At 40.8% G+C, this 288358-nt stretch overlaps 6 protein-coding genes and 1 long non-coding RNA gene across 13 annotated transcripts; 3 read left to right on the top strand and 4 right to left on the bottom strand.

The window, feature by feature from the left end:
- Window positions 1-54009: 54009 nt before the first annotated feature.
- On the bottom strand, window positions 54010-98600 carry NID1 (nidogen 1). Its single transcript, XM_075089441.1, has 20 exons — window positions 98338-98600; window positions 90748-91047; window positions 89288-89517; window positions 88215-88642; window positions 86968-87117; window positions 85388-85639; window positions 84044-84244; window positions 81827-82072; window positions 80735-80878; window positions 79528-79656; window positions 77153-77296; window positions 76292-76414; window positions 67988-68212; window positions 67169-67341; window positions 65030-65156; window positions 60605-60776; window positions 58438-58595; window positions 56920-57043; window positions 55646-55758; window positions 54010-54159 (listed from the first exon to the last, which is right to left on the bottom strand). Exons 1-20 carry the CDS (start codon window positions 98563-98565, stop codon window positions 54038-54040), a joined length of 3789 nt encoding a protein of 1262 aa, XP_074945542.1. The 5' UTR covers window positions 98566-98600; the 3' UTR covers window positions 54010-54037.
- Window positions 98601-120126: 21526 nt separating this feature from the next.
- GPR137B (G protein-coupled receptor 137B) lies at window positions 120127-148419 on the top strand. The gene is made up of 8 exons (XM_075089432.1): window positions 120127-120212; window positions 121992-122438; window positions 131148-131197; window positions 136604-136826; window positions 140623-140776; window positions 142843-142967; window positions 146397-146521; window positions 147798-148419. The coding sequence occupies exons 2-8, from the start codon at window positions 122070-122072 to the stop codon at window positions 147907-147909; spliced, it is 1158 nt and encodes a 385-aa protein (XP_074945533.1). The 5' UTR covers window positions 120127-120212; window positions 121992-122069; the 3' UTR covers window positions 147910-148419.
- A 5455-nt stretch (window positions 148420-153874) lies between these two features.
- Window positions 153875-182042, bottom strand: ERO1B (endoplasmic reticulum oxidoreductase 1 beta). Its single transcript, XM_075089431.1, has 17 exons — window positions 181907-182042; window positions 181636-181816; window positions 176959-177078; window positions 172663-172746; window positions 172228-172269; window positions 167676-167758; window positions 165640-165713; window positions 162885-163005; window positions 162748-162794; window positions 161548-161559; window positions 160688-160714; window positions 159185-159277; window positions 158796-159042; window positions 157884-157953; window positions 156686-156772; window positions 155088-155221; window positions 153875-154223 (listed from the first exon to the last, which is right to left on the bottom strand). The coding sequence occupies exons 2-17, from the start codon at window positions 181726-181728 to the stop codon at window positions 154163-154165; spliced, it is 1395 nt and encodes a 464-aa protein (XP_074945532.1). The 5' UTR covers window positions 181729-181816; window positions 181907-182042; the 3' UTR covers window positions 153875-154162.
- A 1774-nt stretch (window positions 182043-183816) lies between these two features.
- EDARADD (EDAR associated via death domain) lies at window positions 183817-208253 on the top strand. 6 transcript variants are annotated; one of them, XM_075089435.1, is made up of 6 exons: window positions 183817-183967; window positions 194868-194926; window positions 196594-196633; window positions 199613-199713; window positions 202553-202598; window positions 205136-208253. In XM_075089435.1, the coding sequence occupies exons 1-6, from the start codon at window positions 183877-183879 to the stop codon at window positions 205510-205512; spliced, it is 714 nt and encodes a 237-aa protein (XP_074945536.1). In that variant the 5' UTR covers window positions 183817-183876; the 3' UTR covers window positions 205513-208253. The 6 variants fall into 6 exon arrangements, with proteins under 6 accessions (XP_074945536.1, XP_074945537.1, XP_074945541.1 ...); XM_075089436.1 differs by having other exon boundaries at window positions 183821-183967; window positions 199625-199713; XM_075089440.1 differs by lacking the exon at window positions 183817-183967 and adding an exon at window positions 190305-190440 and having other exon boundaries at window positions 199625-199713.
- LOC142055448 (uncharacterized) lies at window positions 195547-215821 on the bottom strand. Its single transcript, XR_012659932.1, has 3 exons — window positions 215702-215821; window positions 212983-213103; window positions 195547-197388 (listed from the first exon to the last, which is right to left on the bottom strand). It is a non-coding gene; the product is annotated as an uncharacterized LOC142055448 (long non-coding RNA).
- A 101-nt stretch (window positions 215822-215922) lies between these two features.
- On the top strand, window positions 215923-230232 carry LGALS8 (galectin 8). 2 transcript variants are annotated; one of them, XM_075089433.1, is made up of 10 exons: window positions 215937-216030; window positions 218068-218205; window positions 222184-222272; window positions 222993-223203; window positions 223848-223964; window positions 225696-225752; window positions 225832-225858; window positions 226313-226401; window positions 228306-228471; window positions 228919-230232. In XM_075089433.1, exons 2-10 carry the CDS (start codon window positions 218164-218166, stop codon window positions 229066-229068), a joined length of 948 nt encoding a protein of 315 aa, XP_074945534.1. In that variant the 5' UTR covers window positions 215937-216030; window positions 218068-218163; the 3' UTR covers window positions 229069-230232. The 2 variants fall into 2 exon arrangements, with proteins under 2 accessions (XP_074945535.1, XP_074945534.1); XM_075089434.1 differs by lacking the exon at window positions 225696-225752 and having other exon boundaries at window positions 215923-216030.
- A 1014-nt stretch (window positions 230233-231246) lies between these two features.
- Window positions 231247-272635, bottom strand: HEATR1 (HEAT repeat containing 1). Its single transcript, XM_075089430.1, has 45 exons — window positions 272576-272635; window positions 272172-272350; window positions 269968-270184; window positions 268898-269039; window positions 268277-268378; window positions 267211-267351; window positions 266427-266638; window positions 264898-265031; window positions 263982-264090; window positions 263524-263634; window positions 262957-263074; window positions 261547-261654; window positions 261051-261146; window positions 259485-259573; window positions 258976-259187; window positions 258578-258699; window positions 257848-258045; window positions 256040-256223; window positions 255650-255798; window positions 253078-253270; window positions 252370-252542; window positions 251257-251424; window positions 250181-250423; window positions 249301-249432; window positions 248784-248890; window positions 247602-247745; window positions 246474-246592; window positions 246081-246202; window positions 244484-244612; window positions 242338-242568; window positions 241541-241667; window positions 240273-240439; window positions 239582-239628; window positions 238643-238766; window positions 237670-237810; window positions 237164-237453; window positions 236247-236397; window positions 235635-235793; window positions 234778-234912; window positions 234417-234521; window positions 234155-234323; window positions 233265-233419; window positions 232722-232880; window positions 231900-232008; window positions 231247-231470 (listed from the first exon to the last, which is right to left on the bottom strand). Exons 2-45 carry the CDS (start codon window positions 272311-272313, stop codon window positions 231382-231384), a joined length of 6474 nt encoding a protein of 2157 aa, XP_074945531.1. The 5' UTR covers window positions 272314-272350; window positions 272576-272635; the 3' UTR covers window positions 231247-231381.
- Window positions 272636-288358: the final 15723 nt, after the last annotated feature.

The following is a 288358-nucleotide window of genomic DNA, read 5'->3' as shown; positions in this document are numbered from 1 at the left end:
CTGTATGTGGTATTAATGCTCACAAACAGTGAATTTAGTTCAATGGTTCCAAAATTTTAGGGGTCAATGAGCCACTGTCCGTTCCCAGAACTTAAGTACCCACTACACATTTTTCATAAGGCTCCACCTACTCTCATCATCAAAGTTTCGGCTGAAAGCATCACAAAGATAATGTAAGGCCTAGATTTTGTGGGCCATTGACTGTAGACAGTCTCATTCTCTCTCTCTCCTTTCCAATGAATATTTTCCTGTCTAGCAAAATTTACTTATTTAACGGTGTAATAGTCACTAATAAAAACTGTGGAGTGGTACATATAATATGTAAGCTGTCTTGAATTCAGGATCCTAAATCAGAGAGGTATGTGGAAAGGGTGTCTTTTGTCAGCTGAGATGAGCAGCCTTTCAGCAGGGAATGAATAAGGGTCTGTTTTCCCAAGGAAGCACATTACTCCATTTTTTCCCTATGCTACTGTAAAAAAAGAATCTGAAAGAGTGAAAAAATAGCAAAATAGTTTTGTGCTTAGGGAATCAATGAATGGTCTGAGGGATTCATTAAAAAAGCATACTAGTTTAGATGTGGGTCTGTCAAAATCATGAGGAGAAACAGCCTGTGAGTAGATGCACTTCCAGATCAACGTTGGAGGAGATAGCTGTTGAATAAATTCAAGGACAAACGAATCCAGGCTGGTCACATTTCATGTCTGCGCTCCCCATGTTTGACTAGTTGACTACAGTGGTATAGAAAGACCAGAGAGAAAAGGAAAACATCATTTAGTGGGTAGAAAGCAAAGGTGCAATTAAATGCTCCCAAAAGCAGCTTAAAGCACAGGAGCTCGGGAAGCCTTCCCTAGTTGTTTGTAACCCTTGTTTAGGCTTGCCTACTGCAAGCAGGGCTTGATTCCCAGTGAAGCTTAGGTTTTCATTGCAGTAATTGCTGGTCAGCCCACACTGACGTAAGGATGTATGTACTGATGGTTCCAGTTCCTGTTTCCAGAATAGAAGAGCCAGGTAGCCTGGCTGTAAGCCATTGTATGACCCCTATAGTTGTCCAATGGCTAATCCAGATGAAAGAATTAAAGAAGTCTTGCATTATCAGTTTTGAGTCAGTGAGTCTACTTTGACCAGCCTTGGCTTTCCCATTGAGAAGGTGTTCATCCAGTTTAAAGTTTACTCAAAAACAGTTGAGGTAAATCACAGGTTGCAATGCATGCTGAACTAGAATTAAATTACCTTTAATGCAGTGAGTTTGGATGATGTAACAAAATTTGATTGAAATGAATTTCTATAGAAATGATTGAAGCTAGAATAATTTCCACCATGAAGACTGAGAGAGACCTAATGAGAAATGCAAATGGTATAAAAACCTATACAGAGCACTTTGAGCTTTAATTTGCACCTTCTCATGGCTCTCAAATGTATGAATGGCACCAGACACAGTCTCTTACAGTGACACATTGTCATGCGTCTGTAACAATGCCTAAAGATGTGTCCCTGTTCTACATTAAATAGTCAGGCAAAGGATGTGTTCTTGACCTGACTCAGTTCAAGAAGTGAAACCGAGGTGAAATCTCAATAAAGGTATGTTGGGCTGCAGTTTTCACATGCCCTTATTAGGTCCATCTTTGTCCTTAGCTGGATCTACAACCCATGCAAAAATACTAGACCTCCTTATGTTCCTAATTCACTGCAAAAAGCATATCTGCAGCTCACAATAACAAATACTTTATCTTTTCCTGATAAACACTATGAAATTAGCTAGCTCATAGAAAGAAATATTATTATTTTTCAAAATTTCTTGTTAGTAGTGTTTCATAGGAAAAGTCCTAGTAGATTTTCATTTTCACCACTTATACACCATTTCTGAGTTTTTGCCTTCCTCTTAAAATACTAAATTAAGATTGGACTGAAAAGTTTATGCTGGGCGGATATTTTATACAGAGAAAGCAAACCCAAAATTAGGTAATTCACAAAAACACAAGGACGCCCTTGAAAATGACCTTGTTGCAATACACACATTTTTGTCATAACTTGCTGATCCATTCATATCATAATAAAGGTTATCCCCAAGAATTTTTCAGGATAACGATCTGCCTTTTAAAGGAGCATATAATCAGAGGGGTGGATCTGGGAACTGCAGGTCCCAACACCATCGACTGTATGGTAGGGGCGTTAGGAGTTTATATTTGTCTGGATAAAGCTTAGGCAAGCTTTCATGTTGAATCCTTTCACCCTGTTCCTCCCACTCCTGGTGTAACTTTCCTTTTCCCCTTTGCAAGAAAACAAAATTACTCATTTTGCCTGGACGCAGTTGAAGCAGTCTGATACTGCTTATTATTCTTATGACAGTTAACCTTTCCTTTTACAAACATATTAACTGTACATAGCCGCAAACCAACCAACCTGTTTAAAACATTTCTGCTCCTGCGTGAGACTCATATTGCATTTCTCCCTGTGATTTCTGATTAGGAATTGAATAGTTTTGTTTCCAGTCCAGATGTTACTTTCTTAGTGAATTATCTTTGCTGGAAATGGAAAGGTAATTCAGCAAAGGTAAACATTAAATGTTTGCAAACACTTTTTCTGGTTAGAGCGCTGGATGCCTCCATCTTCAGAAGCAGTAACCCACCTCCATGCGTGGAATACCAAGGAGCATTCAGGGTGCTCCTTAGCTGCAGGTAAAGCAGACACAGAGCAATCACGGGGCTGCTCTCAAATACTCCTCTGATGCTGGGGGGCTCATGGCTGCCTGTGCCCCCGTGCAGGAGGTAGAGGAGTGGTATCAGGGGAAGGTGAGGGGCTGTTTCAGTGTTTCCCACCTGTCACAGTGTTCACGGGAGCTCATGTCAGCATTGCAAATGGGATGTTTCCTTAGGGCTGCTCTGATGGGGACAAACCGCTCCCCCCAGCCCGGCAGCTCCGGAAAATGGACGTTTAGAGGCATTTGGTTCCCTGTTGGTACTTATACCAGCTTCAGCTCTGGCACAGTGGGGGGATCTGACAAGAAGAATTATTATGCTGAGCAAGCAAAAGGGTGCAAGAGAGCCAGCATGGATGGGTTTGCATCGCCTGCTTTGGAATAAACCCAGCACATGAAGTAGTGACTGTAACAACACTCAGCCCTTGTGCTTTTCTGCTTTTCTTTAGGTGGTGCTGTCTCCAGATTAGCGTTTTGGGGCAGGCACTAGCTCTGAAGACACAACAGGGCACAAAGCATGCTCTATTGCAGACACTGTGATTTCCCCAACACCAGCAGCAGTCTGTGCTTCAGCCTGAACCTTTCTGACACTGTTATGTCAGCTTCCCTCCATGCTCGTCTTACTGTGTTTTCTGTTCTTTCTCCAAGTGTCTTGAGCGTTGCTCCAAGCCGCCCATTTGATGCTATCATGTAGCATTCAGAAAGAGAAAATAGCATTGATTCCAGGCAAGGGAGAGAGCCAGTTTTTCCGTTTTAAGTAACTCGGTGGAGCTCTGTAGTTATTTAGTTGCATTGAATAATTCAGTGGGGAGTCTGTATAAAACGCAACAGACTCTTTGTTTCCTATGAAAGGTGATGCATGCTCGTAGGGCTTCAGACATCTATCCAGCAACCAGCACAGACTTTTTTAGAAACACATGCATTTATACATTCAGAGACTATCTCCCAGCACCCCTCCAGGCCCTCTGCCAAATCTTCTCATTTTTGCATTTTAAGGTCAAATTCTGTTCATGATTTTGTCAGCATTGCTCTACTGCTTTCAGCAGAGTCACCCGAGTCACACTGGTGCAGATGGGTTTGCTATAATCTTCAGTGTTTCCCTAATCCAGTTGACCTGACACACAAGCTGACGCACAGATACCAAACCATAAATATCAGTCCCCAGTTCCGATCAGTGCCCAGTCAAGCACCAAAACGTGTGACAGCTGCTACTCACCCCTTAGCCCTCATGCCAGACCTGGCCAAAACCTCCCTGCCAACCTGCACCCCAGGCAAATGCCCCAGCCACTTCCGCTCAGGCTAATTTCCTGGCACCTCCTCCCACAATAAACCTGACTACCAACACTCCACAGCAAGGAAAATGACCCTCCTTGGGGATCTTTCTTTCCCTCATCAATTTTCCATGCAGCTTACCCTTCCCTTGGATATTAGGCATCATCCTAAGGAACAAAAACTGTTTAAAAACCGGTAGAGCATACCTGGTTTCCTCAGAGAGTTGCAACTAAAAAGCAAGGGGGAAGTGACACAGAATTACATGGGCATCCTCCTTCTGGGGACTCCTCTGCTAGCATTTGACATGGACCCGGTCAGAGAGATGCTGCTGCATCTGCACAAACTGCTGCAGTGAAGCCTTGGAGTTTCTGTCAGGCTCCTGGATGAAATCACAGCTTCCTTGCTGGTACGCTCTGGCTCCTTTTCAGCTTCACACAAGCAGCCTGTCCTGCAGAGGTTTGGAATTTGGAGGTTGCTTTGGTTTGTTTTTCCCTGAGTTGGTTGTGCTACTGTGTCTGCAGTGCTGCTGGAGGGGAAAAAAAAAGAAGGGAAAGAAAGACAAAAAGAAGGGAAAGAAAGAAAGACAAAAAGAAACTCATGCAGGCTTTTACTGTCAGTGGTGAGGGAGGATGAGTAAACAATGCAGACAGCTAAAAAGATTGTGCTAAGTGGTGCAAGAAGCTAAAAGCTTTCCAATATGCCATTCCATTGTGTTTGCTTGTGTATTGTATATAGGCATATAAAAAGGGAACAGTTCAGCCTTAAGGCCATAATCATGAACTGAGATGCCTGTGTGCAGAACTCAAAACTCTGTCCTGTTCTGCCAAAAAAATTTCAATGAGAAAATCTGAGCTGATTTAAAAAAAAAAAAAGATTCTGGTCTCCAACTGATGTTATTTCTCTAAGCACGATATCAAAAAAACAAAAAGGGTGATCAAACCATGCAATTCAAAATCTGCACATATGTCTCTGAGCCTTCAATTTTAGATGTCTCCCTTTGAATTTCCATCTGCAAGGACAGCAAGGCCAGGATCCCCTTATTCTAGTCACAATAAAGAAATTTTATTTGTTCTAAAATACCAAATTTACCAAATTACTTAAAAATTTGAGTAATCCCATCTGCATAGGCATTGACTCTCTTATGGCTAATACTGGTGTGCTGGTTTCAGCTAAATGGGAAGAGATCCAGAGCCATGAAGCCTTTAAGACAGTGATCTGCCTTTGCACTGTGAACGGACTGGCAGCAGCCAGGGGCCAAAAGCACAGCCAGAACTGAGAAATCACTAGTTCTTGATGCAAGTCCCTGAGCACCAAGCTGGGTTATCAATGTAATATTTGTTTCTCATGAAGAATTTATGGTTTAGACTGCTGCTCTGAGCTTTCCTGCAACATATCACCATGCCAATTTACCCGTTAATCTTAATAGACTGAATTACCTTCCTGGCTTTTCCTGTCAGTACAATATGGTCTTGGGATTCACCTCAAATATTTGCTGGGCACATTAATTTTTTTACTTTCTGCATAGTCACAGCTACATCTCAGCCTAGGTGCTGGAAAGGGAGTGCTCGTGCTTGTCTAATCTTGCAGGCAGCTGGATCAGCCCCACTGACCCAGCTGAAAAACAATCTGTTTTTTTTCTAGGGCAAGTTTTTAACCAGATCAGCTTGCTGACCTGTTTGATGGCATAGTCACGAGCACTGTGCTAACATAAGGGAGGAGGGGGACATGCATCTGCAAGATGAAGGGCAGCGCCATCTATTTTGATTTCAGTCTGCACGTCAGTCTCTTAAGCCTCACCATGAAGGCAAAGTTTACCATACACTCGCTGAACACCGCAGGTGCTGACTAAGCACCGTTGTATTGTGCTTGAGTCTGCATTTATGGTTGCCAGACCTACACCACCTTAACTTCAGAGGATTCCCTCCAAATGTGTAGTTGTCTGAGGGGTGACTCGGGCAGCCTCTGTGCAAGGAGCAGCTTGTATGAAGGAAGAAGATACAGATCATCTCCAGTGCAATATTGCTGAAAACATGTAATCACTACCTAATTTGACTTCTCAGTTTTGGCAAGCTTTTGGAAATTCTCCAGAAGTAAAAGTCCTTCCTATTCTTATACCAAGAGAAAGCTGCTTCTCAATATCAAGGAGACAAAACCAGGCACAGGAGGCTATGAAATACAGTAGCGGAATTTTCTGTCAGACACAGAAACCTAAAACAATTCCTGCACTGGTGCTGTAGTATCTCCATGTCATAACATGACCAGGAAATCTGTTTGTACATCTGCCTGAGCATTTATAAAAATTTTGATGGCTCTTTAGGATTTCGCATGGAATTTGCACATCTGCAATAGGCAGATAAGACATGAAGTTTGTCCCATCTAACTTGTCCCCTCAATACATTAGGCATGCAGTCTAAAACAAAATTCTTATATTGCCAGAAGGGAGAGAGAGGAACCTCCAGAAGACAAGTCAGTCCATCCTAACACAGGTATGCTACATAAGTGGGGTGAACTGGCCCCTGAAAATGCCCCTCTCCCCACTGTCAATAGAAGCAAGCCAAGGCAACTGCCTTAAACTGAGGAAGGAAAGGAACTCCCAGGGGCTCACTAAAGGACTGGTATGAATGAAAGAAAACCCAGATTCATGAGGATGAAGTGGACCTTGAGGGTAATCTAGAACTGTGTGTGTCAGGTGCTGTCTAAACTATGCACAAGTCTGTCAGAAACTTGTGCAAGCTTTTTCTTCTAACTTCCTGAGCTATCATTTGCCTATGGAGTGGGAAACCAGAGCATCCATAGGTTGAAGGTCTTAGGGTGGACTTAGGCCACGAGGAAGTCCCAGGGCCCACGCGGTTGTTGGTCCCACCATGTAGGGGTGGGAAGGGGGCTCTCCTCTCTCAGGTAGGGCAGAGGAACCACATGCTGAGCAGGAGTGCAGAGGGCCAAAGGTGGGGTTGAGTTTAGGTCCTGCTCACCTTGAGGGTGTGCCCAACATACTGAGAGATGAGCACAACCACCTGATGAGGGTCCAGAAGTCTGCAGCACCTTAAAGTCTGAAAATGTGCTTCTGGCAGAAGTGAGAGCATCAGGCTTTCAAGTCTATATGCATGTTTTCCAAAGTCAGATTGTCACTTGTGGGACGTAAATCTTACCATGAGTACAATTTTAAACAGACACTTCTGCTCAGACCATCTTGCAAGTATGTGTAATTTGGGAACAGAAAAGCCTAAATGCTGCACGCACATGGCACTGGAACAGTCCCACTTCCATGGCCTGCGTGTGTCACAGCTGACGGCAATGGAGCCCAAGTGATGGAAATGGCTTCCTCCAGGCAGAGCAGGTTTGTTGCTGTGTTATTTCCAAGCCCTCTGCTTACTTCTGTTCCTGGAAATGACTTAGGTTTGTTTCTAAGTCTGTCTCTATTGATTAGCACTTAGTAAGTGGCTGCATGGCTTAATATAACAACCAGAGCTCTCGCTTCTTTTGTTATTCCTGATGCGCAGAAGACTGTTCTTGCTTTTTTTAGTTGCAAGATGTTCTCATTAGCTCAGCTTAGCACTGTGCATACTTCACAGCCCAGGGTATTCAGAATTTTCTTTTGAATTATTTTACACTGGCAACAAATAGAAAACAAAGTGCATATTACTCGTTTTGGATGAAGCTATGATTATTTACCAAAACATTGATGAGGTATAAAATACCACATAGTTCATCAGTTTTTATTGCACTAGGTATTTTGTTGGCTCTTTATTGCGGAAAATGCTTGGTTTTCCCACAAGTATATTAATTACACTCACAAATAGTTGCGGTTTACAGTCCTTGTAAGTCTATGCTTCAACTGAAAAATAAAGTTGATATTTTATCAGAGGAGTTCATTAATATTTGCCTTTAAATGCATTCATTGCAAATATCACATTATACAATTACCATTACCTGACAAGCTTCTGGATTCTCTCTGTACTGATTTCCTGACTGTAGCATTACACTTTTTGTCATTATATCTCTAGATAACTTTTACTTATCTCATGCATTCCAGCTCCTTTCCTGAGAAAAACTTGGTATCAGTTGTCAATTATTTGTTACAGAAATTTATTCAGCCATTTTCTTCAGCACTTTCTACTAATTTTCAGCCTAGTAAGAGAGTTAGTTGAAAACACAAAATTATATGTGGTTACACATGCGACCAGATGTAATTCTCATCAATGTTTGTTGTATACATTCAGTCAGATGCTCAGCAGGATGGTAACAATAGCTCCAGTGTAGTTCAGTGGAAAGAGAGTATATGGACTATTATTTTATGCTGTGTGTCCAGCCATGTGATATTCATGTCCTCCTAGCCCTTTCCACAATAGCCCTCTAACATCTGCATCACCACAGGTCAGTATAAGTTATGGTTCTCCAGGGTTTTGGAGGGGAAGAGGATCAAACAGACGATTTAAGTTCCTGTTGAGGTTTCTTGGGGGGCTCGTCTACCTGCGTTTCCCAGGAGTGCTGCTGTACCATTCGCCTCTGCCTCCAAACACTGCAGCAGTACCCACTGCAGGTCTCCCAGCCACAAGCCACTGTCTGAGCAATACTGCCCAGGAGAAAATAGAAGTTTCCAGGTGGCCACCACCATGCTACTTTTCAATCTAGCAGAGCTGTGGTGCAGTAATGCCAAGCTCCTGATGGAGACACAGATATGCTCCTTTCCCCGTCCAGCAGTTCTGCAGTTGCTATTCTTCATTTTGGGACCCAGGAACACATGTTTATCGTCAGAGTCTGGATCTAAAAGAGGTTGCAAAGAGCTGTTTCAGGTGCAGCATGGAGCCATCCCGTCAGGCTGCCACTTGAAGTTGTCTGACAACAACATCATGGATTTTGGGAGCCATCTTTGAGCCTCTGGCTCTGCCGACACAGTTGCGGTGTGTCCTGAAATCAACTCAGCTATGTCTCAGCTGTTCATGACCAGTAGGAAATGAAAGCTGATCATTCACCTTCATCTCTTTTCTGAGAAAAGGACTTTGAACTGGTGCTGACACAGGGAGACTGAGTGGAGTCCAGCAGATTATAATAGTACTCCATCCTCTCCCATTTTACAAGGGTCCCATTTGAAATCTTACAAGAAGCTACTGCTTCAGGCAGCTGGGACTGGTGTCTACAGGCAGAATTGGTATGAACACCGTGGAGACAGAAGGAAGACCCTTGCATGTGGAATGATGCCTTTACAGTGCATAAGCAAGGTCAGTTTTCTTACACTGGTGCTGATTTACCAGGTCAGTTCTTGAATAGGTATTTTTCACAAGGCAATACTGGTGACCAGAGGCACCTCTGTGGCGTGCACTCTGCATCCCAGCTGCTTTAACACATCCTATTCGTACTGAACACACTCAGGAAATCATGGTCTAACACTTTGGATGTCACAAGAAGTGTCACCTCAGTAGCTCTAAGGCTGTCCCAGCCAGTCATAGCAATGCTAGGCCCTTTAAGAAAGCTAGATGTCTGTTTCTGTTAATGCAAAATCTCTGAGATGGATGAGGAAGATTACAAAAATTAGAAGACAATACTAATGTAGACAGCTGATGCTGATTTAGCTGCAATACAGGACAATTTTTAGTTATCCTTCAGAGGATGCTAATCTTTATCTTGGCAGGCTAATAAACAAAACCACAATCACAGGACACACAAATGACTCATCCCAGGCAGCACCACTCCTTCAGCGCCAGTGTGATGTTCCATCTAAACCGCATAAATGCAGAATGTCATTTAAGAGTCAAAAAAGGCTGGGGGTGTTATCCTTGGCTGTATGCTCCACTGCTCTCGCAACAGCCTCCCTCCAGATCCTGTGAACAGTGTAACCGCTCCTATATTCTGCCCAAGGACTGTAAGAGAAGCATGGTGGAACTCAGTCACAGATGGAGGCTGTTGTTTTGATAAAATGGCCAGAATCAAATCATGCACTTACATTCAGGGAGACATCCATTTTGAAAGGAGATGCTAAGAAAGTTCCCTTCACCCTGAACTAAAATAAAAATAAACAGCAACCCACATCCCTATTCTTAATATTTAAGGACTTTCCAAAGAGAGAGAGACATTTATGTCTCATTTCATTCAGGTTTTTTTTTGCTGCTTTTAATTACTAAAATGGGAGGAAGGATGGTCTTGTGATTATAGTTGCAGGCTACAAGTCAGGAGATCAACATTCAGCTTTTCAAAATTTTCCTCAGTAGCTTTGGTCTCTGTTCACTCTAGGAAAGAGTGAGTGATGTGCTGCCTTAGCTTACAGGATTGTGAGAACGTTTAAGATGTGAAAAAATGCTTTCAAGGTCTCTGTCCACAATGACAAGCCTTTAATGTGGCAAGGCCCTTGATTTCACAAGCAAAATTTTTACAAACTACTTTGGTCTGAAAAGGCAGGCCTACAATACAGAAATGAAAGCCAGAAATGTGTATGTTAGTGATCCAAGGGAAAGGGAAAGCCTGTTGTTCTTTGACTGGCACAGATGTTCCAGGAGAGTTAGTTGGTGGAAACATCATCAGTGATTCTACCACCAAAATCAGTGTCAGAGGTGATGGAGACAGGCCACACTGATCAATACTAGGGAGAAGTAGTTTATATACAGGACCTATCCAGAAGCCATTTGGAGTCAGCATGGTGTAATGTCGTTGCCTGTCATTAATCTGATCAGTCAAGCCAAGACCTGCCATGTGTTTGGAGGCACACATTTCCCATGGAAACATGGCATCATTTCCTCTTCCCTGTCCTTCATGCCCGGAAGAAGGCTGAATTGGGGTTAGTACTCTAACTTCACTACATGCCCTTACCCTCCAAGGTTTGGCTCACAGACTTACAAAGAAACGTACACCATCATGCAGGATCTCCTCTTGCCCATCCCTGCCTGGTCCCCTGCTGTATGCGCAGTGAGCCTTCACTGTTGACAAACAGCAGTTTCACATAACCAGGTGACTCTGGTGCATAAACCTGATGTAAAATAAGGAGTCACTGCACACTGTCCTACACAAAACAAACATTTAAAATTAGGGACCCAACAGTGTGGGTTTTTTCCTGCTTTCTGTAATGTTCCTCCATTGTTGGCCAAATTGTTCTTTGACTAAATCTTTGTATCGTTCTTTCAGTAGAGCTGCAAAAGATCAGGAGCACCTTTGATATAAAAAATGGTAGTGATTGGATCAAATTTTGGGTAACTAGGTCTAGTTACATTTCCTGCAGAAAATTTGACCAAGTGAATGCTCTATATGCATCTAAATCACTATGGCTGCCCATCTTGCAAGCAAGCTTGTGGTAAGTGCATGGCTTACCTAAGAGATGCCATTTTCAGGTCACGGCTGTGTAAATACAAAAATGCCAGTTCCCAAATATATTACAGGCTGAGCTTTTCCGTCGCAACATGACAGGGAAGCACCAAGTCGTTTTACTCATGCAATCTTGCCAATCTATTGAAATTTACACTGTGTTACTGCCTAAAGACTAGCCCGTTCAGGGTCCCATTGTGCCACGCATGGTACAAATAAATGGCCTCCTTCCTTAAAACATGTTGCAATGTTTAGAGGCAGGGGAGATCTTGCTGCATTCATTGTGGAATTACATGCTCCATCTGACAATGCTCACCACTTTGTGGGAAGATTGCAAGGAGAGAAGCAAATACAGCAAGCTAAAGCGGAAAGGTCTGATCCTTATAAAAGCATTGCCAGTCAGAAAGGAGACAGCCCTGAGAGTGAATTCAACTGCCTTGAGCTGTTGGAAACTTCTGAGAGGGCAGGCCGTGGCAGGAAATAAAAAAGCACATTGAATAAATCACTTGATACTCTGATTAAGAGGCATGGGACTGTGTATCATGTGATAGTTAAAGCCGTAAGCTCCAGCCTTCAAGATATTATTGGGTGCATGAGCAGTCTGAATGGGCAGATGGTATTCATGAGCAGGATTACTACTTCTAGAAAAACAGGTCAAACCAAGTCACTTAGAAATGGAATTAAAATATAAAGATCGTTATCTCTGAAACTATATGACTTTTTAAAGAGAGATAATGAATCGGGCTCATTATAGTTGCATCATTTTAAACAATAAAATAATTCTGTGTAATAAAGAAAAGCTTTATTTTTGTTTCCTTTCTGTCAGCTAACTACACATGCATTTTCCAGCATGAAATTTGCCTCCAAATGGGAATGGATCAGCTGGTTGGTACTGACCAAAAGTATTCATTTTCTTAAACTACCCAATAAGGCCACAGGCTGAGTGACACCGTGTCATGAGTAAAAGCAAACACCACAAATGAAGCATGGTTCACTTACAGCAATGCCTGCTTTCCTGAACAGTACCCAGCCCCGCTTTCCTAGGGCATTTCTGCAAGCAGACTCCTCGGTGGGTGGCTGACTGCTCTGAGCCAGGGGATAAAGCAGGCTGCAAAGGCAGCGCAGGGTCCAGACTCTCTGCCCCGCAAAGGTCCGGAATCATTAAAAGCAACCATATGGCAGAGGTGCAAGGCTGGCGTAGGGCTCACATTACTTCTTATGGCAACAAGGGCACAACTTTGCTACTGCTGGTTGTTGGCTAGTGTGGAGCGGAGGATAGGAGGAGCTGCTTTTGCAAACACAGGTTCCAGTAGCCCCTCAAAAAACCCCTCATCTCCCCACACCGAAGGAGGGGAAGTGATGGAGATCCCAGGGTAACAGCAAAAGTCAGGCAGCTGGTTACAGGGGCAGGATGACAAACTGGTGCAAAGTCCTGCAAAGGATTGGAAGGTGTTTTGGGAAGGGCCTCAGGGAAGGAGGCATCCTTCTACCTTTTCTGTGTGAGCATCAGCCCTCTGGAACTATTTCTCACAGACCCCTACTCAGCATTTTGTTTTGCTGTAAGGCTCCTGAAACCCCAGGACATTAGCAGAGTATTAGCAGGAAAACAGTATCTTGGTTAATTTTAATGGACACCAAACACCTGGGAATCTCAAGTGCTCTGCTTTGTCTTCCTGAGCCTGGGTAAATGAGACCCTGCTCCGCTCCTGAGGCAGCCTCCAAATCTCCTCGGCACCTGCTGCCATCAGGCTCCCGAGGCAAGCCTGGGAAGTACCACCGGAGCCCGTGAGTTGGCCCAGAAGCCTGCAAACAGGGGACGAGCAGCAGCCAGCGCCAGCACGCAGTGCTGTGTGGTGAGAGGCAGAGCTGGCCCCGCAGCTCACAGTGGCCGGGGAAGGGGCTGCCAGCCCATGTCCCCCAGCGCTGCTCTGGCAGGCTGGGCCAGCCGGGGCTGCTGCAGGAGGCAGGCAGCTCCCTCTCCTCAGGCAGGGGAGGAGGCAGCAGGCAACAGCCTCACAAGCGGGAGCAGAAAGAGGCCACCAGCCTGGGACAGCTCTGCTCGCTTGTGAGAAACAGGGTGGCTCTTCCCTGCTCCTCCTGTGCCACTTCTGCACTGGCAGTCCTAGCAGCATGAGGAAATTACACCTGGCGCTGCCACCAGGGCCGTAAAGGCTTGGGCAAGAAAACAGAGAGTGCCTTGCTCCACTGGTTGTTGGAGGTACGGCATGGAAAAGCTCTGCAGGAGGGCAGAGGTGGGTTAAAAGAGAGAGATGAAGGCTTAAGGGAGTTGTCACAGAATTAATTACTGCTTGAAGAAGATGGTCATCACCAGGCAGCTCCTGTATGAGCTGTGATTTCAGCTGGGCCTTCAGAGACAGCACCTGCAGCAGGGGCCAAAATCACCTTATTACATCCATGCAGGAGGGAAGGCAGTGCTGTCCCTATGCAGAGGCTGGGCTGGTTAAGCAACACCAAGGGGGCTCAGACTGCATTGGGATGTTTGTGTGGTGGGCACTGCCCAAACTCACAGTAAGGCAGGCTTTGCTCCAAGGGGCTTTCGCTGCAGATGGGTTCACTGGTAAAAAGTAGGAGGAGAGAGGAGACAACAGACCATTACAATTTTATCTGGGGGAGGAAAGGAAGTACAGTGGGAAACAAAGGCTGAAGGTGGTAAACCATGGATGAAGGACAAGTGGAAGAACAGGCAGTGAAGCTGGCTGGAAATGAAGGGACTAGAAGGAAGGGATGGCAAAGAGTTTGGCTTGATAGCTGATCTGCAGAGGTGGTAACAAAGTACGCAGCATAGTCCAAGCACAATGGCAGCCTGGTTTGCTTCCCTGCTTTTGCTTAAATGAGCTCCCTGCATCAGCCAGCTCTGCCTCTGGTGCCAGATAGAGAAGCTACTATGCACAGAGCAGGTGTCAAGCAGCATGACCCTGAAGAGAAAGATTGTGTTAGATCAATATCACACCAGTTTCTGTGCCAGAAGGTGCAAAGCAAACAACTATGTATTTTGCCTGATCACTATATATAAAAGATACAACCTTGGTCCCAAAGCAGGAGTATAACTCATTCTGCAATGATACTTCTATTCCAAGCCTCAGACTGTTCTGCAACTAAGCAAAACGTGCTTTGTGTTTCTTCAACCCATGCCCACATATGAATTTAATGTGTGACCGTAACATTTGTGAGAAATACCAAACCAAGGCTTTGGAAAGTAAAGCCGTGCATTTAACCACAAGACACATACAGTGTAAGCAGGGCCTTTAGTGTGCCTCGTTCAGCTACGGGAGCCACGGAGCATGGGGGCGGAGGCGCTGCAGCAGTTTGCCTCTCACAGGCAAGTGTTTCTTCTTCTCTCTGCTGAGTCTTTCAGCAAAAGTGGCAATTCCTGGCAGCTCTGGTGGTGCGCCTGCAGCGTGCATTTGTCAGTGGCTGCTCTTTTTAAAGTTTCAGCTAAGGGACATTTATTGATTTTCTGTCTCTTATATCTTCCTATTTTTCTTTCTTTTTTTTTTTTTTTTTTTTTTGAATAGGCTGGAGAGCAAGAACTAGCAAAGGGAAACAGTGACATTCCTTTCTGGCTCACAAAAACCTGAAAGGTTGCCAATTTGTAGGCAAATATGCAAAGAACTTAATCTAAGCACCCCCATTTAAAGTTGTAAACAGGATTTAAATGCTGCATTGGCCTTGTGACTTCTCTTTTGACTTCTACTGTCCATAATTCATTATTTGTTGCATGTGACTCGTCAGTTAAATCACATCCATTATTTCTGCTATGCACTCGCCTACTAGTGAGTTTTTCTAAAACTGGTCCATGAAAAAAAGCTCCCTGGAATGTCAGGAAAAATAAATATCTTATGCATATGTTGGTAGAAAATAAAAGCAAACCAGAAGTAGGGTAAGTTTGAGCAAAGATTAATATTGAATAGGTAAAAGATTTGGAAATAGTTTATCTCCTTTTTCATGCACACCTCAAGCTATGCCAATTCACCCAGAGAGAGAATAGGGACTAAAGATACAAAGGTTATGTCTGACACAGATAATCTCCTGTTTTATCACATTATGTGGTCAGCTTCTGAGCTGCAATTTGAACCGTGGATCAAGTAAACGTAACAAAGACACAAAGCATTAGTAAGACTTGGGTAGGCATAGGTCCTGCGATTCAGTTTCCAGACTTTCCAGTTTGTGGAGAGCATCAGATATCATAAGCCTTACATCTATTCTTTTAGAAGGATTCAGTTGTCTGAAGGGAATATAAGCATGTCAGTGACCAATTACAGTATGCAGGTAATTAGGTTTGCTTGCTCTTTTTTTGCCTCTTTCCTCCATTTAGCAGATTTTTATTGCAAATTCTAGGTTGTCACTTCACGAGCACCTTTATTTGGCAGCGCCCAGCAAAGGAGCAGTACGTGATGGTTTGGCCCCAGCCTTTCAGAACAATAAAGAATAGTTTGGGCTTTGCAGACCATATGCTTACTACACAGGTGCACCTTCATTTAGACTGAGGTGCCTTCACCACATCTTAATGCTGGAGTGATTCGGAAAAGCCTTAGTATAAGGAAGCACCAGGCTCCATTCAACAAGATGGCCAACATGCAAATGAAAAATAAATAAATGACAACCTGCTACAGCTTCACCTTGCAAAGTGTCAAGTAACTCTTGGAAAGTGTTTAGCACTTTCCACTTCAGTTAATTTCCATGGAAGCTGAGAGATTTCAGCATGGCCAGAGTTGATCCGTCACTTTGTAATACTGAGCCTTGGTGAACAAGAGGAGAGAGGAGCTGCAGAGCCCCGGGACTGCGGGAGCTTTGCCTGTGTGACAGCCACACGCTCAGCAAACACGGCTTTGGGCATGACTCCCACAGCCCACTGTTTTTATGTGACAGATAAGTGGAGGTCCCAGGCACTCCAGCCTCTGAAGCATTACTGAATAAATCCAAGGCCATTCTGTCTTGTTTAAGGATTACATTCTCAATTTTAAGTGTAACTGTCCTGAGGAAAACCCTCCTTTTCTCCATCTCCACAGTGCAGGCAGTGTGTTAGCCTATAGAGCACTTAAGGTATAGATATCACGATCATGGCAAAGGTGACAAGTTTACAGGCATCTACTGTAGACACAAAGGGAGAAATTTTTACTTATTATCTCTGCTTTTAATATCTGTACTGATTATGCTAGCTGGTCAGGTTCATTGAGAAGAGGTGCATTTATCAAAGCTGGTGTGTATATTTTAGTGAATATTTACATATGTACTCCCATAGCAGCTGTGTCCATAACAGACTAAGTATAATCAGCCTAATAGCCCAAACAGAGCACAAGAGGCAGCAAAAATACTTTTCCAGGCTGTTCTGCCTTGCCCCAGCAGAACCCACATCACCTCCTTTAGTTGCTCTGATACCCAGTAACTTTCTAACTTTGTTACGTGAATAATTTACAAAGAGGTTGGTGCTTTTTTGTTGGTTCTCTTCAAAAGGTTTATGTGAGTATGTTTCTCTCAGGCTGGGGCTCACCCATGTGTTGCCATGCCCTCAGATCCCTGGGGGTGTGCAAAGCCTCCAGTGGCTGCGACGGTCATTTACTTGCATAGGAGCCACTGAGGGATCTGGATTCACGTATGGAAGTAATGGGCTTTGGGTCAACCTCTGATTAGGACATTGATCTCCCCTGCACTATTATCGCATGTTTTGCACTGACTGTGTGCTACACTTCAGGCTGAGATGCTTGGGATTCCACCAAGTGGAGTTGCACAGACAGGAGAAACTAGTCACTAAGCATGAGGAGTGCTGCTCAAGAGAGGCAGATTTAACAGCACCCAGTGGAGATGCCTCATTAAACTGGTACAAACCTAATAAACAGAAGAGCTACTAATTGTCAAAAGGAGTTAAGCAATGAAAACTGGCAGCAATATTGAGTCTTCTGAATATAAAGGGAAACTACCCAGCAGATTCGCAGTTTGCAATACAAAAGGGAGGAAGAGACAGATACCTTTAAGATGATGATTTGCATTGTATTAGTAACCATTTGTGTATTTTTTTTTCTGAAGCTATTTATATAAATCCAGTGGGTGGTCACAGAGGTGATGTGATTTTAAAAATATACTTTGGAAGCCAAGTTATTCTCCTTTGGAAATAAAAATGAGGCTCTAAGAGTATTTTAAAAATGACAAGGGGAACTACTTTCCATAAGTCTGCTGTACTCCATGACTATAGTATGAGGAGAATGTACATGTATTTTCAGGAAAGGGAGACGATGCCTCAGAAGAGAAACATTACACATGCACTTGCATTTCTAGGCCCTGGAAACCCAAAACACTGGGACCACACTGGTCACTATGGTTACAGACAGATGCAAAGGCTCCCTTTGAACAGCCCATCAGCTGCTGTTGCTGAGTGAGACCCACGGACAGGAGGTGAAAGATGGGAGAGAGCGGCAGCCCTTCCCCAGCATCCCAGCATGCAGAAGAGGGTGCCCATGGTGGTTCAGAGGTCTCTCAAGACAGTGCCCTGCTAAGATGCGGCTAGAAGTAGCAGAAATACTGCTGTCATGTACAGACTCTGGCAGGGCTAGCACAAATGCAGCACAGGTAGTGGGATTGTTTCTAAGAAGGTGAGCTGCCTCTCTGATGCAAAGGCAGGGAACAAAGTGGGCATTAATATGCAGCCACCGGCACTTAGGCAGTGGCCATAAGCAAAGCAGACACCTTCTTCAGAGGTGCAGCTGAAATGGAGGTAATGACTCAATGCCATAGGGGCACATCCCAGTGCAAACCAGTTCTCTTCTTTGCCTGTACGCCATATGATTTACTGTTTGCATAACAACAGTGTCCAGTCAACACAAGAACATGCAAGGACCTGGATGTTCCTGAGTTAAGGACTCTCTGGCACAAGTTATTGCTCTCACTCTAAGCGCAGGTAGGCAAAGATGAAATCAAACCTACCACGACTAGAGTGAAATTTGTCCTTATATAACACTTTTTTTGAAGGAATCATTCCAAGTGATACTGCCCTGTGTTATTTGTGCCGTGAGCCAGGAAGCCTTGCACAACGCTTGTGATACTCTGCCCAATTCTCCTTGGGATATGTCTGTGTACATGTGTGGATATCACGCATCATTTTACAAATTGCTATAGCTGCACTCTCAGGGAACTATATCATTAACAGTTTACCCAGTCTTGTTTTTGACTTGGTTAATCATTAACAGAATCACCCTTTTTACAAAGTCCTCACAAAGTCCACAAAGTGTAGGTAAGCACAAGGGGCAACATTCTTCCCCTCAGCACACCAGGCTCGGGTCTTCAAGGATGCAGGTGATCAGTTGCAGACTACTGAAATGTTGTTCCATTTGCACATGTGAACTAGAAATACTTAACTTGTTGCTTTATGCCCAACTTCAAGAGCCGTTGGGCAACTCTTTTGTACCCCTGCATAAACTCTCAGTAAGGAATGAGGGGCTTTGGGTACTATTTTTATGAACTATTTTTGTGCTTCTCTAGCTTGCTGTGTCCTGCTGGACAGGGGAGAGGTGGGAAAATAGTTAATCACTAGCCCTGACTTTAGAAAGTGAAATGTGGGCAAACAGTACCCAGGGCAGGCTGGTGTGAAATGATCTGTCAAGAGCTGAATGGGCTGTTTTCCTGAGAGAAAAGCACCATGGTGGAGATAACAGAAGGTCCGATAACTAGTAAGTTCAGTAATAAAAATTTTAAAAGGACATCGCATAGTAGGCAAAGATGCGTACAAGAGACACAAAGAGGGAGAGAAAGCAGCGAGATGTTTCCTGGGAAAAGCAAAGCCTGTTGCGTGGCTACTCCTGCATCTGTAGGCATAATCTGAATTTTGACTCAGCCCTCTAATCAAAGGACACTGCTAACTACATCCAGTGAACTAACAAATGCTGGCTTGTTTTGAAGAGAGAGATGCGTCACTACAACTATTTCTGATGGCGCTACTTGCCTGGAAGGTATGTGCCTTAAAAACAGCCGCCTTAGCATGTCCGTGGAAATGAGTAAGAGCTTGACTCACAGACCTTGTCTTGAGGGATCTGTTGGACCCACCCCATGAAGGAGCTACATTGTCTCTTGCTTTAGGATATATTTGGGGAGACTGTAAAAAAGACTGGGATCTTGAGAAGAAACTGCGACAACTTTGTCCTTGAGGTGGAACCTATCATGTGCCTTCAAAGCTCATTATCATCCAGTTGCGTTTCCCAAGTCTTCAAAAGGTGTTTTTCTGTATTGTGTGGCAACGTGAAAGGCTCATCAATAACCACCTATGGGATGGGAAAAGTGTAACTTTGGGTGAAGTTACACACCTCACGGCTTTGGCAAGAGCTGATCTCAGAACCATCAAAAGGATATGGCATCTTCCCCCCTGCCCCAGCTTTTCCTTCCTTCCTCCTGACCCTGTACTGTCAAGCCAGCACCTGGCTGCCCTGGCTTCCTAACCGGTCCCATAAGTAGCAGCGGGCAGAAGGGAGAGCTGGGGACTGGGCAGTGGGAGGGATGTGCAGAGGAAAGAAGACCTCTCCTTCTGCTGTCAGGGACGTGTTGTAACCGCTTAGTCACAATATGCAGCTTTGGGTGCTGAGAAACGTACAAATGCATTGGCAAGTGTGTGAAATAAATAGTTGGGGTCACAGGGAAATAACTTCTTTCTCTAGCTGCCTTCAGTTGCCACACTCCAAAGTAGCGTATGAATTGTTGTGAGAGAAGGCTGACCTTTAAGCTGCAGGCTCCATGTCAAGCCCAAGGTGATAAACCTCCATAAAAAGACTTATAATTCAGAAACTGAAATTATGCCTTCAAGAGAGAAGGACGTTCTGCCACTAAGAGACCATACCACACATGCTTCTCCCTGGCTCTGCTCTGACACGCTGCCAGCAGCAGCCAGACCTCCTTGACTCCAGGGGTGCTCTCCCTGCTTTGTAAGATGTGAGCCACTCTGAGACCTGGTGAGAAATGCCAAGAAAGACTCTTTCTGCATTAAACAAAATGTATACTGAAGCCATACTAACAACTTGCTCAGAAGGAAAAAAGAGTGAGGTTTCGCAGGTAGTAATGAGCAAACAGTTAAAAATGCAGACTAAACCCAGAGAGAAAGCAGGTGCCTTCTTCATACAGTATGTCCTCCTAGCCATAAAATAGATGAGGCATCTGTCACTCAGAACAGAATAAAGAAGGTTGGAGGCAAAAAAAAAAAGCCACCGAGATCCGTTTTACATCTAGAAGATGCAGGCAATAAAGTCATGACTCACCCTTAACAAGTTCATGTTATTTTGTGACTAATGCATTAAATTATATAATTCATGAATGTCCTACTCTTTAGGATTTTACTAAAAGCTATTTGCTGAATTAGAGTTAGAGATAGCAGAATGAAGTGAAAAGCAGGGCCTTTTAGAGAAAGGGAAGCAATTAGCACTAATGGATTTATTGTGCAAAAGCCCACGTGGTTGAAAAACCATGCACGTACACACACATCTGGCTGCTTCAGCTGTTGGTAGTCATGAATATAGCTTGCTGATGCCAAACAAAAATCCATATCAATACAATCATTTATGCATTCATTTTTATAATGTAGATCTCAAGATATTAGCCACAACCGTAGCAACAACAAAACAAACAGCTAGGTTTTCCAAGAGAAAGTTAAATTTGAACAAAATTAATCAAAATCCATGTTAAACAACTTAACTAATAGATTGGCAGGGCTTACCTACTGAGTTGCAGAGGCACCGCTCCAACATTTGCAATGGCAACAGCTGGGATATTACCTCCAAAAGAAAGGAAAAGGTCTTTCCCTTTCTGATCCATGACTCTAACCCCTGCACGTAGGTCAGAAGCGCATGTACCTTTGCTACTGCATATACTCGGCATATTGTCACACCAACAGCATATTTGAAGAAAATGTAACCTTAGAGTTAGAGACAGATATGTACCAAATCCTTACCTAAAAGATCATAAAAAGAAAAGTTTTGAGAAGGGTACAGCTGGTAAGTGGATAGAAATTGTCAGACAGACTCACCTTAGGTAAATAAACTAAATCTCTGCCCAGCGATATAGACGAGCCAACCACGTTTAAAAGGGTGCATGTAGGAAAAAAATTTGCTTGGTGCCTGCAAGGAAAAGCAACAATTAAGCTGAACTCTGGATGCAGGTACTTGGCTGTCAGGATGCACTGAAAGAGCTCAGAATTATTTATCTTCCCTTCGCTCTTTTCATTAGCACCTGGTACTTCTCATGCTCTAGAGCTGTCATCTCAGCCATGCCAATTCTGATGGGTTAATCACTAGTTTCATAATATCCGATTATCTTTCATAAAAGCCCAGCTGTTGCATTTATGTGGTCAATGAAGAAACTCCACTTCCCCTTTAAAAATTACTCATATCCTCAGAGTTGCAGATCAAAACACGGAAAATGAAAGTGGTAAAGTATCAGAAAACACAAGGCTAAAAAATAAAATAATATTTAGCATTTTCAGAAACATAATGAATTCTAAAGCTAATGTCATTATCTTCTATAGGGAGACTGATTTGCGGCTTGTGGGGCCCTGCTATATAGGCAGAAGCTTGAGCAGCCTTCCTCCCCCAGCAGTAAACAGGCGCTAAGTCATTTTCTGTATTCTGAGGCCAGTTAACATCACACAAAATCCAGCAGGACTTTTCCACCAGAAAGACAGCTGATGACACATGTCCATTTTCTTTAAAAATGGAAATTTACCGTAAGTATTTATTTTTTAAAAACATCCACATTACTGAAGAAATTAGGTTCATCTACCCTTCAAGTTTAGCTCTGCTTTAAAAACCTGCCAGATTTCCTTTTTTTGTTCGGACATTTTTTCCCCCTATTTGCCAGCACTGCTTGGCAGAGGTGATCAGAAGAAGGCTTTCAGAAGGTTTCAGTCTCTGGTTAGTGCTTCTTAAATATAGCACTTTATCTTTAAAAATCACCTTCTTAAAAAAAGCACACAATTTTCAGGGAAACCCCTGAAAAAATGAATGTGCTTCCAAAATGAATGTTCAGAAGTGACCCTGAACAACAGTTTTTAAAAGTAATGATTTCCGACTAATTGTAAACATTCCTTACAGATTGCACAGTTATTCCCTGACTATCTGTGACCACACCATGAATAAACCAGGAAACTGTATGGAAAAAATAATAACAGATTGTCAACTTTAATGGGAAAATTGTATTTTCAATGGTTTCTTTGAAAGGAAATAGATTAGAAACCTGTTTTGAAAGGACAAGTGACATCACTTTACACATTTCTTTTTCTTCAAACTAGAGGAGCTGTGCGGAGGTATGTCTTACAAGCATGCAGTGTCTGGCTCTGATAACAACTCTGGCCACCCACAGAATTTGTCACTTTTAGATCAGTATGGTACATTTAACACAACAGGACACATCAAATGAAAAGCAGGATATATTCATTTCAGCACAGAGTGCGTAGGTTGACATGAGTTAAATGAAGCTGATTCTATCCGTGGTACATTTTAATTGTGTGCTATGCTTGACTAGAAAAGAAGACCTAGTTTACCCAACATTTATATAACATTCTTCCTCATTAAGAATTTATTAACAATGTCATCGACACCGAAATCACAAGAAGGAGAGGGGGAAAAAAAACCCAAGTCCATTTAAAACCACTAATTAGCTGGGCATTCTGCTTATACATTCACAACAGCTGTTGCCTTCTTGGGGTTTCAGTGATCAGCTGTGGAAGTGAATGCACACTGGAACACATAAAAAGAAGGAAGAAGCTTTTTTATGATTAAGAAAACCCTTCCAAGGTGGAAAAATTCCACTGAATGTATGGAGTACATAAACCTGCACAGTTAAAATTGTGTTGTTTTCCTGAGGAGCTTTTAAAACATTGACAATGTCTCCTGCTGCTGGAGGATTTACTTCCCAGACGAAGAGCACTGAGTGCTTTCCTGAATCACAGCCATGTAGGGTTTTACTGCACACTGCAACTCTTTGTTTCATTTACAATTATCCAATGGGATTTGCAGCTTTGGCCTCTGTTCCCCCCTGAAGACAACAGGAGTCATGTTATTGATTTCAAGCAGACGTTAGTGTCAGCAGCTTTTCCATCTATAGCAAATACATAAATGCAAGAACATGCCATCTTAGGCTCCAGTTACTTATTTAAAAGTTAAATGTACAGGAAAATAGTACATCTTTAACTACTCCTTACTTCCTGCTCTGAGTGAAAGGGCAGCTGCTGATAACACTGATTGCAATTTCCCTCGTTGTCTTAAGACACCAGCTCTTATGCCACTACTACCTCTACAGAGAACGAGGTACTGTTACAGGGCCTGTGCTACTGCCCAGATTGGGAGGACGTTTCAAACCTGAGGTCCTCTGAAGGACAACAAACTTCATTCCTTTTCCCTTGAATAGAGGGTGACGGATTCAATGCCTTTGTACACCACAGTTGGGGAAAAGTTGTAACTTCAGCCGAAAAGCTATAGCCAGCTAGTATAAATCACACAACACCGATATCATATGCTGCTTTTAATGTCATTCTAAAAGTGGTCTGTTCATGCTGTACTAGCATTTGTGTCTTAGCTGGTGCAGGAGGTAGCACCTCATAGATCGTTTCATGTCGGTTCTGGAGGGAACACAAGTCACTATAACACAAGTCACCTTCCCTCCCTTCAGATGATCACAGTTTCCAGGAAATCTTTTTCATGTCATCCCTTAGTAGTAACTGGAGATCATCCACTGAAAAATTCTGAAATCCTATCTCTTCAGGCAAGACCATACAGCTAGAGAATCATATTTAGTACAAGCATCTCTAATTAATAAATAGGTTTGGAAAACGGTAAATATATTAGAAAGTAAAATAAGTTCCAAAATCACAACCCTAACCACTGACCTAACTTTTGTGACAACTTCCACAGGGAAGATGTGTCCACTCCTTCCTCATTCACCACAGAGAAGACAGAAAGAACTGTGTTTTGGCATTCAAAAGAGCAAGGTTTTGTCCCCAGAGTTAGGAACTTCAGCTTTTAAAAGTAAGCTTGTGAAAGAGTTTGATGTTTACTGATATTATCTGATTTGTTACATGCTAAAGTCAGAGGCTCAGAGCTTATCAATCTGTGGGGTTTTTTTGAACTCTTGGTTGCAAATTACTCATTCTACAGGCTGAAAAATATTCAAGTAGTAGTTTTTAATATAAATATTTTCCTAGTTATTTTTGGAATGAAAGTGTAAGACCTGAGTATACCATTTGTTTCTTTTCAGAGAACAGAAATACCTGTGAGCACTATTATACATTGTGTTCCTGACAGATTTAGCATCCTTGTCCAATAATGCAAACAATGATTTGACTTCGATCTCTTTTACCTTCTGTTGCTCTATAGGTAAAGATGTTGCATGCTTTCGCTGGTACTGTATGAAATCTGCAAGTCTGTTTTTGCAAAGCAAAGCAGCTAATTAGGATTTTTCTGCCTTTCATATTTGCTTGGAATTTGCAGTTCTGAATTTTCAATTTACTTGAAAGGAGACATCCTGGGACACCCCTGCTCTGTACAGGGAAAAGCCACAGACTGGCTCCCTGTACATGACTGTCCCGATCCTGAGACATTCTGGAACAACTGCCTCATCTCCAGGCCCGTTATTTTGTGTTATTAGTGGAAAGAAAGGACACCTACATTTTATTCAAGAGGGAAAGAAGCTAATCTAAAATGCTTCATAAACTGTTGCTGCTTTCTGTTGTGAAGAACTCAAGGTTATTGCGGTTGTTCCTCGTGCTCTGATAGAACTGCTTATGTTGGTACCATGCTTCTGTTACAAACTCAGCGGATTTTAGGATTTGCTTTATAAACACATTTGCTTCCAACTGCCAGCCTGGTCTGGGAAAGAAGAGGATATTCTGCAAGTGCAACTTCAAAAATAAAAAAAAAAACAGCAAGCAAGGAAAAAGAGCATTTTGCAGTCATACAAAAACCCCCAATATGCATTAACTGGTGTGCGAAATTTTGTCATTTAAAAATTAGTTAGCTGTTCAAAGTAAAATGAATAAAATTTATTCACAAGAGGGGTTAAAATTCTTTGCGACATTGAAGAGAAGAAACCAGACATATTATTTTGTCAAGAAGACTGGCTCCTGATTGTGCCAGTAACTTCTTGCTAGTGGAGGTGCCTTAGGACTGATAAATACAGGCAGGTGCACTAATAAGTCCTGCTGTATTTTTAATATGTTAGACTGAACTTTCACCTCTTACCAGGTCAAACTATGTCGACCCTGCCTGGCTCATCTGAGACCACCATGGACCAATGAGAGCACAGAAATTACTCAGGCAGGCAGTTAATCTTGCCATCTAAACCAAACCCCCCAAAGGTTTGAATCCAGAGCTGGCTATCAACAGCAACTGAGAGGAAACCTAGGCCGTAGGAAAGCCATTGTGAAATGCAAGGTTTTCTCTTCATTAAACCTTCACAACAGTGAACATTTTAATATATCCCCTTGAACAATTTGATATATCCCCTAACAAGAAGGAATCAAAATCATATCATTTTAGTAAAAAAGACAATCACGGAGCAGTTTTCAATGGATGAAGCAATAAACACCTGCTCCAGAGGTGCAAGCCTGCAATGGTGCAATTGCTATGTTATGTTGTATAAAGGAAAAAACAAAACAAGGAGGTTAGAGTGAGCACAAGATTTTATCAGCCAGAGTTTCTAGAAGATTGTTAATGAGGTATGAAGACCTTTGACTGTGAATTGTTCCTTTAAGCCCAGCATGAGTAATGGGCACAACTCTGCTTTTCTGTGTACCAGATAAACAGTAAGTCACTAGCTTCATTTCATTTGACTGATTTAGACCATCCCTGCAGAGAGCAGGTGTTGCTCAAATGTGAGTCGCTGTTTTGTCTGCTGCTCCCAGCCCCAGAGGGAAAGCCTCATAGATGCTGAACTACCTGGAGCTTCTGAAGAGCCATGTTTGGTAGAAAATGTTGAACCTTAGAGACACAAGATGGTTGATCCTGGGATTTCCCACAAGACAGGGGAAGAGTGGAAATATACTCCAGAGGGGCCTTTGAGAAGCAAAGATACAGATGTGCTGGTAATGGTCTTCCCACCAGGGCAAGGGCAGCCTGTCAGCCCAGAGTATAGAAGCTTATTTTGCAATTATCTATGAGCTCCCAGGCTTGTCCTCACTGACCCTCCAGGCAGTGATGCCATGATACTACTCCATCACCAGAAGATCCAGCTGAAGAGGTTCCTACACCCAGACAGTCATCCCTTCCTCTCCTGTAGAAGGTGAAGCCGTGTCACCAGTACAGGTTCTCTCAGACACAGTTCAGAGCCCAATCACACAACTAGTTGAATCAGCAGGGAGGGAGAGAGGAATATTTTAAGGCAGATTTGTCATCACGTTTGTAGCATGACGGTACGATCTTAGCTACTCTGCAGTATAACTGTGCAGCTCTGGAGTCTTACTGCGTTGACACTCACACTTGACAAGCTGGCTCAAGGTGAGTTTGCCTGGGTAGCAGTTTATTTGAATTAGTGCTGCAATGAAAGCAAGCACTCTGGTGCTATCAATGAGCTTTCATTCTCGAGCACGATGTACACTGTGAGGAGTACACATATTTTGTTAAAGCTTAAGACTCCTTCTTTCTCTTCCTGTGTTCCATGGAAAGTATTTGTTTAATCCACAGGCTTTGGACTATATTTTTATTTACTGTGGGCTACTAACTCTTCAAGTTTTCCTCACTGCACAACAGATGATACTACTAAATGTGTTATGCCTAACGGCCTAACCACTGTTAAAACGAATCACAAAGACCTCAGAAAGAAACCTTTTTTTTTCTTTTCTCATGGTAGCTAGTGCTATTAAACTATTGGACATGGACTGACCACTACAAATGGAGTTACATAGTTACAACATTTAAGGAAGCAGAACAATAACCTGCTAATCACTCAATTTCCATTTCGTATGAAGTGGCTGCAGTTTTGTACTCCTGCTTTATAAAAGAATCTCTTTGCAAGATGGACTGGAACTAAAAATATTATACATAATGTTGCAAAAGGGGGAAGTGTCATGATATACCACCTATGGCACCACATATAACCTGTCATTCATTAGGGGACATGGCCTGCATCTAAAATGAATAGCTTCTATGCATGATGTGTGTGTGAACAGCACTTGAAATCATCATGCAGACTGCTCCAACATACATGAAATCCAACACCAGCTTCTAAGAGGTGCCTTCTGTCTCATTTCAAACAGACAAATGTCAGGCCATTAGAAATCACTGTTCCTCTATTCTGGTGAAAGCACACAGGGGCCATGGCTCAAGTGAAGAACAAAAGAAACCTTCTTCAAGCTCTCTACTGTATGTTACAACGTAGACAGAAAAAAACAAATCACAAATGCTGAAAAAATATGAACAAAGCCTATGCTCAGAGACACTGCTTCTGCATGTGTGATGTGTTATACCTGTAACCATAGCCCCGGAGTACTACTTAGCTAGATCTCCATGAGAAGGTGTAGTGAAGCTGGAGAAGTCTGAAGGGTCTGAACAGGTTGGAAGGGCTAAAGAGTCCTTAATGTGTCTGGTTGTAGGTAGGGGTGCCCAAATTAAGAAGTACAGCCAGAGGCCAGTGCTTTGTCCCTGTCTGGATTCAGTAGGTCTTTTAACCCATGAAACAGAGACAGTGAACCTGTGAGCATGGCATGAAAGGGCACCTTCCAGGACACTTCAGGCTTCTGCATGCAAGAAGTCTTGCTGTGCTGCTCAGCAGTTCTGCCAGCTGACAACCAGACTGCTTCCAGTTACCTGTGCGACAGCCATGTGTGTAGAAACAGGTGGGTTGCAAAGGTCTCAGCTTGTGAGTCCCCTGCAAGAGCCATGGGACTTAATGATTTGGCAGGTGGAGCTTCACATGCCTTCATTACTGCTTAGATGTTGAATAAAATAGATACTTTTCAGCAAGGAAAAAAATTTCACTTTTGTGTTCTTTCATAGAGAGCTTGGCCCAACCATCCTTGTTGAAGTTGGATGCTGAAGTTGGATACTGAAGTCCTCCTTCTACAAATGCAGAGTCAAAAGAGAGAAAGAGAAAGGATGAGCAGTGCAGTGTGTCCTGCATAGAGGAGAGCTGCAGCAACGCTTCCCTCAAGGGCTGCCAAGGGTCTGCTCTGCTGGTGAGCGACAAGCCTACAACAGCTCAGTAGACTTCATTGTGTAATTTTCTTCTGGCCATAATGTGTCTGTGGTGTGCACATCTGCACATTAACCACTAACTCAAGAAGCAGATAACAACCGTCTTCTTTTTCACTCTTTATCTCTACTAATGGGAATGCAGAGTTGGACTATCCATGAACCAGCTTGTTTTCAGCCACAAGAGGAAGCAGAAGAAACGGTCTTAGACTCCAAAGCAGGAACAGGGAACATATATATAGCCAACCTCTCCACGTGCTATAAGCAAACAGTGCCTTGAGATAAGAGTATATTTCTGAAGAAATCCCACAAGACCATTTTTGAAATGAAGAGGTGTGAGTTCACAAAGTGTAACTTTTCTTCCTCTCTCTGTTTGCCCCATAACTGTGTATACCACTGCTGCCATTTCCTGACTATCTGCAAGTGGATTTGCATGCAGAGCACTTTTTAAATTGAGGTTTCAGATGAATATCATAGGAAATGTGATTTTTTTAGATCAGAAGCAATAAACCAGATCAGAAGCAATGTATGAGAAATCCAAAAGCTTCAGTAATTAGCAAAACGCAATAGTAGTCAAAAGGAAGTTTTCCTATAAGGAATTGAGCCAAATTTGTAATGACATACACAGATGAAGGGAAGAACCTGATGCAATTCAGTACATCAATATCACATTTATAATGTATCTGACAGCATATATGCAGACAGACCTGTTATATGTATTGTTCAAAACCAATGTTTTCTGTTCAGTTTTGTTGCTTTCCCTAAGAAAAACGGATTTTAAAATATGTGATAATTGTTGCAAACTCCAATTCTAAATAGTCTAGTTAGTAAAAAAATCCAAAGCCAATAAAACTCATTAACTGTTTTTCTCCCTAAAAATAATAAGCGATCTATTAATATTTGGGAGAGTACAAGGTAAAAGTTATCTGATTTCTTTTAAATATTAGAAGTACATCAGAAGCTCTGAAGACTTCTCTTTATAAAGCTAGTGGTGACTTAAACCATTCATTTTTTCATCACATCTCACAGTTTATTAGAGACATAGAAAGGGTTTTCCCTATTCTTTCATCATCAGGATGACAGTGGGCTGCAATATGAACAGTCCACACTCCTAGCTGCAGTGGATCAGGCTGTAAACAGAGCAGAGGAAGCTGTTGGCAGTGGCTGACGTCACCAGAGGTGAAAGCTCATGAGTCATGGAGTTTTTTTGTATTTGGAGATTAAGTCTGTACTCCTGACAAGAAGGATTCTCCCCTGTTCTTTGCCCCAGTCTGAAAAGTAAAACATGAGCCTGATGGAACAGTGAGAGAATTCCAAGAAGAAAAGAAACTGTGTGAAAGTGGTTGATCACAACGAACATTTCATTAAATTAGAACTTGCTTTTTGGTGCTCAGTACCATGGCCAGTTTTAGTTTGACACCTCCATTCACTTTTAGAAACTTAAATATAGAGATTTACATTTTCATACTTGCATTCTACATCTTGACCAACAGCTGCTTGTATTTTTTTTGACGGAAAATTCCCCAGTTTCATTCTCACTGAAAATTACAAGCTCAGTAAAATATCTATAACTCCACAGTTTAGAAGGCAGAACAGAAGGGCTTTCTGATCCTTCCCAGGTGGTAGGAGTAAAGATGTTCTGAGTTTGTCTTCCTGAGAATTTCCTATCATATCGGCCTGGGGTTCGGTAGCTCCAGCGGACAAAGCAGAAAAAGGCAGAACAAGGGGAAGCTCAACTATCCAGACTAAGAAGTGCTGAAATTCATCACCCTTTCCAGAATTTTACTGGAAAAGAAGCAATTAGAATCAGACAGCAAAAAGGAAGTGATGATGGCAGGTCTCTTCAAAGACTATCAACAACTGCAGCTGTAGACTGCCTAGAGATATAGGTCTTTGCAGGATGTACCCTTCCTTCGTGCTTCAGAGGTACAAAAGAGATTGCTGTGTGATTTAGCTTCAGTCAGCTCTTAGGATGAAACCTTAATAAGAGGAATCATGTTGCTTCTACCCAGACAGGAAATATCTGGTGATATTTCCACAACTGCTAAAGGCTTTTCAGTACCCCGTGGTAAACATTTTGCTGTGCCCTCTACCACAGGATGACTTCAGAAAGGTTGTGGATAAACAGACCGTACTACCTTTGAAGTAATGTTAGCATTTCCATTTGTTGCTGTAGAAATAACAGCCAATTTCTAGCAAAACACTTCACCCCCTCCAAGTTGAATGTTTTAAAAAATGAATGATAAAATGTGAAAAGGTCAAAAAGCCTCATGTTTTAGGGACTGAACCAATCCCAGTTCCCAATGTTTAAGAGAGAAGATTGCAACAGAAATGGGTTACCCCACATCTATCTATTGCTGCTTTGCCACTTATAGCCACCACTGTCAGGGATGAAATGTTGGAATAAGGGTGTGACAGGACTGGACTCGGTATGGCAACGCTCAGGAAAGGCTTTGCAGGCATGTGAAGTATTGTTTCACTCATGATTGCTGTAAATCAGTGCCAATGGCATCATACAGCCATAAATGATGTCCATCAGGCTGCCTGCTTTCCTGTAGACACACCATCTGATTCAGTCAAGGGTGCTGGAGGCTTGAGTTACTGGAACGATTCCCATGAATCTTTGACTCTGTGACTCATCTGTAGCTTATACAATGCACAAAATGCCAGGCTCCCAAACTGCACTGTGCAAGCATGATAGCTAAGGCTTAAATAAAACACAAAGCAGCAATCAGCTCTCTCACACCAACGTATACCAGGATTTGATCTGCTGAAACTATCACAGCTGCAGTAATGTGCAGCAGGGGTAGGCAAGAGGGGGAGAAAACTCTGAACTGGTACCTTTTACTGGGATGACTTTAGGAGACAAGATAACTCTCTCAGTGCCGGAGGAACCAGTTCTGTTTTCATATCTCTGGGTTACTACCATCAGCGGGGATGATGTGCCTAAAAGGAAAAACATGGGCCACAATGCCTGAGGAAATCAAACACCACAGGAGATGTGGGAGGAAAGAATCTCTGAAAGACCATTAAGAGTAGGCAGAATTCAATGGCAGCACATAAAATGGGAGGATGACATAAAATTAGCCAGCTTTTCTTTCCCATGATTATATAAAGGGACCCAGTTCCCTGCATGGAGCTCCCACTGAAGTCTGCGTGAGTCACTTGTGCAGGCTGCTGGGAGATACATCCTCAGGAGAGCTAATGATTGCATATATTATAACAAGCTTGCAGAAGAGGTTTTATAAACACCTGCCACTGTTTCATTATCTCCAGTTCAGGAAACAGAGCAACCATCAGCCTAAATGACATGGTTTGGTATTTTCCACTGATTCTGAAAGTAAAGAAGTGGAGAGCAAGTACTGACAACACCGTCTGTTTCAAAGTTATTTTCTGGTAAAATGTGTATTTTCAAAAGTATGCTCCAGCCCCCCGTAGGAACACGCAGCAGTTAGGACCTCTTCTCTCTCTTTATGGACAAGAAGAAGAGAGAGCCAAAAGGCCCCCAAGTGCCTGATTTCACTCTTGGACTTGCATAAAACAAAACACTCACCAGTGCTAATTGTTCAGCAGAACTCAGGCGGGTGAGAAATATAAAATTTGATTGTATAAAGCCAGCAGAACAGAAAGGAGGTTTTATTAAGGATAATGCTTATGTGTTGCTCTCTGAAGATTAAAAAATCTGTTGACCTAAAATTGAACATGGCTGGAAAACAAGTTTATGGCTACAACCTGTCCTGCCTACAAAGACTTATTTATATTTTTATTTATATTTATGGACCTTTAAAGCACAAGTCTGCTTGTGATTTAATCAAGAACTTTGGGTGATCAAATCCTTTTATTGATCAGATACTGAACATGAGCCTCATATATGGAAACTGAGATCTCTGTCCCAGCATTAGTAACAGCAGAGGCTGTACGGCAATAAAGAGCATTTAGCTCTTTCCTCAAGAAACTGCAGTGAAGGGCACCAACTCTTCTCTTGTTTTGCACTTTCTCCTGAGTAGTAGAGACATAAAGTAGATACAAAAAGTTTGTTCTTACTTTCTTATTACAGGAGAAGAATTGAGAGGCTAGAGGCAGGCAGAAGGAAAAGGACTTTAGAAGTCAGGGAGATGGAAGTGAGGGGAACATCTCAAGCAGAACACCTAATCCCAAAACAACACTGTGAGATTGGCAGCAGAATTTTTCAGGATTAGTGGTTATTTATGTTCCTTATACTCAAGAAATCCCTTCTTTTGAGGGACTTGCCCTAGGTGGGTAAGTGAGAAGGTGTCATGTGAAGCTGCTTATCCCCATATGATCCGCAACACACCCAGATGACCACATCTCCCACTAGGTACAGCCTACTGAAAAATATGGTTGCAATAAATACTTGCACTCATCTTCGTTATCTTGTAACAGACAACGGGGGATGAAGAACAATAATAATTAATAATATATAATAAACAAAAAATAAAAAAGGGAATAGGGATCATGTGATTTTTCCCAGGCTAACAATGTTTCTCTGACTCTGTCAGCTGTTCCGTGCAGACCCTTCTTCCATATCATTTCCTCAAAATGTGTCAGAGGAAGATACAGCTACATACCTGTCCCCTGTACACCTTGCCTTCTAGGCAGTATAGTGCCGCCCATGCAAAGGGGTGCTCGTTCAGCAGAGCAAGGCAGCAGAACAGATTGACTACCTCAATACTTATTTAAAAAAGATCAAGCTGATCTATTAAGTTGTCATGAGCTTTAACATCCAGACAGTTTTATCTTTTTAACATGTCATTGACTTTCATAGAGTAGCAAAACAATTAAAAAAAATAAATGCAGCAAAACTGGAACTTGGTAGGTAAACGGAACAGAAAATAGAGCCAAGGACTAGGGTGGCTGTGCATACCACCTGTTACTTATCATCGCTTTAGACAGAGCCACATTAGCTTGAAAACACTGAATTGAACAAAATACACTATTGCTTTTTGGTTTGTCCAGATGCTCTTTGGAATCTTTCTTATATCCCTATATTCTGACCATATACTAGTGTAAATGAGAAACTACTTCAAAGAAATCAACGGATATTAACTGCAATAGGCAAAATGAGAATTAAGTTTCAAAAAGCAGGAGCTGCATATACCCTTAGAGCATCTCTAACACAGAAACATATGATGTCCTTCCAAACAGCATTCAGGGACAAGAGTTACACTCTACTTCCATTTTCTCACAGGCTCAAAATCCAGCAAATACAGAAAAGGATTTTGCCAGTTCCAGGAAACTCATTGATTAGAGCAGGTTTGGGTACAATTCAGATCTGTCTTTCTCTTTTAAATAACATTAGTAGGGCTAAAATGTTCTAATTCAAAAAGATTCCAGAAAAAAAGTTTCGTTCTGCACTGGGTAGCAGGGATCTCGGACCCTTTGTTATATTTGTTATTGCTTACCCAAGCCACATGCCTCAAAATTACCTGGGAAAGTGTTGGCATCAGCCATTATCTGCCCGAACTGGAAGAACTCCAAGCCCTATCAAACATATAGCACTGGCCGCACCTAGTATTTTGTGACTGTATTTATAGAGCAGGGATATGGAAACATTTAATAAAGGAAAAAAAACCCCTCTTATTATGGCTTGACCAATTTAGAAATTGTAGAATCTCTGCTCACACTGCTCGAAGGATTGTCTGACGTGGCCTGTCTCAGGAAGATGCCTGAGGCTTAATTTCCCCCTTAGTCTCAGTTCTTTTAAATATTTTTTTTTTTTTTGCCTCCAGCGTACTTCCTCAGTGGAAGGGATGTAATGACACAGGACACTCAGTTGAGCTGGGCTGGGCATGCCTGGGATGATGGATGATGGGACTACTTGCCAAAAGCTTGCATGCACTGCAGCCATCTTGCAGAAAAGCCTTGTGCATTAATGCCATAGTACGAGGCGTTGCCTGGATGAGGCTTTTCCAGAACAAAGCACAACATTCTGGCCCTCCATGTTCAGGAAAAATGAATTTGTGTTGGAAAGGATGCAGAGAAAGATGTCGGGAATCTAAAACTATCTTATAAGAGGAAACTAAAACAGCTAAGCTTGTTTCTAACAGAGTGAATATGGTTTCTTTTTGTAAAAACACTGGAAAGAAAGACAAGGAAGGGGAAAGATCAGTTTAAGCAACAGGGTAATGTTGGCACAAGAACACAAGGCTGTGAACAAGCCACAAAAAAAAATTTAGACTGGAGTTGGATGATTATTTCTACCCATCAATAAAGTAATGCCCTGGAACAGAATTCCAGGCAGGAACAGTCGCTGCAAGAGGCCTAATCAGTTTTAGGATGAAGCTTGATAAAGCTGATAAAGGGATAATAGGACAAGGCTGCCTGCAACAGCAGACAACCAGTCTCCCCGTTTTGGAAGATCCCTCCAAGCACTAAGCTCCCAGACAAATGTGTCAGTAATTTCTCATGCTATGAATATTTGCTAAACAGTATATTGAGTCCACTAAACTCTAAGTATCCGTTTCTAGGCCAAATACTGCACAATTCGGGTCTTGGCTTACAAATATTGCTATTTCAAAGTGCCATATATAAAAGGCCTTTTGCATAGAGAAGAAAATTGAATGGCACGTTAGTGCTGAGACAGAATTATCTCAGATTTTCTCCATTTGTATCATCCCTTATTTTCAGATACGTAGATGATGCTATTATTGTGTTTATGCTTCCATTATTTATTTGCGAGGTGCAAATTAAGTAACTACCCCCATTATTTTGTGACTTTAATACAAAACATTTAAAACCTTTTCTACAAAGGGGGTCAATTTATTTAATAACACATGCTGTAATGTCCAGAACTACTCCATACGAAAGATCTTTTAAATCAGGGATAGAGTATTACACTCATAATGTGGAACCTCTCCCTGAAACACTGTAGTGGGAAACAGCTAGGCCAGCTATCTCAGTGTTTTCCAGCCCCTGGCTCAAGGACCAGGGATGATCCTCCAGAAGAAGGAAACGTTTTCAAATTCTCATTTTTTTGAACTACATTCCCATTCAGTTGGCCTAGCTACTTCAATAGCCTGATAGAGTCCCTGCCTGATAGAGGACGGCAGCTGAAAATCTCAGGAGACTTCAAATGCCAAGGTGAGCTAAGGTGGGACAGTGCTCATTACAACGGCTTCCTGATAAGCGTGCCGGTCAGTCCTGAACGGGTACCACAATTCTTCTCCTAAGGAAGATTTTGGATTTTTTTTCTTTTTTTCAGAACTGGAACAAACAGTTGGAGATGGGAGGTTTAGCATATGAAAAATATCTTTACAAAGATTCAGTGTCAGCTGAGCCACAGATCGGGACCTTCTCCCACAGTCTGTTCCAGTGGCTTCACTGTGTGCTGAGGTGGCCAGTGGCTAGGTACTCCCTGCTTGGCCAAGGCTGTGGGACATGTTGGTAACCCAGGTCACTGACTGCCTGACATGGCAGCTGGTCCCTGGTTTTGGGGAGATTTGCTGTGAAGCGTAGTACTGTCCAGGAACCCATAAACTAAAGATTGCACAGGGCCTAGATGCCTTAATACAGAGTCATGTCAGTAGCATGATAGCAGCTAAGAACTCTGAGATAACTCAATAAAATGACAGCGGCTTCCTTAGAATAGCTGTTTTCTAGTAACTCAGGAAGCCTGTTTGGCACAGCGCCATCTCAAGGGGTGCATCTCACCGTGTTTGTTCAGATTACAGCTCATCTTTTTTGTTTTGCTGTTTTATTTTTAATAGGTGGAAAAGGGTTCCACTCCCAAGGCTGGCCACTCATCTTTTTTGTTCCATTTTTGGCTAACATTTTACTTTCTGAACCTTCTGTACTCGCCGGTGCTACGGTTCAAACCCCCAGCCACCACAGGTTTTGAAAACTTGCAAAGTTAAATTCCTTTGCAGTCTAGGCACCACAGCAGGAGTTCTGCAGGTCCAAACCCTGCCCAGCCTCTCCCTGCCCCCAGCCCATCCTGGCTGCCCCTCTTCAGGTTTTGCAAGCTCACAGCTGGGGGAAAAGAAGAAAAAGAGATGCTGTATTGATACACTACCACCTAGTGGTATGTGCTGCTGCCACACTTCCACGGGACAATTCCCTATAGCATGCTTGGTTCTCAGACTCCTCTGAATTTCATCTTATGGTTTCAGGGTGAAGCCCTGAGAAATATCATTGCTCATGCTCTGCCCAGGCGTTGCTCATGCAGCACCTTCGGGCTGCTGCTTTCTTGCTGATACGGCTCTTTCACTAGGCAACCGTGAACAGGAGCATCAATTCTCACCATCACTTTTTTTGCAGATTGGCTGTCCTCCCCACAGAGAGCTCTTCCTTCCCTGACAGACCTGCAGCAGCAGACAGGGCTAAATCTGTGTTTGAGCAGAGGTATAAGTACTGCCTCAGTAGGAAGTGTTGCTGTCCAGGGCTCAGTTCTCCCTTCTCAGGGTTAAGTAGGCACCTGGGCTGTTGATCTGCAAGATGGATCCAACCTTTCAAAGTGACTCTGGTTCTTTTGGGCAAACTCCATCTGTGGGCACCGGCTTCGCAGGCAGACACCCTGTGCCTGCCCCCAGCCACTGGCTGGAGAAGCAGCACCACCCAGCTTCAGAAGGCAAAAGCAGACACTAGAAAACACGTTCAGCTGAAGAAGCGCTCCTTGCCTATCACAGTGCTCTCAAAAGCAGTTCTATCTCTGCTCTTCAGGCCTTGCTCCAGAAGGTCTGGGAAACATATTAAGCTAAAAACACTGTAACACTTAATCCATTACAAATTTTTGTAGATTTGAGAACACTATGCCTTACTCTGATGCTGTACGGGCCCTGAGAAACCAGAGAATAAGGGGTGTATGAAAAATGCCTCCCCCCCGGCCAAATACAGAAGTGAAGGACATGCCACAAAAACCCAAGTGTAAAAGGGGGACAAAACATGAGAGAAGATTCTTCTCCCCTGGTTTATCAGCATGAATCCACACTTGCAGAGCTCTCACATTTGGTACTGAGAGGAGGCATGTGAGTACTGGCCTTAAATATTTCCTCTCTGACTCAAATTCAACCTCTTTGCTTTTTGTTTGCTAGTTAGCAGATTTTAAAACTGAAAGCGCAAAAGAAGTGTTAACTCTCCCACCAGCTAAAATATGTGGTGAAAACATGCAATAGCACAGAGCTCTAACCTCAACGTTCCTTGGAAGGGAAATTGAGACGTTTTTGCAAAAGCTCTTGACATTTTGTTTCAGCTGATTTTGCAACTTGGCAATTTTTCTTCATCCTTCATCCAAGGATCACAGCCCGCTACTTGGGGATTGTAGTGAAGTATGGGACAATTATTGGTTAGCAGTTCTTTACGTAAAGTATTTCTGAAACTGATGGGCTGCCTTTTGCATACACCACACAGGAAGGTTTCCACTTGTGGAGCCCTTTACAAAGGTGAACCCTTTTCAAATTCCCGGAGATTGGTTGCACAGGAGTGGCGGAGAAGAGAAACATCACTTCACATAAATGCTGTACTGACTTTAATCACAATGCATTCTAATCACATTAACAGACAGCTTTCTCTGTCACTTATACTGGATTATGTCAAATAAACTACTTGAATTTCTAGATTGAAGCTATTATTTATGTCTTTGTCCCTTGGCTACTATATATGTCATCTTTTAAGCCTTTTGTTCTTCCTCTTGTATGACTCTCCCACTTATTTCACTTTCTTACTGTTGCATTTGGGTAATCTCACAATGCTTAGCCTTGTCTGCTACAAAAACCATGTCTGCAGACCTTCACACAAAAAGCAAAACATCAGTTATGGAGAAGTGTTGTTGTTGTTGAGCCCTTTCACTCTGTCCTACAGGGTCAGAACACAACACCCAACCTCCCTTGTGAAACCTCCCCTTTCTTCTATCCAAACACTCCCCCCAGCCAGCCACATCACCGCCCAAGTCCATAACTGGCACTGCTAAACTTGTCATCCAAATCATTAACCCCATGCTTTGGCAACTCATCTATTCCTTGCTGACCCAGATGACTCTTCCCCTGCGTCATCCAAACTGTCATGGGTAGTCCTCTTGATTCTTCCTCTTATCATCCTCAATTTTATCCCTTTCCTATTATCTCTGGTACTGATTTCTTGTCCTTTCTTCAAAAACTTTCACAGTCTAGTTCTACCCTAGCAAAAGGCTCATTTTCTACTTCTCTTCCTGCACTTTCACATTGCCTCCCATGTTACCTCAGAAAAACCTTCCTCTCGCAAGTCACTAAACCCACCACTGGTACACTACTGAGCTCCTCCTCAAAAGCATGCCCTTCCCTAACGTATCCTGGTAACTCCAACCCAATAACAGAGTTAAGCAGTGAGGCCTATGGACACAATTTTTACCTGGTTGTTTCTGTTCATTTGCCCCAGATCCAGCCTGCTCTTGGGGCTCACCTACCTACTGCACATCCTGTCTCAGCCTGTAACCCTCCATGAGTGGGGCTGCTGTTTTTCTGATGTATTTGTTTTCTCTCACATGTGTATACACACAGGGTGGAATTTAGATTAGAAACCAAATAAGAAAAAGCTCCTCATTGCCTTAAGTTTGATAACCTTTTTTATAGGCAGCAAAGATATGCTGACACAGCATTTTTCCCATCTTTACTTTAGAGAAGGACTGTGAAGAGCTACACGTTTAAAAATGCATAAAGGCCCAAAATTTCCATCATCTGCCCCTCCTTCATCTCCATTAATCTGGCATTAACATCCACCTAAGATATCTTAGTGAACAGCTCATGCACAGGAGGAAAGGTCTTGCACTGTGGTGTAAGTGCGAAACAGACAGACTCACTGAGCGGGCAGCAGGGCTGTGGCCGGCTACTGTCGCTGTCAGTGGGGCAGCAAACACGGCCAGACCTACGCAGCCTTCCCCCTCATCCACCTCCCCACATGAGCCCAAGGCTGCATCTGCCCTGGTTCTGTCAAATGGCAATTCTGTAAACCTTCTCACACTCAGGGTCTAAAGCTGATGCTGACAGCAGAACCATGAGGTGAGAAGCTATTATCACCCCAATTTTAAAGCAAAAGAACGGAGCAAGTCATATTGTCTTTCTGTCGCACAACTGCCAACAGAAAAGGTTTGAACACAAAGCCTTGTCTTCAAGCTTTGAAGATGGGATGCTCAGCACTTTCTTACACACTTGACTTACACAAGAACTAAGACATGTAATATTTCCAAAATTGCATATCATTTCTTCTCAGGCCTGTAAAAGTTCTACCTGCTCAGCTTGCAGCTCTGCAGACTATTCAAGCAGAACACACACCCACAGAAGACTGCTGAGCAAAGCAGGCCCCTATGCCAACCAGCAGCAAGTGCTATAAAACTTTAACCAACTCAATGATGCCCTGGCCTTTCACTGTAACAGGCACTAGCCACTAAACCTCTCACCTTTCTCCTCTCTAACCTCTGCCCAGTAGGTGCCAAATACTCTTTTAAATTCAGAGCGGTTGCTTCTAATCCATAGTTGAAGTATGATACTTCCATTTCACACCTGTGTCTTACAACTATTTCCCCGCAAGCTGTTTGCTCTAATAAATCACAGCTTCCCACTAATCTGGCTGCTTTCAAACAACAGGGACATCAGTGATTTAATTCCTGTATCAGAACACTCCGTTCATCAAGTTCCTCAGCCAAAAGTAGCGTCAAAGACAACTTGCTGGAGCTGTGCAAAACCAGGCAGCTGCCAGCGAGATTATGAAGGGACAAGGGGTCCTGGGCAAGCTTTGGATGTTGAGCAAGAAAGAGAGCTGGTGGCTGCTGGGTGGGTGAAAACATGCAGCTGTTGGGGTTGTGTAAGGCTGGTGGTGATTTGGTGCTCATTTCCTAAGAAGGTAGAAAAGGTAATTCAAAGTGCTGGCAGCAAGTCTGGGTGCAGTGTTGAAGTGGACACAAGGGCTGGCTGAGGAAAGGCTCTCATGGGTGCTTCTTAGGAAAAAGTAAGAGAGCACGGTATCAGCACTGGGCTCTTTGCTACTTGATGCTTCAGATATTTTTCCTAGTTGTAGCAGGACAGATTAATAGTAGGATTTAAGATAACCCATTTATGCTTCCCATATCAAGGCATGTAGAGGCTGTATTTTAAGAGTTTTTTAGTAAAGATGTGCTTTAGCTATACTGAATAAAGGTTTTAAACTTACTGTACTAGTTACATGGATTTCAATGTTTCATGTGGTTCATTAGAGACACTGGAAAAAGCAGGATTATATCTACTGGGTTTTCTCATATACAGCTGTTGGTGCAAGATCTCTAATTTTTCTGCTTTTAGGTGTATGACCTGCCTGTTTTAACACATTCACTTCAAGACAGAGGTTCATGTCTCCAGCTTTCTGTGCATAGCCTAAGGCTCTGGTAAAGTATAAGGGACTTTTCATAAAAGAAAATGCGACCCAGCTGCAAAGTTTCGAATTTCAGCCCAGCTCCAAACTTGCAATTCTACTGGAGTTCACAGTTCCTAAACTCCACGTTCCTATTTGGATGCTGTAAATTAACAGCTGGTCTGTTCTTTGGGACAGCTCTTTGTTGTTGTCAGCAGCTCAGCAACTCTGATCTTAGATGCCAGTTTAAGACCTTCGGGCTTCAAAACCTTGTCTTTCACTTAGCTATTGAAGAGTGAGTGATGGTCGTAAGATGAAGTAAAGTAACTGAAATACATTGCTAACAGGTGACACCTATTCGTGTTAGGAGACAGCTCCAGTGAGCAAGATGTAAACTCTGTATCAGCTTCCTGTGCTTGAAAGAAAACTGCATTTTAGAGAAGAAGGGGATGAATTTCAAATTTACTTTTCTTCAGTTTTAGTTTCTTTTGACGAATACTTTCTCCTGACAGACAGGCCTTGCAGACTTCAGGAAAAGAAAGCACCTAGTACTGGTCTTGCTTTTAATACCTACTAATATTATGTAACAACTCTGTATAATTAAGGTTGAAATTTGTTCTTTATTTTTACATTTAGCTTTATTCTGCTAAGAAGAGAGTAACACAAGGAATCCATACTCTCAGCTGAGAACCTCCACAACTCATCCATCGTGCTGTGCTGGCCAACACAAAATGAGTTACTCAACATCCTGTTTGCAGCGTACAAGCAAGTAGAAGTTAAAAAAAAACCAAAGGTAGTACCTTAACAAATGTTTGTTTGTATAAACATCCAAACTAAACACTGAATTGTCTTTTGCATTTTTCAGACATTGCGCTCTCCAATAACCTCAGGACAGCTGAATGTGTGAACTCATAAGCAAATGTTGGGCAAAGCACACGTTGCAAATCCTACGCAGTACTTTCCTTGCAAAGTTGTTCATAAGCAAATAGTTCACACTTTCAAATCAGAGCAGACAAAAAAAACCCCAGACCCACAATCCAAACAAAAGTCCCCCATGCACACCCAGGAACCAACTGGTTTCAAGTACATTACTGCATTCTACACATCGGACTACTCCTAAACAAGATAGCGATTGATCATACTCGTTGGAAAATAATTTCAAGTGATAAATACACAGGTGATCGTTGCAAACTATTAATAGATAATTCAACAAGAGGCTGACTTCTAATTTCCTGAGTTTGTGAACAACTACAGCAAAGAAATCTTTGGTCTGTGATCACAGAAAGATCTTCAGCAAGACGATTCAACATATTGCCTACCATAAGCATTTGAAAAAACCCCAGGGAATGGATCAATGCGTGACTGTAATCAGATTATTTTTGACCTTCTGCCCACTAGATGGTGTCCGGTTACATGAGTTGTAACCACACCTGCATTAATCGAAAAATAACATTCAGAATTGCTGAATGCTCACTCTTACAGCTCTTGCTGATATTTTGGGTAAGCTATTTTCCAGAGAGATTTGGCTTTTCAAGTTTTACTTTTGATCTCTGTATGATCTTTTAAACAGGGAATTATGAAGTCTTTGATGCGGATTCTTGCATAAACAGAAGCAATGAACTACAGAGCACCTAACTGAAACCAAGGAAATGTGAACCAGGGTTGAAGTAATGCAAAATACCCTTTCTAAAAGTAGGGGGGCAACGGAAAGGAGAAATGCAAAGGGGCATCCAGAGAGCAACCACCACCACCACTGTCCAACCGAGCAAGCAACAAAGATTATAAAAGCTCGTCTGGAAAACGTGAAACACTTCCAGTGTGCTGTGGAGCTTGGGACGTGGTCTTTTACCTCTCATTTGAGAGCTACTGCAGAGCCATGCTGTTGTGAGGAAAACTGCCAGAAAATGAAGGGGTACGAGAGCAGTGAAGAAACGTGGGATCCAGGCATGAATGTGCACTGAAAAAGAGCGTTTTCTCCTTCGCCTTTACTCCTTCCTTTTCCCGTGTAATTAAACACAAGGACAAACGGAAAACTCGGTTACTGCAATGCTTCACTGTTCCCAGCTCTGCTAATAAATAAGGCACCAGGGGACATCAGTCATTCACTAGCCAGAAAACCGGGGCACATTAACTCTTTACTTGCTGAATCAATACACTTTAAAGTCATCATTTAGCAAGAGTAAAAACCATGTCTGCAAGGAAAAAGAGGAAGGAGCAATGGAAAAGGAGCATTAAAGCTCATTTATGCAGAAATTTGCTGTAAAATGACTAGAAAATGTGACTTGAACTCAGTTTTACTGTTTGCATGGCAAGTCTAAAAGCATGCTTTCATGGTGGGAAAACAAACCCCCCTTCCTTACCAGTGTCACAAGGGGGAAAGGAGTGATTAAAACTGAATTTAAAAAAATAGTCCTTTTGAGACCTTTTGATCAGCTCTAGTGATAGATAATGAGAGGTATTTAGAGCTACCTACGCTGTTTGTGAAGGAAGCCCAAGTCAGAGACAAAACTCATGACTTCAGGGTTGTTTAGCTGTAATTTATGAGAGTTCTCTCTCTCAGGTTTTCGTCAGTGATGCCTGAACATACAAGCACAAATCAGACTCTTATTCTGCACAAGTATTACAAATCAGCGTGCCCACCACAAGTAGACTTTGCTGATGTCAGTAGTCTTCCTCCTGCAGACGCTGGGCTTGTAACTGCTAGCATACTCTAAACCATTCAACAGCTGCCTGACAGATCAATTCAAAGTAATTCGTAACTCACATTTTCTACCGACTTGCCTTGCTTTTACTTTTTTTTCCCCTCTAAAACACTAGGATTACAGCCATGTGAGTTGCTGTAAGGGGACTGCACAGCAAAGTAACTGGGCTGTGGGATCCCAACAATTACAAGGAGCCTTAAAAAACCTCCTCTGATGTCTGATCTGTTTTTCATTTCAGGCAGCTGCAGCTGGATGCATCTTGGAGCTGCAGGCAGCACACCGATCCAAAATACAAAGAACAAAAGATTATTTTTTTGCACAGCTCTGGAAAGCCTCTCAAACCATGAAAATGGACAAGCACCTAAGGAAACTGTACTTGAAGCCTCTCCCTTTAGAATTAGTAATTTACCTAGCCACCTGAAACACCGAATCAGAAATTACTGTAACCTAAGTGATATGAGGCAACTTTGCGTTAAGAAAATGATACCTGATCCGTATACGACACTATGGCTAACTTGAGGATGATGAACTGTGTAGTTAGGTGGCTATTTAACTTAATGACACTAATACAGTAGTTTAAGACACTGCTTGTGTTACGCAACTTGATGATAAACCTTGACAGCAAGGATTAAATTCTGTGACTTGCCTGAAGGCATATTGCACACAGCTGTATTTTGCAGCTGAATGTTTTGATATCCTGTGACTGGACTGATTGTGTTTTAAACAACTCATGAGCTGATGAGACCAATGGCAACTCAGTGGAACAAATACAGAATCTGAAATACAGACAGATACAGAAAATAAGAAACCTCATTTCTGACATAGCCTTCTGCAACACATGACTATTTCCACGTTCTCCAAACCCATTATTATATTTCTGATTGCTATATTAGAATAACTATTTTGTTTGTATTATGCCTTGTTAGTATCTGAAGTATCTGAAGTTAGTATCTGAAGAAAGACAGAATCTTTAATTTAAATGTGTTTCACAAGGCTCCCTTTCCTGTGACAGCACTAATCCTGACTTCACTTTAATGTAATACAAATTGGTTAGATGAAGGTCCTCTTGCCCTACTGATCTTTTGAGAAAAAGCTTGGCCCACCCCGCTGCCATTTGCAGCATGCGCACCTTTGCAGGAAAGCCTGAGGGCTGTGCTCCTGAACTTCACACTTTAAGACTACCTGACAGGTAGCAGAGCTGCTGACCAGATTCCTACATTAATAATCTTCCTTTTAACCACCTAAAGTTTCAAAATTTTCACATCCTGCTAGTGAGCTTGAAGCTGCTGATATCACTTGATACCAAATATTTATAAGCAGATAGTAATTGGGCACAGAACATCCCTTGACACTGAACGGTACCAGTAGCCGTCATTGCTCAGTGAATCAGGTGAAAGGAATGAGGAGCAGACCCTGCCCAATGCCTAGGCCCCAGCAGAACTTTAGATGAGACATTTCTTTGCCTGTCTCACACCACCCTTCCCAGTGAAGGTCCCTCCAAGCGCTGTGCTCTTTCATATCTAAAAGCCTTTCAGCTGCATTTTGACAGTAAGAAGCCTCCTGTGTTCACGCCAGTGTTTCTAAAGTTGCAGTATGGTGGATTAATTTACCTCACACACGGAGAATGAGTACAGCTCTGATTTTCCAGGACTTCCATCAGTCCCAGGGCTTTCAGTGAAGAGGAGTAGTGGTGCAGCCCCTCCACGTTAGCTCTAAGAACTGAAAACAGGACCAACAAATGGATAAATACCTACTTTGTGTGCTGGAATAAGGGCTTGTATAAAACAGAAATGCAGACCCATGAAGAATAACATGCTTTCAGAATGACCAGGAGAAAAACCAACACCAACCTTCCCCCATTCCCCTCCCCAAAGGTAACCTTAGTGTAAGAAACCAGTCTCTATAGACAGTTCTTCTTAAGAACCCCAAGCATTAAAGTCAAAGCCCTGGTCAGGTACCAAGACAATTACATTCATCTACTCCGGACTCATAAGACCACATTTGGAGTCCATCTGGGTCATTTGGGGCCCTCAGGGCAAGAAAGATATTCACAAACTGGAGAAGGTCCACTGAAGACCACTAAGATGGTTAGAGAGCACATGAGGAAAGGGTGAAGCAACTGTTGTCTTCTGCTACCTGGAGAAAGGACCTTGAGCCAAACCCTTTGCACAGATGCACAGGAAAAGGAGAAGCAGCAATGGTCACTAGTTGCATCAAAGGACATTCCCATTGGGCTTGAGGACTTCAATACCAAAGGGGTTTGGTACTGATATATGTTGTCCAGGGAGGCTGTAGCATCTCCATCTTTGGAGATTTCAGAAGTTGACTGGACAAGTTCCTGAGCAATCTGCTCTTACATGGAAGTTGTCCCAGCTTTGAGCAGGGCCTGGGACTTGACAGACTCCAGAGGTTCCTTCCAATCTAAATTTCTGTATGAAATTTCTAATGAGGCAAATAGTTAACATAAATTTGGGAGAAACTAGTATCATGTGTGTTGGTATTTTATTTTTTTGCCTTTTGGAGTCAAGGTTATTGGGGGTCATGTGTGTAAGAGCTGAGCCTTTAGGAGAAAACATTATTCTTGATAAAAATCTGTGAACAAACTCTTATTGTGTGTCCCTTAACTGTTGTACATTTGTTGCTCATTAAAACAACGTCTTAAGGAGTTTTTATATAAAAACATGCTCATCCCCTCTTTGTGATTCTTCATTCAAGTGAAAATCAAGCTGAAAATGAGAAAAATTGAAGTTGCGTAATTGCAGGAACATAAATTTGTCCCAGCGCTGGAGAACTAAAATGAAGCTAAATTTTTATGCTCCACTAGTAATAAAATACCGTATCAGAACAAATGTATAATTTACAGGTTTTCAGATCCTAATGTCATTTCTCACAGGAAGCCAATCTAGCAGACAAAGAAACGATCAGACAAATAGGAGTACTGCCAACTTGTACTTGAAAAGTTTGGATTCCAGGGAACACCCAGTGAGGACTGAGCTTTCACAGGGAGCACACAAATCTGTGGCAGCCCCTCTGCTGAGAGAAACAATTGCCTCCTCTCTGTCTTGATCAATGGCTAATATTAAAAACATCTTTACTGGCAAAGTCCAGACTCTCAGGTTCATAAAATTAATCAGGAAAGTCTACCCGATAGAGGACTGTGTGTAAGTCACCGACCGCAAGGGTAAAGCACATGAAGACCGCAGCCATCTGTCATTGCTGAAGGTTGCTCCTGCCAGGACAGAGCACAGACACGTCTATCTGGAGAAGGTACATCATGCCAAGTTCTTTTTTCCCAGGACGAAATGCATTTTACTTAATTGATACAGAGACCATATCAGACTTCATACTCTGCCTTATTAACTGGGTGTAACACAGTGCAGGATTAGCAGACATGCCAGGATTCAGGCTGAAACAACTGTAAAGCAAAACCCATTGGTTCTGCAGGTTAAGGTCAGCTAAAAACGTCAGCGTGGCCTGTCAGCATGACGGCTGAGTTACAAGGCATACAAGCACAGAAACCGATTGCGGTGCACCAGTCTTTTACTGTTTTGAAGAAATCAGTGTCACGGTTGCACTGCCACTTGGGAGCCAAGAGCCTAGAAGGATATTCTGACTGAAAGAGAAAGAAATTAGCTGTGTAGTTTGCCCTTTCCCCAGACATGTATGCCTGAAAGGACAACAGGCCGCTAAGATAAATGATTAATTACAGTGCAATCACTTAAAAATGCATGAGATATATCTGCTCAAAGGTTAATAACCAATAAGACAGCCTGTAATATAATGCAAAGGAAAAAAATCTCATGCTTACAAATGTCGACAGGGACACTTGGATTCAAGCTGCTGGATAGGTTTAGCAGCTTGTTAGCAGACTAGTGCTTTGTTGTTGTTCTTTATTAAAGAGACCCCTGTGACACACTTGGTGTACAGTTAATGTGCACAGCAAGTCATAGCTAGACAATCTAGTCCTGGAAGAGGTGGTACAGGTGGGGATTAGAAACCGTTCTGGGAGTACTAACTTGGGAGAGCAGCTGTGCCATGAAATGCCAGCAGTGGCTCACCAGGGTATCTGGGGCTGTCTCAGGAATGAGGGAAGTTGTGCTCGGCAGCATGCTCTCCCTCTGGTAGGAAGCTGGATGGCCGGCACTATTACTCTCTTCTGGCTTATCTGCTTAGCTTTCTTATCTGCATAAAGCAGAGAAGAGAGGTGGGAAGAACAAAACCTCATGGCTCTTGGGTTTTGTCCTCAAACAGAATTGGATCTGGGATCCCAGTTTATCCCATAGTGCCTGAAAAGAGTGCTTTAGTCGGTGGGATATTCTGGTTCTAGTGGGAAAGGAAGAGACTGGAAAGGTTTCCAAAATCCACTGTAACTCAGCAACTCTGCATCTTAGTCTCCCTTGCCCTATTCCCAGCAGCATACTGCTGAACTAATTGAAGACCACAAAATCACAGTACAACCACCGTCATGCTAATTGCTCCCCCCACCTCCCAAACTTCACACACATTTGCGTCCACCCCCTTAGAATCTTCCTCTTCAGTCCCCTTCCACCACATTTCCCCTTTCTCCATAGCCCTACACTCAGTTTCCGGAAAGATTTCCACCATCATCCCCAACGCTGCTGTGCAAGTTACTGGGACAGATCCACAGCTGCCACTTGGCACACCCCACCAACATCTGTACAGCAGGCCATTTTCCTCATGTTGAACGCCCCGCACCACACAGCTCCTCTGTGTGCTTCCTGGGTGTTCTAGGCACCCCATCAGCTGGGAAACTCTGCCTGCCCAGGGCGAGCAACACCACCACAAACTGAACGGACTCTGGTGAATACTTAAGACAAAGAAGCCAAAGGGTCAAATATACCACCCTGGCTATTTGAGGGAATGGCAGTCAGTCCCCATTCATCAACTCCAGAATCCTTCTGGAAAATAAACAGAAGAGCGTTAAGTTCCTGCAGACCCATCTGCTTTGCCATAAAGCAGCAGGGAAGCCCACTCACTGTGTTCCACTGGCTGCTAAGCCTTTTGTTAGTCCAGCAAAGCTCCAGAGTCATCAATACGTACATTAGTAGGATACAACATACTGAGCTTTCACCTATTCCATTGACATGCTGTCTTAAAGTTATTTATAAGATAAAGGAAAGATTTCAAGTGGAATAGAATTTAAAAAAAGGAGGTGATTCAATCAGTGAACAAACTGCTGCCAGATCCCCAGCTGGGGACTCAGGTTCTGGAGGTAATATTTAGTTCTTACAGACTGGCCAAGCAGGAGACTTCTCACAACTGTATTCTCTATAGCCATACACGTTTCACATCCTGTGTTTTTTGGTTTTTTGGTTTTTTTTTTTTTTTTTTTAAAGAGAGCTCTCCAAGCAATAGCCTATAAAATACTACACAAAAAACAGATTGCATTTAACCATAGGTTAAACTGATGCATTGCGACACTGCCATTAAGGGGCCATTATCCTCTAGTAATCGTCTGTCATCCTTAATTATATGCCTGCAAGTTAAAAATCTAATATGTTGTGACACAACTGTGCAATTGGAGAACTGCAGAGTAAGCAGTTTGCCAGCTTGGAACAACACTGGACAGGACGCTGGGTTTCAGAAAGCCACACTGGATTTTAACTATGAGAAGGGAGTAATTTACAGGTTAAAAAGTGAGTAAAGTTGGGGTTTTCAAACACTGTTCAAATGGAAAGGTGGCTGAACCACCCCACTAAGTCATCAGGAAGCCAGTACTACTTTCAGTAGATTCACTGTTTTGCAACTTATTACTTTGTTGATAAACATCACTAATGGTCTTACCATTAAATATTTTTGTCTTCTGGAAGATCTGAATGGAAGCATTTAAAAAAACATTTAACTTACCTCTGGAATAAATCTAAGGAGTAAGGAGTATTTTGTCTTTTGTTTAACCATTGAAGCAATTGTTCTTCTTTCCTGGAAAACCTGAGAATCTGCCATTTTTAATAGCAAAAAAGGTGAACTGTAGTTAGTTGTCCTGGTTTCAGCTGGGATAGAGTTAATTTTCTTGACAGTAGCTAGTATGGGGCAATGTTTTGGATTTGTGCTGGAAACAGTGTTAATAATGCAGAGATGTTTTAGTTGTTGCTAAGTACTGCTTACGCTAGTCAAGGACTTTTCCATCCTCCCATGCTCTGCCGGGTGCACAAGAAGCTGGGAGGGGGCACAGCCAAGAGAGCTGATCCAAACTGGCCAAAGGGATGTCCCACATCATATGACGTCATGCTTAGCGTATAAAGCTGGGGGAAGAAGAAGGAAGAGGGGGATATTCTGAGTGATGATGGTGTTTGTCTTCCCAAGTAACCATTACACGTGATGGAGCCCTGCTTTCCTGGAGACGGCTGAGCACCTGCCTGCCCATGGGAAGGAGTGAATGACTCCCCTGGTTTGCTTTACCTATTAAACTGCCTTTATCTCTACCTATGGGTTTTCTCACTTTTACGCTTCTGATTCTCTCCCACAACCTGCCAGAGGCGAGCGAGTGAGTGGCTGCGTGGTGCTTGGTTGCTGACTGGGGCTAAGCCACAACACACTGAATCTTTTCTTCAACAAGAGACTGACATGATTACCAGTCCTAGCCTATTGTAATAATACAAAATTAATGTTAATAATGAAACAAAACATACCTTGTTTTCCTTTACCTTTTTAACCCAAAACACAATGTAAAAATATATCTGAAATTTACTTGCTCCTGAGCAAGACTACAACAGTCAGACGCTACTAGCAACAGCCAGAAAAAGGATAGGGTAGATGAATTAGACCCAGGTCAGCAAAAGAAAAACCCTCTGTTATTTAAAAAAAATGCCATTGGCACTCTAGGCCTTGAAGAACGAAACAGAAAATTCACATTTTTATCATTCAAAATACTTGTGAACATTGAACTGAAAAAATATGATAGGCACTGGACAGATATGCTAGACTGGCTAATGGCAAATCTCATCAAAGGATGAGATTCCTGCCCAGAATGTGATCAAAATAAGGAACTCAACACCACAGATCATTTCAGAGGCCAAAGATTTAGCAAGGTTCAATGAGAAAGCAAACGTGTACAGGAATAGAGGACCCAGAGCACCCTCCAACCACTAGCAGCTTAGCTGCCTGTTCAAGGCCAGCCAGTTGACAGAAGATATGAAAAGAACTTGAAGGAACTTCAGCAGAGGCTCATCCCCAAACAGCTCTGTTGGGAGGCCTCAGCAAGGGCAACCCTCTTTCCCTTCAAGGCTGCTTTAAAGCCGAGGCTCTCACCCTGGTCGTTGGCTGAGCTGTGCCACAGCTGTGCACCCCATTGATCCAGGTCCTGGCCAACTTCCCAGCTTGACTGCAGGCCTGCCTCACTACCATGGACTTGCCTGGCAATCATTGATCCTGGTCACTATGTCCAGACATGATCGTGATCCTGACTTGATCTCCCAACTTGACTTCAGACCTACCCTGTCACTACAAATTTGCTTGGTGGTCTGGCCTGTAGGCTGAACCTAACAACCCTCATCAGCACTGTCTGCCTCGCTTTGGGTACGGTGGGACTGGTCCCTTGCTGGTGAAGCCACTGATTCTGCTGGCTTTTCCCTGAGGGAACAGCTTTGTCCTTGCTGCGCTCTGACATAGAGATACAACAGCTGAAGCTAGCAACAAGTATTTGCCGAGAAACAAAACCTGATGTTTGAGCTCATTGTCCTCATTTTTAGGGACTGGAATGCTGAACGTTGCTTCGAAGTTGTGCAGACTCCCACATCTACCCTGCTGGCCCAGATCTGCTGAAGCTTCCCCTAACCTAGTGCTAGCTACTGTTAGATATGATACCAGAGTTACTCAGTCTAAAAACTCAGTCTATAGTAATATTGTTTCTCTCTTTGCCCTACAGACTACGAAGGAGCTCACACATTAACACTAGAAGTTCTGCTGAGGTGTGTTTTCCTTGACATCTTTGTCATTGCTCATTACTTAGCACAGAATTAGCTGACTGGGGTCTAGTAAATTAGTAAATGTCATAACGCACAAAGAGGAATATTGTGTTGGTCAAAATACAAAGCAGGCAATCATCAACTTCAAAGGATCAAAATAAAGAAAAAAATCAAAGCATACAGTAAAGAACGAACTAAAGGCCCAATTCCTTCCAATTCCATGTGTAGTCCCCAGCATAGATCAACATCAATCTCCTGTAACTCCACCCACCACCCTTTAGATCCCAGTAGCTCTCTTTGCTGCCCCACTGTCCACCCTTCCAGTTGCTCACTTGGCAGACACACTGTTCTCCAGCTGTCTATCTACACAGTACTACAGAGCCTTTTGCCATCCCCCCTGAGGCACCAACACACCGTAGCCGTTAAAGGCGAGTTTAAATCTTAGCATCACCACCTTCAACAGGCCACACTTCACTTCGCTTGCAACTTGCCCTGCAGCCACACAGAGAGCCTGTGAGCTGTGGCACCAGGCAGCAAAAAACCCTGTCACCTAGAAACTCAGCACCAGGGCATCTTCAAACAGAGGGATAAGTTCTGTCCCCCATGTAATCTAGTCCTTGCCCTATATTTCCACTAATGTAGAAGTGTGAAGTATGGTATAACTGAATTATAACCTGACAAAGTCAAACAAGAGCTAACAACGAGTAAAAAGTCTGTGTCAAATAGAGGAAGCTGTATATTCTTTAAGTGCTCTCCCATATTTGTTTTGATTAAAAGTATCTTACTGGTTCCAAAATACAAAAGTCCCGACAGCAGGTTTTTCCCCTGTAGCGTTGCATCTTAGAAGAGAAGTATCATCACTAGATATGAGAGTTAGTGAAAACCCAGAACGCAACAGGAAAAGAGATTTGAGACACCACATATCACTTCCTTCTGCAGGCATGACTCTTTTTTTTAGAGAAAATAAAAACCAAAACATTTTATTGACTGTACTGTAGATACCTGTACAGAGTGTAAACTTTAATATTTCACCAGATATGTGAACAATTCTGGAGAGTTATCAAGCACCTTCATTTCAACACATTTTTTGATATTTACAGTAAGACATACCTGATTAAGTGTAAGAATAAAATCAATCGGAAGTTATAAAAAGTTATTTTTAAAAAAATCTTTAAAATGTTTATATGGTTTGTTATCTTATGATAAATATACAGTTAAGGAGGAAGATGTTACAGTTAAGACTCAGAATTGGCTCTGTTTAAAACTGTTACTGTAGTGTCTGAAGAGGGAGTGAAGGAAAAGGGGATGTTAGCTTACTGCTCTGATCATGACATTGTGAAACGTGTTCTGGCAGAAGGCTCACTAGCCCTGATTTTAGTGCTGCTGCAGGTTGGCTTGTGGGTGAGCTTCCTTCTCAATACACAGTGTGGAAGCCAAACTTCACTCCCAGATTTATACTGCTAATTTGACATAAGAATATGCATTTTGATTTTGCCTCCCCACTCCAAAGTTACTGTATTGATTTTCAGCACACCTTTTTGCTGTTACTGAACATTGACACACAAATGGGGCATCAGCATCTTTTTTCTTTTAAGCACCAAGACACAGGTGACCTTCCTGGAAATCAGATTTTTGACTGCCACGGTTTCTCATGGTCTAAGAAAAGGCATGGCATTGTTTTCTAAAGAAGAAAGATGGCTAGGATAGAATTCAAAAGACCGGTTTCAGGCTTACAGAATCAGATACAGAAGTAGTATTTTAAAAGCTCTCAAGAAACAAATGTGACTGTGTGTCTCTCTAAAACCAGACACCTCCAAATGAATCAATATCCATTCTTCAATGAACTATCAGCAATTGATGTCTATACCTAAAGTTTGTTTAGTGGATTTTAGGAAACTACTCAGGAATCCACCTCAGACAGAAGAAAAAGGAATCTCTTAAAATCCAACAGAAACTTCAAATACATCCACTAAGCAGAGCTGATTATCTATAAAGAATCACATGCTGTGGGAAAGGATCACATAAGCCAGGGTGAGAGCTACCCTCACAGCACATGGATAACGTATTTCCATAATACAAGAGTCAAAAGTTGAGATTCAAGTTTTGGAAGTGGAAAGACTGGTAGTGAGAAGGAATGCAGTTAGGCATTAAATCTGTGATATTACTGGGTGTTCCCACCCACATCTATTAATCCTTGGGCCCCCCTGGTTGCTTCTCAGCTAGAGGTATGGTCCAGGCACATATATTCTGGGCTAAGAATGCCACTGTGCAGATAACTGCTGCATGATCTGAGGTACAATCCAGTCTCAGGATTTGAGTCACACCATCCTCTTTACTCTGTTCGGTATTTGTTACTGTAATTTTGCCAAGAGACACTTCCTCCTAGCCCAGCACAGGTGCAACTAAGGCCTCCATATTTACCTTAAAAGCAAAGAGATATTACAAGGAACAAGATGCAGTTGGATCCAACCTGGGCAGCTCTGTCTTGCCTAACTGCTACAAAGCAGTCATTGCCTCTGTGTGTGTGTGCGCGTGTCTGCATATGCGCGTTGTGACTTGCTGTCAGCAGCATGGAGCACTTATCTTTAGGGCCTGATTGTGTTGATAGGAGTGAATTGTTTACAGCACATTTCCAAAAGGTGTATGCTGCTCTAAAGCTTATTTTAATGCTCAGTTTCTTTCTATACAATCCACTCCAACTGTGTTGTCAGGACAGCGGCAAGAGCGGCCTCCTGGGATAGCAAGGCAGAGGTGAGTACAACCACCATTATTCACTGTACAGTAGTTATGTCCTGGAAAAGAACAGAGATGTAAAATGTTAAAGAAGAACAAAAGCAAAACCACAATAAAATCCAGAACACATGCAAACAAAAAAAGTGCAGATTTCATTACTACACTAGAGAAACAAGCTATCAGAGATTGAAACAAAATCATGCTTTGGGGAGATGAGAGTCATCATATCCCTTGTGTCAGCTTCTGATCAAGATATCCGGACTGAGCAGGAGAGGCAACACGAAAACACTGGGCTGTTCCTGAAATACCCTTCATAAATTGTCCAAGTGGTCACAGATATTAGACTAAAGAGACAGTGAGTGAGGAAATACCAAAAGCGCAACACATGAGGACAAAGTCCAAAACACTACAGGACATCATCCTTGGATACCATCCACTACAATAACATGGAGGAATGACCCATGAAAACAAAAAAAATCAGGTGGGTGGAGAGGAGCACATTAATGTTGAAAGGTAAAATGAAAGAGAATACAGCACCAGAAGCAGTGGATCTGAGGGGAAAGGCATCCATCCAAGAAAAACACTTGACATAGACATACGATGAGAAAGAAATGATACCAAGGTTCTGAATGTTCTAAACATAAGCATTTACTCAGAGCACACAATGTTGTTTTGTTTTACACTGCCTACCACAATGGAACTGTGAATTAACTAATAATAACAATGTAACTGAATTCTTAATCAAGACATTTATATGCATTTTTCAAGCTCTGAACCAAGCTTTCAATTAAATTAAATTGTGGGTTTTTTTACTATACATATTGAATAATTTAAAAAGAAACTATCTTACAGGTTTTTTAGGCCTAAAGCAAAACCACTACAACTCCTGTAATTCCTGCCCCACTGTAAGAATAAAAAGTGAACTCTTCTCCTTATCTGTGATTTGCTAAGAACAACATAACTGAACAGTGATATTGCTTCCCAAAGAACAATTTGTTATTTCAAGGGTATAACTTCCTCTCTTCTAAGCTTCACAAGGCCCTTTTCAATAATGTATCTGAAAAACTTCATGTTCAACAGAGCAGAAAGACTAGCCCACCCACTCTACCACCTGCTGTTTGCTGAACATTTCGTTTTTAAAAACACTGGATCTCATTAAGGACATCTGGAAGATCATGATATTTCTGCAGTTTAAACTTAAGTAAGACCCTAGCCATGAATATAGCGTTCAATTTAGACAATGACAATATAGCAGCTTTTGCCATGTCAGATGCTCATCTTGCTCACATATTTCTCCCTTCATAAAGGATAGAACAGGCCCCTTCTTCCCTCCCTACTCTGGTTTCATCTGGCAACCACAACAACTGCTTTTATGAAAAAAAAATTTAGGTGGCTGTTAATTTATCAGTAAATGGAAATCTAAGCAATAACCAGTTCTTCACTAACTATGCAGACCAGCTGGCAGCCTGTCAATGGGAGCTGCTAAATTCATTTATATGCTAAGGTGTCGCACAGCTGTAAAAACTTGAGGATCATCTTAATTACCTCCTGGGCACTGAGCAAAGGCTGTAGTGATTCCATAGAGACGAGAGCGCTTCTGAGGCTGGAAGTTATCCTTTTCTATTGAAATTGTGCGATCCACTGCTACAACAGCATCCCTGTCGTATGCAGAAGAGAACATACAGAAGTGAGACAAAAGTGGAAGTACAGGTGAAAACAAAACAAAACAAGGGAAGAAATTTGAAGTGCTTCTTTTTTTACAATTAGCAAGTGATGCCAGACGCAAAATCCTCCAAGACCTCATCTTTCCTGGGCAACCCAAACATGCCATAACTCTCACTCTAGGCAGCTAAAAAGTTTAACAGGGAGCCACCTTACTAATTTTGAAGGTACTTCCATCACAGGACAACGTCCCTCTTCAGGAATGCATCTGTTAGTAGTTTTGACACATTCTCCATATTCTGCCCCTTCGACATTTTCTGTGGTATAGCTGACATTGCAGCTGTTATGCCTAATGATTATGGACAATGTTGTATTTTGTGTAAAGTAATGTATGATATCCAGAAAGAACACAGCTAGTCATAAGCAATCATTTCTTCTTAAAAGTAAAAGGGCAGCCAATTGACAGACCTGTAACACATTGTTTCCCGTTTATAGAAGCCTATTCTGGAACAGCATTTCCCAGCTGTTAGGTTCTAGCTTGGAAATCCTTACACACATCAATAGCTCTTCCTGCTGCAATTGATGGAGACATTTGTGTAAGAGTTCACACATTGAGCCCACACAACCATTTGCCTCAAGCAAAAATAAATATTTAAAAATGCATGGACTGGATTTTTTTCCGGAAAATATAGTAAACTCTAAAGTCTTGATCATACATCAATGTTTTAGATAATTTGCGACAATGAAAGCGTCATCAAGACAGCAAAAAATGTTTTTTTTTTCTTATTTGTGGTTGAAAAATTCAGATAATACAGGGCATAGAAGGCCTCAAGTGACTAATTTCCGCCCTCTACAGCACAGCAAGTACAGCCATCAGGAAAACATGTTAGCTCCCACTCCTTTCCCAAAAATGTTCAGTGTTAAAATCATTTTCTTAGAGGACAAATCACTATGCTGAAAACGAAAGCTCAGTTAACTGGCAACATCAACAGGTCAACTCTACAGATCCACTTCATCCTGCATCAGCTATTGCCAGGAAAGCAAAAAAACAGGAATCTGTGAGAGGTCAGGCATGAGAAATGCAGTATATACTTCAGTTCCTACCAGGGAGGAGAACAGATTAAAGCACTCCATAATTTCTTTAGCAGACAACATACCTTCTCCAGTCTGTGTAGTATAAATTCGTCCCGTAGCTTGTAACACTAAAAGGATACTGAATTCCTTCAACAATCTTTCGTCGGCCGAGCTGATTAGGGTTCATGCATTCCAGCCTCTTCGTACCTGGGTGTAATGAAACAATGAAACCTTTGAACCAGAGCAAGAGAGCTCTCATGAGGGATGAAGGACAAGCATAAGCATGTAAGCATGAACAGAGTAAAACTTCCTGGAAGTCTTTGAGTATGCTGTTTAGCCAAAGCTCTCCCCATGCCATATCTCTGCGTGTGCCAAAGATTGGATGGGAAAGTACTTAGGTGCTAATGCTGATCAGCACACCACCTAGCTTAGAGGAACACGTATGTCCAGTGCAACCATGGCCATTGCTTACCAGCTGAGACTCCTGGTACAGATACCAGCCTCCTCGGCTGGGCTGCAAGCTGACAGAAGGTCTCCTCCATTCTGGAGGAATACTTCAACCACTAATCAGTTCCACCTCCTCCAGAAGGCGTTTTTGCAAGGTTAGTTTGGTGACCATGCTCCCAAAACGCTTGCTGGGTTGGGCCATGAAGGTAAGACTACAGAAACAACATCTAACTTGTTGATGCAAATAGGGTGTAAAAAGGTCTACCAGTAAAGCTACCACACATAATCAGGAACACTGCTAGTGAATGTAAACACCTGTAGGTTTCTCTTAAGTAGTGGGTTCCAAAATTAGGGGAAAAGGAAAAGAGACAAATGTGAGAACAAGAGAGGAAGAGAGAAAAAGAAAATAAAGAGCACAAGGAGATATATTTGAAAGTTGGAGAAAGTGCCTAACAGTGAAAGAGAGCTCAATCTTTTTAGTTTATCAAAAACTTGAAAGGTGACTTGAAGTGTAAAAGCACCTCCACAGGATGTCTCTGGCAGAGTCTACAGTGAGAAAGACAGCAGGATGAGGAAAAAGAAAACTTCAAATGAGAATTAAATGCACCCTTTTTTTTTACTGGTAAGACAATGGCACAAAACTAACAATGGATCGGTGGCAGAACCTTCATCTCTTGATCCTTAAATCTAGTGTGAATTGCTTTTTCAAGACTTGCTTCAGTCAAATATAAGCCAGGCTTTGCTTAAAGAGAGGTTACAGGGCTTAGGACAATAGTGAAAGGATGAAATTCTGTAGGGCCAGATTAGATGAATCAGTGTTTTTCCTCTGGTCTTAAACTCACAACTTCTTCTACAAAGGCCTAAGCACTACCTAAAAAAATAGCCACATACCAGACACACAGATATAAACCTGTTGCATTCCAAAAAGTTTTCTGATCAGAATTGAAATCTTTCAGCTTGTGCCACAGTCTCATGTGAATGCTACAGTGGTAGTAACAAAAAATGAAGCAAGAGATTATTGAAGCCAAAAAGAAACATATGAAGACTAAGATGCAGCCCGAAGAGCTATAAACATTAGTTGGCTGTGCATCATTTCAGACTTGAACATACTTATTCTACTACTGTTATGAAAACAGATTTTAGCACCTCTTTACCTGCATCTACCCAGCACAGCATTGAGGAATAAGGATCAAATGTCAACCCATTTGGTAACCCAAGATCATCTTTAACAAGTATTCTTCTGTTTGTCCCATCCATGTATGAAGTTTCAATTTTAGGAGCTTCTCTGTTCCAGTCAGTCCAGTACAAGTTTCTTAAGAGAAAAAAAAAAAAAGGCAAGAATTAAGGCAGCAACTGATCTCAAAAGACTGTTGTAAACAAGGAAAATGCTAAGGACACAAAACTAACACGCACACACCCGAAGTCATTTAAATAAATAAGAAGGACCACATTGCATTTGGATATAGACGTAACAAAAGTATAGTAAAGATGTAGCAAATGTTATACTTCCATTAAAAATGAAAAAGAGCAAGCACACACTTGAGAAGAAATGCTTTCCCTGCACTGTTTAGGTTATGTGCAAGATGCCAGGGAAAAAGACCTCTATTTCAACAGTTCTGAGGACCATTCAAAAATTACGTCTACAGTTCTCCTCCCCACCACCCATCATGTCTGCTCAGGCTAAGCAGCAGGAGCATTTGGCACACATTTATGGGACTTGTTCAAAATTACATTTTTCTCTTCAGTGCACCAAGTAAGCAACATATAATGGAGTCATTCAGGTTAGTTTGTAGTCGGGGACAACCCCAAAGAGGGCCATTAATTCACTGATGCTTTATTATGAGTGGCTACTTGTTAGTGGTGGTTTTTTCCCAGGATGCACTTTCTGTGGCTGAGAATCTACATAGCCCCTCAATGCAAGCACTTTTGTTGTTTATTCCTTAACCCTCACACAAACACACACATGAAATCTACTGGGAGAGAGAAATCTGTGCTGCTTGACCTGAACCCAGAGCCCTACTCCGTCAGTGGCGTTCTGCACAGAAGAGGTCTTTCCTTCAGTCTGATTACACTTATGCCTCTCCCCTTGTCTCACACCATGAAGTGTGTTTGTTTTTCCTTATTATGCTGTCAATTGAGGTACATCCACAGATGTTTTCATCCTGCTATTATGTGACTATTATGTAAAAGTTTAACGTAAAATAAAGGAATGAGAGAAGCCAATACCATTACTTTTTAATTTAGTTTTTTAAGCACTCAAATTTTCATGGATCACATGCATTCTTTTCTCACTAGAAACTTCATTTGCAAACATCTGGAATGAGGATATATCTTCCAAAAAATTTTCCCTGAGCATATAGTAGTTTTGTTCATAAATGAATTCTCACCTAAGCGCATTTCAGATGCCTATTGTATCAGTTAAGCAATCATTTAGTAGAGCTTCCCAGCAATAGAGGACTGAAATGAAAGACACTTTGCATCTGTGCTTCTGAGTATTTTGACTGAAATGTCTCTTCTCAGCAACAGCCATGCTACAGAAAGTTGTGCCAGGACCATAGCAGGCAAGTTCAGATGTCAATGAACAGACATGCAGCACTACCTGGGCTCTGTAGTAGTTTTAATTTTCCCTGCACTTCTTCCAATATTCAGGCACAAAAAATGTCAACAGATCAAAGACACATAAAAGTATGTATATACTTCTGGTTTTGCAGGCTGGAACCATAACTTGAAAACATTTACACTTTCCTTCTGACATTCTGCTTAGCTATTTCTGTGACTGCAGCTTACAGGCTCAGTTTTTGAAATATGTCGTTATCTGCATCTTCAAATACAAGCCTAGAAGGACCTTCTCAGGCATCTGAATGACTGAAGTGAAAATGGTGACAAAAGTGACACCATGCTTTCAAAGAAGGAACACTTTACAGGAAGAAAGGCTGTCATGATGGAAATGAAAATATCAAATAGCTTAATCAAGTATTTTAGTCCAGTAATCTTGCAAAGAAATTTTTTTAGGTAAGTGCAATGCTTGTCATCCTGCAAACAATCTACTGAAAGCAAGGTACAAACAAGTATTTGACAAACCTCTCAACAAAGTAGCAAGGTATTACCTAGCGGGCATTTTGGAAGTTTTATTTCCAGTGTACCACTCAGACACAGGACACAAATAGGTTGTTCTGTTTTTGTCTTTTAGTTGTTTTATTAAAAGGTAGTCCTGTTATTGTCTACAGACAGCCTAAAAACATGGACACAGAGTATATGCTCATGTTAAATACATAAATAAAAATCAAGCTTTGTAAATATATCTTGAGAACATATCCGTACCCTCTCACAGGATCTGCAACAATTGCTCTGGGGTTCACCAGGCCAGTGTCAAAGAGGATGCGACGCTGGCGCCCATCCAGCCTAGCCACTTCTATTCTATCCAGTTGAGAGTCAGTCCAGAAGATGTTGCGACCTAGATGATCTACAGCTATCCCTTCAGGGCTTCCCAAGTCTGCAAGAGAACAGAGGGAAAATATGCCGAGACATATTTATTCCCAATACAAAATGTCAGCCTCATAAGCATTCTCAACTCTTAACTAAGTTTTCTTCCAATTTTCTGGCTGTGGCCCAACAAAAACTACTTCATGTCAGTTGGAAGAGGAATAGGCATTTTGGCTTATGAAGTGTAAATACACTGAACTTTCACAAATACATAGAATGATAAATTTAGGAACCAACTCAACACACATCCCAAATCTGCACATAAACTTGCCTTGTGGGTGGACATGGAAAAACAGTTGATAGAGAAATAAACAGTAGAGATTATCAGAATCTTATTCTACCCTCCTTAGCAGGCCGGGATGTAGAATGGGTTTTATAATCCTAATATTCCCCCTTTTCTGGTACTGGCTTATGCAGCATCCCTCTGAAAACTGGATTTATGCTAAATTTAGCCAACGCAATACTTAAGGATCAAACTCCAAAGCACTAGAGATAATTATATTAGCTAACTGATAGAATTTAGATCCAGTTCTTTGTTTTTGCAAAGCAGTCCTTTTTGGAACATGTTTTAGTACTGTATGTGCACAGTTTTTCTTGGACAGTTAGTTGTTCCAAAAGCAACAGGAAATAGCAGATAATGACCTTACTGCTTTAGCCTTAGTAATTTCTAACTCTGATGAAGGATGCAGAACAAATATATATCACTCCAAGGTTTAATTCAGCCACTGTGAAAAACAGCTCTATACTTTTCAAGGTTCATACATCCATTGAAAAAGAGCAGGCAGGCTCTGTGGGGTGTAATGAAGCCAAAGATGGGTACAAATCAATTTCAGCCCAATTTCAGTTCCAAAAGAAACAGAAATAATTGCATGTGGTCACTCCCAAAAAGATGTGAAGTGACCCTTCATATCAGCCAGATGTTGAAAAAAACCACCTTTCAAATGCAGATCCACACATCACGTGAATGTCCAAGAATGACAGAATGTGGCCCATTAAGTCTTCTATTAATTCTCAAGTTTATTTACTGATAGCCATTAAAACAAACAGTATGTGACACAAACAGCCTTTCTGGAGAAAATGCATTTGGTCCAGAGCATTGGCTAGAGCTGCCTAAAATTTGCTACTGTGACTTTGCTGTAACAGTGGCACAACAGCCTAAACAGCCTCTGCTCTTTCACATGGGTGGATTACACATACTGCAGTTAACCTGGACACATGGCATTTTGGATGTATGTTTATTTCTGAAGAGGCAGAAAAGAACAAATAAGATGTATCTCACCACTTCTGACTCAGCTCATACACAGCAGGGGACCAAGAAAGTAAATGTGAATCTGTTACCCCTTCACTCCTCCCAGGGGCACTTGGGCATACTTTAACTTAGTCATACTCATGTCACATTACTAATTCTATTTCTCCAAGTGCCTCTGGGGAGCTAAACCTGCCATCTGCAAGAAACCACCTCACATATACTTCAGACCCTCAGATGTTCCTACTTTTCTTGCTAATGGCAGAGGCTGCTGAAGGTGGCCTCATTTTGAGGTAATGGTGGTGACAATTCCCAGAGAGACTCTGGGATCAGAATATCATTGACTGAATGGTGGTGGAGGAGCTCCCAGCCTCTTTTAGGAAAAACAAGGCAGCAGGCAAAAGATCTGCTGCCACTGATTCCCAGGAGCACCTATTCCCTGACCAGTTTCCTCCCTTCAGCTATATGCCAGGAGATTTAAAGAAGTCTAAAATAAATGTCTTTCCTGTCTGGTTGACAACGAGTCAGAAAAAAACTATCCCCCATGCAGGGGTAAGGGAATATGTAGGCTTCGTGTATCACCAGTCTCTCCAGAGGAAAAAATGCATTCCCGCTATATTGTCATCAGGCCTGATACAGTCATAGGCTCTGTCCTTGGGGAAAGGCTTGTACAGACATGTACAGCTGATATGACTCAAGCACCTACAACAAAGGGGAAAGCTCTCCTTCCCGACCTGCATCCACAGCTGCAGAGCTCAGAAAGCCTCCACAGGCTATACAGCTGCAGGGATAGATGAGAGATGGATGGGGCTCCACAACAAAACATGTTTCTGCAGAGCAACCCAACTTGGATCACAAGAGCTTTATCAAACAAACAAAAAAGTGCATTCCACAAAAATACATGTGAACTGAAGAAAGCAGCTGCAGCTCACGGAAGGAAACGCAAAACAAGGATTTCTCATTAGTCTTCTGAGAGAGAGGCATTTTCCTATTTCCTGAAATTTTAAAGTTTCAGTTTTGGCCAGCATAGAAGACACCCATTCAAACACTGAATGTTCAACCTTATTTTGTTTTGACTTCTTATTGAAGGGCAAATTAACATAAAGAGAGTGCAACATCGCTCAACATCTCTTCAGGAATGGCATTCACCTCCTATGCAAACAACAGAACAACAGAAATCATGAGATGTCTTCACATGTACAATGTTTTTTGTAGCAGATAAAAACCATGAGGCTTCTATGTGGCATTGAAGCATTTTAAACTACCTGAAATAATCAAATTTAGTAGAAAGCCTTCACAAATACTTTAAAAATATTTTATACACTGCAAGATCTTTAATGTGTGCACACACGCTCTCATTAGACAGACTAATTCATATCCATATAAAATTTTTAGCAATAGTAATTTCCCTCATTTTCTAAAGTGCAAAATCTGAGAAAGCACTTTAATAGTGGAAATCAGAAATCCTTTTCCCACAGAATTTGTAGATGTACAGGCACATACTTGCACTACACGTTAGAGACCCTTTCAGATTAAATATGTCAGGATGAAAAGGAAGTCTTACAAATATCTCAGTCATCAAAGTGTACAGAAATACAAAGCTCCATAATTGCTGGAATGGTTAGGGATGGCCTTAATCTCTCCCTTTTCCGTTCCCAGGACAATGGTAGGATCCAAGGCACTCCCATCTCTCCACTGCCCCTAAGAGCCTGAATGGAGTCCCAGCAAACTGCCTATTCCGAAACACAAACTCCCAGCAGAAATACTCAACATATCCAAAGAAAACTAAAGCAAGTTTACTGTAGAGTTTTGAAACTGGTTGATCATTTTGCTGAAATAATTTCCTAAATTTTTGTGACAATAGCTGCAAAAGATCCAAAGCAAGTCCGTCCTCCTCAAGTAGCTTGACTTCACAGGTGTTCTAGGATCCTGAGGACACTAGTGTTCAAAAAGTGCCTCCCGCTATTTTGGTGGTTGTTTTTTTCATGACCCACATTGACTCTGTTCTCCAACCCTGTCCTTTCCCTTAACCCTTTCACTTAAAAAAGGTTTTCATATTTAACATGCATGGGCTTACACCTACCCTTGTAATGAAAATGAACATGGACTGCAGTGAACAGCAGAGTCTTCAGGGAAAGAGTATAAGAACAGGACATAAACGGTAAGAGCACTGACCCCACAACAGCCTCCTTGAGCAACTCCAAGGTCTAAACCCAAGCAAGGTGGATTTACTCACTTTTCTTTTACAACTTAAGTGGGAGACATGAAAAGTCACAGCTGAAACAGTTTCTAACCACCTTTCAGCTGTTTGACCCCAAGCCCAGGGACAGTCATTACCTGGGCATTTGCCCTGAGAGCACCGGCTGTGCTGTCCCACTACAGTGGCAGCCCTAAGGATGCCATCACAGCTAAAGAGCAGTAAAGGCCTCAAGCCTACCTCAGGATTCCTCCCCAGAAGTGACAAAGCATCCAAAGGAGGTTTGGGGTTTTTTTGCTTTGTGAAACCCAGCAAGACTATAAGCACAGCCTAGGACTGTAATTGGGTACAGAAATCCTCTAAACATTTCTGTGAGGAGCTGAGACACTGTCCGAAGCCCAGACTGTGAGGCTCTGAACCATGGACCCATTAGTGAGATAGGCTTTAAAACCACCACAGCAGCTTGATTTCAAATCCCTCAGCCTTCAATTACACAGTGTCATAAGACATTTGATGGTTAGACAGATACACTATCCTGCAACTGCAAGTAAGACAGAAACATCTCACTGACGTGCTGCTCCCAATTCTGGCTTGAAACTTAGTTTATTTAAAAAGAACCGATTTCTTGCCTATCTTAGCTTGGAAAGGCAGCTAAGGGCTATTGCAGAGGGAACAGATCTTTTTTCATTTTACATTATCCAGACTTTTTGGTTATTCTTTATCCAAATAACACGACTTGTAATGTTATAGCTCAGGCAACACCTGGGAAGTATATATCACTACATTCAAGTCTCTAATGCTGTTCCTCTAATGCTGTCACCTGTTTTGATGATGGTTGTTGGCTCCCCACCATGCAGGCTAGCCCTGCTGATTGAAGGACCGCTGATGTCTGTCCAATAAACCATCTTGTCCGTGCAATCATAAGCAACTCCAATGATGACTTTGTCCTGTTGGTCAACAAGGAAATTACATCAGCTTACGTTAAACAACAATTATTTGCTGGCAGCCCTAGCTTATGGATCTAAGTCTCAAGCCTGAAAAAACAAAATTCTTGGGAGATGGGAAAGACAGGCAGAGAAAATGATTGGGTGGCAGTCTCTGTAGAATAGTTTAGAAGAATACTTTCAGTTATAAGTCCCCTTTAACTGGCAGACACTATTTACAGTTATCTTATTTAAAAAATGCACTGTAGATATTAGCACTGAACATCTGGTCTCGCTTCTACAACTTCACCTGCATATCCATTTAAAGAAAGTTCATGCTGTTATTTTACTGTGTTATTCTTCATGTGCTTTTTTTCCTCTCATTCTTTCCCTTCAAGGAGGAATAATTACTTCTATCAAATCTGACTTGTATTCTGCAAATTCATCAATCCATGCATGATGGCTGCATTCCAGCAGTGCAACCTACGTAGCATCATATGACTCAAGAAAGTTCTAGAAAAGTAAGATTTTAAAATAAACAATAGCTCAAACAAATAATCCATAAATCATTCTGCTGGAAAGAATATGCTCAGGGACAAGGAACGTATACATGCTATTCTTCAGGCAGAAGAAGATAGAACTAGAGTCTGAGTTTTAATTTAGAGCTGAAACACTTTCCTCCAGGCAAATGAAAGAGACTTTCACAGTAAAACAATAATTACACATGGATTCCCAGGTCTGCCACCTTTACTACTTCTGTAACTTGTAACTTCTTAGAAAGGTGGCCCAAACCCATGCATTAAAACAAGTGCACTTATTCATCAGCATATATTAATGCTGTAGGTTACAAAACAATCTGAACACCTCTACACTGCTAAACACTGTCACTTCACAAATACACAACACTGGGACAACATAAACAGAGACAACACTGTTAGCAGAGACTGCAAATTTCATTTTCATTTAAAGTTTTAATGAAGAGTTGCATCTTACCTCTTGGAAGCTCTTTCCTGAAGATACTTCTAATTAATTCATTTAGGCTAGATCAAGTAAATAATTAGACTAGCTGTCAAGGATTCAGCATCATGTCTCTATATCAGCCTAACTACTCCATTTTGCACACAGTATTTTACTTTATTTTTCATTATTGCAGCAGCACTTTAGACAAGAGACAAAAGCTAGATTTTGCCCTTACATCACAGCACAGTTTGTGGTACTATTTACTGAACTGAATCTGTGTATTTTAGTCAGTATTTGGTCTACTAAATATTCACAGTAATGTAAAAAAAAAGGCCAGCATGCTACCTGGTATTGCTATCTACTATAAATACAGTAACACTGGAATGAAAACAGAAATCCAAGGCTTTGGGCAAAACAAATGAATTTGATGAAACTGGAAGTGAGAAGAATTGGCATGTGTCACAGGTGATGGAAAAGATACGTCCTCAGCATCAGAGATTCATTTTCAAGGAAAAAAAAGATTCTCAGAACAGTAGAGAGAAGCGTGGGAAAAAGATTTACCACCCACTGGGCCTGCACATGGAGAAGCAAGCAAAGAAAAAGAAGAAGGAAAAGAAAAGTCTATATATATATCTGTAGCCAAGAAGTGCAGAGAATTGACTGAAAAACAGGAAGAGATTAAGATTTAGGAAAAAACTGAGGGAATAAGAGAGAAAAAAAGGGCCTCTCCACATACTGCTCTTATAGGTCCCCTAGACTTTTATACCAGAGTCAGAAAGCCAATGGAAGTGTGAGTGCAGAAGTGTTTCTATGATGAGCTGTTGGAGGCATGTTAGATCACAAATATTAGATTAAGCTATTCTTTAAAGGCAAATAATTATTTTCTATAGCTCGGTTTTAGGCTTTTTGACTAGTCAAAAATTTCAGTGACAAAGTGATGGGATACTGAAATCTTAATTGAGAGTAAAAATTGAGTTTGGAACTTAAATTATCAAATTACATAGACAAACGCTCTCACTTTCATCTTTGTTGCAAGTCTTCTAAAACACATGGACTTAGTATAGTAAGTTACTTACTGGAATATGCAAGAGTGCTTTTGTACCATTTTTCTTCATTTTGTTTCCCTCTAGTGGAACATGCTCAATTTTACCACTTTGGGCAAAAAGCAAGTGCGTTCCTGGTGGCAGAGGTACTGTGTCTGGTCGGACAGAGGGCCCGATAACAACAGGAGGAGCAGCTGTGCTCAGACCTTTTTAAGAGAGAAGGAAACAGATGGGGAAAAAATTAGCCTGTAGAGCATAACAAGGCTCTTGTTATTTGCAGAGACACAATTACAGCCAGACTTCTCTAGAAGGAAACAGCCCTATAAGCAGACACTAATAATGATAATCAGATGCAGAAAGCTTCCAATTTTTTCCCCTTCGCTGACAGAGAAGGAGCAATTGACATAATAGGTCGTTTCATGTTCAGGTCTGTAACTGCTCTTTCCTTCAAATGTTTAGAAAAGCCTATCTTATTTTGCAGCTGAGGTGAGGAAGATGTAAGGAAGGGACATCCTTCATTTCCTGAGGCAAGTCAGTTACCACATGTTCAGATTTGCCACAGCTCCTAGAGGGCAGAAACTGTAGAGGCCCCTCACAGTTTCAATGGAGGGGAGAAGTTAGAAAATTATCTTATTCAGAGGCTCACCACAGTTGTTCAGACCCCCTGGCTGAAGGAAAAGTATATGTTGGAGTTACTGAAGGGCTGCAGCATGAGGCATATCATCACTGGGACGGCAAAGAACTGCATTGCTCGAAGTCAGTGCTGTATCTCAGGGACTAAGCCCTACATTTGGGAGACAGTGCACTTGGATGGGGAGACACCCACAAGAAACAAGTGCTTCAGCCACTTACATGGTGGTCGAACTCCTGGGCCGCTTCTAGTGCCATCAATCTCGTTTCCGTCCCTATCCACACACCAACAATATCCACTGCTAGAATGGCACTGAGTGGGTAGGTAATTCCCATGCTCATCACACTGGGGAATGAAGTGACCAACTCTTACGGCCCTTGGGAAGAAAGTGCCTCCACTTCCAAGAGCTACTTCCCGTTCACGCTGGCATTTGGTCTTTTCAACTTCTGTGGGGAAAAAAAAAATGGACCAGTGAATATTTTTGTTTTAACTAGTAACTATGTTCCATTAACAGTTAATGTATGCTGACCACTTACAACACAAGTATTCTTTCTGCTGGAGGAACACAGCACTGTTACAAACCTTGAAGGCATATGCCTTCAGTGCACCTTCAGGAACAGTCTGCCCTATGTAAACATGAGGCATTTGCCTTAAACTTACGTCATTTTATCTTTCACTGTCTAGTTTAAAACAGAACAAACAGCCCTCCTGCAGCGTCCTGCATTGAAGGGTCGTAAAGAGAAGCTGGAAAACATTGTCTTTCTCCTTGAGGCACATTAGCAAGAACATTCTGTCCAACTTGTGAACCCCATGTCTACTTATTTGGCTATTACCCACGGGCTTTAAAATGTGACTAATTATCCAGGCCATACAGTGGATGAAGGTTTTTGTGTAATGCTAAAAGTCGAGTTTCCCTTCAAAGCCATGAGAGAAAACCACAGCATGAGGCAGATACTGAGCTGTCTGCAGAACTTAGGAAGTGAAACAACTCATTGCTTTGATGCTTATTAGGTTTTTAGAGTGCGGTTATAAAGTCTGAGCACTCATTTGATATTTTTGGACCTAAGAAAGAAATTGTAGGGACAGGTTGACCAGTTCCTGGTAAAGAGCATAAGTAAGGCTATACAGAAAACAGGAATACTACTACATACACAGAGAAACATATGACGCACAATGGCTACACCGCATGCATAGGTGTTACCATAAAGATTACAGAGGAAAGACTAACTTTCCAGATTATCAGGAGATTGAAGGATTTCGTTCTTTTGGTTTCAATTTTGCAAAACAGTCTGGACTAAAATACACATCATCTTATGGTATTATCTGTCATGCAATAGCAAATGGATCAATATATCCTTCCAGATGACAAACAACATAATTAAATTATAAGAATACAAAAAAAAAGTGATCATCTTCCTTTTCTACACAAAGAAATCTGGCTTAGTTTTACCTTACACTTGAGACCCCTGAAGGGAGCATGCATCGGGAGAGAAAGAGCTATAATTACGGGGAGTATCTTTTTCTGTCAATGATTTCCACAGACAGCTAGAAATACTTACCACAAACTGCCTGTTGAAGAGGCTAGAATATTACACATCTATTTATTCCTTCCTTGACTTTACAGTGCTTGGTAGACAGCATCAGCTACGTATGGCTCAGACTAGACCCAGCCCAGCCCAGCCCAGCCCGAAGCTAATCCCATGGCCCATAGACTACTGTGGTGTAAATCACACAAATACAAAAGAGAAGGGTAGTTTTTATTATTATTTAAACTAGTTATGCAAGCAAAAGCTTTGGACAAGTTTCATGCACCTGGACACAATTAGAGAAACATAAATGTCTGGAGAACAACTCACTCTAAACAACTGAAATATTTGGCATCAACTTTAATGTGGGTGGTGGAGAGCCTTGAATCAACCTACAAAACCAGACCCTGAAGGAAAGCCTCCATTACCTATCACAAATTTTGTTTGCATGTATTTGATGCACTATGCAGTTAAAAGAAATTATTCCAGTAACCAGCTATTTTTGCCACATTTTTTAAAAAAGCTGTAATTATATGCACTTCTCACAAGAGAAAGCAGGGGGAATACAGAGTATTGGTAAACGCACCCACCCTGCTTTCGTTCATTGCAGAATAAGATCTTCATTGCATTCATGTCATCTTTGAGACATGCTATTAGCTCCGCCTCAGTGGGATATAAAAACGAATGTAGAAGCTGGTCATTTTCCCTTCCCATCTGAAACTCCCAGAATTAGAGAATATCCAAGAACTTACAATTTTATTAATTAATAGACTAGATCAACTTTACAAAAATGAGTTAGCAAATATGAATTATACAAAGCAGTGCGTATATACTCCCAGATCGGACCTAGCTGTTACAGATAAAATATATTAGTATTATTGGTAACTTGATATACCAATGTCTGCTCTAATTTCAAGACAATGTTCTCATTTATATCTGCAGATTTTATACAGGAATACTGATGGAATTTTTGAAGAGTACTTTTATTGAAATGATCAAGACCAATCTCACAAATGGCCTGCTTATGCAATTAGCTCCACTAAAGTCAAGAGGCTAGTCAAACAAATTAGTTTTCAAAATTAGTACTCAGTTTCTAGAAGGCAGAGAATGAAAGTTGTTCTTTCTAAACAATCCCATCAAGAGTGATTTTTCAGTTGCTCAAAAAGATGTAAAATACCCTATTGTCACTCACTTTTAGGAATAACTATGTATTTTACTGCTTCTGCACTCATGAAAGTCTCTTATATTTGTGATAAACTTTTTTAAAGTATCAAACGCAATAAGTAATCTATGTTAAAGAAACATTCTGAAAAGAAGTAAAACCAGTGTTACCGTGTTCATCTGTGCTGACTCAATCATTTTAACCTATCTTTCAACATTAAACACATTCCAACTCACTAACATGAATTTAGCCCATATTAAAATTTATAAACCAAAACAAGCCCCTAAACTAGTTATGACAGTCCAAACCAGGCACTTGGAATCCATATCGTATTTTTTCTCTCCTTATCTCTGAATCATGAGCAGGAAAGTGAGATGAATCCCATCCCAGTGTTGTAGCCTGTGCACCGGAGGCACAATAATCTTAGACACAGATGACAGCTGGTTGGGATGAATAGTCTGCCTATACTGCTTATACAACCATACATTTTACTTAGTGTGCTTAAGAGAAGATGCTCTGATTTTGCAAGCTTTAAATTGCATTAATTAACTGTCTGAAAAGAGGTTAGCTATGACAGAGTTTGAAAGATGAGATTGACACAGTAAATAAAGCACATTCCCTGCCTTGATGAGCTAACAGCACAAGTTAGATAAAACATATAACAAGAATTGGCCCGTATTTAGGTAGGACAAGGGCTACTTTGTAAGCCAGCTTCCAGACACAAACCTTATGGCTAGTAACTTTCCTTTCCTTCAGTACAGCAGCCTAAATGAAGTTTCTGAGTGCTCTTCCTTTAATATAAATACAGTAATATTCCATCCAGTCAAGACTCTTCAAAGATACAGAACAATTAATATTAGGAGAGTTCTCTGATCTCAGTTGGCATGAAGAAACCTTCCATTAACTACAACAGGTAGAGCTGAAAATAAATAACATTTACCTGGTGTAACAGTGCTGTTACATCTACTACTACACCTGATCGTAGCAAATGGAGAACAAGTCATGCCTACTTCAAGGCTCCATAACCAGGGGTTACCAGCCCGCATTTTCAGAGGTTCTTACCACTCTTGAAACCCACATTTGAAAGCCAAGCCAGATGATTGTGTCAACGATGAGAAAAATGGTATGCACTAGGGCTAGTTCATACTGCCAGAGATTAAATAAACAGTAAGAGCCAGACCTGGGTAATCTTCAGTGATGCAGGAGAAGGGGGGTGGCAACAGCCTTTTATTAACAGCAGGACCAAGTTTCAATATTTTTTAGTATCTATGTTTAAGAATTACTGATTAGCATTTGTTATAAAATTCAGTAAAAATCCATTCTCACTGCTTTTTGATGCAGTTAATGCTTGGCTGATGAAGGTAACACACTGACCTGATAGCTTTGCCACTCTACTTATGCCCACAGGACAGTACCATTTTTGAAACAAAGCATCATACTGTGGGTTACCTTAATTTGATAAATGATTAAAAACTGTAGAGTCACCTGAGTCAGTGGACAAATTCATGAAGTAGTGGTATTTCTAGTAAGTCCCCGTATTACTTTAGTCTTGATTTTTAATTTTCATATTAAGAAATTTAATTCCTTCATTAGGATGCCAGAGGAAAATACACAGCCATAGGTTGCATCATTTGTGGAAGAGAAATAGGCCACAAAACATGAGAAGGAAAGGACCTCATCACTAGGTAAACTGAGCTCATTAAAATCAACAAGTAGATTCACACAGTCAAATGGAAAGTTACAGTTCTTGGGATAAAAAAAAAAATTAAAAGCTATCAAGTAAGTCACAGCTATCAGCAGATAAGTGCAAGCAGATAAGCTGCCAGCACCCAGCTCAGTGCTGTAAGGGTTGTGATACGGTATAAATAAGAACTAGGCATATACACAAGGAACACTGCACAGGTACAGAGAAGCAATGTGGGATCAGAGGGATGTTTCAAGGAATACTGGGTCCACAGTTCAAAAGGATAGTGAAAAGTTGAACCAGTGTAGAGAAAAGAGCTCCTAAGAAAAATGCTGTGGTGCAGAACAGAGATCAAAGGCCTGATAAAGAACTTATGTTCCATGGACCAAAGTACACACAAGTCAGACTAGATAAACAGAATGGTGCATCCTGAACTGAAGCTAAATCTACACCCTTCCTCAGAAAAATTAATTTGTATTTAATGTTTTAAACATATTTTTTCCAGTTGTTTCATAAACTACCAGTAGCAATCTGGAATTTAAAAGTCACTGAAATATATAATGGAACTTGAAAAAATGAAATGGAAATAGCATTGATATGGCAAGTTGGCCAGATGAAAAACACACATACACATTTCCCACATGAGTGAAGAAACAAACAGAATGGGGGGAAAAAAAAACAACCTCTAAAGCCATATACAAACATTCAAAGTCTTTTTTGGTCATAAAGGAAAGCTCTTGCAGCAGCACTGCAGAAAATGATTTATGGACTTTTCCAAAAAAAGACGGAGGCTGAGAAAACAGGGTGAGAAACAGAGATGCACAGGACCTCTTCCTTCCATTTGGCAGGGGGGATTACAGTCTAATACACTAAACCAAATTCAATTAGTTCTGCAGCAGCATTAAAAATTTTTTAAAGATCTAACTACTCAACCAGGTTTTCATTCACAAGCTAAAGACAGAAGTGATTTAAAACTGTGTCCAGAATCAGTATGTAATCAAAAAGAGTACTTTTCAATTTCCTATGTAGATCGCTTTATTCCCCATACGTCACAAGGAGTTATACTGACATTTTTATTTGCTGAGCTCAGACTTTGCCAGAAAAATGATGAAAAACCCAAACCAAAATAACACACTTCCCATTATCCCTTCATTTTCCTGTGTAATCCTTCACTTAGAGCATTGCCCTGTTAAGCGCATTTCTCATGTGAAACAGCTTGTATACTGAGGACCAGCAAAGGGTTCTTAACAGTCAGACCCCTCGTTCCAAGAATCTAGATTTGTTTCTGTTTAGTAAACAGTGTCTAGGGTCTGCAGGGGTAGAAACACTCAGACATCTGGTTTTTTGAAATGGAAAAATGAAGCGTGAGGAAATAATGAAGTACAGGCTTTCTTAATAGCTGTGAGCAGTGGGACATTCCAGCATCATTAACTCTTTCATTAACCTGCTGGTTCACTTCTACAGACATTCTCTTGTGTGTGACTCAAATCCATTTTACTTGCTAGTCTAATTGTTTCAAGAGTTCCAGTTCAGCTGTAAGTTTCATATAATAGTAAAGACACCAAACAAGCAAGCAATTGTACACATGGACTGGAAAAAGAATGGAGTATTCAGATGAATTAAACTTTCCATGCTACTAACAACCAGGAAGGACTTCAGTGACTTGACTGAGGCTAATTAGATCTAAGCCTTAGTGGCTAAAAAGGGGAAGAAATTGTCTTTAATTACAGCTGAATACAATACAGCCTCATCTGGAATCTCCATTCTGAAGCAACTTTACAAATTGGGCGCTAAAGTAAACTAAGCTGATTTTTGCTAGGCTTCAGAAAGTATATTTTGATTCTATCTCTTGACAATTATTAACTGTTGTTATATCTATTTTAAAAGTACTAAAGCTTTAGCAACAGATGACATCCAAAGGGCAGCTATTGTTCTATTAACTCTCTAAGAAGGGAGGAGTAGCTAAGTTTGTTGTAAACACTGCCATTGCTGCAGACTAGCAGAGCAATACAGATACTCTGTACTTCAGTTAGCATTCAGTAAAATTAAGACTACTTATCTACACAGATTTTTTTCTGCCCAGAGCATTTCATGAGCAGAGACAACTGATACAAGTGTTTCTAAATCATATCTTCTACTGGTACTATAAAAGAGCATAAAAAAAACCTGGCAGAATCCCAACCAACTAAAACAGTAGATACAACAAAACTCTCCAAAATATTGTTACTACCATTAAAGCTGTGACATGGAAAGGCCGTCATTCAAGATACAATTGTGTTGAGTGTGACAGTCAAGAAGCGTACAGGATAAACAGCAAAAAAATAACACAAAGCTACTACAAAATAGTACACTATGCTTAGCAGTTTCGTAGAGCACTGCATGTGAAAAGGTGTTGTTCTCAAAAACAAAAAAAAACCACCTAAATGTGCTATCATATATACCCAGAAGAAATTAATTGTGTCCTGGTAATGAAGTTAATTGGTTGAATTCAGGTACTAGTCTACCAAACCACCTGTTTCAGCTACAAAGGGGATGTGCCAGACACCAAAGTGATATTTCCACCTTTACATTTCTGCCTGAAGAACTGGAAGCTTTAAGGTTCAGTGTTGCTTCAAGTTATTCACATCAAGTTTCTCCTCTAGGAGGAATAATGCTGGTTTTATCAGCTGGTTGGTTGGCTAAATATTTTGACACAGGTCAGAAATACTAGGTAGTTCTTCATTCATCTGGCATTAAAATGAAAATACACATGGGCATTCATGTATGAAAAGTTAGTTAAAAATAATCTTGAAAGACTGACAAAGCGGCAAAAGCAAGAGCTTCAGAATTAAACAGTGCAAAGCCTCCTACAATTTACCTATGATAGAAAAGTCTGCAAGCACTGGGTGATTTGATGAAACACGTGTTACTGAGTGCATGATGAAGAGTCGTATAAATATGATCTAAAACCAGAAACAACCTTGTGATTTTTTATGCCTTTCCTATAAAATCCTTTGCCTTTTTGTTTTAAGACATGAGTATCCAATTATGAAGCCAGAACTTCAGAATTAGGGAAAATAGCAGCAGAAGAAAAATATTAAGTTTTAGCAACACATCAGGTAGTAATATTGTGCCATGCAGACAATTACTCTTAAGCCAGCACATTAAAAAACCCTCTCAATTTTGAATCATCAAATACTTTGGAAATCATTAAGAACACAGTGCAGAAGCTGAATTATAAAGACAGCCTCCCTCCTCAGTCATACTGCTTCTTGCTTTCTTTCCCTTTGGCCCTGTGCTTTTCTTACTCTTGGCTGCACAGTTTGAGTTTCGGTCTGTTGAGAGGGGCAGGTCTTTTGCCCAACAGCAAGAATCTTAGAAGCAGGAGAATTGGGATTGAATATACTCAGAAGTTAGGCATTATTTCCTGGATGCAAGCATTCACCATTCTGCAAAGCCTTAGTGCTGTCCCTTTTGAATTAAAGTAACCATAACAATGCTACTTTGTGCTTCAGTGTTCCCTCCTTTCTTTTTTTAAGCATACCCTCTAGATCAGGAGTTTTATACTTCAAGGCCCAAACTACAATGCAAGAACAGTGTGGGAGGGTAAAGAACTTTCTGCTAAATAGAGAACAAGCTAGATAAATACAGAAACAACTACTGGTATTTAGAAACTGCAGTTAAGACTAACTGGACTCTTGCTGGCTATACGTGGCACATAGGCACCTAGATACCACTGAAGACAATAGTGCAGGTACTTTGGTCTCATCCTTCACTTCTCTCCTGTAATTGTTGCATTTCATTTACATCGCCAACAGTTTCAGATGTTTTATGATAAGTGACTACTGTGTATGCAAAACAAATCAATCTGTGGTCAAACCTTTACATAGGCAACTTCTAAAGATAGTATCAGATTGGGACTGAGAACTGCTGAGGACAGATCAGACAAAACATAAACCAGGACATTGAACAGGATATCATGGAAAAGTGATAATAGTCAAGATACAGATTTTGACACAAGCTGGTGAAGTTCAAACCTCGAAAGGCCTGAGAAAGAATAAAGACCCCAATAAGACAAGATCTAATTTGTTCCAGAGAGGAACCAAATTAACATATATCCTCCAATTTCCAAATTGTATTTCTGGTCCAACTTTCAAGAACTATGAAATTTTACCTCCTAACACACACCGGAAACCATCCCCACGATAACCTGCTTTACACTGGCAGCTGAAGGACCCAGGAGTGTTGTAGCAGAAAGCATCTGGATGACAGTGGCCCTGTTGACATTCATCCACATCTGTAAAAGAGAAGATCTATCTCAGGTAACTGTTCCTCCTGATGGACAAATTGGGGTGATGAATTAAGATGCAAACCTACCATATTACTTTCAGGCTCCTATTCTAGAATATCTGATTAGAATTATAGACCTTTGGAAGAATGTCTACACAGAAATACAAAGCAGGGAAGAAGAAAGAAAAAAGCATGCATGTATTTTAGGTTCTGGCTCTCAGCAAATCCCTGCACTCTGCTATTCTGATGGTAACTAGCATTGTTAATTCACACGGTATTTTAGAAATACATGCCCCTGTTTCTCAAGGAAAAACCACAGCCAGAGAAATAGGATTTGGCCAGCAAGGTTTCCAACATTAGCTAAAGCTGCTCCTCCACTGCACTTTAATTAACATGAAACAGAATATAACTCTCTTACATAGTCTGAGCATCATGTGTCACCAGCTTAGCAATATAAACCAATATAATGCAAACAGTTGCAGCAGGTGATGATCTGGCCTTCTAGCTGCAACCGCTGCAATTTTTGCATTTACCTCATATCTTGGACATTCCGTAGCTCAAATATTGAGGGAAGAATTCAAGAGTGAGGGGAGGAAAGGACAAAAGCTTAATGCAATGCCTGCCTGAGAGACTTAAACTATGAAATCTCCTACTTTAAATCACAAGTAAGGATGGGACATTGCAATGACCAGCTAAGTTGTGCAATAAAGAGTATAAAAACTGCAAAACAAATGGTGTTACCCACCCTCACAGGCACGCCCATCTCCTGAGAAGCCAGGGAGGCATGTGCAGATGTAGGCAGATCCTCCGGTGTACACACACTGAGCACGCTGAGGAATGTCACAATTGTGTGTGCCTGTCTGGCAATGGTTTACGACGTATTCAACAGCTGCAGGTTAGAGGTGCAAGAAAAGAGATTAAAATTTTAATTTTTGTCCACTCATAGTAAGTTTATAGGGAGAGAAGAACAGCTGTGAAAGCATACAGAACAGAAAGGGAACAAGGAAACAATTTTTTGTTTTGGGGGTTGGGATTTTTTTGCCAAGATCTCCCCTTTCACTAGTGTTAGGTCTTCTTATTAATGTTTTATAAGGAACAGATTGTCCTCAGCACCTCATAGATGTTTCTAGTATAGAAGAGGGCTGAAAGGCTGCCACAGTGACAGGTCCTAATATCCATTACAGTTTTGTTTATAAAAAGGAGTCCTGGATGAAGAAATGTAAGGCATCTCGCAGAGGTACCTCACATGTTAGCTAAGTGGCCAGCTCACCGCACTGGGAATTATTAGATATCCTGCTACACTAACCTCGCACTGACCCAGGGCTGTCATCACTTGGCAACAGATCGGAGCTGTGACTCACTCAATAGGAGACAAACACATTTGTCAACTATTGGAGAGATTTTTGACCAACAGTGGAAGCTGGGAATTGTCCTGCAGCTTTTCATAACTTTCTCATCGTTGACAGCAGGGACTCTGAAGGCATTGCACTGCTTTACACGCAAATTATTTCAGGTAGTCACTGGAGCCCTGCCTAAGCTTACCTGTTATGTCAGTGAAGAGAAAAGGAAATCATGGTATTTAAACTAGGAAGAGGCAAAATACTACAAAAAATTTGGACTCAGAAATACATGAGTTTGCAGTGTACACATCTAGGAACTGACTTCCAGCTGCTGTAGCAGAGAGTCCACTGAGGCTTTCTTTACACACTTCTTATGAGAAGTTGGCAGGGGACCAAGACGAGACTCTACAATGCTCCTTTCATCACAGTATACAGATGGAAACTACCACAGCATCGGCAGGGAAATAACAAAAATCTGCCATCAGAGCCCGATCTGAAAACAGTCGTTTTTCTCCATTTCTCTGGAGGAGATGACATCATTGTGAGAATCATTTATATCTGTTTTGTTTGACAAAGTTTTAGATTAAAAAATAATCTATTCAGAACTGCATTATAAATCCATAAGATTCTCAAAGGGAGTCCCAAGTCCTCCTGTTCCTCAGCCTACAAATAGGAGAACAGGATTTATTTACAACTCTCTTCTAAAGCTATCCGGTGAGTCACACAGCTGCCATGAAAAAGCTGCAGTTCCAGAAAAGCTGAGTCAAAGCTGGTATCCCAGAGCAAGCTGCAAAAGCACAAAGAGGGTAGCCGTTGCCCCTTTTGGGATTCAAGTTGTCTGTGGGTTATAAAACCCTCCCCTGTGGAAAGGGGAACAAAATTACCATGACATTTATTTCCAATCTGTTGGGAAACTAGAGTTCATCTTCCCTTTCCTCAGTCTTACAGATGCAAAGTTTGGTTTTGATTGAAGAAAGGGATCAAAGTTGTTCAAGCTGGGCAAGGAATTACTTAGCACTTGTTAGAAGTGTGACACATCGGCTGCATGGGAAAGTGGTAGAATGAAGCCAGTAAGGTCATGGCTGGAGGGAAGAATGTCTACTACTAAATTTGAAGTTTTAATGGTCCATTAAAAAAGCAGCCATATTTCCTCCAAATCTCAAAGATTTTAACAGTCAAATGATCTGTAGCTATAATTCCTTTTCAGCACGATTATCACTTCAGAATAAACCTGCAATAGGCAAGACTCACTGGTTTAGACCTGTGCATTGCCTGTCCAAGGGATGAATCTGTGACTAAAATCTAATCCATTAAATGTAATTCTGGATTAGATATAAGAAAGAAACAAACCCCAAAACTCCTAAAAGCCAAAGCGCACGACTACCGAAAATGCAGGAAAAGCCCTGCCTCACCCTGAAAGTAAGATGCTGTGAAATACCAACAAATTAATAACTGCACACTTTTATTTTTCTTCTTTTACAAATTTGAATTTTACTTACATGTGAAATCTACAGCTAAATAATGGTACAGGAAGGACAGAAGCATTCAGTAATCGCTTCCACTTTCTATTTGGAAACATTCTGAATGGCAGTTTTTATGAGATTAAAACAAAGTACTTCAGGCACCTACTTTGGTTACCTAATGGATTGTAATCACTAACTGCAGCATGAACTCACGTTAGAAGTCAGCACAGATCCTAGAAGCTCTGTTTTCTGTCTCAGTGAGATGAATCACAGCCTGAAAGCTGGTGGGCAGTGCTTTTAAGAAATATGAAACTCACCAACACAAGTTCGTCCATCTGCTGCGAATTGGTATCCTTCAACACACTCACAGCGGTAGGTTCCTGGCTGGTTATTGCAGTCTGCATTGCTGCCACAGAGAGCTGGTTGCTCTGAACATTCATCAACATCTAGATTACAAGGATTCCAGTTATTACAAAGATGCCTTTAATACAGATGCCAGAAAACCAGAAACTGTGCAACTGTTGAATAATAGCAGGCTTGCATATTTAAACCACATCTTGGCGAGGCCATACCTCTTAAGAGACATTAGTAACCTGAAAGTAGGTTTTTAGGTAACTATGTCCTCAGCTATCCTGCATCAAAAAAACCCAGAAGAGGTTCTATAATGGAGTAATAAAGGGAAAGGACAGGAAATCAGAGAGGAAGGAGGAGCCACTGAGGAAGAAAATGCAGCCTACAAGGTGATTGGAAGCAGTGATGACTACTGGGGGAGCATGAACTTTAAGAAAGACTTCCCCTCCCATTATCCATATACATGTCTAATCCACTGCTGCCCAACTCACAGCACCAGAGGACTGGGAGGGACAGTGTGATGATGATGTTCTCATTTGCAATTAAGGGTTGGAGTAGGGGGGAGGGTTGTGGCTTGGGTTTTTTATTAGAAAAAAAAACTCAGTTAACTAATAGGGATGATGCATATTTGATTAATACACACTTTCTCCTCCTGAAAACAAGTATTTTTGCTGTGATTTGATTATAAAACAAAACACATACATTAAGAATACAGAGCTGTACAGAGCTGGGAAATAAGTCTCCTTCAACAGGAAAGATTTTCAAAGCAGATCTTAAAAAAGATTTCGCTGCTCTGTATGCATGCTTATATGCCATTCCTCATCTCCTTCAAGAACTTTTAACCTAGTTGACTCATTTTAACCAGAACTTGCATTACAGTAAATTTCTCACAGCTGAGTTCCCACAGATTTTATGAAAATATGAACTGGGTAGGAAAGGTGCTTTGCAAGCTAGCAAAACATACCCAAGTTTGTCCCTTCAAGACAGTCAAACTTGCTTACTTTGATGTTTGAAATACGTCAGCCACCCCAGCATCCCTTTAGCTTATCTTTCCCCAAACCAGCTTCTCAGGACAGTTCATTTTGCTGGAACAGCTAGTCCTGAGAGTCAATAAATTCCAAGCAAAACAAATTCTACAATAGAGGTCATTTTGTAATGGAAGTTGTCTGATACCATAACAAACATTTCCATCTCCACGGAAGCCAATCGAACATTCGCAGAAGAAACGGTTTCCAGTTCCTGGACGACATATCGCATTAGTGTCACAGTTATGGGTACCAGTGTAGCAAGGATTCCGATTAATATCAGCAGAACCATCTGACAAGAGAGACCACATATAGCCATGATGACTCTATCCAAGTAATACCACTCAAATAAGGCCCAGAAGGAGGTTGCTTGTAGTGCATATGAAACAAGGAAAGAGAATACTTTTTGCACCAGGAAGAAGGGGACTTGCAGGTGATATGCAGGGCATGAATCTCAGACACAGCAATAGCACCTGTATTTCTTGTTATTGGTGCAAAGGACTGCCTAGTTAAAAAATAGAAAAGCCACAAAAACCTCTCTAAAGAGCAAAACTGACAAAGATAATGCATCTTCCAGCCACTGACACTAGACCTATGTGATTTTTAACAGCTTGGTCCGCTCATTTTTAGTTAGTAGAACTTCATCTTTGTAACAAATATAAGCGAGCACAGCCTTTTCTTGTAATCATCTGGGGTGCATTTTTAAATTGCTCTTTTGCTTTTTTTTTCCTGATTTTAGTGCAAACAGACAAACTTGGACAGCTCATCCAAAACAAAAATACACTTCATAGGCTGAATACCTTCCAACCATAAAATGCCATGTTTCAAGATAAATTATAGAAACTAGCTGTTTCAACAGCAAATCTTATTCCCCTCTTTTGCCCTTTGCTCTGACAATACAAAAAAAAATAATAGAGGAACTATAAATTAGGTAAAGATAAACTATACACTCCATGTATCTGAACAAGGTGGTATGTGGAGAGAGTATTTCAAGGAAATAGACACAAAGTCCACTGAATTTCAAGAGGAGATAATCACTTTAGTACTCTTCCCCAAGTGAAAACACAAGCTTTCAACAATCCCATTTCTCTTCTCAACTAATGGAACCGGACTTCTACTGACTAATGCAATGAATTAATATAATCATTAATTTAACCCAGCTAAGGCAGGCTAAAAATGTAGAAGCCTACTCTTAATTACTCACAAAAGAGAAAAAGAATGATTTCCAATTCATACATACCACTGATTGGGCCGATGGAATTACTCATCGCATATCGCAGAATCTGCTCATCTCGATTATACAGGACAAACACACTGTCCACTGTGAGCTGCTGAGTAGCAGAAGCAGCATGGTGAGAGTCATCATGAATGCATTCATCAAACGAGATGGTCTGTCGCCACTGATAGGCACCTGTGTATGTGGAAGCAACCCCATCCCTTTCTGGTTCTGTCACTGCGTATTCCCTGGTGGACGATGAAGTGATCACTGCAACACACAAACAAACACGCTGATCAGAACAGAGAGCAAAAATACTCTGCTAAACAGTATCTGTAGACCTGGGATACAGGCTGAATAGTGTAAATAGATATTTCAAAGGCAAGAAGCTATGAAACTGGATGTATTTCCATGCAAACAATAGGCACTTGACTAGGCTTACTCTGTTCTCAGATATCACAGCCTTAAGGAATGAGTCGTATAGTTTACCTTGACATATTTTAAAAATGTAACTTTACTTCATGGGTTACCAGGTAAAGGAAGGAAAATTCAACTCAGGAAACTCAGAGGTTTCTTTAGATGAATTTACACAATGCATCTATAAGCTAAGAAGAACAAGAGTCCACCTCGCCAGCACCAAACTACACCCGCTTTTAGTTCATTGTGGTCTATTGGCCCTGGATTTTGACAGTGTCCTGAAGAAGATGCATGTCTGAGAGCTTTTGTATGCTTCACAAGAATTTTCTATATTGCAGAAAAATTGTGACCAAAACTCTTCAAAGGAGATCTGGGCTTGAGAATCCTCCCACCAACAGAAAGGTCCTCAGAACTCCACACTTCTTCATGGGGACACCAAAACACACTTGTAGCAATCCACTTGCAAAAGTTGGCAAAAGCTGGACTTCTGCTAAATAATGGTCTATCAGATATGCCATAGGACAGCAGAAGAATAACTATTTGAGTACTGGTAAATCAAATCCAGCCTGAAGGATGCCTTCTTGCAGCCCCTGACTTCTCCTCCATGGGGACAGCATTTCTGCCAAGGCAGGTGTTCTACAGAGCACATGCTGCCCAAACAAATCCTCCAAAATTCTGAAGTTGTTCAGCACAAAGCAGAAGCTTCCTGCTGCTTCCAGCTCCTCCTCCTCACAGTCCGTAACAACAGGCAAAGCAGCAAGAGGGATTAATCACTGGCTACCAAAGCCAGACATTAAGGGATATAAGGCAGTGCTACTGCAACTACACCATTTTCGTCTATCTCTAGCAATTGCAGTGCACCCTTGGAACAAAGTGTACTCTCTCCAGTATTCATGTGCACCTGGGTGCACCACAGGCTGCTTCCTCTTTATTGCTTTTTGACAGCTGGGCTGGATAGTCAGCAGCAACGCTCCAACCTCACTTTGTTCTTGCTGTGTTGAAACACCCATAATTTTATCCAGGAAGAAGAAAGAAGAAGAAGGGAGATTACCCTGTAAATAGTGAAATGAAGAATGGCTCTTTTACCAAATCTCAGAGTCCGAGATAAGGAAGAGAGAAGAAAGAAGGAGAGAAGTACTGAAGAGACAACGAAGGAAACTGATAAGGGAATTAAGAGGCTTCTGATTTTCTGGCCAGTTGTTCAAACCCAGCTCAAATAATACTGACAAATGCTTGTTACTAACACAAGGCACAGCCATTGCAATGCAGTTTACATGACACATACTGGTAAATAACTAGTTTGCACAGTCTCATCAGACAAGACCAAAGCCCATTTAATGACATTACCACAAAAAGGTGTACACCAGTATAGCCCCTACTGAAGAGCTGTGGACCCTACAAAAAGCTTTGCAACTTTTACGACTGCCATCAGCAGTGTAAAAACAAGGCCAATGGAAAGGGAAATCGAGAGTATTTTGCAAACATCAGATCAGAGAATCATAGAATCATAGAATGTCCTGAGCTGGAAGGGACCCACAAGGATCATCAAGTCCAACCCCTGTCCCTGCACAGGACAACCCCAAACCTCAAACTCACCTTTTTTTTTTTTTTTCAATAAAAAGATTAGAAATATTTGCATTGTCCCACTTGCAATCCACCTTCTTTTGGGACCTGTTCCTAAGAAGCAAAAAGCAACTTTCTATAAATTGAAGGGTCCTAAGTACACTTGTTAAGAAGGGAGTAAAATAATGTTTTTCAGATTGTCTTACTCTCTGCTCTGAGAAATATGCACTTTCTTCCCGTTTCATTCCTAGGCAACCTTACCAGAACTAGAAGTGTGATACAGTTCAGTGTATGGTTCTATATGGACTGATGAGCCAGATGGGATCTCAGGTATTCTGCCCTCCATTTCTGTGCTGATGGTAAGGTGACCATGCTCATCAATTCCACTGAATTTCTGCTTTATAACCAGCTTCTCATTGTTGCCAAGGAAAGTTACTTCAGTTTGCCGTGTAAACTCTCCACCTAAAGAAACAGTATTAGTTAAAACCACTTAACAGAGGCTTCTGAATCCTTCTATTCAAAGTATTGCTTCTAGTAGATAAAATATAAATTACTATTTTCTGCAAACTTTGATGCAGCATAATTGCTAAAGTTTTGGGTTTCTACAGAAATATCATTCAGAGGTATACTGATAATATCGCTGGATACTGCAAGGAAACTATCTTTTCTTAAGTACTGAAGGCGCTAAATTGTAAATAAGCCTGAAGAAGCAGGTTTTTCTGAATTAAAAAAAAAAGTTACAACAAATAGTACCAGTTAACATGGCAAAGTCGTCATACATTTTAGAGAAAACCTCCATTAGGAATTCAATGAGTTAATAAAACAAACAAACAAAAAAATCCAGTATATCTGTTTTCAAATCAAAACCAAGTGAAATGTATCTCCAGTTGTAAATTCCAGAACAAACTTCAAACACACCAAATCCAAGAAAGCCCCAAAACAAAAAGTTATGTTCAACTAAGTTCATAGTACAGGGCTGTAAAGGATAAATTTTTAAAAAGAAACACATGTTCTCCTAGAACAGATTGGATCTACAGCTTGAATTCCTGTGCACCACCAACCAGATTCGGCCTCAGGCTCTCATGAAAAGCTGTAACTGTGAACTGGGGGTCCCCTCAAATAAGTTACCAGAATAATTTTACACCTCATGCAGGAATTGCTTCTGTTAATAATTTCAGACCTTCATGAGGTCAGATTTTCTTCTTTTTTTTTTTTTCCTCTCCATTGGTACAACAAGGCAACTAACATGTTAGACCTCTTGCAGCTGTAGGGACAGCTTTTTTCAGTAGCTCTGTACACTCTAGCACCAAAAATCAGATCCTTTTCAATAATTTCTTTCTTGCACAGGAATGGGCCAAGCCATCTTTCCTTCTAACAAGACTTACATGCTTGTGCATCGACGGTAAATTAAAAAGCCAAATACCTATACATTGTAAGCAGGAAAAATGGAAAAATTCGTGGGAAGTTTGATTACAAAGCAATCCATTTGCAGCTCAGAATAAACATGTTTTCATCCTACATTGCTTCTAAATGTACATTTCTTTTCTCCCAAGGCAGAGGAAAGCATAGCACAGTTTTTGAACATTATTTTAATTTAAAAGTTACCAGTAACACTGAATCCATTTTTATATCCTTGCTGTTCCACAGCAAACATCCATCCTATGATACCTCCAATAGAGGCAAGAGGCAGTAATGAATACCCCAAAGTCTCTGGGATTGTGCTGATAGCAGTGTAGGCACGCCCTTGGTTCATCACAACATAGGAGTGGAGATCAGTGTTCTCAAATATAACTGGAACAGGGTTATTGCCTACAAAGATTCTTCCTTTGACCTTCCCGTTGACTCTCTGAGGAGAACCTGGCAAATCAATATAATGCATCAGAACAAAATAACAGTTCTCAAATATTCTCCAAGGAATGTGTTCAGAGCAGCTCACTATGTTCAAAGATATTAGTGTTGAAATAAATGGCAAACAAATGCTCACAGAATTCAACAGACAGGAAATTGCCTACGAACAGTGTGTTAATTTGCTTAAGTACATATGTTTGTACGTAAGTGCATACATAAGTGCGTGTGTGTTGTCATTACACAGGTGACCAAGTAGCCAAAATCGCCTGAAGAGATGCGCTTTACCCCAATTTACAATTTTGTCTGCAAGGATAACTCCATAAACAGACTAAGCTGTTACAGTCTCATACTAAGTATGACTTAACATGCCACTCATGTTAAGTGGCATACAGAAACTTCTTTTGAAGATCACACTTCATATCAATACCTACTGAATGTAAATTTGTTCATTCCCTATTAGAAGGCTAACACCATTAGGTGGTAGAATAATTGACCTGTTATTCTAACCTATTCTATTTCTTCACTCCAAACTATTGACCATTTTAAGACTGTGTTTTACAGAAGTAGCTACTTTGGATTGCTGGTTTTCTTCTGTATATAATTTCCTACCTGCGAATTCAGACTCCATTATCATCAGATCTTTCTTTTCTTTCTCTGGAAAACTCAGTTTTATGAACTGAAAGCTAAGTAGTAGCTTTTGCTTTCCTGCCTCATAAAACACGAAGTCCGCAGTCAGCTATTTTAGTTGTTGAAATGCATCTATACTCTTGAGTCAAGTCACTATGAGGATTACAAGTGTATACATAAGAAATTCCTTTATGGATTTTACACAGGAACAAAGTTTAAATGGGCATCTAACAAAAATCTAGCAGATTAGCCCTTTAGTAAAGAAGCTTAAGAGTCAGACATAGAGGAGCCATACTCTTTACTTTGATGATCAAAGTTAATTTGTCCATTCCCTTTGAACTGTCCATTTCTAGAGTGGGGACCAAATCAGGTTATAACACGTTGGAACTTCATGACTAATTCTAGCAATAAACACTGAATGTTACGCTATCTATTAAATTATGTCAGTTATGTGTTTATTTTTCCTAGAAAGTCATGTTAGAATGCATAATGCATACAACTGACCACCTAAAATAATTTGCTTCATTCAAAACACCACGCCATTTCAGAAAGCACAGCTCACTTCTTAAAATACCTTTCAATACATCTCAGTGGTAAGTCTTTCAAGAAGTGTTTAACCACATGTCTTTTTTAGTATTGAAAGCAGGTTGCTTCATTCAAAAATGCTATGTGCAATTGCTGCATATGCACCTAATTTTCAAGAGAGTTACCTTCTGCTACACATTGTCTGCCATTTCCTTTGTAACCAGCAATACAACTGCAACAAAATCCATTGGGATAATCTTTGCAAATAGCATGAACAGAGCACTGGTGGCGGTTGTTAGCACAGGTCTGTTGGACATCTGTGTGGTAGCGAAACACTGTAGAAAATAAGACAAAGACACTTCTTGTAATTACTATAATATTCACGTATCCCTGGTTTAGCTTTAAAACATCTCTAGACTAACTTGATTAGTTTCTTTCATTTTCTTTTTAAGGAAAACAAAAAACTGGAATTCATTTTTGCTAAACTTGCAATATGCAAGTGACAGTCCACTATTTTGCAGGAAACATCAGGGCTTCAGATGTTAGAAAACTGTAGAAATCTGTCAGAAAGCATATCTATATTAATACAGATCAGTTAAACTGTCTTGGTGAAACTCAATACACAATAATTTTACCCTCTCCTTGTTTCCACACTAAAGTAAAAAGGACCCTTTCCAACCTCAGAACAAAACACTTCGGTATGGTACCCAGGACCATGCACCAACCGATGCACCCTGTAATCCTAATTGGTTTATGCTGTTATTTCATGGAGATACCAATTCTCACATCTGCTCAAGAAACAATTGACATCTGGGTAGTCAGTCACACTGTTCTGAATTTTCTACAAACACTTGCTCAGAAGTTAGAATTGCTAATCCCACCCTTGTAAAACTTAAGGTCATGAAACCCTAGCCAACATTTTTTACAACAGTTACTATTACCAACCTTTGTTAAATCACCTGTATTCAGTAACACATCTATGAAAGGAAATAAACTAGGTTTCAGCAGAACTGATCATAAAATCCTTACCAGGAAAAGCCACTTAATGCAGCTATTAAACTTAAGATCATACCTTTAACAACAGTCCCGGGCAAAAGAAAGGGGGCAATCAGTTGCCCCTAAGGATGCATCAGCATTCCTACAGGAATTTTTCCTTGGGAAAGATTCAGGTTCCACAGACACAGTGTAAATGTGCTCTCCTGTGAGCCTGAAAGGAGCACTAGTTTTCTAGACTGGCGAGACATGAATCTGAGGTGACATCCAAGTTAACTACCTCAATGAATAACACGAACTTACTAAATGTGTCCAGATTTTCAGATACAAAGTAGTGAGAAGGAAACAGATTATTCCGTCAGTAGTTCATTTGTTGCACACCTCTGTTTTTTCCAGCCTATGGGTTTTAGAAGTACCCAAGCTGCATGAAAGACCTTACCTACACCAGCTTCATCAAATTCTTCCACATCTATGACTTGGGGTTGCTGTGGGGGGAACTGCTGGACCTGGAACTGGCGGGGTGGAGCTTTTGCTGTTGGGAAATCTTGATGACTGTAAAAAGACTCAGTTGAAGGTGTTTCAGTTACGTCTTGGTATGAAGTCAGAAAGTCTTCTGCAGCTAGCTGAGGAACACTATATGTAACGTGGTGCTGATCCTCTTCTGTGCTGTCTGTACTACTGGTGACATACTGCTGTCTTATTTCAGTGGAGCCATAGTCTGACATAAATGGTTTTGAAGTAATCTCCTGGTCTTGTTCATTGGACTCAAGGATCTTCAAAATGTTGCTGATCTTGGCAGGTACAATACTGTCAGATGAGCTACCAATCTCGAACACCCAGACACCTTGTTTCCCAGCATTGCTGCTTCTATCAAAGAGAAGCATATGCCAAATCAAAATGATCAAGCACAAGTTGTGTGGTATTTCCAGACTACACAAAATGTTATCCCTTACTGAGAAATACGAGGACAAAACTGTCGCATTATCTCACCTACATACTTATCTACAAGTACATTTTATTCAGCTGTAAAACACCCCTGACAGTTTGGATAGCATTTTTTTCTCCACACCCAGAGCTCTCTTCTTGAGATTTTGTAGCCTTCTTGTCTCCAAAGTGATGGGACCAGAAGGATATATTTGGGCCATGAAGAACTTCTTAACACTTACTAGAACCTTCTAACTCATTCCATTTCCTTCTTGCTCACTTTTTCTTTCAGAAAAAGACTGCCCAGGATAGACTATAAAGAGTTAAGTCTTAAATGGTCCTATTTTTAGAAGGGCTAAGTATATAGCAGCTCCTACCAGTGACAATGGAACTATGGCCTTTTGACAAATTAGACCAAAGTCCTTGTATTCCTCAAATGGGTGGATATTTATCTGTGAGAGACTTTGCGATTTCCTGTGTAATGGCTAATGGGGTCTTATTACTTATCATTGACTCATGCTACAATTAAGAAAAACAGGGAATTCCTTGATGTTTTCTTGATGAGTTTAAACAAACAAAAAAGCATACTTGCGCAGGTTTCTAATGCTGTCTTCATCATTAGCAATGACATTGTAGGATCCTGGCTTCTCCCAAAAGTAGTAGTTTGTAGAGGCTTGACTAAAGCCAACCATAGCAGGAATCTTTCCATCGTTATTCTTGGAGTATGTACTATAGAACTGCAAACTATCTTCTGGATAAAGGAAAATAGCATAGGAACTGGAGTCAGAAGAGGCTAAAACAGCCTGGAATGTGTTTCTCTGTGGAAAAAATTTAACATCCACTTACTCATGGAAAAATAATCAAGATAGACAACAGACTAACATTTTTTTAAAAACACAAAGTCAAAATCAGAATTTCCATCAAACATAACATATCGTGTAGTTCCTAGGAAAAATCAGTGTTACTCAAGCTTATATTTTGCTAAGGCAGTTTTAGCTTTAGCATGCATAAGCACTAAAAAGAAAGCATTATCAAAGGTAAGTTCATCTGTTAGTAAATAGCCACACAGGCTGCGTAAAACATAACAGTTCTAAGTTCTGTAACATGCAGAGTGTGATATATCTTCTCCTTAAAATAAAAAGACTGATGTGCTAGACTAAATAGAAAAATTCTGTAAACAGAATATTTAAAGAAGAGTTCAAGTTTCATGTTGCTGCAAGTGTCTTTTCCTGTAGGACCACTCCTACATACTGTAGGAACCATCAAGACAGTACCTCAGACATCAGCTATTTGTTGCTATCAGGCTGCAGAATCATTACTGTCAACACAATGGTTGTCTCAAGTTAGGCACAAGAAATTAATCTTTGACAAAATAAAATTTGATAAGTTGTGGCAATGTTCTCATCTTTATACATCATGACCAGGCTTATCAGCTGGGATAATTATGGTGCATAAAGTTAGGTATCTTTGCAGGACAGCACCTAACATGGTTTAAAAAGGGAAAACGGTTTGCAAGTAATAAAAAAATAACCTCTAACTGCTTCTTCATTCAATACTAGCTACAAAGCATGATCTTTTTGTGAATGCAGTGTCACCTGTCCAAACGTGATTCACAGTCTGAAGTTCCTATTAGTCCATATACCTACCAGATTTAGATAGTTTGATGTCAAAATTACTTAAGAGTATGTTGAAAAATGCAAGGCAACTGGATCATATTGCACAGATGGAGGGTAGGATATCCTACTGTTTCAGTTATTAAAACATCACACTTAACATTCAAAGTAAAAGTTGTCAGGGAATACAAAGAAATCAGCTATGTAGATTCAAGCATTTTCTTTTGAATGAATAAAATACTGCAAAATAAAAATAAAGTAAAAAATCTGGAAACTCCTATCTTGCTACAGCCTTTTCAACAACAAAATACATTCTTAACTGTACAGTATTCATTTAAACACAAGGGAATTCAAGCCTTCAAAACAACAGGTTACAGTGTTACACTTCAGCTGAACATTTGTTCAACATGTCCTAAAGCTCTGATTAACATTCACCTTTTCTTCCAAAGCATGATCTTCTCCCGGTGTCTGGTAAGGAGCCACGAGCTTCCAGGTAACAATGACAACACTGCTGGGATCAAAAGTAGTCTCAGGGAAACCTCTTTTGATATAGTCTGATGCAAGTTGCAAGACATCTGAGGATGAATCTTCTCTATAATACACATTTCCACGTCCACCTGTTGTGTCCAGGTCTGCCATAAAAGGAGCAATAGCTCCAAAACTGACTGGGAATTGACCAAGATACTTTTCTTCACTTGAAGGTTCATTCACTGCAATAATCCCATTAGTGGCAACCTAATAAAAAGGTGGAAATTATAAGATAGATTCTGTTCATGTGGCTGACTCCCACACCTATGTGCTCTAGATCAAAATATTTCCATTGCATTTCCAAAAGAAACTGAGTAAATAGTCAGTCTTGTAATTGTAAAGTAACTGATTTTTTTCAAGTTTGTTTTGTATCCCATGTCAGGAGTCCTGGGACTTCAGTTGCCCAAAACCAGAAGTCTACTTCATGGATAGACCAACCTTTTCTCTCTAGATAAGGATTTTGGCTATTTATATTTCAGACACTTGGGACCTCTTCTAACAAAGATATACATAACCACCACATTTCACAAGCCTCCAAGGCTTTATCAGACCAAGATCCAGCACAACCCCTCTATGAGTCTGTCAAGAATTGTGCATGGACCCTCCCAGATGACCAAAAGCTCTTCTCACTTTTAGCTGTTACTGAAACTGAAGGGCAGGTTTACAACAGCATGGCTGGGTATGGTAAGGATGAAGCAAGTATTTGAAAGAGTTACTTTTTCAGTTAACCAGTGAGCTAGATTCTTACCTGGTGTAAAGCAGAGTGTACTACAGAGAAGCTGTATCAAAGTCATAACATACCCCCTGGGAATGTGGACTTCTACCATCAAGGCCGAGGAAGATGCTTAATCTGGACAGCCTAGAAAGCTGCCCATTCCTAATAGTCTGCTGTTGATGGGGGGGGGGCTAGTTGGCCACAGAAAGGAGAAACTGAACAGCTCTGCCTTGTCCCACACACACATGTAAGTCATGACGCAACAGGCTATGGCATTCCCATGAAAAGATGGTTAGGGAGTCAGGATGCACGTGGGTCAGTTGAGGTTTCCTTGCTGCTACAGGTCTACCTCAGAAATTAATAGAACTGATCAAAGAAGTAATGTACACATAGATTCCCACCCAAAAAACTGCTCCATGCTTTAATATTGTAATAGCTTGGGTGAAAGTTTTCTTGGAAGATGTACAGATTTCTCTTTGCCTAGCCAGGACTGATGTAATCTTCACTTCACTTCACTACAACCATCCTCCTAGGAACTTCTCTGCTACTGTGCAAGGTTGACTGCAACAGCTGATGTTTACTCTTAAGATATGATGTGAGCACAGCTCCTATACCAACAGCTATAGAGGCTAGAGGACAGAATTTCTATAGCAGATACAGGCCATCCGGTAAATTCCCTTACAGCTGAGTCCCCTGACACAGTCCTATGGAAAAATTGCTCTATTACTTGGGGGGAAGAAAAAAGGTGTTAACATATATAACTGAAACTCTTAGTCTGAAAATGCATTGGGCTCAGTGAGATTTAACTGGTCAGTGAGATGATGACTCACAGACAACCACCTCTGACTAAAAATTAAATACATACATACAGGTAGATGTTAGAGCATGTCCAAGCATGACAGCCAAACTCCCTTGGCAAACCAGGGCTGACTCACACACACAGCAGACACAAGCAAGACTACAGGTGTCAGGCCTTGAGGCAGCGCATAAACTGCTCACACACAGTTTTTTTGTCCCGTGCCCTTCTTCCAGATGTGTACAGCACTGTATGAATCAGACACATACAAATGTATTCCCAAGTCTTTGACTATCTGATAACAGGATGCATCGGACTACCTGCAGGCAGCCAGGCTCTTGCCACTCTAGAGCCAGTGCCACACATGCAGGTAACTCAGGAAGGGACAGAGGTCCCAAAACTGGCACTACAAGCCATGAAACTAAAACTACAGTCTCCCACAGATTTATCTACTCACAGGGATTCTTGTGAGTCCAAGAAGAACAACCTGCTGCTGGATCTTTTCACATGGTCAAGAGGTTCACAACATCACACAACCTTTATGAATGCTTGAAAGAGGGTCAGAATGGCCACCATGACTCAGACCACAAGGCCATCCAGCCCAGTTGCCTCTCCCCAGCCATACCTGGGAGCTTACAGATTCAGCAGAACAAGAGAAGGACATGTACGTACTCCTCCAGCCAGCCTATGACCACATTCAGCTCAAGGGATTCCCTGTGGTTTGACTGTTTATTCATTCTCAGTGGATCTCCTTCGTGTATTCGTTAAGCCTTCCCTTCAACACATATAAACTTTATACATCCACAAAATCCCTTAAAATGGAAATCCACAGCTCTGTGACTCATACCATGAGATCTCTCATACTTTTCTTTGCTTTCAGTCTGGCTCCCAGCTTCACCTGATAGCCCTTAGTTTTTGTATTGGGACATACAGTCAAATCCTGCCCAGTCTCTCCCACTATGTTATTTCTTCTCCAGAATGAAGACCCCCAGCCTATTCACACACTCTCTGTATAAGAGCTGTTCCCTTTCTCTGATCAGTCTCATTGTCTCCAAATTTTTCTTTCCCTTTTCTACTATATACATTTGGAAACAAGGAGTCCAGTACTACATATATTCTTTAAGACACAGAGAAATTGTGGGCTGTGTAAGGCTGTCAGGGATGTTGGCTACATATGTCTTGGCAACATCCTTTAAAGTCTGGACCACCATTACTACCACTACCTATAGCGAATCAGAAAAACTGTAGTACGGGAACTCCTGCTACAAATCACCCCTTCATATACAGTACACACCTATACCTTGAACCCTCCTTTGGCTACCCAGGGAGTCAGAGCATGCTTCCCTGCCACAGGATAGTGGTCAGTCAGCTTGGTATATAACTGGATAATGGTTAGCATGAACCATTAGGTAAACTTAGCAAAGAGTTCACACAGTATACCAGAATTTACTTTAAAAACGGGGTAACCCATGCTGTCTTTTTAGTTCTGTATTCCTAAAATTCATACTTCACCTTAGGATCTGTGGCCACTGTTAAGTCACAAACGATTAGAGGAAAAATTATCACAATATTCAGCTTCTCCTCCCCCTTTCTAACATGACCTATATTCCCATCATGCTTGTACAGATTATATACCACTTATCTATTTTAGATATACTGTTCATGCATAAAGCCAAATTCCTGGTTTTCACATGATCTTAACTTCTTTAGTATTTTTCACTGTAGCAGCTAATGAAATTATACATCTACAGACAATACAGTCAGCATATGTCAAACCATTTCTGAAGGAAATTCTGGTGTACTCTGTGAACTATTTTCAGGCAGACATGCAACAGAGATCTAGTCCAGAAAAGTTCCCAGAAATTCTATAACATCTGTACACTAGAAAAAATGCCTCCTATCCCTGTAAAGCAAAGCTAAAACTTACCCTAAAAATGAAAAGCCACCAATTATACTATACAACTGGATCACTGCAGGGAAGATGGTGGGCATTAAGACTTTTTAACAAAGAGGTGCACTCCACCTTTAAAGTAATACATTTAGAGTAAATTAAAAGGTTTTTTCCTTCCTTCTCCTTGCTTACACTTTTTGTACATAACCACCCCTACTCCCCCTCTAAATCCTCTTGTGAGAGATGACTGGTGTTTGAAGTATTTTAAACAAATTCCATGCTCTTCATCAGATTTGGTGTGTGCAGACATTGCGGCTGCATGGTGCCCCATTTACGGCAGAGATTAAAATAACATTAAGAGAAAATACAAGCAGGACTAGTTAACACTACAGAACAAAGTGGAGATCAGAAGAAATGACCTAACATTTGGCCTTCCGCTTTTCATCTGTCAGGGGGGATGCTTCTGACTATTCGCTTCCTATCTTGCAAAAATTTAATTGCAACAAGTAATTTTATGAAGGGGGTGCAAAAATGCCAACCTCATTTTCATCTGTTTGCAGTTAGTAAATGAGACAGTTCAGTTTTAAATTTTAACGGAATGCTTGGTTACAAGTACTCTATCACCCAGACAACATTTGCATGCCATTAAATGAAAATAAATACACAGACTGCTCACTTTGTGAAGAGATTTTTAGTGTTAAAAAAGAACATTCATCATTACTGAGAAAATGTCTTTAGTTTATCAATTTAATAATACATTTATATTGACAAAGATGGTGAAGAGTATGATTTAACTCTACCCTGTTCCTTTTAAGGTCACACAGAGAGGTTAAAGTGTGAGCCCCAAAATACAAAGAAGTAATTCAGGGTAAATACTGGGTTTCATTAAAGTATCATTCCTGTCAAAAGGGAAAGGAGTGGGAAAAAAAAAGGCCTCAGGTGGGCGTTGTCTAAAGACAGACCAGCTGGACTGTACATCTTTCCTTTTAGGGTATAATACTATTTAACTTGATAGGAACTAACACAGATATATTTTTAGCATGTTAAACTTCTGAATTACACACATAGTTAACATACATTCGTAGTTTGAAGCAGAACAAATCACACACACTCTATTATAGGTCCGCCCTGAAAAACCAAATGAGAAGAAGGAAGTATAAAGTAACAAAGTACTTCTGTTGAAAGAAAAAGTGTATCCGTGTGTGTATAACAAAAATTAAAGTTTCAAACAAATGAGGTATTTTCTCTTTCAAGTTACTAGCATTTTGAGGACTTGAATATTTGTGTAAGACAGTTTAGAAAAAAATACTTTATTTGTATAATGTAGTGCCAGTTGACTTAAAGCAGCAAAATTTTCTAATATAAACATGACCAACTATTAATTTAGGAAGTTAATAAAAGTAATGGTTAAGAAATTGATCCATGCTTGCCTAAAAAGACTCTTGAGTCTTCCCCTAAAGAAGTAATTCCTAATCCTTTAGCTTTTCCACATCAGTGAGCCCTAGTGTAAACTGAAGAAGTCTTATTAAAAGTGTGCTATTAAAATGAATAGATCAGTATGGGTTAGTGATAGGATTTGATGTTATAAACATTGCATAGGAGATCACCATATTGAAGATTACAGTATGCAAAAGTCTGTTTCTACTTATAGTAAATAAAAGTTCTCTCTTCTGTCTATGAAAAGAAAAAAAGTTCTGCTGCCAGGGATTTTATGACAAGCTGATACTAAACAATTGTTCCTCAGAACTCCTTGCTGTTTTATTCATGTGCAGAGCTAAGTCAAACAACTCAGCTTCTCAACTGTTGGAAAAAATAGAGAACCCACATAAGTTTTCAACTGATTGAAGGCAAAACTTGCAAAAATCAAGCAACTCAAAAATGGAGATAAGGTTATCACATCATCCTGATGAACTGTACGGAAAGATGTATTTCATCACAACTCAAAATCTGATCCAGGAATTCCTGTAAGTATTACGATGTATTTCTGCCTATACCACATGATATCAGCTTGATAATATTTACTATCAACTGGCAATGCTTTGATAAATTCTGCTTACTGAATAACATCATAGAACTTAATAAATACTCACTGCCTATATACAATGATACTGCATATTGTGAAGGTGAATTTAAGACTGCTCTATACCTTTCCTCAACAAGTATACTTCTTTCCCTACTCCCACAGTTTGTGCTGTGCTTCTCTTTTGCAATACTTTTGACAGATTAAATGCAAGTTAAAAGCCTCTGCATATTAATTAGACTGATACTGAAATACCGTTCATTATCAGACTTTGCCTACATTAAAATCATCCATCCTTAGTACTGAGTAATCATGCTGCAAGAGCTCTAAAAGGGATCCTGGAATAGACTTTATCCGGATATTCTTAGGGACAAAAACTAACTAGAACCTTTCCTGTTTTACAGCATGGGCAAGTAACAAGACCATTAAACTAAAGAAATCTAGTGTTCTTAACAAATTTACTGCTCTTTGAAAACACTCTCCCCTTTCTGTCACTTATCTGACACGTTACTTGTTATCTTTGCTTCTCAGTGACTGGATACACAGCCCACTATCTTTCAAGAATACATCTGTGCTTAAAAAAAAAGTGTATTTTTTACTTGGGTTGGCTAACCAGTGCCCAAACACAGTATGGAAGACAAGACAATGAACTAAGGGTCAAACTAAAGTCTGAACTCCACTTAATATTTGTGAATTACTTCGTCTTTACTGCCAGCCTCAGTTAAAAACACTCATTTTCCATGCAGGCATAACTTGAATCCCTCAAAATTTTGGACTTCAGGTGTGATTTCAGGATTTATCTATGTAAGGGCAATGTGGAAACCAACTGAAGTGGCAGCACTAGTATAATTCAGTGTATTGCAAGCACGTTAAATCTTCAGTGATTACCCATAAAACAGACTCAATACATGGGAACTACATCAGATTTTGAATGACTGTGGCCACACGGAGGTCCAGTTTCCCCAAGTGTCTCCATGTAGAATAGTCCCCAAAGTTGCATTCTAGATCCATGGTGCTAAAGCACACTGGTTTATCTGGACAGGGAGGTGGGTGTTAACTTGATCAGATTAATGCACTAAACACACTGGGTCTTCCCAATACTACCTTTCTAAATATGCTAGTTAGCATCTTCAGCTGCCAGCCTAGATGAGGCTTCAGGGGAAAAGAGGCAACGATAAAACACGCAGTGCTCTTGCAGCATTCTGAAGACATGCTGCCATTTTTAACATTTTTTTTCCGGCTATTTTTGAGCCGCTCTGCTCCAGACAATCTGTTTTCAATCCCACCTCCATACACCAAACGTATTCCACTAGCTGTAAACATGCACACACAACTCTGGGACGCCGATTCTGCTATGAGGCACACACACGTGGCTGAGGTCTGCCTGCAGCCCAAAGCCTGCCATTACTTTGGGTGTGTATTTCCCAAGAGAAACTCTCTACCCAAGAGAAAGAGTTTCTCTTCCCAAGAGAAACTCTCTACCTAAGAGACCCTTGAGCAATGAACATCTGAGAATGCCCAAGACATTAAGGTGCAGGACAGCACTCTTCAGTGCCAAGAGGTGCAAGTCTGGCACAAGTCAGGCTGCTGGCTAGACACTCCTAGTTTCAGTTCTGTGACTTTGGCATACTGAAGCACACAAAAACATAGACCATGACAAGGATGGACATACACCCTATGCAGGAGCAGAGAAAACGCCTGGGGATGGATGGTGTTCACTCTGGATAACCGATTACGTCCTCTTTACCCTCCTGCTGGCTGTTGCATTGCCTCCACAGACTGTGTGCATCGCAAGGAATCAGCAACAAGGAAGCAGCACCAGCGAGAAGGGAATTAACACGGCCTGATACCTGACGGAACTCGACTGGCACATTTCAGCTCCTCGGACCGACCTCTGACCACGGCGCTCACACAACGCCGTGAAGCCCAGCAAGGGAAACGCCAGCCGAGGCACCATCCCAAAGCCAGGCAGCGCGGCGGCAAGGGGCGACAGGCCCCGCGGGGAGCCCCCGGCAGCCCTTCCGACCCCCGGGCAGCCGGAGGGGGACCCGGCGCCCCCCCGGCCCCGCACTCACGTAGAGGGATCGGACGGCGGCGCCGTAGAAGCGCAGCGCCGTGCTCAGCTCCAGCGCCGCCGAGCGCGCATCGTCCCCGGGCTCCAGCGCCGCGTCGCCGCGCCCCTCGCCGTACGGCAGCAGCAGCCGCTCGGCCGGCGGCAGCCCCAGGGCCGGCGGCAGCCCCAGGGCCAGGGCCAGGGCCAGGGCCAGCAGCTGCCAGGGCCGGCAGCTCGGCGCGGCGCCCATCCCGACGGCTCCCGGCGCGGCCCCGCCGCCCCGCCGATATAAGCTGAGCCGGGCCGGCGGGCGGGGCTGCGGCGGGCAGTGGCTGGGCGGGGGGCGAGGGGGCGGGATCCCACCATGTCGCCTGTGGGGTGAGGAACTCGGGAAGCTGGACGGGTGCGGGGTGGTACGCGTCCAGTGGATGCTTTCAAAGCTATGCCTCTCCGCTGGGGCTCCCGCCTTGGCTTGGGAAAGGCGGGCTCCGAGTTATTCCAGCAGCCGCAGTACCTTCCACCAGCGTGCCCAGCGGCTAACGCCCTGCAACAGAGGCCCAAAATCAACGTGAAACACAAATATGAATCCCTGTACATCATTTTGACACCAGGTGCTTACTACCGGGTGTGGGGGGGGGAGGGAATCACAGAATGGTAGAGGTTGGAAGAGACCTCTGGAGATCGTCTTGTCCAACCCCCCTGCTTGAGCAGGCACACCCAGAGCAGGGGGCACAGGAACATGTCCGGGGGGGTTTGAATGTCTCCAGGGAAAGACTCCACAGCCTCCCTGGGCAGCCTGTGCCCCTGCTCTGGCGCCCACACAGGAAAGGGTTTTTTTCTCATATTGAGGTGGAACTTCGTGTGTTCCAACTTGTGCCCGTTGCCCCTGTCCTGTCACTGGGCACTATTGAAAAGAGCCTAGTCCCATCATCCTGACACCCTCCCTTTAGATATTTATAGGTATTGATGAGATCCCCCCTCAGTCTTCTCTTCTCCAGGCTGAACAAACCCAAGTCTCTCAGTCTTTCCTCATATGGGAGATGCTCCAGTCCCCTGATCATCCTGGTAGCTCTCTGCTGGGCTTGCTCAAGCAGTTCCATGTCCTTCTTACAGTGGGGGGCCCAAAACTGGACACAGCACTCCAAATGTGGTCTCACTAGGGCAGAGTAGAGGGGGAGGATAACATCCCTCGCCCTGCTGGCCACACTCCTTTTAATGCAGCCCAGGATACCCTTGGCCTTCTTGGCCACAAGGGCACAGTGCTGGCTCATGGTCACCTTGTTGTCCACCAGCACTCCCAGGTCCTTCTCAACAGAGCCGCTTCCCAGTAGTTCAGCCCCCGGCCTGTACTGGCGCATGGGGTTGTTCCTCCCCAGGGGCAGGACCTTGCACTTGCTCTTGTTGAATTCCATGAGGTTCCCCTGGGCCCAGCTCTCCAGCCTGTCCAGGTCTCGCTGGATGCCAGCAGAGCCTTCTGGTGTATCAGCCACTCCTCCCAGCTTGGTATCATCACCTTGCTGAGGTTACACTCTATCCCATCATTCAGGTCATTGATGAACATGTTGGACAGGACTGGACCCAGCACAGACCCCTGGGGAACACCGCTAGTGACAGGCCTCCATCCAGACTCTGCTCCGTTGTTCATGGCCCTCTGGGTTCTGTTGTTGAGCCAGTTCTCTATCCGCTCATCCAACCCACACTTCCTTAGCTTGCCTGTGAGGATGCTATGGGAGACAGTGTAAAATGTCTTAAATGAAACACATTCCAGTGATTCTTCTTCATAAATTAATGCCATCCATGTCAGAGCTCCGTTTGATTGTAAAATAAAACTACACAAAAAAAAATCCGCAAATGAAAACTCACTGATGATATGAGACACATAGAAAAGAAATATGGGATACTTAAACACATTCTTTCTGTCTATGTCTTCTTTTTTTTATATCCTAGACCTGCTCCCAAGAAACACACAGAAGTAACTGAAGAATGGATATATTTCTACATTTTTCCTAAAGCTTCCAAGTGAAGACAGCAGTGTTCAAGGATTAAATCTTGTCCAATAAAGTGTATGCTGTGATACTTCCACAGAACATTTATAGCAGCAAATCACTGGAGGGAAGGCAGCTGAAACATTGCCCGCATGCTTTCTACACAGCTCTTTAAACACCTGCTCATTTTTTTGGAACAAAACCATAATTTTGCATTTGGCAAATTGCAAGAGCGCAAGACATTCCAGGGTAGAGCTATAACCATGCCTACCCTGAAAGAGAGAAACATATCTGTATATCTAGTCACCGTTACTATCACTAGCATCTATTTACAATCAACTTCTACATTTCAGTGAAAACAGCCCCTGAGATAAGTAGCACGGTGGTCTGGGAGGAAGACAAGTCTTCTCTCCACACAACTCAGTTCTCTCTCTACTTTCACCGGCAACTTCCTGCTGTATTTTCAGAGCCCATAAGACTGACTGGTGGATTCAGGGATATGTGGCTAACTACTGCTACTGAAGTAGTCTATTGGCTGGATCACCACCATATCTGAGCACAGGCACGTCCACAAAGATACGCAAGGTCTCTTTCTCCGCATTTGACAAAAGGATACTTAAACTATAAGCAGTTAGGCAAACTGTAACTTCTTTCCCACGTTAAATGTGTACGGTGGAATACTGCCAGATGCCTTCACCACAACATCATCCTCCCATTACCACCTCCCCTCTCCAGCATAAGCCTGTTTCCAAACCTGCAGAACCTAAAGGCAGACATGCATGTGCAACACAGCTCCATAGCAAAGAGAAAGCCTTAGTTAAACCCCATAACACCTCCAGAACCCCATATACACATTCACAACATTAAAAAGTAATTTCTGTTAGGCTTGAAGTTTTCCATAGCCACATTTTCCCTCAATACGAAAGTCCACCTCAACAAGAGGAAGATATAAACACAAGAAGAAAACAACCCTGAGAGGGTAACATTTTTCTGTCAGATCCACATGACTCCTTAGTATTACGTCCAGAATTTGGAGGATGAGGACCACTGGGAAGCCAGAAACTTACTGTAGTAAATTTGAAATGGATTTGAAGGCTGAAGAGTTAATTATCTACATCTGCATGTTTAAAACATGGAGCAATAGCCATGTTATGGCAAATCCCTCCTCCATTAGTCAGTATATTGTGATTGTTTAGTCTGTTTTTACTTTAAGAAGATTGCAGTGTTTCTGTTGTCGCTGAATAAGTTTACCCTGTATGCATCTCCCACTTCGAGGAGTAATCAGAATTGTTAGTTCCAAGACTAAAAAAATTCTTTTCAATTCTCTTTTCTAGCTTCTTCAGTAATGACCTGAAAAAGGAATGGAAAAGCATGCTTACATACAATGTAATTAATTGGGAGATATTAATTACTAACACCAAACAGAATGGAGAACACAAACGACTTCAGCGAGATTTAAGAAGGGAAGAAATGTATTCAGATGCAAACTGGAATATCATCAGCTCACAGGCCATCGAGAAAAATCTTCAAGAGCATAGCTAGTAAATGCCAAGAACATCACATTTCAATGGATCAGCAGTTTACAAAGCAACCTCATCCCCAGAGCAGCCACTGAGATCCTGTACAAGGGAGTAGGTTTTATTGCGTTACAAGGAGGTGACATTTTCTGAAGGGATATAATGACACTGCTTTTCCAGAGATTGCTTGTGAGATCACAGATCTCAGAAAATTTACCACTGGATGGAATTCAGAGTGAAACAATAAAAAAGATAAGAGGACCGGGGGAGTGACATACAAGGAATTGTTAAAGAACTGAACATGTGTACTTGGCTAAATGATAATGGGGAGGAGATCTGATTAACATCTACCATCAAAGATATGGAGTATCATCAATTCAAATACCTGAAGAGTGCTACCAAACAGATGGAGAAATTATATGGATGAGGTTGAGGTGTACAGATAACTTAGGAGATCAAAGTAACTAAAAGAAGCCATGAAACTAAGTATCAGAAAATGCTGCGTTACCTTGGGGTCTATTTTCAGAAAAATCATAGATTAGGCAGAGTGGAAGCAGAATGACAAAAAGTTTTGAGTAGTTCAATACTAGTTTGGTCAGATTACCAAACAGACCTTAAGAAATAATTCTATATTTGACCATGGGATGAGAGAGCCCAATAGATTTTGACCCAAGTTTCTAAGTTCACACAGTACTAAAATAGCTCAGAGGTATCCATGTACACGTATCTGAAAACTTCCACTGCCTACATGTGAGGAGATTTGGAAAAGGGGGTGCAGATATTGTGATTCTCCTGACCTTCTCAAGCTCCTCCCCAGTTTCTATAACGAGAGAAAAGGGAGTTAGTGTCCCTTTTGCTGGCATGACTGGAGGAAGGGAAGTAATGCCCTGGGCTCCTCACGATGATCTTCTGCTGTCCAAAGATGACAAAGCATTCTAGTGGATGGATCATCAAAGGACAGAGTAACCACGTGGTAATAAACTGGAGAGAATTGAGAATTTGGGATAATGACAGGAAAGAATAGGACCGAGGTCTGCTGAGAAGGGGCATTTTTCAGAGAGATAAGGTCATGGGAATCAGAGAGTCACAAGCAAAGGAAAGGCTTGCAGGAAGATCATGGAGTGAGTGTCATAAATTTAAATCACTCTGTCTTGGAACTTTATTTTCATTGTTCATTAGAGTGGAACATAATTAGATTCCCTCTGTAACTCTACATGAGCGCCTCTGTCACTATGGAGGTCACGAGACTCAGGAACAACTTCATAAAAAGGCATATTTTGCAGAACTCTACAGAAAGAGACTAATTTTGAAGTGCTGTTAGATGCTCTTGAGAAGAGATGCACAAGAACAACAATATTATATCTCACCCCCTGCATTAGTGCAGGGTACATAAGATTGTGGAATCCCTTCTTTTTCTCTCATGCAGAGATCTTACAGGGCAACAAAAGGACAAGGTCCCTGGGAGGTCACATCCTGTTCTGGAGAACAGCTGGGCAAGAATGGGGATGTGTTAACACTTGGCCAATGACCTGGTCAGTACAGAAGAGAGACGCTGCTGCGATATAATGGTACATAGCAGTAACAGATTAGTAACGGCTTGGAGTAGGGCAAGATGCACGGGACAAACAGTACCTTTCAGCCCCTTCTAGGTCTGGTGTTGGGAGAGAATGTTTACATTTCTAGGGTTACCTTCATCTATTTCCTATATATCATTATTAGAAATTATAACTATATTAATAAGGAGTGAAAAAAATTATCACGAAGTTATGCAGTGAAGTTATGCGTATACAGAAGCATGAACAATTTTCTTCATCCCAGTTCATAATTTCAGAAAAATGAGATGGAAAATGGAACAGGAAAATATCAGCATCATGGAAAACAGCTAGATAAAAGAAGCAGCCTTACAATCCTCCCATCTGTCATGTAGCCACATGAAAAATACGACACTTTTTGTCTTTTTTTTTAATATTTTATCAAAATATCCTCATTATATCCTAATCCTTGTTGTCTTTCAAGAATGAAGTCTTTAATCCAGTAAGAATACTAGGACTTCTCTGTAATAAGAGAGAGTTGTAATAGGGCAAGAAGGTATATAATTAGTCTTCTATTTAAATATTCAGCACAGCACTAGCTACAACACCTACTCCAAGTCAACTACCGGACCTATTCCAAGTCTTACTGTTTTGTTATTATCTAAAAGTTTTAGCTTTGTGCAACAAAAGTCTCCAAACAGACAATAACTGACTTCAGACTTTTGAAAAAACGTGCAGGAGACAGGAAGACAAAATGTATGACCAGTTTCTCACATATGCAAAAAACAATTACAATATGAAGGAACATTGTTCTTTAAACAATGGGATCAGCATGTGGAAAAGCAATTTCAATGGGACAGGAAGACAGATATGGAAAAGGTATCCTTTACCTCCTATCTACTCCAACACTAAAGAAATAACTACTCTGACCCACTGATACTTTACTCTGTCAGATTTCAGAACAGAGATAATACACGCAGGGAAAATACATCTCCTCATAGTCTGGAGGAACAGGAATGGATAAGGAAAGAAATATTTAATAAAGATAACACCTATTCTTATTAACTCTATGGTCTTGAAATTAGATTGTGGTTCATCTTTACACGTAGAGATAGTTGTGAAAGCCCTGCACAGAGGGAGAAAAAAGTTCCCTATATAAGTCCATGCTTGGCCAGATTGAACACTAGGTATTACTATTTCCTTTAATGAGGCTGCTTGTACATGTTTTCTTTGTTGGACAATGTCTACTAAGGAAGAAAACTCCTTCATCCCAAATAACAAGATGTAAGTGTTTCCTGACCTCTCCTGGCCGACTGTTCAAAGTTAGCTACACCAACAGCTTTCTGCCTTCAGGAATCTACTCAGCACACACCAAAGTTTCCTACAAGTTACTGAAATTTATTTGTGAGCTTAAGATAATTTGCTGTGCAGGGTGGATGTAAGTGTGTTCTCAACGACTAAAATGTTTCTTCTCTAAAGCTTGCCTGAGGATGGCTGAATTATAACCTTAGACTTCAAGAACATTATCAACAGGCAAAATTTTGGAGTAACAATTCTGATGATCATTCCACACAAAATGCTAGTAAAAACTGGTGGGTAACAATTCAGGATTTTCACCAGTTTTTAAATTTCTTTTTCGCTGTTTCTTCATAAGATTTCTAGTAGCTTGAGCTGAAATTGTAGCTATAAGGTGGTATAAATAAAATAATTTATTCTTAGATTAGATGTGCATAACTTCAAGAACTTACTGTACATTTTTAATCTGAAGACCTATTTTGTGAGCTTGGAGATAAATTATGTTTAAAATTAGTTGGACATAATGCATATCGTTGGCTGTAACACACCATGCATCTATAATGCTGAAAGATTTGTCTCTCTTCTTTTTTTAAAAACTGTGTAAAGACTCTGAACTTTTCCCTGGCCTGAAACAGTCCAGATCCAAAAAAACAGGAGTAATTCCATGAATTACAGCTATTTATTCTTCCTGACCCAAGGACTTATATTGCTGTTCACTTGGAATCTGCAGACTAATATAAACAGTGGCCCACTCATTTCTTCGCAAAGACAGTTCAGTGTTTTAGCCTAGGATGTAACACTGCAGTTTTGTCACAGAGCAACAATAAAACATGAGGACCTGCACTAAAGCAACCCTACACAGAAACAATCATGTTGCCCCTGGGAAAAAGGGCATTATTTGCAAACACTAGGATTGATGCAATAACTTATTCATTGGAGAAATGACAGGGTGGGAGCAAGAAAAGCAGGAACTCTTTTTTTTTTTTTCTACAAGAGGCTGCTGAGACAAACTCTGTGTGTAATATACACTCCCAATTAAAAAAGGGACAGGGTATGATGCCTGAGGCCAAGTAGCAAGGGCTGCATTCTGTCCAAACTGCTAACCTTCACGTCTCACTGGCTGTGTCCCCACTACATAACATTTAGCCCATCATCTCTGCTGGGTTACTGTAGCCCCAGGACACAATTTCTGACCACCCTCCCCTCAGTTCACAGTCTCTGAAATAAAGTGAACCATAATGCAATCCGGCAGTGGTTTAGTTACAGCACAAGACTAAGGGTACATGCCACACGCCACGGCCTGTGACACGAGGGTATGTGCAGGTATTTGCCATCGCAAAGCCGTTGGGCTAGCTTTGGAAGATTAGATAGGGCCAAGAATGAAGTCTGGTCCTGGCTTGTGATTGCCTTTTGAGCATGGTCCTTGGAACAAATTGTCCCCAGACCGCTCCCTTGCTTTGTCTTGGAAAGAGCCGTTTGGAGCAGGCAGGAAATCAGCCAGCACTTAAGCAGTTTGGATATTCAGGGGTCCAGTGCAGGAGAGAGATCCCTGGCCCTCTCTCGTTCAGCAATACAGATGTACCTGTGTATCTGCAGTCAGATGCATATTTGTAAGTTTATCAAGGGGGAGAGACAGCAAGACTGTTACAATCAAAAAAGTTACACTTGCAAATGAAAGGTTACCAAAACCCTTTTCAAATAATTATTTGTTCTTGCTCTGCAGTCACTGTTGGACTTCTATCTAAATGATTTTTCTTGTCATGTCTCCTCTCCCTTGAGCTCTCTGAACCCACCATTGACATCCTCCTCTTTTAGCTTTTCCCTGCAAGGGCCTTTAACTCTGTACCAGTTATGTTCCTCCTAGTTTCCTTCCTTGCCTTTTTCCAGAAGAGGATTTTTATTAACCTTTTGGGATCTTAGGGCTGACCCACTTTATGGCTCATTGACCAGTTCTCATTCCTTGAGTTCTTTCTCAGAGAAACTCACGTCTGTTTTCCTTTAATTGCAAATCTTTTATGATTCTCAAACTTCCTGCATGAAAAAATTTGAATGTTTTCCAGCAGCACAGATCCTTCAAAGCACAGCTCTGCCAGCATGGGTTATTCTTATTTACAAGTAAGGCCACTAAACTTAAGGAAATTACTTAAGAAAGAAAAAGTATTATCCAAAATAAGACCATCTAAAGCTCATCCTGAATTCTCTAATTTTTTTTCTGGAAATATAGTAATTCTTGTTTATGCATTAAGCATTTAATGCTTTTGTCCCCTAAAACAATGTCCCGATCCAGCAATCCCACCCATCTTTAGAGACATTAAATGCAATATGAACTTGCCATTTAGAGACCCCTATTCAGCACGTGTACACAGTTTATAGTCTGAAAATAGTTAGAGGTATAATTATTGAAAACAAACAATGGGGAAATGTTCATTACATAGGACCTAAGTCTTAACAAAATGATTGATTTTTGTGGATGGACTGATATTTACATTTTTATCATCCGAGGAGGGAATCTAAATTCAGAAGAATGAGCCACAGCGTCTGAACAAACGAGAGCATTGTGTTTTCCTGAGGAAAATGTACTGCCCTCTGCGTCTTCCCTATTAGTAAATACAATTCAGTTATTTAGGGACTCAGCATAGGACTTTGCCTCATCCAAAAAATAATTTTTTTCTTCAGCTTATTCCCTGCAGCAGTGCTAAAGCATAAAGCAGATTTTCATACAGCAATCATGGTATAATAGCCTCAACGGCACTTTCCATTACTACTTTGTCAAATCTCAAGACCTTTCCTGGAGATTTAAGAAACATTTATTACACTTCACAAATAGAAAAATCAAGGTGCCAAAGAAATGCAGCTTATCCACCTGGAAAATCAGAAGACATGCAGGAAACTCAGTGGAAATTTCCTGACAACCAGAAGTAGCTTTCTGAAGCAGAGCAGATCGTGCTTCTTCCTGAGACAAACGCCAGTTTCAACTAATAAAACTGCCTCTGTGGTTATCCAGTGTGTGAAGCTGTGCAGTTGTTCTTAATGCTCACAAGCCTCAGGAAAGCTCACCAGCTTCAGATACTCAGGGGGCTACCACATGGCACAAAATAATTAAAAAAAATAATCACAAGGACAAATGAAGAGTCAGGTTTTTAAGGTGAATATGTAACAAAGAATTCTGTTGCTGGCTGCCAAATTCAGCCTTATTGAGGGGGGCATATGACTGACAAGTTACAATTCAGTAAGCAGAGAAGGACACAAAATTTTTGCAACAATTTTCATTCTGTGTGATGGAGGAACTAAAAGGTTGCTCTTAAATATCTGCAGGCTGTTTCTGATCTCCATAAACTGTGCCATCACTTTGAAAACAGGATGTATGCTTCAGAGTAAAGTAAAACAAACAGACTGATTTAACATAATGACAGCAGCAAATCACCCTTGACAGTGCAGGATTTTTCAAATAACCCTCTATCCAAAGACAACAAAGTACAAAGATAGGAGAATTAGAGAGGAACTTCTGCTTGGAGTGATTCTTGCCTGAATAACACCTTACCTTTAAAATTTCCACAGCATCACATCCATTTTATACAGCAAACTATGACCAAGACTAACTTCATTTTCTTGCTTGCCAATGCTCATTTCCACATGCTCACCAGCATGCCCTGCATGTTTCATGCATCTAAGCATTCTCCAAAACTTGGAAGCATTTCTGCCTGAGCATTTGCAGCCTTGGGGCTTACATTTAGTATCATATGTATTATACGTACAGAAGAACTTAGAAGTATCTTACCCTTATTATTTCACTGTCAGTAACTGACAAATTTTTCTAGTTTCTAGGATTTCTGAACATTCCCTACAGTGTACTACAGTTTTCTCAGGGTTTTCAGACTGACTTAAACAGAAGTCTGCCCAGATTGCTCAGCCTTGCCTAAGGACAAAACTTTTGTCATCTCCAAAGAGCCCATCTTCACCAAACATGCTTTATCCCTCTTTGTACCAAATACAAACATTTGTTGCGTGTGTTGCTTCAGCAGAGTAACAACTCGGTTACTGTCCTAGCATCCGAAGCAGCTGCTTTCAGCTGCTCCTGGCTGTGCTGGAGCCAGACCCAGAACTGAGAAGCCTGCTAGGCTTCCACTGGCCTCAGTAACCTCGCTCCTTACTTTGAGGATGTTGGTTTGTTTTTTTTTTTTCAATTGAGAAGGAATAAACCAGGGAGGGGAAAATCCAGATTTCAAAAAGAAGCCAGATGAAAGAAGGCTGGTGGGAAAGAGAGAAAAAACCTTTTAAGTCAGATGATACAAAATTAAGCCCTGACATTGCCAGCAGCTGTGCAGGTGAATTGTCCCTTTCACTTTAAGGGGCTGATCACATAGTAATGGCAACCAGAAGAGAACATCGTGGGCTATCCAATCCTGCAGGCAAAGAAGCAAGAGGTAGACTGCTGCCTAAGCATGTGTACACTCCCAGCCCTACCAAACGAAACCCAGGCTCTGCTGATCCTGCTGATCTTGGCACCCTGCATGAAAAAAATAAAGGATCTTTGACTGAAGATCTCCCTTATCTTCAGTAATGCTCAGCTGAGTAAATTCTTTAAATGAGTGCCTGCTGTGTTTGAATAAAGGAGAAATGCTGCCACTCAGTAATAAGGAAGGATGCCTAGAGAACAGAAAGGAAGAGACACACCTGACTCACTAGGCTCTAGGTACTGGTACTGGTTCAAAGAGCAAAAAGTGGGTGAAGTTAGTGCCAACAAAAGAGACAAAGCAGCACACAGGAGGCACCAAGAAGCTTCAACTGTATATTTAGAAGTTATTTCTTGCTGCGATTGACTACTGTTTCCTATGTCTAATAGTTTATTTCTGTCTTCAGACTCTGCTCAGCGAGTGTTAAAGACTTCTTGCCATTGTACGTTTTCTCTGTAGGATATCTGGCAAACTGCAGACATAAAGAAGATGAAGCTAAGGGCTCCAGCAGGTCTTCCCCTGTCAGAGGTCCCATACCTGTAAAGTCAACCAGCAAAGATCCAAGCATATGGTATTCAACATGCATGGGTTACAACATGTGATACTTTTAATACTGCATACCTTGTGATCACTAAAAGGTGACTTTTCAAAGTTGGCATCAGGATTGCTTGAAAACAGCCAAGAAGCTAAAATATCAAAAGGGAAGCAAAAGCTCACCACAAAGGATGTATTTATGCAGCCAAAGCTTATGCTAAAGGAGGTAAACCCTGTGCAGCCCCACAGGGGTATTTCAGAACAGCAACAGAGCTCAAACTCGAACACCTCATACCAGAGACTGAGTCTGGTGACCGATGAGAACATCTCGCCTGCCAAGGTGTCAAGCCTTGCACATTGAAAGTGAGACAAACAAGTGACTCCTATCACACAGCAATTTGCAGCACTCTGCTGCAGACTCTTTCTCAAAGAAAGCTGTTCCGGCCCTGCTCCCCCACCTCTCCCTGCCACACTGCAGCTAACACACCCTGTCTTTCAGGCTGGAGATGGTGCTCGCTGTCAACCATTATTAATCACGTCGTAGATTTTCGAGGCTGCGGTGGGTGGGAGTTTGCACAGGCCACGCTGGGGGGGACCTGCAGGACCCCACGCTGGCACGCTGGGCTTCTCCCAGTACAACGTTACTCTCCAGTTTTTTTCGACCATGCTCTGGTACAGAAAAGTACCAACAGCACCCTCCGCTGGCCCCTGCCATGAAGACTGGTTGGTGCTGCTGCTGGATCTGTTGTGTTAAATCCATAGAACTACACCTTTTTACTAAACACAGTAATAGGTGATGTTCTCTGTTAAGTGGCCTCCAGCTGCCTCCAGTCACTATACACCTAGGTATCTTAAAAGCAGGGGCAGTGACTTCAAAGCTTGTGCACAGAAAGAGCACTTAATTTTAGTGTTAATAACAAGATTCATGCATTATGTTACCATATATGAAAAGATATATTTCCCAAACAGACTAGCACTTCAGTTATAGTACCCACCTTATCTGGGAGCTTATAATGAAAAGTTAAATTGGCTATCATCATCATAATCTTTTTTCCTCCAAGATTCCTGGCCATTGGATATGTGCAAAATTCAAACGAAAAAAGGACAATGTAGGCCACTGCGCATGAGGAAGACAGGGTGTCTGTGTGCATGAGAGCTTGCAAAAAAGTGTCTTTCATTTGATCCAGAAGTAGTATACAGTGACTCTCTGTGATTAAGCACATTCAGAACATTTTATTTTGGGTTTTTTTTTTTTCCTTTGGAGATTGCCTGTAAATTATTGATCTAAAAAACTTTATTTTGTGTAGTTACAGAAATTCTTTAGCCATAACAAGGTATCCAATAATAAAAACACATGCAGATATGGAAAAAACAGATCAGGAAGCCTTTGTTGCTCTGTGTATTCTTGGAAGAGCTGTGTAATAGTAAATACCTACCCAAGCCTACGTATGTCCCCCAAGTTTGGGAAAAGATTATTGTAAGGATGTGAAAAGATATAACTAGGTTCTTCTTTGACACATCTTCCTCCACAGCCTGAGCATCTTTTAGAAATAAAGGCATTCGTTTTTCCTGGAGGATGCTTCCCAGAAGGGGCCAAACAAAAGTCCATACTGAAAATAATGGTCTACCTAAACCAGTTCATGATCTCATTATGGATTTATTTTTGGGGGGATATTTTATTTCTTTTTAGTATATGTATATTCATGCAAGTTAATAGTTTATTTTTATTTTAGTGGCTGCTCCTGCACAGAGTAGTGGTGATTCCAAGAGCTGGCTGATATGTATATTTGATTACTCTTGTGTACACAGGTACCTATCCCAAAATGTGATAGACACACTTGTATCTTCTCCTTGTTAATCTCTGTATTTCACAGTGAATGAGAAAAGGCTGAGGATTTTCCAGGGTCTCTGTCAATCGCTGTGTTTTTAATAGAAACACAGAAGGAGAGGTAGTTGCTTTACTTTTTAATGAAAAAGGTATATTTTGGGAAAAAAGAATAAATTTCTTCTAACATTAAATTAACTTCTGACCCACACTGTTAGTCACCTTTGATATACCACTATAAGGATTTTACAAAGAGGATATATTGCACAAATAAGTAGCTTTCACGTCTTCACATTTTCTTAATAAAAATCCCTTCCTTGTTACAAAGTCCCACAAACTGAACAAATGAAAATAATTCACATTTAGTGTGCCTCAATGAAAACAAGACTGAATTTTTCTTGTGCAAGACATTTTTACAGAGCTCTATGGGGGAAACTGACCCACACACACACCTCCCAACTGACTTCTGACTACCAGATCACACTGTCTTCTTTATTGCAAACTTTCTCCGACATGACTGTTTTGCTTCCCTTAAAAGTTATTGATAGACATAAACACAATAAATAAGTAGGCCATTAGAACAGATTTGATTAGATCCTAACTAAATTATAACTGAAGCTGTCTGAAGATAAAGACAGAGGCTTGCATATCCTACCTTTGAAGATACAGTCCTGCAAATTGTTTCTTCTTTGTACCTTAACATTTCTTTATACTCTTGCCATGTCTTTGAACATGGGACACCCTTTTAGCAAGATGCAATACATGGCCTAGTAAGACTACCACTGTATACTTGTGGTTCTCTAGAATTTGTATTCCCAAAAAGCCCAATACTTAACATGACATATGTAATGGACACCCGATGAAACCAACCTGAGAAACAATTCGGACAAGCAGTCCCAACATACCACAATCCAACAAGCATCGTCAATTAGTTAAAATCACTTTTGATTTTAGCTTTGTCATTGATGCCGCTGACTGAGGTCTCTTTAATATACCTCTCACATTTAAACTGACTAATTAGGTTACGCATATCTCAAAACATTTCATACTGATTAATCAGACTTAAATTCAGCTGCTTTCTTTCATTAAGGTAGTTTGAAATTCTGTATATTTCTTGTATTCATTAATCAAGTGGCTGTACCACCTTTGCCTAGCTGCAATTCAGATATTCATTATTATTTAAGAAATCTGGGTCAACAAAATGTGAAAAATAAAACAAAAGACAGCAGTTTCTGATGAAACATTCTCTGCAATGGCATAGTTAATATGAAGCAAATGCAGCTGCACGTGGAACACACCTCTTAAAATGTTTTAATAGCAAAAATTATTGAAGTCCTTTTACTGCAATGTTGTCTGTTCTATAAGAGGACTGGAAATCTGCCATTGTATTATACTGGATTTTGCTCCAAAATAAACTACAGCCAGCACAGCTGGATATGACAGAAGTATGTCCAGGGTAAACACCCCTTCCCTCCCCTCCATCCCAGCTGTTAAATCATTGTATCCTTCCTTTCACAGCGTGTAGCACTGGACAATTTCTACCCCCTCTTCCCTGCAAAGCTCCTCGGCCCTCCTCATCCTGTAGCTGTCAAGACCTGATATGCCCTTACACAAACCCTTACTTTACCAAACCCAGTTCACACTTATGTTGCACCCTGCAAACAACTGTATCACTTCCTTGCAACTCCGGTTCCTCCTAAACCACTTGTTGTATTACCACCCCATCCTCTGAATGAAGTAAGAATCCTGCGGGAAAAACAACTGCTAAAGGTAACACCAAAAAGCACCTGCAAAGATGTTCAAACAAAACTTGCACTGACAACCTTAATTTCACCATTTCCTAATCTTTAAATAGTTACTATCTTATTACTTAATAATTATACAGTATAATTCATTTTGTAGTTATAATTTAAATTATATTTAATTTAATATAATGTGTAATATTAATATGGCTAATCTTACCTATTTATTTTTATAATTAGGATTTATTATCATTGTATTATCAAATATTATTATTAAGGAATTATACTTGTAGCTAAGAAGCTTATTTAATGTAACAAACTTACATAGACACAGGTTTATGAGGAGAAATGAGAAAGACAAAATTTTCACTAGCCACATGATGATATCATCAAAAAACTTGCTTGTGAGAATTTTAGAAAAATCCCCCCAAAGGTTGAGATCTGCGTAGTACTTACTTTCTCCAAGCAGTTTTTCTTTAATGTAGTTCCTGTAATAACATCTGCAGTTCTGTTTCTTCAAACTTTTTCCTTTCCTCTTTTTTTCACAATTTTCTATTTTCACACTTTCACAGCTCTCTGCTCTGCTCCACTCACTAGGGTAATTTATTCAGCTGGGCCATTATGAAGCCTAATGCATTTAATGTTCTGTCATGGTATAAACAAATGTAAATACTTTGCATGATTATTAAATTCATGAAATGATCATCTTCTATTTTACTGTGTTAGAAGCAAAAGCCGTTCCCTTTACAAACATACAACATATTCTTGGCACTTTTCCACAGATAAAACCAGTATTTTGTTAAGCCAGCTACTGTTAACCTTGTTTTTCACGTAAGTATGTTTTAATGACATTAGGGAGGAGGAGATAAAGTTCAATCGATTTCTCCCACTGAGCCACAGCTCAGGAACAAATACAAACCTGCAGAAGCCATCAGGACGAAGAGCAGGACGGTGCTGGTTACTGCTTTGCAACAGGGGCAGATGGGAGAAGCTGCTGGTTGGGACAGGAAACTGCCCGGCTAAACGGAGCTGGCTAAAGGACGTGAGCCTGTGTAGCAACTGCGCTTCCTTGTCCAGGAGAGTTTTATGCAGAAAACAGGCAAACAGGCATCTGCACAGGCAGGCGTTACAGAAAAGCAGATGCCCTCAGAGCACAACGTGCTGGAGGAGAAAGCAACGAGCTGCCATCTCCTCGTGATGTGCCCTTGTCAGGCCGTGGGCAGAGAAGGGTCAGCTGCCCCCCTGGCCCCTATATACCTCTGAATGCTGTATATACACGCGTGGCAGCCGTTAACAAGTAATTAAACAAACGACCCACAACACACGGGCTGCATCCCTCGGACCCTCCGGGGGATTTAAAAAAAAAAAAACAAAAACCAAGAAGACGGGATTTAAGCCCATCATAAGCGGCTGGTAAAACCTCTCTCATTTCTCATTTTCTCCTCACAGAGCCGCGCCCAAGTCTCACCACACGAAGGCGCTACGCCTAGGCCGGCGGGCCCGCCGCCGCCACAGCCGACCCGCCCGCCGCCGGTTCCAGCCGGTCCGGGCCGGAGCTGCGGCCGCGGCGCCGTGCCGCTAGGGGGCGCCGCGGTGCCGAAGGGAGAGCGCCTGGCGGGGCAGCCGCTGCGGGGCGGGGCCGGCGTGAGGGGAGCGGGGCGGTGAGGTGCTGACGCGCCCCTCTGCCCGCCTTGTTTGAGGGGAAGGGGTGCTGCGGAGCCGCCTCTCCTCTGGCTCTCGCCCGCCTCAGGGGTGCTGTCGTGTCCCCACTTTTCTCATCGCCCCGGGTCTGAGGGGTGTGGGGTTGTGGGCGCTGCCGGAGCAGGGCGGTGAGGGGAGGCTATGACAAGCCCTACCTGTCCCTTGGTGTAGGTGGGCAGGTGGCTCGAGGTGGGGAGTCTCTAACTGTGTTCGCCTCCTTTCTGGGGACAGAGGGGCACCTCGGAGAGGGTGAGGGCACAGCTCAGCCCGGGGCTGTAGATGACGCCCTCCTGCCCTGCCAGGTAAGGTACCAGCTCTCCCCCATTCCTCTACTTGAACATGGAGGAGCTACCAGAGTCCTTCCCCCACAGGTGTAGGCTGACAGCTTGTACAGGTCATACAGCACCAGGAAAGTAACAGCACAAATACACACATAAAAATGTAGGATACAATATACAAGAGATACACACATACAGAGCAAGGAAGGGCGCTGTTGCCTGAATCATGTGTGTTAAATGTTGAATGCAAATTTGCTCTAAAGGTTTGTTTACTCTTTGGTTTTACCCCAGGAGTTATATTTGTCTCACAGGTCTTTGCAGATATCTTAAGTAGAGATTTACTAATGATCAAAGAAACCTCATCCTATGGGAATTCCTCCCTGAGCTGTAGGTTTGACACATAGCTCAGGAATTTGCTGTGCCTCTGTACAGCTACATCACCTCGCAGTCCCAGACTCAATCCTTTGCTTCCAGCCATACCAGCTACCTCTTTCCACCCCGCTTTTATATCCCAGAAAGGCCAGACTGGAGTTCTGTAGGCCCCTCGCCAACAAAAACATCATCACTACTCCAAGGACAGCCTTACAGCTGAAAAGTCTCTGCAGCAACCATTCAGAGGACAGCCTTGCCAAACGCAGCTTAGGAAAGTGAGGAAACGTTATGCTGCTCAGACCATCTCTGTGAGCCTGATTCCTAACACCGCACCCTCCTCTGAGCTACTATGGATGTCAGCACTGGCTGGAGTAGATTTACGATACTGGAGTTAAAAACCCTCTCCAGACATTAACCTGAGAAGGAGTCGGCAAGATTCAGGACTTTTTTGCTTCTACAGCTGAATTCTCAGCTGCTTGAACAAGCAGATAATCAGGGCAGAAGCAGATGATTTCTAATATGTGGGGCTTTATTAGCTGTGAGCCAGATGCTTCATATTGTTCAAGTATCAGAAGCCAAGGGAAGAAAAATAATTTGCTCCCTTTACTGGATGTGGCTAAAATCATCCCTGTTTAAATGGGCTTTATTCTTTATTTGTGAAGGTTCTTGTGAAGAGAAGACACGTTCCCTACGAGGATGCACCACAGATGGTATGAAACCCCAAGCACTGGGCCAAGTGATCTTCAGCACTCAAATACACCTCCCTCTGTTGTCAGTCCACATCTGGTGCACCTCCCTTTTCCCGTCAGCTCATACCCAGCTGACTGATATATCTAAGGGAAACCCCACTGAAGGGAAATACCTAACTGCTTTAGTTCTTCTTTTATGGGTTTTTCTAGTGGGGGGTAGGGAGGGGTGCAAAGAAGGGGGTAAATCCTAAGTCAAAGAAAGCAGAGAAGGCTAGCAAAGGAGAGAATATATTCTACTTGAGCTAGCATGGATTTAAAGTATCCTTCTGGGTTATGGAGGCATCCAGGAAACTGAAGGCTGCAAAGAGTGATTTAAGCAGTGAAAAACAACAATCCTTTCCAGTGCTTTTAAATCTTAGATCTAGAGATTGCCGAGTCTTGTTTTAAACCCCAAGGAACGTGCAGCATGGACAGAAATTTCAGGGTGTTCAAGACTTTTTTAGCAGTCTGGAATGCAGACAGCATCTCCAAGCTTGAGTCTGCTCCTATTGCGTGTTGTGCAATGGGGAAGTCTGCAGGAGAACATGAAATCTATGTATAACCACCCTGCTAATAGAGACAAAACTCTAAAATGAAACAAAGGCACTGATGTTCTGATGCTTCTGTTTCACAGAATCTGTCTCTTTCCTTCTCCTATTCACTGAGTAACATATTTAATTCTTCTAGAAAATTTTCTTCCTGTCAAGTATTGGCTGAAATTATGAAACCACAGTTTTCTTGGTTTAAAGCTACTTGCATTACCCTGATTAGTTTGTGCGGTGAGTTCCTGCCCTTGACGCATTACTTTATTTGAAGCCAATGGAAGCTTTGGCTGCCTTAAGGATTATGGGTTAAGGCCCTACATTTGTACTGTTGTACGCCACTGTGTGACCTGAATGAGATTAGAATAACAAATACTGATTTATTATGAGGGCTTTATTTAGACATGTTTTGAGTATGAGGTCTGTGTCAGGATTAATAGTGAAATCTAACATGCCCAGGCACAGAGAAAGCCCAACAATGAAAGGACATTTTTTCCCTTGAGAAAACTGGTTCCCAGCCCTCTGTTTGGCTTTTTCCAGAGTTGCTAAACATTGAATGGCACCGAGTCGCTGGATCCCAAAGATGGTGACGTAGTCCATGACTTGGAGACGAGCCCACACTGAATGAAGGACAGAAGTATGCCATCAGCAGTATTTTCTATGGCTAAGTACTCATGCTCTGCAATGCACTAGCATTCAAAAAGCTTCAAATATAAGGTTTTTGGAATCCAAAGACAAGTGAGAAACTGCAGTTTCAGTATTTACTGGTTAATTCATCCATCATGTTGAGCAGGCACTCATTTAGGTGCCTGCCCTGTAGTTAAATCAGATTCCTGAACCTGTTCCAAGGGAATGTCCATTCTTTTCAGTATCCTGACTACCATCTCTCATCAGCAAACCTGACATCTTGTCATGTAATGCACCAAGTCGCAATGGCCTAAGTATTAGATGCAGAAGGTGTATGCTTACACTGCATAGTTAAACTTTTCTATTCTAATTGCCACATTACTAAAAGCTTCAGAAGAATTTGCCTTTCAAAAAATTATTTAAGTTGAAATGAGTGGACTGCAAGGATGTGAGCTGGTATTTCTGTGGGACACAAAATGAAGAAAGAGGAGGCGTAAGTGTTGTGAAAAATTCAAGTTAATTAAGTCATTGTGAATTCCACAGTATCTCTACCTTTTGTCTAATTCAAAGGGTCTTAATACTCCCTCTCTCCACCAGCTAGTTGATGGGTCTTGTTCAACAGCAGATCTCAGTCCCACTTGTTTTTTTAGTAGAAGTAGCAAGAATTATTTCCTTCAAAATGTTGCTGTTGGGTTTTGTAATCATAGGCCTCATGGAGTGCAGAGCAAAAGAAAATGTTGAACCAGAATACCATTTTCTTCTTTGGTTTGGCAAGAGGCCTACCTATCTGGTAACCTTTCCTCGCATGTCTCAGCTGGGGTGGAACTGGACGAACTGGCCTCTCACAATTTTTCAGACAACTTTAGAGTAAAGCAGCTTTTGAAGAAGGACAAGCTTTAAGGTCCAGCTGTGATACTTTGCTCAGTACTTGAGGTTTAAACCACGAGAGCCAGGTATTTGTAAGAAACACAATCCAAGAAATCGTGAAACCTCAAAAGAATTAAAAACCTGCCAGTGTAACTGAGGACAAACTCTCTGGGTTACCACCGTATAAAATCAAAGATGAAGATGGTTCGGTATCTAACAAAATCTTGAATTACTTTATTTTCTCCCCTTTCTAGAAGTGCTTCTTTCTACAAAACTCTTTCTAAAAGACTTTTTGAACGACATGCTAGTGAGAGTCATTAGGTGTAGAGTGCTTTAGCACACAGTGGTTCACTAACAGTCTTGCCAGCAAATTCATTAACTGCAAGTGACATCAAAGATGAGAACTCTAGACCTCTGCTCAGGAGCAGGGCAGCAGTTCAATTTGTAGATTCCAGATACTTTATTTTATCTACTTTTGTTCGTTTCAAGTCAAATAGCAGTGAGACAGCCTGGCTAAGAAACTTTTTGAACTCTCGAGCTCCACTCAAGTTTATTCCTTTGGACAATGACCCTGAGAAAGAAACAGTAACACAAATAAGTCTCCTGGAATTGCCTAACATTCCTAGACAGCAGCAGGAGAGTGCTGAAGACCAAGCGGCGGCTGAACTTCTTGAGCGCTGGAGAGCTGCATGGGAAGTTTGGCTTTTTAAGAAGTTTCTTGTAATGCTGCAATGCAGAGTTTCCCAGCCAACCATTGCTCACCTACGGGCAAGGACACACATCTGTGTCACAGACTGTGTGACCACTGTTCTTTGCTGTTCCTTGGAAACACCTAACCAAGGAAGCAGTAGGTTTCTCTGGCTATTTACAACATGCTGCACCACAAAGTGTGAGTTGGCAATCACATCCACAGGGGCACTGAGGGAAAACAGCAGTTTGTTGAGTGGAAAGGGGTTCTTGCTTCTCTGTACATTTTGTAGTATATTTCAGGCATGTGGCAGTCTTAAAATCCTGGTGGTTTTGCTGATGGCATGCCATGGAAGGCTTTACCCTCATTTAGCAGGTTAATGTCTTATAGCACAAGCTGTGAGGAGTTGTTATAGGTCACTGATAAAAAGCAATAGAGTGCTTATGACCACAGTGGGTTAATGTTAGGCATAAGCATAACCAGAAAGTTTGTGCTGAGAGCAGAGAGGTCGTGTGTAACCCACTGAATTTATTATCACTGTACTCTGTACTCTGGCCTCTAGATAGTGCATGTGTGCACTCGGGTTGTGGAGACCAAGGGATGTGTAAGGCGGGCCTATTAGTGGAGCTGGGAAAGGCTAGGTTTTCCTTGTCTGCTAGAAGGGAGTATGTATCAGTCTAGGGGAGATGTTTTCCTGAGCTGAGAGATGGAGCCTTCTGTAGTACGTATTGAAATATGTTTTGTTGTATCTATTCTATTTGTTATACATATTGCCTAAACTCCTGTCCAGGCTCTTTATCTTCCCCATCTTTGCCTAATGAACGGGGTGGCCTGAGTACAGACAGCTTCTCTGATAAGCTTCCTTCAGTAATGGTTCAGTTTTCCATGTTCTACACTGGTATCAAGTCAATTTTACTTTTTTCCAGGAAATACTCAGGGTCTAGGAGTAGGTGCTAATTTAAAACTAAGTCCAAGTTTATTTACATTGAAGCCGTAAAATTAACTTTTTGTGCAAGCTATAACATACCTCTGTATATGTACCTGATTTTTAGTACTTGGACGTTTCTTATCCTCTCTCCTCTTTCCCATCATCCACTGTATGTTCTGTGTTTTTCTATACATAGTCGAATCGACACAGCCACTCGATGCCGTGTATCCGCCTGCTTCTGTGAGCTGTTTATCCAGGATTTCCAAAGCTGACTGCTCCTGGTAAGGCTCTTAAAATCATATCTAAATACCTTAATAGAAGTGACCTGATTTTTCAGAAACATTGAGAACCCACAGATCCCTTTGCAGTCAGTGGGAGCTGAGTTTGCTTAGCACCTTTAAAATCAAACTGCTTATGTTTCAGTACTTAAACATGGATTTTTGGAACATAGCTTTAAGTGTAAGGAGTCACATGGAGAGGACAAGGGGGAATGGACACAAGTTGTTCTTGGGGAGATTCTGATTGGACACCAGAGGAAAATTTTTCACAGTGAGGACAGTCACCATTGGAATAACCTCCCCAGGGAAGGGGTTGACTCGGCCACGTTGGACACCTTTAAGGGTCATCTGGACAGGGTGCCGGGCCATCTTGTCTAGGCTGTGCTCCTCCTAGAAAGGTTGGACTAGATGGTCCCTGAGGTCCCTTCCAACCTGGGATTCTGTGATTCTGTGTTTGGGGGGAGGTACTTTTAGGGCAGGATGGGCTTCACCTAGAGATCTTTTGAAAGAACTATCTAAACTTATATATATTGCACCTATATTAATAAATACTATTATAATAATTGTCTTTTTCAACAAAATAGTAGTTCTGAACCCCTCTTGGGGTGAGGCATTAATAATGGAAATCCTTATTTTAGTTAGTACTCAGTATCAGTATCTGCATGCCCTGAGCACTGTGTTAATTCACTGCATGGACTCCTTCACTAAAGGAATCTTTTTTCACATGTGGGGTCCTCCCTGGGGATTATTCCAGGTAACAAGCACTTCTTATAATCGGCTTATTAAAAATTATAGAATATAACATGGCAGTGCTCCAGCCATAACCAAGGTATCTTTTAAAAACCTTGTTATTTGATGGTATATGACGCTACACATGACCTAGAGATATATGAAGCTTTTCCACCACGCTATGAGTGTCTAAACCACTCAGTTTCAGTTCTCACTTCACACCCCCTTGAGTCAAACCCAGCAGCCTGCCATAGCGCCTATTAACTTATAGATTTAATCCCAAGGGCATATCTGCACACTTATGAGAAGGTGTGTCTGGTCAGCTGTTGCCACAGCAATGGCACAAATAGACAACAACCAGGAAGAAAAGAACTTGTAGCTCCATGTATGCTTTGATGAATTTGGGTATTCAAGGTTTTTTTTGTTCCTGTATACACCACGTTTGAAAGCCTTGATGTGCCTTTTCTCCCACCCTAATGAAATGTCTTGTGATAGAAGACAAAAAAAGGTACTGAGTATGTTATATTTGCTGTGCAGATTGTGTATTTCCTCATAAACACAAAGGTTTCTGCAATGCAGAGCTGAACTATTACAGCTTATTACAGTGGTTTGAGTTTCATGAGTACTTTAAGGTACTTAAAATTATTCCTAATGAAATTCAGCTAAATAAAATACTTGCTAAATGGGTAAGAAGACAAAAATATCCTACAAAGATATGATGTGGCTGCCACTGGGAAAATGTCAGGTACCTGCTTCTTGTAGAAAATAGAACATTACTTAACTAATTTAAAATCCAGATACTTTTCCCTAGGAAAAAAAATCAGCAGTAAACCATTCAGGGGCTGGTGGATTTCTTTGTTTCTTAAGGATGGTAAAGATTCATGCACAAACATCAGTGAAGGGCAGCTTTCTGAGCTGTTCCCTGCCAATTGCTGACAAAGGCAGTCCTAATGAATCATTCTGAATTGTGATCATGTGCTACCAGCCCACAGTGAGCTGCCAAAGAGGAAGTGCAGCTTGTTTTCTTTCATTTTCTTGATTCCTATGCTGTAGGAAGATGAAAGGAGAAGGAGGAGGAGGCAACAGCGGCAGCCAAACTTAATAAATAATTCTGAGGATTCCTGATATCAAATGGAGGCCCCTGAGTGGGACCCACTGAAAAATGACACCCTTCCGCCGACCCTGACGCCAGCTGTCCCTCCGTATGTGAAGTTGGGCCTGACCATTGTATATACTGTTTTTTATTCACTGCTTTTTGTGTTCATCTACGTCCAGCTCTGGCTGGTCCTTCACTACAGGCACAAGAGATTCAGTTACCAAACTGTCTTTCTGTTTCTGTGCTTGTTTTGGGCCTCTCTTAGGACTGTGCTCTTTTCATTTTACTTCAAAGACTTTGTCACAGCAAATTCTCTCAGCCCCTTCATCTTCTGGCTTCTCTATTGCTTCCCAGTCTGCCTCCAGTTTTTCACCCTGACCCTGATGAATCTTTACTTCACACAGGTAAGCAACAGATATTTGGTTGATTAAATCTGATGGAATGGTAAAGCACTATTTTGTAAGAATCGTGAGAAAAAATGTAATTTCCTAAAGTACCTTGCAATGCAAAAAGCAAATTTCAGTTATTTAGTTAGGAATTTTAACTTTTGGTCTATATGCAAGTGATCAGTGTTTCAATGAAACTGGAGCCTGAAGTGATTGTTTCAGGGATGGCAAATAATATACCTACTGTTTATTAAGGGGCTGTCATTTAATTTAGATGTTCAGGGAAAAAATGCATAGGAGAGCTTGAAAGCTGGACATCCAAAATGCTGCTCTATTATTTATTATTGTTGTTGTTGTTACTAGACTTCGTAAAGCACCTGGCTTAGCAGATCTGATCTCTGTGTGCAGTCAGAACTGTAATTTCTAATTTTGCTGGCAATGCCTCACCCCAGTTTTTCATAAGCCGGCTAACATATTTCTGAGTCCGATTTCTATTCTGTGTCTCACAGTCAAAACTGTTGATGGAGTCCTACTGTGGACCCAAATTGCTATAATGATCTGTATTACAAGTAGCAGTTACTCTGGACCCCAGTAAGTGCAAAGCGCTATACAGAGATACACCCTCTATTTCAAGGATGCTGTGATGTAAAGGTAAATTAGCTGTATAGAGCTAATGGAAATAGTATCTCCATGTCCAAAAGAGGTCTTGATAGTGTATCTGTGCTATGGACAGCTAAGAAGCCAGAGTTAGGCTGCACAGTGCTCCAGGTTGTTGCAGTCAGACTTGCTTGGAAGTATTTATGGTGAGCTTGGGTATCTTGGCACTGGGCTGCAGGATGGGATATTGGCATGCTGAGGCAAAGAAAGGTTGCCAGGCTTGCCTAAGATCTCACAAGAAGCTTGCGGGAGGGCAGGGAGTGGATTCTCTATCTCCTCAATCCCACTATGGTGCCTGGGGCAGGAAGCCAGGCCTGCACTCAGATGACCTTTGACAAAGTCTGCTTTCCAAGTGCAGGGGTAGCTGGCCAGAGGAGCACCAGCCAGCGCTGGAGCACCCCCAGCAGTGCTCAGGATGCTTTGGGTGTTGCTGTGTGCCCCACTTGGAACCAGCTCGGTGTCTGGGTGCTTCTGTAGTGCCTACAGTGTTTAACAGTACTCTGTAGTGATTACAGGCCTGTCAGTTCTGAATAGCCTGGTTGGAGAGATCAGGCTGCTTGTAAGAGCTGCCATCCCAGAGCTGAAAAAGCAGCAATGGTAAGCATGACAGCTGTAAAAAGATCACTTGGGTTGTGGAGGGTATTAAATACTTAGAACCACATACACAGTTTAGTGCTTAGGTTTACTTTTCTGGATTCAGTGTCTGAAACAACTGATAACTCACCTGCTCCACTCCTTGAGTCGGCTTGAGATATATTAAGGGATTACGGGAACCTTTCATCTACATGCTACTCAAATCCAGCTCAGGCATATGGTGACCTATACTTTATCCCACAGCTATTGTGAGACTCATTTGATAATGGTGCAGTTTGCCAGGGGCAAATGTCCATCATCACACAGTCCATCCCATCACAGTGGCTGGGACCAAGTCATAGCCCTAGGTCAGATTCTTACCTCAGACACACACGTAGTGCTGCTGTGGAAGTCTGGAGGTAGAATGCAGCATCCTCGCTCTTTGCCAAGAGAAGCTGAGGCTAGCATGAGCACTGAGGGGGCACAGCATCCTGCACTCTGTGCATTAGAGTGCCATCATTCGGGGGCTTAGCGCTGCAGGTAACTGATTCCTTTCACCTAAGGAAGATCTAAAAAGAAAGCATACAGAATACACACATATGCCCTTTTAACTTATTTTTGGCATTGCTGTATGATATCATTCAGGAAGTACAAGTCAGTGGTTGGAAACAGAAAAAATCCTAAGGCCATTGGTTCTGCCTTTGAGACAATTTCTGCTTTGTCACCATGAGTCCTCATGATTTTCCTCTGAGCCCCTCTGTAAAAGAGTGTAATAGTTACCTGTCTTGAAGAGCCATTGTGAGGCTTTTGAAACAGTATTTGTGAGGGACTTGCAGAGCCTGTGATGTGCGTCATAATCTTTAAAGCTCGTGGGCCACTGTAGGCGGGCATATTATTAGTATTGTTGTTTGCTTTAATGCTGGTTGCTCCCAGTGAAATCTCATCTCAAATATCTCCCCAGCCAAAACAAAGCCTTAAGAAATACAAGCACAGCCATTGTTGGAATATAATGTAAGACACAGAATAAGTGCCCCTATTTTTAATTCACTGTTATTAATTCTTTACTTCTAACCATTAAAAGGTGGTTTGGCTTGAAATTCAGCATCTTCTTGAGACTCCGTATTTAATGTGCATCTAGCTTTCCACAGTAGGCAAGCAAGAACTAGTGTGAAAGGGGTGGGGAGAGAGAATTTTGTTTTCAGTAATGGCTTATAACTTCACAGACAGAAACAACTTTTATCCTTCTTTCTCTAGAAGGAAGGCAAGAACTGTCTGCAGCTGTGTCTCATTGCATGAAAACCATGCTATTTAACTGGTGCTTAGCTAGAGAGAAAGAAGTGATCTATGTATAGTATAGGGACAGAGGACTGAAAGAGACTTCATGGGTCTCTGGAATTTGCAGGTGTTTGCTATCTGCTGTACAGCACCCAGACATGTGCCACTGCTAGGAAAGCTTGTAGACACAGATGTGAGAAGAAAAAGTGGTTCCAAAAATATTGCAAATCCTCCTGGCCAAGCAAAAAAACTCACTCAGCAAGTACCCGAGGGCATTTTTCAGAATAATAAGCACCTTTGAACTTGACAGAAAGTTAGCCACAACTATTCTCTTTCCAACAGGTATCCCAAAGCAATGGGGATGCAAATTTAGACTCTATTTTGTGTGTACAAGACTAGTAAACCATGATGGTGTCAGCACAGCAGGGGTTGTTCCCAGGCTTGAGCATCACCATCAGCACATACAGCAGAAAGAGCTGTAACACATTAGGGCAGGTTGCTAAAGTGGGGGACCAGTGGAAGAAAGAGAAGTTACAGTCAAACTAGTTTTGACTCAGAACAACTCCTTAATGATCTTTGGATTAAGAGCCAAATTCAGGGTCCTTCGCTATGGTCTTGATGCCATACTAATGTCAGAATAGAAGATAAGGCTGCTGCAGATAAGGCTTATGTAATACTAGCTCCTCTCAGAAATCACATACTGCAGAAAATACGTATGACTTCTAATGAGAGCACTAAATTTATTAGAATTTATTAATCCTGTGTCTCTATTCATCCTTTTCTAAAGAAAAAACAAATGAGATGACCTACCCTCTCAGGATAAGCCTTTGCCTACTTAGAAATCATTAAAATAAATCTCAGGTGAGGATGAGATCCAGTGGCACTTTCAAACGGTAGCCCAACACTGGCACATAAGTGCATTGTACCAAGCCAGAGCAGCTCCCTGATCCTGATCCATCAGATAGGGAGCTAAAGTGTGTGTTTCCACCTACGAAGACCGAAAAGCCCATATATGTTTGCTTCACACCTGCAGCTCCCACGGGTTTATGTTGCTACTTGATAAAGCTAAGACTGTAAATTGGCAAATAACATATTTTCCACTTTAAGTGACTCCAGACAGTGAGGATCCCAGGACTCAGACACAATTTTATTTGTGTCCTGCCTAGCCAAATCTTCCCTGCCCGTGCCAAGGGGAGACTCAAATGAGTCTCCAGGCACTACAGTCAGTGCTGTGGGCAAAAGTTTAAAGAGGCTCAGGGAAATAAAATAAGAAGTTGCCTTTTTTGGTGTGTGTGAGGGGTGGGCAGAGGAGGGCCTGTTGCACTTTGTCCTGTTTGCTTCAAAATTTACATATCCCTGGAGAACAGGATACAAATGAAGCAGGAGGGAGGCTACGATGGAGGGTTACAGACTCAAAAAACAAGGTCAGGGCCAAAGACTGTGAGTGGATGCTGGAAGTCCCAAGCCTCCCCTGTGACCAGGCACAGCAAATCATTTGGTGCATTCTAGGTTTAATCATCAGGTTGGGAACTTCTCTAGTACCTACGGAATGTGGTGCTGAGCTAAATAACTGAGGCTGTATGGGTGGAGAAGGGCTGGTGGGCAGATTTACCTCTCTTTCCTCCTCCCTAACCATCTTCCCTTTTCTCTGGCATCCAGATTGAGAAGCTTACCCTGCCTCCCAGGCAGGGCTGATAAGATCAGGGACTTTCAAATGAAGAGAAATTGTGCAGAGTAAGACAGCTTAGAGTTGAGCTGGCCATGCTGGAAGTGCCTGGCAGGGCGGGGTAAAACCAGCACAAGGCTTTTGGAGATGTTACATGTATCTCAGTGGAACTGGGGTATGTGTTAGCTCTGGGAAGAAAATTGAGAGAAGTTCTCATCCTCTATTTACTGGGGTAGCATTTAAAAAGTAATACCTCCAGTGAGGGAACCGAGAGGGTTTTTTGTTTAGGAGAAATATTTATTTTTTAGTAGAAATGAATAAACCATATTTTACAAAGCTTGTTATTAATTTAAAGTATGCCTTAGATGTACCTACAACTACACAGGAGTCTAACTATGGATGGTAAAGCATCAGCAAATACGTTTTGCATAAAACATTGTCCTCAGTGTTGGATCTATAGGAGGCAAATTGCAACTGCAGATTGGCTGGCTGTCAGCCTCTGATGTGAAGAATGAGGTCATTTGACTTAGAAAATAATTTGATAGGAAAGCCACACATGCAAGTTTACTGTGGCTGCCAGCCCCACAATGGTCCCTGTCCATTCAGGACTATTTTTACCAATTTACACAAGGCTGAATATAGCAGTGAGTCATGTTGCCCATGTCTGTAGGCCCTGCAAACTGTGTAGAGTTTAGAGAGTTGAGGGAAAGCTTGCATATTTTGGGGAATCCTATCCCAATGAAAGAATGAGCATGGGAGAAAAAGTGAAAGGGGAAGGTGGGCCTGGGAGTGGAAGATACACAGCAGAGGAAAGGTGTACGTGCTGATGGGGAGGGACTCTGGGCCTGAAAGAAGTTGTGGCATATTTTCAGGTTGCAAAGAGAAGTTTGCATGAGGTGTGACAGAGGAAGAGAGGGGCCGTGATGAAAGGAACTGGGAAGGAAAAGTACACGCTATGCTCCTTATAGAGTTTTTGAAATGAGAACTGGTAAATAAAGCTGAACTTCATTCCTGTGCAGAGAGCCAGCTTGAGACATATGTAAGCACTTAACACATACCTGAGGCTTTTTGGTAAGCTGAGCTGCGGCTCCTGTAAAAGGGAATTGATCCACTAGCACTAGAGGTACAGTGGAGGTTTGTGCCAGCCGTCATGTCAGTTCAGCTAAATGAGAGCATGGACTGAAAATTGCTCTGGTGAGATTTTCTTTTTCTTTTGCCATGGGAATACGTGACTTGGCTTTGACACCTGTTTCATCGATACTTATAGGGTCAGAGTGGCTTCTGATTTAACTTTCATGACTGTAGCTGGAACCCCCTTAAGCTACCACAGCCTGGCCCTCTCTGCCTTCTCTGCTGCCCAGCAGCTGTGCAGAGCTCTCTGCGGCCAAGCTGCTGATGGACTCCCATGCCATCCCCACTGCTCCTCTGCTAGAGCGTGGTAAAATGTCTTTATGGTCAGCTGTTTACATCAGTTCCTGCAACAGAAATTTTCCCTGGCTGTATGAAGGGCTTTTTGGAGTCCTTTTGTACTGCTGCAGTTTTATAAGCCAGACATATACCTCAGGGGAGTGGAGGAGGGAGTGTGAGAATCTCATTTGACATTTCCACTCCTTCAGCAAAAACAAGAAGTCAAAACAGGATATTTCTCCTTTAAAGAACAAGCAAATATGGGAACACTTTTAAGAAGAAAAAGTAACCCGTTAGACATTAGAAAATTAGCAAGGAATTTCAGTGAGTATTCTGTGTTGCTGTTCATCTTGGGGCTCTCTGAAAGGTCTTTTTTTAAAAGTCTGCCTTCTGCTTGCTGTTTAGTCTATTCTTAGGAATAGCCTGGTTTGCTCTGGTTTGCTGGAAGACTTGGTTAGATGACTCAGATATTGACTGGAAGCTTTCTCAACAACACTGTTGCGGGGAGGGGCCATTGAGCACACATCTCTTGAGCTAAATGACTGTTAAAAGCAAAAAGCTGCACCCACGCATGTAATGTATATTATCAGCTTCTGACATCCTTACTCCCACTGAACAGCCCTTTATTCTGTGACAATCACATTGCTTCCAGCAAGGCTACTCATGAAATAAGGCCCCAGCAGTGTTTAACTAGGGTGGCAGAACTTGGCCACCTGTGTTCCTGTCTAGCAGTGAATTTGTAAGAGTGTCCATGCCTTATACTGTAGCTTTCATTCTATGTAGCATCCATTTTCTATGCAGTGTTCATTTTCTTTCCTAACAGTCATTTTGCTCTGATAAAATTCAGAAGCATTTATCAGCTGGGACAGGTCCACAAAATGTGGAATCACAGTAACAGCTATTTTGGTGGTCTCACATCTGGATATCCTGCTGAATCTGAGGCAGGAACATCATGTTTGGTTTTAGCTAAGTTATCCATTGAGCTTTTGCTGGGTAGGGCAGTCTTGGACTGGTATAGGTGACAAGATTGCTCTGTGACAATATAGGGATGAGTGGATCATTTTGGGGGAACCACAGGAGATGGTATTCAGGAACTTGTGAATTTTCTAGGTTTTGTGGATCCAACACAACTCAATGCCCACTGCAAATTGCTTGTCTTGTGGAGCTCTTTGCACAGGCTCTAAACACTTCTGTCCAGTCTACTCCTGAAAGCTGTCAAAATTAACGGTACAATATGTGTGAGTAAGTGCAACTCAGAACAGGTGAGGACCGTGGAATGGCCCTAGAGACAAGTTTTACTTGTTTAGTTTCATTGAAGTCAGGAATCTGTTCCCTCCTGCTTGCCTACAGTGTCTTCTAGAATGAGCAGGGTAGGTAACACCTCTTGTACAAAAAGCATATGGGAAATATTTTGAACCCCAACTCTTCTCTAATAACTGACAGCTTCTCCTTGTGCACCACTGAAATGCAGAACATTCACAAGCCTCTTGTACCTCTCCTTTCGGTAGCAAGTAAATAAAACAACCTAAAACTTTCTCCTGAACTCCTGTAAGAATTCATGCTTCAGAAATTTGGAAAATGAATCACAAAAATCTTCTGTAAGGGATACTGCCAGAGATGTTAACTATTTGAAAACAGTATCAATGGTTGCAGAATATTTTTAGGGATTTTTTTCCCCCCAACTTTTCAATTTTATTCTCAGCTATTATTTTTCTAGGGCCTTCTGAAAAGCTCAGTGTTCTCTGCTGGTTCAGCTAGTGCTAAGCAGGCTGATGCGTGACAAAAATAATTTCCATGTCAACGCAGCTGTTTATAGTGAATGCGAATTAAATGACAAGTTGTTCCAGGAGTGCTGGAACAAGTGAAGCCTGATTTTCTCCACATCTGTGTCTCAAGCTTGACTTCGAGCTGTTTCCATAACTGGGGCATTTCTTACGATACTTTGCTCTGCAGACTCTTTCATATTGGGTGGTGTGTAGGATCATTATGCAGGGTTCTCCTCAAGGAGGTCATATATCAGATGCATTTGTAGGGTTCCTTACTTCTGGTGGGTCATTAATTTTTATGAGGGTGATAAAGAATCATGTCTTTGATGCTTCAAGTGTTTTTCCATCAGTTCTCTGACCAGAGTATTTTAAGATTAGTGGGGGGACAGATAAACAAGTTGACAGGCAGACACATGCCTACACATTCATAGTGATCACGTAAGTCCTGTTTCCTTGGGAAAGAATGATAATCATAGCAAATATTATGCAAACTCTAGTAAAAGGCATGCAAAACCAAATGAAATGGATACGGCAGGATAGCTTGAGGAGAAAACAATTAGGAAGCAACCCAGAATAAGTCATACAGCATGTTTTTTGTAATACTGGCAATCAACGTGCTTCGGTGCTGGTTTAAATGAACATCTGTAAACTGAGTGTGTTTAGAAACCATGCTAGCTTATGAAAAAGCAGTGATGCTTCCCTGTAATTTTTTTAATGAACAAGATATAAAATATGCTAATATATTTTTGTGTAATTTCTGATGGTGGTTAAACACCCGTGACTGATATTACCTAGCTGCATTGCAGAATATATGTCATTATTTTGTCTTTTCTGTTACAGTCAGCAGAAGCCAAATATCTACCTCAGACTAAAACAATGATTTTGGTTTTCGATGGCATCCTTTTGGCAATGTACCATGGATGCAAACATATATGTTCAATTTAAGGCCAGGGTACTATGACAGGCTTTTCATGAGAATATAGCATCTGACCCAGTATGGACCTATGTGAGAGACATGTACTGTTAGGTCATGTAAGAGCCTAATAATTACTTGCTTCTATGATTATACTGGCATTGGTCCTCTTGTGAATACTGGTATGAAGGACCTTATTCTTAAAATCTGTGATTATTCACAAAGCAGAGTAAGAGGAAATAATGGTGTAGACAATTTATATACAAGTACAGCATGATCTCCTGCTGAGTGGTTTTAATACTTTGCTTAGAGCTTGCCTGCCATGGATAAGGAATAAATGCAAATCTGTTATCTAATGAAACCTATCACTACATCTCTTGTGACCTGTGAGACAGGATTTCTGTGGATCACAGTGTCTGTCTTTACTTAAATGTATCCTGCGTTTGATGCAATATTTTTCTGTTTTGCAGGTGATTTTCAAAGCTAAGTCAAAATATTCCCCAGAGCTACTAAAATACAGGTAAGAACTATGCAAACATTCAATGTGGTAAAGAAGAGTAGCCATGCTTTTTGAGAAACACTACATCTTTGATAATGTGGTGCTCATATCTCAGCTATTCATATTTATATATCAGTGTTTTATGATGATGGTTCTGAGGCCAGATTCTTCCTGTGACATTTAGAAGTCTGTGTCATTTCCCAACATAAGCACCATTTTTAGACATTTGTCATAGGCAAATATTTCAAATGCAAGCAGAAAACCCTCACCCTGATGATTTGTTTACAGGTTGTTAATAGTTGTATTGCTAGGTGAATTCAGATCCAGTGCTTTGGTAAAAGTATCAGAGTGATGCGTTTATTGTGACAAGAATGAGTGGGACTGGGTGTATGTTAATCCGTGAGGTCAGTGGTAATAAAAGACTCAAAAGTTTTGGGAAGATGAGAGAAGAGTTGCGAAGGGAAAGAGGTAGAGAAAATGGATTCAACTTAATGATGTGTTTGGGAGCTCACAGATAACCTCCCCTTACTCCATAGAGTTAAGGTTATGGTAGCTTTGTGTTTAGGTAGAGAGATTTGTTTGGGATCTTGTTGAGCTGGAGGGATTGTCAGGAATTACTTGAAGGCTCCCCAAAGGGAGTAAAGTCCAGAAAGCTGAGGAAGTGCTCAATAAATTTATGTTTATTGTGACAATTCCTAAAAGCCTCAGTCAGGGGCAGTTGTTTAGACAGAAGAAGAGAGAGAGGTTGTCTCTATCCTAAAGAAAAAATTTACAATCTGAAATCAGGATAGGAAAGCAAAGTAATTTGAAACTGAAATCTGTTATTTGCTGACTATTCAGGATAACACAGTACTGTGTCAACAGGTCAAATATTAACATTGCCCTTGCTCTGGAAATTTTGTTATCCAGTTGGGTTTTGATAGAGCTGGAGAGGCAATAATCTGGAGCAAGTACTTCAGGAACTGTGTTTGGTAGAAGGGCAGTACAATGAAAGCAGGCTTGGGGTGGGCTGTACTTGGCCTGGTGAGGGAATGGGACATGCAGGTTGTGATGGCTGACTGAGGGGCGTGGACTTCACGCTGAATCGCAGCTGATGCAGAAATTGTCAGGATGGGAACAGAGAAGCTGCATCTATTTTGGTGGCCTCAGGAATGCTTTCAAGTTAGTGGGTCTTTGTGCATACCTTGGCCATAACCCAAACCACAAGGGGCAAGAGCTGGATGCTCCCTGGTAAACACATGGCATACAAATACATTCACGCCCCTTTGTGCTCTGGCTTCTGTGGGAAGGAGATCCAGGAGTATGGGCTGGCAGACAAGCATAGCATACACTAGCCAGGTCCCCAGCAAGCGTGCTGGCCCCTGATGGTATGCATAGGCAACAAGAACAAAGAGGACAGTTTCGCACAAAGCCTGGGCTGCAGGTCAGTGTGGTATAGGGCAGGTCTGTGAACATGCTCCTGGCTGGCTTTAAAGGTGAGCAGCAGAAGCTCTGAACCTCATCTGTTACTGATGTTTATGGCAAGGCTTTATTCCTGAAAACTGCTTGAAAATGTCTTTTTTTCAAGCAAAGGGAACTTGTGATATTTAATCAATGCCTATGAAGTGACTACTTTAACACCCTGCATATGGCTCTTGGAGCGTTTCTATTCCTAAACGTTTATGTATTGTTACTGGAATTACTCATGCACAGAGTGGTCACCCTCCCCACAACAGCTCCATGTCCACCCTGACTCTTGCCTACTGCATTTCTAACACAGAACACTCTTGAATCTGGTCTAGCCTTTTCTTTCTTATTCAGATCTGTTGATGAAGGACTTCAGTAGTATTTTGGTTTAATATCTAGATATCTTAGCATGAATGGGGTTAGCCTATGTAAAAGAGCCATATAAATAAAGCTGACCTCGTTTCCTATCTTATACAGGGCAATTGAAGTGGTGAAATACGTGCACACCCACAGCTGAGTTCCTGAATCTTCATTGTAACAGGCTAGTGGAAGATCATTGAATCACAGAATTTGGTTTGGGTTGGAAGGGATCTTTAAAGATCATCCAGTCCAATCCCTGTCCCATGGGCAGGGTCATCTTTCATTAGATCCAGTTGCTCAAATGCTGATGGAGAGATGGATGACAGAAAGATGGATGGCCTACAGACAGGGGCTGGAGTCTACACTTACTGAATTTTATTTTTCTTCATTGCTGAATGTTCATTTGTTTGATTTTTCCCCTCATTTTCTGTAATAAGCTTCAGACCTTATTGCCTGGTATTGGCATTTCTGCAATAAGATAATGGCAACATAAACAAGGCAACAGAGGTAGGACTGCAGTCCATGTATTGGCACACGTCTCAGAAATCAGAATAATTTCAGATGTGGAAAAAAATGATAAAATCCTATCAGAGATCCAGAATCTTAAGCAACCTTTACTCAGCACAGCTTTCAAGATGTTAGTCACTATGGCAAAACAGCTCAAGGCAAAGCCTGTGCCAGCCCAACTTCATATTTAAACAGTCCTTCTGCACGTCTCCCCAGGCTTGGGGATTTCTTACAGTCACTGGTTTGGATGAGGCTTGCTGTGCCATGTGTGCATGCCTTGTTACACACAAACCTCAGTCACTGTATGGTTTCTGAGGAAACCACATAGAAAATGCAGTAGTTTCAAACAGACTGTCCTGTTCAACAAGGCAAAACTCACTACATTCATCTGAAGTTTGATTTTAAGCTCAAAGAAAAACTTAGGGGTGTATCCAGCCAGGCACAGAAAGAACAGAACACCCTGGCACATGCCTTCCTTGACCAAGCCAGACTACACACAGCTCATTTTAAGGGACTAGCCTCAAAGTGGGGAGTAGGCACAACAGGATTTTGAACAGTCGCTGGTGCAATCTGGTAGCACCTCTCCTGCCCTGCCTTTCTCTTTTCTGAAAAAAAACCCCATACACTTATTCATGCCTTGTAGGTGCCCTAGTAGTTGAGCTGGAAGGATACATTCTGCCATTAAGTGTGTTAGGAATGCTTTCTGCAGCTGCAGAGACCCTAAACCTGCCCTGAGAGACACAGCCTGCATCTCCATCAGTGCTTATTCAAAAGTTCAGCCACAATGCTTCTATTGTCAAAAGAGGCAGCCGTTTCTCCAGCCACATCATATTAATAAGGGGGATGGAAGATCATTATGTGAAGAGCTGCACAACTGACTGGCCATGACAGCTCATCCTGGTAGTGTGTGGGCATGAAAGCGTGACAGTGCTTTTTTTTTTTGCTAAACTCCATCAAGGAGGAGCCTGGCCTTGGAAGCCTCTAAGCCTTGCTGGTTGCAAGCCAGCATCAAGGTCACACAGGCTGCACTGAAGCAGAAGTTCCTTCTGACTAAGCTGAGCAAAAAGAGAACATGTGTATACTGTCCCGCAAGCAGGCAGCGTATAAGAGCATACCTTTCGTCATAAGCCCAAACCCCACAAGAATATTTTACCTGCACTACAATGGGTGAGCAGAGATGAAACTATTAAACAGGCTTTGGGTGGGGAAGGAAAGGAAGACACATGACCATCACTTAAAGACTTTTGAGCTATTAATAAAAACTATAAATGTACCACCACTACAACCGGGGGCTGCATTCTCCAGAGGAAGCTGTGTGAGAGAGGAGCTTCAGGACTGCAGTGCTTCCAGCATTAGACTGTGAGGTTTTTTAACCTCTAGCTGCTTAACCTAAAAACAAAGCCCTGCCCTGGAAGGTTAAGAATATACACAATCTTCCCCGAAAGGGAAATTCCATGACTGGCAAGGAAAAGACAGCATCCTCACTCACTGCCAGATATAGCCACAGAGGAGGGCACTGATTCACAAGCAGGGACTTTTAGCCTTTCAGTTCTCCCTATTACACACTTTAAAAGTCTCAAAGGTATACCCCTTCCTTTCTTGCCCTCTGAAAAGCAGCCAGCTGTGCTTCAGCTTTGTAGCTGCATTGATGATAGCCCAAAAGGATACTAACGTGTGAAAGAAAAAGATCACCACTGGGTGAAGTGTTTTTAAACCATCAGAATTTGATTTGTAAGGGACAGTCTGAATGTTTGTTGTTAGCCAAAATCAAAGTTCCCAGCAGACATGAAAAGCTGTGGCCAAAATCTCTTGTTTAGTGACTGCAAATTATGTCCCTTATCAGTAATTGCCTCAGTCAGCAGTGATAATGAAGCAAGCAAACACCTGAAATGGAAACATGCCTTTTTTTTAAGTGAAAAGCTCCACAGCTGTGTGTAGGAGTAGTGAAGAATTAGAAGCAGCTTTTCTTGAGTATGTGGTATACTTATATTGCAGGTATCAGTGCTGGGTAGGTGGGCAAAAACAGATGGAGAAAACCAGTCCAGCTTCTGGGCTTTTGTCTGTCACATTTCTGTTCCAGCTCTGCTCCTGTGGTTGTGCAAATGAACCTTTTGCCTGGCATAGATGGCAAAATGCCAACTCAGAATCAATATACAAGACGATCAGGGGACTGGAGCATCTCCCGTATGAGGAAAGGCTGAGAGACTTGGGTTTGTTCAGCCTGGAGAAGAGAAGACTGAGGGGGGATCTCATCAATACCTATAAATATCTAAAGGGTGGGTGTCAGGACGATGGGACTAGGCTCTTTTCAATAGTGCCCAGTGACAGGACAGGGGCAACGGGCACAAGTTGGAACACACGAAGTTCCACCTCAATATGAGAAAAAACCCCTTTCCTGTGTGGGTGCCAGAGCAGGGGCACAGGCTGCCCAGAGAGGTTGTGGAGTCTTTCCCTGGAGACATTCAAACCCCCCCGGACATGTTCCTGTGCCCCCTGCTCTGGGTGTGCCTGCTCAAGCAGGGGGGTTGGACACAATGATCTCCAGAGGTCTCTTCCAACCTCTACCATTCTGTGATTGTGTGATTGTGTGTTTTTTTTCCTACTGTTAGGTACTTCCCTAATTTAATATGAAATCTGATGGCAAACATCAGTGGTCTGTGATGCTTCTCATGGCAATTGTGGGGTAGTAAAACCAGGATCAAAAACAATTCATTCCAGGCAGCTCAACTTTTTGCAATGTTTCTTCTGTCAGTGAGTAGTCAGAGGGTTTGTGCTGTATATGAAATGCACCCACTAAGAAAGTACGTGTGTATTTTAAGTAGTTTTTAAGAACTGTGCTGTTGTATTTCTGCTGCAAACACTCTTTCATGTTTTGCTGCTTGACATTAGTTTCTTTACTTACAGCTTATCATGTAACTGTAAAAATGGGTTTGAAATAAGATAAATTAATCTCTCCAGCAATCTGGAGTACTTTACTTTGGGCTCAGGCAGCTGGCCACTCTGTCAGCTGGGGCAGCCCAACACATGCAGCTTTCATTGCTCAGAGTACTTCCATCTCATGACTGACACTTGCTGAACAATGTCGCTAAACCTGTTTTCTCCTCACTCTCCCAGGTTGCCCCTCTACCTGGCTTCTCTTTTCATAAGTCTCCTCTTCCTCTTGGTGAATTTAACATGTGCAGTATTGGTGAGGACACAGAATTCAGAGAGAAAAGTCATTGTCTCTGTCCGGGTGGCAATTAATGACACGTTGTTTGTGCTGTGTGCTGTTTCACTCTCCATCTGCCTGTATAAGATTTCCAAGATGTCTTTAGCCAACATTTACTTGGAGTCCAAGGTAAGGTACATTTTCTGTTCTTTTCAAGTACCTTCTGAGAGACGAGGGCAGTGCAAGGCAAAGCCACACAGTTCTTTAGATCCCCTGAGACCTGGAGGCCTTAAACTTCACAGCTTGAGCTTGGCTGGCCATCCTGCTTAATATATGAATTAAATACCAAGTGCTAGCAGGGATGCTTTTGGCTAACACCAGTGACCCCAAAATATGTATTTTTGAGGCAGAGTTTACACACCTTGTTGGCTGGAGTTTCTCACAGCTGTTTTTCAAGTGGATACTACTTTCTCCAGATCCCTGTCTGAAGACCACTTGATTCCAGTACTGCTACGTAGAAGTGGCCTATACTTCGGCATCCTTCAACTTGTCAAATTACTGATGGATTTATTTCAATGTTAAATGGAGCAGCATGCTGAGGATAAGCCAGATAGATGAATATGAATCTCCCTTTATACATTTGGATACTGTCCTATAGATAATGAGAATGTGATTGAAAATACTTAATGCTTTATAAATTCAGCCAAGGGGGGAGAAGGGTAAAAAAGTCTCTCATACTACTCTACAAAATGTTCTTTAAAGAAATATTGTTAGGTTTACAGCTTTGGACACATTCAGTGGTCAAGGAACTGGGTGCCATCACAGAAGCCTGCAGTGTTTATTATAAAATCAGTGACGGTTGTTTGTACTTATGAATAATGAAACGGATTTCAAAGGTCCTTGCATTTGCAGTAGTTAAATCTTAAAATAAATTATTAGTTTAACCAATAGCACATTACCTTTACCACAACAAACCTTTCAAAGATATAAGTTTCAGCTACTATTTAGAAAATCTAACCATAAAATTCCTCTCTCCATTTGCTTAATCAGATGAAAGGAGTACTTTTCCTGTTTAATCAAATCTGGACATACTGCACAACAACTGAAAGTTCAGGGCTGAATAGAAGATTTAAAAACACAGCTTTGTTTTGTTTCTTTCAAGCCTGTCACTTGCTGACCAAAGGGCATGGGCAATGGATTATTTTTACTAGTAAGAAAAGTTTTTCCAGTGCTGCAAATCACAGGAGCATAAATCCCTGTAACAAACCAGTGCTAACCCAAGGGAGGCTTTGGTAGATTACTTTGTTCCGTTTCCTGCTCCTGCAGGAAACTTGATCTTCTTTACTTCAAGCTATTTCACAAAACCCAAATAAACTCTAACATGATTGCAGACAGGAAAGGACAGAGCACTCAGCTGATGAAAGTTTGAATGTGGAAATGAGAATTAAAGAGCGCTTTGCTCATTTCTGCTGACCTGAAATGGGAGTTCCGCTGGGGACTTCCAGTAGGATTTGACCGCACATACTTAGGGATACAGATTGCTGGAGTTGGCAGTGAAAAAACATCCTGGGTTAATCTGCTACTGTTGTGCTGAAAAAACTAGCTAAAGAAGAAAAATCCATTCTCTGCAGTGATACGATAGAAGTAGCATTAGAGATAATGCATGCTCTGTGGTGCATATAGAGAGGCATTGGTACTGGCAGCCTTTTATTTGCATCTCCCATCTGCTAGCACCTATCTTTTGACCACATGTGAAAACGCATTCACCCCCATGACCTGGCGTGGGGGTCTGGCCTGGTTCTCTCTGCCAAGGGACAAGGAGGTGCTCAGCCCTGCCCTTAGGTGCCAGCTTCGGCCACTTCTGCACTGGCCAGAAGCACCATGTTGTGGGAGGACATGCTTCAAACTCGGGGCTCCCCCTCTTTTCTGGAGGGACCTGTGACTGAAAAAGGATTCCTCTGGCTTTACGTTTACTGCTGTGCTTCCCTTCCCCACATCAGCAGCAAAACCAGGACACTTTCACCCCCTTTTTTGTATTTGGTGGGATTGAGGTTTGTTAAATCTTTAGCATATTTAACTATTAACTTTTAAAGAATGACAACTATATAGGGAAACCTATAGAGGGAAATAACTGACCCCATTCTGCTCTTCACTTGGGCCATCCTCACTCTGTAAATGCCATTGAGCTGGGATGTGGTATGCGCCCACCAGTAGCTTTTCTCTGCTCTCTGACCCCCAGTTTCCATGACAGCACCACTGACTTGCTAGTACCGAAGAACAGAGAAGTGACAAGCAAACATTTCCTCTTTGCCCATCTTGCCACAGCTTTCACTACTGCCTACTATGTATCTGGCTTTGATTCCCATCTAGCAGCAGGCTCTTGGCTCACTCCTGACATGGCTGCAGGTTACTGCGTGGTCCACAGTGGCAGTACCAGTGTGTTTTAAGCAGGAAGTCAGTCAGAGAGGTTGACTGTACTGGGGATTTCGTAATACTCCTGAGCTTGACTGTTCCCTGAATCAATATTATTTTGCTGGGAAAACAGGCAAGCTAGGTATCTGCAAGCTTTTCTGACTACTCCCTGAGCTCCTCTTTACTGACTCCCATCAGGGAACTCTCAGCCTGAGGATCTTGGCTGGCAGAGCTGCAGGGACAATGGCCACCACCATGGGTGAGCAGCAGAGGGGCCCTGGTAGTCTTCTGAAGGCCAGGGATTCAGAACATGGTGACTTGGTGACTTTCTCTGATACTTCGGTAGCCATTCTGTTATGTTTGTGCTCTACCTGCCACAGCACTTTGGACCTTGCTCCTTGGCTGCAAACCTGGAAGCAGAGTGTGTAGGTGCAGGGAATAGGGTGCACACCTTCCTGCCTCCTGCACCTGCATAAAAGGTCCTGTGAGGGGATGAGCAATCTTCCCTCTTGGCCTCTCTCTCACACAGATGAGAGGAGCCCATCCTTGTGGTGTGGGTCTCTGCCAGGAGAGGGAGAGGGAAGGGCTCATGAAGCAAAAGACTGCAAGGTATTTTGCTCCCCTAAAAGCACACAGAACTTTAAGCCATCTTTCCTCCTTTGGCTGTGCAAAGCACTATTCCAGAGCTAAATGCATGGAATTTACTTTGAACTTCTTCCTTCAAAGCCAGCCCCATTTTTGCACAACAGCCTGCCTCTGTGATCAGACTCATACTGGTCCCTGCAGCCATGGCTCCTGGATTCCTTCCTTTCTTGCTGCTACAATAATTCCTGTGCTGGAGTCTCAGTCCCCCACAGTGACGCTCCCTACTGACACAGTGGTCAGATGTCTCACTGGATTAATCCTCACACTGCATTAGACTCTTCCTCCTGCTCTGTCCCTTTTTCAATTCAGGGTTTAGGAACTGTTCTAATTTCACACTTTGCAGGTCTTATTCCTCCCCTTATGCCCAGGGTCCCCTTTACAGACTGCCCTGCCATGGTCACTCTGCCTGTAGGCCGTGCTTCCACCTTGTCTCCTCTGTGTTGACATTAGACAAGGCAGGATGTTCTGTTCCTGTCTGTGCAGTGTTTAACTGCTGACTATTGCGATCTGCTCTGCACTGAGGAAATAGGTGCACAGCAAGCAGTTGTAAAAAGATGCAAGATTGCATCATGCTAGCTAGCTAGCATCTGATACAGGATGCTCTATAGCTAAAGAGCAGCTGAAGGATGAATTCTCTTGCTCCATTCTTGTATGTTTTCATTGTTCTGAAAATAGCACTTGTACAATAAGTTGTAGGAATTAGTTGCAGCCTGTCTTGGTAAGGGCTGGAACTGCTACCATTGCCTGGAAATCACTGTACTAATAAAATATGGGAATACAAGTAGTATAGGACATCCCGATCACAGAAGGGAAGAGAAAAAGTCAGTTGCATTAGGCAGAGTAGCATGACAACCCTCGAAGCCCATGCAAAGCAATGTTATTGTCAGCTGCCCTTATGAATAATAAACTGTGTTTAAATCTCTTCCAGGGCTCATCCGTCTGTCAGGTGACAAGTATAGGAGTGACTGTTATACTACTTTATACCTCACGAGCCTGTTACAACTTGTTCATCTTATCGTTTTCCCAAACCAAGAAAGTAAATTCTTTTGATTACGATTGGTACAACGTATCAGATCAGGCAAGTATGAAGGTCTCTGCTAATGAGAAAAACTCATTCTGTATGTAATGCCTGAATTCCTAAATGCCATGAGCAGAGGAATTAATATATTAAAATCCTATTATTTTTTCTTTTATTCAATGCAATAAGAATGTTTTGCTCTAGGAATACAAATTTCTGGTAATTTCAGCATAAGGAGGAAAAAAAATCCCAGTGCTAAAAGAAAGAAGTAACCACTAGACAAATAATAATAATAATAATAATAATAATAATAATAATAATAATAAATCAATCCTTTATTTACCTTGATTTTGTTGGTAAAAAAAAATTCCTTTATTAAAAAAGGCAGGTGTTTTGTCCATCAGAAAGAATGTACTGTACTTGGAGAAGCAGAAAACCAGTACTTGATTCCACTGAAATGCTTAATTCTGAAGTCATGATCAAATTTCCCATTGCCATCCAGGGCTATGGAGTTATTTACCTGAATTCTGTCATTAGCGTGGTACCTTCTGTAGTTTGAAGATAAGACTATGATTCTTCCCAACCTTTAATTGCAAGTGACAGTTCAGTCTGAAAACTAACAGTGATAAAATCACTAAAGGAAATAGTGGAAGATTCTTCATCGAATATTATGAAATTTGGGCGTCCAGCTTCTTTCTTTGCTTTGAAGCATATAGTTAGGTACCAGCGGTTTTCCTGCTCTGTCAGGGCTGGGCAAAATGGCAGGTCTGGACCATGAGCACATTTTGTTTGGCCTCAAAATCCCCGCCCTCTCAGCAAGTGCCTGCAGACCAAAAGCAGTGCTCCCAGCCGTGCAAGGGCCTTGTATTGCCAGGGTGGCTAAGCAAACCTGGAGCCACTGACAATTTTCTGTTGAGCGGTAGATGAAACTGTAAATAAGTAGGCAAACAGTAGGGTAGGATTGCCTAGAGGACCTCATTACAAGTTCGTTGAGTAGGTCCCGTCGAGGGACCACTAATGAACTCTGCTGCGGTGCAGAGAAGAGGAGCGGAGCTAGGTGGTGCCATGCCAAGTAATTAGAAGATTCTCCTGAATCAAACATTTCTCCTCCTGTTGTTGGGGCCTGGAGTGCTGCTGCTGCTGACCCCTTGCAGGGGGCACTTCTTGTGCCAACCTCTACAGTCTGGAGTAACAAGCGCTGGAACTCTATGGCCAGAATATTTGGTCCCGTTTCCCTCATGGAGGCAGAGATTGTCCATAGGGAGCTCAGTGGAATGCTGTAGGCCTTAGGCCACTGTTACTGATTTTTGAACATCTGATCTGAATAGTGACATTAGGGTTGCCTGGATTTGAGGGTAAATAATTTGAGCCATATGTAAAGGGCTTGGAACTCAGGAGGATGTACTCAATTTGGTACCAGAATCAAGAGTCACTTTTAAAGGGCAGCCCAATGTTTGTGCTGTGGTACTGCCTCGGTCACCTGTCAGAAACAGTACCTTTTTCTCTCCTGTACAAAACACATGAAAGGACAGGACTTGCCCTCTGCAGCTGTGGTGAATGGCGGAGGGGAAATCTAAAGAGGAGTTCAAAGCTAATGCTAAGTAACACCACGGTTATTCAAGCTAACAATGTGCACTGATTTGAGGGGATTTTTAATTTTTAAAAGCCAGGTTGCCAGCAATGCCCTTGAAGACCTGGGCATTTATTGTTCCTTCACATGTTACTCCCAACTGGAAAAGGACTGGAAAACTAGTTTCTCGTTACCTCGATTTGATCACTTGATCAAATGGTTGCTTTCCAGGCTCTTAGACTGGGAAGACCCTGGCATTAAACTTCGATTTTGCTGAAGGAAAGATAGGAGGAGGAAAAGGAGAGAGGAGGAAAGGTAAAAGGGAAGTCATGTACCCAACAAGGTAGAATATTGATTTTTTTTAATTTTTTTTTTTTTTTAGCATACCTTTAATCATTAGCCAGGTTAATCTGGCTTTATTGGATGGAATTTCTGGCCATGTTGTCAAACATTTCAGCCACTTAAATATAGATCTTCATAAGAAGACGTGTTGCCTCCTGCACCTTTTAAATGAAATGCCATCGTTATTTTTAAACACTTTTTGACTTTTCAACAGGCAGATCTGAAATGTCAGCTGGGAGATGCAGGTTACATAGTGTTCGGTGTGATCCTTTTCGTCTGGGAGCTCTTGCCTACTTCCTTGGTTGTGTATTTCTTCCGTGTCCGAAACCCTACAAAAGATCTAGTAAGTGCAATTTGTTAGTATCGTTGTTAGTGTAATGTCTAGGCAGGTCTGGAGGGCTCAGCTTCTGAGAGAGGTTTGCTTCTTTATGTTCTGACTTATTTTTCAACATGTTCTTAGCAGAACAAAAGCAATGCAAACTTCCCACTTCTTTATACAAAGTCCTCATGAGAGAAACTCATCATATTTACCCAGAAGGAAGACAAGGTGTTTCTCCAGAAGTTTAACTTAAAAATCAGGAACCTTCTTAAATTTAGGGGCATCTTCTCTTTGAGTTAATATGGTACTTCACCAGAGTCAGTGGAAAAGGAGTTTGTTATCCAAAATTGGGATCTTTCATCACATAACAATGAAAATGATTGTGTGCTAACTGTTCAATAGTGTGTATGAAGTAATAGATTGAATTCTTTCATCCCTGTACCCATTGAATTATTTCCATGTCAAGACCAATAGGCATAATAAGCACTTGCTGACATTTTTGTTTGCTGTTTCAGCAGAGCAGAGATTAAGGTGTGAGTTCATAGAGTCATAGAATGCCCTGAGTTGGAAGGGACCCACAAGGATCATCAAGTCCAACTCCCGTCCCTGCACAGGACAACCCCAGATTCACACCATGTGTCTGAGGGCGTTGTCCAAGTGCTTCTTGAATAGCGTCAGGCTTGGTTCTGTGATGCCTCCCTGGGGAGCCTGTTCCAGGGCTCCACTACCCTCTGGGGGAAGAACCTTTTCCTAATATCCAACCTAACCCTCCCCTGGCACATCTTCCTGCCATTCCCTCGGGGCCTATCGTTGGTCACCATAGAGAAGAGATCAACGTCTGCCCCTCCTCCTCCCCTTGTGAGGCTGAACAAACCAAGTGACTTTAGCTGTTCCTTGTGTGATTTCTCCTCTAAACCCTTCACCAACTTTGTGGCCCTCCTCTGGGCACTCTCCAGTAGCTTTATATCCTTAATGCGCCCAAAACCGCCCACGGCACTCAAGGTGAGGCCGCACCAGTGCAGAGCAGAGCGGGACAATGCCCTCTCTCGACCAACAACCTCGAGTTGTCAGGATAATTCCCTGTAAGTATCCTTAATTTCTAGGTAGCTCATGGATGGACAAGCATCTTTTTACAGCTGTAGGCAACATCTCCAGGTTAGCATAGGATATGCTGGTTGACAGGCACGTGGGGAATATCAGCCCTGCACGAGGATTACCAGGGTAATGTCTTCTGTTTCTCTAGGCCAAAACAAACCAAAGCTAATATTCCCCAAAAAGGATGTGAATGGTAAATTCACAAGTAAGAGAAGAAATAGAATAACTTTTTAGAGAAGGTGATGGTTTTTATTCTCGCATGCAGATTTCAGGGACAATGATAAAGCCAAGCTGAACAAGGAAGTAACAAACCCCCACCTCTATAAAGCCCTTCTTATTGTTCACCTGTGATACCTGACATCACACTAAGAAACCCCATGGACCCCCGCATCCACCACAAAAAACCCCAAAATCTCAGCCCCACTCCTGCTTAGGAGTTAGCCAGGACAACTGCAAAGAGAAGAAATGCTTTAAAGTACAAGCCTGTGGTGCTGCCCTCTCTGACCACAGAGAGACCTCATTTTATCTAAACTGAGTTTAGTGAGGCTCTGCCTGGTGGTCTGGTTTGGATAGTTTGGGAGAGAATGAAAGTAAGGGATGTGGTCTAACCTCTCCCTTCAAAAAGCTGATCACATAAAGACCTGGAATCCTACTCAAATGAGAGCTCAAATGGAGTCAAACGGGCAGCATTCCATCACAAGTCAAAGAACACTGCAGTAACACATATAACATTATATTTTTGCACTGTGATTTGCAGAAAGCCTTAAATCTCCAACTTCACAGGGTTCAGAAGAGTCAGTCAGTGATATCACTTCTTTTATAGGTACCTTTTTTAGGAGAGACATTATCTGTCATAGCAGGTAGGTCATATACGGTTTTCTTCTACACAAGACAAATATTTATGCTAAACAATATCATGGTAAGAGGAAAACTGGAAAGAGCAACGTTAGAAAGAAACAATGAAGAGACTCTGTAGCAAGGCAAAACTGAACTTCAGTACAAGTATGCCACAAGAGGGAGACCAAGGGCCGCAGGACTTTAACGTGTTCAGCAGGCTCACTGTTGCAGCAGTTAGGTATCGAATGTCCAGTGGCTGAAAATACTTGGCCAGAGAGCATGGGTTTAGAATTAAAACAAACTCCCTTTTAGTTAAAAAAGGTCTTAACAATAACTCTGATTTAGTAAAAATCCAAAATGTTCTTTATTTTTAATAAGGAACAATCCCAATAAATTGTGGTCCTTTGGTTTTACATTTCGTTCAGGGCATCAGAATCAAAACGTATGAGTAGAGGCAGCCGGCGTTCAGCACTGTTCAAATGTAAAGCTCCAATGTAAAGCTCCACTCCACAGACGATTATAGCGTGGAATGAGCTGCCTGCCTGCTTTGGTGCTGACACAGGCTGACTGCAGTCCTTTGCCTGGCCATACCTTCAGCCAGACAAGTGCTGGAAATGGAGAAGTGACAGAGCTGGACCTATTTTTAGTTAATCTTTGTCAAAGTTATTTAACATCTAAAAAATAGGTGGAGATTAAACCGCTCTCCTGCTTAAGGACAAGGAGAAGATGCCATCCTGGTTTATCCACTGGTGCAGGGAGCCCTGGGGATGGAAGCAGTGGATCAGTGGAAGAGGCGCAGCTGGGTCCTAGGTGTCCCTCTGCCCTGTTTCTAGAACCAAACTGACCTTTTGAATCTTGTATGTTTTCTGTTTTGATTCATAGGGAAATAGAAGCAAGATGCTGTGTAAATGAAGGAGTTACACATGCAGCCCTCCCCATTTTATCAAAGGACTTCTCCTTGTGATTTGACCCTCACAGCACTGTAGGGTAGATACTGAAATTGCTCAGCGAGGTCCTAAGGGGCTTTTCAGCGGTGGTTTCATTAAGCGGGGTGCCAAGGTTGAGCAAGATCCGTTCCTGAGGCAAGGGAGGGAATGCACCAGGAGGGAGGGTTACAAATGCAGGAGGTAAACCCAAATCTCTTTAGGTGTTTTGTATCCTTCAGCTCCTCAGCTGCTTCCCTAGTGCTCACTTCAAGTCAGCTGGCTAAAAGCGCGAAGCGTCCAGGACTGACAGGAGTTCAGCAGACAGGGTAAATGCGTACTGGAGGGTGGTTTCAGAAATGGGTCGTATCTGTTAGCTGTAAAGGAAGGAAAAGCCCTTAAGATCAGTAGGCTGTCACTACGCTGGTGGAGAAAACCAGAAAATGCAAAAAGATTTCTGTTGTCTACAGCAAATGTAAAATTGCCTGGTTTATTTTGGAAGCCAGGAGGTAACTCTGCAGGGACTTCTTTCAGAAGGCAGGCACCAAGCAGTTCATCTATCTGTTGCAAGTACTGACGGAGGTTTCCCTTCCCTCAGGCCAACGCAGGAATGGTCCCAAGCCATGGCTTCAGTCCCAGATCTTATTTCTTTGACAACCCTCGCAGATACGACAGCGATGACGATCTAGCATGGAATATTGCACCACAGGGGGCACAGGGCAGGTGAGATACGAGAGGGAACCGCTTGCTTCCTGTAACAGAAACTGGAGGAGGAAGAACTCTCACACGCTGCTGGAGACTAACGTAAATTGTCCAGCTCCAATGGTTGCATAAGTTCCAGGGGGGTGAGAGGAAGTGAAGGGGGAAGCTGAAGTGGAAAGGCAGCACCGAGTGACGTAGGGATCCAAGGGCCCCACAGAGACTGCAAGGACACAGGAATGAAAACAGTTACATAATTTAAGAATTGTAACAGCACGCAGCTCTCTGAAAAACTCAGGTCAGGTCTTTGGGCTGCGTGTTTCACCCGCTGTTTCTTCCAAAGGTGGCCTAAGAAGTGTCATTTACTAGTTTAAGTGTGTGAGCAAGGCAGCCTGGAAAAACAGCTGTCTCCCTGTGTTCAGGGAGAGCAGGGAAGAGCTCGACAGTGCAGGCAGCGGCTTGCGACGGTGGCAGCAAGAAGCCTCTCAATTTCAGTTGCCCTGTAACATGGCTACATGTCTTGGGGTTTACCTGAAATGAAGGGGGCATTTGCTTTCCCACTGGCTGAAAGCTTACGCGACTCCACCTAACTGCCGAATCCCACGCAACCCAGAACTGGCACGAAAGTGTTTTCTCTGTGTAACCATGAGCTTTAGGTAAGGATTCCCTTCCAGGAAGGAGCAGCTCACAGTGAGAATGACAGCACCCAGTGCGGAGAAGGAAAGGCGCTGCCAGGACACCAGCCTGTCCTGAGAGGAGGCTCAGTCACGTGTTGCTCATTTGCCTTTGCCTGTACCTGCAGTGCACTAGTGGTAGGTTAGTGCGTCACTCATCTTAAAACGAAGGCACCCTCCCTTCCACGGAGAGGCACGGGGGAAGCAGCCACAGCGGTAACACAGGCGCAAACCAGTGGTGGCTCACGCTGCTGGTGGGGGAGAAGCCAGCCCGCCAGAGCAGATAACAAATACCGGTGCGTGCGGCCACGGGAGGTTAGGCAGCGACTGGGCATGCATCAGCAGCACCGCTCCTAGGGTTTTTGAACACCTTCTGGATGAGTGAAGCAGGAAGGGGAGAGTCCTTAGTGAACTACAAGAGTCAGGAAACAGTGAGTTGAGAACACTTGGGCCAAAATAATCAACAGATCAGAAAAAATAACAGCAGCCGGAACCCCTGGGTGGGTGTTTATTTTTGCACTTTGGCGTGAGAACTACGTCTATGCGATTACATTTAGCCACGTTCACTAACCAGGTACCTACAGAACCAACCCACCAGCCACTAACTCTTCTGTTTTCTTTTTAAGTTTCTCTCCAGATTATTACGACTGGGGCCACCAGAACAACAGCTTCATGGCTTACATCGGATCCCTCCAACAAGACCCAGCCCTGGACACAGACCGGCCGAGCCCTATATAACTTCCATCAACTGCAGTGCTCTAGGACATTCCAATATTAAAACAAGTGTTCTCAGAAACAAAGCTTAGCAATTTCTCTTCACCTTTTGGTTTTTAGAAGTGTTCCTATGCACAGATAAATGAAGAACTTGTCTTTGCCACGAGCTTTTCATAGTTCGAGGAGAAGTATAAGCTAACAATTTAAACTTTGAAGACTGTTCTAATTAATACCTTGTTCTAAGCCACGGTATTTTTGGCTTCGAATAGAGTTGTTAGAGGGAATAATTTAATCATTTTATGCTCATTTTAAAAGAGCAAATTTCATGAAGTGAAATGGCATAATTATTTTCTAAGTATTTTTATTTTTACATTGTATATTAGGTTAGAAATACATGATTATGATGAATATACTGTAAACACATGAATGGGTTGTTCGGATGCATGACAGTAGCGATTCTTACATGCACATAAAAGCCTGTAAGGATAAAATATCAACGTCATTAAATACTGTCTTTTCAAGTTATTGCTATAAGCTTGGCGCACAGTTTACTCTTTGGACCATCACTGCCTGCTCAAGGTGGTGCAGACGGTTGGAGGCTAGAAGTCATCTAGACTCTAGCTGTGATCGCACACTGCCTTCTTCTAAGGACGCAAGAAAACTCTTCTCAGCAGCTACAGGGACAGCCTCACAATGGTAGGGATGGGGATCTGCTCTGGCTGGAGCATTGTGAACTGCAAAACCGGCTGAAAATTTGCAAGTTTGAAAAATTGAAGTTATGTCATCATCTCTGTCAATCAGTTCTAGGTGTATTATGTCAAAGAGTAAGTCAAATACCCAGCTGGGGAGGGGGACACATAACAGTACGTACTTATTTAATAAAAACCTAGGAGGCGGAGCCTGGGAACAGAACAAGAGCCAGGAATACGTAAAGCAGAAAAACCTCAAGCAGACCTAAAGTCTGCATAACTAGCAGAAGGTCAGCAAAGCCCTTTTTCAGCCTTGTATGTTCAGGGATAAATGGTGGTTTGTGGTGGAAATGGGGGATAAATACCAGTCTAATACATGACATTTGCACATAGTAATCCCAAAAATAATTAATACTCCTCTGCAGTGAGCAGGAACCTCAATGCTACTTCAGGTCTTTGTGTTGTGCCCAGTATGCTCTACTCTGAGGAACTCTGCATGCCCAGTGTCTTTCTCCTTCCCCACATGAAACAAATACTATACTTCAATGCACATTTCCCTAAGAGAAAAACATATTTGTTACTGCAATCTTTACTTCTATAAAAGTAGTTCATTCTGAGGTGTGCCACAGCATCACCAAATGGGGGACAGGCTTGATGTTTTCCTCACAGTCAACCTCAGGACGTACAAGTAGAGCATTCTCATATACACTTCACAGAGGATATACAGAAAAAAAAAAAAAGAAGGGATGGGGAGTAGCTCTGATCAGGTCTACTTGGAAGCCGAAAGCATAGTAGTACCACACTCGTGTGCCAAGTCTTCCATGGGGTCTTTGATTGTTTTGGGGCCTTTGTGGTAAAAATCAAGGCACACGCCTTGCCTCTGGCAGAAGCGGAGGCAATTGTTCACCCGCCAGGGCTTCCATTAGTTTCTTCACTGCTTCTGGAACATTCACTGAAGGAAAAAAAAGCCAATTAAACCATCAGCCAGAGATTAAAAAAAGGTGCCACAGGGTTGGGAGAAGAACAGAAATTTTATTAAACCCTTTGGAGTTCTACAATCGTGTTTCAACAAAACTGCCTGAAGACCTAGTGCAAGAAAAGTCCGCAGAAATTACATTTTCTTCACCGTAGATACAGCTGCACAGCAAAAATCTAATCATGAGAATTCTGCGCTTAAAACAGGCTTAGTCCCTATGCCACAGTACGCATGCAAAAAAGCTGAATTACAAGTGACTATAACCAATAATAATAATGAATTTAATACCCTCGAGCACAGGAGATTTAAACAACAATGTGAAAGGCAAGATCTTAAATTTAAATTAAATCACTAGTTATCACCTGTGTAACTGGTACTCACCCACCTAAACCGAGGATGAAATACATGTCTCAAGCTTTTAGTAAGGTAATTTGTTAAAAATACATACATGGAACAAAGCAGAAAGCTGCAGAAACCCTCTCGGGGGAATAATTTCACATGAAGAGCCCCGCTGGGTAAACCAACCAGAAAAAAATATTTACAAAATTAAATTTTATAAGCTATTCTGAAAAAGGGACAGAACGGACCAAACTTCATTTCAAAATAAGCCTTTTTGCCTCATAAAACAAATTGGACTTAAACAGCAGCTAACTTTGACCATGTTCAGACAGCAACCTGCTGTAACTGTGCCACGTGAATTCCTGATGTGCTGGCATGCCACAACGCGCTGTAACCAGCGACGGCACACAGCTCACATTCATCTTTTGAACAGAACTGAAGTGAGAATGAAAGCCTGCTCATCACCTTAACCTTAAATCCTGTACACACCAGTCACTTAAGTTATATAATTTCTACCAAGTGTGGCTGAAAGGTAAGTTAAGTGAAAAGTAAAAAAAAAAGAATTTCAATGAAAACCCAAAAATTACATTCACAAAAAGAAGTTGTAGCAGAAAATACTTTAATTCGCATTTTATAGATTCAAACATAGCAAAGATTCAGAAGTGTTTAAATCTCAGTAAGCAGTTCCAACACTGGTTTTGGTTTTAATAAATATTACATTTTAATAGGCTAGCCATATGGAGGAGTTGTGAAGCGGTGAACGGCTGATTGCTACTTTATAAACATAAGCATCTCTATTATTTACAAGATATTACAGGTCATTTCCCAGACAAGCACAAAGCCAGGTCAGATGAAGGCCACCCAACCATCAACACACAACTCAGGAAAGCGTGGCACAGCATACTGCGCACAGACAATGACACACAGCCCAACCCCTCAGCTGAAGTAGGGGAACGATGCTGTTGTTCCAGCTTACGCGAGCCTCTATTTTACTGTTTTACATCTATATTCTCACCTTCCTCATTCAGGCACCGAAGAGGAAGCTGCTCAGCAACAGCACCCTACATTTTACCTACGCGGGTTGCACCATGCCTTTTTTACCAACTTAAGTCTTCATGACTTGGGAAAAATGAAACATTTTTGTCTCTGTCTTCTCACGACCTCTGGGATTACAATCATTGTGTCAATGGTACAAGGAAATGTACTTTTACTCTGAAATGAACGGCAGACAATGTTGACAAGCTGATCTCCGACACAGAGCTGGAACTTAAAATAGTTCACAGGTCATGGACAGTGTCACTAACCTTATTCTTTAGTATAAAAAGGGATCTGTAGATTTCTAAAATTTAATTTAACGTATAAAGAACTAAGTCATCTGACTCACACGGCAAAACTTCACAGGCAGCATAGTCACAGAATGAACATCAAATACAGTAGAAAAGATGGTGACAGGAAAATTGTTTCAACTGGATTTTGACGGGAAAAATCTGATGTCCTATTCTACAATGATGGTGGAGTGAAACGCCGTCCATATTTGATCACCAAGCGAGATGTACCTTCAAATGCCCCACAACTTCCCCGTACACAAAATTTGCTGTTCAGTTGCATTCCTGTGTTTTCATGACACGAAGGAAAAGAAGAAAAGCTTCCCGTCTCTTTATGTCCTTACCCAACGGCATTAACCTTGCCTGCCTTGTGCCAGTGAGGGTTGCAAGGAGCAGGTGTCCCGGGTCTGCGTGCCTGAACCTCTCACCTGTCCCATGAGCAAGTGCGTGACGCCAGTATGTGATGCTGCTTCAGCATCTGTAGATTTTAGCCAGGCACAGGTGGAAAAAAAGAAAAATAGCAAGTCGTACCCCGAGAAGAAGGTTGGAAGCAGTTCACTTTCCCCATAAAGCAAGGGGAAAAAGGGAAGAAACAATTCTGAGCTGCAGATCCTTCCTGGGGCAGCACAGAAAATGCAACTTATTCTCAACTAGAAAATCCTGCCTAAAGCTTTAGGCACTATTATGTGTAATAATACAGATAAATCCCAGCTATACAACATTCTTCACGCAAGTGAGCCTACAGGTTCTAGCCCTTGCAGGTCAACCCAAAAGGCAAGGAATTAGTGGCCAACTGGAAAACACACACTTTCAATATATACAGTAACTCAGGAGAGTTAGGTACTCGGGGTGTAACTCATACCAAGCACACCTGTTTCACATCTGAGCTAGTTACCTAGACTCCCCCTTCAATTTAAGGGAGAAAAATGAAGTCTAGGGTGCAAATCACTGCATCCTAGAGTATAGTGTACCATACGGAGCTCATAGGCCAGATGAATCCACATGGAAATCACCAGTCCTTCTCCATCAACTAGAAAAAGGAAGCCTGCGGCGACTTGCTCAGACGTGGGTGCCCACAGGCAAGAGAGGCTGCTGGGTAAGAACATAACATCCCCAGACTGGCATCAGCTTTCTCTAACACCACATTAAATTCTCTACTGGCTTAAACAGGAACTTCCGACTGGAAACCAGTTCGTTGCCAATTTGTGCAACTATCACCAAAACTTTGTGGGGGTGGTTTCAGGTTTTTTCTTTTTTTTTTTTCCCTTTTTTTCCCCCCTTTCATTTAGCTTATCCCAGTTTGACTCAAGAGGGTTTACTTTCTTGAGAAACAGTATTTTTCATAATAGCGAGTGTCAGCAGGATAGTCTCTCTCATTTCCAGTCAGGTAGGAGTTTGATGCTAGCCTGGAAACAAAGGACATAGAGCGTATTCCAGCTTTCAGTAAATCTCAGCTGTCAAGGCCCACGCTGTGGGAGCCAATACAGTTACAGTCAATTTATATAAACAGGTCACTAAATATCTGGTAGGGTGAAAAATGTTTAAGAGCACTTTATTTTGCAAAGATGTATTTTTAAAAACAAGAGATGTATCTACACTGTACCAGCACTTCCTACATTCATAACTCCTGACTTCACTTTGAAACATGCTGGTTTAAAAGAAATTATTACTTCATTTTAAATTTAAACCAATATTTGGTTGCTACTAATCAGTAGTGCTGTTTCTGAATTCTGTTTTGGACAATGGTAAGTTATCATTGACATTTGTGGACGACAATATATGAGTAATTTCTGATTTTATGAAAGTTGTTATTAACATACCCGTTTTTTTTATGCTGAATATCCTTTTAAATAAGATACAGTTAGGGATTGCATAGATACAGTATGCAGTATTAGATGTCGGTGTGATTATGATTTTTAAAAAGCATCTTTTTTTAAAAGTGACTACAAAAACAAGTTCGTTCTTTCTGCACTAACCTTTTAACATAGCACTAAACCATAACCCATATAAAGCAAATCTATTTCCACGGCTCAAAGATCGAAGTGTGCTATTTTAATGTTTTAGATATTAAAAAGATGATTTCTGGAAACTGAACTTGTAATTACAATCCAGAAAATAAAGTCGGGTACATGCAAAGTTGATTGAGGCTTTTCAGCTAGCAGTGCTCCACTAACCGTCTCCCCCAGCCCCAAGCAAATGCAGGTAGCCAAGGGGCTGCAGAAAAGTCACTTCCAACTGTGCTGCCTCAGAGACAAAGCAGTTATTTTACAGAAAAAAGGAAATTCTGAAAAGCAGCACAAAAGGGAAAAAATGCTGATATCAGCATGATGCAAAGGAGCTTGGTACAAAATAAAATTTTCTGCTCAGTAAATTTCCTATTTTTAAGTAAGTTTCATTATTACAGTAAGAAAGAAGTCAGAGCTCAACAAGAGCCTTATTTCCTTTTCTGTTTGGGTTTTTTTTGGTTGCTTGTTTGGTTTTGGTTGGTTGGGGTTTTTTGTGGGTTTTGGTTTTTTTTTTTTTTCTTTTAGCCAGCCAGAATCAGCATACCCAGTCCTCAGAATACACAGAAGCTCAGTACTGGGGAGAGGTGAACCACCTCTCTCCGGACAGGCCAAGTCAGGACAGAGGTACCTATGTTTTCATATAAAACAACTGTCTCAAAGACAAGGAAATAAAGAAAATTTATGAAGTTTCCGCACAACAGAACTGTGAGCAGAGAACTTAAAAAATAAACAGATCAGCATAATTTACACATTTAAAAACTATATATTTCATTCATAAATATCTTTTCTAATCAATAACCGTTCCTAGTTTAAACATAAATATTCAAGTTGGTATTTGATTTTACTTTTTATCAGTTCATGTGAGTCCTGTAAGGATCAGTTCCTTCTGCTCAACACAGTCACGTAAATGGTCTTCACTAATGGGTTGTGCAAAGGCCTTCATTACCTGGTTTGTTGTAATAAAACTTTAAAATTCTGCAACTCTCTTATACTTGTGGAAAGCCTGTAAAACAAAACCCCCTATGTGTTAGTAAGTCAGCAGTGAGAGAGAAGTGCAAATCATCATCTTCCATGGGGGCTTTTTCTTTGGTTTTTTTCCAAACACAATTCTATTCCAAAGAATAACACACTTAAGATACTGCTTTCCCTCAAAAGATCTACTATCTGATTCTCCATTATATTTATACAACAGGGATTAAAGTTTATATACATGTGTAATTTTCTTGACTTCATTAAACACGTAAAAATCTCTAACCAGAGATATTCTTTTAAATGTCAACATATTGTTATAATCAAGACCTGAAGAACTAGTGCGATGTACAAAGTTCTACACATCTTTTAAACCTGCTAAAATGTTTTATTTCAAAATTTCCAAAAAACTAATCAAAACTAAAGTTTTTTAAAATAATCACATCATACATGAAAATCCAAAAGCCTCAGGACTATATGACAGCTGGTGTGAAAAAAATCTCCAAGTATTTTTCTCTTTTTTCGCTACTTTTCACATACACACATTTAAAACAAATACAAAATGTAGAACAGCTGTAGTACGTGTTCTAAAAGGAGGAGACATACTCAAAGTCTAATGCTTATGACTGTTTAAGGGACTGAAATCCAGCTTTCACAAGGTGGAATTTATGAGATTTGAGATAAGAGACGAAATAGATCCAAACACAGAATGATGACCAAAGCTAATAATCAACACTCCATATACTCAGTTTGGGGGCCTTAGGTTTATCAATATCACTAATAGTCATTCAGCCTTTAAAAAGCTACAGCTACGTGTACAGTACCATCTTCCCACAGACCTTGAGTGTTGACACTGAAGCTTTATGTTTTTTCTACTATACAAATGATAAAAACTTACCTTCCAAAGGCATTTACAAGAGCAACTATTTCTTGACGCGTGAGTTGAAAACCTTTTGACGGGCTATTCTCAGGAAGGCTCTGTATTTCTTTCTCAGAAAACAAGATCTTCAGAGCAGTTCCTAAGCCTTGAGTCTACAAAAAGAGTCCAATGTTTTAACATCAATAAGATCACTCCTTCGAATGCTCAGAAAACCATAAAAAAAGTTACAAATTTACAAATCCAGACAGACTGTAGTACCAGTTCTGATATACTGACACTCCCTCAACCCAAGTAACTGCACACAAACCAGGACACTAACGCAAATGCATGCCATCAGCTGTGTACCAGGTTCAGTCACTTAGATAAGAGCATTTGTTTCCTCAGGTATACTTGCTCTTCGTCCTCATGTGTTTAATATCTTCCTTTCCCATCTCTTTTCTCCTCAGCCTCAGCCGATGCATATGAAAATACGCCTGTTAGAACACTTCCAGCTGCCTCCCGCCCCTTACCTTACAGACGCCCCGCTGCTGCAGGAGCAGTTGGATCAGACCTCCCCTTTTCCTCTCCCCTCCCCCTTCAAAGTCAAGCTAGATTTTATTACGAGGTTATCACAGCACTTCTGCTTTTTCCACCGCCAGTCTCATTGGCAATTGTTGCACTTTCAATTTCAACCCCTATCTGCTATACAAGATAGAACAGCAGAAGCTATTCTTATTTCCCCTTTTAATCAGGCAACAGAACCAACCACTGGATTTTGACAAAAAGTGGCTGAGTCTGGGTGCAAGAGCATTTTATAGGTCATGAAATCTGGCCCTATTTCATTTTGTGTGAGAGGGAAAAATAATAGATCAGAAGCATTAACTAGGGCAGGGTAGGCGGAACTGTGGAGATTCAGCAGAGACCACCGAATTTTTGATGTTATAGATTTCTTTGAAAACTCAACTCTGATAAGCTTAATGCTATATAGCAGTATAGTACAGTAGGCACCCCAAAGTAACAACTATTCTCAGTCTGTTAGACTCGAGGTTTAAAATCTTGCTCTCAGTAAAATAAAAATAAGTATCCAGAAGCTGAAATTGTTTTTTAACTTTCAGATTTACCGTGAACCTATGCATTCGTTTGCTGCCTTCTGCATAAATGGTGAAAATCTGAATTACTTCCTTTTCTTATGCCTCAATTTGTGGAGTTAAATCTCACGCTGGATTTTCTAACAATTAAGCAAGTGCTGTATTTCCAGGAAGGCTTCCCACAGGTGATTCTGCAAGGCTCATCTGATCACTGAATACAGATAAGATATTGACTGCCAGTAAGAATTTACTGTGAAGCATCTGCTTTAAATAAATTTTTTTTTCAGAGAATACAAACTATACCTTTTAGTAAACTAAACAGCTATTGACTAAACAAATATTTTTAACAAATTTTTTAAAAAATATTGTTTAACAGTAAACTAAACATATGCCTATTTTTAATATATAGATAAGGATATCAAAGACCAACCATGTGCAGAAAGTCTGAATGCTAAGGTAAGAGGCATCCTGCCAAACTGAAATAGATGCTTATCTTCTAACCTCCCCCCCCTCCCCCCGCCAGGCACACACACATAAAATAAACTGTACCTGCAGTTTGCCCCACAGCCTGCATTTGTCACACCCAACACAATCCATTATGCGGGATATGTTCTTGAAATGCAATCTGAATTCTTCCTATCAGTTAAAAACAAAATAAAAAAGGTTAACTTAAAGTACCTACTACCTTTACAAAACCAGAAGGTTAATGAATCTAATACCACTAGAATATCAATTCTCTATTACTAAAACTGAACAAAACCACTACCTTATGTGGTCAGGCCATAACAAAGGTCCACATAAACCCAGAATCTTGTTTCCAAGCCACTGCTAGCAGTTAATTCCTCAAGAAAAAAAACCAAAATACAGGACAGGCAGGGTAACCCTTGGATCCTGTTCAATGAGTTTCTACCAACGTTCTCCAAATTTTCTGAGCTATAATACTGTATCTGTGTCCCTGCCCAATTTTTCTTCCATTATTCAAATCCCTTTTGAACCAACCCACCTTTTGATAAACAGGCAAACAAGTTAACAATTCACATAAGACATTTCCTGTCCAGAGCTATGGGTAGATGTCGCTTTGCAGCTTCAGTCAGAGTGGAAGGAAGCACAGCACAGAACTAATTAAGATGATTTCAATTAAATATGTTAAGGTCAGAAAAACACTAGCTGAGCTGATAAATTACTGGCACCTTTCTAACAGCATTCTTTCTCATGCTGATGAAATTCCATACTACTACTGAAATAAGTACTAAAAGTGTTAATAAGTATTAAAACAGGCTTTTATTACTGAGCCACACTCCAACTGAACACCAGCATGTTAACACTGGAAGTTGGTAGGTAGTAACAGCATTCAGATTAGGTTCCCATGTCTAGGAACTACAGTTTTCTGATGTTAATATTGTATTATATTATACTATCTCATACTATATAAGGCACCTGTTTTTTAAGCAAACATCACAGGGTTTTTTTTTCCCAGACACTACCGGTAATTGATTTGCCTCACCACAGTCCTGATGGCAGACCAAGGCACTAAACCACAGATTTCAGTTTGCTTGGCTCAGGACAGCACCTTGTATTCGTTTACTATTATTTAGATTAAGAACCCTCAGATACAATTCTGTAAGTTTTTATCCCTGCCTTTTCTACTCTCAGCAGTACACTTCTGGTAGGTAGAGAGGATTTCTAAAATAACACAACTTAATTCCAAAATGGATATTTTGGATGTCACGCAGAAAATTAGCTTTACCTTTAATGACTTGGCTCCTTTTTTATCTCCAGCAAACATGGACTTTTCATCAAAGTGCATATGGAAGGACCTAATAAAGACAAAAGGCAAAAAACCCAAACGCTGGCATAAACTAGTGTTCCATCAAGCTCGGAGAGCAGCTGACACGATCAGTGTACAATACTTTTCACAGTTCCAAGTCTTTGCAGATTATCTCTTTAAAAATTTACTGAATGGTATCAGTTTTACTATTCACCACTGTAACCTGTTGTTTACAGTTTTACTGAGAATTTTCTTCACTCCATTTCCACCGATCAAGATTTCTTTCTAATATACACTGAAATTGTCTTATTGTTTGTTTGCCTTTCAGTTAATCGTTGTCTAACCTCATCTCAAATACCTAGCAAGATTATGATTAGGGATAGCAATGAAGCCACACAGCACGTTACCCATCAGAAAATGAGCCAAGGGGGTGAGCAAAGGAACTGGCCTAGACAACCTTATAGAGTAAACAGAAGGAAGAAGGGCTAAAACCCCAGAAGTTAAGTCTATGATAAAAGCTGGATTACTCACTGGATCGTTAAAAGACTACATGCACATGATTTATTTTGGAATGGAAAATTGTACATCTTACACTGAAGAATCAGGAAAAGCAACAAATAGGGAGTAGCCCAGGGTGTTGGGGGTAGGGGGAGCTTGGGGTTTGGGATTTTTGTTTGTAGGTTTTTTCATTTTTAGAGATTGCTATATTCATACCTCAAAAATATTCACCTCTTCCCATCAAATGTACAAATGCCTCTTTTTGTCTCCCATTACTTAATTTTATATCCTCATTCCACTCTCCTTGTCCTACCCTATCAAGAAGTCATTCATTCTCACTTCCAAATATAACTGAGGATTTCAAACTATTGATTAAAAAATCCTATGCCTTACTTTGTATCCCTGAAGATATCTAGTAAGAGCGCTTTAGATTCAGCATCCTCATGGCCATTTCCAGTGTAAAGGTCAACAACTGAACGCTCGAAGTATGGTGCAACCTTTGACAAAGCACGCAGCTCTATCAAATATAAGAAATACAAGTTTTTGAGCCTCCTCGGTCCTTCTCCTTTTGTTTCAATAGGGTCAAAGCGGTGAGTGAACTCTTTCACATTCGGTCCCCAGCGAGGCTTTCCCCAGGTTTCTACACAGAGGAAAAAAAACATGGACAGGGGGAGTAAAACATACATATTTAGAAAAAGACAGTAATAAGTAAACATCAAAAATTTTCAGAAAAACAAAAATATGTTACAGATATTCGGTAATTTTACCTAGACTTAAATTACCTTCAAGAAGATAATTTGCACACAGATGCAAGTTGATGCTAGCATGAAGTCCAGAAATGAGTTTATAAAACACTCTCTTCTCAAGGCAAAGACCTGTCCAGGAAAAAAGACAAACAGACCCCAAACTAGATACTGGAAATAATCTATTCAAATTAACATACCTTGATATTTCAGTGATGCAAGTCTGCAACATTTAATTTTCAAGAGTTACAGTACTTCAGCGTTGTTAATAAGCCCTTATATCCATCATAGGAAAAGGTTACCTCTTTTTCTTATATTTTTTATATAAAGAAATATTAAGAATGAAGTTTGACATTTCTTACTTGGTATTTTAGTGTTCTAGTAAATACAGTCAAGTAAGTATCTGGTCAATTAGTACAGATAAATTGCCAAACAAAAATAAGATGCTAACATTGTTTGAGCAGTAAATTTGAAATAGTCTTGAATTTTGACAGTCTGGAAACCATACTGTGACCCATCCTAATTAGAATTAAAGCTACCACTGAATTAGAGTGGTGACCTTACAGGAAAACATCAAAAACCCCAGATAACCTTATGGCATTGGAAAACACCAGAAATACTTCTTCCCAGCTCTACTGTAAATTCACTGAAGATGTAAATGCACAGAGCAAAACCTTGAAAAATATTACTTTGATGGTCACAGAGTCCTACAGCATAAACAGAAACACAATGGCATTGGGTGGCCAAAATATAATTTAAATGCAGAAATCGTTTATAATACAGCTTAGACCCAGAGATAGAGACTACATTTAGGAGTTTGTTCCTTTCTCAAAGATATATGTTTGGGTGACTTTCCTGCCATTCCAATCTCCAGAAAGGCAAGCAGGACAAGCTGATGGATGAAGCCTACCTGTGAGGCTGAGATACAGCCTGATTTACAGACATCACATTCTAAATTTGTATGCCTTCTTACATTAGCACCAGCTAGAAATGTCCAACTAGACAAGTAAAGGCCACGAAAGGCAGAATGAACTAAGTTTAAAATTAAGTACCTTTAACTCAGTTACTTTTCTGCACACCTCCAAAATGCAGTTTTGATTGCTACCACTGTAATAAATTCCATTTAAACACAAATTAAAAGCAAATTGCTTTGCCTTCTGAACACACATTATATTTATATAATGGGAACAGAATCATAAAAAACTGTATTTGAAAACAGCTTTAAAAAACATTAAAAACGCTCAGCAATGTTGCTGCAATGTCCCTGCTTAAACGCCTAGGATGAGCAGAAAATCAAAGTAACTGGTATGAAGTGAACTCCTCCTTTATAAAAAGATGAAGGCTTTAAGGTTTATACTATCTAAGTGGATGAAAAGATTTCCAAAGAGCCTCAAGAAAAAAAATATTTTTGAATGATACTCAGAAGTTCTGCACAATTTAAAAAGCCTACACTATGAAGAAATATGTGGGGAGATGAAATTCACTAGAAGAAATATTGTAGTATTTTTTTAACACCACATTACCCCATCCAAGAGCCTTTACCTTCCAGCCATGTGTAGAAAGATTCTCCTGTAAATACGAAGTATATAGTTAAATGAAGAGTATTCATTTCCAATGTTACAGTATCTTCATATTACTATGCATAACAACATTAGCTGCCACCTGGACATAAAGCTTAAATTATTTAGTTACTTTAAAATGAGACTAGGCACTGAAGTGGATGAACTTTGAGGTTAGTTTAAATCTGTTGGGGTCAGAATAGAATGAGCATGACTAAGCTACTTGTCAAGGCATTCAGAAGCGTATGGAAGCGCAAGCCTGATTATATGCACTAGTGGTGCAAGACGTGATGGAAGAGTGTAATTATACCTGAGAGCCTCTCCCTTGACTGCTAAGTGTCTGAAAGTTTCCTGTAGGGTTATATCTTTTGCGTGAGAGCTTTCAGTTGACTGAAAAGTCTTAAAGCCTTTCTCACTGTAGACAGACAAAATGCTTTTTCTCCCCATCTTCTCAAAAATCAAGGACATTCAAGAAACTACATAAAACTCCTGTCCCTCTTCTTTTAAGGGATCTGACATCAGTATCAATGGGGCTCTGAAGGACACCCAAGAATCCTTTAATTTATGCATCTCCAGTTATCTTGCTAATAACATTATCACAACACATATTCTGTTAAAGGAATAAGAACCAACAACAGAACTGTATTTTGCTGTTATCCACCCCTTCCCCCTACTCCAAATGAAAGAATTATCCCAATAAAAACATTTTCTGTCCAATCACCTATACAAAAACATAACTTTCCTGCCCTCTAACGCAACAGCAATAAAGTGAATAAATCAGATGTCCAAAACTCTTTAATGCTTACTTCATTGCTGCAAGTCAAGCAAAATAAGATGACTTACCATCATCTCCTCCTGGGGGGAAGGGGGGTGGGGGGGAGGGAAGAAATCCATAAGCATTAAAAATATAATTCCATAGCAAAGTAGTAATGAAACACACGCTTTACTACAAACACTGAAAAAGTGCAAGACCTTATTTAGTCTACAGAAAAATAAGCTACTTTTCCATCCTCTCCCTCCTCCTCGAGACCACCTGAGGCTGATGACATTATAATATCAGAAGTCACTAAGAATTTGAAATCTTAGTAGCAGCTGTTTTACAAATTCTTGAAAGCTGTTTTAGCTTCAGAAAGATGGTTAGGAAGGTGTCATCTTCAGTTCACGTTATTCAACAATCTCACCAGTGTTCCCTTCTGAAACTCTGATCCCCAAGTTAAACTCCTCTTACAATTATTTTTATTTACGTATATCAGCAATATATTATCTCAATATTTATAACTACTAAAAGCTATCTTCATTTTCTAATGTGTGGTGATGTTTCCTAACTCAATCTATTGACTGATAGTTAATTTTTAAGGGAAATGAGACACACGGACAGGGGAAAGCTGATTCCTTTGGAACACCAGGTTAGAGTTTTAAATTTAAATTTGAAAACCTAAAACCCAAGTCATTGGCATGCCTTTTTTTTTTTTTTTTGAACATTCTTGCAGATAAATGAGCCTTGCTAAGTATCCACTCTTTCTTCAAAGAATGCAATAATATGTACATTTGTAATACATTAAACATTATGGATGAAAATGTACAGCTATATTACACTAGGATGACTATGAGCTGAAGTAATTAAATTAAATGCTCTAGGGGAAGAAAAAAAAACAATGACCCAAAACAAACCAAAAAAACCCCCCACCAAACCATAAGGGAATAGTGCAAGAGTGCTGAAGTTTTTGTTGAACTTCAATTCCTCCCCAAACAAACTGGGAAATTATTGTGACACTTACTAAAGAGTTTTGAGACTCATTTTAGTTTTCACATGAGCTTACCTGACATCAATAAGCCTATTCATATGCATAAGATTATTACATACATGCTTAAAGTATCACAAAACTTAATCTAAATATTGAAAATGGACAGCTACGTCTATGGAGGAAATTAAAAAAGCAGAAGTCACACCTACAGACTGAAGCCCACCATTTGTATCACTTTTACTGCAACAGTCACTATGTTAAAAGAACTGCATTAGAAAATAAAATAGGGAAGACCCACCCCTACTAGGCGCCAGTGGATTTAAAGGACGATAGACAGATCGAGGCCTAGAAAATAAGTTAGAAAACACCAAAATCAGTTTTAAGCTAAACCGAAGCGCAACTGTAAGAAATAGGCTTCCTCTCCCTCCCAATTACTTGAAGCAGTTTTCTTCATAGATGCTGTTCCACACTCTCCAAGCAGAAGGCCCTTTGTATCCAGTGTAGCGTTCTGGATTCAGCAGCAAATCCACATACTGTGCATCTGGAGATCTCTCATCTAAATAGAAAACCTTTTGTTACATATTCTAACTGATCGGTTAAAAAAGATTTAATTTTTAAAAGTCACCCAGAATTAAATATAAATAAGAGGTCTCCTATGATACTATTCTGTCGTCCAGTTGGATTATAAATGCCTTGTACATAATACAGTGATATACACACTAAATAGAAAGCTCAAAGGTATACAGTTTATTCCAAAGTCTCTTGTGTGGTCATAATTTCTACAATGTCTGAACACCTTCTACGTGGCTTCTTCAACTCCACCATAAACACTTGTCATGCAGTGTGTTCTCTCACCCTATGCTAAGCTATTAAACAGTGTTTTGTTTCTAATGGGCTTCAAATTCAGGGTTTATTTGTCCAGCAGTATTTGTTGGGGGGGTTGCTTTTTTGAAATAGGTATACTGCTAGAGGGGATTCTTAATAAAGACAAGGTCAAAGAATTGCATCTTGTAGTTGGTACATATTATATATTCATTAGCTAAATCCCTTTTCCCCCCATACCCTTGTATACTGGCAGAAAGTCTGGATCACATCGCGTAATTGAACAAACTTCCAGCATATTGCAGAATGCTTTGTTGGTTATGGCAAGAAACATGTTTTTTAAGCAGCATTTCAACAAGTTATACCCTCATCTCTAAGGTTCACTACAAATTCAGGCAATACATCCAAAGAAAACAGTGAAACAGTACTCTCTCTGCTTGAAAACTGTGTACTAACAGAAACTTCGGTTCCAAGCTACAACCAGTAAAAAGCAGGAAGAATTCCTTCCTCTCTGAAATTCTAGGTCAAGAGCAACTCATGCTTAAAAAAAACCCACATACAATACAAGCCAGCAGTCCAGAGACTTATTCAAAGGAAGAGGCCAAACAGTGCCACTGAGTATTTCCTCAGATGTCAAAAAAAGCCACAGAAACAGAGTGTGAAAACTGCTCTAAAAAGAAGAGATGATTCTGCATGAGCAGTTAAGCATCGCTTCGGCAGTAGTAGCAAAAACAAAGAGACAGACACAAGACGCACAACAACACAGTGAGTGCCAGATGAGACAAAGTCAAATTACAGCTTTATTTATTTCTTTGATGGCATGGCTAACCTAAGCAGCTCCTACACTTCCCGGTCACTTCAGGTCTCCACTTTTTCTTCTCGTTATCCACGCACAACTGAGTCTGTGGGGCAGCGCAACAGAAGGATGGAAAGCTGACCTGGGTTATTAAGTTTTTTTCAGCTAGATCAATTCCCTTATCTAGTTTGCCATTAAGCCCAACAAAAAACTAGTAAAAAGTAAAACTGATTATATGGTTTTGTGCTACAGTTGAGTGAATTAAGAGGAGAGGAAGAGAACAAGAGTTTCTACCTCCTCCCAGTCACTCTCAGTAGTTACTCTCTCAACACTCCTTGTTCCAGCTCACAAACTCACCTAATAAGCCAGTTCATCACAAAAATCTGGGAGATGGGAGGGAGATGTCAACTTTCCCACTATTCAAGTAAGCTGAATCAGCTTACCATGCAGAAAGTTGCATGTCAGAGCCAGTGCAAAAAAAAAAAAAAAAAGCACTGGGAGAACACAGCTGGGGACAGTACACCCTCCCTCAGCAGGGCATGACGTAAGGAGGGATGGAGGTAGAATCAGGAACTACTTAAGTTAGTATTACTTCTAAAAGAAATGCTCCTAAACTATACCCTACCCAACTGAGTCCTCTTAAAAATCTAAGTAGGCAGCTTGAAGATAGAGACAACAGCAGCTTATTGCATGTAACAGTTCAGGTCTACAGTAGCACTCACTGACTGTATTACAGAAACAGCTTACGTAGAAAATTTTCACAGATAAGATGCAGCAGAAGTGCTGAAAGAGAACCATAGCTGGTGAGTCTACTACAACTGCTACTTTCTCAGGTGACACCAAACATTAGCCTAAAGGTAGATTAAAACGTCTTGCATTACGCTGTAAGTCTTCCTAGCACAGAAAGCTGTCTAAAGTATTTATTAAAAAGGCCTTTAGCAGTTATTCCTGAACTTGGCAATTCTCCTGTTTATCTGAAAAACATTCCTTTGAGCTTTGAACGTTACAAGCAAATAAAAAGACTCACATATGTGGAGAAGAGGGAAGACACAATCTAGTATCCTAATGTTTTAACAATAAGAAAGTCCTTACAAATAAGTTGAATTTAGTGCAGAGATCATTTGGAAACATAGCAAGGCTGGAAGAGGAACAAACTCAGTCCAAGCATAGACAGTAGAATAGCAACAAAAATAATATAGTAGTAAGAAACTGAATCAGCTGCAAGTAATTTGTCTTATATTTGTGCTAGGTTCAACTCTCTTGTGAGAAGCAGCTTTTTAAAAAAATATATGCTAACCCCCTCCCATTTACCTTCATTTTTATCTCCATAAAAGTCTCCTGTTCACTATACTAACAGGAGGTAACAGTGAATGTGCACTGTGGAGACTACCGAATTCTCCTTGTAAAAAAATTGTATTCTTTGCATGTAAGATGATATGAAATGTCACACCTCCATTTGGCACAAAATCAAAACTTTTTAAAAATGGTTATCTGCAGAGAAACTATAATCTTTTCTGTTTTTTAAGAGACAGCAAATAAAACAAACACTCTGAAAAAGCTTAAACGTTTTACCATCAAGTTCACAAAAATGATCCTGTGAATCATCGTATCTTGCCCAGTCAATGAAAGCCTCCTTACTTTGGTTACTGAGGGGAAAAAAATACATTTGATTTTAAACTTTTAAATAGACAACATCAATAAGAGCTACCAAAAGAAACACAATCCACATAAAGCAGTTAACCTGGAACTGAATTCTGAATTACTATGTCTGAAACTTGACAATATATGGAGTTACCGCCTGTTAGCTGCACAGAGATTCAAGCAGGCATCAACTGCAACACTTAAAAGTCATCTCAATGTTAGACAGCAAGAAAGATTTCACCACCATTATTTGAACAAACTGTGCAGTGGCAATGACTTCTCTTCCTTCAGTAAGAGCTTGGTAAATTAGTTTCGCAACATACATTTTTAACACTTCCAAAGTACTACTTTAGCAACTGTCACTTTGTGGGGGGATTCATCATACTTTCATAACCTGTACTTTCAATGAGATGTACAATAGTTAGCCTTGCTTTTTAGTGGGAGACCGGACATCTAAATGTCCCTTCCAAGCTAAATTACTCTGTGAATGTGGTTTTTCCTAAGCCTTTCAAATAATAATGGTATTCCACTCACCCTAGCATTTTCAAAGGTGTAGTGTACCAGAAAGACAAGTACTTTGAAGATCCCACACTATGAAACACAAACAGTACCAGCAGCTGAATGCTTTCTTCTACGTGTATGTGCAGCACAGAACTACTGATGCCACACTGCTGACAGCAAAACGTAAGCAAAGTTAAGACTGGGAACTCTGCTCCAGGGTGCAGCAAAGCACCTTCAAACAATGAAAACAACCTATTCTGTTTGATCAAATTAGTACTAGCTCAATTCTACAAACAGAGGCAATTCTGTAACAAGATATATTTCTAACCTTCTGCCAAATCACAATAGGAGACTTTATACTTGGCATTAGGCAAGGAACTTCTCCAGTAATTACTAACAGGCAAGATTTGATAAACACAAGAAATACAGCTGATAAAGGAAAATAATCCAATACCACGAGGATTATGCACTGCTAGGTAGAGAACATGGAGGTTTGCCTACAAAGCTCAAACTCTTCCTGCACATGCAGGATCCATTACCAGCCCTGTCTCAACTTTAATCGTCTATCCTACTCTCACAAAAGGCATTCTCTTCAGCATTCTGTATGTGTACTCAATCTCATATTCTTTTGCCCTAGGAATGGAAAAGAGTTAATAGTTTCTTATTTCCCCTAAAAAACCTTGGATAAGGGCTCTACACAGTTTGCTTTAAAAGACTGCACACCAGGTGCAGTCACTTTTTCATGGCAGTCCCATTTTGTCAGTTGACAGGAAAGAATTTCAACACCTCTATCAGGCAGAACTGCTGAAATCTGTGGCCAAAGACACCACACCTCTCCATCAACAATGAAGAACTGATTTTTCTATTTCTGCTTTTTAAAGGTGGGGAATCCAGTAGAATACAAGTTCTTCTCAGTGCTGTTCCACACACTTTCCTACTCAGGGACAACATCATCCTGCAGAAGTCCTCCCACCCAACCTTGACTATGCCATGCAATAAGCAAGATCAGGGAATTGATCCAAGCTAAAAATAACTTTGCCAACAACAAAAGTAACTCACAAGCTCCCTGATCTGGTTCACTGAATGATCACAAACAGGCACATCTGTGTAACAGAGGGACAGAGCAGGACAGAATCCCTTAATCCAGCACAGTCACCAAGAACAAAGACTGATACTGGTAAAAAGTAGAAAAAAAGCAGGCTTATTTGCAAGGTTCCTCTGACTCTTGATGCTGTAAGATACCTCTTTCAAATAATATTAAAGTGCACTTAAAAAAAAAAAAAGAAAATCTACTTATCACTTAACACCTTTACCTTCAGATGTTCTCGCATCATTTCATGTTTACTTTCTAATGGGCTATGGAAAGAATGAAGAACAAAGAACCAGCACATTGCAAAAACAAGACAGACAAAATGAAATGCTCCTTTGTTGCTATTTTTGTACTATTGTTGTAAATCACAGCATACCTTAAGGTACTGTTAACTGCTCCCAGTTTGTTAGCTTGCTCACAGTCTTCCAATTCTTTGGAATTATTTGCCGCTTTTGAATACTGTAAGAAAGCTCATATTTAATATACAAATGAAATACCTAAAATTCTCTGAGAACAGCTGCTGTGAAAGGTATTTCTAGATTTAGTAGAGAATTGGCTAGTATCAGTGAAAATCCTCAGATTCTAGAAGCAGTTAAGTAATTCTGGAACATTTCTTATTTCTATTTCTTAATTTCCATTTCTTAATTTAATTTCATCAGGCCAATTTCACTCTGTGGATTTAACTACCACAGAAAATTCAGCTAAATTTGTCAAAATTTTGTTTGTTTTGCCTTTTTTTTTAAGTGCAGTTCTGAAGTGTTCCAGATACTTATTTAGATTCTTGTAAAAGGACCATGGATAACAAGCAGTGTCACACCTATAAACATACCTTGTATTTTGCAAGTATAATCATACCCCAAGTTTCATTGGTCATGGAGGGGTTGTTCTACATCAATTTCAGTAGAAAAATGCATCAGAGTTTTGGCCATTTTTCCCTCTTGTTTCATTTAATCCTATTCATTGGCGTGCTTTAGATGTGCACAGGTCTGGAAGAGAGGCTTTTCAAGCTGAACTCAAATTTTGATTATTTTGAAGCCAGAATTGAAGTCTTTCAGCTGACCTCTGATTCTACAATATTTTTTTTTAAAGTAATCCACTAAAACAGACTTACTATTAGAATATTTCTAAGGAAAACATTTGAAGAATTAAAGATTAAATTCCACTGTTCTACAATAATATGGTTCTGTCAGCAGGGAATTTAAGTCTGTCAGCTTAAAGCCCAAAAAAACCCCTTCTAACAGTTTTAGAACATAATAGATAGTATCAGTGCTCTCTTAAAAGATAAACAAACCCAATTTCCTCTTTTTTGGGGTTTTTGGGTTGGGGTTTTCTTATTTTGTGTGTGTTTTCTTTTGCCTTTGGTTTACACAGATTTCTACCTTTCACAGTCCTTAAGAAATACAGAAAATGATTTAATGTCAAGTCAGTGATAGCTTATATAAAGATAAATGGCTGGCTTCCCTTCACTTCAGGGCACATACATATTGACATGAAAGATTACTATCCAACACCAGCTCAAAATAAAAACTTAAGCTAAAGGCTTTGGTCAACCCTTCTGAAAGAGCAAACGCCAATAATAATTCAATACATTTTGAAAGAAATAAAACAGTTCATTTCTGAGGACAGACTTGTGGTCAAGATGCCAGAGGCAAAGTACCACCACAATACATATCACAATACTTCTCAAAAAATAAAGGATTTAATTAAAACAGTTCAGATGATTAAGCAAGACAATGTGCTTTAAAAATACATTTGCCAGAATCAATACAACAAAAAACAGCAGAACCTACTGAAGACCAAAGTAGTGAAGGAGATTAAAAAACCCAAATAATTTAAACCTTGTTAGAGGCCTTGCCCATAACAAATATTTACTCTAGAAGGAACTTCTCACTCAGTTTTCTTGGATTTGCCAGGTGTGGGGCTCATTCTTTAGCATCGTATGGATGTTAAATGGAAAAATCGGAACAAGAAATGGACCTGACCTAGAATGAAACAGATCCTGCTGATGAAATAACATACTGAGATGCTGAAGTAAACATTCTGCATGTCTAAAGTTGCAAACCAATCCCTACCCTGAAGTGAAAAAAGCTGCTGCCAAGAATATAAATCCTAAATTTAAGGCTTCAAACAGAACAAACATTCAAGTCTCAAAACACATTCCCAGGCTTCACTGTTCTCCAGTGTTTAACAGCAACACCTATCAGATCAGCGTTCTGTGACAACTGACTACATCAGGACAAAGTATCCATTCCTGCCAAAGCAGGATCTCCCAAGAGCAGTTTCTGCAAGAAAACAGCAAAGAGGTGGGCAGGAAGTAAAACATTAAGTTAAATGTTGTAACCCTGAGATACTGCATCCTGTCCCATGCTTCAAAGATTAATACAGCAGCTCTCATGACAGTTCTTTAATGTCTAGCTCCCTAAAATGTGTTCACCACTGAAATGAAACAGGACTATAGAAAGGGAAACTACTTTGTGCCTCTCCAGCACCATTTCAAAAAGCTTATGTTGGTGCCAAGAATTAAAGAGAGATCCTCTGTTGCTAACTGCAGTTCTGTGGGGAAGCTGTGCAAGTGTAAGCCATCTAGCTGGCCTTCGTGGCTAGATGAGGTTTCAAAACAAGAACTGTTCTCTCTATGGTTCAACAAACAAACAAAATCCCCCATGAAAGCTGAAATGAAGCTAGAAGTTTACACGCTCACCTACATTAGGAGAGAAGGGCAATGGGAAACTGCACAGAAGCCAAGCACTTAGACCACAGAAAACTTCTTTGCAGGAATTTACCTAGAATATATCTACTCAAGAGACTATAGCTTTCATTACTAAAAACACACCTTTGATTGTTTTCACCTTTCCTAGGCAGGCATTCTCAGGATGAAGGAGAGAAACTGGACATGTATGTCCCCACAGGAAAAACACAATTTTGTTTGTTTGTTTTTTAACCCAATACTTTAAAGACAATCCACAAGATGTAGGACTTTCCCAAATGGACCAAGCACAGGCTAATAGCACAGTACTTGCATAGTCCTTGAAACAAAAAACATTCATACTGAGATGACTTTGATGTTTCCTTAAAAGGGATATTAAATGAGATTGTCAATTTTTAATTGGCTCCAAGAAAGGTCTTTAACTGAATCATAAAAAGTAAGAAAATGGTGCAGGTAAGATTTATGTCAGTCCTGATGACAATTTTCCTGGAGAAATATTTTTTTCTGACAGAGAAGCACCAAATATTAGCATCTTTGTTCTACTATAGTTTAAAGTTGCAAAACTGCCCAACTTTCAATACCATAGATGGTTGCAACAATCTACGAGGCAATACAAAGGAAACAACTGGAGCAAATATACCAGCAAATGACGGCTTCCCAAAGAAGCTACCCCAGTTTCTTTATTGTGGTGAAAGCAAAAGGTGGCCGATTTTTCACTTCCTAAGTCCAATTCAATATGCTAATGTGAAGTATCTTAAGAACAGCACACTCTTTGGCTATTAATTAACATCTTACTTATGGCTCTCAAGATTCATTAATCGGGAAGCTCAAATGCCTGCTAGAAGAATCCTTTCTAAAACAGTCTCTAAAGTCTTAAAATGCCTCTTTAGGAGACATTAAGTTTCTCCACAATCAAGCTTGGAATTCCAAGAAGAGTAAATGAAAAAGAGAACTGGCAACAGATTATCCAGCTAAAAATCAAGATCTTCTGCCCAGAGATAGTGCCAAAGTTTTCCCAGAACAACTACTGCTGCTTGTGCTGAAATGGTGAATGACTGACATGTAAGTCATGACAGTGAAAAGGATGTTTCTCCTCTGATCACCAGAAACCTTTAAATGAAGAGATGCACTTCACTTCAGAGTGAGCTTAACAACACATGTATAAACAGGAGGCAAGACTTCCTCCTGAGCTAAAGCTTGAACAGACTTGCCTGCACTGTTCATGACAGCAGGATACAGAAGTCATCAATTCACAAAGAAGTACTACTCTCAGCCTTCTTTGGTAATCTTTCTTGGCATAAAGTCTAAACCTAATGTCAATGGTCATTCATGATATGGTAAACTACACTCGGGTGAGGCAAGCAGCAACTATGGCTGCCCAGTGAGGTGGAAAGTACTAGGAAAGATGGAGATATGATTGTTAAGCAAGAGTATGTATGAGTCTACAACACAGCCAAGGCACTCAACAGGAAGATCTCTCATTTGGGCACCATTATCCCATCAACAGCTAAAATCCCTATTCTTGGCCACTGTGTTTGGGATTTGTGGGGTGGGGGAGGGCTGTTTGTCATTCCACTCTGACCTCCTTTCTAGGCATATATACCCCCTTTACTTTTTTGGCTTTGCTAAGATCACTTGGTGATCTAGGAAGGATGGCTTGGAGAGAAGCAAGCAAAAGCCAACAGCACAGACTGATTACTTAACCTTGCTTGCACTAACCACTTTAGCCTAAATTGTCTTTAATGACTAAATCAGCTCTAGAGTAAAAACCTGCTCAAGATTAGACACGGCAAGACTGCATTTAAACATTCAGGTTCTTTTAATATTAGAGATTGTGGTTATATATGATTCTTAAAAAAGACTGCACTCCTACTCCATCTGTGCATCTCAGCCTATGGCTTTAAAGAAGGTGGCCCCTACTCAAAAACTGACAAAGAATTTTGCATCAGGCATTCTGTGGCCACATATTGCTGTCCCTTGTCATTCATGGATTCAGTCCGCACCTCCTCTCAAGCTATACAGACTCAGAATGACATTACAGTACTAGCTATGTCAGAAACACTATGAAAAGTAAAAATATGAAGGAACTGATCGGTTACATTAAAAATTTCATCACTTGCCAAGACTGGAGGTTTGTAATAAAAGTCACACAGCTACTGTAATGCTAAGATTAAAAAAAAAAAAAAATGAGAAAGAACTTAGAAAATATATTACTACTTACTTTATTAGAGCTCCCAGCCTTAATTCCAACAGGTATTTTGCTCTAAAAGAAGAAAAAAATATCACAGCTTTTACACTCTTTGTAGAAATGATTATGCTTGATTAAAATCTACAAATTAAACAGCATTCCTACAGAGGTCAAGGCAAACTTTCTTTTAAATAATTAACTTGCTCCTTTACCTTCTTAACATGTTATATCCAAAACAGAGCAAGAGCTTAGAAGAGACTTAAAGTTGTTTTATTGGTAAAATGGCTAAGACCTTAAAATATTTTTGTTTTATTTCTGGTTTTGAAATGGAAAATAATTTTATTGTCACTCTTTCATTTAAATTTAAATTCTCATTAATATATACTATTAGTATAGTATTAGTTGCTGCAAATTAGCAAACTTCTTAACCTAATAACCTTTTTCTATTTTATATTATTTGATCCATACCTCGGGACAAGGCTCTACGTGACAATCTTTGATAGAACAATGGCCATCATCAGCCCAAAAGGGGCATGGTCTCTTCAGGTTGACCTAAACACACAAAACCAAAAGTTTACCATCAACACTTACATAAGGCAACTTCAAAAGAAAGTGCTCTCAGTATCAGGAATTCCTTTCAAATTAAAGGAGAGGATGCAAAGAAAAAGGGTTAAATTTAGTACTTTAAGTTTGGGGCGGGGCGGGGGGAGTTTGTGAGGGTTTGGTCATTTGGTTGGTTTCTTTTAAGTACTCTCCGAGTATATAAGCTGAAGCTTGCTTGCTGCAGTGGAATTGTTAGTGATAATGGTCTCCAGTGGTCACAAACACAGAGTACATTAAAGCACAAATTAAATCTCTCACCACTAATATAACTTCAAAGGAGTAAACAAACTACTAAAAAGGCGGCAAATCAGACATATGCAGCTCTAAAATGGTTGTACTTACTATCATTTGTGCTTGTACTATACTGATCAAGAAGATACATTTGATGGAGGACAGACTAGCGCACAAATTCACTAATTCAGATAAGTGCTTGGACAATTTCAGATTTCAAGGAATAAAAGCAGACAATCATTACCACACATCATAGCTAGTCAAGGAAGAATGAATGTCATAATGGCCTTAAATTAGAGAGCTGATATAGTACAAATACAAATAATGAAGAGAAGCCACTTCAGGATTTGCTGGAAATGTTTCTGTGATGATTAGTGCTCCTATTTCGCTTCAAATGGCACAATAAAGGTGGGAGTACCACATATATTAGCATATAATACATGGCAAGAGATTCAAACGCTTAACTACACTTCACTTGGATTGTCAATGTGAAAATCAGTGAAGAAAAAAACACAAAACCAGAAACCAAACACAAAAATCCCAGCTTTCCTTTTCATTGGCCTTATACATACTAAAAACACTAGTGATAAAACACACTTTGACCTCATTGCTCCTAAACGGAAGACTACAGACTGAAGGTTTTCCTGCATGATCAACCAGAAACACTGCAGAGCTACACCAACTTTGAAAACTGAGATTACAAATAAAATACAAAGCATTTATCCTCAGTAGCAACTGCTATTTTCCAAATAAAAAGTCAGTTTTTAAAACTTGGAAAGAAAAAAAAAAACCAAACCAACCAATCAAAATACCCCAAACAAACAACAACAAAACACAAACTAGAAATTACTTCTGTTCTTTTACTTTCTTTTCCTTTAGTGCAGCTTGTACTAGTTTTCTTCAGTTTCTCCAGATTTTACTCCTCCTCCAGTCTATTCTCCTAATTTTGACAGCTAAGAAAAACAAAAATTATGTACCAGAAATAATTGTTCTGTGGCACTACATACCCAAATTAAAGGAAAACAAAAAGAATTCCTCTTCAAATGTTCTGTCAATGCCACAAAAGATCCCCAAAGAGCCAAACTTAATGTTTGACTTGCTCATCTGCACTTTATTTTACTTAATTCCTCTACTATGCCTTTCAACTAGCAAGTTCTTTCTGTATTTTCAAAACACACATACAAAGTTAACTGCTATACATCTGAAGAAAAGGTTTCCATTTTGATGTACCTGACTGGGAATTATAAAATTTTAAAGCTGAATTTAACAAGATTCCTCAGTCAATAAAACCTAACAAGCCATCAAGCAGATGGTGTGACTTCTTAGGAGTAATGACAACTATCTTCTAGTTACAGTTCATGCCATGCTAGCACAGAAACACTAAACCCAGAGATTTTAGGTTCCTCCCCCCCCCATTTCCTCTATTCAATTGACAAACACCACCCCTAGGAAAAAAAAATTTTATTTTAGAGTATTTTGTACTTGTTCACTCATCTTTTTTTAAATGCAGCACAAAAGTGTTACATTTTATATAATAGGTCTTACTGTGAAGGTCATGTAAAACATGCTCTTCCCATCAATTCCTATCAGCAAAAAGACCAGCTAACAGTTAGACTACAACTTTTTTCAAAGTAAACTCAAACAACAAAAAATGCTAACATACTTAGGAAGATACAAGGAACTAGGCAGTCACTGTTCTTACACATAGAAACACTATAAATAAAAATCTGCAGTTTAGGCAGCAGTATAATTCAGAAAGAACACCTGCAAATCAAGATATACTAGTTGCAGAATGATTCAAGAGCACTAAAAATCAGTGCATGCGCACACCCAGTTCTGAGACAAACTGTGGTTGTATAGCCCTTGTACTTTAATCAATACCCATCATGCACTGACTACATAGAACTCCCTACTTTCTTCAGGGTCCAAAGTATTAGATTTCCTTATTTTCATTTAGAGTATTATTCAATATTTGTCACAGATTAAAAGCTAGATTCCTTATCATGAGGCTTCCATAGTTTGTGTGTTTTGATGTATAAAACTATTCAGAGACAAAATTTTGTATTGCTTTATTTCTTTCATTGAGAAGCATTCCACTAACTATCTAGAAACCACCTAGCACAATTTCGGCAAGACTTTAAAAAGAAAGTTTTCTTCAGCCTTTAAATGAAAGCTAGCTAGTCCATTCAGTATCATACATTGAAGTTTGAGTTCTTTTATGGCTGTTGAACTAGTATCACAATGGGAATACTGTGACTGTAGTTACACAAGTTCATGATCCAAATTCCTATTACAAATTGAACTGCTTCAGAGTAGGAGTGTTTTCACTCCCAGAACAAGTATACTCCCCCTATGCTTATTCAGTATTTAGCTATGCTGTAGTTGACCTAAATGATCATTGCCTACCCTCACAATTTCCACATCCATCTATGTGCTTAATAGCACTTCCGTGACTCTCTGAAGGGACATTTAAAAAACAACAAAACACCAAAAAAACCCAACCCAAAAAAACCCCAAACCTGGGGAAAGGGTGAAAAACATCGACTGACTTATTCAGTTTGCTTGTTCAACACAAATTCTTCCCCATCACAACTGGAAGTACTAAATAATGCATGGTGATGGGTGGACTGCACACTGGCCCTTACAATTGCCCATCTATTAGTCAGACCAGTATGAAAGGTGAGGTAGGACTGCAACACACCATTGAAGTATGACCCGCAGAACTGCTGTTGAAATGAAGATTAGCTCTACATTTGCAGGATGAAATTACTGTTGTATAAAACCTTGTATACCTGTTGTTCCTCCTCTTCAAATACTTTTTTTGTATCTTTCTGTTGCCTCTGGAGAGTCTAATTACCACTACTATGTGCTGTATTATCACTGAAGTTGCACATATCTTGTTTCTCCTGAAAAGTGAAGTTAGAACTGTATCATGTAGCAAGAGGAGATTCAGGGTGAAGTTACACATTACTGCTTGCTCAGACTACAAAGGGAATATTCTAGCACTTTTTCTCCCCTCCTCCCTCACATTCATAACCCCATCTTGCATGAGTTTAATACTTGCCTGATTCCAGGTCAGCTAGGTAACTTGCTACATCCTGGAGGGAAAAAAACCAACCAGCCAAACAAAACAAACAAACCCCAGACAAAAACCAACAACCAAACCCAAACATCCACACTAAAAATCTACCAGGTTGCAGAGATACATTGGCCTAATGCACACTCAGACCAGCCCAAGACCTAAAAGTAGGGAAGGGGCAGGACGGTGTGCCCTAAAGGAGTGTAATCTCTTTCTTCCAGTGGCAGGCAAACATCTGATTAGCTCAAGCAAAACGTGACCTCATTTTCAAGTTAAGCATATCTGAAAACAGAAGTATCAGGCTTCAAAGTCTTATTTTGCTCATCAGATTCTAATACAGAGGAAAAAAAATGTTTAAAGTCATAAAAAAGTGATATTATATACTACTTGAGAATGGAATATTTTTACCTATTTTTCAAATGAATAATGGTTCTCTAGATACCAAACACTCAAACCAGAACTAAGACAGCAACTTATTCGAAATCATTGCAATATTTCCATTTCAAATTACGCACATTTCTTAGAAGACAAGTACTGCACGCTGTCAAAAAGTTGCTAATATACAATCCTTTTCTAGATGTAGCAGTACGAAGATACTACCTTTAAAATTAGCACTTATCAGCTGAATGAAGGCAGTCATGATGTACTGTCACCGAGTCCAGGATTAACACAGCAAACACGACACATTACCAACATAACTGTCAGGCACTGAAAACCTGCTCCAACCAAATTAAAGAGCTGTGAGCTTCTAAAAGACAATTTAATATAGACAAGTTGATTTGATATGTAATCTTCCCTTTATTATATGGATTTTATTTAAATTATTCAGGAAAATACCATTTCAATTGTACCTTGTAATATCTGAAGTAATCACGTTCTTGCAGTTTCTGTATTTTCGGGAAGATCTTGAAAGTATTGAAGTCATCGATGCTTTCTATGTCACATAAACAATCATCCAGGACTCCTGTGAGCTATTAAAAAATACATAAAGTCTATTTTTAATCATGAAATGTAATATTAACTACAGGAAAATCCTCTAAAGAGAAAAAGATGGCAGTCAAAAGAAATACTAGTGAAATGCAGTTCCGTAGCAAATAATTTCTCATCATTAAAATACTCTATAACATACCTTACACACTCAGAATTAGAAAATAACAGACCTTAGTACTTTTTTTTTGAGCTTTAGTCCACCTCCAAATGCAATGCTGAATCAATGTTAGCCGGATTAACACTTTCAGCCCTGAAATTTGTTGACAGATTCAGCATATAGAACTTTCTGCAAAATGAGCAGCAAGATTTTTCCAAACTACGAACACATGGTATATCAGCACATCAGAGTTACATACCAAGTATTCTACCAATGGCTCATTAGTTGAATTGCCTAAAAAAACACCCCGCAATCATGCACTGTCATCTTATTTTTATAATCCTCCTCAAAGCAAAGGAACACTCCAGCTAGCTTCTTTAGAGGCGTGGCAGGACGGGGAATAGGTACTTTTATGCCCAAGAAGTTAGTAACTTCACAGTTAAGTTTTACAAATAAATACTGGGAAAACCAGGTGCAAGCACCTATGGTAAGGCTGTAAATCTATTGAGAAACTAAGTCTGAACTCTCCAGGTCTTGTCCCTCTTCTTGTGCCAGGATGGCAAGCTGGTTCAAAGTGCTGCACCAGCTTAAGACCACCTCTATGAAAAGCAGTGCACACAAGTGCAGAGGTACGACTGCCAGCACAGGAGAGGAAGGCACAACTGTGCGAGTAGCAGAGCGGAAGGGCCCAGCTATCTTAGTAGACTAAGATATGGCAACACTTTTGCTGAGACCCTGACAGCGCATTACTGAAAGTGTGCATCTATGAACTTTTATATGATAGATGTCATTAAATCTAAACTAACTAATCCCAAGCATAGCTTCTTAAACAACTACAAACATGTTTGAAAGGCCTTTCAAACATAAGTTACATACGGTCTAAAGCCTTCAAAGCTTTAGACCAAGCACTGCTCTTTACTACTACTGTTTTTTGGCCAGACAGGAAGTTCATTGACATACATGATGGCCCAGAAAGCATATAAAACAGGAAAGCCTACATATCTTATACCTTGCATGAGCTTAGAAGAACTTCTAACTGTTAAAAGGTTATGTGCAAAAGGAGATGAAAAATATATTGCGGCTTTTTTTTTCCTCCACAGATTTCACATAGATGAGATTATGAAATCATCTAATCTGTTTTATGCATGTTAAATCACTCCGCTACTTTACAGGACAGATACCCTTATATAACCAAGCGTGGTGTAAAAGAATCACTAGAAACGAAATTGTAGGATTCTGCTCTTTCATGAGTCGTAAAGGAGGCCTGGAAAATTAATTTCCCCCAACCCCCTGTGAGCATAAAGAGGTGAGGGTATGCCAATAAAGCACTTAAGTAGAAAATCCACCATATGTAGATCCTACTCTTCCTGAGGCACTAAATAGGCTGTCACAATTCTGCAGAGTAGATATGGCAATGAAGTAAAACTGATTTAAGGGAAGTTACTTTGGGTAAAACCTTCCATGCTGTTATGCTTGCTTTGTTAATGTTACCCAGTGTTAAACCTGGGAGCAGCTATGAAAGATCTTATGTGCAGTTACAGGTTTTTCACAAAGGCAAGAAAGCTTATCAGTCACACAAAGGCAGAAGTTAATGTTGCAGTCTTTGCAGGTAACGCCATATCACAAAACAAACAACAGTACATTTCATTGTACTATAAAAAGGCAAAAAGATAACTCAAACGTTTTGCTCAAATACTGTTAAACTGTATAAACAGGATAAACCTTATGTGAAGAGCAATAATTTTTTAAGCTGAAAGCAGTAGGAAAGATCCAAGAAATTGCCTTTGGACTGAGAAGACAGAGTAGAAAACTATTTTGATGACCACCTCATGAAGCTATCCACTGCTTACAAAAATATTTTACCATCTATGCAAAACTGAAAATGCTTTTCAGGGAAAATTTTCCAAATAAACATGAAATAATTACACTCCGTGTCAAATCCCCATGGAATAATAAAAAGCTGCAGTCTTTTTATTCAACTAAGATAGTAAACTAATGGACGTCACACTTTTGCCAGATGTCACTAATAAAATCTCAGTTCTAAGAACATCTTTCGAAACACAGAACAGTTTACTTAGAACATTATGAAGTTTCAGAACTAGATCCTCCCCAAAAACTAGAACTGGTCTAAGAAATCATTAAGAGAACAATTAATTTAGAGTAACAACAGCAAGCAAACTAAACTCTCCATTTCTTTCTCACTTTTTCAAAACTGGAACAGTTAGCTCCCTGTATACACAAAATAGCAAAATCAATGTTTCCTTGGAAGGCATGCTCTAAAATCAAACTATGCTATATCTGTACCAAATCACAATTTATAAAATGGGTTTCACAGCACATATGAAACAGTAATATTGCACACCAGTGGAGTCAGTCATGGCACACTAAATACAACAGCAACATGGGCTTCAAGTACCCCAGTTAGAGGGTTTTCATTAGTCCAGGTGTAGTCTTCAGCACTCTCACTTGCATAATGATGGAACACTCTAAGAACATGCAAAAAATTGGTTCATTTTTGTCAACACCTGGATCTTCCAGTGAATTCTTTTTTCAAGCTAGAGATATCAGAATAAGAACAGTGTATTATAGAGTTAAAATTACGTATTGTAAGACCTACTTTGCTATTCACACAATTGGTATTCTGCCTTTTTAAACTGAGCTATACTAGTTCACTTAGTCCACAAATATAGAACCAAACTGTGCTGTAATTTATGTATGTTAATTACTCTGAACTCTACAAGCATTAGCCTACTATAATTTGTGTTCTAGAAGTTGTCTGTCATTGAACAGCTGCTATTTCTTCTGTATTTCCAATATGCTTATTGAAGTATTTCCAAGTACTGTCAAACTTAATTTAGTTCTTGTATAGACATCAGAGCTGTCCTAGAGATGTTAAACTTCTAACTTATTTTCTCCAAGATAAATCAACCTTTCAAAAGAAAAGGTCAACATCCAACCTGCATCAATTTCTCCTTATGAAATCTGGAAAAAGAAACATATTCAGCACTTTAACATTAAGAAAAACCTAAATACATGTATATACTAACAAGCAGTCTACTCATACAAACAACCTTATTAGGGTTATCAGGTTGTTGTACTTTGAATGCTTCATCAATTAGAAGACCACCTGGGGCACCTTGTTTTGGTCCTTAATATTTTACTTTGCCATAGCTGCAGAATCAGAGAAAAGCTATAAGTAACAAGTCTCAAGGAACTAATGGCTAGCTTATCTTTTCCCTGCACAAGTCAAACTCCAGGTATTTAAATTCTGAATACAATATGCTGACAATTTTATGAAATAGCAACAAACAGTCTCTCTGCCAAGCAGCATAAGAAAACCATGCCAGTTTGTTAATGGCTTCTTTAAGAATCCCAATTCAATTAGCATTTAGTCACAGTAAAAGTTACTAAAATAAGGGATTTTTAAACCGAAAAAAACTCAACTTATAACAAAAAAAACCTGCAATAAAAGCATGTTACTCTAGACACTGCCTTGGATGGTCAGTTACAATACAGCACACTATACAAAGCAGAAATTTAGGAAATATAAGAAAAAATCATAATGAGATAAAGAAGACAAACTTTGCTCCACGTGGATATTGTATTTCCATATAATCTCACTCCAATGTCTTTGGCCCAGCTGAAATTCTTCCCTACTCACCACCAGCTATTACTTCAGTCAGTGTCATACTACTGATGAATAGCAAACTCCCAACTACTGACACCTGTCCTTCTGAAACTGTGAAGGCAGCTTACAGAAAGGAGCATTCTCACCCTTCCCTGTAACGTGGGCAAACAGACACGACTTAAACCCGGGCGCTGATATTACCACTCAAACATACGGTTTCTCATGGATTTCATAAGGACACCGAAGTTTCTGCCGACAGCCAAGGGTACGACCCAACCCAGAGCTCCCCAACACAACACCGCACAGACGGCGAGCGTCGTTACCTGGATGAAGCAACCCCTCTGGCTGGCTGCACCGTTAGGTAAGAGTTACTACCCGTGATTCCCAGGTCAACCACCTTCTCCCCTCACCGTAACAGCGGGGCCCCCGCTGGGCGCCGGAGGCACCCAGCCGCCCGGCCCCGGGCAGGATCCCGGCAAGCACCAACGGCAGGGTATCGAACAGGTAGGACGTAGGCTTCAGACTCCACCGAGGGATCCCCCCCCAGGCTTCTCGGCCGGGGAGGCTGCACAAGACCTGGCCCGAGGCTGCCCTCTCCCCCGCGCCTCTCCGAAGCGCCCTCACCGGCTTCCCCAGCCCGCGTCAGGGAGAACCTCTACTCCCCTTCCCTTCGGGCAGGGGTCGGCAGCCCTGCCCGCAGCCGTCGGAGCATCCCCGCCCGGCCACGCTCTCCTCGCCGTCCCTCCCCACGCCCGCCGCCCCCCCGCCATGAGGGCACCCTGCCGCACCGTCCCATCCGCCCCCGGTTCCTACCTGGGCCTCCACTGTCAGGAGGCAGCCGAGCACCGCTAACAGCCGCGCCGCCAGCCGTGCCCTCGCCGCTGTGCTCCGGACGACGCCGCTCATGCTGCTGCTGCCGCCGCCGCCGCTCCACCCGCCACGGCTGACGGGGGAGGGCGGCCCTCGCCCCGTCGCGCAGCAGCTGCTGCCGCCTCTACAGGAAGGAGACGGACGAAGCGAGGGTCAGCGGCGGCAGCCGCTCCCGCCTGCGGTGGGAGCGGTCGGGCGGGGGCGCCACACTCACCTCAACCTGTCCGCGCGCTGCCGCCGCCACAGCACACACGCACGCACACTGTGCCCTCGCGCCGCCACCGGCCCAACCGCCCGCTCCCCCGGCAGCCGCGCGGCATCACGGGAACTGTAGTCTGCGTGCGCGCGCAAGCTCCGCCGCGGCAGGCGAGGGGCGGGGTAGGGCGCGGCGCCCAATCAGGGAGGACCACGCGCACTCCAAAACAAGCAGCGGGTGAGGGGCTGCCGTGCGCCTGTGCGCGGCGGGGGGGCTGTCCCCGCGCGCTGTGGACCTGAAGGGAGGCGCGAGCGGGGCGATGGCGGCGGCTGACCCGTCCCGCGGGGGACGCTGGAGTCTCCGGTGTTTGCCGGCGCCCGCGTCCAGCCGTCGGCTGGGCGTCTGCAGAGGCAACAGGCACTTCTAGAGGTTTCTCGTCTTCCTGCTGCCGGGGAGGGCCGGCGGTGAATCGTGTTGAGTGTCTGCAAGTGGCTTTTTTCTTTCAGGTTCAGCTGCCCTTTTCTCTCAGCACAGCTTCTTCTGTGGGAAGCTATTTCTGTAAAGAAGGGCACCATAGTTTATTTTTAACAGCAAGGAGTACAGGGAGATAGGAAATACGGCTTTGCCTTGCCTGATTCTCCTACCTGTTCCCCTTGAGAGCAAGGCTGAAAGTTAATGGAAAAGCAATAGCCTCTCCCTCCACTTGCTTTATTATTATTATGGGGTTTATTTTTTGAGTTGTAACATCCACTTTTTACAGTGGAGACACAGGCTATTGCGTAGCAAATGGAAGCCTATGAGGCAGAAAGAAGGTGCTTTCAGTTGTGGCTTCACGTTACAGCTCAGATGATGAAACACTGAGCTGTGTGGAAAGAGGCAGTCCTGTTTCAGATTCCCTATCCCATGCATCTGAGCTAGCAGTTCTAAAGTTGCATGTTAAATCAATTCAGCTACTTGAGTGATTTTTTTTTCATTATTATTAATCACCCCCCCTTAGGGATAATTTTCTGCCAGAGCAGCCAGCTGAACTGACTCACTGCTTCATCACTCAACGTGCTCCGGGAGAAGGGGCAAGGGTACATATCCTGGTATGAAGAAGAGAGGGTAGGACCATCCCTTCCAGTGCTGCTTGCTGTTAGATCAGTTCAGCTACACCTATTTTTATTTTATTATTTATTAAATTTTTACTGCCCCTTTAGGGAGAGTGGTTGGCACTTGAGAGGTTGAAAGTTATGACATCAGTTGAATTTGTCTAGCTGTGCTTTGTCAATAGGTGGTGGAACTGGTCTGAGAACATTACTGCTGCTTCTTTTCAGTTCCTTTCAAAACCTTAAAAAAAAACCCAAACAAACAAAAAACCCAAATCACAGCAGCTCAGAAACAATCTTTTGCTCCCAACAGTTAAATGTATATATGTAATTCACTTCCAGAATTGCAAAAATTCATATTCCTGTAGGAAAACATGAGTGTTGCATGGATTTAATCTGCAGTGTTGCTGGAATTAGGACTTAATTCTCAATCCATCTGCTGACCTAGGTGGTTCTTATTCCCTTTCAGTTAGAGGAGAATAGTCCTTTACCAGAATATGGAGACAAGCTTTAAGGTAGAAGGAGCTATTGCAGAGAGCTTAAAAGTTTTTTAGATTGACCATTGTTATTTACTCTAAAAATTAATTTGGATTAGTTTTCCATCATATTTGTCCTTAAGTGCCAGCATGTCACAGATTTCTACATTGCTGAAAATGGCTTGAAAAATGAAAGGCTGATAGCTATGAATTACAGAGACCGCGAAATGGAGTAGGCAGGTTATAGTCTGGTCCCAGAGAGATGATGTAATTGCTCCTTCCTTTCCTCTCTGGAGTACAGGCAGTAGGCCTATCATTTGGGAAGGATTAAATTGACAATCTATTCCTACTTTCAGTACCAGTGGACCAATACATTTGCTAGATATTTGAGAAGAAATGGCAGAACATCTAATGTGTACATTACATGGTTTGCTCTCACCATCAGTGCTCCATACTTCATCACAAGTGGTTTGTACTTCTCGCAAAGGAACTGTTTCTGAGAGGAATAAATTCAGGTGAATTCATGGTATTCATTTGGATTTTATAGCTTTGATTCTGGAGCAAATTTTATGTCATGATCATTTTAAAAAGCCCCAAAACCTTGGAAGAATCAAGCACTTGTGCTGTCACACACTTGCACTGCATAAAGGACTATGCAAATTAGATGTAAACTCTCATATTTTCTAAGTTGTCAGTTTAGAACATTTTATGTTAGTTACAGAAAGTACTTTATTTCTTCGCCTCTGACAGAGTCTTATCCTGCTTGGATCAAAAGTCTGTGGCAGTGTAGTTTTTGACTGCCATGTTAGAAGCATAAGGAATTAGCCATAGAAGTGTATAATGAATAATTTTAAGAGGCAAAAAAAAAAGAAATTAATTCCTTGTATACATTAGTATTATGTGCTATACCAGAGGTGAATTTAGCTTAATATGGTTTTCTAAACTCTAGGGTATTTTGAATCTTATTTTATGTTTAGTGTTGTTTTCAATGTATGAATGCTACTTTGGTAGTGGTAGAAAAATGTTTTTTTAAAAATGTAAAATTCCCAATATAGGATTTCTTTGTGAAATCAATTTTGGGAAATAGCTGCAGAAGAAACAGGCTTACAATTGCTAATAAAACCTATCAACATGTTACAAAGCTGGGAGTACCTACTAAGCCTGATTCTTTTAAAGAAATTTGCCATGATCTTATAATATTTTAGCGAGGGCTGAGGACCAGCCTTTACTGGGGAGAGGGAAAATCTCAGTTTACAGCTTCCTGGGATCATGAAAAGAGTCTGGAGTATATATTTAATTTTATAATGTACATGTACATTTTACAATGTACATGCTTGGCATAAGAACAAATATCTTCTGTGACTTCATAATGTACATTGCTGTTAAAAATGGTGACCATTTTATTTGCAAGCTCTAACATTTTCTATGTGCAAGCAAAGAAAGCCTTGAACACAGGAACTAAAAACTATTCTGTATTATGAAATAAGAGTTAAATAATGCACAGGAGTTACCTTGTGCCTATCACAATGTTGTTCTCTAGAGTGGACAGAGATCTGAGTGCACCAGAGAGTGTCAGATGGTCTTTTAGTGGATACAACAAATCTGCAATTACCAAACTTCCCTCTGGCCTGCAGAGAGGACACAGTGGGAACTGAAACTGATAAAGTCCTGCTACTTTTCTTGTATTAGCTCCGTTGGTACTTTTCAGTTAGCTCTTATTTGTTAGATTTGAGCTTATGCACTCTGATTGTACATAGAAATCATGACCTGTGGTCATCAACCATGTAAAAATGTATCTTAGAAATTATTATGGACCAAGTTCAGTGAACAAACAGGCAAAACAGGGTGGCTTCAGATTTCATGTTACGAGAAGCTTGGTAAATTCTAGCTGCTTTGCCAAATCTGTGAACTAGATTTCAGTAATCTGAAACGTGGATTTCTGGAAATTTTTTGCCCTTGAAAATTTTGCCTTTATTTATTTTTCCAAAACATTTGAATGAGTCCTTTCTAAACTTAGGAGAGTAAACTAGATAATCGATACCTCATAAGCTTCTGTTTAAGTTTAGCAAACAGCAGCAGTGGGAGCTCAGTGCCTGTTAGGCAATGCAGCATCTTGTAGTAGCCAAGTTATGAAGATTTGATGATACAGCAAAGCAAAGCTGTGGGTAAGAACTTAGAGTAAACCACCTGACCTAAGTACCAAAAGCAGACAACTAGTGAGACACATGAGTTCTGCGGTCTGTCAGGCCTGCAACGACTGAGGAACTTGTGTGCCCAAAACCCAGTGTTATCCATCTGTCATTAGGTCTGATACAAGTTATTATGTTTCCTTGCAAGTCATGCTTCACTAACATCCTGTTCTCACGTACTGATATCTGCCTTAAAACCACAATATACGGTCGACTCTGAGGCAACTGCTGCAAATAACTTCTGAAAAGTACCCATGGATGTCAATACGAATGAGAAAAGTCAGGACATTTCTCTTGGCCTGTAAATAGCAAACCTACAGGTCAGAATTCAGTACAGTGGAAAAAAAGGAAAATTTTGAATATAAGAATTGCATACAACAATATCTCAAAATGGATATGAGGAAAAAGAGGGGAATGAAAGAGAATGCAGTAAAAAAAGAATAGCAAAGTACAAGGAGGGAGTATATTTTTTAAAAAAGTTTTTGAGGCGGTGACAAATTAACTACAAATCTTAGTTATATTCCTCTATTCTCACTCCTGTGTTTCATGCGTGTGTATTATAGTTGAATGTTAACGAACTGCACTGTGTAGCGTATCACAGCATGGTCTGAATCAAGAATATAGAAGTAAAGTAATCTCTGGAGTCTTACTGTCATTCCCATGTACCTATAATTTTTGAAGAAGGAATGCTAACAAAGAACTGAGTCTACTAACTCTGTCAAACTTCTGAATATAGCAGGTGGAGGTGAACATAAGTAGTCTTGTTTAAAAGAAACCCCAAGACTTATGCATTTGCATTTTGTGTGCATGTGCTTATCTGTCAACAAATCCAGTCGTGAGGTAGAGATCTCAACTCAGTTATTATACAGCTATGGAAAAAAGCAGCCAGGCAGGGGCGCCCTGCTAATGCTCCTGCAAGGGGATAAGCTGCAGCCTGAAACCAATCATACTAGGCTCAGTTTCAATATGTCCATCTAAAGAAAGCAAGATTTCACTGTTTCTGTGGCACGTGTTTGACTTGGACACAGCACAGTTCCCAGGGTGGTGGGAACATTCCCATATCATGCAGTCCTCTAAGGCAAACGAATTATCCACAGGCTTAAGTAAGGTGGTGTAGGTGTGTGTAATTTCTTATATTTTCTCCATATAATGTTGTTTCTGTCAAATAAATGTCAAAATTGTGAAATTCTTGTGCAACTGTAAAAGAACAGACCAATATAATTATTGGCAAAGAGTAGTTTCAACTTTATAGCTGCTGGTTAATTATTCCTACTCCAGAAGTCTCAGAATTTTAAAGGACTGGTCTGGCAACACACTGAAGCAGCTGACAGTTGAAAGCTATCTACAGAATTCCTGTGAAAGAAAATGCAGGGAGTTAGCATTAGTTATTTCCTAACTCTACTGAAATACATTAGAGGTGAAGAGCTTATGTGGAAACAGAAGTATTTTACTCAATATGAACTTCGTTAAGTAAAGATGTTTGAAAGTTGTAAAGCAAATGAATGAGGAAGACTAAACGTGGTTGCCATGTGGTACTGGCAGGCCCACAGATACCGTGACTATTAGCAACCCAGGGGGGGGAAGATGGCTGTTCCACTGTGTTAGTGATATTTGCCATCTGGAGCAGTAGTTCTGTATTTCCATGGGGAAACACTGTAGATGTCAGGAAAATGTGTGTGGTTTTTGGGTTTTTGTGGCTTTTTTTGTGTGGTTTTTGTGTTTGTGGGTTTTGGGGGTTTTTTTTGGTGGGGACGTAGCAATAATATTTTGCTGGACAGAAATATATTGTCCATGAGAGGAGAAAGGTTTCATCTGTAGCCTTGTGCTCAGAAGATGGGAAACACCTTGAGACTGTGGGTTGATTGCTATTTAAAACAAGAAACTAACTGGCTATGTATTACCAGATAGTTCGTACGTTTCTAGGAAAAGTCTCTGTCCTCATCAAAGATGGCTGTTTCTTTGATGGGGCCAGGAAAGGGGTGAGAAGAGGCATGTGTAGACTTGATTTGTAAAAACTATTTGAAAACATTAATTCTGTATTTGAGTGGAAATTTACAAAACCTTGAACTCTTCATGTTATCATTAGTTACAGTGAATTTAGCAGCTTGCAGGGTTGCAGCAAGATAAGATATAGTTTGTACTTAAGTATAGAAATTTGATTAGAAAGTTAATCCACTGTTTTAGAGAATGCTGCTGCTTAAAGTTATCTTATTCTGGATTTCGTTTTCATGATACTAAAAACTAATAGTATCATATAAACAAATATATATTTAGTTTTGCCAAAATAATTGCTGACTTTCTGGACTTGTAAGTAACAAAGATTTCCGTATTGCTCATTAAAGTGATACAAGAAGAGGCATGCAACAGTCAGGTTAATCTGTACTGTTGACAGTGCTCTAGTGATAGTTATATGTAATTGCATGCTCCTCCTTCAGTACTAGGAAAAAAATTGTTAAATTATGATGACTAACCTAAGTTTTGAGGCAGTAATGCTATCTAGAATATTGGCCTTTGTTATTAAATTCCATGATTTTAAAGAGTTCTTTATGAATAATTTGTTAAAAAAACCCTGTTTCAAATTGAAAAGCCAATGCAATTTACAGATATGCTTTTAAAAATGCATTATTTTCAACATTAACCAGTTTTGGCTCCTGGCACAAGTGTTGTTCTTCTAAAATGATTTTGTTCTTGTTTGCTAAAATAATTTTTTAATTCTAATGTGGGAAGATTTCAAGTTGTGAGTTACCACAAAAGTAAACGGCACATTAATGGTAAAACCTGGCTTAGCCCCAACAGCAATGCTTTGTATGTTTCTGCAGTTTACAGCCACCTGAGTAGCACTAGTACCCTCTGGGTATTTTGAAAGATGTTAATAGACATGTTTTCATATAGATTATATATTATCCAAAGTTTTTGTAGTCACTGACTATACCTACTTCTGGGGTTGAAACCAGTAGTCTTCAAACAGCACACAGGGGCAATATGTACATGCAGGTCCTCAGGGCAGATACAGCATTCATTTTATTAAGGCAGGTTTAAAATCCAGAAAATTCTTAGCTCTACTGTGGCATTGTCATTCCTTACAGTTATAGGAGAGGCTCAAATTATTATTCTAGCATTTGTGCAGATCTCAGTTGGTAAGAATATACTTTTTCTGCCCTCTAACTCTCAGCCTGATTATCCATCACCAAAACCATTGTGCCTCTAGGGAAACATACAGAATCAGCAATTTTATTTCTAATTAGACTTGGTGTTACCCTTTTAAATTAAGAAATGTCTCTGTTCTTTGAGAATGAGTTTCAAAATTAACGTGGAAGCAGAGTCAACCCATATCATGAACAGCTAGACTCCAATGATATACCTAAAATGGTACTACTTTGGGTTTTATACCTCATGAACTGTAGAAACGTTAGTGGTCTGTTAGCTCTACCCTGGAAACTAAGAAATATAGAGGTATAGGGATGTGTTTGTAACCATAACCCAACGGCAAAACCTCCTTTTACCCCAGTGAAATAAGGGTGATGCTCCAAATCTTCTAAACACCAAGTCAGTACTCCCATGGGTAAGGTGATTGAGGTGTACACTGTAAGAGCTCTCCACGCAAAGACTTGGTCTTTTACAAGAATTCTCAAATTCAGTAACAGAATTATTAAAAAACATTAGTATTACTGATGTTAATGAAAAGCCAAATGGCAGGATAAGCCACCATATTCAATCTGAATTCTGAAAATAAGAGTAATTTAGTCTTTATAACTGTGTTGTTTTGGTTTTAAATTTTTTTTTTATTTTTAGATTTGAGATGGAAAGTAATCTGTGGAAAAGCACTCAATTTTTGATGCTTTATAGACCAAAGGCTACTTTTAGTTACCCCATTGTAGGCCAGTTGACTGAATTGGAGCTCTCCCAGTGTAACAGAGTAGAACTAGGCTGTAAAGTTATCTCATTAATAAATGAGTAAGGTGGCTAACATGTGAATGTGGTCTTTATAACAGCAAATTCGGTTATGTCGGTTTCTGTTGTTTGTATTGTACGATAAATAGCAACACGTGATATTTCTTATTTAGAAAGTGATTTATGCGCAGACCCCATTTAAGAAATCTGTATTACTTTAAGTATATTGAAACCTTAAGTGAGAGAATTTGCCCGAGGTGCCAGTGGGGACCCAAAGCAATTACATACGCGATTTGACATCATCACGGTGTTGGAAGCGCCTATAGCATAAGAGGATGAATTTTAAACACTTGTGAAAAACCAGTGCAGTTTACGATTGTTGCTCTGCAGTCCTTGGCTCCTTAAACTCCCTCCCCGCAGCGTGAGCCACCCGCGGGCGCGACGCGCGTCCCTGGCGGGCGGCGGGGGTTTAAGCCCCGAAGGATGTGAGAGCGGGAGGGCGAGCGCCTGCGTTTATATCGCTGAAGTTTAGGTCTAATCTAGTGTTACTAGATGAGCCGTAGCAGGCACCCGCGTCTGCGGCGTTACCAAACACGGAGGGCGTGGGAAGCAGAGCCCGTCCCGCCCGGGCAGCCGTCCCGGGGGGTCGGCGCGGCACCGACCTTTCCCGCCGGGGGGTGCGGGATCCCGGCGGACGCCGTTTCCGCCGGGGGTGGGAGCTCCCTCCCCGCGCCCGGCCCTACCTGCGCCGGCAGGAAGGAAAAAGGAAGGAGGGAGGGAGGGAAGGAAAGGGGCGGCGCGGGGCGGCGGTTCCGGGCACGTCGGCGGGCGCCGCTCGTTCCTCTCGCTGGGAGCCCGCCGCCGCCGCCGCCCCCCCATGGCCGCTCCGCAGGACCCGCTGCCCCCAGGTGAGGACGCCGCCGCGGCGGGAGGGTGGGGTGCCCCGCGGGGCGCCGCCTCCTCCTCCTCCTCCTGCTCTCCCCAGGCCCCCGCGGGGCGGGGTGCGGCCGGCGGAGCCCTGCTGCCCCGCTTCTCTCCCCGGGCCGGGGTGACCCGCGGCCGTGGCTTCCGGGAGCCAGGTGAGGAGCCGAGCCCCGGCCGAGATGAAAAGGCTTTGTCAGTTGCTCCCTTCCCCCTCCGCACGCGCTAATTAAGCACGGTAATAATTTGTCATGTGCTCTGCTCATGTGATTTAGAGCAACTTGTCTTGTCAAGCCTGCTCTAGTGTTTAGCGTGTAAGTTAGCTCGTGCTTTCGAACAGCACACTAAAAACCATTTTCCTGAAATCCCAGACTCCGGGTGGTTAGGAAGCCCATGCTCTTTAACTTGCGCGGCTAATAGTGCAAATGATTTTTGAGTACCTCATCTCACGTGTGCCAGCGTCACAGTTCTTCCTACCTATCTGCTTAGACATTGACAAAGTTTTGAGTAGTTAACAGTGAACAAAAATGCACAAGTGCTGATGTAAGCCCATCAGGTTTTTCAGAGAACTGAATATTCTGATATGTTTTGCTGTATTTCCTCCTCTTATTCAAATCTGAAATTCACATGCCTCTGGCTGAAGCACCATTGTTGATTTAGGTTTAAACAAAGGGTTCGTCTCAATGAACAACATTAGTATTAGGGTATTATATCACTTTGTTTGAGTTGTATTAAGTTGTGCTATTAATTTGTATGCCCTGCTTTGGAGTGAAAGAGGTCTTACTATGTATGGCTGAACTACATAACTATGGTAGACCTTACATGCTTCACTCGCTACTGGTGGTGTCAAGGCTATGTTGCAGGGAAAAAACTGGGACAGCGGGGAATGCCATCTCTGCTACGTGGTGCTTTGTGAACCCCTTCCTGCTTAAAGGTCAAAATGCTGAGGTCTCCAAAACTCACCTTCAGACTTCCTTCCAATGCGAGGACAAAGAGCAGATGTAGGATTAGAAGTCTGAATATGTATGTGTATATGCTTATATACACCTGTGCATATATAAAATTGGCAAACTGTTCACACTGTTAAGTGCACAGTATTGCATCCCTGTTAGAGTAGTGGTATTGAACAGAGAGAAATGGTGGTGATGGGTACAAGTCTGCTGCTCCTGTTGCAGACTGGTTATGCTGGACAGGCTCAGGCAGAAGAGCACTGGCAGCCACTGAGCAGTCAGCCTGCAGGTGCTGGGCAGCAGAAAGGAACCTTGGGAGCAACCGTCAAACCTGACTTATGTCTCTCTGCGTCAATTTACACGTGTCGATTTATGTCCATCTGAGTCAACTAACCTGTGGTTCCTGGCAGAAGTGTGGGGAAGTAAATGTAGGCCAGTGGCTGTATGCTGTCAGTGGGGGGTGTGGTGATAGTAATTTCTTTAGGGATCCCAGATAACGTTGTTATCGAGCTGCCTGTCAAAGTAACTATGAAATTAGATGGTGCGCTGAATAATCAGTCAGACGATACCTGTGTTTCCTGTTGGCCTTTCAACATACAAAACTGTGGATGTTTTACAACTGAGATAAACAGAGAACTTCCCTCCCTGCTGTTTTGTGCACCTGCATCCAGCTGTATGAGATGAGCTGCAGAATGCTGGGGGAGGTATGTATGGGAAAGAGAGGGGTGACATGACATTTTAATCACTTTATTCACAATTAAATATTAAGTCTGTGGTTTTTAAATTATCTGCCAACTATCAGTGATTGGCAAGACCATGGTGAATCATCTGCAGCCGGTATGTGGGGCATTTATTCTCATGTACAAATATTTGCACACATGCCACTTATACAAAATGCTGGGACTTAGTAGTGTTCTACAACCTAGAAAAACATGGAAATTGTTGTTCTTCATAAAGAACTACAAAAAGAAAAGGGAAGAAATTGAGGTGTAGGGAAAGAAATACAAATATCTTTCATGGTGGATACTAAGCAAGAAAGGTGCAGAGTCACAGATTCACGGTGACTGTGTTTCTGTGTGAGACCTAGAAAGCAGGAGTCAATTAAAGGTACCACCCTGTAACCCATCACCTCTTGCAGGGTCACCCTGGGGTCTGTCAAATCCTTATTTCAAATGCCCATATTCTTGGAGCTTCTCCTACTTTCCCAGTGCTTCCCTCTGGATTGTGGAAAGTAAATAATTACCAATGTCACAATGTACCTTGGCCATATCTTGGAGATGTGACAGAAGATAGGGGATGAAGCCCTTACCATAGCTACAGTAGCCACCAAGGTTCACCAGGGTATGGACCTTTTGTGGGGTCTTCATCTGCTTTAAGGCTCCTCTTATCTTACAAGGGCAAAAGCAAGATTTTTTTTTTCTTTTTTTTTTTTTTAATCTCAACTCAGCCAAGGATCCATAAAGAGGACCTGTAAGGCCTCCAGAATAAACTGATCATAAGTTGCATGCTTTGCCATGGGTTATTGGGTCTTGCTGACAGTGGAGAAACAGCGAGACTAGGGATGCTTGGGCTGGCCTTCTCTGGAGCCTTTCTTTGGCTCCAAGTACGTCCCCCTTTTCAAACTTTCCTTTACAAGCTGGTCTTCCTTCTTTGCCCCAGCTCCCTTTCCTGTTTTTTTTTTTCAGCTCTCCACTACAGTTCCCATTGGAGATCCTCCATTTTGGCCCTACTCTCACACAATGTCTTACACCAGCTTATTGTATATTCTCATACCACAGTCTGACTCCCATCCTCTCTGCATTCAAACTGGGAAGCTTATGGCAGTTTGTGCTGGCCCTTGCCATCAGGGCAGGCCTCCTCCAGAATGTGCAGTTAATACTATGTTTCTGGAGCAGGGATTTCATGTTTACCAAAAAGGACATGTGTGGCAAGAATATGGGGTTTTGGTCTGGGGGTTTTCCTCTTCTGCATATATCTTCCTAAACTTTACACTGCAGTGTGAACATGCTCATCTGAAATTTTAAAGACCTCTGCCTTTGTAAAATGTTCAGTGTGTCTGTGTGCAAAGGCAGTGCTTAAGCCTTGTGGATCTGACCCCTCTGATCATGTGCCACCTGCCTGGATAATGCATGTGGTCTCCTTGTGGGCACTAGCACTGAGAAAGGCTCTTCCTGGCATTGCAGAGAGGGGCTGGTCACAGCACTGGACACCCAGGAACTGCTGCTGATGGGGCTGCCTCACAGAAGCAGGAGCAGGAGCAGCTAGCTCTGTCCTGGAGCCCTGGGACTGCTTCTGTCCCGCTGCTGCCACCTTTTTTATATTTTCAGGCCTGTTTATTGTACTGTCTTGCATCGTCTTATGATTTAGCTTGCCGTTCTATTGTACTGAGTAGATTTGTAGGAGCAGGCCCCAAAATAAACAATTCTGCTAAATCTGAGTTGGTTAGAATAGTGTCTGTGTAACTTATGTGCTATTTTGGGGCTCAGGGTTTATACAGGGCATTTTGTAATTAATTCCTGGGATAAAGTTGCGTTCTAGAACGCATGGATTTCTATATCTGGGGGAAGGTAATCACCAAAGATTGATTCCAACCACCTCTTTCTGGTTGCAGTTGAAAACATTCAATGTGTTCTTGCAGTGAACACAAGGACTTTTAGAATGAGAGTGACAAGAATGGAGTGAAAATCCTACTATGTAATTTAAAATGCTTTTCAGTTTTTGAAAATGTGATATTTATCAACAGAAGAGATTCCTTGAGGAAATGGCATGACAATAGTAAATAACAGGAGTGGTGTTGTGAATCCTGACTTCTATATGAGATTTGTTTCAGATTCTCTGTGTACTTTCGGTCAGTACCCCACTATTATTTGTCAATTTAGCCATTGGTGCAGAGGAATTGACATTTAACAATTTACCTGCAAGTGTTTTATTTTTGTATCTTTTTGATGCTAATATAATTGAAGTTTATGATTCTATTGTATATAAATAATTAATGTTTACCTCAAATATATCTTTTATTAGGTTTTGTACTACAGTCTGCTGTTTATTATAGTGTTAATTTTTGTTGTAGTGGGTGTGTTTACTGTTTGAATTATTGCTCTAAGGAAAAAACAGAGCACTGCCACTCAGACAAAAATAGTTAGATTTTAGGACATTTACTGGATTTTATTCTTTGCTGAATTGTTCTGTGGGTTTTTTTACTAAAAATAATTTAAAATTTTCATTTTAGTCTATCTTTTGTTAGCTTAGAGTTGGGTTTCTTGTTGCATGTAGTTTCTCATCTATATGCTAGTAGCTTTGATATTCTAGTTTGTCATGTTTTCTTGTGGAAATGTAATTTGACATAATGCATGTATTGGCTGTGTACTTGTGCTTTATCTTGGTCAGACAAAGAAGTAAAATATGAATTGCCAGACAAGTGTTTTGAGGATTATGCAGTGATAAAGCTTTCTTATTTCCAGCAGATCATGCAGCAAAAGAGCCAGTGGAGGATACAGATCCAAGCACTCTTTCCTTAACAATGGTATGTGTCTAATACAATTCAAATCATTATAGCTTTCAATCCTTATGTAATGCAGAAGTGAGATAAAACATTCAAGGATGTTAACTCAAACTATGAGTATGTATAGGGATTTGCTTATCTGTATGATTATATAAACAACGTTTAATTTAGTAACAATGTGCAGTTAAAGTGTAAATAAAAATACCAATTGGTTTGTAAGCAGAATTGGATGGTATCAGCTGAGCTGTCCGTGGGATAGCCTCTAGAGACTGACAGCGTAATGTTTATAATTTAAAAAAAATCCCAACAACTAAAACAGATTGGTTCTGACATTCTTCTGTCTATACGGGTTGGAAGGATAAGAAAACCCACCTAGGGTTTAAAATTTCGATTATACTAAGGTGTTATGTCTTCCTGTACTTTTTTTTTCTGGTGAGTTAAAGTCATGGAAAGGTAAGACCAAACAGCAGTGCCTTACAACAGGCGTGGGTGAACCTTGGGCGAGACCAAAGAGCGCGCTCTAGTGCTTGCTGGCAGAGCAACACCTTTATGACAAGTTGTGTCTTAGGATATTAAACGTGTCAGTCTTACGCTGAGACACATATCAGGTAAAAGTAATATGAGATTCTGTCAAGTATTTTAAGAGTTTTTCATTTTAATGTTGCTATGGATTGTTTACTCTGGGGAAAATTTACAGTGCCGTGTAGCCCAGAGAAGGCTTGTCTAATTTAGTTACATGGACAGATTGAAATGCATTGGTTTGCTTTATGGATGGCAAGTGAGCACGCTATTGCTTTGCCGTGGTGTTTTCTTCCCATTTTGAAGCTTGCAACAGGAAGTCAGCAGGAAACTCGTGAAATTTCACTGGTACTTTAAATGCCGATCCTTCACTGGGATCCATTATTGCAGTCTGTGTACATGCATTTGTGTAGCAGGTTTTAATAAAGGATATAGATTTTGTGATTGATTTTGTGAACTGGCTAAATTAGATGCTGGTTTTTGCTGAGGGGAAATGTTGCTATGTCTGAGATGAATGAAAGCTTGTTTATCCCCCTTACTCCCTTAAATTAAGATGTCTTTAATCTGTTTGCTTGGTTATGAGCTTTTATAAAAGCCACACCTACTTTTATATAAGGGTAGGGGTCATGGGGAAGGAGGTGGATTTCAGGAAGAATAGTAGGTTATAACATGCCTGGAAATCAGCAGCTATCCCTTTAAACTCAGTAATGATAGTTTTCTATTGCATTTTAATCAGCTTCTTAATTTTAGGGCAGAAGGGAAAATTTTTTTTTTTTTTCAGTACAGTAACATTTTAGTAAAAGCTTGTATCTGCTAAAAGAGCTTTTGAAGTCATCTCTATTCCTCCTGGTATGCATTACATTTTCTAGGTTATCTTGCTACTTAAATGCAAAATTTTTTTCCCAACCTCTGCTTTTTCACTAAAAAGTAATGCCTTTAAAAATACTGCAGGAAAGCAGCAATGTCTGTTACTTTTTATGTGCTAATCAGTAGTGTTAATAGCATCTCAATTCTCACATAAGAGAATTGTTACTATGTCTGATTGTAGACAGATCAACTAGTGGAAATTTAAGAGATGCAACTGTAATCATACAGTTTTATATACTCTTTCTCCAGCAGAATTACACTCAAAATAACAAACATCTGTGTCTCTTGCCTTTTTGTGACAGACTGAAAAATATCCTGTCCAAGACACAGGGGTACCTAAAGGTAAGTGTTGTAAATTCTGTCTAATCAGGTGTCGTAGATAAGTGTTGTTACGTGCAATAAAATCATTGGTGTTATCCAACAGATTGAAATATTCTTACTTTTTCCTAGATGTTTATGTTTTAAATGTAGTGTCATCTTCTGTATTTTTAAGGTCAGTTTGGTGTATATATATAACTTCTGAAATTTCCTTCCAAAGTTTAGTTTTGAACTAAAGTCAGTCTAAAACTATCATCAGAAGATCTTGGCTCTCAGTCTAGAAGGAAAATACAGTGGTGCAATCAAAAAAAAGTGTTCAGAGAACAGATGCTAGAGATGTGGTAATGTTAGAAAGTGGCTTTGAAGAGATTACCAGTGCCTTTGGGTTATCAGAAATATAATCCAGAAATACTTTCCAGGTCTCTTGCCTCTCATTGCATTCTCAGCCCTATAACCAATTAATTCTCTGTGTCATCTTTTACCTTCAGCAGGTGTTAAACCCATCTACTTGGAAACATAATATAGGTCCCCTCTGCACAAGTTCCTGCCTCTTCTCACAGAAAATGGAGTGAGGGAGTTCAGGTTCTTCACTGAAGTCAAATACTTGGATTTAACAGTGTGAATATCCCCTTCATGATTTCCTTGACATGGCAGGGGGGGATTTCTTTTGTCATCCCAGGCTTCACCATTGGCTTTTGTCCAGGGAATGCACTGGCAGGGGCTCAGTTGAGGAGTGCTCTTCAGGTAGTGTGTTCTTCATCCTGTGTTGCACAGCAAGTCTGCAGAGGGGACAGACGCAGGAAATTATGCAGAAGCTAGTCACAATGGAAACTTTTGCTGATGAGCATGAGCAATATATCACTGCGGTTAAAGAAAGGCTAGAGACTATTTTTGGGGGCTTGAAGGAGTCAGCCAGAGGAAATGAGCATCCTCTCAGAAGTGCTGCTCAGTAGGGAGAAGGAGAACATGAGATGAAAACTAATTTGAAATCATAAACTACTTTCTGTTTATTTGTAGCCATGTGGTTTGTTCTTCCAAAATTGTTTTTTAATACTAAAGCAATTTCTCTGTAACATTATTTTCCATGCCCTGTTTTTTATTTCACCCATAACATCAGGTTCCCCTCAAATTTATATAGATAAATTCCTAAATTTCAAACTTGTCAAAGTTGTTTGAAATCTGAGATTGCATGTTTTAAATGCGTTTAATTTAAAAATGAAAGCTGAGAGGAAGTAGAAATTTCAGCACTTTCTGTAGAAAGGAGATGACTTGGGTTTATTTTTAATTTTAGTTTCTGCTTCCTCTTGCTAAGTGTAAAAAGATGTAAGTACTAATATAGCTTGACATTTCCCCTTTGGAGTTGAAAGTGATACAAATACCTCTTAATATTCTGTTTGTTTCTGTGGTTAATTTTTTTTTTCTCAGAATGACTTTTCATAACTATTTCTGTAAAAGTACAGACATAAAAATATGAATCTGTGGGCTAAAAAAAGTTACAGATGTGCAGGTCTGATTCTGTGTAACACAAAATGATATTTGCTTCAGATACAATGCTTGAATAGAGTACATTGGCCAGGGGTGGGGTAGGGCCTGTTTTGTTGCTTTTATAGGTCCAGTAATTAATGGACCATTTGGGGGCCATAACATACTAAAATTCTTAGCACCCTCTACTGATTATGAATGAAAGGTGAGTTGAGGGAACTCTTCATCTTGCAGGACTAGGCTTAACGTCTACATCATGTTTTGATTATAATTCTACCTCCACTCACATATAGATCAAATTTCACACGTAACATTGCCATACAAATGAAGTGGAATTTTGATGCCCATTTTGATGACCTTTTTGGATATTTTTTTTTTTTGGGTCTCTGGACCTATACTCATAAAGATGATTGTTATTAAACACTTACCCTGCTGGGAGTGGAATACTATTTGGCATTAAGTTTCAACAGTCTTATAAAACCAGAAAAAGAGGAAAATCATAATTTTGGTTTTGTGGTTTTGTTTTTTTTTCTTGCAAGTGTAAGGATGAATTATTTGATTCTGATCGATTTCTTGAGTGAGATAAGGAAATATGTCTTCTTTCTATTATCTGATGATTCATAAAGATAATAGCTGATCTTTAATGAGATCTTACCACTAAACACATAGAAAATGGAAATATACCAGCACTACAAACATAGTCATCACCATAGAGAGTTCTTGTATGTAAAACTCTGTAGAATATAACCTCTTTTAAGCTCGTGTTAATGATTGGTCAGTACCTGACCCAGGGGAATTATACAAATGGCTTATTGATGAGGACCTTATTAATCATGCAGAGTGAAATTTGTCTGTTTGCACAAGGTTCACAGAGGGCTTATGCATCCATCCCTTTTACCCCTATTTTGAGGGCTGATGTGAAGCTTGAAAGGTAAATAGTTTATGCTGTACTGGAGAATGTTGTGCTTTTCAGTGGACTTCCAGGGCAGTTGATAAACACCCTTTGAAATGGATTATTTCAGTGCTTCAGAAAACTCCCATGTAGTAGAGGTAAGTAGGATGAGCCTAATTTACAAAGGGACAGAATAAAAAGTAAATATTTGTGTAGTACCTATTTCAACAATGATCATTGTAAGCGTGATGAGAAAAGCAAAGCAAAAAGGGATTATATTGACTTGAGACAGTCATCTTCGTCCTACTTTGATGTATTGGTTTGGTTAATATTCTCTGGTCAGCTTTCTGAAACAATGTGACTCTTGCTTCAAAAATAGTATGGTGTTTGTTTAAAAAACAATTGATACACTAATATCTGATGTCTGCAAGGATTATTCTTCTTCACACGGTCATGCTCTTCATGATTGTTGAGTCTCTGCCAATTTAATATTTTGGGCTTTTAATCCAGGATTTCCCAGTTACTGATCATGATGTGGAGCTAAATTTTATATGCTAGACACCTGTAATTGATGTTTGACAGTCTTACTATTTAAATTTGTATTTGGGTGGAAGACTAGTGTTTCACAGTCTTTGTCTTAGATGAGGAATACCTAACAGATCAAGTTACATTGGAAATTGCATCTGTCAACATCAAGACCCTTACGTCAGATTCTGGCCTAATCCAACAGGTAAGAAAAAATGATACCTGAATGTGAACTATGTTTCTGCTGTTGATTAAATAAGTATGTTAACAAAGAAATATATTTTCAGACTATACTGGAGAGCATGGAATTACTCAGTAAAACAGACCAGAAACAGGCTCTCTTTTCAAGAGTTCAAGGAAGTGAGCTTCTGTGGAGAAGAGCAAAAGAAAGGTTATTTAATCATTAGCGTGTACTTTGTAGTTTAATTAGGTTTTGATTAGTGTGTAGATGCTCTGAAGAAGAGCTGACAAAGAGTTAAGGCTTTGTCATGCATGCTCTCCCTCTTTCCTGATGAAAATAGAGCCAGGGCAGAGAATAAGTGAAGTAGTAAGGAATTCTAGGTGTTGGACTCTTTGTGTTTTGACCTTAGGGAGGCATTTGACTATTCTGGTTTGACTTTGGGACACTGCTCTTCCTGTAGTGGAAACACTCTCTGCAGTTTGTGAAGTCTTACATTGCCACAGGGTGGGCAATGCTGAGTGACCCCCATGCTCTATGGTTACCATCTTTCAAGTGAATGTTATTTGCTGAATTTCAAATTGATTCTCTTTGGGTTGAGCAGAAAACTTGGAGAAAAGAAATGAATGAGCATTTTCCAGTGAGATGAAGAATTAAAAGGAGTTCCTTATGCCAGAGTCCCGGCTGAATTTCACCAGAAACAAGCATGGGTTTGTTATGTATTTCACAGATGATGGAGGTAACGGTCTCATTCCCATCATCAAGAAGAGAGCATTTATTGCCAGTTTAGAATCACTATAAAGATATTTCTCTGTATTAGGGTGTTAATGGTTCTACAGAGCTGAAAAACTTCTGCTTATCTTGAGACTGTGCATAGGTTTATGGCTTTGATTAGACCTGTAGAGGTTGATTGGATTTTAGTTGTCGGCAAAAATATTCTTGCTTAATACCTTCATTTAATGGGCAGTAGCACTACGTTGTCTTATTGCAATTACATTACAAGAAAATTATTTTGAACAAACATGAGTGCATCTGACTTGATAAAAGTGGATAATAACTGATCAGTAAAAATACGAATTTTGAACACAGAGATATGGCACAGGTAAGTATGCCTGGTTTTCTTTGTACTTTTTGCAGTACTAGCCTCTCTTGTTATTTCTTTAATCACAAGACATTAGTGTAATGACATCTCTTAAAGGCAATTAGGTATTAGCTTTCACAATACAGTTTGAACTTTCATGAATTCATGAAGTCTGGAAAATGTTACTGAAGCTCAGGGCAGCAACGTAGCTATTGCAAACTAAGTGAACAGTACCCACTTTCCCTTTATTTCTTCCATTTTGTTTTTATTTGCTTGCTTGTTTCTTTTGAAACAGATCTCTGGGGAGGCTCAGTTGTGATGGGCAGCTCCTCATTCTCCCAATGAATCACCCTTCTGGGGGTTTGCTCCTCAGGGCTCAGTAATAATGTTTCATCTTTTTAAGGAATTTGTGGGAATGGAGACAATGACTATAATCGGGATCTCCAGATTTAATTTTTCTTAAACTTTGGGTGCTCACATGTTGCCATGAAGGCCAAGTTCATGTTTAAAAAGCTCTGGCCAGAGAAAACTTACTCAGTGCCAGCAGAAAAGTAAACTACTAGGAGATAATGGCAAGGAGTATTCTGTTGCAAATGGCATGTGCAGTGTTAGATCTCTCTTGAACGGGGTGAGTTGACGTTGCATGTGTGATTTTGCAGTTTTCAGGAAATAAAGAAATCCTGAAAACAGTATGCAAACTTTTCCTTTCCTAACAAAGTTTTTAAGTATTTTGGAGGTGGTTTACCTTCTTTAGAATTGGACTGTGAATGTATGCGTGTTCACTATATCAACTGAAACTGCCTATATTCTATTTTTAGTGGATTTCTTAGTAAAGATGGCGTAGCAGGTAGGAATAGAGTATCTTATTACACTGTATTGTTACCCAGTTGACTTGTGTTTGCACGCACAACCTGCAAAATATTAAAGCCGCCTGCTGTTATAGTTTTGGAAGAATGACGCACTACAAAAAATCGACAATACTTTATTACAGCTATCTAAGGGGAAAATCCCCTTCTGCTTTCATCTTTAAGTCCTCAACAGAAGAAAGCTATTCCCCCTGGCTCCACACCCGCTTAAAGTAAGGGCAGCTGCAGTTTCCCGCAGCTCTAGGATCAAGGTGCTGTCCTTCCAGTTTTTAAATGTTGTAACCTTTCAGTTCTTCTATGTCGAAAGCAACGTGTGTTGCAGTCTCAAGCTGCTAAGTAATTTTATTATGTTTAATTAGAAGGCAAAAAGCCACTGAGCAAATATTTACCTCAAACAAGGGGGGCATTAGATATGAACCAGCTGAAATGTTCAAGTCCACCTGTTGTCTGGAAAAGCTTCCTATATATGTAAAGAAATTTGTAAAAATAACTCTCCCATGCTTCCTAGACCAGTGAAGCAGTCCTTTACTGATTCTCATTACAGGCAAAATTCTCGGTTTTTCATTACAAAGCATTTAAAAAATGTTTTTAATCAAGCCATATGAATTGTTGAATGGCTGTTGAGGGATTAAGAACAAATTACTCAAAAGATGTAACGCTATAACATATCATTAGTAAAGATGACATTGTTCAGTGGATACAACCAACAGGGAAGTTCTGTGAGCCAAAGCATGAAAATGCTGCCTGAAAAGACTGCAGATTGTCAGTGACTCCTCAAAACCAGATATGCTACCTGTCTGTCTTTACAAGCAGCTCAGGATTCTTCTAAGTAATCCCCTGACACTGTGTAAATTAGCCAAATAGCTATTCTGGTTTTCAAATACATTGTTTTGATTTATATTTGTTTTCTGTTTTGTAGCCAGAAGACAAAGACACACAAAACCATAGTGATGAATCACTTTCAGGTAATATGTCAGCTTTACTGTTCTACACATTTTATTCCTAGATTGTCTTTGAAAGCACTGTATTAAAAACTGCTATTTGTCATAACCAAGAACTGCCTAGGTAGTCAATGCTTGTGGAGATCATTTCATTACCAGTGTCATTTATAGCTTCCTCTTTGTTCTAAAGGTGGTGGTGATCAATAATGCAGACCATACAAAACGTAAGTTGGGCCTTCCGAATACATCTAGTACATCTACCTTTGGAAGGAATCTGTAAACAGCTACCTGGAGAGAGCAGAAGCTGGCAGCGGGCTGTGGGGGCTCATTCCATAATTATATGAGCTCAGCTGAGGGTGGAGTGCATGTGTGTGATATACAGCCCTGCTAATCTAACAATGAACAACTGAGAATTTCCTATTAGTAAAGAAGCTTGTCCTATTATGCAGTGTTAGGATCATGCAATTAGGTGGGTAGGTCATCATTTGCTCATCAGTATCTAACACAGGGCATCTTAGAAAAGCAGGATTCTTTATAATGCTGTTGTAAGCCTGCACATGGTACAGCACAAGCAGCAGGTTGGTTTAGTTTTGTTTACCTGTAACTGTGCTCTGTGTTGTCTTTACCCCTTCTTCCCTGCTTCCATTGGAGGATAATACTTACTCTGGCATCCTTGCAAAGCAAAATAAAATGAAATTCAGATAGGGTGCTCACCTGCCCTTTGAGCTCAGCCAGAACTTTGATTGGATTACATTCATTTTGTCTTGCTTGTATAACTAAATCTTGGTATGAGTGAAGCAAGCAAGTTTTGCCTCACTTCAGCAAGAGTTTAAGGTACAGAAGAAGAGGAGAATAGTTCACAGAACATATTTCTGTAGAGAACAGCTGCAAAGCCTGTGGAAAAGCTGTGAGCAAAGATGCTACTAGAACATATTTCCCCTTAACAGGGAATCTGAGCATTTGTACGAAGTTATGTGTCTGCAGCAGTGTTGCTGCTGCATGTCCTAACTTGTTCAAAAACTTCAGAAGTTGTATTTGGCCTGCTAAAAAAGCAAGACGATGAGCGATGTTACAAAAATAACAATAGCCTGCTCTTCCCTTAAAAACCAAAACCAAAGTGCATGCAGAAGCTACATTCAGCTGAGTTGCTTTATCGGCACTAATATTCAGAATAAAAAAGAACACAATGTGACCATCTTTCTGGAATTTTCACACAATCTGACAATTACTGCAAATTTAAAAAGAAAAAAAAAACCAACCAAAAAAACCCTTAATGATGCTGTTGTCTGTATGAGTAGGTGGCACCAAGTACCAGCTTTGCCCTTTGCCAGAGAATCAAGTCAGGTCTTAGACCAGAACTGATCTAGCACTTTTAAATTGCATGTCACTGGTTTCTGTTGTTGTTTTTAATCACTTGTTTCATTAATACCAGTTTTCTTATGGTAGTGTCCCTTTTTCAAATAGTTTTATACCAAGTAGGACCAGTTACTTCTCTATTTCAAGCTGTACAACAAGGCTGGAGGGCAGAAGCTTTAGAAAATGCTTCTAGGCTGCATCCTTTTTCTCCTACTCTTTGGACATAGCAAATTCTCCCTGCCTTCAAAAAGGAGCAGGAGGAGTTAAGGTCATATCTGCAGCGGAAATGCTCAAACGGTGCCCTACATCACTGCAATATTAAAGGTCTTAGTATTTGACTAGAAGTGTGACTAGAACTGGTTTCTACATGCATTTACAGGTTATTAATGTCTAATATAGTCTGATAGAATCACATTGTTCACAATGCTGAGGGGAGATATTGACTGTTGTGTGTGGGAGACCTAAATGGCAATTTTCGGTATTTGATGCAGATTTTGGAATATATCATGACCTACTTCTAGCAACTTGATATTTTTTTTTCTCACACATGGAGAAGTACGCACTTTATTTCATTCCATAATATATATTTAAAATAGGTTTGCATGGTAGAACAGGGACAGCTTTTACTGTAAGAGCCCTTACAAAGCAAAGGAACATTTCTACTTTTTCATTGTGTTAAAGTACTAGATATTAGTTGTGTTTGCAGCTGTCAGCAGGCATTCTCCTGATGCATATATTTCATGTTGCTATGAAGGCAGCAGCTCAGAAGTGCAAAACCTTTTCCTTCATCCTACAACGTATGTGTACAAGATGCACATAATGCGCGCATAATCCTGTTCGTGATATAAGCAGGGGTTATGGCAGATTCAAGGAAGCTACGTGGTTCCCAAAAACAAAAAAGGGGAATACCCCAGCTCACACACTGGATTGAATTGCATGCCTTTTCTATAAAAGCATAAATATGGTACTTTAAAATTTACTATCCTTTTGATTATAGCCACCGAGCGTAGCAAAGACAGAAGTCTTAGAAAATTATTTTCATGAAAACTTCATAAGGAAAGTCATTACATGTCACTATTCTGAGTTTTTCAGAAACAATTAACAGGAATATAATACTCTTTAACCCTTTGCTTTTAACTTTTTGTTCCCAGTGAAACCACAGCAATAAATCCTAACTTCTCCCTATGTAATGGTTTTCACTGCAGATCTCAAGAAAACCTGCAAGGAAAATGGCACCTGCTCCTTGTGCTTATTCCGTGCACCAACCATCAGCGACATGCTCAATGATGAGGACTTGTTGTACACAGTGAGGCTAAAGCTGGATCCCTGCCACCCAACAGTGAAAAACTGGAGAAATTTAGCAAGCAAGTGGGGGATGACTTATGATGAATTGTGTTTCCTTGAACAGAAGCCCCAGAGTCCCACCTTGGAGTTTTTGCTACGGAACAGTGACAGGACTGTGGAGCAGCTGATCGATCTCTGTAAATTTTATAAGAGAATTGATGTTGTGAAAGTGCTGCTGAAATGGGTGGAGGAGGAATGGCCCAAGAGAGGGAACAGAACTTACCAGAATGACTTCTAGGTCAAAGAAAGTTGTTAGTCCGTACGTGTTAATCGCTGGGACTAGCTGCTACTAGTACATGGGAAGATTCCCTTGCAAGAGAGAGAGCCCGTACTGACGGTTTGTATACTGTGTAGGCTATACATACTGTATACACATATATATGTTCTGTGCCCTCAGGGTTGCAAAGATAACTGTCCAAAAATGGATGGAATAATGCAGATTGTGTTCTGGAGTCTACAAATGCCTTCACTTTCTTTGCTGCTGTTTGTAGGCTTCCTAAGCAGAAGAGAAATGAACAAGCCAGACCACTGGTTTTATTGCAGCTTTTGTGAACCATGTCAGTTGTGTGCTGTTGCTATTGGGAAAGCCACAATTAGAAGGCAAGTCTTTTGGCCTTTCTGGTGGCCCTTCCGCAATTTCATATGTTCTACCTAGTAGATGATGAGGGGTCATTTTTCCTTATTTTTTTTTTTAAATTAATAAAATAAATTTAAGCTTTATGACAATGTTTTTGGCACAGGAACACCTCAGTGTTCCAAGCAGCAGTTTTGATTTGCATGTTACAATTAATTCAGTGTTTCAATGTCAAGTTCAGGCAACTTAAGCTTTAAATCTCTTCTATAAACAAGAAGATGTTAAACAAAATAATTATTTGCGTACTTCTTGCATCATAGGGTATATATTTGCTATAGAAGATATCATGCAATTCAGAGAGACTTCCTAGCCCATAACTACTAGGGACAAAAAAAAAACCCAAACCAACAATTAAAGTGCTTTATACTTAAAATTACTTTCCAAAGTTTTGAAGACAATAGGCACTCTGAGTGCACTTATTGTTTACCTCAAATGCATCTTGCTTTTCAGTGTGAGGTGACAGTTAATGCCTCACCCACAGTATATCCTTTATATTGAGCATAAATTCTTTTTCACAGGCTGTGGTTTTCTTTACAGTTCTACGGATTGACCTGCTTTCTGTCCTACACCAAAGCAGTTGCACACTTGCGTGAAACTAGAACAAGTTTATGTATTGATTAAAGCCACTCTAATGGGAAATTAATAGGTGAATTAATCTACAGTGCAGGTAGATGGTTATTAAAGCACTAATGGTGGTTTAGACTGATGTTTCTCAAAGAATTTTCATACTCTGAATTACACTGTTTACATTTTAAATAGTTTAGAAATTGGTCTTTTTTCCTACTATTCTTCTGTGTTTAACGTTTAAAAAAACCTGAAAATACTTTATACATCTTATTGTATAATTGATCTTATAGCTATAATGCCACACAAAAATGTTGTGACTTAAAAATAGTTCTAGTTATTACCCTTGCTAAAAGCAACTCAGACAATACTAATATGTATGTAGGTGTATATACCGAAGCACTGGTGAACATGTATGTCAAGATGTGGGGCAAAACTAGAAGGGGGTACAGGTTGATGCACTGTTTACTTTTCTCGAGTAGAAGTGACTAAGATTAGTAGCAAAGCTGAGAGAAGTCTAATGCTGTGTACTGAGTTTCTTACTGTAAGAGAATGAAAAGGGACTTCTAGTAATACTGTACTATATAGATACTGGGGATATGGTTATAGAGGAGCTGCAAGTAAAGACTAACATTTTTATTGTCAGGCACTAGTTCTGGGGTGACATAAATTAGCTTTATTTTAGTGAATTCAGAGAGCTGAAGATCTAGTTTCAAGGTGAAAAGACTGGCCTAAATTTGAGGTTTGAATTTTTTCTTTTTTTAAAAGCTTGTGGAAGACTGGAATTTTTAATAACTTTTCTTTTTTTAACCATTCCTCAAAAAATCTGCTACTCTTTAGAACAGGAAGTTTTCTAGCCATATTTTAAAGAGGGAATTGTACTGCTGTGTCTTATTGGGGCTGTAGTTCAAACGTTTCATGTTAACCTACTAGGAACGGTGGTTTCCCAATAGATGTCTATCAACTCGAACTTTTGCAAATAATCTTCTGTCTTTAGTTAGGAGCAGTAGAATCAGCTTTGAGGACTACTGCTGTGGCTGGGCTGCCTGCTATTTTCAATTCCTACAGAGGCTTCCACCACATACCTGCAAATAGCTCCTAATGCAGCTTGTCTAACATAATTCCCATACCTTGGGCCTATTATATGCATGATTTAGGATCATGTGTCAATGTGTTATGTTGCTCTGAGTGATGAGTGCCGGCATGTATGCCAACAGCTTTCCTCTCCCATAACATATCACAGCTATATGTGTGTAGTATTACAGTATGCTCTGCTTTTGGTAGATCAAGTCCAGCAAGGAGCTGGAGCCCTCACCTAAGACTCACAATGGGAACATGAAATGATGCAGCAGCATTTCTGAATCAAGACGTTCAACTGAAACCTACCCCTTTTTCCTGTTTTCTGGCTAAAACTTGTAAAATTTTGAAGAAACACTTTTGGGAAAATGAGTTCTGATCCCTTGAAGCTCTTGAAAAGTCAATGTCATCTGCAAGGATTCATGTCTGATGGAAATAAAGCTGCTTGTGAGAGTTATGTGCATTCTGTATAAATTCAACACTGAAGGTTGAAAACATTAGCCTTAAACTTTGTCACACACTGGATTACTCATTAGTATACTTGAAATATTTTTTCCTCTTTGTATGGCATGAATTGAGATGTACACACTTTTTTACTTTTATATCTGTTTACAAGATATTGGGTCTGAGTGTTCAGTTTATTCTTTTATCTTCTGTCATAATGTATACTATTTTTAGAAGAAATATAGATTGTCAATGTTTGACTTCATTGTATTTGTTTTTATTACAGCTAGGAAAACAGCTGTTTTCCTTCTCACCAGTCACCTTGGAACCACTAAGCTATCAACTAGTTGTGCTGTGTAAAAATCATCTTATATACAAGATTCACGGCATCTTAAAGCCCCTATGTTTTCAACAGATACTGCTCTTCAAGAAAGGAAGATGCACTTTTTTATCTTTTCCATAAGAAAATTGATTTAATTTTGATAAGATGGTGAACAAAGATGTTTATCTAGAAACTTGCAGCAGAGTTACTAACTATGGAGAGGTATGAAACCTACACTGGGTGAGCTTTCCCTGAACTAATAACCAATCCGATGATGAAGGTTATCACATGGGCACTGAAAAGGCTCTGCTGGACTATCAGTTTTGTTCCGTTATATCTTTCGCCTATTCCCGTAGGAGACCCGCTTTCCCTTCTGGGATTTCCAGTTCTTTGGCTGCCATCTCTGTGCCTGCAGGATAATCAGTGGCCCTTCCAACCCACTTTAGCTTCTCTGAAGATGTCCAAGCCACTATATTCTTTCATTCCTGCAGCTTTATCTAAGGCATGATGAGCCTAATAACTTGTTCAACAGCAAAGGTAGAGTCCTGTACTCCAGGAGCCCCTAGTTTTGCTGTGAGGTCAACCATGGGGCATCCCTAGCAAAATGGTGACGGTATCCAGTTGCCTTGCTTGCTGCATGCACTTCCCTTTGATCTGTGGAGAGGAATGCAAAATGGGTTTTGGGCTTTCTTTTGGAAGTCTACCGTAAAGGATAGGGTAGTCAGCATGGCCCCAGGTGCTTGCTTGGAAGTTGTACAGAATCTGTAAACCATACTTCCTCCTCAATCATTACTGAATAATGGAGAGCTGCAGCTCAGTCTGGGCAGTGCTTTGTGCAAGAGACTGCATATTTTTCACTGTCTCAAACTGCCTCCCACAGTTCCAAGTCAAGCTGTTAGCAAGTGGAAAAAAAAAGTAAATTCTGCCTTATGGTGGTTTAAGTTGACTTTTGCTCAGACATAGTTGGAAATAATTTGTCAGACAGCAGAATTGTTTAAACAAGGTCAAAGAAAGTGCATGACATCTATAATAATTTGAAGAGCAGCCTAATTCTGTAATTTTTGTAGCATATCATGTGCTCTGTCCAGAAAGGAAAAGCAATTAGTTATTCACAACTGCTTTCAATATATTTTGTAAGTCTTAAGTTTTGGGTCAGTTTTGGACAGTAGGACAGAGCACCATTAAATGAGGACTTGGGGTTGTTGCCTGTTTTGACAGGAAAGTGCTTTTCCTTGCCCCTGAGCTCAGCTAGTCCGGATAGCATGGCTATGGTCAGTTGTTAGCCTTAGCTGGGTAGGGAAGGTATGGATCTACTTACTGATCGGACAGGCTGAATATGAGGAGCACTAAGAATTTATTTGGAAAGGTGGTGCCTGTAGTATTTGTTAGCCTGTACCTTGGCTAAGGACTGGGACTGACTTCATCTTGGAAGGAACTGGTGGCAAAATGGAGTTGATGGACCTGGGAAAGGCTTGCCTGTACTCTCTGTTGGGGCAGGGGCAATTAAACAGACGGGCAGACTTACTAGTTGGTTTGATCTCTGTATTTTACCTTTGTAAAATGGCAATTCTTGATTTCAAAGGCAGGTCATTGGGGTAAATGTATATTTATTATTGTGGTAATAAGAGTCGCATAAAAATCTTAAACGTGAGAAAGACAAAACAGCACAAGTCTTGTTAGGATGGGGTCAGTAAGGTTGGCTTTGGCCTTCTTGAACTCCAACATGAGAGAGTATTGGTGTGTTGGGTTTGTTCAGGCAAGCGTGTTAGTAACTGGAAGAATAAATGTGTTCTGTGTATCACTGTACAGCATGAGGTAGATATGCAACTTCACGTATTCTCATAAAGGTGCTTTTTTTTATTATTATGAGTTTGCTTCAAAATTACCCAATATTTAGTTTGGGAATGCTTTTTGTCTCCAAAAATAACCAAAGTTGTATGTTGTTGATGACTTAAAACACATTTACACAACTAAAAAGTTTCTTAACAGGAAGAGCCAGGGTAAGAATAAGAAATAAAAAAGGGGACCCACACCCTTATACTAGCAATAATATCTTAAGCCTAAGCTGAGGGTTTATTTTCATGTTTATGCTCAATATATGTTGGCTTCCCCCAGTCCTCTCAAGCTTCAGTTCATTCACAATCCCATAGATAGTTTGATTTTTATTTTGGTCCTAATTTACTTTTGTCTCTACTTTCTCTGAAGATGAGAAGTTCACCAACTTGAAGGTCTATTAAAAGCCTTTTCCCCTCTAACCATCAGAAAACACCTACCATCTCATGGTAAGAGGTGATACTACAGCCTTCTCATTTCTCCCTTAAAAATGCAGCAATGCTGAGGGCAAGTGAGCCCTTCTCTAACTGCAGAGTCCCAGCAAGGGGGTCCAAAGGCAACTGCAATGAGGATGATGGTGTAGCTGAAGCGTGTAGTCCTAAGGAACTTGAGTTTGGTCACAGTCTCTAGTTCGGAGAACATCACAGTTTTTTGTTTTGCACACATACATGGTGTTTCTTGTTTTTTTTATCTCCTTGGGTAGGTAGGGACTGAGGCACTATGTGTAGACTGTGGCATGATCATCTTTTGCGGGGGGCGGTCAGGGCAGGCATAGGCACAAGTTTGCTCTGTGAGCTGTTGCAACACAAATGAAGAAGTGATCCTGACTATTTTCAGAATCCTAGTGTGTTGTGTCACTGGTTTGAAAAAAGAAGGGGTATGTATGTTTTAAAGGTTATATGGCCTAAAATTGGTTTTCAAAAGGACCAGTGACTTCTCTGCATCGTTTATCCTTTGGCCTTCGTACCTAATTTGTATCTTGTTTGCTGTTATGCTTCTCTTCAACCTTTTTCTTGAAAAAGCAGGCATTGCAACAAAAACAATCGACTACTTACTAGTTTCTGAAGTAGTAGTAGCAGTTTAAGCTCTTGAATGGGTAAGCCTATTAAAAAAAAAAGACTTTTTATTTGGCTCTCTGCAATTTGTAAGATTTCAGCTAAGTATTGATGTATCAAGGAAGAGTTACGGAAGACCACTGATTAACTTGTAACTAAATAACAGCTGAACCAGCTGGGCTGTCAACTGAAATTTTAATGTTGGTGTACCAAGAAGTGGTGACTTATGTCCACTTCAAATCTAAAGCCTTTCAAAGAAGCTAGGGGAATAATTTCCATCAGAAAATGCTGTAATACACAAACAGCTCCACTAAAGCTGTGGAAGACACAACGATGTCAGGCTTTTGAGATCCTGTGAAGTCCTTGCACATAAAATTTATGCTGAACAGTACAGTGTGCTAGAGGCTTTACCACTGCAGCCTGTAGTACTGTGTTAACTAAGGGAAGAAATTACAGTTATTCTGGTACCACACAACAATATAAAAAAGATTAGCAAAGAGTAACTTCCACTGGGAAGGTTTCTTAATGGGGACTAGCAGCCTACTTTGATTGCCTCACTGCAAAGCTAGATAACGTGTGTAACCATCAGCTTCGGGTGAGGACAAACAAACTTGTCGTAACCCATATTTTCTACCTGTTACTAGCCTGTTAAAGACTTTTGATGAGACCTGCAGAGAGCCATTGAGCTTATTAATATTGAACGGCCATAGTGGTGCGTAACCATATAAGTGGTATGTACGGTGGTGAGAAGTTTCTGGTTTGGGACAGAATTTTTCTTGCAGGATATTCAGACAGTGATTCATTAAAGTATACAACATGCTGCCATGGATCATGTTGTGAAGGCCCAAAAGTGGTGTCATTGACCTAAAAATTAATTGGGCAAATTCACGGTCTGCTTATTCAGTAAGATGGTGCAATTGTAACCTCTGGGTCAGAAAGTTCTAAACAGCTGATGGTCAGAAGCTGAGTGGTGTCGTACTGCGTGCTCGCCTCGTTTCTCACTCTGCTCCTCTAGGCAGCTTGTGATGGCCACTATCCATAATGGCTGTGGGTATGTGACCCTTTGACTTGATGTGGTACAGCCGGTTTTGTCTCTACCAGACCATAGATGCGTTGTACCAACCTCAAGAGTGCAGCGGTACCTAGGAAGCTGTTATGGTACCGTACGCATCAGAAGGAGGACAAATGTAGCCAGTGGGGCTGCCAGCCCTACCCCTAAAGTCAGCATAGCTTCAGGCTTTGGTACATAGGCTAGGAAAAAAGTAAATAAGCATATCTTAACATTGGCAAACCACTAGTAACCTATTACAGAAAGTGCTGGGTAGGCCTAAAAGGAAAAGCAGCTTCTTAGATAAAGGGAAGAATGGTGTTTGAATTGTGGAGAGGAGGAGAGTTGAACAAAAAGGGACCTGTGAGAAATTTTGAAGTGTGTTTGTGTCATGTCCCGGGACTTCTCTATTTTAAGTAGCTCACTATTAATTGCTGCAAATTTTATAATTGGAACTGTGTATAAAATATTGGGCCAAATATGACTACATATATTATTAGTTTAACTGGGCAATGACTTGCTACCCTGAGAGGTACAGGTTATAAGCTGGGAAGGAAGGGCAGGAAGCCTGCTCAGGAAGTCTCATTTGAGGAAGTAGGATAGCATGGAATCATGTGCTTTGTGGCACTCTGCTGAGAAGTGGGAGGAACTGGAGAGCAGGAGCAGATAGCCAAATGGCAGCAGAGAGCTAAGGCAGCTAGCAGAGCCAGAGCACTGCTGGAGTGACTCACAAAGGGCAGAGCAGCTTGCAATGCTGCTGGCTCTGGTGCAGTTTCGATGCAGGTCTGCCGCACACCAGGGAAGGCACCAGCCTCTGCTTTGGAGAAGTGCAGATGTAAGACGAGGTGTTTCCTGCAGGAAGAAAGGAGCAAACAGATCCTTTACCAAGAAATTACCGGAAGGCTCACAATAGTCTGTGGTTGTGCTTGCCTTTTAATAAAGTGGTGTTTGTTAAACCACCTGACTGAATATGTGAGAAGGGGTTAAAAAAAAAAAGCCTGGTCACCAGTTTAATTAAATTTTCCCAGATTTCTGAGTGGGCTTTAACTGTTACCAGCATGGCCTGTGTCACTGTCAGAAGCTTACCTTGAAGCATGCTACAATGATACAGGTGATTGTAACAAACTGTATCAAATCCAGTTTTACTGACATCAGACTCAGTGAGCACAATACTTACCTCAACTAAAAATTCATTTTCACTATTATGCTCAGTCACATAGATCCGAAAGCTCTGTGGAAATGGTACCAGGCACCATCAGTCTGTCCTAATTATTGGGTTGTGGTCTGACACTGCTGCTCAAGTGTTAACTCCATCTCTTCTCCAAAGTGGAAAGGGAAAACAGAATGGAAAGCTAAATCTATAAAAGATCACATTTCAGTTTTTAATGAGATGAATCACAGGCGTTCTTGGTTCCCAAGAGGGAATATGTAAGATTTGGAGATCACCTAATTAGCACTGAAAATAAGCAGGAAGTTCAAAAAGGCTGTGCTCAGTAGTGCTGGTTGGGTATGGTACCAGCTGACGTGCAGTAGCAGCTCCTGCGCTGCTGGTGTCTTGTCGTTATATTCCTCTCCCAGTTCTTGTAGTTGGGCAGGAAAGACAGGTAAAATTTCTTAAGGGTAATAGGGTCCTCCCTCAAATGCTACTTTTTGGCCAAGAGTAGCTGCTAAATTTGCTTCAGCTGAAACTGTCTGCTTCTGTCTTGACACAGGACTTCTGTTTCTCCAGCAAGCAAAATTCTGCTGCGACACAGGGAGTCAGACTGTGCTGACAGGGTTATACACAGCCCCAGCAATGGTTGTGTGCGTGTCCAAATGTAGCTTTAAAAGCAAAAGCCGGAATTAGGACTTGGACTGTAGAAATGAGGGAAGATTTTGTTATCTGCCATCATGACTGCCATTAGTAAATGATGCTAAAAATAGCAGTCACAAGAAATCAAGCAGCAAAATGACAGTCTATGAACAAAACAGCTGCAGTGTAGTGCAAGGCTACTGAAGCTGTAACCTGACTCATTGTCAGTGGTGCATTAGGTCTGGGAGCTGAAACAGGGATTTTCCTGCAAATTTCACAAACTGCCTATGACTCAGCCCTCAAAGAGGTGATCAGCACATTAGCCAAACAGCTGTCCTGCTTCAGGAAAGAGCTGGTGCATACTTTAAATCACCAAATTTCCCTTGGATGGTTTCTTCCTAAAAGTAGAAGAGCTCTGAGCCAGAAGCAGTAGTAAAGTAGCGAAACTTTATTTTCTGTGGTTCTTTTAGAAACACTTCCACTTATTGCTCCTCCTTTCAGTACCACTGCTTTCTTATTCCAGCCCTTCAGCATCTTTTCTGTCCCTGCTGTATGAACTGAACTTTCAAACCTGCTTTGAGGCTGCTTTCTAATACCGAGAAGTGAAGGCAGTTCATGTACTTTGTCAGTCTGGTTTTATCAAAATTTTATACTCTTTAAACTAGAATGCCTGGAACAATAACTTCAAAGGAAAACTAAGTGGTAGTTCAGGCTCTAGGAACCTCTATTATCTCTTAAAAAAGTGCAGCGGAATTTTGTATAAATTGCACAGCAGGCTTTTTGCTGTCACTGACATCAGACAATAGTTTTTGGTCCTCTCTTAAAACCATACATGATTCTAAGGATTTCCCCAAGTGATTTGCTTTGCTGCTCTTAAATATGAACAGCTCATTTCTGCAGTTCTCCTCAAAAGAAATGCTATCTTTCTGTGAATGAATCCTTCAAATCTAATATAGCTAAGCTGAGGTACAGCAGCTATCCTACAACCATTAGCAGAACTCTAGCAAGGAGATATGAATTGGTATGGCTGGTTTTGTGCTGGTAAATTGTAGAATAGACGACTGGATGTTACCTAGCTAAGATATTGAAATGGTCTTTGTGACAAGAGTGGCTGAATACCATTGTAACTTTGCTATATAGCCATGTGCACTGCTTCCTGCAAGGCAAAGAAGTACCGCATGCCTGTAATTGAACAGGATATGGCGACTTACTTTTGTGGGCCTTTTCTGTTGCAGCCTTTATTTTTGTGCTCATCTTTTCCCTGTGCAGCACGTGAACACAGCAGGAGCTGTAGAACTACCCGGGACTTCATTGCCCTACCTGCCTACTAGACTGAAACAGCCAAAAGCACACTTCGTGACGCCTGTGAGGGAACGGGAGGATAAAAGCACAGCCTTGGGGCTGTGGGTAGAAGATTGGGGATGGGTGAAGGATTTCCAGGTTTCAGAAACTCCACAGTCCTGGAGCAACAAACAGCCCCATCGGCTTTGAACGCTGCATTTGGGTCTGGGTGCGGGAGATGCGTCTTGCTAGGAGGGGACGGAGTTGGGCCGTCGCAAAGGTCCCACAAAGGCAAGGCATAGAGGACGCGAAGCTTTTTCGGGGGAAGCTTGCGGTAGCGTTAAGGAGCCGGATTAACTTCGCGACCAAGTTGTTACCTGAGCGCTTGTCAGCCATAGCCCACGGGCACGCGTGGCTCTAGGGCCGGGGCCAGGCAGCTGCCGGTCACGGGTGGGCGGCTGGCGCAGGCCGAGAAGCGCCCCGCTCCCCTGCTCCCCCCCCCGCCCGGCGCCCCCTCCCCGCCGCGCCCGGGGCACGGCAGCGCCCGCAGCAGCAGGCCGGGCCGGCGGCGGAACCGGGCCCGGCGGCGGGGAGGCCCGGCCGGAAGCCGTTGGGCGGGGCGGGGGCGGGAGGGAGCGATGGCAGCGTCGGGCCGCCGCAGCCCGCCGGTCCCCAGGCGCCGCTAGTCACGGGGGACGTCCCGCAGGTAACGGAGGGGCTTCCCCGCAGCGGGGAGCCGGGGGTGCAGGTGCCTGCCTGCGGGGGAAGGGGCGGCGGCGGGAGGGGCTTCCCGGAGCGCCTTAAGGCTCAAAGGGCCGAGGTTTCCTGGTGAAACCTGCCCTGCGCCCCTTCCAGTGGCCTTGGGCTGAGACCGGGGGGCGGCCGCCGGCGCCCTGGGCTTTAATTGCTTGCAGGTAGCCGGAGAGTATCTCGCCTGTCCTCTTTGCAGAAGTCTTGTTTGCCTTGGTGCAAAATCTAGCTTTCATTATAAAGTCTGACTTGAGTTAGCTTCGTGAAAGGTATTTTCTGCGTGTCATAGAGGAACAGGGTAGGGGCTGTTTGCCTTTCTGTTTTCCTGTTTTTCTGTTGTTGAAACAGTTTTCAGCTGCTCTGCAAAGTGTGAGATAACAGGAAAGAGTATGTATTCTTTCAGATCTGAAAGTAGAGTCAGGAAACCTTAACCTGCAGCGTTGCAGACTTAAGATTTGGTGTAACGTGCACTGACAGTGGTTTGCCTGATAGAAGGTTACAGGAGAACCTTGCAGTTGCGTGCCCATCTCCTGTTTTGTTCAAACAGAGCCTGAATTGCAGCTTTCCCTCATTATCGCGATCTTTTCAATAAAAAAACCCTAATGAACAAACAAAAACCCTCAACTCATCACTTTGCCGTAGTGCCACCTGGTCTGCCAAGACAGACAGTCATTTCTGTTCCAGGATGCTCTTTCAGCAGGATCTAGGTTGCTGTTGTACACTCAGGGAAGTGACCAGCGGGCTGCTGGGCACTGGGTTGTAGCGGTGGGTTTCTTCCTGTTTTTTGGGTCTGCTATTGGACTTTGTAATGCTAAAGGCAGAACTATTATTTCCTTTGATCTTGATTTCCTCCTTTTAAAAATGAAAATAATGAAATTTGCTTGCCTTTGCACATTCCTGCTGTAAATTGGTGGTGTTATCCCATGAGAAGATCAAAGGGGCAAAATGCAGCATAAGCACACTTTGTTCTCTGAATTGCACTCTAGACCCTGGTCTCAAGTAGGAGAATTAATACAACTCTGGTCCAGATGTCCCACAAGATAAGCCAGGTGTTGCAATGGGCTGCTGTATTGTTGAATCATTGCATAAGATTGATCCCAGCGCCCTGTGGAACAGGTTGCAGACACTGGGGTTTTGGTGCTGGAACCCTCACCTTTGATTTTTTTCCCTGTCTGCCTGTCATCACCACACAGTTTGCGTGCTACCTTAAGTTATTTCTCCAGAATGTGCAAGAAATAATTAATTAGTAGTTTCAGTTGGGCCCTGAATTTCGGTCACTGCATGAGAAGCTTTGCTAAAGGAGCTACAGTGTAGCTGGATATACTTAGAATCGGTTATTTCATTTCTTATTAATGCTGTGCATTTAATGCAAGTTTTACATACTCCTGTAGTTATTTATGGAGTTCAGGGATTGTATGTGTTGGAGGAAGGAATATAAAATACACTTTGCTTCGCTGCTATGGCTTTGCCTGGTATCTCTTAGCTTTATGTAAGATAAAACTGGAAGAAGCAAGTTCAGCCCCTAGGGCTTGTCTGCCTTGGGAAATCTGGGGATAGCACAGAAAGCATTAAAGGATACAGAAGTGGTTGGTTTGTTGTCTTGGAAAAATTGCTTTTGCACTGTGTATCTTTTCCCTGTCTGTAGGCAGGGATCAGCTGCAGATGGAGAGTTACTAAGGCCCAGCTGAGATACACGGAGTTACCAGTGTTGCCCTGTACAATGATACTTTTCACATGGGATTGTGTCTCAGTATACACAATCTCATGAAGCTGCTGCTGACATTGTGTACCTGTGTGCACTCTTCCTTGTTAGGGTGGCGCCGTGTTTCTTTAAGCAAGCCTCTAATTTTCATATTTCAAAACTCAGCAAATTTATTGGAAAAGAAAGATATTTGCATCGTTTCTTGTACTGTTTAAAGTATTTCTGTGGAGGTTTTCACTTCACGTAGTGTCACTTTGTTTCTTTCTAATTAAAAGTTTTGGTTTTTTGAAGGGATCCCTCCTTTGGTGCTGCCTGACCAGTGAGTCCTTTAAATACGCCCCAGCAGCGGTCACACAGAACTGACAAACTTGAACTGGAGGAGGGAAGATGATGTCCTTGGATGGACCGCAGAAGACAATCAGTAACCCGGTAACTCCCCCATCACGTCAATTACTTTTCCCTTGGGAAATGGGACTTGTCTGTTTCGCATCAATAGTTAGCACTCGTACTGTTTTGCACAGTGAGGGGTGTTACTGAGAATACTTTGCATTGCTCATGTGTTTGAGGAAGAATGTCACAGGTGACACCAGGAGCCGATGGTGTTTAGAAATTGTGCTGTGAGAAAATGGACACTTAATGCACAGGACTTCCAAAACACGAAGGAATTTCTGTTGGCTTTGGAAGGTAATCCCTTTTCACCCACAGCTTATTGGATGTCTGCCATTTTGCAGAATGTGCTGGACTGAAAGTGAAAATATGATAAGCATTGTTCTCTGTAAACATAATTCTCTGTAAACACGGGTGGTTCCTGATAGCCTTCGTGAAATGGTGGTTGTTTTGTGTTTGTTTTTTTTTTTTTATGGTTCTTGTAACTTCAGTCTGAACAATTAAACTTGGAATCTTCTTTGATAGTTGGTATCTTACCTTACAATAAACCCTGTTTTGTAAGGAAGACTTGAGCTAACACAATTCAGCCATTGCAGAGAGTGGATGTGACAGAATGTTGTTTGCCTAGATTAGCGTCTGGAGACTTTCTCTGAAAAGCTCTAGTATTCTCATGGTCTGTGTCAATGGTCTGAGACTGGCATGTGGCTAAAGGAGTGGGCTGCAGCTGTGCTTTTCATTGTATCTTTCAAAAGGTAGCTCCTTTGAGCCTGCAGGAAATAGTATTTTTAACATTCTGTGCTAGAACTCTCGAAAAACATTAAAGTCTGTAGAGTATCTATGTGGAGCGTACAGTAGCGCAGATCTGCACAGGATTTCCTTATCTATTGCAGCTTTGCACTGATACACACCTGTGCCTTCAGTGACTCTAATTGTTCAGTCCCACTGTTGTTCAGTTTGGGAAGTGGATAGACTTAGGGATGAGGGGGGAATAGCTTCAACCTTCTTCAAAGAACCCAGCTGGGAGAGGAAGGAAAGCTGTGCGGAGATGACCTAGGAGGTAGAAGGACTGAAGTGCAAAAGGAAAAGGAGGATGGAAGCTGGGGAGATGGGGACTTTGGTTGGAGAAGAAGTGTGAAAAGGAGGATTAGGAGGTGTTCAGGACTCTCTCAGGGAGAGAGTTAGAGTTCAGCAAAACTGGATGGCTGCAAGGGGAGTGATGAGTATGATGGGTGACAAGACCAGGCTGGAGAATATAAAGGGGTAAACAAGGGCTTAGGGGTCAAGAGTCTAAAGTGGGAATAAGAGTAAGTATTTGGCTTTGGAATATGGAGGCAGATTTGGGAAAGATTGTGCCCATGATCCCAAGTGAACCTGCAGACAAGGCCATGTGCAACCTGCTCTATCTTTGACCTTGCTTTGAGCAAGGCATTGACACCAGAGGTGTCTTCCAACCTCAGTCCTCCTGTAATTCTGTCGTCTGTGTGATACCACAAGATGAACTTAGTAGGGATGGAGGAGGGCAGGCTATGAAGATTTCACTCTTTCAGTGAATTGTTCCGTGAGCAGCAAAACCTAAGAGCTTCATTATAGGTTTGAGTCTGAGACTTATTTCTTCACTATTGTACTGTTCTGAATCATCCAGAAATGATGACCTTTACCCATCTGGCAAGAAACATTGTCATGCCCCATCTGGTGGGGCAGCCGCCTGCTACCCAGCAAACTGGATCAAAGCTGTGTCATCACAGTCCTTTCCTCTGTAAGACCATAATCTGTCCTCTTGTTTTATGAAAACTGGCAGATATTAGAAAGAACTTGGTCTTCAGGACCTCTCAAACTCAGTTGACATTGACCAGTTGGCTTCACAGGTAATTTTTGGAGGTCTGGAAGAGAGCCAGGATGCTGGTAGATCATGTGATGTCATAAGCATTACTTGTAATAAATGAGGAAAAATTAGTAGAAGAACGTCTTGAAAAGGAGGAAATTACAGGCTCATTCTGTGATGGCAAAACCTCATTAAGTCATTAGTACTGCACCCAGGAAATGCTCTGTTATGGCCTTGCAGATTCCGTGTCTGAACTTCCGAAGAGTTCCCAGGCCAGCCTACTTTTCTCTTAAATAAATGCATCCTTTTGAATGTTTTTTTTTTTTTTTTTGCTACACCTTCTCTTCCAGGGGTAAATAACTTTGATCCGCTAGAGTGGTTAAGTCCCAGCATCCCTGGCCTGTATGTTTCCCTGGTTCATCTTTGGAGGCTGAACCAGTAATTTATTGCTCTACTGCATTACTCAGAGCTCAAGAGCAAGTGTGTTAAAACTAAAACAATCAAGATATGTTCTTATTTATTATTATTGTCCTTATTCTTTGAATAAAAATGAGTCTTTTGTGTACAGCTTGTATATTAAGGAACCAAACCACTACTAGTAAGCAGAGGGTTTTCAGCACATATATTTTTTCACTGTTAACACTGAATTTTACATTTTGGTCCTCCTCTACTGCACCTGCTTAAGACAATAAAAATACACGAGACTTAAAACAGCTTGACCATTTGTGAGCTTATGCTTGAGAAGCAAGTTCTTTAAGTCTGTTTTGCCTGATGTAGAAGACGACTGCAAATCAGGTTTTGTGCAACATGTGGGTAGCTGAGAAGGGAAGTGGAGAGAGGGCAGAAAACGTGTATCTACTGGTAGAAATGATCAATACTGTGGATTTAGACAATTTTTGATGTCATTCTCCCTTCCTTCCGCACAAATTAATGAGAATAGGTGTCAGCAAACACATCCTCTTCTTCATGTCGTCTTGTTTTGTGTGATGAGATATATATATATATATTAAAAAAATAAAAATCTTAACTTGTTCCTATATGGTCCAATATTCCATTCAAGAGTAGTGTTTCCACTCTATTCATTTTTTGTTGTTAAATTACTGGAACTCTTGTTTGCAATTGGTGTTTCATTTCAAAGATGTCCTAAAATCTTATGCACTGTTCCATAGATCAAGGATTTTTTTTTGGAAAACCCCCCAAAAAACAACCTTGACAGAAATTTTTGTCCGTTAACCAGAGCAAATGCAACATTTGCTACCATTTACTTCCTTTTTCAATCCAAAGCATGTGTGATGAGATGCAGACTTATAGCTTTGCTTTCAGATCAGTCTCTTGTGAACTTGCACAGTTTTCTATTAAGGTGCTCCCCTCCCCTCCCTGAAATTCTGGGTGCACCAGCTGACGGTCGGGGTAGGCCTTCTGTCAGCATGGCTGAGCCTTTGCCATAGAGCTGTGCTGGGGTGTTTGGGGCTTTTATTTTAACTGACATGTCCCCTCATGTGGCTTAACAACTCCTATCATGTTGCCATTTCGGTTTGGGATAATGTGCGTGTGTTACCTTTGCCTGCTATTGACGTGGAAGAAAAATTAGGCAGGCTTTGAGCCAGACTGCTTGCTGTAGATACCATAAAGACCAAGACCCTTGAACAGGGCTATTTCAGTGCACCTTGCTGTTCTTAGCTCATTAGGATGAGGTATTTTGTTGTGTTTGTCATGTAGTTTTTACTAAGAAGATGCTCTGTGACATAGTCTCTTCTTTCCCCATCATTGTTTTCCAAAGTGGAACAAGAAGAAGCAAAAAGGCAGCTGCTGTAGTCTGGGGTCAGAAGGGTTGTGGAAGGTGCCTGCTGCTACCAGCAAAGGGCTGATAATAGTCAGTCCTTGGCAATGACCTAATTCGAAGTGAATCCTCTTTATATTCTATTAAAAATGAGGCAATGAAATATTACCACTCTTCATTTGACAGCTAGGAATGGAGGCTGGAAGTTTTAATTTTATCTGAGAAGCTTGGGGTTCATAGGTGAAAATCTGCTGGGTTTTCTTTCCCGTTATGGTGGGTATTTAGTGCTTTTCTACTGTTTCTTTTAAATGAAATGCTAGTTGCGTTTCTTTTAAAACATATCATGGGGGTTTTTGCCTCCATCACAAAATGTTATTTGAATCTTTCTGTTCTTTTTTTTTTCTTCTTCTTCTTCTAGGTCATTCCATATGTTGGGACAATATTTGGTGGCCTTGCTCCTGGGGAGCTGATTGTGATACATGGGACTGTTCCTGATGATGCAGACAGGTAGTGGCTACAGTGTCACTTGTTGCAGTATCATCATATGAACAAGAACATAATGGATAAAATGTTTCCAGGGGTCCTACTTATGATGGCACACAAAGGCTTGATCTAAACCTTCGCAATAGCATCAGAGTGAATACAGGCCTAAGTGGTTAATGAAAGCTTTGTGATGAGAAATGGAGGATGAACTGATATTTTGCTCTCTGTTGATCCTCTCTCCTCCCTTTTTGCTTTGCCTGCTTTGGGAATTTTTTCCGTCATAGTATATGTCTGCTTGTCTGAAGAGGTTATCTGAGGCTAACAAAATTGATAACAAATGTGTTATGTGAAGATATTAACTTAAGCCGGGATAAGGAGGTATAAACTAGTGCATATGCTCAGAATGGGGGTTCTGTTCCCTGACTTTGCCCAAGGTTCGTTTGCTTATTCTACTGAAGATGATGGGAGGGAACATGGTGAATACAGTAAATTAGGAGCTTACATGATATGAATGATGACCATTAAATAAATACCTAAATATTTTAATTCATTGCAATAAATCATGGGAGAACCTTTTGCAAATGTGTAGGAGTTGGACACATGTATTTTTTTTTTCCTTATCCAACAACACTCAATGCGTCTGCCTGTTCTGAGGCTCCACAATAAAACACAAGTGTATCGAACTTAGAGGTGATTTCCTGACAGATAAAGCTGAATGTGGTTTGTCTTATTCTTTTTGATTAGGTTCCAGGTGGATTTACAGTGTGGCAGTAGCATAAAGCCTCGAGCTGATGTGGCGTTTCATTTCAACCCCCGCTTCAAAAGATCTGGCTGCATTGTTTGCAACACACTGGAGAGGGAAAAATGGGGCTGGGAGGAGATCACTTATGAGATGCCCTTTGAAAAAGGGAAGTTATTTGAGATTGCCATCATGATTTTAAAGGATAAATTTCAGGTGAGTCTGGGTCAATTCTTTATCCGTAGCCAGTTGTCAGGCCAGTAAAAGAGAGGTATTATGTATATTTAAAATAAAGCGTTTGGTTTCTCTCTTACCTAGGTACAGTCTAACTACATGAAAGTTTAGAAGATTTTCTTTTAAGAGGTGCTAAGTTAATCTGACCTTTAATTTTGTATTGTTTCCCTCTAAGTTGGATGAGTAGGCAGGTAACTTCCTGCCATGGCTAATGGCTACTCCACCCTTCCTTCTTAGGTGCTAAGGGATGACTTTAGGATAAACCTGTTTTGTGACTAGTGTAGGACAGTCGTCTTGGAGGACACGTGAGGTATACTTGTCTTGCTCTGTTAGACTGCAATGACAGATTCTATTAGATTGGTAATACCACATAGGTAAATGATCAGGTGATAGAAACAAAAGGTGTGAAATGCAAATATTAGCGTAGGCAAATGGATCTCCCTCGTAGTGATGAAAAGAGAGACTGAATCAAAGATGAGCTGAACTCAATTTCTCTGAAATTTCTAGGATGCTCCTGCTTCTGTACCAAACTGGTTTAAAACAGAGATACATGCATACAATTTGATACATGGCTGGTGTAATGTACGTTTAATACAGTTTTCCTGTTTTGTTCCCTGTCTCTTCAGGTGGCTGTAAACAAGAAGCACTTGCTGCTCTACAACCACAGAATTAGCCTTGAAAGAATAGATACTATTGGAATATATGGCAAAGTGCAGATCAAAACTATAGATTTTGTTTCTAAAGTAAGTTATGTAGACAGCTGACTTGTTCGATTCCTTTTCTCTGTCCTGCTAAACTACAGAGTATGATTTATGGTGGAAAGGAAGTAAAGAAAAGTAGGTACACAGTCTAACATCAGTAACAAAGTTTTTTCCGCATTTCAACGTGTGAGTCTCATGTGAGGATCTCTGTCTTCCCATTTTAGTCTTGAAGTTAGGGACAAAAGGGTGACAAAGTTTACAGCTTACAAAGTTAACAGGACAGATGGTATAAGAATTGATTGGATACTGGATCTAGGAATGGATTAGACTTTTCACATATTGCAGGAGCTCCAAAATGAACTCTCAGTATTCGGTGCTTCTGAGTGACAAGTTCAGCCAAGGCTGTAACTTGTTGCTTGGCTTCCAAATGCCAAGTTCAGCCACAGCTGGAACTGCTTGGGCACATAACCCTGTTTTTCCTGCTAAAATGACTGAATTGTTGAGTGAAGTGATAAGTAGGAGTGTATGTTTCTTTCTGGGGGGTGAGAAGAGGCATCCTTTCTCAAACATTTTGTGGCTCAACTTGCACTTGGACCAAATTGCAGTGAATTTGAAGTGAAGGCAACACTGTGCTTCCTCTCAGCTGCCAGCTCTGCTAGAGAAAGTAAACCAACAGGGAGGAGTAGAACAACATTCTCTTCTGTGCAGAGAGAGAGATCCTTCTGCTCTGGAAGGGTGAGATACAGCAGAAATAGAAGGTGATAAATTCCAGGGAGATACAGAAGGTGAATGCCTTTTCCCTTTCTTCCTGCCCCTCACTAAGGCAGCCTACCTACTCCTGTGTAGTATTCTGGGTCTCTTCTGCTCCAGCCTCACTACACTGCGGGCAAAGCTTGAGTCTCTTGCTGCCAAACGTCAGGTCTAACTCAGGTCAGCAGACAAATAACTGTGTTGATAGAAGGTGGAGATGTGGGCCTGAACGAAATGGGGTCTAAGCTTTAAAGGTGTGTCTACTCCCTGATCACTTGCAAAGGCTATGTACAGACTCTTAGGCGCCCCATTGCTAGGCCTTGGGCATACTGCCAGAATAATGTTACTTCAAAGCTGTTTGAGTCCTGGTCTTGGAAGACTGACCCTGACAAGAGCATGTGGGCAAGCAGGTGCTGTAGGTTGGTTTCTGTCTCAAGCACAGAACAAAACAGAGTTGCTTTAGTCTGTGGTTGCTGATGCTGTATCCTTGGGGGAAGAAAGGAGAAGGGCTATTGTTTTGTTTTTCCTTCTGGTGTACTCTCCTGAGGAGGAAGAGGGAGGCTTGTATTGAAATAAGCAAGCTGAAGACACAGTCTGCCAGGGCTAGGCTGGAACTGTCTCTGCATGGCCATGTTGCTCATCTGCCCTTCCCATGGGAAGGGACAGGGATGCAGGGGGCTGCTTAGAATCCCAAGGCCCTCTGCATGGACCTGCCCTGCTGGTATTCCTACCGCAGTGAGGAAAGCTCAGTGGGCACCCTCAGGTGCTAAGGGGTTAACAGTGCTCTGACTGTTAAATAAAGGTTCAAACTGTTATGAAGTGGTCTTTAGAAATCTCGATTTGGCTTCAGCAATTGATCTTCAGGACTTTTCCTTGGTTGGTAGGGGTTTGGCTATCTTTCTTCACCATAGCCCTAGATTTCCACCCTTCAAAGCAGCTCAGATCCTTACATGGTTCTAAACCAACTTTATGTTAAAGTTCTATGATGTTAGCAGTGACATCTAAATATCTCTCTCTCTGCAGTCTTTACAAGGCTCTCAGCTATCATCTCTAGGAATAACAAAGATAAACACAGAAAATGTACGTATGTTTGTTAAAGGCTGGATGAATCTCCCTGTTGCCTGATAAGCTAGTTAATGTTGTTTGTTTTCTCTTGTAGGGGGAAATGCCAGATGGTTCACAAATTGTAAGTGTCTCGTGTAGACTCATGGCAAATGTGAAGAGTAAAAAAAAGCAGAATAAAACCATCTCAGTTATTAATGGAAAAACATGCACAGAACAAGGGAATCAAGAATCTACTGGGAGATGATTATCAGTGAGGTTTTGTAGAGAGCAATCCTCTTTGGGCTTACTTCCCTCCCCACCTTCCGCCATTAGTGGTGACAGAAGTAGTGTTAAATAATGTTTATTTGGAACCCAAGGTGGTAGTCTAAAGAAAAACCCAACACATTGATACATTTATCTCGGTGTAACTTTGCTGCTATAGTATTAGTATCCCAGAATATGTTGGTAGGAACAGATTTAGCTGTAAGTGCAGATTCACAATTGTAGGCCAAATTTCTTCCTGCTGTAGTAAAGCTCAGCTTGTATATTGAAAACGTAAGTCACAGTCAAAATTTTTACTGGTGGTATATTTCCAGGAAGTTCCTTCCGTTGTGAAACTTGATACGGCACTTCGTCCAGGATGCACGGTTGCCATTAAAGGAGAAGTAAACAAAAACTCAAAGAAGTAAGTGTTACTGATTTTTTTCCTGCTATTTAACTGGGCTACTCTTGAGAATGAGTAGGCTTTTCCATTGCCTCAGTATATTCTTACTCACTTGCAACTTTGCATCTGGAATCGTGTGAAACTACAGTGCAGTTTTCTCAGGAACCTGCAGGATACCGCTTTAGAGAGGGCTTAAAAGAGCAGCTCCGTTGTGAAAAGTGAACGTAAAACCTGAGTGTCTTACCTGCTAAATCTGCATCATTCATGAGATGGTGGAAACCCTGAACAGACACACTGTGCCAGGCATGTGAGCACACGTATTGTACAGAGACAGCTTTTATTCTGAAGAGATCCAAGAGTAAGGGAACTGGCAGAAGTAGATGGAAAAAGAGTGAGTTACATGAGCTGCTGGTGTGCTGAGATGCTGCATGTTACGTTTCTATGAGTACTTCTCAGATGGCCTTTTTGGGACTCTATAAGTATGAAGATGCTTAACTGACAACAACTGAGTGGTTTAAGCTGGTAGGAGAGTATGAACTATGATTAGGAACAACGGGTTGCAAAGACGACCTTTTCCCCACATGTTTTAAAGGCGGGGCGGGGGGAAGGGCAGTGCAACACGGTCAAGATGGAGCTAAGGAAGTGTCTGTGCTTCAGCATGCCCTTTGCTTGAGTGTTTTTGGCTCTGCAGAAATATGCCTAAAAATGAAACAATTTTGATTATGAATCAAGTGATGAGAAGCATGCTTTTTACACTGTGTGTACTACTCCTCCTTCAGAACACATGTCTTCCCTGCAGCTGAGCAGCACTCAGAGTTCATATTAATACTGGAACCCAAGGTCTAGCAATCTCATTAACAAAGTTTGAATGGACTTTCAATTGGACAGGATAATTAATACTTAGTAGCATTTGTATTCCTTCTTTTGGCTTGAAAAGCTATTAGCACATTTCAAGTGCTGAATGTACCACTTAAAAGCGTTAAGAGGTTTTTGGGTGTTCAAGTGGTGCAGGTTGTCTGTTCTCTGTGTTTGTGTTTTTAAACATACAGATTTTTATAGTTTATAAGTTATTTAATGTCTTTCAGTTCACACAGTCATAGATGTTTCTTTTTCTCAGTGAAGAAGAGAACTTCACAGCTTGGAAGTGTGGCTGTTGCTATATTTTGTATCTGGACTAGGCAATTCTAGGCTTCTCAAAGGAGGGAAATAACCTAACAGCTGGAGCTAATTTGGGGGAAGGAATATTTCTTCCTCAAATGCAGTGAAGTCTTTGCCACAGGTTGAAGCATTCATTTGAATTTGGATGACTCTTCACTCTTCTCCAGAGCTCCCCTTTAGGAACGATGTGTTGTGGACACGTCTGAGATTGCGGAGTATTCATTCAGCTTGGGCAGAGCTACTCTGCCTAAAAATTAATGGTTTGAATGCCTGATGTTCCAGCAGTCTTAAATGTACAGGGAGAGTCATCAAACTTTTCATTAGAGTCTAGCCAGTTTGTTGGCAGAAATAATATAATGTCTTTAGGTAAAAGAAAGCCTCCCGCTCTTCACTGCCCAAGTTAAGAGAAAGGGATGGTGTGGAGCAAGTAGCACCATACGTTTCTGTGAGAACGCTGCTCCCTAGTCCTGTTGGGGAGCAGCACTTGGGCCACTTGACTCAATACCTCATTGCTGAGACATGAACAGAAAGCTGTGAGTGATGAAGCAGATCTAACAGGGTCATGTCCTACATTTGCTGCCTCAAGCAAAGGTTTCTGAGCAAAGGAGACAAATGCACGTTAACTGCCTGCTTGGTTCTTCAGGGGAATCACGGCCCCGGCTCCGGAACAGTTCTGAGTGTTGGCTAAGGGCTCAGTAAATAGCATGGACTACTGCATCGTGTTTATAAACCCTTGGTATAATGAACTTTTAAAAAATATCTTCCAGCTTTGCAATAAATCTGAAACCAAGTGACTCAAAGGACATTGCATTACATCTGAATCCCCGAGTGAAAAATAAAGTTCTTGTAAGAAACTCATACCTTCATGACAGCTGGGGAGAAGAAGAAAAGGAAGTTGCCAACTTCCCTTTCAGTCCAGGGATGTACTTTGAGGTAAGATTAACTGAAACATAGCATCAAACTGGTAATGCTGCCAAGATGATTAGCAGTGGTGGTTAAATGTCATGTCACAAATACAGATTTAAATAAAACTGCCATTCCTGCATTTCAGTGTTTCTGGAATGTTTAGGATTAAATGGGACCATAGGGAGCAGAGATTTGACTTGGTTGTAATGACAGTTTTATTTTTAAGTAGTTACAAGAATTCGGTCTGTGCTCAGAATGAATTTTCATTGAACTGACTCAATGATCCTTATGGGTCCCTTCCAACTTGAGTTATTCTACGATTCTATGAAATTTATTGAAGTTTCACTTTTTAAAATGTTTTGCACAAAACACACTTTGGAACAGGAGCAGGGCTTGCACAAGTCTAGGCTAGATCATGTTGTTTTTCATATCTTACTCGAGTTTAAAACTTAACCTCTTCTTCTTGCTTTTCAGCTGATTATTTTCTGTGAGGCCCACCAGTTCAAAGTTGCTGTCAATGGTGTTCACATTCTGGAGTACAAGCATCGTTTTAAACAACTTGAAAAGATCAACGTAGTGGAAGTCACAGGAGATGTTCAGTTGTTAGAAGTGAAGAGCTGGTAGTTCTTTTCAGTCAGTACTAAAAGAATTTAACCTCTTCTAATGACAGTGCTTCCTTGTCAGGTACAAACAGGTGCTGATTCATGCTGAGCCTGCCTTTATCTATCTAGGCTTCTGTGTCTGCCTCTCTGACTTAGGTGAGTACCAGAACTGCTAACTGCAAGATGAAATTCTCCTCTAGTTTACAGTATCCTGGCAAGCTAAATAGGTGTTTGCTCAGATAAGTCTCCTGTATTACTGAACCTAGCAATATGAAAATGCTGCATCATCCTGTGTCTAACAACTGCACGTGGTATGTTTAAGTTAAACTACTACTTGGCATTCCTTGATAGCATACATTCAGTATTGTGAAGTAGAAACGAGACTTAAATAGGAGCTGAAGATACAGTTATCCATTCCAAAAGGGACACTGATAATTTATTTAAAATAGAATTATGAAATATACTCTTCTGCTTCTTAGTTTATATTAGCAACTGTAACCTTTTTACTGAGGCTGGATTAAGCAAGCAGTTGACCCACTGGTTCTAGCAAAAGGCAAGGAGGAATTTCATCTTACTTTTTAGCCTGCTGCTGCAGGCTGTCAGGCTAACCTCTGACACTCATGGTTATAGCACCTCCTGCTTATAAGTGGCCTAAATCAAACACGCAGCAGCATTTCTAGCGTTTAGTTTTCTGAAGCGAAACAAATGAAATTTAGCTGGTTCCAATTGTGTGAACTTTTGAAAGCTCATTTGTTCTGAAATGGCTCCTAACTGAGTTGAGATTGCTCAGGGGCTGAAGTAGATGTTCGTGTTTTTCATCTTTTAAAAATGTGTGACCCCAGGTACTCCAGGCAGGGTTTCAGCTGAGCCTTGGATACTCATCAGTGGCATAGAGAATGAATCCTTTTCCAGTCTTGTATTAAAATACTGTCTACCTGAAACAAGCTGTTACTATTCGATCTGTTTTCCATACAAATGTCAGTCTTAATTTTTATACTTTTAAAAATAAGTTGCTACTGGCTGTCAATACGTGCCTGAGGGATGCTCCTATTTATCTTAACAGCTGCTAAAAGAGTGAAGCTATCTCAAAAATCAGATGTAAACTAAAAGACTGTTTAAATGACCAGATTTAATGTATAAAAAACATAAATAAAAACACTTGCAAACTCTGCTTTTCTCCAAGGTAGCCAAGTAGCCATGATCCCTTTTTGGTCTATGTTTGGCTTATTATCTTACCGGTATCGCCAAGGCGGCACAGTGATCCCGCTTGGAGGACCATTTCCACATCAAGGAGTAAGCAATTCCCAAACCAGTTAACCCCAGTAGGCCTAGGCCTCTGCGGTGCTGGTGTGGCCTTCAGGACAGCGTTGTGCTGTACATACCCCTGGCTGCAGGATAAGCTTAGCTGGCTGATTGTAACCGAGGAGCTGGTGGGCAGCTCCCCCTCAGTCGTGGCAGTTACACCACTTGCGTGCCCATGCCTTTTTCTAAGGGTTCAGCAGGAAGCTCTCACGTGAACATCTTTTTCATTTGACGACAGACACGATTAGTCGTTGTTGTCTTAAGTCAGAAAGGGTAACCTTTCTGCAGATGAGATCTGCATGGCAACAGAGGCCCATTCCCAGCACCCCATCAGACATAAGATTTTCCTCTTCATAGAGTTAGCTCTAACCAGTTGTATTTTAAACCATACTTTACAGAGGCTGAGTGCCTTTCTTACTAGCAGTGTAATGACCAGCATCTCCTGGGGCAAAATAGATGGTGAGTTTTGTTGTAAATTCATTAACATAGCAAGCAATTTATTCCTGAGCTTTAGGTGAATAAGAAGCTAATCGGTAGCAGTCTTTAAAGACTAGAAACCAGCTTTAGCTCCTGTATGAATCCTAGTTTCTTGTAACTTCCTTTCAGTATCTTCAGTGGGTTTATCTTTTACTTAGCTAAAAATGATAAAAAACCAGATTCTCAGGATTGCCATGCATGGGTCTAGTGAGTACCAGGCTTTCATTGTAGCATGACAGCCCCTCCACAGGGGACAGTAACTGCACAACCCCAGCACCATGGAATTCAGTGAGTCTCTCCTGGTGTTGCTCTGCACCCAGCTATCAGAATTTGCTTAGAGCTTGCTCCAATTTCCCATTGTTAAAAGAGCAGCTAAGGAAAAGTCATACACAAAGTCCCCAGACCATCTAGAAACGATAAAGCCAGATTCTTACAACATTTTATTAAAAAGTTAAGATCTTAGCTCTGATAGAAATTAGTATGATGGTTTGCCTTAACACCTGCATGTGTGAAGATAACACGATTCAGACAAAATTTGATAACAAAGGGGATGAACTTAGAAGTAGCTTTGGAGTGGTTCTCCCAAAATGACTTCCAGTTGTTGAATTGTCTTCTGACACTGCTGTTCCACTTCTTCACATTCATCTAGAAAAAGAAATGAAGCAGGAATTAAGTAGAATAGTGATTACAAAGCTACCCTAGGAACGCTTCATCACTCATCAATTTTAGAACTGTCTTAAAACACCAGGTAAGAAATAATTAGTTGAAAATATTTTGGCACTGACTCAGGACTTGGGCAAATCATTTCTGCTGTAACATTGATCTAAAACACGTACCTGGGGAGATGTGCACAGGCTATAACACTGAAGAAACTACCGTAATTTAACTGAACAGTAGGAGTGTGTTGGATATAATCCCTTTCAGTTTGCATCCTGCACAGTTTAAGCTACCATATACCAATTAATAAGATCTATAGCAATCATCCTGTCTGCATCTTTGAAATGAGTGGCCCTTACTCTTTTTCTGGTTATAGGCCAGTTGTCTGCCTTCGCCAATGCCACTTTAGAACTTTACCTTCCATAAGCTCAGCTAAGAATGGAATAGATTCTGGTAGCAGGACCAGGTAGTTCTCCTTCAGTTTCTGTGCAACTTCTACCAAAGCAAGCAGAGCAGCAAATCGGACCTAAAACAAAACAATAATCTTTTTAAGGAAACAAATATTACAGTATAGTTCCCTGTTTTTCTCTCCCTACCTTCTTTCCATATAAGTTTGTAAACTAGCTTTCCCTACTGAATGGATCTAGTTTTAAACTAATTTAAATCTCAGCCTCTGGGTTAAGATAATATCAGAGGAGAAGTAGGTTGCAAGAAGCAGGTATGTTCTGGAAGTTATTTGATATAATGGTCTTTATCTTTCTGTTACAATGCCACGCTGTTCCACTGTATCAGAAGGACTTGGCTCAGTACAATGAAAGACCAAGTATGCCCCTTGAATACATATCACCTGTCAAATAGCAGAGCCTTGACAAAACTATTTAGTAAACAGGTCTGAAGGTTGATAAATAACTGTCTTCCACTTCCCCCTCTAAATTGCCCCATTCTTCATACACAAACAGGTTAGCTCTATTTCCAACAGCTACTAAATCTTTAAAAAACGCAAACCACGCAGCATGGAAGACAGCCACGTGTGGAATATTGACTGCGTACAGTAAGAGCAGAAGGCCACATTGTATACATCCCTCTAGAACCTGGGAGTAGCCTAGTACAATATCAGTCTTTGAATTTAGGCTAGTGTTTTAGCAATGACTTGGCTGAATCCACTTCTGGTTTTTGGGGCGCTGTTCCCATTTTCTAAGGCAACAAAGAAAACCAGTTCAGATTCTGATAGCTCCCAACCTTAGGAGAGGTGTGCCTTGTTTTCAGGAGGATGTGGTAGTTCAGTGGTTTCCAAAGAGAATCATCTGCCATTGCCACTGAAAACTGAGCTATGCAGGGTATCAGGTGTGCTGTCACTCTTTCCTGGAACTTCTCATCTCCTCCAAGCGTGTTTTCTAGCTGTGGAAGTAAAAACCTTGTCAAAACAGATCCAGGCCCAGATAAACCCAGCCAAAAGCACTTCTAGCTTTGGCTTTCAGGTACTCAAGAGTTACATCAAAGAGCATCAGTGGGAGTGCACTGGTCTGCAAGAGCTCAACAGGCATTCACCTTATGGGAAGGAGGATATTTAGGAAGAGGATGAAAAAGTTAGTAATTCAGAGCCTTAGGCAAAGCAGTTAATACTGTTTGTAGCACAAAGACAATGAATTAATTCCTCCCTTTTTGTTAAGGGAGAGGATTGAGGCCAGATAGTTACAAAAAAAAAATATTTGGGGTGGAGGGTGTGGTGTGAGGGTGTGGAGGGAAACAACCATGACATGAGTTTTTGGTGTTTGTCAATACCTGATCAACCAGAGGCATCATCAAGGTTTCTGCTCTTTCCTTACTCAGGAACTTCTGGGTGTCAAACAGGAAGAGCTTGTGCAGACAGTCCATGGTGAACTGCAACAGTAGACAGCTCTTTTCTGTGCTATTCTCAGAGTCAAAGAAAGCTTCATCTACATATCAAAGAGGAAAAAAAAAATCGAAAGAATTAAAATACAAAACTTCCCCACAAGACAGAAATATTGTTAGTTTGTGAATATAGCTAAAGAATGTACTACATAGGAATTACATACTTAACATATTGCATCCACTTTATGGTTCTGAGTGATATCTGGCTTTTAGCTAATGCCCTAGCAGGTCTGCCACTGCTGTTCAGAGTCAGTTGGGGATAAAAGAGAATAGCCACAGGCTATAGGAAACATGCTTGGCCGTACCTGTGGATATGGAGAATTTTGTTCAGGTCACTACAAATGGGACGGGCAAATAGTTTCCCATACAAAAAAGTAATACCTATTTTTGCCAAGAAAGCAGAGGAGTCTGAGTACACCAGGTAGCATATAAGAGGAGAAGTCAGTGAATTAAAAAAAGAAAAAACCCCAAACAGAAACAAGTCACCCTCTTTCCACACAGTTTCATTCTCATGGAACTCACTGGGACTGACACTGAAAATTTCACGTGGCCTCAACTTTGTACTGGCAGCCCAGAGCCCATGGATGAAAAATGTCCTTTGGTTCCACCAGAATAAGAAAGATGCCTTATTTATGAGAAAAAGAAGAAGAGAGAAATGAGAAGAATGTCCTGTGAAGTAAATCCTATAAGACTAAACTTTTAGCAATTATAATTACTCTCTTTCAGCAATTAGAGTTAGCCTGACAACGCCTCTCTGTAGGTCGTAACTGAACACTTACCGGTTTTAGAAACGTTGACCTGGTTCAGCATCTCAGCAAATGACTTCACTAAGTGACCAGCAAACAGGGTGAAGAGACCCTTGAGCTTGTCTGCAATGCAATCTGCTATTCGGTGGAATGTCAGCAGTCTGTCTTTTAGGGTAGACTCTGTTTTGGACCAATCAAAGAGCTGGAAGTGAAAGACAGGTTAGCTCCTTCCTGTGTCCGTGCACTGGAAAATTGAAATATGCTGATGCAGACAAATTATATTTAAACTTCCTACCTTGAAGAAGAGGGGTCTGAAAGAAGTCTCAGAAAGTTTCATAATCATACTTATTAGACAATCAATAATGTAAGCCTCTGTCTTACCAACTTCCTCCAAATCATCCTAGAAAAATTAGAAAACATAACTCCAAGTCAGAAATGAAGGAATTTGAGCTTTCAAAGCACATCTTAGTTTTGTCTGTTTCAGACTAAATACTTACTGATAATGTTTTTTAACCCAAGAACAATTCCACAACAGAATATTTGATACCCAGAATTTCAGAGCATATATGAAATGGAAACTACTAATATTTTTTTAAACAAATAGAATTAGCATGTAGAGGTTGAGCTGCCTCTGCTCATCCCCCTAAACAAGCCACCTGGGCATGCTCTGTTCGGAAGTCCAGGGCTTTCATGAAAAATGCTGTCAGCTCAGACTGATGGGAGATCAGGTGCTCCTTCTCCATACCAACAATGTGCTCCTTCAAAATGTTCATAAGGGGACGCAGGCAGTGCTGCCAAAACAAAAGCAAAGCAATGCAAAGGCAACTGTGATACTGACAGTAACTGGAAAACCTAACAAGGAAATTGGATTTTTGCACTTCACACATTTACTCATCAAAATACTGTTGATAAAATAAAGAAACTTTTTCCTGTACTTTTTGGGGCCTTAAGTTAGTAGGATTCCTGAAAGAGTTTGGTCTCCCCTCTCCAATCCTGGAGACACCAGTTAAGTCTGAAAGGTTTGCACCTAGGAGACGCGAGCAAAGCCTACGTGAAAATGGTGACTCAAGTTCCTAGAAGATAAAGCAAGGCCTTTATGAACGGGATGATCTCTCAAACATTCATCATGCTAGGGACATTAAACTGGTGCATTTCTCCCAGGTCTAACTTTCCTGAATCACCGTTGCAGTACAAAAGAAAACAGGTATATAAAGACTGTGCTGGGTCTGGCTGGGTTGGAGTTAGTTTTTATCATAGCAGCTCACATGGTGCTGTGTTTTAGATTTGTGACCAAAACAACGCTGGTGACACACTGGTGTTTTAGCTATTGCTGAGCAGTGCTTGTACAGTGTTAAGACTTTGTTTCTCACTCTGCTGCTACAGTGAGTAGGCTGGTGGTGGGCAAGAGGCTGGGAAGGGACACAGCTGGGACCATTGAACCAAATTCTGCGCTGCTTCTTTTTTTCTTTTCTTTCTTTTTAATCACAATTCAAAAGAATGAAAAAATCCTTACCTTCCGGGTATTTGCCACTTCACTGTAACACTTTGTAACTGCAGGCAAGAGTATTCGGGGAGCAAGCCTTGTAGCTAGGATAGTTTTCAATGATGTTACACGTAAGCTTATCTGAGAAGAAGGACCAAACTCGACCGCAATCTTTTCCAAGTGGACAACCTATCAGGAAATCCAACAAAAGTTAGGCATACTTAAAACAACTCAAGAACCTACTTTACAGTAGTTGTTGCAAGTGTCAGATGGGACTTTTGCTGTTTGCACCACTTGGAGCACCTTACATTAGGATGTCTGCGTAGGGACCCTACTAGAGCTGTTAGATACATGCATTTCATGAAATCATGGATATTACAGAATGATCCTTCAGGATTCATCTATCTTTCCAAAGAGGCAAACTACAACCTACCGGGAGGAGGAGTAGGAGACATTCTTATATTCTGTATCTTAGTTATCTGCATAAGAAGGTGAGGAATAATATGTTACAACCTTCTACAGAGTTGGCACATGCTCCTACTTCAGTTGCAGAGAGAGAAAAGAAGCAATCTCTGTAGCTTCTTCTAGGAACTGGGCAGATCCTGTCCCCCTTTACACATCTGTAGGAGTCAGATGGCTCACCTGCAGCAAGCAATCCAGAAGATAAGGACTAAGGAAGTGTGGTAATGTTTCTGCAACCTTCAGCAGAGCAGTAACGGCACTCAGCAAGTAAATCTCATTGGAGACCAGCTCCTTCTTATTTTTTAAAGTCTTCAACAGTGCCGGCATCAGCCTGTGAATAACCAAGCATGGATACAGAAAGGTGAAACCACTGACAATTTGGAGGTATGTTCCAATCACATTAATCCATCTGTTAAGCCTGCAGGGACAATTTCCCTGTGAATTTTTACATGTGTATTTGAGAAAAATCAGTATTCTGGGCTATGCTGCTGTATTTCATATTTTCAAAGCTAGTGAAGGATATTAGGTTTAGAATCACAGAATTATAGAATAGTTTGGGTTAGAAGGGAGCTTTAAAGATCATTTAGTCCACCCCCCCGCCATAGGCAGGGACATCTTTCACTAAATCAGGTTGCTCAAAGCCCCGCCTTTAGTGTAGAGATTTAATGAGAATAAGAAACTTATATTTGTAATGAGATAAAACAGCCTTAAAAGCAACAAGTTAGATGCTTGAATTCTTCAGCAGGGAAAATAAAATAACGTAACATGCAGGGTTTCCAACTGTACTTGTTCTTATGTTTTTAAACACAACCTGTTCTACAGTAAAAATACAGAAAATGGTCTAACTCTTCTAAAGCCATGAAGACCGCCCCTCCTAAGGAACTCTACTGATTATAAAGCTCTTACTATTTCCCCACTAGCTTCTTAGTTCTACGATGAGAAAGCACCTTCAAGCACTTTTACCTTTACCCTTATCTACACAACACACACACATGGGCAGACTGCCACTTGGCCTTCATCAGCAGCCCTTCAGTAATGCATTTCAGTTTAATTAATTCCTGCTGCAGCTGGTTCTCTCAAAAAGAACCCAACAGTACCTTGGAAGCTGAGGTATTGCTTGGGCTTTCAGTGTACAGGTGACCTCAGCTATACAGAGCAAAGCACTTCCCATCACATTCTTTTCCTCCTTCTCTGAAGAAATGAGATCAATGGCAGTTTTCAGAACAGGTACAAATGGCAGTGGATTTTCTGTGCCAAAACCTTTGCAGAGCAGCTTGAGGCTGAACAAAGCAGTCTGCCTGTTGATGGCTTGCTCCTCCTCTTCCTCCTTTCTTTTACACTGCACAATAGCAATGAGCTCAGGAACTAGCTCTAAGAGCTGCAGGATCTAAGGGGACAAGAGAACACACATGTTAGACTTAAAATTAGAAACTCAGAACCTGCAAGGTAACTACGGGCATGTAGCCCACATCTCACTACAGAAGAGCTGCCTGCCAGACTTGGCACTGGTACTTAATGTCTTTATGTCGAGCAAACCACTTCTACATCAATCTCTTTCCAGGTACTTCTGCTAAAAGAACTGAGTTTAACCACTTCGACTCACCTGGCTCTTCTGCCACCTTGTGCGCTGCTGCACCTTATTGTTCAAAAGGTCCATTGCCTTACGTCTCACAGATGGGAGCTGATTCATCATTAGTCCCCTAATTACAGGGATGAAGGTTTCTGTAGGCAGTAAGGCATTGACCTACAAGAAGACACAAACAAAACAATACCATAAACGCTCTTCCATGCACCATGACATGGTAAACTCCAAATAAGACAGGCAAACTCTCTTCAACTTCCTACATGTGTATCAGGATCAAAGAAGAGAGGACAGGCTAGCAGTGCTGTATCTGAGGCAAGCAAAAAAACAAAGCAGGTTCCAGATACAGTACTTCACATATGTTCACTGGCTGCTAACCAGCCATGATCCACTAGCTCTGAGATTTCCTCAGCAGTTCCGTTCGTCTACACTAGTGAGCTATCCCTCCTTACCCTGAAATACTTCTGGTAGTGCCTTGTGCACGTACGTCATGGAAACTGGAATATGCTTCCCAGGGAAAAACAGAAAAATCCAAGCTGTGGTAAGACACATGCTCCACATGCAATGAGATAAGCCAGTCCAATTCTACAAACATACTTCTGATCAGAAAAAGATTAGAAAGAAAAGCAAAAGGATAGAAATATACAACAGTTCCATTAGCTTTAGTAAATCATTTTATGAGTTAACAGGGAGAAATGCTGCCAAAAGACGTTGTTCTCCACCAGACAGACAGTGAAATGACTGCTTCCAGCCAGCAGAATACTCAGTAGAGGTAATAGGCATTCCTGATTTTTTTTTCCTGGTTGTTCTGCCTAAGCTGTTAGGCTGTAGTTCTTAAAATTGTTAGATGAGTTTAAACAATGATGAACCAGGTTGCAGACTGTCCAGTAAAGATTAGTACTAATCCAGCAAGAAATCCTACAAAGGTTATAATCACATTAATAAGCAAAAGCAGATATTTCCCACTGCTAACATGAGGGCTAACAAGACATACTTTATCCAGCATATCATAGGACTTGTTAAGCAGAACCCTCCAAAATTTGGCTGTTGGCTTGTCCACGTTTCCTTCCACTGAAGACGCCACAGTGTTTATATAGTGGAGAACTTTTTCTAATAGCCTAGATGGAAAGGAAGCATCTTTTAGTAAGTAACAAGGACACTAAAGAAACTGACTTTATTACTAGAAAGCATAAAATTTCAAAAAACAGCAACAATAAAAGAAAAAGAAACACCTAATGGAGAGACTAGCAGATCACATGTACAAGCTTTGGCAATAAAGACAATCGTGCACATTAACAAAGTCTACCTGGTACCCCCAAATTAGCATCCACATACAACAGTAGCTCTACTTAAGAACTCTACTTTAAAACAGAAACAATTTGGGACAATATAGATGTTTAAAAATAAGCATTTAAGGAACAGAGCATTTAAAATAAATCCTACACCCTTTTTCACTTAGAACAAACATAATAGTTAAGCCTCCACAAAAGAAACCCTCCATTTTGCATCACGGGCTGTTATAGCCCAATGACTACAACTGTGATCTGCGATAACTGGTAATTTTCTTATACCAATATAGGGGCACGTGTGAATAATGATTTTTCTTTCCCTATGAATGAAGCAGTATGTTTTGCTAAAAATCTGGAAGTCTTTTAGAGACTCCATCATCAATAGCATAATAGTTATGGCCAAGTATGTAAATAAGCACTATCAGAAATACAGAAAGAGTGGATATTGGGTAGAGCAATCTTTCAGAAATAAAAAACTCCACATCATACTAGAAACAAGAGCAAACCCAAAACCAAACCCAAATAACTTGCATATAATAAATATTGTGTGTTGCCGAGGTCAACATTAAAAGGACACTTAAAAAATATTCCCAGGTTGCAGGAAAAGCTAGAAATAGGAGAAACAGAGCAGATTTCAAGCATACCTCTGTTCAACCTTCTGCAACTTTTCTGTTTCTTCACATTCAACTATCTGGTTTAAAAAGAGAATGAAAATGCTAAGTGTGAAACTTGCATCCCCTCATTAAGTTAACATCCCAGTATATGCAAATTTGTTTGTTCTGAGCAAAATGTCCACTAACATGGTAATTATGAGTTCCCCACATCTGCAGGAAAGCCATCATTCTAGAAGAGGATCTGAGAATCTTAGGCAATGCAGTCACAGTAGGAACTACATTTCAGGCTGGTGGATGATGCTCAATTGAAAAACTGGGAACTACTTCCAGCTAGAGGTGCAGCCTAAAATTTGTACCATTTATTTTGTCTTTTCAGAGTTAATCGTATGAATCCCACACCAAAACTGGGGTTATACAGACTGCGAGCAAAATACCACATTCCATTAAGCCAGTGGGAATCAACTGGGACCAGAATTTCACCTTGTTACCTATTCATCAAGCACACAAACAGCGTCTACCTGGAAAAGCCTTATTAAAAAATAATTAACATTACTAAGAGGTTTCAAAACTACGTCAATAAAGCGTCACCAAGATACACCAGACCATGTATGCTCTCATACCCACTGAATATAAAGCCATACTAAAAAGCAAATTAAACCTCATCTATTACAGTATGTCACAATTACTTAATGTGATCAGTTTAAAGGCAATCTGCCATTACCTTTTTCACAAAACTCTGAGAGGATAAAAGTTGTGACATGAAGGAGACTGACAAGAATTTGAAATGCCGAAGTTGTTTGTCTGAGTGAGACTCCACATTAAAGAGCTGCCCATACTGATTCTTCAGCTTTGTCTTGCATGTTCTTGACTGTTTTGGCCCAGGATCATCTGTTGAAAACATTCACAAAACAAATTTGCAGCCAAGAGAAATAGGTGTTGGATTTCTGATTACAGAAACAAAGTAAAACTACAGTCAGGTGCCTATCAAGGATAGTCATTCTGCAATATCCAAAATCATGTCAAAAAAAGATTCTTTGAAATATCACAGGAGATGCATTTTTCATTTCATGAGCCTCACAAGAAGCAGTGCCATTTCACTGCCATTCTGTCTGATCGTTCTTAGGTGAAGAATCTTCTTTTTTCTTGGTGATAAGGCTATGGTAGACTGGCTACAAACATGAGAGACTTTTGAGGCAGGACCACATACACCGTGCACCATGTATTTGGGAAAACTGCTTTCAGTGTCATTACCTGGTCCTTCCTGGCTGAGAAAATATATTCTAACATCATATACGGCAAGTCCTAACTTAAAAAGAAACAACCCTCACCCACCTTTCCCCAATGCTCTTTGAGCTAACAGACTGGAAAAGTATTAAAACATATTGTTCAATTATTGCTCCACTATTTGTAGTAGAAAGAAATGAAACTTTTAAAAAACCCTAGAAATGACTGGTAGTTCCTGTGACGTTGTCTGCTAGGAATAATAGCTTTTTATTTCAATTAAATTATTTACTGTACCTTCTAAATGAGGATTAGTGTTTGGTTCTAAGTGCTCAAATTAATCTATAATTGAAAGGATTAAAAAAAAAGTAATCACCTATCTTAGCCATTTTATTAAAAAAAAAAAAAGTTTTTAGAGTAATTCTGTATCCCTTAGTCTTCTGTCTAGAGGAGTAACAGAATCACAGAATGGTTTGGGTTGGAAGGGACCTTTAGAGGCCATCTAGTCCAACCCCACTGCAGTGAGCAGGGACATCTTCAACTCGATCAGGTTGCTCAGAGCCCCGTCCAACCTGACCTTGAATGTTTCCAGGGATGGGGCATCCACCACATCTCTGGGCAACCTGGGCCAGGGTTTTACTACCCTTATTGTAAAAAATTTCTTCCTTCTATCCAGTCTAAATCTACCCTCTTCTAGTTTAACGCCATCACCCCAAGTCCCTCGTAATAGGAAGGTTAACATGCATTTGCTGGCTGTTTTGTGGTTACCTTCTTTGTTCTCTGGCAGCTCTGTCAAGTACTGGATTATTTTCATAATGCTTTGGAACTGAGATTGTACATTAAATTCGCAACAGATGGAAATCCAAAATTCAGTGTCTGCTTCCAGAACAGCATCCTGTTTATGGTTTAGGAAAAAGAGAAAATTCAAGAATTAAAAAAAATATTACTAATAACAATAAAAAGACTCAAAAACTCCTCAGTGAGTTTGTGAAAATGCCATGGTGAGCTGGCTACTGCCAGGATTAACACCAAGGGTACTAGCAGCAAGCTCTTGGAGAGAACATAATTCCAGAGGGTATAGAAAGAGATTCAATTGCTACAGCAGAGACTTATCTTCTCACCAATGTTCCTTTAATAATTCTTTTAGTTTTCCCCATAAACTATGCTTTCGCCTAATCCGAGGGCCTGCCTACACAAACACATAATAGGGTTTTCATCTTGGTCTATACAGGAAGACCAGTGTCATGTTTCACAAACACAGTTAAAGAAAAAACCTCCAACTTTAACAATATTGAAGCACTTAATAACTAGATTATCAGCTCTTCAAGGATTGCTAAACAATATGATCTGATTTATTCGGGCTCCAGGACAAAACAATATTGTATCTGCAATACAAATCATAGCCAACATCACCCTCAGGTTCTGCTATAGCACAAGCTCAGAGGTCACCACTTATTTCAGCATAACCTAGGGGCTTATCTTGCTCCTTTGTAAGGCAAGACCAGGAACAGAAAAGGGGAAGACCAGTCTCTTGAGGAAAAAGTTGACCCCACTAGTCTTCTAACCTTGTCTGTGCTTGACGTGACAGTCACTGTTTTGGTCACATACTGCTCAAACAGCAGCACCAGGAGAACCCAGAGAAACTTGTCTCCTCCCACCGTAGTGATCAGCTGGGCCAGGATGGGCAGGCGTCGGTGCTCGGGCACATGGGGCAAGGCATCCACAAACACCCGAATGATCTTTATCACCACCTCTTCCACATTTCCTGAGGACTCTGACAAATCACTGTCTTCAGCCTATGTACATACAGGAACAGCAGTTCAAACAGACTGTCACAAACGGTACAAGTCCTTTCTTGTAAATTCAGGCAATGAGAGGCAGTACCACATGGCTGACAACAGCATTACCAGAAGCATAATCTCAAGGACATGTAAATGCTCTAAAATAAACAGTTTTCAATTACATAGTTCCTTTTCAATGTTTAAGGAAGATGTCTCAAATAAAATTAAAGAGGAAAGAATAAAAAGAAACAAGAATAAAAAGAAACAAGAATAAAAAGAAACAAGAATAAAAAGAAACAAGAATAAAAAGAAACAAGAATAAAAAGAAACAAGAATAAAAAGAAACAAGAATAAAAAGAAACAAGAATAAAAAGAAACAAGAATAAAAAGAAACAAGAATAAAAAGAAACAAGAATAAAAAGAAACAAGAATAAAAAGAAACAAGAATAAAAAGAAACAAGAATAAAAAGAAACAAGAATAAAAAGAAACAAGAATAAAAAGAAACAAGAATAAAAAGAAACAAGAATAAAAAGAAACAAGAATAAAAAGAAACAAGAATAAAAAGAAACAAAGAATAAAAAGAAACAAAGAATAAAAAGAAACAAAGAATAAAAAGAAACAAAGAATAAAAAGAAACAAAGAATAAAAAGAAACAAAGAATAAAAAGAAACAAAGAATAAAAAGAAACAAAGAATAAAAAGAAACAAAGAATAAAAAGAAACAAAGAATAAAAAGGGAAAAAAGAATAAAAAGGGAAAAAAGAATAAAAAGGGAAAAAAGAATAAAAAGGGAAAAAAGAATAAAAAGGGAAAAAAGAATAAAAAGGGAAAAAAATAATTTAAGGCAGGGGGAGAGGAAGGAGAGAGAAAGGAGGGAGAGAGGTAGGAGAAAAATCCCGTTATTTGGCATCAGCTGAAACAAGCAGGATGTTTTAAAAGGAAAGCAATGCCACCACGTTCTTAAAATTTTGCCTGTAAGCCTGATATTTAGGGTCTTGGATTCAAGGGCCTAGTAAAAATAATACAGGTAGGCTACATAACCTCAGGTAAGTAACATTGGCTCTCCCCACATGTAATAACTGCGTGTGCCATAAATAATTTATCACAGAGACTTGTGATGGCTGCTATGAAATAAATAAAAAAAAAAAGTAAAAAAAAGAGAAAGAGACAGCAACTTGATTTCCCTAACAGAGGTCTGCAAGAAGATGCAAAATGTGTATACATATCATTAAAAAATAAACTGGGAAATCCCCAGCCCGTTGTTCAAGAATTTTTTTTCTCCAATTCATTTTTGTATAAGAAATTTATATGACATTTTTCATGTTTAAATCTATGAATGACTCTAGAATTAAGATTTATTAGGTGCAAGTGAAATCTGACTGAAGAAAAAAAATGTCCCCTTTGAAAAACAATGTTGTATTTTTGTTTTGGTTGATAACAATTTATGTAAGATGTCCAGACAAAAACAAGAAAACACACACAAACACCAGCTGGAAGGATAAAAACATTTGTCAAATATTTTACCTTTCCACTTCCTTCAGACCATGCCTACTATTGATACAACCATGACATATTATTGTAGGACTAATAACCTCCTCCTATTTCCAGTGGTTCCTCTACTGAACTTGCCTGCTATTTTTGTGTTTCAGGCCCTCTGTAGGTAAAGTCGCGGTACTGTTTTGACTAAACCATGTATAAAATGCAGGAGCTCATAAGATAAAAAGAAGTAGTCTGATGAACTCAGAGTTGGTGAGGAGTAGTCTGTTAACACAGTTACTAAATGTAATTTAATATCTATCTAAAAATAATCCTAGAAGAGGATACAACTTATTCTACCACTGATATCCTAAACCATTTACTCTAATTAATTAATTAATAATCTTATTGTTCACTTTTTTCCTACTCCTTTCCATTATGTAGACAAATTTACCTCTATAAGAGCAGGAATAACCATCTGCACTGTCTTATTAATGACTTGGAACGTGTAAGTATCATCCAGACGCAAGACATTTGCTCCCATGAATGTGAAAATGGGCATAATGTTGTGGAGAACTTTATCCTGGAAAAGAAAACGGATGAGATTAGTTCATTTTTTTGAATTGTGCTCTTCTGCATATTATGCCTTAAGTCAGTTCTCCTTCCCACAAATGCCACTAGATTCCTATAAAATGAGGATCATTAGTATCCTCCAAAATCTCCACTAAAGTAATTTTAAATGGATAGTGACCCTTAAAGCTACTTACTATGTGATTATTAGAGAGTTCTAGATATTTTTTAGAAACCAAGATACACTTCTAAGAAACTAAAGAGTGGAAGTTGAGAATTTAGTCTGGTGAAATACACTGTATTCTTCAACTCAGTGCCATGGTAGTATGACAAGCAAAATCAGCTATGAGATCTGCAGAAGCACAAATGTGAGTGTGGCACATATTCTGGTGATTTTCATACCTTCCCCGCTCACCATTTTGATATCTGTAAAACATCGCCAATATCTACAATCATACAATGGAAACCAACCATGCTCATTTTAGTTTTTGGCTTTTTTTGGGTGGTCTACACTGTAACCACAGTAATTAATTTTAAGAGGGCTGGATTAGAGGTGTCACCTTGCTCAAGAGTTAGTTTCCCAGATTTTGCCAGAACTTAGAGCAAGAAGTTACGGGCACATTTTTCATTCAGTTTTAGTGAACTGAAGGAGTGTTTTAGAGCAAAATATGCAAAATATTTCCTTGTATTCTGACGTTCAAAATCTTGAAAGAGCTAATACTGAAGTAGAATAAAAGCTCGGTTCTGTAGCAGATCATGACAGTAAGATGGCGAAAAAGAAAAATAACCCCAACAATAAAAAAGCCAAATCTTCCACAAATTTGTCAAAACCATTCCGGTTTTGCCTTTTGGGAAAAAAGCTATATTTTTAAATGTGTGGAGAAAGTACTGAGGTAAAGATAAAGATGCAAACTGAGTTTGATACATTTGGGTACACTTTCCTGCTTTTAGAGTTTCAAAGCAAAATAATCTTACTTCCAAGAGTGAGTGTGCAGTCAAATTTCAATCCACAGAAGCAAAAGCCTGTTTCTCAGTCAATTAAAACCAGACCAACCTGGTTTTACCATCAACTACAACTACATTTCTCAGTGTTATACAAGATGGGAACTTGTAAGAATGCATGTGCTATTGGGCTAGATGTTTTCTCTCTTGTATATAAAAAAACGGGAAAGAAGAGACAATGCACGAGAACTTGGACCACAGTGGGAAGGTGAGGCAGGGCTGTTGTCAGAAAGCTTCTTCCATTTCTAATGCGCTTCATTGCAAGTCATAAATGACCAGTGACCAAAGCGTCAGGACAGAGGTTTGTTTTCAAGTAAAATGGAATATAAAGCCCTAGAAGAGCAGGGAACCTGTACATTTTGTCTCTTGCTCCTTTCAGAAAATTTATCCCCATAGAACAGCTCCATATGCTCTTCACTCTTCCCAGTATTTGGAGCCTGAAGAGAAGAGCCAACACATAAATTTCAGGTACTACTTACAGGAAACATGCCAGCAACAGCACCAAGGAGAAGCAGTGCATGGTGGTGTGTCTGGGGCATTTTAGAAATCCTGATGCACTGAACTATCAATTCCACGTTGAATTTCTCTTTGTCAAGGATATCTACAAGTAGAAAATATTCACTGATTAACACTTTAATGGTCAACCATGTAGGAATAAACAGTACAGTCAAGCACCGGTTTCAATTTGCAAACCATACTGAAGGGATCTACAAAAAATGATTAAGGCAGCAAACTTGTATACCCTATAGAGGAATCTATCTCTCCTCAACAATACAGTGTAGACCGAGAGAAGAGAAAAGTTAGAGACCATTGTTTTAATGCTGTCCTGGTGAGAGAAGTACTGAAAAAAAAATGAGTCTGGCAATTTTTACCTGCTGGGCTCTTGCTACCATCTGAAGACAATTTCTGGCAGATGCTTAGCAGGCAGCTGAGGATTAGCTGCTTCGTATATTCCATATTTTCTTCTTCTGATGCCATAGGTTCCAGGCACCTATACATTCAGGAAAAAAAATAGAGATTGAAAAAACAGACAGAAAAAATAAGTGACCAAACTGCCTATTAAGATACAAATAAGAAACCGCAATCTTCATTCTACAGAAGTTCTAAATTGAGGTTTCTAAAAACCGTTTGCCAAAAAGTGTCCCTGCTGTTTTGCTTGCAAATACATCCACTGGTCTAATAAAAGACATTTATCAAAGCACTGTCAAAGAGTGTAAGATTGTTACCTGAAATATGATTGCCTGTCTATGTAAAGGCAAGTCATAAGGAAAAAAGATAAATACCCAATCTATAGGTAAACTTCTCTAAGTGCCTGGACATCAGGCTGGCAGGAAAAGTGATAGTTTTCTTAGGTTGCACTGGGTGAAGGCTGTTCCACAATGTTTTGAGAGAAATATTAAAGTTTAGAGTATTATTATAATAGCTCTACAAAAGACACAAGTCCTGTCAATTGTGCCAGTTTTAGCACACGTATCATCCTTCTCAGCAATCCCAAGCCGTCCACCTGAGAAACAAATTATTCACATAAGAAGCTATGCATCAGGTGAAAACCTTAAAAAGCCCATCACATTGTTTAAAGGGCAAAAAAAGTCATAACAGCTTCCCATTCCCCTCATGTGATTTACCTAAAAGAAGTTCAGGTAAAAAGGCAAGCTAAACTACGAAACATGGCAACAAAGCAGAAGGAAAGCAGCTCATATTATAGCATGTCCCAAGTTGGAAGGGACCCAACAAAGATCACCAAGTCCAACTCCTACCCCCGCACAGGACAACCCCAAATTCACACCATGTCTCTTAAGGGCCTTGTCCAAGCGCTTCTTGAATAGCGTCAGGCTTGGTGCCGTGATGCCTCCCTGGGGAGCCTGTTCCAGGGCTCCACTACCCTCTGGGGGAAGAACCTTTCCCTAATACCCAACCTAACTCTATGCATTTTAATGCTTTACAGTATCGGCTGCAGAAGAAAAAGCTCTAGGACTCATGTGTTATGGAAGCACGATTACCGGCTCAGCAGGTTAAAAAGTGCAGGTACCAATGCCTGCGGGCGTCTAAGTTTCTTCTTGTGTTGCAGCAATTCCAGAATAAGCATAACCCTCTGCCAGCTGAAGTGGCTTGTTTCTGGTGCCAATTCTGCATCTTGAGCCTTTCTAAAAAGATAAGACAAACAATCAGGATAAACATTTCCAAAGAAAACAGTACAGTGTTTCAGGGAACAAACACGCGCTTAAGTAAAAAAAGACAAATTTTCTTTCGCATCGTAATATCCTCTACTGCTTCGCCTGGGAGTGGTGGCAATGTGTGGGCTTTTGACGGAAGCAGCAACACTTTTTAAACAATCAATAGAAAATCCAGACCAAACTTGAAAAACCAAACAATTATAGCATCCCTTCTATATATTAAAAAAAAAAAAATCTACACAATGAAGCAGACTTCGGGGGTGGTGGTGGAATCTATTACCAAATAACTGTGCAAATGCTGATCTGCTTGCCATCCAGGAAACGTGCATCTTCGGAACTAACCACTGACTATGCAGGCAATGGGTGTGTCTATAAACCCCGACAGACACAATTTACAGATGGATCAATCTAATAAGCGACGATTGTTGTAAAAGGTCAAGTGAAGAAAAATTCTAAGTCAAACCCAAAAAACCAACTCAATATCCTGTTTCAACACCAGCTGATAGCCGATGTGTAAAGAAGAGAATAAGTACAGTGGACAAAACGGCTCCTTCCTTATGAGAACAGAGAGAAGAAACAAGGTGAAAAGATCTAAAAATTAAGTTATATTAACGTTTTAACTGAAAGAAAATACCATTTTTCAGTCAACTAACAAGAACATTTTGATGAGCATCTGTAGGCTTCAGCCAGGTGTATGCAATTTCTCCATACATCTTTATTACTAACCAAGTTTAATAGCTACAAAACCAAATCTTGTTCAACTGTGTCAAGCCAGATTCTATAAGAGCAAATGTCAACACTAAAACTATTGGATTTTTTTTTTTAATTTTGGCTATAGTTCTATCAGTTCTTAGTCTCCTGCCAAAAGTATCTCAGAGTTATTTTACTGTGCAGGGGAAAATAAGAAGTAGATGCTTAAGCTTTCAAAAAAACCTATGCAATGTACTAATACTAACAAGTGATGTTTTCAAACTGTACAGATAATATTTTTCTCTTTCTAGGTTTAACCTCTGTTGCTGCATCTTCTGTCTTCTAGTTTGCTGAACAGTGGCCAGACTTTTGGTTTTCTCAGGAGGCTCCAGTTCTCTGACAATCTGCTCAGCACACACTGAAATCTGAAACAAAGAGCAATAATGCAAGTACGAATTAACACCGTGTCATATCACACATCTATGCCCCCTCCTTGTTTCTAAAAACACATCCCTTTCGTGCACATATGGATATAAAATCCACATATTCAAGTCATACCCCAGAAAATGAAAATCAGGGCAGCAGAAAGAAGTGACTTCTGCTGAATTTGTTCATAGCATAGTAAATGACTCCTGTGTGGCTTTTAAAGAAATACCTTCTAAAAGGAGTCATTTAACAAACTTTTCATGCCATTAACACAATTATATTATGTGACAAATAGTTTCCTATTCTTTTCATGCTATGAACGATATAAACGACTGTTACTTAATGCAGCAACACAGAACCACCTCAACAGGTTTGAACATATTTCTGTGTTGTGGAGTTCGCCACTTACCCCTTTAAACACACTGGTAATAGTCTGGGCACAAAGCGGGTTCTTACAGTTTAACAGTAAGTCAAACAATACTTTTAATAGCTTCTGTTGCACCATCCCATCTGACACAGCTGCAAAGAATGGCTTAGTAATCTACAAAAGGGAAAAAAGAAAAGATGCAGGCAGGTTTACTTGTAAGAGGGTAAACAAAAGTCACAAGCTTTGGAACTTAGGTACATTAGATTCTGTGTGACACACCCAATCACATGTACGTGTTAGTATGAACATATATTGTAAAAATTTGCATATTAACTATGTATTTGTATATATCCAGGAATCCTTAGGTGCAAAGCACATACTTCTGAAATATCCATCAGACATACCGATTCCTGAAATTCTTCACACAACTTGCCTGATGGGGGAACAAACTGGCTGTTGCCAGGCTTTGGTAGGCTAATAGAAGGCCTGAATTTGTAGCCTCCTTCAAATGAGTCTATTTCTTACCTCCTGTATTTTCTTGACTATTTTTCCTCAGAAGAAAAACATTAAGTAAAACTCCTGCCTGCCTGACAAAAACTAAGGACAGTGGAACAGTAGTACCTGCAGACAATGACACAGGCATTCAGCTGCATGCAAATACAATGGTATTTCTATTCTGTACTTGTCAACTGCAAAAATAAAGCAAGCGGCAATTTTTTCTTCTTGTAGGTTTAAAAGAGAAAGTTTTGCAGCCTGTTTAGATGTTTCAAAGACACTATGGAGACCCTGAAAACTTGTATGAAAAGACAGGTCAAAAGCTGTGGGCTCCTTAACACAGAAAGAGCCCTTGTAAATCCAATCCTAAACACTGCGATTTGCTTTAAGCAGAAAAATAAATTAAAGATCCTTCATAAGGCCACACCTGCCCAAGTGCTGTGATCTGAAATGGTGGAATTTCTTCGTAGATTTTCTTAGCAGCATGTAGACTTTTGATAAATAACTCCAAACTCTGCGGATTCTTGCATAAGAGGGTTGCTGAACATTCAGTAAACTTTCCAAGGATGAGATGCAGGAGAACAACTTCATCTTTCAACATTGCCTCAGGTTTCTGAAAGACCTTCTCTAGCAACCGGTCTAGTACAGGCAAAAGGTGAGAAAGAATCATCTGCAGAGGAAATTCATAACAGAAGTTTTTATCCATTCTCATTTTAACAAACTTCCAATAGCACAGCTTCATTTTACTGCAGCATCCCCTCTGGGACACACTGCATACAGTATTTTATGGCACAGCCATTCAAGAGGAAACATACAAGACTTATTGTATGGTTACCAGGAGTACGTGCTCATCTGCTACTTTGCTATTCTCCTTTGCAGAGCAGTATTTAATATTTTTAAAGTACAGAAACAAGGCAATTTTCTTCACCAATTTATGACTGCTGTCACCCAAATGTGAGGCAAGAATGCTCATCCTCTGCAGTTCACAATCTTTTCAAGACACATACAACTGAACAGAGCATAAAAATTCATAATTTCATTCATTTTTTTAACATTGAACTCATATATATTCAGAATTCTCTACGTGCTGGAAAATACAAGATAAGAGGAGGTTAATACATACAAATAAAATTGTTAGCACTACCTAATACATTACAATTCTGTACAGAAAACTCTATATTCACTGATATTTAATCAAGGTAATACATTTCTTCTGGAAGAATCTTCATCTGAAACAGTCTTTTTCAGTAACTTCACAGGACTTTAAGAACTCCAGTGCTAAATTCTGCAGCGCTTACATTCCTGGATGGAGCATGCAAATATTTTATTTTTCATTAAATGATACTTTGCAGAACTACTGCATATTATTAGAGGTGCCCACTTAATGCCTAATAGTCTAATACATCATGAACTTATTTAACAGCATTATTACTACATGAAATTTGATTTTAGCATTTCAATCAAGTGCAGAATCCATGAAACAACTAGAAAGGTGGCACTTACCTCACCATGGACTTCATGAAGAATTTTCATTAAGTTTCTTGCAATATATGATGGGAAAATAGGGTTCTGTACACAATCAAGTATGCTTTCCAAAGCTTCCAACAATTTTTTCTTCTGGGATTTCTGTTTTGGTTGTGTCTCAAGCTCCTCAAATAGAATTTCCATGATCTAGTTCATTAACAAAGTGAAAATTAAGTCTTTCCCAGCAATAAAAATGCCTTAAAACATTTATTCAAAGCTTTCATAATAATGCAATCTAGACACAAACGGAATTCCTCATCTCTAAATAAACCACAGGTTAATACCTCTTATTTGTCCGATATTCTCAATTCCCTGCATGTAATAAATCACTTGCATGTTTTTATAGTCCTTTAAAAAATATACATATAAAAAGATCAGTCTACTATAGTGCACAAAGAGGATGAACTTTCCTAGTTAACTTGATTTCTTTCAGAAATTATGGGAGCTCACAGCAGAGCCAAAACTTGTATTATCATAGAATCGTTAAGGTTAGAAAAGACCCTTAAGATCATCAAGTCCAACTGCTAACCTATCACTGCCAAGTCCACCACTAAACCATATCCTCAAGCACCACATCTACACGTCTTTTAAATACCTCCAGGGATGGAGACTCAACCTCCTCCCTGGGCAGCCTGTTCCAATGTTTGACAACCCTTTCAGTGAAGAAGTTTTTCGTAATATCCAACCTAAACTTCCCCTGGCGCAGCTTGAGGCCATTTCCTCTCGTCCTATCGCTTATTACTAGGGAGAAGAGACCAACCCCCGCCTCGCTACAACCTCCTTTCAGGTAGTTGTAGAGAGCGATAAGGTCTCCCCTCAGCCTCCTCTTCTCCAGGCTAAACACCCCCAGCTCTCTCAGCCACTCCTCAGAAGACTTGTTCTCCAGACCCTTCACCAGCTTCATTGCCCTTCTCTGGACACACTCCAGCACCTCAATGTCCTTCTTGTAGTGAGGGGCCCAAAACTGCACACAGTACTCGAGGTGCGGCCTCACCAGGGCCGAGCACAGGGGCACGATCACCTCCCTGCTCCTGCTGGCCACACTAGTCCTGATACAAACAATAATAATGTACTACTTAATAACAAAAATACCTCTGTTATGTATTTAGGATCAGATATGATCTCTTCTGTCTTTTGCTCCAAATGCTGAAGAACAGGATGAAATAGAGAGTCCTTTATCCCTCTCAAGGAATGGAGGCAGCTGAGAGCAGCTCTTCGAACTTCACTCACAGGACTACCCAAGTTAATTAGCAAAGATACCACCACTGCAAAAAGAGTAAGGGAAGGAAGGAGGAAAAGACAACAGAATAAAGCGAGTGGTCAGATTTTACCGTGTCTCTCCCTGAAGAGGCATCAGCATTACTTTGGAATTAACAAGTCATCTCTTTTCACTATAAAACTCTAGGCTACACAAAACCAACACTAATCTCACAGATCCATGGCTCTGAGCCTCTTCATCACAGTCCTTACATTTGTGTTTAAGCTCAGAGAGTTCATATACTGCTACTGACTGCCTCATCCTTATACTGCACAGAAGGTAAGGTGCTATAACTGCCTTCTTCAGCATAGAAGCATGTTTCTTCAACACTCTTAAGATTAAAAAAAGTTATTTCACCTGCTTCCAAACTTGGGCTAGTAACTGCAGCAGTGAATCAGCAAGAAAGCCGTCTCAGTCTAGTGCAGCTGAACATAAATAACTACAGATACCCTTCATGGTATAAAACACAGTAAAATTGCATAAAATTAAAAAAATACCATGATTAAGTCTTCAGATGAGAGATATATACTGTTTTACTTTACCGGGAGATGATGGCAATAGCAGCTGTTTCTTTTTTTGGTACGTCTGTGATTCAAGCAGTGCATAGCCAATATACAGAGCTTGAGTCTGTAGCATTGCACTGACTTCATAGTTCAGATGATTTGAAAGGTTATAACTGTAAGTCCATAGAATTGAAAGGAATTTGAAGAGAACCTCTGAATCTTTTAGATGTACCTTAAATTTAACAAACACACACAAAAGAAAAAAAGAGAGAAGAAAAGCACTTGTTTAGTAACTTTAATTTATTCAGCAAACTACTACTCACAATATCCAACAAACCACCCAAATCAAAGGAGTACACCAAAGAGAACTGAAGAGTCAGAAACAGTGTCATTTGGGAAGAAAAAGTTATTGAGTAGATGCGTTTGGGTAAGCAGTACTTGCATGGGTATACAAGTCCACTTGCTTAACAGCTGGCTTACTTAGGTTTACAGATAACTTGTAGTCTACAGGTATGTAAATTCAAGAGATTTTTTTTATTATAACAGACTGAAAACACATCCATATGAACATTTGTATCGTATGTCAATTGTGTAAGAAAACTGTTACATGCAAAATAAAGCAAAATAATTAACTTGTATTTCCTGTTTTGTGCAGCAGTAATCTTAATATTCAAAGTGCTCCAATTAATCCCTGATTTTTTCATGGAATCATTAAGGTTGGAAAAGACCTCTCGGATCAAGTCCAGCTGCCAACCCAACACCACGTCTCCTAAACCATGCCCTGAAATGCCATGTCTACATGTCTTTTAAATACCTCCAGGGATGGTGACTCCCCCACCTCTCTGGGCAGCCTGTGCCAATGCCTGACCACTCTTTCAGTGAAGAAATTTTTCCTAATATCCAACCTAAACCTCCCCTGATGCAGCTTGGAGCCATTTCATCAGTCATACAAAGTGATTTTCAGATGTCTGTAAATGAGTGTCTCAGAAGAGCTGGGCATTCAATTTCCTAGTACAGCACAGCTTTCTGTGCTGAACATTCACACTAAACTTTATTCTTAGAATTTGTCCTGGATTGGCTGTATAGGCTTTAGAGTAACAGAGCATAGACCAAAATTAGCAAACTCTGATTCATAAATGTATCACAGAGAATCGCAGACACAGGTCAAGAGTGCTTTCTCCCCCATTCCAATAGTAATAGCTGCTCTGAGATGATTTAATTCAGCTTTTCACACATATACATCCAATCACCTTAACTTTGCTTTAGGACGCTTCTGTCAAAATTTAATGAGGATAACTTCTGATTTTGAAGCAGCTACCCTGTCACCTAGTAGTATCCCAAATCAATTTAAAGTTCTTGCTTACTACATGGTCTGGCAATAGCTAGCACTCTTTCTGTCTGCAAGATGCTCTCTGGAATTTTAAGAGCTCTTCACTCATCAAACAGAAGCCCCCACTCAACATCCCCCAGGCTGAATACAGCTTGCCAGAAAAACTGATACAGCTTCTGACATACTCTTACCTATTCTCTTTTCCACAAGTTCACCAAGATCTAGTTATACTAACTGTTCTAGAACAGGCAAAAATATCTTTCTTTTGCCTTTCGAATTAAACACCCTCAAAATCGGCAGTACTCCACAACTGAAAGAAGCTAATTATTACTGCAGCTGTTGCCTTCACTAGGTCCTAGGACATCACTAACCCCATTCCACAAACCTTCTGTAGTCCCTCCTCCCTCCTTCTTCTCATCTTCTGTGCAATATTACGCAGCTTGCTCAGTCAAAAATCCCACAAAAATAACATCCTTGCTTCTCTGCTCACAGCCTTGAACTAGCCAGGCACTGAATCAATCTCTCCAACAGCTCAGTGTCAGTACAACTTCCCTACATCTTGGAGTGACTGATAATTAGACTAAGTTATATACAAGAATTATATGACTTTATATGACAACGACATGGACATTATAGGACAAGAAAAACAGAAACAAGTTTTGTTATGAAATCATTGATATTCTTTTCATCCTCTGTTTGTTTGTCATGTGCTGTTCTTGATGAAACAGTATCAAACTCCAGTAAGAGCCGCTTTGTGCCAATTACTTGTTTCTCTTTTCCTCAGAATGTACAGTTATTACTCCCTGCCATCTAAAATCCAGACTCCCAAAATCTCTTATTCCCTTCCCAAAAATGTATCACTTCGTGAGAAAACACGAGATGATGTTATAGGGAAACATGCTGTGTCTTCTACAAGTTTTCCTTTCAGTTTTTGTATTTAAAACCTAAAAATTTTACAGAGCAACTGTTTGCTTTACTGCAAGGTAGGACAAAAATTTTTAGCTCGAACTTCAAGCCCTTGACCTTATCCTGCAAATCAGTGTTATGTTTTCACCTTTGCCTCAACTGGTCCGATTAGTGTTTTTTACTTTAGTTTTCTATTATTACATCTAATTAGGGTTAACTAACCAGCTGAGGCTTAGACATTCATCTGCTCACAGTACTAGCGTGCCACAAGCAGTGTTGCATGATCAGTTCTCCATTTTTCTGTTTTCCTTAAAATTACGTAACTGCATAATAGTTGATGACTAATAATTCAGAGCAACAGATGCAAAATAATACCTTGAGTAAGAGATTCATCAGTGCTCTGTACTGAACAGCATTGCTCCCCTCACTGGCTCCACAGACTAGTAGGTCAAACAGCCCCAACAGGAGGTGCAGGTAGTCCTGGCTATCTTGATTCAGAGACTCAGGATTCCACCAAGTTTCCTCTGAAAAATACAGGTTATAAATAAGACACAGTGGATGCGTAAGAGAAAAAAGTTAAAAGAAGACAATACATTTGTCTAACTTCATGTTCAGAAGTAAGTACTCTCTGCAGATCTCAGTAACAACAAATGAAGGTTAGGGAAGCAAGGCTTGCTTGTTTCCAACAACTTCTGAAGACAAAAAAATTTAACCTTCCTTCTTCACTTCACTGATACCAAAGACAGTAAAAACCTTAACACCTACCTGCTGAAAAGGACAGAGGAGGTTTTAGGCCATCAATGAAGTTTTTCAGTAAGAACAGGAACATAGCTGACTCCTCTGCATGAGCAGTCTGATCACTATTGAGCTTTTCTATATATGCAGTTAATAAATCCGTAGGCACCAAAGTTTCCTCTACTGTTTCAACAGACCAATTTAGAGGAGTTTCCTGTGAATGAAAATTCACTTTAATATATACTGTCACAATTTCATCCAACAGAAGGCAGAACTTTAGCTTAGCACTAAAATTCAACAATATTTAATTTACAACCTCAAAAGAGGTATCCTTATGAAGTGAATTAGATTTCTGATTTTACATTTAAACTTGCATCTCAGTCTTAAAACCTATGTCAGCTCTTACTACCATAATCAACAGCGTACATAAGTGAGGTAGCGAAAGACCGAAGTGCCAATCTCTAAAATACCTCTTCAAAGACATTAGGAGTTATTTTGCAGACATTGTTTCATGCTTTCATCTACCTCTGTTTTAGCAACATATCCATATCTCTCAGATATTTCTAAGTATAAAAACTCTTTAATAGAATAATCTGAGATCAGGATAACTAACTACCATATATTGCTCTGTGTGTGTGTGACGGGGTACACACATAGAACACAGCCCTCCCTGCTCATGTGGGTTTCTTACACACAAAAAAGAACCAGCTGTTTCAACAAAATAAATCAAGAAAACCCCAATAGGAAAGATGCATAAAAACAAGGCAAAGAAAGGTAGCAGAAAGATGCAGAAATACTCCTCCTAATTGTTCCTGCCCTTCTGATGGCCCCTCCTTTCGCATCCAGATTACCTCCCAACAAGTGTCAATACAACTGCTTATGGAGCTGCACAGTAAAACAAAATCCAACAAATCCAGGAACAACAATTTCAATATTGTTGCAAGTACTTGCCTGAGGTTGCAATTCATAGAATCACAGAATGGTTTGGGTTGGAAGGGATCTTCAAATATCATCTCGTCCAACACCTTTCATTAGATGAGGCTGCACAGAGCCCCGTTCAAACTGATGTTGAATATTTCCCAGGATGAGGCATCCACAACTTCTCTGGGCAACCTGTTATAGTGCCTCATCGCTCTCATAGCAAAGAATCTCTTCCTTATATCGAAGCTAAATCTACCCTCTTTTAGCTTAAAACCTCTGGCCCTTGTCCTATCACTACAGGCCCTTGTAAAAAGTCTCTCTCCATCTTTCTTATACGCCCCCTGTAAGTATTGAAAGGGCGCAATAAGGTCTCCTCTGAGCCTTCTCTTCTCCAGGGTGAACAACCCCAACTCAGCCTTTCTTTGTAGGAGAGGTGTTCCAGCCCTTTGACCATTTTCATAGCCCTCCTCCAGAGCTGCTCTTAGCATAAGATCTTTTTCATACTCAACTGCATCTCCTTCTTTCCCATATTGAACATGCTAGCAAAACCTTTACTCAATGACTAACACCCCTGATATTCCTAAGCCAAACAATGACACGATGTGATGCCACAGGGTAGCTGGCAGAAACACCTCAAACTCTGTGCCAAGCCCACAGCACAGAAACACTGAATCAGCTGGTGGGATGCTAGCCTAAAGTGCCAGAGTTCTCAATTTTTTAAAGCAGACTCACTAGAGTGGTAAAATATAAGAGCAATTCTTAATGGCAGCTTCTAGTACTGCTGCCAAGTATGTGTTTCTGATTTGAAAAGAAATTAAGGTGAGATTTTCAGTCCTCCTCAAAGTTTCTGAACTTCCAATAAAAAAAGATTTCTCCATTACAAAGAAAATGCCCTCTCCAAACTGTTTACATCTTACCTCTGCAGGGTCACAAGATCTGAGATTTTTAATTTTTTTATCCAAGAAACGGAAGACTCGGATAGCCACTGAAAAGTAACTTTCCTTCAACGGTGTGTTGCAGCAGCATTGAACAAGCACTGAACCAATTATATGAGTAGTTACTTTATGTCTCACACTGTCAGACACTGTTTCAGCAATGAGTATCAGATCATCAACCTGAGAAAAGGCAGTCGAGGAAAAACAACAACAAAAAGTCAATAAGACAGTGGGACTTCACTATAACTTTACGTCGTGTTTCATTTGCATGTCCAACTAAATCTTGTTACCTTCTATCATCAGTAACAAATTTTTGTCTGCTGTAATGGTACTCTTCAGAACCTGGGAATGCACAAACATCTGTTCCTATGAACTACCCACAGGTATATTTGTTTATTCTCTAGATTTTTTTCTCATGAAACTAAAAATTCCTGGAATTTAATTACACTAATAATTTGTCAAATAGGTAATAGCTTTGCTTTTTCTTCTTATGCTAAGGTAGAAATCTGTTTTATCTAGATTGCATTGGGGTTTGTGTTTTATATACATACATTTATACAGACACACACACATATATATTTGCCTAGCAGCTTCATGATGGCATACTAATGCTAAGTGCACGTACAAAGTTCTTCTATATCCCATTTGTTCTATGACAATGACCAACTGGAAAGTAAGGTCTCTTAAGGTTAGGGTAACATGGTACACATACCATTTGCAATAGTAAGGAAGGGTCCCCTGAAGTCATGTTTTTAGAAAACAGCAGAATCATTTTCTTGGTGGCCACACCAATCAACTCTGCAGACTTGCTAGATTTAACTGCCTCTTCAAGAGCTATTCCAAGGAAAAAACAATGATCAGGCCATCTAGGTATGAAAACCACTTATTAAAAACACTGGTGGCTCAATAATATTTAGAAATGGTCAGAAACATACTCGATAATTTATTCATTGTTTCAAAGAGCTTCTTAAAGAACTCTGTTCACACTGACAGCACGAGAGCTTGTCACTGACAGCCAGTCTCCTTCAATAGTGTTTAGGTTCAATAAGCATGATGTCCTAAATTGTCACAATTTTTCTTTTACCAAATTAGTTACAATTAACGCTTTACCTTCTGGCCAACCTTTCAGTAAAGGGTGTAAGGAGCAGAGATCCGATTCGGACAGACAAACAGCCATTTTCCAGTCTGAAGACTTTGAATTTGCGTTAGTGATTACCATGAAAGGTAACAACCGCATTACTGCTTCATCTAGTAGTTCTTTTTTCTCTTTCAAAATCTCCTCTTTGACTAAAATTTTTATTGCTCGCTCTAGAACCTTGTACCTAAAAGAGAACAAGCAATGTTCAAATACCATTGCTCAATCATACCAGCAACATTTCTTTGACTTGTTCTCCATTTTCTGTGGTGATTTTCTGAATCCAAATAGCAGAGAGAACAAATAAGGAACTCATGGGAAATGGTATGCAAATAACCGAACATTTCCCTTGTAACTCAGTATAGATATACCATAACAAAAAGCATGTGAAGTGAAAAACAGGTTTTGAAGTGTTCATTAGAGTTACAGTTTTAAATTTAATTTGTACAGAAATAATGTAGACTGAAAAAAGGCATAAACATACCACTTTCCATCCTTTGAAAGATCAGCTCTCTGGAAGATGTTCAAAAGACTTGGTACTACTACTTCTGGATTGACTTGTTTCCTGAAAATCTGAAAAGTAATCAAGAAAGAGAAATGAAAGTATAAGAAGATACTAGATAAGATTATGATATTTTTGTATTATTTTGTATTATAATGGAAAATGTGTCTGCTACACCAAGGGAAAACAGGGATCAAACATCACTAATTGCATTCCTATTGATGATCACATAATAAAAATATTATCAGGGTAAAGAGAAGTTATAAGGCTGCCCATTAGGGATTTCAATAGGGTTGGAAAAGACTTCTAGGATCATCAAGTCCAACTGTTAACACTACCATGTCTCCTAAACCATGCCCTGAAATGCCATGTCTATGCGTCTTTTAAATACCTCCAGGGATGGTGACTCCCCCACCTCTCTGGGCAGCCTGTGCCAATGCCTGACCACTCTTTCAGTGAAGAAATTTTTCCTAATATCCAACCTAAACCTCCCCTGATGCAGCTTGAGGCCATTTCCTCTCGTCCTATCACTTATTACTAGGGAGAAGAGACCAACCCCCACCTTATTACACCCTCCTTTCAGGTAGTTGTAGAGAGCTATAAGGTCTCCCCTCAGCCTCCTCTTCTCCAGGCTAAACACCTCCAGCTCCCTCAACCTCTTCTCGTAAGACATGCTCTCTAGGCCCTTCACCAGCTTCGTTGCCCTGCTTTGGACATGCTCCAGCTCTTGATATGCCAAAGTACAGAGAATTTATCAAATGCAGAAATGTTTGGTAAAACTGATAAACAATAAGCAAAATACTTTATAAATAAACAAGAATTGGTGTCACTTTACATAGCATCTGTATGACAAAAATATAAGGCACATGAACAAATTACTGAAGTTTAAAGAAGCTCTCGTGGTTTTATTCCTATGTTTTAGTGACGAGAATGAATGAACACACAGGACCAATTACACTACTGCTAATAATATTCTCCACTACTACTAGCAGAAGCAATGAAGAAAGACTGTTACTCTAGCTGGAAACAATCAGTACAATGCATACCAGAGTCCTAGCCAGTAAACCTGAGCTGGTGCTTAGTACGTTGCCACTATCAACTGATCAAATGACTCTCATATGGAAAAACTCAACCGAGCACTTCTCACTAGCGTAATGACTTGTCACTGCACCATTTTCCATCTAAAAGGCAGATGACATGGCTTGCATTTTCACAGAAAAATGTACAGGATTAGCAGGAAGCACACTTCAAGTAATCAACAAAGATTAAAATATGCTTTAGTAGCTACACAAAAAAACATCAATAAATTCAGGTTAACTGCGAACAGTTTGGGAAAGATCAGGAAGCAGAAATTTGAGGGGGATGGAAATTGTGAGGAGGTGAACAATATAAGCCTCCTAAATTTGTGCTGCTTCATCCTGTTAAAGGACAAAAGCCATGCAGTAAGGACATGAGTAGAAGAAATGCAATTACAAAGAATACATTCTAGACACACATATTCAAGACCAGCTAAAATCTCAGCCAATGTATCAAAAGATACACACTTACCTCCAAAGAACTGAGAGCAGACATTACAACATCTTTGTTGTCATCCTTGAGCCGACCAAAAATTGCTTCTTCTATGAACGACTGATCAAAGCCTTCCTGAAAAAATAAAGGAGAAAAAAAAATCATTTGTTGGTAGCACAATTTACAGGCTTTTAATGAAATATTTCAATTCTAGTACACAAAAAACGGTAACATCATCGAAATTAAACCTCAAATAACAGGCAGACTAACTTTCCACAACAAAAGGAAAAAACCAGAAGCATCCAATAACTTAGATTTTATTGTAGACTATGAGCAGCTTAATAAGAACTACATCCAGACTCCAGAATAGGGGGAAACGGTGACAGAAGCTGCCTGAAAACACCATGAAAAACAGAGAGGGCGACATATGAATAGTTTAATGTACCACTCATCTTCAACTGATATGTCTGGCAAACAGCTTTTTGAAGACATTATATGTTAAGTTGGTTCTGTAAGTGAGATTCAGGACACAAACCTTTGATGTTTCAATAACATCTTTCAAATGCTGAAGAGCCAGGACCCGCACAGCTGGCTGAGGATGATTCAAACTAAGCAGAAGGGAGGTATCAGAGTCTTCCAGAAACTGAAATACAGATTTCAGAGTGACTCGCTGCATGTTGAAAATATTTTAAGTATATATTATTAGGATTACAGGAGAAATTCTTTCAGCAGTTTTTTTATACCAAAAGAAAACCTGTATAATTCAGAATCCCAAAAGCGTCAATTACAGAACAATTATGTTGTTTAGCTATTTCAAATTTGGTCTTCTTCACTTCGGCAGACAGCTTTTGGAATATAGCCTGAAAAGTACAGTAAGCCACAGACACCTTTTTGTCCTAGAAAAGCACTACACTTATCTAAGGATTCTGAGAAAGCTCTAGTGACAATGTCAGTGTGCCAGGGTACAGATAGAAACTGCTAAAAAGGCATCCCTGCCTGTCCAGTGGCGTGCACTTATCTCAGGAACCTTAAGGCTAGAAAAGAGTCATATGCCTTTGTTATGCATGCCTTATTGTTAATCCACTTGTTATTCAGTCACAGAATCTGTGCCTTCGTTAAATCAGTACAAAAATACATGAAGCACTTCTCTATGTAGCTTATCATCTTTTCCTAAGTGCCTTCAGTCTTTCAATCATTGCAAACAGTCATGATACTAACCATCTCTTAATAATAAATTCCTCAGACAGATCTGTTGCACTCATGGTTATTCTGTGTTAGGCTGATTTTCAATTGCTCTTCAGAAATGGCACAGGAAGAACTCTGTAGTCACTCTGTTCTTCCATGTTACTGACTGTAAACATTCATAATATCAATGCAACAGAAGGGACCAAGCCACCTTCTCACAACAGTGATAAAGTTGTTTGTCAGCTTTCCCAAAACAGACACCTCTGACACTGACAAAATCTTTAAGTAAGAGTAGGCCTTGCTGGGCACCACGTTGTCATTATCAACCACTGCAGTATACACAGTGGCCATGTTCCTAAGGAAATAAATTACCGATACCAACCAGGGCAGGTAGAAATGTATACATTTTAACCATTAAAAAGAAGCTCACACTCATGACTTCATGATAAACATGAACTTAAAAGATCTGATAGCTTTTGATTTTACCACAGTTCTGATCAAGCTCCTCCTTGAAAAACCACAGTTAAGTAAATTGGGTTTGTTTGTGGGTTTTTTTTTTTGTGTGTGTGTGTTTGGTGGTTTTTTTTGTTTGTTTGTGGTTTTTGGGTTTTTTTGGGGGGTGGGGAGTGGGTGGTGTTTGGTGGGAATGGTAGATGTTTCGTTTAGAAAGAGGAAGGGACAACAGAACATTGCCAAAATATCACCATTCTGACAGTATAGCTGGATAAGAGCTAGGATCACAAACCAAGCTTCTCCTTACCTTGTATTTGCCACAGCTTAATGAAAGAGAAATAAATTGGTGAAAAAGATTTTGGTCAACCTCATCTGTGCAATATTCCAGATGCTTCTCCAACACAGAGTCTAAGGCTTTAGGATACCTGCCAACAGACAAAACCCCCATTTTCCACAGAGCATTACAGAAAAACATGTATTTACCACAGAAATACAGGGAAATACAAGGAAGCTGAAGGTACACACACTCATTGAACCAGCTATTTTAAGTAGCTTTGCAAAGGCAATCAACCATTATGTCTTAACACAGATGAACAATATGCAGGCTACTAGGATAAATAATGAGCAGAAAAGGTCATGCTACACAGGAAACAGCTGTACAAAGCCTGTAGGTCTGTGTCCACATATTACAGTGCTAATAAAATATATAAGGACAGATGAGTAAAATAAAATTTGTACAAAGATTAGGCGTCAGTTATTTTCACGGTATTTATTTGGGCAAGAATATTGTGCTTGCTACACCCAACAAGCAAAGATCATAGCTGACATCGCCACTCTACAGACTGTGGGTCTGTCATAGGAAAATGGAACTTACTTTCTCTCAAGAAGTCTGATAAGAGGAAGCAGCTTTTGATTGAGTGCAGCCATTTTGGTGGGATTAGATTCAAACTCTGTACCACAGGAGATAAACTCTTCAAGAAACTTGCTAAAATTACAAACAACAGAAAAAACCACCATTTTTTGGATAGTACAGTTTTCATTACTGTTATAAAGCACACTGCTAAAGAGGTTAGGATTAATATGCATTACTTATTGCAAGTACAGATTTGCTCCTGTCCTGAAGTTTCCCTCTGTTCAACAAGTACTCCCACAAGTGCTAAAAGCATGGCTCTTCTCGATTACTGAATGTTTCAGTTTCAAAACCCAGGTTTGGAGTCAACTTCCAAACTCAGAAAAACATGCTCATATAATGCTAATGCCATTGTCAGGAATTAGCTGTTATTAAACCAGAAATTACTACAGTACTGCATAAGAAAAATAAAGTTAACTCACGAAGCCAACAAGTGATCTAAATCATTTTCCAGTGGTATACTCTGAAGAATAGCTTCAAGATGTCTGGTGTAAATCTGATTGTCTGTCTCCTCAGATTCTTCTTGTTCCTCTAAGGACAACGCGTAATCATAAAAGATGAACAGTGTGAGAATAACCCCCTCATACTGATTAAAGTTAATAGCTTATATGGGTATCATCATCTGGTGAACCAAGCACACAACTTGAAGACCACAATGTTCGCTGATTACTGGCACTAGCTCTCCATGTGGTGCTCTCAATGCTTTATACCAGTGCCATTAAAATGCCAAAGGCTGTATTGCTACCAATAAATTGAAGTATGTTTTGGAATGCTCCAGACCTGCTACCACAATCTGTGCCAGCAACTCCCTACAGCATTCCCTGGCGTGAATCTGGACCTTTTCAAAAAGAGAGCTTTCCCAGCCATGATTTAGCAGTGACAAGTCCACAGTGCAAACAGACTTACTAGTGCAGACACAGGCTACTAATGCACGCCGGTCAGCCTTGCTGTCCTGCACCATTCCCAGGCACATTTAATTCACCAGGTAAACACAGATGTCAAACTGCATATGGACTACATACAATCTACCTAAAAATTATTTTGCAGTACAATACTTCTCTAAGAGTCAGAAATTTCACACATCAGAATTAAGTTACTGCTGAAATACTGCAAATCAACATCTAAATCAAAGTGATATAGATACAACAATGCTTAAAATAGCCACCTCTGTAGGACGTGGGAAGAGAAAGCAACACACACACCAAAGCTCAATCAGGTCTTCACACATATTGGTGCAGTTTTAACGGCAGAAGCAACAAAAATTACATAGCTTCAACACTGACTGCAGCCATCTGTCCATAAGGGTCAACAAAATTGTAAAAATGTATGCTAACTTACCCGTATCACTTTTCATGACAGCACAAACAAGGTGAGGCAACAGGTAATGCAGAAGAGGAGAGATATCATAGCTTGCTGAAAGGCCTTGCAAAAGCATTACCAGTTCTGGGGTTTTGCACAGATAATTAAATGGCCTGCACAATGGAACAGGGTTGGGGGGGGGGGGGGGGTGGGGAAAAAAAAAAAAAAAAAAGTATGCTTATCTGGGTTACCAACACTTCCAAACCATGCAGGATTCAATTTTCAGCATCAGATAACAGCCTCATTGTACGCAAATGCTGAAAAGATTCAGAGTGTTCCACCTCCTTATTGCCAGAGGTTTATTGGTGCATTTAATATCCAAGAAGAAAACAAAGCACTGCCAGTCAGTCATGTTGAGCACAGCTGCTGCAATGGCACAGTGAACATACCTATGTTTTTGTGAAGTTGGTAGTACTGGAAAAAATACTTGTATGGATTGCATGAAGACATATCCTCACGTTGCAAGGAGCACAGCTACTACCCAGCGGCAGCAAAAGGGTAGAGAAATAATAGCTCAATGACAGAAGATCCTCAAAGAGAGTAAAGTAATTTCCCTTCCTGCTAATAAAAAGTTTCTCTCATCTTGTCTCCTTTTTTACCCACCTAGCTAGATGCTCTCTAATGCATCAAGCATGCCTCTCCTTAGCTCCCCACACCTTAGCTTTTAACGCATTTTTCTTTTCTATGACTGTGTTCAAGTACCTGGAAGGTTATCACTCTACTTACCCCAGCAAAGATTTACTCTACTGGAATACCCACGCTAACCTCTCTGCAAGCAAGCAAACTCCCTATAGCATGCGGGACTTCCATCACTATGTTCAACTGCACGTCAACAGCACTAGCTAACTGTATGAGGGCATGGCAGACATCGATGGGAATGAAATACTGCATGTACTTCCAGAAGAATACCTGACCTGTGGGACCAAAGAAGTGGTGGTATCGAAGCACTAACACTTCAGGTTTCAAACTCTATGACCTCAAAGCCCTTCCATTGAAGGGACAGAACTTCTTTTTTCCAAGCGATTCAAATAACCTCAAATTTGCACTACCATTATTATGCTGGCTTCTCTTCCACAATTCCCACTTTCAATAAAACCTTTTCTTTGGAGGGTACAGTTTTGGACAGTGATAGCAATCCTTCACCAACGGAAGTGGCAGGAGATTTTGGCTTACTATGTGGCTAACTTTAATATTTGTTAACTATTTGTTTAAATTTATTAGATTAATTAATTTATAATGTTATGTTATACATATGTTATATAAATGATTATAATGTTACAATAAACATCAATTTATTTAAATTTAAAATTAATATTTGGCTAAATTTACCAAGTTTGGCGTACTACTGTCAAAGTAAGCCAAAGAAGTTTCTAAGCCCTTTGAAATGTCAACTATCAAAACTTCTGATAGGAAAGTATGCCTTTAATGAGGAGGATAAAAAAATTCAAATTATCAAAGTGCAGTCTGACATTTTAAAAAGTGAGGAAACTCAATTCACACAGACTTACTTTTTCCCAAGTTTGTCTCCTTTCTGAGTTTGCAAAAGTAGGTTCAAGCACGCCAACCCGTCCCTGACTAGCGAGGGCACTTTAGATAATGTCTTGCTTATCTGTAACATCAAGGAATTCACCAGCGAAGTCTCCACTGGCACTTTTACTGTCATCTGGCAGATTATCATGTATGTTGCAGCTCTGTAATCCTGTATAGAGGATTTCAAGCCCTAGGAAAAGGGATAAAGGTGGACTTTTAACACACTCAAATTAAAAACAGTTCATTAACATAAAAATCATTTTCATCCTGACATCCATGGAATCACACTACCTTCTTCTCTACGGGCTAACTTTTAAGGGATCTATGAATTCAGCCTTCTAGAAGAAAGCTGTCACGCACGGTGCACACATACGAAGACATATTAACTGCTGCTCTGTTCATTAACAGAGCAACAATATTGGAGGAAAGAGCTTATTACAGCAGGCTGTCCACCCTGACTTCATTTCCTCATTGTTTAGCACAATAAGTCTTTAAGACAAAAAAAGGTTCATTCAAACTGTGTATCCATTTCTCACAGCTTCCTTCCTCATGCAGGGTAGGAAACAGAGTTCTTAAAGTGCTCATCTGAGGTGTGAAAATACATTATTAACCATGGACCTTCACCTGCTCCATGTTTCAAAGCAGGCTAAGAACAGTACGGTACATTTCACACAGAATGTCCCTCTTAAATGATATCTGCAGACATGTCTGCAGAACACAGTACACTTCATCACACAGAAAGAAAAACAAAGCTTCATGTACCTTTTGGATGTAAGGGAGCAGAAGAGAGACTATAGTGTCTGTTATCTTCTCTGCGGCTCCAAGAGCTGATACAATGGTTGAGGCATAAAACACAAGAAGAACTCTCAATTGAGCTGAGCTGCCAGGACACTCTGAGAAGACCTGGACCACAGATCAATCAGTTGTTCAGACATCAGGAAAAGTGGAAACACACATACAGCTTCCCCCTCTCCAAACCAGCAAAATCTCAGAACTCCAGCACGTAAGCTCTACCAGCTCCTGCTGGCACAACTTAAGTCATCAGCTCCTCCTAGATAAACCCTCGCCAGAGCTTACTGCTCCCCCTTGCAGACAAGGTGGAAGGAAATGGGTGCTATTCCTCACTGTAGTTAATCATAATAAATCACAAGTGATTTAGTTATCTGTAGTTTTGTGTAATGCTCAAGACTGAGAACTGGACAGCCAAGAAGCTGACTGGTGTATGTTTAACACCCACTACTACATCTGTGAACTAACCCTGTTATCGTGTGTCCTTTCCTTAGTTTGACAGTGCATGCATTCTACTTCTCTAAATAATTGGAACTGTGGTACATCTTGCCCTTCTGAGACTATAAAACTAGTTCTCTATTTGACATTAACTGAAAAAAAACCCACATAAATCTGCTCACCTTCTAACATTCTCAATTTTGTCATTAATATTTGAAGACTGTACATTTAAAGCAGCCATGATGACCCCCAAAAGATATACCCAAATTCAAAGCACAGCTACAAACTAATAGCAGGAATGACTTTATAAAACAAATTAAGATAATGAAGTACTTTGAAGCAATACAGTATCTTTAAGTAATACAGTATTGCCAAATTGTTTTGATATGGCTCATTGGTTCTCAGCCACTTCTTTACAAGAATTTCTGATAGACTGCCATCTATACAAATAATAAGAAATTTTCATATTGTTTACTAATAAATGACTCCTTTTTACTATTTGATATGTAATTAAAAATATTAGTAGATAGCATAATACTATACAAAGATGGGGAAAGCCAAGTGACAACAAACAAATAATGTTCTAGAATAAATGAACAACCTTCGCAGATTTTGCCACGAGCCTGCAGATGAAATCCATGAAATCCAGGTCTTTGTAGCAGTGTGTGATGACAGTACCCCTTGCCAGTGGGACTCCAGGTTTCTTTACATGGCGAAAAAAAGTAAAATCAGAACACTCAAGGGTAAAGTGAAGCACCCGAAGTAAAAATTAATACCTCTAAATTAATGCTACCACTTAACACCATTTAAATTGAAATAAGTAATGGAAACCCACACACCTCTCTGGAGTTTTTTCTATCTACATTACGACAGACGATGAAAAGCATTACATATAATTGATATTCAAATAAACATATATTTTAATAATTGACGTATCTTCCTAGCAGTAGCAAATACTTGCTCCTTAAAAGCATACTTTTAACTTTGCCAAAACAAAGAGTAATTACCATCAAAGCTTTTTATAACTAACTTTATATTTAAAGATAGCAGAAACAACAGGTGGGCATCCAGGCTCCATCCCTGCAATTAAATCTTTCAGTATGGTTCTACAACTAACCACATGAACAGGTGGACCATATCCATAAACCTAGTAACAGAGTCAAGATATTTATTAATAAAGTCCCTCATGTTTCTCCCAACTTGCACCTGTTCAATACTTTACCCTTATTGGATCCATCCAATGCCATTTATGAGTTGGGCTTTTTATATTTAAAAGTTGAATAACTCTCACAAATAGTTTAGTCTCATGATATGGCAGAACACAACCAATCAAACTATCCTCATTGTAGAGATGGATGTGAAACCTAAGGAAAAAACACATATATACAGCTAAAAATTATCTGGAAGTCCAAAAAAACCCCAAAAGACCCAGCCACATTCATCTCAGAACACCTGGTTTACTCGCTTTTAAGCAAGATGAGAGATAATTTCCATACTGACTCAGACATATGGTCTCCTTACAGTCCAGAATCCCAAGGTGGCCACTAGCCTGCATATGCTAGAGAAAAGGAACAGGGCTAGCAGTTTTTTTCCTCACTCTCAATAATTTTAGGTCCTTACAGGCTTAAGATTACCATAGTTGCTTCTGCATAATTTCAATATTAAACCAGACATTACAATAATCTAGAATGAATTTCAGCATAATAGGTATATATAAAAAGTTGTGATTCAAAGGTTGTATCAACAAAATCACCCACTTTCATGACATATTACACTTCCTGCATCTGCGTAAGTCAATTTATATCAATAAACACATCACTTCACAAAATACTTGGTTAGTTTTTTCTTCACACCTTCCTACATATGCTTGAAATAAGAATACTTAGCTCATGTGATAATACAAAGGCATGCTATTCATGGTTCACAGTTAATACTGAAAATCAGCTATTTTACACAGCCCACGTATATTACATAAATGCCTCTCCAGGTCTTCTGTAAGATGGCTAGAGCTGGGCAAATCTGGTGAAAGCCAGGCAAGGAAATAATTGCTTTTATATAGAATATCGTGACAGATCAAAATTTTCACAGGAGCTGATCAAAAGACAAAAATTTAACTGGCAAAGAAAAACATCTGGCTCCATAAGGACTAAACCCAAATGGATATTTTTAACATTTTAACTGTATTTTCAGAAAACTAAAGTAAAATTATTCAAAATTTTTCATATAATGGAAAAACAATCTGGCATTTCTAGTAGCCTTATCTATTGACATGTAGGATATTCAGTGGATTACCTGTGAATCAGCCATTCAAGGCACTTCTGGGCTGGCTTAAGCATAAAGTAAGGGGACAGGTGAATCAGGAACAATGAAAGATTCTTATTCAGCTGCTGATTTACTGCTTTAGACTGAACACTGCGTTCCAGGCCTTTGGATGCGGAACTAAACAAACTGGACTGGAACACTTCAAATGAAGGATCAATCCCCATCAGCTCTTCTAAGCCAGTGCATCCTGTGGGGGAAAAAAAAATAATGGAAGAATGCTTTAAATGCAACAGTTTTATTCACCAGTCCTACCCACCTACCTCCTCACTGGCATATCCAACCTCTTTGCTATACTGGTATATGTCACCCTCGCTAAGCAGACCAAACCGAACAGTAAACACATCTAAGACCAAAACTTTTGATTTAACTGACAAAGAAAAAGAACATTAACAAGTATCAGCAGTGCGCTCTTGCAGCAATGAAGGCCAGGAGCATCCTGGGCTGTGTTAGCGAGAGCTGAAGGAGGTGAACTGTCCCCTCCATTTGTGAGACTGCATCTGGAGCGCTGTCTACAATTCTGAGCTCATCAGTAGAAGAAAAACATTGCCATATGGTTGTGAGTCCAGCAGAGGAACCCTTAGATGGTCAGGGGACTGGAAAATAACATACAAGGAAAAGGAGGAATTGGGTTTGTTCAGCCGGGAGAAGAGGGTCCAAAGGAAATCTTCCTGCTTACTGCAACTACTTAATGTGATATAGTGTAGGTTATCAAGATTGAGCCAGACTCTTCGCAGAGATGCACAATGGGACAGCAACAGATGCCAGTTGGAACACAGGAAATTCCAAGTCAATGTAAAGATTGATTTTTTTTAAAACCCTGGTGTGGTCCAACACTGGATCTGAGTCCCAATATTGAATCAGAGACCATAAAACCTCCATCCTCAAGCTCAGCCCAACACAGGCCTGAGCAACCTGCACTAACTAGCCCTGTGCTCAGTTGGGATAGTACCAAATGACCTTCAGAGGTCCCCTCCAGCCAAAATTATTCTATGATTTTACACAGGTAAAGCAAGCAAAGGTAATTCTTAGAATAAATTAAAATACAATATTCCATGTACACCACTGAAGAACCACTGGAATTATTTATTTTACACAAGCTTGTAAATATTAACTGCTAAGCACAAAGCAGACAACTTCAGCTGAAATAAAGAAACCAGGCAGCTGGCTGAAATATAGGAGAATTAAATTGTTATATACAGCAGTTCTATAGTAATTATTTAAGAAACTAAAAAATACTCTGTGCTACATCAAAGACATATATATCTACAATCTTGTTACTTAAAATTGATATATGATATCAACCCTTCTGGTTTTAGAACACAGCTTTCTTCTTGAAGAAGTACCACATTCCTGGGTAAAGTTCCATACAAAAATGGAAAGAGAAAAGCACAAAGGATTTGAAGTGTGCAAACACAGCAATAGCTTCTGCCACTTTACATTATTTGTGGCCATAATGTTACCAAAGAGCAGGGCATGAGCGTGTTTTCATGCAATCACAGAAATCAGGCTGGAAGGGACCTTGCGAGATCTCTAATCCAAGGCCCTGCTCAAAGCAGGGTTAGCCCTGAAATCAGACTGGGTTGCTCAGGGCCCTGTCCAGCTGGGGTTTTCAAAAGGATGGGGAGTACAACAACCTGGACAACCTGTTCAACAGCTTGACTGCCCTCACGGTGAAAAACCTCTTCCTTATATCCAGTTTGAACCTCTGTTGTTGCAACTTATGGCGTTATCTCCTGTTCTCCAGCCATGCCTTCCTCTGGGCAGCCTGAGCCACCTTCTTGAAGCCTCTGCATAGGTATTGGCAGGTTACTGTCAGACCCCTCAAAGCCGGAGGGGTCTAACAGCAACCCTAAAGCCTTCTCCAGACTGAACGAGACCAGATGCGTTCCTCCCACTAGCCTCCCCTCAGAGGACAAATTCTCCAGCCCTTGACCACCTTGGGGCCCCCAACTCTTCCCAATCACCCTACCCTTCGTGCGCCCAGAAACATGCTCCGTGGGGACCTGCTCCATGGTTTTCCCACGGACTGGAGGGATGCCGACGAGCCTGTAGTTTCTTGAATTATCCTTTTGGCCTTTTTTGAACGTCGGTTTGCCTTTCCCATTTGTCTTTCTCCAGCTGTTTTCTGAACAGATGGCTTTTAAAATCACTGGTAGCTAAGCAGCCAAACTCACCAATTGCAAAAAACGTGTCCCTGTCAATGCTGGCAGCTTCCTTGCAGCTGAAGAGCAGCGACGCCACTTCACTGCGGTTCAGGAGGCTGGGGTCGTTCTGGGGAAGCGCCAGCCGCTTCAACTGCTCCGCCAGGGACGTCATAGCTGCGTGTCTCCGGGAGAGGAGCCTCCAAAGAAACCTAATGAAAGAAAACCAAAGCACGGGCCGCGGATAAGGCAGATGCACGGAGACACGCCGCCTCCCCCCGGCCCCGGCCTGACGCAGGCCCCGCCGCCACCCGCCCCCGCGGTGCGCACACGTGGGGACAGGATGGGCCGCGCCCAGCCGAACCGGGGAAGATGAGGGACAGCGGCGGACGCTGACACGTCCCGCGGCGACACCGGCCCCGGTCCCCGGCACCGACCTGGCCGCGCGCCGCTCCCCGCCGGGCCCCACGTGGGTTGCGCGCGCCGCTAACCCGGATGCAGCGGCTCCAGCGGAAGGGGAAGCTCCGCCCCCCCCGCAGGGCGGTAGGCGGGAACGCCACGGAGCACGCGCCGCCTGCTGGCGCGGGGGTGCACGGGCGTGGCTGACCTCTGTGAGGGTGGGGGTCGTTATGGCCGTTACGGGTGCTTTCGCGCATCCGGGCGGGTCCCTCACAGCTCGGCGCCCCCGCGGAGGCTCGGTGCAAGCGCGGGGCGGGGGCCGCCCCTCCGGTGTCGGGGAAGCCGGCAGTCCCGGCGGCCCGCGGAGGCGCGAAGTCCCGCAGCACCAGCGGGTGGGTGGAGAAGGCTCCGTGAGGCGGCCGCAGCAGGGCGTGCTGCTGGCTCGGTGCTGAGCCCAGCCAGGCGGCAGCCCGGGCTGGGGTGAGACCCGCTAACCGGGTCTGCGTGTCTTAATGAGTAAGGGCGCGCACAACTGGAGCTGCCCTACCTGAGGGTTTTTCCGTATCTGAAGTGAGTGACGCTAGGGGAAGTGCAGGACCCCATGAGCAAAAAGTCTCAAAAGCTACTGTAGCATGTGTGAGCTAGATCCCAGTTGCGGAACCACAGAACTACGTAGGGTGGAAGAGTCCCCTGAAAGTCCTCTGATCTCGCCCCGGAGCAGGGCCAGCTTAGAGCAAGTTGCTCAGTTATGTCAGATAGTGTTTGCAGTGCCTCCAGGGATGGAAATTCCACAGCTCCACTGAGCCTCTCATCCAAGGTTAGGTTACCCTCAGATTAAGAAGGAATTCCTAATATTAAAAACCATCTCTCCCCCATGGGTTTGCATTCAAGGCTGCCGAGGTCTGCACCTGGAAGTTGGTGCACAGAGCCAGAAAGGGAGCGTGGCTTGTGACAAACCAGAAGAAGCCTGGAAAAAAAGCAGAAACAAAACTGATTTCAGTTGATGTCAGTGGATGGGCAAAATGATGCCAAATACAACAATTCCAGTACCAGGTCTGTGAAATTATTTCCATATATTGTTGAGAAGCTGTATAGCTATGGCAGAAATAAATTTGCTTGCATAGTAAAGCTGCCTTATTTGGCAATCATTTAGCATACAGCAGAAATACCAAGAGATGGTAAAAGTCTAGGGTTGCAGAGAATTGTTTAAATGCTTAATTTTATCCATTAGGAGAATCTACTGATTTCAACAAGACTCTTTGCTTGTATTAAGTTAAACCTTTGTAGGAGCGGGAGCAGAGAGAGGGGATGAAGCTGGAAGCCTGACTCTGTGCCTGATTATATTTGCTGGTGCCTTGTCAGAGGTCATGTATTAACTACGTATCATGTTACTTCTAACATGGTATTATCTGCACATAATGACAGCAATTGCTGACCCATTAAGGGTTCCTACCACTGCAGTTATAACAGTGTGAAGGTATATGGAGGATATTACTGATTTAATGGGATTGCTATAATTTTTTTCTGATTGTTCTAACACTGACATTTTGATCATCTAGCAAATGAGCTGGCTAGGGGTGGTGCAAACCAAGAGGCCAATTTATTGTACTTTTTCACATTCCCTGTGACTTCTGTGCATCTTTTTCCATTATGAAGCCTTCATGTGACCTTATTTTTAGGATAGTTTAAACCTGCATAAATGTGCATGTTTCTATGTGCAGAAATACCAAGCATTAAAATATGTAGACATTGCAAAGGACAGAAAGCTGTTTCTGAAGAAGAAAAACTGGTCGTTTTTTAGCAATGTGGCTCATTATTTGAATAATCTAACCAGAAAGATAAATGAGAAGTTGTAAATGTTGCAGTGTGTTCAGGTTTTCCAGTACTCCTATCCCACTCTATTCTTTCCTGTGAAGAGCTGCAATACAGAGGTTTTATACCTTTGTGCTTCCCGTTCCATCCTTATTTGGTTTCAGAGTAAAGCTGGGATCCTGTTTGGAGGTTAATTGGAGGAACAGGACACCTTCTGCAGAGGGAAAAATATTTGTTCTTGATTTAATTCTAAAAAATATTTTCTGGGAAAAATATAGAAGCAGAAAGTCCAACAGGAAATATGCTTGGTTGGATTTGTAATGCCCCGGTGGTGAAGCTGAGTACCACAGACATTTCCTCCATGCTGGACTACAAAGAGATGCTTTCCTGAACTTAAATCCAAGCCTGTTTCAACTAGTGCCTTTAGCTTCTCAGTGCCTGCATCATCACATAGCTAGTCTGCGTGGGTGGAATCCTCATAGCCATGCTACAGCCAAGATCACCTCTGTGTTGCAGTAGTTGCTTTCTAGCTCAAACACAGTCCGATACATAAGGCTAGTAGCAAGGCTTACTAAAGCCTTAGGCTGCAAGCTGTGGCCTTTCACCTGGGTACCCTGACTGTATACTAGTGCAAACCAGACAGATAAGGTAGCCACAACCATCCACAGAAGCTGCATCCACTGAAATAAGAAAAGGAACATCCCACCTGGAGACAGAGAAAGGATCCAGTGAGGAACAAGGAACCCCAGACCCAAATATTGCTGTTAGTCTGAACCTTTGTGTGTGGGGAGGGGAACTTACATTGTCAAGATATCATTCCCTGGGATTTCTTTGTTTGGGTTCCTTTTCTGGAGGTACCCAGCTTGAGCTGTTCTATACCGCTGAACCTTTCAATAAATTTGTCTGGTGTACCTTGTATTGGAGACTCTGCTTCAGGGAGACCTAGGGTTGAGCCCAAGGGGAGAGAAATCGCCCCAGAATGAGTGAGTGTGTGTGTGAGTGAGGAGTCCCTCGCTCCTGAAAAGCGAGGTGCCCCTGTTGTCAGCTGAGTGGAGCTGCCTACTGCGAAGGGACTCTGGTCCTAGCAGTTAAAGTCTCAGGTGGCGTGTGTGGGACTCTCTGAGTGGAGTGTGAATGCTTGGGCAGGGCTTCTCCTTTGCTATCTGCTGATGACTGCTATTAAACTGCATTTGCCAGATTAGATTGTCTGTTAGAAGGTCTCAAAGTCTTAGAATATAAATTGTCATATGCTAATTTTTATTTGGAAAAAAGTGATGTTTCAAGTGTTTTCTGTAAGCATTGGTGTGTTTGAAAATATTTGCTTGAGAAATGCAAACACTGTTCAACTTTTAGTGGTCTTTATGTCTGGGTAAATTTTTGCTACTGCTGGAGCAAATATAATTGATGTTTTTGTATAAAGATCTAGTCTTTATATTCCTTTCCCTCCAACTCACCTCACTAGCTGTGCATATACAGAGCCATATCTACCTTGGTAAGTAATGCAACCCAGTGGGAGCACATTTGTAGAATGAAACGGTGCTGAGGAACCCCCATCAGACTGTATGTGTTTCAGAGGTATTATGCAGACTAGATCTTGTTCTGCCCTGTAGACCAAATTCACATTAGGTGCACTCCTGGAATGCAACTTCCGCCTTGGTTTCATGTGTAGCCAACAGATGGGGAGGACTTTCATTTAAAGAGGAAAAGGGAATCACTTCTGATAAAAAAAAGAGTGTTCCATAGCATTCAACTGTAATATATCAAAATTGAGTACTACCTATGTGATTTCCTGTGTACATACACAGTTAGAGAGTGTTTGTGTTAAGTGCTCTTAAGTACTCTCAAAAGCTCCTTAATTCATTTGCTAAGATGCTTCTTCTTTTTCCTTCTTGCACCACCTCCTGTAATCTAGTGATCCACCATGATTTTGGATTGTTAAAACAGTTCTGAAGAAGATGGAGGAGAGCCACCTTCTGTGCACTTTGCCATCACTTGCTAATAATCTTGGTATGTTCCCTGACATTTCCTCTTGCAGTTGCTAACAGAATGTGACAGTGCCTGACATCTAAAATATGATCTGATTGCAGTATAATGAAGTAATACTACAACTTTTCTAGGGTATGCAAAGGAGACTGCAACCTCCTTAGAGTGAATTGAGTTCTCCAACTTTTTAAGCAAAAGTAGGTGTTAAGAGATATATGTGTTTAATGTGGATATATGTATGCTAAATGACCTGTAAACCAATCCTTGTTCTGGAGCAGTGCATTGAACAGCTTGTAAGCCAAGATAATCTTATTGTCAAGGGATATATTTTGTTTTGCTATTAGTTGCAGGAGGCATGCCAATGTTTTGTAGTTTTGGAGGCTGTGGGCTGCAGTAATGTATTTTTTACTGTTTTCAGTTCTTTCTGCTCTGTGACAATGCAGCAGTCACCCTTCACTTCTGGACATTGTGAAATGATGAGACACTACCCTTCTGCAGTGCACACATTGATAAGGCCTTGAGACCATTATTCCCTTGGCTAAGCTTTGGTTAGAAGCAAAGAGATTGGAGCCATTGTATCATGTGTAAAACAAGAGAGTTAAGATTTGTTTTCCTTATCAGCCCTTCCTGCCGTAAGGGCTTGATCTTTTTATGCTTGCATTAGTTCAACTCAGGAGTAATTCTGATGAGGTCAGTGAAGTTGTATGAGTGCACAGCTGATGTAGCTGGAGGCAGAAACAATCGAGCCTAATCTGATGGTGGTTGAGGTTACAGAGAATTGCAGTTCTCATTGCTGGAGTAGGACCGAAGGGGAAGGGAGAATAATTCTTCAGTTGAACTGAAGGGCTGGAAGAAGCTTCCTTGCTAGGCAGCATATCAAGCACATCATCAACTTACTGACCACTGTGGCAGGCAGTATCATGTTTCCCAAGCTTTTCTTGGAAATTCTGTTGCAGCTTCCCCCAGCCGTAAATTCTCATGTGTAGCAGCATTCCAGATCTAATAATAAATAGAAAGCCTCTGTATGGGGTGACAGGAAGCTATTTTGGGGATTTTACTGTATTAAAGGCTTTCTGATATGGTAATATAAACTGAAGGCTTTTGAATCCTTGTTGTAAAGGAAGCTTTTAAATATATATTCTAGATAAGGAGAAATAAACCCCAAATAAACAAACTGGCTTCAGCTAGGCACATGCAGAAAAAGTATCGGCTTGAAAAGGGTAGGCAGTAGTCATCTTTGTATCTCCATTTGTGTCCACTCAAGGTAGGTCTAGTTTGCCCCAAAAGCATCAGGGAGAGTAAGGATGACAAATGGAGATGGTGAAAAAATGGAAAAAGGCAGTCCTTTCAGTGCTGAGCTACTTGATGAATTGTGGGGTTTTTTTTGTTTGTTGTGTAAAAAGTCAACAAGAAAGTTGGATTTTAATGACTGCACAATTATTGCAATGAAAAATAGGAAAATGTCTTTTATGATTGCTTTGGCTGTGGTAGTCCTTTGTCATGATTTGATACATATTAGGCTGGGAAACATGATACTGTGTGTATATGTTAGCTGTTTATTGTAATGAAAAGATACCTGTGCCAGACAATCTACTGAGAGAGTAGGTGTCATAGACATACTGTGTGGTAGTTCTGAGTCACATTGTTTAATGCATTGGGAGAACTTGGTAATCAGAGTGTAGCAGTGTGGCTATTAGGGACTTGGATGTAATAAACAATAAGGAGAGTGTTGTGTACTAGACGTGTCTCATCTTTCATAACAGAGCTGTAAACAGTAAAAGAGACAATAAACTGAAGGATGGGGAGAAAGAAAAAGTGATCAATAAGGAACATACTGAACACAGCATGCTTTTTTTACTGCAGTATACTGTTTTGTTATCGCCTCCGTCAGTTGCCTGTTATTTCAGCAACTGACAAGCGGTGGAATAGCAGTAGAGCTCATATGGTGCAAGTACCCATTCCTGACCTGCAGCTGTTGGAACCTCTATTTGCTTGTCAGCCAGCCATTTGCTGGTTTGTTTTTTTTTTTAAATGCCGAGATGAATCACAGCTCTTTCCCTGAAGGAGAAATATCTGGATTTAGAGCATTCCTATCCAGATGCTCTAAATACAAATTTCAGCCTTTTCCCAGGCTGGCCATTGAAGCCAGTGCTGCTTTCATTTCTTCATTTGCCCCAGTCACTGCCAGTCCATGGGCCTTTTCCATACCTGGTGAATAATGTGGTTTGAACTAGAATGAGCTCACAACTTTATATGATAATGCCTGAAGACAGTATGATCCACATTCAGTAGCAGAGAGTGTAATATGTATCTGCTGGTTCTGCTGTTCAGTTATATTCAGTTACATATTTTTATTTCTCCGCTTTCTTAAGTTTAGTTATTTTACATGTTTCTGTGTATGAGCGAGTTATGTGTTCACGTAATGCCTAGCACAGTGGCACTGGAAACAAATGAACATTTTTTAAATGTCTATATTATGCATATACATGTGAGAGATATTAATACTATAATATTTTAAAAGTATTAAAAACTCAGAGAGTGCATTTCTGTGATATGGAATTATACAAGGTCTCTGCAATCACAAAAATCCCCCAAGCTTTTGTCCGCATTTCAGTGCCATTTTAAAAAATGTTTGGCTTTTGTATTTGGTTTCATCATGCGTTGGAAACTGTTCATGCTGTTAGGTGTCTTGGGAATTCTTGGAGAAAAAACCCTGTTATTAGAAGAAATAGTGTGTTTGATTTAGATGGTGAAGGCATGCAGCTGAGTTTTACTGATAAGCCTAGATCTCCAGATTTGCTGATTTACTAGAGATGCCATGTTTTCAGAGTTAAAATAGCAGCCTTGCTGTCTCGAGATGATATAAAGACTCTGTGCTGCCATTCATAAAACAGTCTTGACAACTGGATATGTTCTTGATAACAGCTAATAACTTTTAGTGACAAAAGTATATGTTGAGGTTTTCTCCAATGCATTTCTTACTCTTTCTGCATGCATTGTGTATGCCAGTGACTTAAGAGAGTTCTCTGCAGAGAAACTACTTGAGAGAGACTTAGAAGCCCAGTGACATCAGAGGCAATTCCTTGGGCACACTATGAGGAAGGTGCTATTTCCGCAGAACGCTTGAAAGGCACTCAGTATAGTGGGTAGGAAGGCAGCCTGGCCTTGAACATGTAGTGAAGGGTAGTGTGTGACACTAAGAATCAAGCGATTGTGCCGCTAGTACTGATACACCTCTTTTAAATACACCTGGTGGCCAGAGACAAAGCATTTCCTGCTGTGCTGCTCTCAAATACTGCACAGGAGAGTTTACACTTCAAAATCTTTACTTGTGGTAAGGTCCCTTTGATTTGCAATATCTGCTGATTCTTAACAGTATGGTGGTGTATGTGCCTTTTTTAAGTCTGTAGAGGGGGAAGAAAACACTTTAAACAATTTATGACACATATAATCTTTCAAATGTGCCTAGTCTGTTTGTGTCACTGTAACACATTTAAAGACTCTTGCGTGTGAACTACAACAGACAGATCTGAGATGCAAAACATGATGTTCTTTCTTGAGCAGAAGCTGTAGTAGTTATGTAACTGTTAGGCTGCACTGGAAACCTGTGGTGCTTTCCTTAACATTTTGTATGAACTGTCTTCCAGTTCAGAACTCATTTATAATTATTTAATTTATAGTGTATTTATAAGTAGTTGTAGAGCACAGACCTTAAAAGAACATCAAGATCACAAGTCAATTAACGGTGGACTTGCGCTAGGGTTAAGTTTTCCAAGCAATCTTAATTCAGCTGCTCTGTACGTATCACAATGCAGACTTTAATTGCATGGTCATAAACTCCTTTTTCTCCAGAAATCCTGCTTTGTTCAGTGTATTGCATAAGCAGTGCTCTACAGCATTATGATTTCTCTTTTTTATTCAATGAAGGTCTGTTGCACTCAGTTGAAGCATGTTCCCAAATACATAATTTATGACTTTCAGCTCTGGTCATCAGTATTTGTACTTGTTTTCAAGTATTCCAAATCTGTTGGGCGTGTGGTTTTCACATACTTCCTTATACTTCATAGCATTAGTATTATTCCTGGTCTACAGAAAGAAAACTGAGGCGTATGCTCCAAACTGTCCATAGTTTCATTTCCCCATCCAATGGATAGTTTTAGAATAATGAATGCTGGTACTATCGAACTGGTCTTTTCCCTAAAGTGCTTTACAAAGTACAATTACATGCTGTCTTTTTGCCTGCTGAGTAGGCCTAGTGGTTTGAACATTTAGGCCCAGTAGAATCCTATATTTGTCTGGTATTTCCATCGTGCATTGTTTTAAACATTCTCTCCTGCTATTGAAAGTGCAGCCTATGACCCTCCTGACTTCCACCACTGGTACTTTAATGGTAAAAAATCAGGCCCTACAGATTTGGGGCCTAATCAGCCTGATTTTCCATAGATCATCTGTGTGCCAGGGTTACCTATGAAGGAGATGTAAGGGAGACTGCTGAGCCATAGGGAACAAATAAAAAAGTGTCTTGGTGTTCTAGAAGTGCATATGTAGCTGAATAGTTTCCCCTAGAGAAGTCCAAGATATATTGGAATCCATCTGTTTGAGATGCAAAATAAGCTTTCTGCCGAATGCTTATGGGAAAAGAGGCCAGGGGAAGATGTGTTCAGACTATCTCAACTCAAAAATTAATTCCAGAGTTTGCTATAAATACATGTGGAACCTTACAGCCTGTAAGTGTAGGTTGACCTTTGTCCTAGTTGCTGACTCCACCTCCAGTAACTATTGTCTGTATGAACTGGAAAAATACCTAGAACAGCATCTGGCTTGAAAAAAAACCTAAAACCAACCCAACCCTCTTGAATCTGGTTCACTTATGAAATTCTGGAAGATTACAGCTATTCCAAATTTAAGTGTGGGACACAAGAGAGATCTAGGCTGCACATTAACACAACTCCACTGCATTTATCCTATATACAAACTGGTTTCAAAGTGAAGAAACATGCAAATACTCTCCTCCTTTGCTTGTGATAAACTGGATTTACGCAGGGAGAGAGGTGAGCCGATTAAGAAGGAAAGGACTTGTCCACATTCAGAGGGACCGAGAATATACAAGAGCCTTCACCATGGGTAGGTTATTGCTGTAGACCTCAAGAGCAACCAGTCTCGTATTGGAAAGTATGTTGTGCAAAACTGATACCCATTGCTCCTGAGATGAGAATACAGCCAAAGTTAGTGAGAGAGATCATAGTTGGACAAGGAACAATTGTCTTCAGAAGAGGAATTGGAAAATTCAGGCCTTGTTGCTTTCATGCCAGGCATGGCAGGAACATTGCTCATTTTCTCAGTGCTGATTCTTAACACAGCTGAGTGTCAGAGTAAAGCTTTGTTGGACAGGATGTAAGGACACCAGTTCTGGAAAAGGAAAACTTGCACTATACATGTTGCAAAAAGAACATGTTATCCCTGTTTGGCAGTAATTCAGGTTGTGCCTAGTGCTGCCTTATAGAGCAGTGAACTTGCCCCTTTTACTAATCTTTATATCGCTCCTGTGGAATGAATAGTAAGTAGCTAGTATTCATTTTTACAGACTGGCAATTCATTCAGCCAGGTTATCTTCTTGAGTGTGTTACTTTAATTTCATTGAAGTTAGTGAAATTATGTTGGTGTATCTGGAAAGAGAAATGAGGGCACTGAGACTGCAGCTTGTCTAAGGTCATTCAGTCAATCTGTACAAATGCTGGGTTTAGAACACAGCAGTGTCTGATATCCAGTGCCCGTATCCTGTGCCCATAATCTCTACCTCATACCTCAGTGATTTAAAACCTGCCAGGTCTCATCTGTGCCCCTTAGATAATTATTGTCTGGAAACTCTGACTTAGTTGACAATGTACGTTTCTAGATAAATAAAGGCATGTTGTCTGTGCATTCCTTGTCTCACACACATCTCTCTTCTCTTTCCTCAGTGCGAGCAAAACTGTTGCTGAACGTTGTGAGTTTTTTACACAAATAGTCTCAGGTAAATCAGTTATGCGACACAGGCTGGCTCACGAAGGGATTTTTTTAACTGGTTGTATTAATGAAATACAAAGTGTATAGTCAGTTGTAGGCTTTCTCACTGCCCTAGTCCTTGCTTAGTATCTTTGTGTGATAAGGCTAAGCCAACTTAAAAAAGGAACACAGACAGGATTTTGAGAACACATGAAGGTTTGTAATAGGCCATGCTATACCCCTAGTCTTGCCCCTTGCGTTCTAGTCACTGAACCATTTTTAAAATCCTGGCTCTGTCTCGCCATTTTTTCCAATCTTATGCCAGCACTATTTGTAGTTTCCCCACCTGTTACTGTGTGTATTATGTTGTAACTGTCTGCATATTGCTCTGCAACTTCAGTGTGCTCACAGACTGACTGCAGTGTTGTATATAAATTACCATATACGTTTCCCAGTTTTTCCTTTGATGTTACATTTCTAACCTGTATAAAGCATCTGTCAAAGCTTCTGATATTATTCAGTTCATGATCTAATCTGTTTTTGTGGGTTGCATATACCCAGACAAGAACCATTAAACAAAAAACACACCCTCAAGACGCTAGCTCAAGTGATAAGGGAGTTCAGGTATCATGGTTTCTTCTGGAATATTTAGTAGAAATATGTCAGAACTTGAGGTCTGAGGGCCCTTCTCATTCATGAAAGGTATGATCTTGTGTAGTGCTGCCTGGCAGTCGCCATCACTAGAGGGTTTGCCCTCTGCTACGTTACATCTTTCAACACTCATATTGCAGTTTGTACTTGTTATTATGTATCGCAGTACTGCCTAGTGATAGCGTGGCATAGACGAGATGTTGAATGTTTCATGTTAATATCTGCCTTGAAGCCTCTCTGAGAACCAGGACTATTTGCTCTGCTGGCTACAAGGCTCCAAGTGTGGCCCTACAAAGAGTAGGGACATCCCCTCCGGAGTGTAAGGGACCCTGAATGCCTGAGCAAGCCTGACATACTAGAATAATGCTAGGCATTTTTGGGTGCAGGCTACACACAGACTTGAGAGACAAACATGGAGGTGAAGGGTGTACAGTACATAAAACACACTGTAATCATAATTGCTCTGTAGGCCTTTCAGGGCTTTTTCTTTTTAAAGATAGAAAAAGCCTCTGCTCCAGACAATTTGTGTTCTAGGTGGACTCTAAGGACCAAAGGAAGCATCGCTGATGCTATTTTAGAGACAGGAGAGTGCAGCGCAAGCTTGTTTCTCTCTCTCAGTGAGAGTCGTCTAATGGGCCAACACCTAGCTTTTTGGGAAAATTTTATCCGAATGGACTTGTTCAACGTCACATAGGGCATCTTAAGCTGGTATGGATCACCCCATGTCTCAGCCCCGTGATTTTCCTTCTGCACAAAGGGTTGGCAAAAGTGAGCGATCTCAGTGCAGTCAGCATTTTCTCCATGCTCCTGAAGCCCAAGCTATGCTTTGGTAGTATTTGTCTGTCCTATAAATGCTTCTTGCTACACTTCATCCATGGCTGAATTTCAGGGACAGAGTAAGTTGTCTCTATATATAGCTGATGAAACACGTCAGGATCTTCTGACAATGTCAGTTGTTACTATGAAGCCAGCAATGCATTTTTTCAGCTCTTTCTCCCTTTTTATTTCCAAACCTGTCATTTGAAATAGTATATTTTTAAAAAAGTAATGATAATGTATACTTAGCTTCTGTATAGTTAATATCACCACTCATGAGTAGCATGGGGATTTTTCAGAGTCCAAGTTTGTGCCTCTTGGTGCTAGATGTGGGAGGGCTAATCTACTCGGTGCCCACAGTGCTTTTCTGTAGCTCAGACAAAATCAGAATTTTGGTTCCCAGAATTTTGGTTCCCGGATGTATGCTTCTCCTCTGTGCTGTCTTTCTGCCTTCCTTCTGAATGTGTTCATTTTGGGAATATGAAGCGAGTTTAACGTTTATTTGTATTATGTTTACATATTATCTTTAATTCCTTGCTTCCTTGCTTTTTTTTCTGAACTTAGAATTGTGTGTTTCTTACATTGAAGAAGGTGGGTGGTGTTAGAAAAAAAAAAAAAAGGGTTATTTCTCCCGAACTCTAATAAAAAATAAATATATTTTACCATTTAATAACACACCCCCACCTTTCAGCTTAGCTTTGGGAAATTTATGCATAATTTTTAACTGAATCCTACATTTTGGCCTAATCTAAATTATCAATGTCTTCTTTAAATACTGCAAATTTTTTTGGTTAACCTTGAACCTAGTGGATATTTGCTACAAGCAAAAGTACGTTTTAAGCAACAGTTATGATATGCTTTGAAAAATAAAAGGGTTTTTTGATCTCCCTTTTAAGATTCTTTTAACAGTTTACACAAGAGAACAATCACTTTGAATTTCTTTTCTTTTATCTTTCATTGACTTCTTTCTTAAGAAACCACCCTAATGTTCTTTTTCACAAAGAAACTGGCTGTGCCTATGGAAAGATGGTTGCTGACAGACTCACCGACCTCCCGAGCTCCTATAAGGTTCTTTATCTTCCTGTGGCCGTTCTGAGGCAGTTTTGGCGGATGTGAACTATTGTGTACCTACACAGAAGTGTTACAGCTGAAAACTAACGGTGATCATTTTCACATCAGTTGATTGTTTCACAGGGGGTTATATAAGTAGAGAAATCTGGCTAATTTCTTACTCTAAATGTCACTCAGTTCAATTGGAAGAAGGATCTGGGGAAGCATGGTTGGAGAGTTCATTAAAGTTTTTAATAAAAAGTTGGGCTTTTATTCTTATTTTAAGATTTTGTGAGAGGGAAGAATAAGCAGGTTGAAGGGATTGAAAGTCTGATAAACAGTGAAAATAAGGAGGAGTGAGTTCCTGAGAGAATGACATGACAGCTTTTGGGGAGCAAATGGATGTTAAATATAAACTGTGTGAAACAATTTCCATTTCATTAAAAAAATTATAAAGGTTGACACAAGATGTGAAAACTGTGCTTCCTTTAGTTAGAAAAGCCCTTTGATTCTCAAGGAGCTTAATGAAAAGTGTGCCAGGAGGCTTTTGCTTAGGTGGTATTAGGTTCAAAGATATTTCGTAAGTGGAAACTGGGATAAGAAACACTAAGTGAGTTTACCCACAGGCCTGCTGCTCCTGTTAGGAAGGTTCTGGCCTCCTGAGCTCCTCCTTGGTGCATAGGAAATGACACCTCGTTGCCACAGTGTTCTCCTGGGGTAAAGGCATTCTCCTGGGTAGGCCCCAACTAGCATTTATGTTAGTGTGAACCGCAACTGCACAATTTTGCCAAATGAAAGATAAAAATGGTTGACAATTCAGCTCTGCCATCTCTATTTCTGATCTCCCTGCGCCACCTTATTTCTTCTAATCTGTTTGGCAATCATGAGTTTTCTTTTTGCCTTACCACAATGTAAGCAATCTCTGTAATTTCTGTCTCAGATATACCTGCTGGCTCAGGTATCTTGCCACATCAGCTTAAAACTCTGTATCTATATAGCTCACTGTGTTCCTTTGTCTTTCTCTACTTGGGACTTTTGTCCTTTCTTTCCTGCTCAGCTTGCTTATTTCTGTTTCCATTTTATTTTCTTTCTCCTTAGGCACACGTAGTTTGTAGCTTTGTGACTCTGCCAGTTTTAGTGGGGATAGCCCTAACCTACCTCTGATGTGGGAATAAGCTGATTGAAGCACACTGTGTTATTCATACTACTCTGCTGGGCACAGCTTTCCTTTCCTCTAGGTGAGCTGGAAGAGGCAGCTCCCTTTCCACTTCAAGTTTGGCGTCAGAGTTCCATTTTGGCTCTCTTTCCACTATGGACCTCCATTCATATGCTTCTTGTTACCATCTGCACAGTTCGTTTATAAAATTAAATTAAAGTAGTAAACAAAATACCAGATACTCCTCCTAAAGCTCCATCTATAAATATCTCCCCTGCCTACTCATGCTGTCTGATTAAGGGGCAGTAAGCAGTTATTTAGAGAACCTAAAACAGGTCAGATTCCATCAAGACAGGCAGGTTTTTTTAAAAAGGGGATACCCCGTTTAGCTTCCTGTTTCATAGGTTAAAAATCCAGCTGTCTCAAAATGCACACTGACAAAGTTGAAGCCCCCTATTTTGACATTTTCAGAATTAAAAAGTTAGATTTTTCATACTGAAAGATTTTTTTCATCCAAAGTGAACTGACATAACTTACCCAAAGAGGATTTTGAAATACTTGCCCCTTACAGAAAAATGTGGGTTTATTCCTATTTGGAATTAAATTCAATTTTTTTGGCCCCTCAGACTAGTTGAGAGACACTAAGGTTCTAGCTGTTGGTTCCTAGGAACAACGATGATGTTTTTTGTTTATTTGTTTTGTTATGAAAGTACTAAGTTTACCTATGTACCAGGTAAATGTGAAAAAATGAACAGTACCTTTGCAGCTATGTTTCGAGCAAAGCCGGTTATTTTATGAAAAAATTTAATAACCTTCAGAATTCTAGAAAATCTGGGTAGATTTCCTTTTGATTTCCAGAAATATAGGCTGGAGCCCCTCTGCTGTGAGGCCAGGCTGAGGGAGTTGGGGTTGTTCAGCCTGAAGAAGAGAAGGCTGCAGGGAGACCTTATTGTGACCTTTCAGTGCTTAAAGAGGAACTATAAGAAGGAGGAGGGCAGCCTCTTTAGCAAGGCCTGCTGTGACAGGACAAGGGGTGATGGTTGTAAACTAAAGGAGAGTAGATTTAGACTGGATATAAGGAAAAGATTTTTTACAGCGAGGGTGGTGAAACACTGTCCCAGGTTGCCCAGAGAGGTGGTGGATGCCCCATCCCTGGAAACATTCAAAGTCAGGTTGGACGGGGCTCTGAGCAACCTGATCGAGTTGAAGATGTCCCTGCTCACTGCAGTGGGGTTGGACTAGATGGCCTCTAAAGGTCCCTTCCAACCCAAACCATTCTATGATTCTATGAAACCACAGATGACTACCTGGCTGTAAAAACAAACCACAGAAATTACACCAACATACATATAATGTGTACGTAAACGAAATATTTTGTTTTGTAGTTGCTATTTGATATTGTCTGAGAGTATCCTAAGGGAACGCTCATCTGCACTTGAACAAAAAGTCTAGGCATAGCATTCATCAACATTTGGTTCATTATGTAGATGGAAATGTAGCAACCTTGAGGATATCTGCATTGAGCAGGTGAAAAGCATGTGGTTCCGACTTTGCTGCTTATACTTGGAATTTGAGTTTTAGACTGTTTATCTTAGAGTATGTGCATCAATCTTTCGAAGTTCAGCTTGCTTTGACTATGTGAAGCATGTTGCAATCCTCTTTTGAATTCCAATTTGCAACCTTAGTGCGGCATTTATGAAGGTTTTTTGAGCTGATGGGTAGGTATTAGCTGTGCATGGATGCACATTCTTCTAAATTGCATAGACTTACAGGATAGAAGGCGACATGGCAGAAAGCAGAGCTTTAGTTAGCAATATGAAGCAGAGGACGCATGCTTTCTAGCTTATTAACCTTATTCTGGTTATTCATTCACATTGGCTTAGAGACCTACGGATGCCTTTACTGAACACATTTCTCCCTTCTATCTGACTTTGTCTTTTATGGCCTCCGAAAGCTCAGCTTTGGTGAGCATTTTCTAAGTAAGGTTCGAATTGTATCCAGTGTGGACGCTGCTAGAGGGGGTGACCTTGGCTGATGATAGGTGCAGGCATTAATGACAGGCTACATGAAGAACACAGTAAACTTGCCAATTCCCAGAAGAAACATTGTGGCCAGGGCAACTGAAATGATATGACCCTGGGGACAGGGGACATGCTTGCCAGGATGCTTGGTCTCAGTGCTATCTTTTTGGATTTTCCCCTGTGGAGAGCACAGGTAAATGGTTCCTGTCACACATGTATAATTATTGGTTCCACAGGCCTTTGTATGTGCTTCTTGGTGCCCGCTTTTGGGATGTACTGAGTGTGTTTCCTGGACAAAAAAGATATATGTTGCTTTTCTAAGTTGTGCTTCCATACTTTCTGGTTTA

This window comes from Phalacrocorax aristotelis, chromosome 3 (assembly GCF_949628215.1).
Source record: "Phalacrocorax aristotelis chromosome 3, bGulAri2.1, whole genome shotgun sequence".
NCBI lineage: Eukaryota > Metazoa > Chordata > Aves > Suliformes > Phalacrocoracidae > Phalacrocorax > Phalacrocorax aristotelis.
This window is presented reverse-complemented; position numbering and strand designations above follow the sequence as displayed.

Bases quoted from the DNA above. Each gene is read 5' to 3' on its own strand.
- LGALS8 (XM_075089433.1), top strand. From the start codon at position 218,164: ATGATGTCCTTGGATGGACCGCAGAAGACAATCAGTAACCCG. The intron at 222,273-222,992 runs GTAGTGGCTACA...CTTTTTGATTAG, and splicing joins GTTCCTGATGATGCAGACAG to GTTCCAGGTGGATTTACAGT. The intron at 228,472-228,918 runs GTAAGATTAACT...CTTGCTTTTCAG, and splicing joins GTCCAGGGATGTACTTTGAG to CTGATTATTTTCTGTGAGGC.
- EDARADD (XM_075089435.1), top strand. From the start codon at position 183,877: ATGGTTTGCTCTCACCATCAGTGCTCCATACTTCATCACAAGTGGTTT. The intron at 196,634-199,612 runs GTAAGTGTTGTA...AGTGTTTCACAG, and splicing joins AGACACAGGGGTACCTAAAG to TCTTTGTCTTAGATGAGGAA. The intron at 199,714-202,552 runs GTAAGAAAAAAT...TCTGTTTTGTAG, and splicing joins ATTCTGGCCTAATCCAACAG to CCAGAAGACAAAGACACACA.
- HEATR1 (XM_075089430.1), bottom strand. From the start codon at position 272,313: ATGACGTCCCTGGCGGAGCAGTTGAAGCGGCTGGCGCTTCCCCAGAAC. The intron at 249,433-250,180 runs GTGTGGCCTTAT...TCCCTTTTGTAG, and splicing joins AGATCACAGCACTTGGGCAG to ATTACTAAGCCATTCTTTGC. The intron at 233,420-234,154 runs GTAAGTGTTCAG...TTTGATATGTAG, and splicing joins GGTCAACGTTTCTAAAACCG to ATGAAGCTTTCTTTGACTCT.
- ERO1B (XM_075089431.1), bottom strand. From the start codon at position 181,728: ATGAGCGGCGTCGTCCGGAGCACAGCGGCGAGGGCACGGCTGGCGGCG. The intron at 159,278-160,687 runs GTAAAGGCTCTT...TTTCCTGGACAG, and splicing joins TTTCTACACATGGCTGGAAG to GTCTTTGCCTTGAGAAGAGA. The intron at 157,954-158,795 runs GTAAGGCATAGG...TGTCTTTATTAG, and splicing joins GATATCTTCAGGGATACAAA to GTCCTTCCATATGCACTTTG.
- GPR137B (XM_075089432.1), top strand. From the start codon at position 122,070: ATGGAGGCCCCTGAGTGGGACCCACTGAAAAATGACACCCTTCCGCCG. The intron at 122,439-131,147 runs GTAAGCAACAGA...TCTGTTTTGCAG, and splicing joins TGAATCTTTACTTCACACAG to GTGATTTTCAAAGCTAAGTC. The intron at 140,777-142,842 runs GTATGAAGGTCT...TTCAACAGGCAG, and splicing joins CAACGTATCAGATCAGGCAA to ATCTGAAATGTCAGCTGGGA.
- NID1 (XM_075089441.1), bottom strand. From the start codon at position 98,565: ATGGGCGCCGCGCCGAGCTGCCGGCCCTGGCAGCTGCTGGCCCTGGCC. The intron at 85,640-86,967 runs GTAACTCTCTTG...TTGATTTGCCAG, and splicing joins CAGACAATGTGTAGCAGAAG to GTTCTCCTCAGAGAGTCAAC. The intron at 77,297-79,527 runs GTGAGTTTCATA...TCTAACCTGCAG, and splicing joins AGATGGACGAACTTGTGTTG to CTGTTGAATACGTCGTAAAC.